This window comes from Patella vulgata, chromosome 5 (genome assembly GCF_932274485.2).
Source record: "Patella vulgata chromosome 5, xgPatVulg1.2, whole genome shotgun sequence".
Taxonomy (NCBI): domain Eukaryota; kingdom Metazoa; phylum Mollusca; class Gastropoda; family Patellidae; genus Patella; species Patella vulgata.
Window position 1 is genome coordinate 31,232,282 of NC_065883.2, and position 261,692 is coordinate 31,493,973.

Here is a 261,692-nt window from a genome sequence, read left to right on the forward strand (position 1 = left end):
TCAGATTGTTAATTATTTTTTACTGACTGGTGAAGTGTTAATGGGTAAATGCCTATATAATTTTAAGCCCTGTCAATCACATTGTCAAAAATTGTATTTAATTAGTTATTTCTCAATCATGAACTGTTAATGATAAATTTCTGGAAATTCTTGGATTTTGTTCCTTTGACTCAATATGATAAAAGGTTGATAAAATTAAAAAGCATGAAATTTCTGAAAGTTTTGAAATATATTCTCTAAGCAAACTATGCACTTCCCAGAACATTTAGACCATCAAAATTTCATAGAAAAAGGCCTTAACGGGCCAATAATTGTTCTTGTGATTTCACAGTATACATGTATGTCTTTTTCTATTTCCAGCAACATTTGAACTTTATCGTTATCCTGCTACTACCTCAGCACAATATGGCTGGTTTAACATACATAAACCATTACATGCTAAAGAACCCTGGTCGTATGTCCCTAGAAAAGTTCAAATAAACAGTGAAATGACTAGGTGAGTAAAGATTAGAGGCCACAATAAACAGTTTCACTCACTTTCCATATTTTGGCTTTTATATTACCTTTATATATCTGATCTATATTATCCTCATGGCCCTTGATAATATATTATACAAAATTAAAACTCTTAAGCTTATACACATACAGGATCGTTATCAAGCAAATAATCTATCTATATAAATAAAATCAAAGTTTTATGTATGTATGTTCGCCCATCACACTTCGTTACCATGCTCCACCTCCACATATGTGGTCATTCTGCAAACAGAGATCCATCTACTTCGTACTCTGCCCTAAATGGCCGCCATATCCAAAAATCAGTATAGGCCTACTGTTTTGTAGTGTGGTTCTACTCCATTTCACATCTGTCATACACACAAAGACTAAATAAGAGAGAGAGAGGACTGGGGTTTAATGTCCACTTGACACAAACTAGGGACTAACACATTGTTCAATTTTTTTATTTCAATAATTCGCTTGCGCGTAGGGGTCTCTAGCAGTGGGAGGAAGCCGGAGGACCTGGAGGAAAACCCACAAGGTTGGACAGGTGACCCTACTCCTTGTCAGTATAATCAGGGAATCGAAACCATGCCATTTGACTCAATGACAGACCTTATGATACAGCGCGCATGTGCTAACCATTTGGCCATCCAACCCCCCCTGACTAAACTTTTTCAATTTATTAAATGGGAGCAAAATAAGTACTTAACAAAACTCTTGAAGTATACTTAGTGTTTTCAGCTAAAATCATCAACTTAGGACTTGAACTGTCAGTTAACTAGCTTATTGTCTGTTTTCAAGCAGAGCTAACTGTAGACAGACAGCCTAAGTTTAGTATGATATGTGATATCAAATTAAACAGCATGACCCGGCTGTGAATGTTTTAGGCCATCAAATTTGGGCCCCGGGCGTATCACGCCTCGTTGCCGCTCTCTAGCCCCACATATGTGGTACCGATATCAAATAACCAGCCTTGCCCTGTGGATTTAGGCTACCGAATTTGGGTCCCAGGCAAATTTGGGCTCTGTGCGAATTGAGGCCCAGGGCAAAGCCGGGTATCCTGCTAGTTTTGAATAAAACTAGATTGTTACTGATGTTAGATGTAAGCTATGGAGCCCTGAATGGGCATGGTAAAAAAAGACTGAGTCATTTAAACAACATATTTAAGTCATTTAATAATGGCATTTCTGCCTGTGAGCTTGTATTAAATATCGATTCTTTTCTTTTCAGATTTGTAAATCAGATGTCATTAACAAACAGACAGTTCTCCTTATTTTAAATGAGCTGGTGTGTTAATGTTTGTTAACCGTATGAAATTGTTGTGAATGGTGGATGAAAGAAGTTGTTAAAGATGTTATGTTTGTTTCAAATTCAATCTGCTTGTTTTGTCCAATCAGCTGTCTTGTTTTATTAGCCTAACATTAAATTATGCAAATCAGGAATTATAAGCAGTATTATATGTTTCTGCAATCAAAACATCGATTGGTTAATCTTGGCCTTTATTATATGCAGGTCTTTTTGTTTTAATGTCTAGAAATGGTCTTAAAGGATTAAAATTATATCCTTTTCTTAACACAGTTAGTATTTTATTTTCGTTCCACAATTAAGTGGAAGATTTCGTCAGGAATAAATTCATAAACTAACTGAGAACCAGCTTTGTAGTTGGTTATGACCAAGACCATTGACTTTCGGGCTGGGTGTTTTTTTGCTTTTAGAGTGATCTATTTGCGGAACAGTCAAGTAACTCAACATTTGGCATTCCATAGTCTCATACTCTGAGATCATTCAACTGCCTAGCTTGCATGATGTCACATCAAGTGGAGACAATTTAGAAATGCAGTAAGAGAAAAGTGAATGAAATGTGTTACATACCTACACGATACTAACAGCATTATTAATGTTTTGATATTAAACTTTAGCCATTGTAATATGCCAAATTTATATGCTTTATGATTTTAAGTGATATAAGTAATTCAATCATCAGTGAAATTCAATATTGTTCAAGTATGTTAAACTTTTAGATTAGTTGATAAAGTGTTTATAAATAGAGATTTTTTAATTTCTGTAAATTTTAGATATCAGATGAGATCAAATATAGCGTCCTTATTTGTTTGCTTAGCTGGGTTTTTTTTTTCTGCTTTATCGAGAATTTGGTCATGACAGTTATTTTGTTACTAATAAGACATATCTTATATCATCATATCTTATTTAGATTATTTAGAGAATATTATCTTAATATAAAACAGAAATATTTTTTGTTATTAACCCTTATTAGCACTTGGTACATACAAATATTGGCTACCCAAGTTCCTTGAAGAAAATTACAGAAAAGTGATATTTTGATACCTGTCCACCCCTGGACAGACCTAAATAATCCAAAACTGCTGTTCCTTAATAGGTTTTAGGAGGTCTAAGTGCTGAAGGGTTAATGAGGTTAAAAAATGGAATTGTACAAGACTGAACTTGGTTGTGGGTATTAAAAGTTTACTTTAACAGAAATTAACATAATCGTTGATAAGCCTTTTAATGTACATGTAATTGTGATATTATATTCCATTTTATTATTTATAGAATTTTTATACTGTATCTTACACTAGACCCAGTGGATGCTTTATTAATTTAAAGCTGTTTGTTCATAATGCAAAATAAAATATTGAAATATATCATCAGAATGTGGTAGGTCAAAATGTTCTATTGCTGCTTTATTTTTTAAAATTTAAATCAAATGTTAAAAATGCGTTTACTAAAGGAAAATAAATTCGCATAGTACCATTTCAAAACTGAGGGAGAAGAGGAAGGAGTGACAAAACTAGGACAAAGGGAGATAATTTATTATTTTTTAAGTCATGGTACGGTTCTTAAATGGAGTTGTCTACCCTATACTGAATTATTTTGTAGTTCAAAATCGCATTGCCAGGGCATGTCTTTCCATCGTTGAAATATAATGGGATTGAATATCTCACCACAAAAAATCCACATTTTGAGACTAACATATGGTTAGTTATGTAAACGGTCAAGTGTGCATGTTTCGACGACGTGTATTTGTGGAACTGTCAGCTTCTGTTTCGATGGTAAGGGCGTGATCAAGATGGAAATTCAAACAAAAGAAAGATATGTCGAGGAGCGGAGCGAGGCGCAAAACGTTTCGGGACGTTTTTGTTTTCACCTTTGATGCTGCGATGTCCTATTGTGATGTAATAATCTATCCTTGAGCGGGGCCATTTGTCGATTCGTTGTCTTGTTCATGCATTTATTATAAGGTTTAATCCCGTTTAATTTGCACCATGGCCTTTGTGTTATACGCAATATGTGAATTATGTAAAGTCTGTTGGTTCCCATTTAGATAAAACTTCACATTTATGTTAGGGATCAAAAGATCTTGAGGGAGTTCGATGTTGGTGCGCATCAGATCGCAACTTCGTGGGTTATGGCCCGTGACTTTTAAAATGTGAGTTGTACAAAGATTGTGTACCTTCTAGAAGCCCTCACTTTTTGTACGATTTGTGTAAAATATATGTTAAGGATCAATAAAATAGGATAATTAGGTTTGACTTTATCTAAACAAAAAAAGTGACATTTCGTTGTTTGAAAGTCGACCATGATCGTTATCTTGGATTTTCGAATGGGTAATGGGCTTTTTCAAAAGAGTAGTCCTCAGGGAATTTGAGCCACTTTTGCGGTCGAAACACGTATTGTTTTCGTAAGTGTTTTTATTATTTTTTTTTTTTTCTTCTGGAATTTAGTCAGTTTGTGCAGTTAAAACTGTACACGGCGCAAACATTCTGCCTCCGTGCGTCTATTTATTAAATATAAATTAGGTCATTTTTGACGAACAGGAAGTGTTTCACGGATGCCCATATCTCGGTTATTTCTCAACGGATCTTCTTCGGGTTTTCATTTTTGGATTGTTTATACGAATCCCATATTGGCTCTGACTGACGGTTTTTAGAAATTCTAGAACGCCTGTTATATAACAACTCTTCCAGATCCTGTAGTACAGACAAATAAAACGAAATTTTGAACTATAAAAAACGAAACGAAATAGGACCTGTGCTTTAATCAGATTGTGTTTTGCCCGAACAGCGGGACTACCAGGGCCTATTTTAACATGACTATACAGGCACGGACTTACCTCGAAATGAAAAATCCGTGCTTCGAGAATCATAAACCGTGTTTTGAAAAGTTTGTGTGTGTCCTCGTGAATATGATTCCATGAGGGCATTTAGCAAGTGTGCCATTAGCAATCATTGTGATCATCAGTCACTGCGTTTGCCTTCGTTAAAATTTCGGGGTTTTTTTCGTTTATTTTTTGTATGTATAATGTCTAAAAATAAAGCTGTTGATGACGCAAGTAGTCAGCTGCACGTTCCAGTAACGGTTCGTCTGTTTTGGCACGTTTCTTTGGACTACGAATGATACCGACACTCAACTAAAAATATAAATCTGTAAATTATGTAAAATAATAATATGAACATTTGTATAGCGTGAATTCCACACTTCTCTATGCGCTTTTTACACACAATTTTAAATTAAATATAACGTTGAAATAGGTATGTTTTAAGTCTGGATTTGAAACACTCAATAGAAGGAGCACTTTTGATGAACACTGGAAGATCGTTCTATTTTGATGGAGCAAGAAAACTAAAAGCTCTTGCGCCCAAATGTTTCCATTCTCCACCTTGGGGTCACCAAATGTATTTGGTCACATGAGCGTAAACTCCGGGAAGGCTCGTGACTTTGAATTAGTTCAGTTAAATAAGATGGTGTTATTAACTCATTGATGGGTCAGCGAAAGAATCTTGAAATCAATCCTTTCCTGTATTCGCAGCCAATTTAATATTGGTGATACATGAGATGTTTGTGGGGCACGAGATACTATCCGAGCGGCAGTGTTTTGTATCTTTTTAAACTTCTTGATGGGACTCTTTTGACACACCACCAAGAAGGCTATTGCAATTATAGTCTAAACGGGATAGGATTAAGGAGCGGACAAGTACTTGTTGCTTCGGGTGTTAGATAATCTCTAATCCGACTGATATTTTTTTTAGGTGAAAGTAACATTTCCTGGTAAGATCATTGATATGACTGATCATACTTATGCCTCAATTTTTGCCCGTTTTAGATGTTGAGGATCAAAAAATCTTGACTGAATTGGGGAGCACGAATCCTATGGGTAATCAGCATTCCGCGACCTTCATTTCTAGAATTAAGCCTCCTTCGAAACCTTTGTGGAAACGATCGCGGCTACCATTTTAGCCATGTGGGTTTGTTTTTTTCGAATTCGGTGTGAAGCATTGGGGTCATGAGACGACAAACATCATCGATATTCAGCGTTCGTGACATTCCATTCTCGAGTTGCCAAACTTTTCCCAAAACACCGTGAACGCGATATGGACTACAGGTTCATATTCGATGTGAGAAATTGGGACATTAAGAGGGTGAGTCCTATCGATTTTCCCAGTTCCCTGCCCATCTCTTATAAAATCTCGGCGTATCGCGTATGGCAACCGCTTGTTTGGTTATAAAAGCGTGGTGATAATTCAGGAAGTTTTATTCCACTTCTGGTGAGCTTTTGTTTTGGTCATGACTAATTGATTACGATTTCAGATGGTTTATTCTGATGGCGATTTTAAGCTGTTCCGTTCAGATAGCTTTTAAGAAGGAGGACTTCTCGAAGACCGGTAAAGAGCCATCCTCGGTATCTCCACTAACCCCTGGTCTATTCACGAGATTTTAACAAATTCTACGAACCAATAAAAAAAACAGTTTACATACCAGTTTTAGCGCGATTGTTTACGTTCACCACAATGAAGCAGTTTGTACGCTCGGATAAGAAGGGTTGTAAGAATGTTTATGTCCAAAAAGTGATAAGCACACAAAGCGATGTCCTAAAACATTTTGACGAAGTTTGCAGCACCGATAAGGCGATCTTCAATAATATGCAAATTACGTCCCTTCACCCACTCGAGAATGGGCGATCAAAATACAACAACCAGGGTGGATAATTTGACTGTGTCCCCCGTGATTGGAACCAGGGGTTAGTGGAGTATAATGGAACGATACCACAGGGGATCAGGGGATACCGAAGATGGTAAATAGGTGGACGTGCTATAGGTGAAATGGTTGCTTCCAGTAATTTTAATGAATTAAAACCATGAGGTATAGTATTTGTCTGAGTATTACTGTATATGGTGCGCCGGTTGTTGGGGTTTTTTTTTTCAATGTTAAACTATGCAAGAAAAAAAAGTGACGTCGACTTTTTAACACGTCGTCGCCATCCAAAAGTCACTACTTTTAAAAGGAATTTCATTAATGGTGTTCTCGTGTCTCGTGACTTTAAAAAAAAGTCCGAATTGCTGCATTAGGTTATATTTACCACACCAATGTTTACTATTACACCCGAATAATGATCAGTCGTATCATGTGTACTTGAAAATGAATTATACCCTTCCCCCGACCACTACCTGCGGTGAATTTATAGTTTGATTTTGAATATGCATTATTTCCAAATGCCGGTCTACCCGATGGTCAACTCAGTAATAAAATTCAGGGAAAATTAGGAATCATTTTCATCGGTTCGTTGTTTTGTTTTCATTATTCGTTTTTATTTGGAGGTGTGGGGGTGGGGGGGTGGGGCGAGTGAAAAGAGTCGACGTCGCCTTTTCTCCATGGCTTACCATTGAAAATAGCGACGTGTGACATGCCTGATATATATCACCATTATTATGTATATTTCCGTATGAATGAGAAAAACGACCCGTGTGAAAGTGCCTTAGAAACACCCACCACTACTGATGACAATATTGGGCGAAGAAATACTAAATATTATACACAAATTCTAATTTACATACTGGATTTTAGTACATGTCTTTGATATAATTTTACGAATTTATGAAAATCTAAATCCGCCGAAGGAACGCAAAATCATGTATCTCTTGGTGGAATTAAAGTCTCTCTCTATAGTAATTGGAGAGCTCATAATCTGTCTTCATACATTCTTTTCAAGATGGCGTCGGTTCCGATCTGCATTACGTACCGGTAATTAAATAAGAAAATTAATCAACAGGTAATTTCCGGACCTCGTCAGGTAGGAATCCTGTAAACAGATTTCACGTGAACGCGTGCGATGTGCGTGATTAATATCTCGTGAAGAAGATATACGGATGAATGGTATTAGTTTTCCTGGATGAACTAAGAAGAGAAGACAATTAGACAACGATATTATTACTGTAGGTGCCATTTTGATTGAATCCTACAAGCTGCTATTCAAATCAAAATGGACGTTATGTCGTAGACGACAATGGAATAATCTTCTTGAGACATAATATTTTATCATTTTTTAAGGATTCTATCTTAAAGGGCACGTTTCTACAGATATTAAATAACCAAGAGTACAAAATGTATTACACTCTACGATATTTCTTAGTCATTATACAATCAAGGTCAACATAATCTTAATCCTATTTATGTGCTTTAGCTTTTGGATAAACCCTTTGAGATACTATTAGAATTGAAAGTGAAAATATTTATACCTTATTGCTAAATATACCCTGAACATTAATATATTTTTAAAAAAAACAACTTTGGTTGCACTCCTTGCTCATTACGTTGGGGGTAGGGGAGTCTAGTGTTTTAACGAGTGCGCTTGAAATTACGGGGTCTGTCACTGAGTCATGTGGCGTGGTTTCGATCCCCCGCTTGTACGTGGTACGTGACAAGGAGTAGGGTTGCCTGTCCAACCTCGGGTCGTTCAGTTTCCACCAACTGATAAAGACCGCTAGGCGCAAGCGAATTATTTAAATAAAATTGAACCATATGTTAGACCCAAAATGACCTAGTTTGTGTCAAGTGGACGTTAAACCTCTCTCTCTCTCTCTCTCTCTCTCTCCCCTCTCTCTCTCTTTCTCTCTCCTTACGACTGAGTTGACAAAATATTTCAAAATGACTTCGATTCGATAGTATGTACTTGATTTTAGAAGTCGAAACTACATGTTATGTAAAGAGACGCTCGATCTTTTGAGGTCTTGATCAGTTCTTTTGATTGAACTATACATTAGATTACAAGCGAATGTTACCTTACTCTATAATAAGTGCTTAAATTTTAGATAATTTCTAAGGTTATTTTTATATGTATATTGACAACAAACAATTTTATCTTCTAAATTGGAAGTGGTATTTAGGTGTTTTAGAAAGCAATGGGATTTTCAGACCGCGTCCACTGGTCCTGCCATTACGTAGTAGATTATTCATCTATGTTTTGTAAAAACAAATATAGGCCTACAAAAATTGTTATAATGGTGTCGGGTGGTCTATAAAGAGGAGGTGAACGAACCCTCGTACACTATATCCCTCATTACATTGTAATAGGAGCGATATTTGGAAGGGGATTTCAAAGCAGAAGCTACATGTAAACCAGGGAGAAAGAAATTCGGTGTCCAAGAACAAAATTGTCCGTATTAGTAAGTTTCAAGAATTCGGAACCAATCTGAAACTAAACGCAACGTGGTTCGGAATCTGAATAGGTCGCAAGTTAAAGTATATATAGTAAGTTCTAACAGAATTAATACATGAAACAACCAAAAATAAACTGTTATAAAGACATCTGGTCGGTTTTGTCTCTTTTAAATTTTTTGCTTGGCTGAAAATTAAACTTCGATGTTACGGTCAGCGTTGACTGATTATGTTTTCCCATTCAAACCAGTTTCCATGTGAGAATTTCCAGTATTCAGAAGCAGATCATCAGTTCCCCCGCATTATTTTTTAAAGAAAATTAGTCGTTCTTTTCTCATCATAGATTTCTCACACAATTCAAAAATACCAAACAATGAAGGCCCCACTATGAAATTTCGCGTGATGTTTATTTCAAAATGTCACGGTTCATTTACTTGTCTAAGTCAAAATGCACGTGCACAATTAACCGCTTATTATTCATAATTGTTTATTTCACGTGACATTCGCGGAACTGAGAAATTGGCAGGAATCATAACGACATCAATGACGTCATCGATACCCCGCTGTTGTCAAAGAAGACTAACGATGTGGAGAAACTGAAAAAGTAAAATTATGATATAAATTAAATAATGAAAAAAAATATTTGATGGTTTTGGGAATTGAACTGCGGTTTCGGTTAGATGTTTCTTTTTTGTTATCCGCATGACAAGGTAATTGGTAATCTCGCTTTCATCTCTGCTGTTTTTAATGGGCGAACAGGTTTTCTAAAAACAAGATTAATTATTTTAAATACAAAATGGTTTTAGCTTTGATTGGATGATAATGATAACGGTTGACTAATGGCGGTGATAAACATCTGTGAGGTTTGAACTTTAGATAGGAAAATTAATTTCTAATCTAAACCTGAAATGTAGTAGGTCTAGGCCTATGGCGTGGAAATATCTCCACCCTCAGCTTAAATGTTTCCCATTTTCCGGATGCAACAACCACGAGTTTTGTAACCTTGATAATTCACGGAGATAAAGCGAGATCAAACCTTCTATTGAAGACACAGGCACTTGAAGGGATTAAAAGTCAAGCAGCAGTAAGAAGCTTCTTGACTATATATGATATAATATATAGTCAAGCCGTAGTAAGAAGTTTTATTTCAATCCCTTCAAGTGCCTGTAATTGAAGATGAGTATTTATTACCCGAAGTAAGAGATATCGCCCCTCGACGCGAAGATCTAACGGTGTGATAACGGAAAAATTGGGTGTGGGGACGAAAATGAAAAACAAAACAGGGCTGTATAGGGCGCAACGAAGAAGTCAAAAACGTTCGACGGTCCAAGGCCCAGATCGCCCAGGTAGTTAAGGATTTAACATAAGATCCGAGTATGGGTTTCAACCGATTTGGATGACCTTCCGGCATATCCACATTTAGTTCTGGATGTGATTAGCATTTTTGACATTTTAAAAACATGCAACTACAGAAATAATAATTGAAACGAATTTTGACCAAACAATAAAAAACGTGGAGAAAGGGCAAATGCTTGGCACATAAACTTAGACAATGCTTTAAAGGAGGCAATTCTTTAACTCAATGTCATCCACAGTAAAGTTGTCGACATTGCAAGCCCGACTTATTGGTCAATTTAAATCAATATTGATGTTGTTATCTTGCCGTAGAAAGATGGGCTTCTGATGTCCAATATTTAAGACAAAATGGAAATTTTAAAATTGCCACGCGAATCGTGTGCCAGAATGCTTTCCAGCGTCATTTGTAATGAAGCGACTAACTGAACGCTCTCGGAAAACCTCAGCGGACTGAAGTACCCTACATCTATCCTCAGCTGTATGACGAATCCCGCCATTAGAACCACTTTCAAGTTCCCGGATTACAAATGGCGTCTCCCATGAGGACGCCTGTGGAGAGTGTTTTATCAAACAAAGCTTTCAATGTCCTAAGTTGTTTTTCTTTCAATTATGCAATAAAAATTCTACACACTCTTCGTACGACGCAATTTTGAGTAAACCGTTGGCAGTTGTATAGTTGTAGGTACATATCACTGACCGGGTGGCTAAGTGAGTAAGACGCTGGTCTGGGAGTCGCATGTTCGATCCCTGCGTTGGCCGAGAATCTTCATTGGGATTTTCCGGCGTGGTTTCCCTTTGCCAGTGGTGCATGACGGGGGGGGGGGCTGACAAAGACAAAAAACCGAGGTCCCGTGTACACATTAGCGTGTAAGTAAAAGATCCATGGGCAGATGGAATTCGATATAAAAGTGGGCCCTAGCGTCGCTGTCCGGGCAAAATTTCCCTCATAGCCTCATAGCACACTGCATGGCGTTTGCCCGTCTTCATTAGCCCAGTAGGAGCAAAGCAGTAATAGCATTTAAATAAACTGTTGCAGGTACATCAAGCGCCAGATATAAAGGGACCATCCCAATTTTAAGTTTAACAGAGTCTCAGAAATAAAAGTCCCTGTATGTATGAAATTTAAGCGCCAAAATAAAGAGGAATGGTGTATTTACCATGTCTCAAAATTTCAGCTCAAAATATTAAGTCGTTTGGAGTTGAACGTCGAAACCGCTTATCCGGACACGTAACCCTTTTAAGATTTCAGGCTAATTTTTTCGTTGGGTGACCTGATAATCCATTGCTGTCCCTTTAGAGGTCTATATAGTGCATGGCTCATGTGCTGTACTTGATAACGAAAGGTAAATTTCACCTACATGTTATTTTTACAAAATAAAACCCTGGTTTTATTCAGACACCGTATAGTACCGCTTGGCACACCGGTCTCCATTTGCAACTTATTGTTTGAAATCGTATCGCGTATATTGAGTTAGTTGCTCGGTAGGAGATTTTAAGGTCTTTTCGCACAAAATTAAGCAGTTTTATTCCCGAAAATATAATCGAGATTGGCCCGGTCAGAAACATGCAATATGTTTAAAGCAGACGTGTAACGTTTCATTTGTCACTCTAAATCATAATCTGGAAATTAACAAGTTTGGACCAAGACTGAAACAATACAAATCTATGTAGAGACTGTCCTGTTGGTTCAGGTGGAAGTGATATTATCGTTACAGAAAATTCTTTTCTGGGTGAGGCTCGGGATCTCCAATACAGACACAATTAATAGTGAAGAGGTCATTACAATCGCCCTATTTTGGTCTGCTTACAGATTGTTGATAGGATCCGCGATAAATCGCCATTGTCAAAGTTCAAAGGTGAAAATCCTCGCTGATCGGCAAGGTAGGGTGACACCATCTAGTTTCAAACAGAATAGTGGCCCTTGGATAAATTATATCACTCACAATACACTATTTCACTGTCAATACCCCTTTAAATCGTACACCCGCGTGTTATCATGTACACGGAAATTTCAATTTCATCAATTTCTTGCCCAATCGGGGTTACACCTACAGACAAAACGATAAAAGTTGGGGATAGCTATTATCTCTCTAAGGATACCCTGGTCCATGTAATACAGTAGTCGAATCTTAGATTTTCGAGTTGTTTTCCTGTTTCCATGTAGTGTAAATTTCCGATTCCTTGCTACCACGCGGTTTGGGTCATGTCTTTATACGAACGATGCGAATACTCGTTAAAGTTACAGCATCTACTGGAAAACTATAACAATATGTAAAGGTTTCATTTACACCACCATACACACAATTATGTCATATTCCGTTAAGTACTAAAACACTTCACCGTTTTATAAATGTAAACATTGTGAACGTATTTTTACCTTAGCGTCCCAACTGTCTAACGTCCTTTACCTTCTGCTGATATCAATGAGCTAGGTGTTAATTTTAATTACAAATTTTTATATTTTGAATTTAAACAACTGCGGAATAGGATTAATTCATATCTGAATACACATGAGGAGTCAATTACGTGATTTGATAATATTAAAAAATAAATTGTTCACGAACTTATTGTCGTAATCAGCACTTCCGTTGAGCGGCAATTCGACACAGAAAGGTAAATAAAGATGCAGTAAATACTTTTTGACTTATATTATCACAATTATCGATAAATCAGGTGATAAATCGTAATATTATAGACCATTGGTCATCATTTGCGCACATCTTTTAATATCAACATTATTTATATGGAGCGTTCTATAAACTGATGAAAACAGAACTGTCAAAATCTAAGCTATCATGGCTGCCGTTGTCAAATGTTAGTAAATGTTAAAAGAAGGGCTTGTATCTAAATTTTGGATAGATTATTATTCATTTATGTTAGAATAATAAGCATTTTGAGGGTTTGGTATAGAATTTGTTACTTAAATATAATATGGAGTACCATTTGCAACACATTATATGTTCCAATCAAACATTCAGCTGGACAATTCCAGATTCAGTTTATTAGTGTAAAATTTACCAAAGATTAAACACTGTGATGAGTGTGAATAAATATTGAATAAAATGTATTAAGAAATATTTTAATGCAAAATTTAGTAAATACGTATGTCCACTGTTTAATGGTAGTGTATTTTTATGCTTCCAGGCACAAAGTTTCGAAGGGTAAATTAAGAAGTCATAAAAATGTTAGCAATGTGTATTCATTAGGCGTATAAAAATAGCTGAAAACCAAAGGAGTTTGATTTTATCCAGATGATGTTTATGATGGTACTCCATACAAAAAGTCTGAAAGTAGTCCCTTGAAAAAAAAAGGAGGATATTTTTTTAAAAAAAAGTTTGATTATATGGACTTGTTGTGCTAAAGCAAACATAGTTTTCAAAATTTGAAGTCTTGATGGTTGTAGTGTATATATTCAGGCATCTCTGTGAGACTTTGTGATTTCCCATGTTGTGTTGTTTACCCTGTAGCTGCGCAGTGCTGAATGGTACAGTATATTTGATTCATATATACCAAAGTTACAAATTCCAAAGTCATTATTTTTTATTTTCATCCATTTTGATTGTTCAGTATCAACTCAATCACATTTAGATACCAAAGTACAGGTACTAAAGCTGTTATGAATGATTTTTTTTAGGACCCCCCCCCCCCCCACACACACACACACACACACACACCCGCCATTTCAGGTGTTGTGACCATATTTGTCACTTTGCTTTGCCCTTAAGTGTGGTTCTGTTTTGAGGCTTAATTATTTGTCCGACACAAGGGTTTACTTTGCTAAAATAAGTGCTAGGCCAAATGAGACATGGCTAAAAGCTAAAGAATGGTCATTGTTGAGTGTGAAAAAATAATTTTAATACTATCTTTAATATACATTTATGAAGAAATAAAGTATCAATGGCTTTCATTCTGCATTAGATTAAAGAAATAATGGTTTAATGCAATGAGTTGTCGAAGAACTGCAGCCAAATCTTGACTCATTGTTGACAAAATGGAGACGAAAAACAAACGACCGACTGCCACCGGATATTAAAATCATTCCTAAGTCAAGTTAAGAATGTGGATGATAATGTCGCAGCCATTTCCCGATCTTGTCTACAACTTCTTCAAATACACATTATCTTCTGCAGTTACACGAGAAGAGCGCACGACCATGTGACACGTGACCTAGCACGTGCTAAAGTATTATAATGTTTACCTTAACGAGTGATAGTTTCAAGAATTGTTATTCTGATAAAACTTCAATTCTCGTCTATTCGTTTCGTTTGTGTCTAATTCTTGTATCTTATGAATGCCGTTTAATCAGGCGTATGATGGCATTAATAAGGGAGATAATCAAGTTACTTGTTTATTTAATTAATCCCTTTATTCACAAGATATTTGGCTTCAGTCAGTTAGTTTCGGGTGAATAAAAGAAGATACTGTCTTCCATTTCTTTGTTTCTGGGATATTTTCTCAAATTTCACTAGAAACCAAACAGAAATAAACCTCAGCCCCTTATTGCCTGTCTATTATTGGAAATGAAAACGCATCACTTTTATAAATGATTACCCGTCTTCATAATCCAGTCGGTGCAGCAAGTAGGACGTTAAACCCCATTTCATTTCATGACTGTAAATCTCGCACAACTCCTACAGTTCTGGCAATATTTCAAGGTTGACCACTGAACACGCCAAACCCGTTGACAATTATATTATTATTTTTAAACGCTTCTGGGAGCGGAACGGTTAAATTTTGAAGCGTTTTATTCTGAGAACGGTGTCATTCATAACTATTGAAGTGAGGTGGTCTTGGGATCTTTCTGCGAACGACACAGTTAAAATGTCGTAATATAAAGGTATTCGTTATGAGAACGATTCTGCAGAAATGCAGGATGACTATTCGCTTATCTTGATGAGACCAATTCAAGATGGACATTAAGTGATGTTTTCTGTAATTTTCAATAATAAACAAATTTTTAAAAGAAACACCGAATCAAATGAAACCTGTTTTCATTCTGGTAACATGCTTGGGGACTGAAATTGACTTTTCGGTGAAGATTTGTACACATTTTCCTACATCTGGTACTGGATTGGAATCTAAACAGAATTCGAAGTCCAGGATGCCGATCCCGGTGACTAATATTTCCTAAGGTGAAACAAAGAAAGAAGTTATGAACCGCTGGGAATGAAAAAGACTACGGCAAAATGAACGATTTGATCACAAAAGTATCGTGTTATGTTACCAATTACTGAACATTTTAATGGTCGATCCTATTTATCTATAACTAAAACCCACCCATCCGTCCCGTTCCGTTCCGTCCCGTCCACTGTGGACACTTTATGGGGTACTACTATATAACCGTTGTCGCATCTCATACCATTCCTAAGCAGCCGTATATGCCAAGGTGTTGTGGATTATTTCCTCAACAACACGGGAATAACAGGGGCATGTTCAGGAATTTGACCAGGGGATGGTCCGGAGTAGGAGTATCGCTTGAGATCCTGGGGTTCATCCGAGAATTTTCTAAAATCTTAAAGCTTTTTGACAACTTTTTCTCATTACGTGCATACATGTATATAGGATGAGAATAACAGGGGCATGTTCAGGAATTTGACCAGGGGATGGTCCGGAGTAGGAGTATCGCTTGAGATCCTGGGGTTCATCCGAGAATTTTCTAAAATCTTAAAGCTTTTTGACAACTTTTTCTCATTACGTGCATACATGTATATAGGATGAGAATGGCGTGAGGGCAAAACGACGGTAACTCTCCGCACGTTAATTATTTGACATTATTTTGACGAATTTATAAGAAAACATATGTTAATCATTAACCCGCTTAAGGATTTAGCGAGACCTTAAACACCAGCACATTCCACGTTTTATGTCCATTCTGATATGAAATCAAATGTTTAACGCATAAATTTGTCGAAAGATTGGGGGTCACGGTGGCTAAGTGGGTAGGACGCTAGCTCGCTAGCCTGGAGGTCGGGTGTTCGATCCCTTTATTGGCCGAGAAAGTTTATCGAGATTTTTTCGGCGTGATTCCCCCTTGTGAAGTTGTGAGTGATGCAGGACGGAGGGGCTGACAAGGACAGCTGTCTAGTCGCTCGGATGCGACGAAAAACTGAGGTCCCGTGTACAGATTGGCGTGCACGTAAAAGATCCCTTGATAGTTGGAATTCAATATAAGAGTAGGCCTTAGTGCCGTTGTTCGGGCAAAATTTCCCTCACAGCACACTGTATGGTGTATGCCCGTCTTCATTAGCCCAGTTCGGAGCAGAACTGTAGGACGTTAAACCCCATTTCATTTCATTTTGTCGAAATATTTGATTTATTATGATTCATTAAATTTCAACATCACTTACCATCATAAAATCGCTGACTATCTTGTACAATCTGGTGATCTGTTGTAATGAAGGGTTTCAGCAGGTTAACAAAATTCTACAAGTGTTGTTCAGTTCCGGTACTATGGACCGTTTTTAGATCTTGATATGCTGTTGAAATACTTGAGAGATTTAAGTGATTTTATGGATTCTCTTGTTTAAAATCATGTCTGTCAAAATCCCTACCAAAGAAAACATGCAAGCTTGGAAACTTTCAATTGGCCGCCATTTATATTAAAACCTACCTAAAGATGCCTTGGCCGTCTTTCTTTAACGACTTTGTATACTTACAATATGTAGTTTCTAGTAAAAAAATAAGCATTTTTCAAAGCAACGTTTAGAATAAGAGTTTTAATTTTAAAATTTTATGGTCATGATGCTTGCATTAAAATTTGGTCCCATTCGTCCCACACTTTTCCCGACGTAAAATCATTTCGATTGACTGTGTGTATTTAATAGTCATTTTCGGGAGTTTTCGAATTTGCAAGTCAAAATATAAAAAAAATAGATAGCCACACAAGCGTGGAAATACGCCCACACAGCAGCTATGTCTCAACTGCAGCTTATCGGGAAAAGGGTGGATAATTCCTGAATTGCGGGTCACGGAGTGCTGAATATCAATAGTGTTCCTATGACTCCAATACTTCAAACCAAATTTGAAAAAAAAACATCCGTGCGCGTTAACAATATTCCTGGGGTGAAGGGGGGCGGGGCGGGACTCTAGAACAGAAGGTCGCGAAATGCTGAATATCGATAAAGTTCTTCCTCTCATGACCCACTACTTCACGTCAAATTTGAAAAAAACATCAGACAAAAACGTAGCTTCTATCGCGTTAACGACAAATTGCGATGACAAGTGCCGTAACTCCGAAACGGAAAATCGGAGATGGCTGAAAAAAGATATAGATCATTTTCTTATGGTGCCTATATGCTTCATACCGCGTTGATAAATAATCTTTCAAAAACCCTAACCTCTATCGCGTTAAAGGCTCAATACCACTCTTGTTGTAACTGAATAATATGTCCCAATCTTTATTCTGGTCAACAAATTGTACTATTTTAGAATATTTCAATTAATTGATGATACAAATTTCATCTTAACACACCTTATTTAAAAATTTTGAAAAATTCAACATAATGGTTTGAAACGTCTAACGTAAACCTTTTCAAATGAAACTTCGATTTAAAAATATTTTCGAACCCTCTGGACAAGTAAAATAGGATGTAATGGATAATTTACACAACAGGTAGGACACTTAAACATCTAGTACTTAGATAGAGATATTATTTATTTTCTGGAGCTTTCAAGCCAGCAAGAGTGTTATTGTCCCTTTAACACGAAAGGAGAATGACTCTGAAACAAAATCTCGTAGAACGCTGAAAATCGATAGGGTTCATCCTCTAAAAGTTTGCAATGATCACAAAAAATTTGAAAATTGTCTATCCAAAGCTCTTGCCTCTATTTAATGAGAAATTGTTGACAGACTGCTGGAGCGACGACACTTAAACTACGCGTGGGCGTATAAAAACCATTGTGTTTGTGATGGAACCCTTTGTCTACGATATCACTCTAGGTGGAAGTGGACGTAAAACTCTAGAAACGTACGAACGAAATGTTAGAACCGGTAGACCTTTGCTCGATTAAGTAGTTTATATTTCGAAGACATCAGTCCGTCCCTGTTCTGTTCCTCAACAAATTTCTAAGTCCATTAGCTTCAAATCCAGCACACGATTCCGAATCAGAGGTCTGGTCATTAAGACCACTAGGTCAACAAAGATGGTATATTTCGTGCATTGTCGAGAGATAAAATGGTGATCGGTTGTCGTGTGCTCTTCGACAAGGACTGCTGCTTTAAAAAACAATGCCCACAGATACACGAAACGGATTGAAATTTGCAATTTAGTTTGTTGAACGTTGTCAACGCTGCTCTAATGTCTAAAGTTAGCATACGATCTGTATTAAATTTATATGCATTATCTAAATTAGTAAAAAAAAACAATCCGTTAATTACTTCTAGAGTTATGGCCCTTGTTTCACTTTTTTGAACCCCTTGTGGACGCTTATACGTATAATTTAACTTAGTGAAATGAAGAAACCTATCGAATTTCAGAAATGTTTGTTCATAACGTCCAGTGTCATGGCCCTTGTTTCACTTTATTGAACCTTAAATTTAAGTAATTTCATTAAAAACTTCTAGTATGTCTCTTGCTTCACTTTGTTGAACGTTGTGAAAAGTTATCACCCGATCTGTATTAAATTCATATGCATTATTTAAACTAGTAAAATGAGAAAAGCCTTTAGAATTCAGCAATTTCTTCTAATTATATTTAGTGTTATGGTCTTTGTTTCACCTTGTGAACACTCTATCGACGAAAGTTATCAACCGATCGGTGTGAAATTGATATCAATGTCTTATAAAAGCTCCCATTACCTACAAAAGAATAAATATGTGACAACTCGTGGCGGCTGCTTGGACGATTTAGCTGCTGTGGGCATTTGTTTCATTGCCTGACATCCTATCTGTTTAGACTGTAGTAAAGTAAAGAATGGTTTGATAGAGAGATTGGAAGATTTCAATCGCAGGAGGATTTTGATTATCTGACTAAGATATTCCAGCATGTTTCAACAAAGTAAAACTATAAGCCTGGGTGTGTAAAAGGTTTCGTTGACGTGAACAGTAATTTCGCAATATGTCGATACTGAGATACTCTTGTTTTAACCCTTGGCCACATAATCCCGGCAAATTTTTTTAATTAAGAAAAGAAACCCTGTGACACAGAGAGTTACAATATTTCCGTGAAATGACAAATTTATTACTTAGTCCCCCTGTAACTAGAAAACAAATCACATAAATTAGCAAAGCTTTTGCTTTTATATTTCTTCTTCTGGCCAACAAATGAATATTAGCCATGTCGAAATCTAGAAAGAGTTTACAAGAGTTTTGATAGGACGAACTGGTGATAGTATACGCCAACATACATGGGGTTGGACACGTATACAAGTATTTAACTTAATTTCCCCCTTTGTTCTCTCTTATATCATCTAAATTTTCACCACCTTGGCCCCATCAAAAGCCTTTAATGGAAATTCTCAGAAAATTGGCACCATGGCATGACACGCCAGTATAAATAATATTACATTAAATAAAATCATCTTGACCAACAATAATTTATTCCCACAGTGAAAATCAGGAACCAGGACCAAAATCGATTCCAAAATTTTAGCCATTCTTCAGACTACGCCATTTTCAATTATATCGGAAGACAAATGATTTAAGTCGCCATTGTTCGACTGTCAAGATCACGTCAACAATCTTAATTTGTCTGCCTAGCTGCCATCTTGGGTTTTTTGTAGTTTTGTTTTGTATTTGAATGAATCGACTAATGGACTAAAGAACTCCGGGTCTGTAATTTTGTCAGACTCGAACAATATCTACTTTTTTATTTTTTTCAGAATTAAGAACCCTAATGGAATAACCTTATTAATTAATATCATTAATATCGTAAAGATGAATTGTTTTGTGGTGGGTAAAATTACAGCCCTGATCTAAGCTTTTTATCCACAAGGGAAAGGTTCTTTCGAAGTGCAGACGATTAGGAAGTTATTCTTTATCATTAAATATTTGAGCTGTGCATTGAGAGAAATTAGATCTCTCACTTTTGCACGGTTTATCGAATTGATCCGATTTGTATATTTGATTTAAATCTGTTGGTTTCTTGTTTTTGATTAAAATCTTACGAAGCAGAGGGTTAGGAGAAACGAGGGAAACTAAAAGTATACATGTTGGATCATGATTCAAGATTCAAATACTAATAACTGATATAGACAATTTGAAAGGTTTTGTTTCTAGTAGATAAATAAAATAATCAATCGGATTTTGTAACACGAATTCGCGAGTAAATAAGATTGGCATAGTTAACAAAAGACACCCGATACGTTCACACCCCATTACTTGCAATCTTGCAATCGGGGCCACAGAAAATCCTTTAGCGATACAGGGAATTACTTATTTTAGTTTCTCCTTCCATTTACATCAGTTTTTAGTTTTAAATTGATGTATCGTTTGCTTGTACTGTTGAATTTATATTTCAAACCTAGCTGGTTCAACTATTATGTGTTCTCAATGCACGAAGACACGTTTTGACATGTGATTTTAATTGAAAATTCGACAGAATATTAATATTTTTGTCAAAAATTGCGATAGACAGGACATGTTATTTGATGTATAGGGAAAATTTGGCATCAAATAGACCCCGAGGCAAAACAATGTATGTTATTTAATAATTGCTATGTATGCAATTCATTTTGATCTGTAGACATATTTTGGCTGTCGGGGAACAAACATTTATCGACTTCAAACCTCCACCGATCTTACAATACAATTGGACATGCCAATAAAGTTTTTAATAATATATAATATACGAAATTAGAAAATCCTAATAAGAAACACTAACAATACAATAAATGTAATAATTTGAGAATGTGTCCACGTAAACTCAAAAGAAGGGCCACACAAATGGGTTGGATAAAACACGGTCGGAGCCACAGGAAATCAAATTGAAATAAACAGGTACATCTTTCATCTTGGGGGTACCACATGAAACTGAGTTAAGATAAACAGTTACAATCTACAACCTAAGTATAAAATACTCAATTCTAGACAAATTATCTGCTCATAAGAAATATTGGCACTTAGATCGTAAGCTGGAATTGGACTAGAACCATAACATGAAAATAAGTTGAAACTGGCTGGTACATCTAACAAATTACAAAATTATTCATAGATAAATATTCCACTGGATAATCCTATAGTATTGACACGGTCCAACTTTCCAAAATATAATACGTTCCCGATTGCGATTATTTTCTTTAAATTTTTTGTCAATGTTATCCTTATCCTTACTGTTTACAAAGAGTTGCGTATATCACAATTATTAAATAACTACGAAGTGCCCTTTTTGCATGTAAGTCTTGTAGATACTCGATTTTCCATCTGAATCGAAAAACATGCTCGTTAAATAGATAGTACTGTTTGATAAATATTAAAATTATGTCGAATTATGTCAAAATGTATATTCACGCATTGATAACTCTGTTAATGGTTGAACCCTTAAAGCTACGTTTGGAATAAAAATTTAATAGCACAATATTAGCAAACAAGACATAAATTATCAATCCAGAATATGATGTAAACGGGAGAGAAAAAACATTAGTCCCTACAATTAAGTCATACCTCCAAAAGTTTTTCTAATCTGTGTTCCCGATTGTTATCGGATTGATGTTTGGAATTTTTCAAATGTATGAGTTGAAACGTTATAATGAATAACTGGCATAAGATGTGGATGCCCTCTGACTTCCAATTACTGGATTCTGAATCAAAACTTTTTGATATTGTAATCTATATCTGATTATTATCACACCCCGCCCCCTATAGGTCACTTATCGATATAGATAAAACAATATTTGTTATTGAACTTCTATCAAATAATATAGATATATAGATGACACGATGTATAAAATATATGACATTGACAAAGACAAGCCTTTCCGTTATCAAACACCTTTCATTGTTTAAATCAAAGTCACGGAAGTATGTGTGGGTACGTGGGATATATTTCCGTTTCAATGGCATTCTTCTTACATTAGATAATGTATATATGTGTATAATATATAAATCGATGGTTATAATCCGATGGCTTAGTTTAGGTTTATGAGGAATTTACATTAAATTCCAAATCTCAAGGTACATTTGTTATTGACACACCGCTTTGTTTTCTTCCATATCATTATATGATTAAAACACTCCATCTTTAATATCTAATATGATGAAAATGAAAAAAATATATCAAAGGTTGTAGCGGTGACTACTTTTTATATGCCCACATTTTCATGTGTACGTATTATGCCGTCGCCCCTGTCCGTCCAGAGGTCTCTCCTTCCACAATTTGTTTATGAACACTCTACAGGTCACAATTTTTATCTGATTTTGACAAAATTTGAAATATAAGTCCATCTCCCAAAGATCTCGGCTCCTTTCGATATTGGCATGTATCGGACCATAACTTCATGGATTATGGCCCCTGATTGCACGAAAAATCAAGTGTTTAGCTTGTGGACTCTCTGGAGGTCACACTTTTCATAATTCAGGAAGCTACAATCCGATAATCTGATATGCGCAAATATCGAAAGGAACAAAAATCTTTTGGTTATAAACTTGTATTTCAAGTTTCATCAAAATCAGATAAACATTGTGACTTGTAGAGTGTCCACAGGCTATAGGCGTGATTTTTGTACGGTCAGGGGCCATAATCCATGAAGTTATGATCCGATTTATGACAATATCGAAAGGAACCGAGAACTTTGGGAGATAGACCTATATTTCAAGTTTCGTCAAAATCGAATAAAAATTGTGACCTGTAGAGTGTCCACAAACAAATTATGGACGGACGGACGAACAGGGGCGACGACAATATACATCCACATGAAAATGTGGGCGTATAAAAATATGGTATATCAAGGTTGTGGGCCGTCTAGAGGCCACAATTTTTTATCAAATTTCGACCAAACTTTAAATTTATGTTTAGGCCTATATTGCAAAGATCTTGGTTCCTTTCGATAATCGCGTATATCCAAACCTAACTTCCTGGATTATGTCCCTGATTGATCGAAAAATCGCATTTTAACTTGTGAACCTGCTAGAAGTCACAATGTGTATTCAATTTTAAAAACCGTTAAAATATAACACCGTTACACATCAATGAAGGTTAAGTTCGAATTTCGTAAAAATCAGACCGAAACTGCCAGACAAAATGGCCGCTCCTTGTACGCAAATAGTGTAAAAGTATGTAATACCAAGGTTGTGGACCCTCTAGAAGTCACGATTGTTATCAGATTTTGATGAAACTTAGAATATATGTTTATGTCCCAAAGATCTCGGTTTCTGTCGCTATTTGCGTATATCAGACCGTAACTTCCTGGATTATGGCCCTTGATTGTATGAAAAGTTGTGTTTTTTAGCTTGTGTATTCTCTAGAGGTCACAATTTTTTTTATCCGATTTTAAAAACCGTTTAAATATATCACCATTCCACCATAATGAAGGTTGAATTTAAATTTCGGGAAAATCGAAACGAAACTGCCCGACAAAATGGCTGCTCTTTGTACGCAAATTGTGTAAAAGTATGTAATACGAAGGTTGTGGACCCTCTAGTGGTCACAATTTTTATCCGATTTTGATGAAACTTAAAAAATTTGTTTATGTTCCAAATATCCCAGTAAAAGTACGTAATTCAAATGTTGTGGACTCTGTGGTCACAATTTTTATCCGATTTTGATGAAACTTAAAATATATGTTTATGTCCCAAATATCTCAGTCCCTTTCGATATTTGAGCACTTCAGTCCGTGACTTTCTGGATTATGGCCCCTGATTGTACGTAAAATCTCTTTCGTTTTAGCTTGTTCTCTATCCGTCTCTTGCAAAATGTGGGCGTATCTTGCCTGGCAACCACTGGTTATATCTGGAGGTTCGACGGTGCGGGAAATGTGTCTGAAGTCATGTGCACTTAAAATCTAAGATAAATAGACGAAACTCTCTCACATATGAATAACATTACAGTCTCAAAATGACCCAAGTACAATGTCGACGGGGCATTAAACCACGTTCTACCTCTTCTTATTATTCACGGCAGATCACATTTAACAGCTATTGCACAACAAACCTATCCATTTCATTTCATATCCTCGTGCCTTTTTCTAAATTTAATAGTACTAATTATTAGAACTACTGAGCAGGTGTTGGGAAGATGTAAACGTGTATTATATCACCCAGTTCATTTCTACGATGATCGATATCAATTATACAGCCGTGAATAACAACACTTAAACCCCTAATCACTGTACAGAACACTTTATAATATAATACAATATCGATGTTCATATTTCTCCGCCTTTGATGTTGTCCATGTCCCGCGCCGGTAAATTGACCGCTGATTTGAACGACAATATAGTGAACAGTTGGTCAGATTAGAAGATAACAACGAGCTCATCTTCATGCGCACCAATTCCATATTTAATATCTTTAATGCGTTGGGCGAAATAGCTTTGATTGACGCCATCCTTAATTCTAGAAGAATTCAGTCGGCGAAAGTCTAAAGATGAAAGATTTATGATTTTGATATAACAATAAACGCTCCCTGAATGCGTTAAATATAACTGTTAATACCAAGCAGCAAGACAACAGATTGGACAGAGAAATGACCAATTCGTTCCAAAAGCGTTATTAATAAAGATCATAGGCCGTTGGTGAAATTCAACAAAGAAGGCTAATTAAAATCTCGATTCTCCATCTTTAAATAACGGTTAAACAATAACAAATTATGAACATTCGTTTAAAACAACCAGTTCTTTCAGAATGGGTTACTAACAACGGTATCATATTATACAAAACACCGTTAAGAATAGACATTGGTGTGACTGCATGCAACCCACGAAATATATTTTTGCATTTTCTAGACTTGCTTCCGTTGGTATAACTGGCCCCAGTTTCACAAAACACTCTCAAACTTAAACATACATTATGCAAGAGCTAAATGTGTCTATTGCAGGTCTTTCGTTGGGTCTGAAATGTTATATAAACTATTAATTAGACATTTATTAACAAGAAGAGACCTTAATCAACTCTGGATGCCATCTTATGTGTTGGATTTTCTCTGGATTTGAATCCGATTTGCTGCTCAACGCTGATTGATGATTTAATCCAAAAATGTATGTTCGAGACTATGTTTTTTTTTATCGTACCGACTTTAATAATAATGATCGAAGCTAGGCGTACAATTCAAAGGCTAATATCTCGGTTCAGAGTGGAGCAATTTGGCTGTAATTTTCTGCATATTCCTTTAACATTATCTAGTTTTTAACTATTATAGTAAGAAATGCCAGTTCTTTATCTAATCTTCCATAAAGTATCTTTAAGTTAAGAATTTACTCAAAATTGATCGCCTTATTTTAACTATAGCCCTTCATAAAACTTCGGTTAAGAAAGATTTATGATTTTGATATAACAATAAACGCTCCTTGAATGCGTTAAATATAACTGTTAATACCAAGCAGCAAGACAATAGATTGGACAGAGAAATGACCAATTCGTTCCAAAAGCGTTATTAATAAAGATCATAGGCCGTTGGTGAAATTCAACAAAGAAGGCTAATTAAAATCTCGATTCTCCATCTTTAAATAACGGTTAAACAATAACAAATTATGAACATTCGTTTAAAACAACCAGTTCTTTCAGAATGGGTTACTAACAACGGTATCATATTATACAAAACACCGTTAAGAATAGACATTGGTGTGACTGCATGCAACCCACGAAATATATTTTTGCATTTTCTAGACTTGCTTCCGTTGGTATAACTGGCCCCAGTTTCACAAAACACTCTCAAACTTAAACATACATTATGCAAGAGCTAAATGTGTCTATTGCAGGTCTTTCGTTGGGTCTGAAATGTTATATAAACTATTAATTAGACATTTATTAACAAGAAGAGACCTTAATCAACTCTGGATGCCATCTTATGTGTTGGATTTTCTCTGGATTTGAATCCGATTTGCTGCTCAACGCTGATTGATGATTTAATCCAAAAATGTATGTTCGAGACTATGTTTTTTTTTATCGTACCGACTTTAATAATAATGATCGAAGCTAGGCGTACAATTCAAAGGCTAATATCTCGGTTCAGAGTGGAGCAATTTGGCTGTAATTTTCTGCATATTCCTTTTACATTATCTAGTTTTTAACTATTATAGTAAGAAATGCCAGTTCTTTATCTAATCTTCCATAAAGTATCTTTAAGTTAAGAATTTACTCAAAATTGATCGCCTTATTTTAACTATAGCCCTTCATAAAACTTCGGTTGTTTTAATGTAGCAAATACACCAATAAGAAACTTTGTGCAACTTTTTGTGTTTTTGGATCAAAAATATTTCTCATAAAAGTTTAAGAATGCTTTGTGAAACCGGGGCTGGTGTATACCGTCTGAAAATCCAATTAGTCGACTGTCAATAATATTGTAACTAGTAAACCTTTTTTTTGTCCATCCATCATCTCAGTGAATATGTATTGGTGTTAAATGAGCTTACGACCGAGGAAAGGTATATCACAAGAACGGTTTCGTCGAAATCCTTCCGAGAAATGTATCACAAAGACTTTTCCAACAGACATAAAAAGGCGATACCACAGCCTTATATTGTTCCATTCCATCGAAGCCTGTATCAAAAAGTCTGTCATTGAGTCGACTGGCGTGGTTTCGAATCCCCGGTTGTACGTGACAAGGAGTAGGGTCGCCTGTCCAACCTCGTGGGTTTTCTCCGAATCCTCCGGTTTCCTCCCACTGCTAAAGACCCCTACGAGCAAGCGAATTATGTAAATAAAATTAAACCATATGTTAGTCCCGAAATGACCTAGTTTGTGTCGAGTGGACGTTAAACCCCATTTCTCTCTCTCTCTCTCTCGTAAACAACAATCAAAAGGTGGTATAGGTGTCCGGTATAAGGTTGTACTCTAAAAATGAATTGGAGGGAAAGTCGATTTTTGTTGCATGTGTGCTGTGTATGTGGGTACCTTGTTCAAAGCATTATTTTGCGCAATTGGAAATTTACAATCTGACTGGCACTGAAAATTGCAGAGCATGCAATGAGTTCCGGGCTGGAAGGGCAATTCTCTGTGTATTCTTACAGCTCTTAGAGTCCTCTGAAAATATTGTCTATGTGATTGCAATATTACATTAAAGACGGGTTTCGGCTTTCTCTTTGTCAACCTTACAAGCTGCAAATTTTGCGAAGTCATGAACTTTGCATGTAAAGGTCGGATATAACTGGATTCTTTTTGATTAAATTGCATAAAAAAGAAACACACACACACACACAAAAATGAAAATGTCATTTATTAATTTAATGAATATCAATTTTAATGAAAGTGCTTTAAATTACTTTAATTTTTTCCATTTTTACCGAACGTATTCTAATTTGATATTTGACATTCATTTAATTTATAAATTCAAGCTACAAAACACACGTGCACACGCACGACTAATTAAGGTCCAATTTAGTAAGGAGAGAATTCGTGAGCATGTGGTGCGAGGTATGTCCAGGCGGTGAAATAAAAAGGGAAACTCCAAACACTATAATACCTTGCTCGCATTTCAAAGGTTTCTATTGAAAGCGGAGAAAAGGCGGTTCGTCTGAATTGGAAATCGCTTTGTAACAGTAAATGAAGGCCGTTATGTCGCAGAAGTCTTGGACAGATGGCGGGAGAATTTCCAGAGTACCATGGGAATTGACTAGAATTATTCCATTATAAAATGGTCTGGTTAGATTTAACGATAAAATACAATAGGAATAAAGACTCGCGCGTTAATCACGTATCGCCATCGCTACCAGTGTCGCGTGCATAGGTCGAGCATGAAATGTCAGATGCGTAGAAGGTGTGACGTGGCAATGGCCATTACGTGGCGGTGTATTTGCTGCGTTCCAGTTCTAAATTGAACAGTTTTTTGAGAGTGAGGAATATTTTGATCGTGTAATGGTGGTTAATTTACTCGTTTTTGATGTCATTCACACACTGTTGAACGTTCTAGATACAATTTTTCACATCTGTTCGATGTTTAATAATTGTATTGTGTTCGTTTCGGATGGAAGAAAATCTTCTAGCCGATAGGTGCCGTCATCAAAGATGATATTTTATTGCGTATAAGTTAAATCAGATAATTTCTAATTAAAATTAAGACAGACTAATATCAACATCTAAAGACACAATCGTTAATAAAGTGTTCAGAATGGGTCGTCACACCGGCCATTATGATGTTTCAAGTGAATTTTATCGTATTTTTGTTTCATTATTTTCGCCAATTTGTGAAACCCTATCAAGTCCCTATCAATATTTTCATAGAATTATTAAACTTTTCGTCTGTTTATTTTCATTTCTCACAAAGTTGATAGACAAGTCACCCGGAAAACCCACAATACAGCCTCAAGTCATGAAGGGTCGCGTGCATAGAAGGCGGGCACGGGAGGACATGGTGTCATGTGACCAAGGGTCACTAACCCAAAGGTCAACTGTCACGTGTTGAGGTGAGGAGGTTTGAGCATGACCTGTGGTGTGGAATTTAATTGGGTTCATTTTGGGGTGGGCGGAGATTAGGGGAAACGCTGACAAAAGTTTAACTTTATAATCACAAGGTTAAAAACAAATAAAACAAATGTCCGAGTGTTCACCATTTCATATGTCAAAAAAGAAAAAAACTTCGGTTACAAAAGACGTTAATAAAAGATGAAAAATGGGTTTGTGTTTTTATTAGCTAACACGCCTGCAATCTGGGAATCTAAAAATTCAAATATGAACAACATATTTACAGATTTTCAGATACTAATCATCAGTAAAACTAAAATGGTCAACAGCCACAAGACATTTAATGAAAATATCATTATAATATTTCATTAAAATATGGAAATTGTTACACCTGGCAGCAAAAGTTCTACAGTAAACATAATATTTAATATTTACTTACCTGTAACACCTGTTCACAAGTAAATTATAAGTAAAAATTATAATTATTTACGTGCATTTTCTAACTTCAAAAATCTTTATTTACCTTTATTACAGGTACTTGAAATATATATACACCTGCATTTAAACATTTTTATCGCAAATATAAACCTTAGAATAATCCGAGATTAAATATAAATGTGATGAATTCTAATAAATTGATTGAAATAACAACAGATACCATTCAATTCAACTGTTTTGAAAAATTGCCAAAATTGCCTAAACTTTGTAATCTTTGGTGTTATTAACGAAAATTTGAATCAGTTAAAAAAAAAAACTGTATCTGAAATGGGAGGGTTGGGTGGTCGAGTGGTCAAAACAAATAAAATGGTCATAGACGGTTAACAAACCGAATTTGTAAGATTAAAATGTGTGACATAATATTGTAAATTGTACGATTACACATGTGCTTTGAGAAACGTGGTCCATATCTATGAGGTACAATTACTATGGAAATAACTATAAAGACGGAGTATTTTGGTCGCAATTGGAGGTGTGTTGTGTAAGACATACTGTCTGCTTACCCGTTATAACAGCACAGACACCCATAGCTCCAAAGTTAATAATAATAATAACAGTTCTTGTCGAAAATAAGGTAGAGGTGCTGCAAGGCAAGCTACTTAAAACCCAACCCTTTCAATAATTTAGCTATGATCTTTTAAATGTGTTATAGCTTGACAATTTTCAGCCATAAACTATATATAAAGTCTTAAACAGTTGACAATAATATATTATAATTAGTATTTCATACATAATAATTTGAGCATGGCCGTAGGAAAACTGCCGACCCTAAAAGTTAACAAAGGCTATTTTACAGCACATGTTAATTATGCGGTTTGTTTATTTCTACCATGCTATACGTAAGAGAAAATGCAAAGAACAATAATGAGATGGGGATATTAATTAATTGACTGCAAATAAAAAAAAATAAGAATCCGAATTAATGACAGAAGTTTAATAATCGTCTAATTATGAGTTTGTAATTTTTGTTTAGAATTTTGTATTTTCCTATTAAAAAAATGGAGGTAACAGTCTTATAAGGTAACTGAATCTCGCGACAGATTTTACGACACGCGTTTAGCTCGCGCTGTTAACACCTTAATCTCTTATTTTCTGAAGTCGTCATGTTCATTTTTTTTCTCCGCATCTGTCATCCTTTACAGCTCTCAGTTGAAATCCAATCAAAGTCTCACGTGGGGTTTTGGCGCGTGCACAGGTGTAAAGAATAGGTGATAAACCGTCGAGCGATAATTGAAACTGTTTTTGATGAATGTGAATGTTGGTAAACCAAAGCCAGAGTTGATGCGATTTTGGTTCAGTTATTCATATAACACATTATGTAATATTATGCGGCAATATTATTTAAAGATATATTTCTCCAACAGTCTAGATCCTATAAATAATAATACATGTGAATAATCATCGATTGTAACACCGGAATAAAATATTTTTTGGTACCAGACATTATAGCTTACCAATCTATAATAATATAATAATAATCTTTATTCGTGTATTGAAGCCTTGCGGCCATAGTACAAATTTAGCATATTGAAGTGAAATTATGTATACTCATTTTAATTTTAATCATCTTTAGTGATTCACCATTAACTAATACTAGATTTAAGAAAAACATATAGATATAATAAATTCTATAGGACCTACCATTATGTATATATGGCATACGTGTAAGACGAAAACCTTATAAACGCTAGCGTCACCATGCAACATGCGACACACTAACGCCATGCGCCTCGATAGCAATGACTGAAAGAGTGGTTGATGATCTGTTATAATATGATTATTGCCTGGCCATTGGAAATACCAGATGACCAAATTATACTCGATTGAAAATTATCTTTAACTACTGGGGTATTCTACATTGTGTGTATTTATGTTTTCACAAAGACAAAAATCATAATTATATAAAAAGAAAACAAAAACATTTCCTTAAGAAGCTTATTGGCCATAATCCACATAAATGATAATTGTACTTGAAAATGAAAATAACAAAATGTCTTTTTCACCACTAATTAATTAAATTTTAGAGATTAGGCTTAGGTCTGTACTCTAGTTTTAAGAATTTATTTTCTTGCCGAAACGAATGCATTATTCTTAATTCGCAATATCTAAACCCTATTATAAACTTCTGTCATTTTCAATTCTCAAGTTACAATTTAAATGATGTTTTTGCATTAATATTCCAATACACATCATTATCTTTTAAACAAAATAATAATTTTAAAAAACACAACCGAATTACTAAATTATTTAGGGTCGACAGAAAATTAAATCCGATTCATAAACGGGATTAACGAAAACCACAAAGGATTAATTAACGGTATTAATAAATACAAGCCAATTCTTCATCCACAAATTAATAAGTTTATGAGCTTCTTACACATCGGTAACTATTGTAAGACATTTTTCGGATACATTTTAACAAGCAGACTGCCATCGTCTCGATTCTTTAATCCTCTTACACTTGTAACACATGCATATTTCCCATACTTTGACGAAATTTGACACGAATAATCCACAATTGTGAACAAACATTACAGATTTAAGTTAATACGAATTACAACCGCATGGAGATTCCCATTTGTCTTCAAAACTTTATCATTGTTTGCAAAGACTTGAATGAGTTTCCGCCATGATATTTTTAAGTAAGTGACGCGCTGATTAGCATTACGTCATAATACTTTAACAAATGGAAGTCTGATAACTTCTGAATTGGTCGGTTACGTATACCATGAAATATTTACTTAGATGAATTAACACGTGCATCCGGATTAAGCAGGATGGATGAAATTGGATCCAGATAAGGAATCAATTAACGTTTCCTTCTTAACACTAAAACCACGGACCTTCTAAAACGTTGTCTGATAATTGATCATAGACAAAAACTTTAATTGGAAGGACTGTCTCAAAGAATTAATTTTACGCATTTCCAGCAAGAACTTTTTTTTTAAAACTTTGTGCGATAGCTTTTTTTTCAAACATTTGAAAGGGCTTTCATTCTAAATCTGCAGTCAGTAGAATGACCATTAGATCCAGGATAAGTGTGGCAGTGGCTGAACCTTGAAAGAGAAGTTGGAACGCGAAGCAGCAGGCTACTCTGTATCATTAATTTGATATTTTGAAGCATAAGTTTAATCATATTTAAAATAAACAAATTATGCTTAGTAATTATAACCCAGTAATCAATTGTGCAAAAGATTAAATGTATTTATGTGTTACATATAGTGACCACTGGACAACGGGACATGATTATTGTTTTTCAATTTCAAGATTGAATATAGTAGTAAATAAATGTACAAAGTGTTTCGTCTTCCCCGACTTTCATTTAAAGATTTTCTTAATAATAAACCATCGCCATTCACTGATGATGAGTATAATTTTTAAAAAAGAACCCTTTAATTAGATAGTTCTGTTGTCTAATTTTTAATATCCATATAGACCTTCCCAGTCCTTCTGTTGTAAATCATGTGATTCGACGTTCTCTCCTCCAGACAAATGCTTGCGCCTTAAGGCAGGCACCAGGCAGGCAACACCATAATGAGTCTAATAAACACCTACATCGCACACACCTGAGAACAAGATCATTTTCCACGTGAAAAAAATCCCCACCTTTAATTTCACATAGAAATCGTTTATTCGTCTCGCTACCTTTTCTTCATTAAAAATTAGCAGTTTTTCTTCGGGCAAGGTGTCGCGTGGCTCCTACAGTGGATCACGTGTCGCGCGCTATTCACGCGCTCTCTGTTGGGGGTCGATTAAGGACCTTAGGGCGGGGAAGGGGCCAATCGGAAAACAGAGAAGCTTTGTACGTGACAAAAGAAGAAACAAGGGCTTCTAATTTATCTGCTGTCAAAGTGACCGTGTCTACCCTTTAACCCTGGGTTTCAAATCATTACACTTATAGTAATCAGCACATTCTCGATTGTCGTACATACAGTCTGATACTACAATTATTTTTGTGTTTTATATTGAATATAAATTATATATACAGCATCAAATATCATTACCTAACCATAAACTACCCCCCCCCCCACACACACACACACACACACACTCCCACGAATGGAATTGATAATTATTTGGCTTTTAAATCCAACTTTGAGCAGGGGCGGGTCCAGGAAATTTTGCAGGAGGGGCTAAGCCAGGTTCCTGAGACAATGTATCGTTTGTTTGGATTTTGAAAGGGGTGGGGGTGGGGCGGCCTTGAAAATGTTTGAGAAATACATGGTCTCTGTCGTCATTTTGGCGTATATCTGGGGTAACAGAGATCGATTTGACAAAACATAGAAACTGGGATTTTACATTAAACCATACTAAATACATATACCTACTACGCTACGTTTTAGTTTTACTGATATGCAATAAAATCAGTTCTGCACGTTTTTGACAGGACACTTTGAAGGAGCTAAATCGCTAACATTTAGGACCTAGAAATTTACACAAATACGTCGCAACGCATTTAATAATGTGATATAAATGTATATAAACTGATTTACATTCAATCGTTTCCGTTTTTACTGTAATTTCAAATCATTTATGTTCGGTGAAATACGCCAAAAGGCTCAATCGAATGACAATCTCTAGCGTCTGGTTATTCCAGTATTTATTGCGCATGTTCTCCAGATATGAATATAGGGTCACCGTTTGACATGATTCGTGGAGTATGTCTAACCTCGTTCTTCGAGTCCCTTGTTACAAATGGCGATGAAACGCATTATGGTACACGATTCGTGTACCAATGGTAAAATGTTTATTTTGTCTTAAATTCTGGATATCAGAAGCCCATCTTTTCCCGGTAAGATCACAACATCAATGTTGATTTAAATTGACATTTGGCTACTTTAAGGTAGCAAACTACCAAGAATATCCATCACATAAACTATTCGCATTTTTTCTTTTTTTTTCCAAATACGCCGGGGCACAGATAACCTAAAATAGAGTTTTGAACAATTATGACTCCAAATATAATGGGGAAAATAAGCGGCGTGGATGTTTTTTGATGAACTGTTCTATAATGTCATCGACATCTAGCTCGAAAGTTTAGTTAACAGTCATTAGGACTAAGCTAGTCAGGCGACCATCCGTCATAGTAGAACCATCTGATGATAAAGGATAAAGCACACGACCGAGACACTTTTGCTCTTAAAAAGTGTTGTTTTACAAAATTTGTTTATGTAGCTGGGGGGGGGGGGGGGTCATAGAAGTGGATCAGAGGTGGCGGAGAGCTGAAAATCTATAGGGTTCGCCTTCTCACGCCCGCCCCCTTTTGCTTCATGGTCAAATTTGAACAACTCTAACCTCTATCGCTTTAACGAGAAATAAAATGGGCAGTATATCCGGAACAGAAGGTCGCGGAATGCTAAATATCAATAATGTCTGTCCTCTGATGACCATAATGCTTCACACCAAATTTGAAAAACGGTATGGCCGAATGATTAAAGTGTGCGCGTTGGATCAGAAGGTCTGTCATTGAGTCAAGTGGCGTTGTTTCGATTCTCCGCTTGTACGTGACAAGGAGTAGGGTCGCCTGTCCAACCTCGTAGTTTTTCTGCGCCCCCCCCCCCGTTTCCTCCCACTGCTAAAGACCCCTACGCGCAAGCGAATTATTGAAATAAAATTGAACCAATTTTTTAGTCCCGAAATGACCTATGTTTGTGTCGAGTGGACGTTAAACCCCATTTCTCTCTCTCGCTCTATAATCTATAATAGCGTTAACAAGGTTTTCGGACCCAAATACATGCTTTCCACTATATATGATTATTTGTTGACGAACGGACTGACGGACAGACATGGGTAACGGCATAATACGCCTACACTTAAATGTGGGCGCATACAATTGAAGGAAAAGAGGTTGAACATGAGAAAACCAATTATGTCATGCGATCGTTATTCAAATAATACCGTCCATGGGTCTCTGTACGGTTTACAACTCAGTATGTTTTACTGGAAGCGCAGGACTACTGATAATACCACACTGTCCATATCATAAATTTCCGGTCAATGATCAGGTCAGGTGATTTACTCGTTGGAACAGGTAGAAAATGACGTGCACGTGTACATAACGAACAAGTTTTCTAAGCAAGTGTGTTAAAGAAAGGGGCTATAAGAAAATAAATATTGACGGTTGTCCATGTATTTTTTCTTGTTAGTCGCTTTATTTATTGTTTCCGCTACAACAGTTTATTATTCCGTGGTCATTATTTATCACCGTTAGTCATAACCTCATTAAACGCATGAATTATTGCCATTAATTTAGCCGATAATCTTCAAGGGCGAATCATCTATTTTTCGACACAGACAAAGAAATTTTATATTTAAAATCTAGGTTCATCAGTAAGCTAATAAAATATGTAAAAATTGCATTTCTTCAGACTGGGGAATTGTCTTAAAGTCTGGTCAGTTACTTGTACTCTTTTATCTCTTTAACTTTTCTTTGTTAGCATAATTTACCGTCTAATTAAACGCATCAAATACTTTCATTATAAATGCTTAATAATTTAGAAAATTATCTTTATTGTGTTGAAAAATTCGTGATATATAAAGCAAAATCACAATGAAGTTGATAATGAATCACACCTGTTAACGCAATTTTAGTTCATCTTGGAAATTATCTTTCTTACGATGACAAATTTACTTGACGTATAACTTGGGGAAAGCTAAAATCGAATTTTACTACGTGTATTGCATCTAATTTCATACCGCATTAGAATACTGGCGGTCGTCGTATCACACACCAAAAGCTATAATTTTAAGCTTTTCTGGAAAATTGGGAAACTATTTCTCGTGAGTTAGAATAAAGAGATTCGACTAAAATTGACACAACAAGAATTAAAAACAAAAGCATTTTAACATGATATCCCAGTCTCACTATAAAATTTAAAAACGTAAACAAACACATAACAAAGTCAATTGTGAATAAAAGGTTTCACAAAATACATTTGAAAAAATAGCATTTCGTTCATGATTAGAGATTGGATAAAAAATAGTCGAATCTTTTATAATTATTTAAACTTTACAGTTCATTGGGCCTTTGGGAAATATTTTTTGTTGATCGGACAAAAGCATAATCAGAGATAAGGTTCAAAAGTTCTGTAAGTTTGAATCATTTGTTCTGTTCATAAAACCTAAAGAAGCAGAGGAGATTAATAACTAACAAATGAAATAAATGAAATCAAATATAAACTGATGGCTAATTTTATTCTGCTTGACAAAAATTTAATATAAACAACTCTCTAGAAAAACTAATTAAAGGAACTCCTTTTGTTTAGTGTTGTCTTGATTCGCTATTGTTATGTAAACTGTCTCCTTAGTGGACTTACTTCCGGCGAGAGTGGTTCATTTCCCGTGAATTGTAACCTGTCTTCAATCAGCGCCATTTTTCATCGTCTTCCATCACTTCGTTTCTTCCTCTTATTTTTTAATGCATTGTGAAAGTTCTTTGTTTTGAATTTGAGCATTAGCTATTTTTTGTAATATTCTAACAAGGCATTCTTCTTTCTTTTAATAAAATTCTTGGAAAATTTTTCTCTTCCATACATCAAACGACAATTACGTTTGATTGAGAGTCCACCATTGTTGACTGTATATTTTAAGCAGACGTCAGATTGAAAAGAAAAATGGCGCGTAATGAGGAAATCGTCTCAGCTGAAGACAGTTAATTAGAGATCGCAGTTTTCACCGATTTAAGCAATTTGTTCGTCTATTCTTCATCAGCTCTTCGATGACAAAACAAAAGACGAAGAACGTGACGGCACAGCTGCTTCACACGATGGACATGTAATGCACGCGCGTCGTTATTTTGCGCTGCCCGGGTTGTATTAATTATGATGAGGGAAGAATCTTAAACAAAAGATCAACATTAGTTATCTTACCGCCTAATTACAGGTAAAGAGTTTCGTTCAATTTTTCAATTACCAACCAGGTGAAAGTGTAAAATGAAACGAAACGTTTAAGACGATATCAATCTGATCACGCGAGATGACGTGAATTGAACGCGACACGCGAGGATATCGGGTCGCTAATAACATGGTAGTCTTTACAGATAGATTAGGAAATCATAACAAAAGAAAAAAACAATGGGTACCGTGCCCCCAAAAATATTGGGAATCAGAGAGTAGTATATATATTTATTCGTCAAGCCAGGCTTTCATTATTATTTTCTGACACCTTTCAAGTGCCATTAATAAGCAGGTCATTTTCAGGACTAACATATTGTAACCTTTCAACACCCAGGGAAAACCCACGAACATAGTCAGGCCCAAAGATCTGCGTTCAACCACTAGGCCATCCAACCCTGTGACACTGCTATGCATCTGGGGGGTTTTAGACGGTGCATTGGGACATTTTCTAGTATAGTACATGCAACCAATGCTATATGTTTAAAAAAAATAGACGCAGTGGTCCATACCGATGATGTCCAGTGAAAATAAAGTGCTTTGGGTACTATTTAAGAAATGGAAAGTAGCATATTTAGGTAAATAACAAATTTCTCGTGGCCCCAGTATGTCCCGCTTTGGGTATCGACAAGTTTTCGTCTTCAAAGGAATTAGCAGTGAGCTAAACAGCGCTTCTGTGCCCGTTGACGCTATCTCTGAAAACAGTTTTTCTTCCTTTGCGTCACTTCCCGATTCTTCGAAGCTGTGTTGGGAATCAACCAAATCAAAGCTCAATGTGTTAAATTTATATCTGGAATGTGTATAACCAGTTCTATGACATATGTAATATTTGTGGATACCAACTTTGTCCTTTAAATTTTCGTGGCAATACAAAGACCAGTTAATTAGACTTACTAACATACAAATTCATATGGGAAGTATAACTCAAAATGGTATACATAAATCGATTTTGAACACCTGTAGTCAAACAGCTTTTTAAAAAAAAAAACCTCACCCCCCCCCCCCATACACACACTCACCTAACCAAACTCATCCGAACCCCCAATTTGGTTAACATGCAACCAAATCTAGTAGGCGTATATGATGAGTAAATATCTGGATTACAAAAAGTAACACCAATATTTGATCTTTAATCAAACGGTCTCCCTATAAGTACACCCGGAACATACATATATGCCTATGAACAAATATATATATATATATATATATATATATATATATATATATATACACCCGGAACATACAAATATGCCTATGAACAAATATATATATATGCCTATCTCAACAACAACTACGTGTTTTATGGAAATTGCACTTGACCCCATCACTTCATACCTTCCTATTCTAGTTTATTTTTAAAAACAAAGTCATCAGAATTATCCTGTTGCATTAAACACCGGATATGTATACATTAACAAACCCGAACGGACGTTAATAACTTTATGTTTGATTATCATTATTGTGTTATTTATTTACTTGTTACTTGCTTAAGTATCAATATATTGACCACAAACCAGGAACACGGCCTCAAATACATACTTGTGAAACCTATAGAACGTCATGATATTCTTGGTTCTAATTCTGATTTTAATAAGAAAGCTGTCGACTAATAGTATTATCAATCAGATTAAACCCTTTGAACACCCTAAAAAAACTTTTTTCATTTATTCAAATAGCATAGTTAATTTTTTTTTTTCATTCCGTACTTTAAACATCCATCGATGTGCTGCAGTATTCCAGTACTTTTTGTATTCCAGAAAATATGATGTAGAAAACTCGCTTTCTGGCAAAATTATAGGTATCGTACAGTAAGTCGATGTTAGTTTCATGAAAATCGACACTGATAATGAAATCTCAGACTTATAGCCATGTGAAATAGCAAATCTGGAACGACAGGGGATTAACTGACAATTCCTTGGGGGTTATTTTACTGTTTCTTGTCCATGCTTTAAAGACCCATTATACAACGATGCTAGGTGTTCCGTTCGAAGGTCTTGCTCACACCTTGATTTGATAAAAAGAAATCGGTTGTTAAACAGGGTTATCTAATATCGCCCAAAGCTTGTCTATTAAATGAATTAATTTGTGGTGTTGATATCAATAATTGTAATGTTGATATTTTATTGTATGCAGAAGACATCATTTTTATTGAGGTAACGAACAAACGTAGCCCGTTCAGACGCTAAAGTTGAACTTGTTTAAAAACCTCGGGGATCGTTAAACCAGTTTAACTTTGTCGTCTAAACGCAAATGTTGGGTAAATAAACCAGTTTAAAAAATCCAGCTCGCGACCTGTCTCCGAGAAAGCTTTTTATTTTAAACTGGTTCAGCTTGGCCGTCGTTCGATCCACATAAGGTGATATCGTAGTTCTGGGCCGTCTGAACAGATTGGCTTAAAAACCCCGGCTCCAGCTCATTTTGAACATGCGCAGTACGCAGTAAGTTACATTCCTGGGAAAAGTCGGGGCCAGGCAGTGCCAGTGTTATCGAAAGCGTGCGAGAACCGAATAAAGAATGTGAAGCTACCCATGCGTAGTTAACTCTAACCTCCGACCTAAGACGGCAGAATAGTAAAACTGATTTGGCTTTTAGCACGTGTGAACGCAACACGATCCTGTCTTAAAATTCCCAGCGATTTTGAACTGGTTTAAAAGTAAGCATCTGAACGGTATAAACTCAGCAGTCGAGTATCTAAGCAGCAAAAGGAACGTCAGGTTGGTATGTTACTCTGAATAGACGCATTGCATAAAGCTTGCCAAATGTTTTTATTGTATATTTGTGACCATATCTCCAACTTTACCTGAGGAATAAGGCTCTTTCCCAAACGCAGAATTGAACCCAGGGAATGTTCTCAAAAACGCAACCTGACTTCTGAGACGGTTATGTGTTCTCCATGATTTTCATGTAACTCGTGCTGCACGTGCTGTTCACCAGGACCAGCCCTATAAAATGCACCCCCATACCTGGTTAAATCATTCACACTACAACGTCAGCAGCATGACACGACTCACGACAACTCATACGAACCAGGCGCTTGGAAGACTCGACGCTGGCAGGCCACCAACACCACGGATGTTCGCCCCCGAACTTGTAGACCAAGGGTTACCACAAGGCGACAAGACCGCCATGTTGTGCGACAGCACGTGCAGAATCCCTTGACACAGGCATCTGAGACAGCACGTCAGACAGTGGAAACACACGGGAAACCCATCAGTACCGATACAGTGCGCCGACGTCTCACCAGAGAGAACATCCATTGCCGTGGACCGATCCTCACCCCTCGTCATCGAAGTGAACGTCTACAGTTTGCCCAACAACACCAGAACTGGCGATACAGGCAATGGAGAACTGTTCTGTTCACAGATGAGAGTCGGTATTGCGTATCAACTGCAGATGGCAAGATCAGAATATGGCGTCGACGTGGCCAGCGTGACCAATGCGTCATGGAACGAGGCTCATGGGGTGGTCCGAGCATAATGTTTTGGGGTGGAATCGGCCTGAACCAGAGAGTGGGCCCTGTGGTGTTCCAAAATTTTGGTCCAGGGAGGGGAGGCGGCACCACAGCAGTGCGCTACATCGACCAAGCTCTCAGACCCCACGTCATACCACATTTCGCATGTAATCGAAACAACGTTTTCCAGCACGACAACGCCCGTGCCCACACCACCAGAGTTACTCGGGATTTTCTGTGGCAGAACGGTGTCAATGTTATGCACTGGACAGCCCTTAGTCCGGACTTAAACCAAATTGAACATCTTTGGGATGAAATTCAGAGGAGACTTAATAACGTCGTAACGAGACCAAACACAGCCGATGGATTGCGCCAAGCTTTTCTGAGAGTGTGGTTCCAGGTGCCAATGGCGTTTATCAATCGTCTGGTCCACTCAATGTACAGACGCTGCGCTGCTGTTATTGACACTCGCGGTGGACACACCAGATACTGATGTATAGACTGTGTACAGACTCTAAACCTTCTCGTAATGTCTTGGAATTGTGATGAATTAATCACTAGTGTGTCAACATACTGTTCACAAAAGTCGGTTTTCTAGAATGATTTGATTAAAGTGCCTCTCTGATTTTGAAATCGTACTGAGTTTTTTTTCTTGCTGTTTAGTATATTGATAATTATAATATATGTTTATATTATGTATCTGCTTTTGGGGAGCCGATTTATATAAGCCTTTGGCTTGTTTCGGTATCCTGTGAATAAAATATTGTTTAAATAAAATTAACTTCCAGTGCTACAAATGAAGTCTGCCTAACATTGTACCTGTTAGGTAATATACATGACAGCTATGGCATAGTGTATTTACTACTGGAAATTTAAATACTGATCACCGTAAAAGCTATAGGAATTTAGGATTATTTTCAAGTGTGTATTAATAAACTAACCAAGTAACTAGGCAGGGACTAGCAGCACTCCGTTTAAAATCGTTTAAAATGTCCATCTAACATAAACAAAAGATTACCTGCATTGTTAGTAACTGGTCATGGAGGTGAGGTAAATCTAACATTAGTCTTGAAATTAGTCAGATATGTAGTTTTGGAATTATTAAAATGATTTCAGGAGTTACGGAATGACAGTAAATCCCCCTGTAACAACAAATTATATATATAAGAACCTATTGTTAAACCCCATTCCTCATTGTTGGAGTGTGGGCGTCGTCACCTGTTCAACTTAAAAAAAAAGGATAGACTAGTAAACGCCCATGTAGCAAGCAGCAAATTAAGAACCTATCGTTTGTTTAAAAAGGATTTGCAACCTCGACCTTGTGTTTTAGCTAAAGGTCTTCCATGCCTATGCATTGACCTAATGATCAAAAAGCAAGCAAAGATACAGTCACCCCACCTCACTTGTTTGTCTATTATGTCCATACTGCTTAGAAACTGAGACAGTATATCCCAATTTGCCGAGTATGTCCCCTACTGTTCGGATATTGAGACGGTATATCCAAGTTTTTGAATTGAATGACATTGACAATTGGATTGGAGCCACGGTGGCTAAGTGGGTAAGAGATTGGCTCGCTAGCCCGGAGGTCTGCGTTCGCTCCCGGTGTTGGCCGAGAAAGTTCATCGAGATTTTCCGGCGTGGTTCCCCCTTATCAGGTGGTACAAAAATCCGCGGCCCCGTGTACACATTGGAGTGCACGTAAAAGATCCCTTGGCAGTTCGATATAAGATTAGGTTGTAGCGTCGCTGTCCGGGCAAAATTTCCTTCATAGCACACTGTATATATAATATTATTTTATAATGTGATATGTTTTATTTAATTTTAATCTATGTTTTAGAAATAGAGATATCTATAGTGTCGGTCTATTTTCTTTTAAATTAGGTTTTATCTGAATAATCTTACGTAATTGTTCGTCGGGTGACACTTTAATAAACACCTCTTCATATGTAGCGTCTTGCTCCGTAACACTATTTAGTAATATTAGGACATGTTGTGTACTTCCAGTCGTAAAGAACCAAATATTACCTTTTTCAATTTCCTTTGGATTGAAACTTCATATAAATTTTCAGAATCAATTCGGGCTCCCACAGGTGCAAACTTTGTTTGAAAATAGGATCTTTAAAATCTATTTATCACTTCAAGTTTTTGGAACACATCTTTTTCTGTAAGTTTCAAAACTGAACATGCACCGTATAATAATAAGGATATGTGAAAAATTATTGCTGTTGCAATTGTTGTATTGAATAAATCTTAACAAAAGTATAATTTAGCTCGCGTCAAACATAACATCAGCCGTCAACATGATACTTTAACTACACCTTATCCCATTACCTGTTCACAACCCACCGTATAGCGGTACTCCTTTATCTTTCAATGCTCTAAGTACGCCTGTTCATTTCACGACAAATTCGCGTGTCCGTTTTATTTGTTCAAGAAATGATTTATGGCCTCCGATATTTCAGAAGAGCAACAATACATCCTCGGCTATTTCATAGACTACAATTAAAGAAATAAACAGGGACCATTTGTCGCGTGTATCAGTGGTCAATAGATGAAAGGTGCCGACATGTCTCTAGCTGCACAGTGGGCACGCGAGAAGGACAAAGTGTCCTTATTTCGGACAACCCATCTATCAAGTGTCCAGATTGTTTCAATGAATTCGATTTGTGAAAATCAAACAAACTTGTTCTTTTAAACGTAAGCGGTTAACCCTTTTTCCAGATTTTGTTTGTTTTTTCCCATTGTATTTTATTAATCCCTTGCATCGAGGGGCTTTTCTTGGATATCAAATGTGGTGGTTTTGTTTCAATTCATTCAGATACCTTTGATCTGCTACACAAGAAACAAAATGGTAATCCTTGAAAGAATATATCAATATTATCTTTTTGAAAAATTTAATAAATGTGAGTGAATTTATGGCAGTTCAGTCTATTCCCATGATATTTTCGTCAGACATCTGTTATTTGTCGTATTTGGAGATATAGTTTTTAATTTTGGCTTAGAGACTTTGTTATTAAAGTTTAATATGACTATTTAATTGCATTGTATAATATTTACCCATGAGGCGTATTACTTACACTGAAAAAGAGCCATTTAGTTTTGTATGGCCTTCATAGAAGTGCCATTTCTGAGAAATTGGAATAAATAACACGAAAAATTAAGAAAGAAAAGAGTTGGTTTAAACATAGTATTTGAAACCAGAATATGTTTTTTATTTATTTATTTATTCCATTAAAAAGCCCCCAATCCTCGCGACATTAGGCGATAGACATTTGTATACCCCACACCTCCCACTCCTCTAATAGCACGTATGTCCATATTTAGATTGAAGAGAGGCTTTACTGCAAGGTTACACACCTAACCGATAATTCTTCAGTTCATATACAAATGGCTGTTTATCGTCATTATGCAAGAATTTTAAGTTTCGTGCCATTATAGTGTAAGGGATTTGATGTGAATATCTCTGTCACAGTGCATGGTAACGTTTATAATATGTAATAATAATATGTTATTGATATAATCCCGTTGCTACATTTTTCCGTTGTATTTACGTACTCTCGGTTAAAATGCTTTTTAGCAATCCCAAACTGTTTATTATTATTAAAAACCTTTGATTTGCTGTTGTATTAAATATTTTGTTATTTATTTGTATAATTTTCTTCGTGTAATTTATTGCATTATATATACATATCATTTTGCTTGCAAAAATGTCAAGATTCTCATCTCATATTGTTATAAAACTATTCCAAGTCAAACCGCGACAACCCGTCTGACATACAATGCATTCGCTTAATGTGTGTGTTTTAGCTTTATCTAGAACAATTCATACCACTTTTTGCTTGTAGTGTTCACATAGCAAACACATTTTCCTCTCCGGATGTATTTCATTCAAAAATAGTGCATAACTTCAGAAAATGAGTGTAAGAATTGTGAATTTTCCCAGAAGGGGCATTTTCTGCAGCCTATTTTTATTATCTGCAAAATAATTTATGAGTTAAATGAGTAATGGTGATTCTAATTATTTTGTTAAACTTAGGAACTAAAAATAACGCAAAAAGAAAACAATTCTCTCCTAAAATTTATTCCATGAAAACCAATACCAATACCAAAGATCTTTTATGAATTGTTCTTCTGTGGCTTAAATTAGCCAATTGTGTGTGTGTCGTCTTTATTGTTTATTGTAATATTTTGAAAGGGATTAAATCCCGGAAAACAATGAACCGATAAAAAATATAATGTTCCCTGTTCGGTCCCCTTCTTCTCTCACTTTCTTTAATTGAAGCTTGACTCATATTTTAGTCAGATGGACGAAAGCACACATGCACGTGAAAACAAAGGACGTGCATTATACAGAATCGGAGTGAGTCACAATTGTGACAAGTTTTCCCAAGTCCAAATTCCTAATTTTCCTTATCATTGAGTATCTCACGTGTGTATGCGCAACCGTTCTGATTAGCAAATTATCATATTTGGGAAGAATGTGTGAATTAGATGTCGGTTGTCGGAACTACTTCATGGCATGTCCGAGGCTCTGGGCGAAAATTAACGAGGAAATTTGATGAACCTGTAAATTACTATAATCATTTTTTTGTTCTTTAAAATTTGACACAGAATCAGAAATGTTGCAAACAATGGATTCGCGATATTTTGACATTTTCGAAATTTATGAAATAAAATGAAGCCAAGTTAAAATTCTGTCGTGCAGAGTAGTAGTCTACAAGCCATCACAGGATGTCACGCATTGTCTAGGTAATTTAAAGAGATTTTGACAATTTATACATTAAGAATGATCTAATCGTAAGCACAATGTGTATAATAATGACATTTTTTAACATTTAAGTATATGGAGAAACTTTTTTTCTTATAAATAATTTTTTTTTTTCCTAGAATTTTTATTTTCGTTTTCGTTCGCATTAGCCATGTCGTTCATCTCTCTGTAAAGTATAGGGTATGTTGATCTCCTAGCTGCATTTCTAATATTGAATACATGTTTCTAATTAGATCCGATGTCGATAATAGCCTTTTACCTCTTCTGCACATATACGTACATGTATTATTCTTTATCTTTTAGTTCAATTTGAATCTGCACGGACCCATGATATCCCGTTGACTACCGACGTCGAATTAAAATTCCCATCTTTCCTTTGTTTAACGTTTTAGAGCAAATACCAGAATTTATGTATTATCAATTCTGAAAAACTTGACACAGAGGTATGGGCTAAATGTTTTGGTTTTTTTTTCATATTTGAAAGATAAATTATTATTTTTATTTATTGGGGCTTGGCAACGCTGTAACGGGGACATGGAGGCTTGTGTGTTTTTAATAGTCGATTTATGTAGGTACATGTATAAAAAAAATGATCTGACGTCCAAGAACGAACGAACTTTGTTTCCGAAATCAGAAGCAATCAAATAGGACAATACAAATAAAGGAAATCTTTGTGATAGTAAGGCCAATTTTGAAGTCCAAAACTACAGGAGAGAAGAATGAAAGCTTTGTTTCTGGAGCACACATAGTTTCCCGTATGCATGCACGTGAAGGCAATCAAACACAACCGGTGTTACAAGTGTGTCAAACATTGATGACCATCAATCATTGCTTCGCGGAGCAAGTGTCAGGATTTCTCAACAAAATGTTACAAGTGCATTGGCTTTATAAATGTTATTAAATTTTGGATATATTCTCTATCTATTAAAATAATTACACTATTAATAACCTCGTCCCGCTGTGATTGTAATTAACTTTAGAATATTAAAATATCTACTTTTATATTGGTTGAAAAACGACGTCAGTCATTAAACGTCATAAAAATCTGGCAGTCACGTGCACTAGAAGGGGGAATATGAATTTATATAGACCAGCTAACCAAAGGGGGTCATAGACGAGAATAATGAGCGAGTGGCCCCTTCAAATGTCGGACTTATTTCTAGCCGAGTTCCTTGTTTCCATTCAGACCCCTTGATGGGCTACCTGGAATTCTGACCGCGCTTCTTTGTTAGCTTCGCCTGCGACGAGTGCCACTTTACATAAGAGATTTATTGTTAGAGATTAACGTATACCATAATTATCCGGTCGTCTTGTTTGTTATTTTTGAAAGATGTCCTGTTTGACAGTTACCTTAATTGGTCGGACATCGACATAAGTTGAATAACGAGGTGTCATTTTGTTTGCTTATCATGGAATGGCACGGGTTAGCATCATTTTCTCCAATTTACTGACTGCATGTGTTTTTATTTTATTCAAAAGAACGAATTACCTTTAAGCGACTTTTTTTCAATTTATAAGATTTATGTTCTAGCTTCTGCATTTCAGTTTTATATGATTGATTTTCTAGCTTCTGTATCACTATTTTCTGTTCAAATTTCACCTGCTTCTATTAAAATACAGTCCTCCATCTGACACAAATACTGAATGTTATACCATGATACAGATTAAATATTAGCATCAAATGATAGTAATTGTTTGTAAACGTCTCTACCATAATGTGATTAAGACAATTACTTTAATCTACTTTAGAGAATCGCTATTTCATTTTATTTATTTTTTTCCCCCAAAAATCGCGTCATCTAACCATCGTTTCATCCGCGATTCTATCATAAAACCTTATCTAAAGTAAAGGTAAGGGCCGTCCCCTAAGGCAACTTGTCTCGCTAGATAGCACAGATGGCTGACTAACCCCCATGGACCTTGCAACCTGCCGCGCATTTCCACGTGTATTGAAACCACACTGACAAATATGGCGGGTTCTAAAGGCCATGCGTGCACTACAATGGGGTATGTTCTATTGAATTATAGGCTCCAGCGCCTTTCCTGTACACTTGATGTTATCTATTTATAAAACTAGAATCCTTAACAAACTGATAAAAAAATAACCCCTAGATTTCGTGATGTAAAATTGTCACTAAAATGGATACACTAGTTAAAAAAAACCCGTTACAGTCACAAATCAGTCTTTATTTTGACTAGAAATTAGAGTGCATTTTCCAGCAAATTAGTTACGTTTTGTTGGGCAGCACTGTGAGTTGTAAGGCACGGGTCAGGGGGGGGGGGGGCATTAAATTATTAGTGCTTAACTCGAGGGTTTCCAATATTTCCCTGAATTGGAATGAGCAATGTTGTTTGGTGATTTTCCCGTAATTAAGCCTCACCAATCGAGAATTATCCAGGCCTAAATCTTAATGGTAAATAACATTATCTTGTACGGACCTTTCCCCAGCATGATGTCCGAGTATGAATTCAAAACATGTCGGATTTTATAGAAGAACGCAGATTGCCTTACCAAAGTTTCCAGGTTATCGTCGTCCGGAAAAATATGGTTAGCTTGAAAACCGCGCAGACAAAATATAAATTATTCGATCTTGTTACACTGTAGTAAACCAAACTTTAAAGTACGTTTGTATCTACATGTACATAGCAGTCTGGAGTTTAAAGTTTTATATACTTGATCAATGATCATACAGCAAACACCACCCAAAACTTTGATATGGTTGTTCCGTAACAGCTATGCTCCAGATTTTCAGGAGATGTGTTATTGTTAGTGGAGAAAATTAGAGAGATGTAACAACAGGTGTACAGTTGTCATTAAAGGACAATTTTGGTGTCAGTCATTATTACATATGTGATAGAACTGGTTAAATACATTCCAAATATAATTTTAACACAAAGATCATTGCTACGGGAGATGTGTAACAAGCACGTGAAGAAACGGGAAGTGACGCCAAACATGACAAACACGAGTTGTCCTTCTATATAACTGACTGAAGTAACGAGCGATAACAGACAAACGATCGAATTTCATTTCACTGATAATTCCGTTGAAGTTGAAAAGTTATATGGGACGGTGAGAGGGTATCTCACAATTCAAAAATAGAATTGGATTAAATAGATGTTCACCGATTAATTTAAGTGAAAATTATAGGTGGCACTGGCTTGTTTCGACCTTACCACTTTAATATCGACTTCAGAATGTCACCATTATCATCTGTATAAATACTGGAATAATTTTGTACTGATCAGTGAATCAACTTTCCGAAATGTTTCTTTTGTAGTTTGTAAACCCGAAAGAAATAAAGAATATGAACATTTCATCGAAATATTGTATCCTTGTACATGTAGATTTTTTTTTTTAAACAATATTTTATTCAGAAATTGAAAGGGATTGAGAAACAGGCATAGGCTATATGACCTCTCTCCTAAATACAAGAATTAATATGGATATGTAAAAGAAATAAGTGAGTAAACAACAAAACAATAAAATGAATACTTAATCAACATAACAACATTTTATATATATCATGTAGGTTGTTTAGTGATTTTCCTGTAATTAAGCCTCACTATTCGAGAATTATCCAGGCCTAAATCTTAATGGTAAATAACAAATTTTACATTTTGTATGGACCTTTCTCCAGCTTAATGTCCGAGTATAAATTTAAAACATGTCGGATTTATAATTGCCTTATTTTGATGTGTAAAACCGATTATATATGAATTGATTAGTCTGTGAACGTGTTACATTGTGGTTAACAAACCAAACTTTGAAGAACCAGGGCCGACGGAAGCAATTCTTGAATGAGGGGAGGGGGGGGGATACCATAGGTCTTTAGGCGAGGGCCCAAGGGCCGCTTGGGGGTCAAGATCTTCGGAGACGCTTTCTGAGCGATATCTGGCTAATAATATTAGGCCTAGTCGGCAATGAAGTGAAATTTTATTTCTTTTTTAATTCCCTTACCATGAAAACACAGTCGATGGGGGTTTAATCCTCTGATGCTGAACTTGACAAATAAATGCATAACAGAAGCGGATCTATAAGCTGTGAATAGTGGGCGGGCGGGGGGGGGGGAATCTAGAACGCCATCCACAATCCTACCCCACAATGAATGTCAACAAAATACTGGCTATAACACGAAGTTGGACAGGCGACCTTACTCCCAGTTCACTCAATAACAGACCTTATGATGCAACACGCACACGCTAACCATTCGCCCATCACCCCCCCCCCCCCACACACACACACACCCTCATCGAAAAGCAGTTTTATTCAAGTTGATCTAAAGATTTTTGTCAACCATAACGAACTGACTATATAACACTGAGCAACCTGAAGGCGGGTGGGGTGGGGCTGGGGCTGGAAGAATGATCATACAATGGAATCGAGCGCCGTAGGCGCGAACAAGTTTCAGACAGCTACGTATAATATTTATATAACTTGGGACTCTGAGGGGACTTTGTCTCACGGGGTGGCGTTTACTTGGTTTCATGGGCGGGGGCTGACAATAATGGTTGTGGACACTCTAGAGGTCACAATTTTGATCCGATTTTGATGAAACTTACGTATGTTTATAACCGAATGATCTCGGTTCCTGTCGATACTGGCGCACAAAGGCCCGCCACTTCCAGGGTTATGGCCCCTGATTGTAAAATCACTCACATTTTAGCGTGTCATGGACCCTGTAGACGTCACAGTTTTTATTTAATTTTATAAACCTGTAACGGTAAATCTCTTTGATCTTTGGGGTATATTCTATGCCCGGAATAACTTGCGTTCGGAAAGTCGGGGGCGGCTTTGGATATATACAGGGAAATTTGGGGTTATTCTTCTGAAAGTTTTTCTTTAAACCTGTACCGGTTTATTCTTCCAGAGTAGGGTTTTTTACCATAAGAAAACATGATATAAGGTTTTTCTAACGGGAATTCTGGGATATTCCCATCTTGCGTACATGTAAACATAGACGGTTTATAAGCAAGATAAAGTCCTCGACTTCGGTTATGCTGGGGAAGAAAGACTCCAGAAAAACCCCTCGACAGAAAGAGAGAGAGAGAGAGATGGGGTTTAACGTCTACTTGACACAAACTATAGGTAATTTCGGGACTAACTTATGGTTTAATTTTATTTCAATAATTCGCTTGCACGTAGGGCTCTTTAGCAGTGGGAGGAAATCGGAGGACCCGGAGAAAACCCACGAGGCTGAACAGGCGACCCTACTCCTTGTCACGTACAACCGGGGATTTCCCCTTAAAAGTGTGTAATACTCAGGTTATATCTAAATATTAAGGCCACCTGCAGATTTCGTCAGGGTCACGAGATGTAAACAGGAGTGGCGCCAACCCTAACTAAAAATCACGTGCCCTAACCCTCTTTACATCTCGTGACCTTGACGAAATCTGCAGGTGGCCTAAATATTTAGATCTGAACGTAATACCCAGGTTGTGGTCTATCCAGAGGTTCGAATTTTTTTTATCTAATTTTGGTGAAACTTAAAATATATATTTATATCTCAAAGATCTGGGTTCCTGTTGATATTAACGCGTATTACAATTGGACCGTAACTTTCTGGATTATGAGCCCCTGATTGTACGAAATATCACTTTTTTAGCTTATGGACAGTCTTGAGTTCACAATTTTTATCTTGTTTTCAAAACTGTTCAAATATATCACCGTTACACCATATTTACCGTCAAATAGCCGCTCCCCTTTACGCAATTCTTTTATCTATATATATATTTGTGACTGTCGTTTGTCTGTCTGTCTGTCTGTTCGGGGTTGGCGGCTACATTAGGTCTGCCCCGAGTCTGAAATTTGGGGTATAGGGGTATCTCGGACCGGGGAGTAACATAGGCCAGGTAGCGTTAGTCTACCACTTCCGGTTTCGGAGTTATGACCCCCGAGCGAAGCCGGTCTGTTCGGGGTTGGCGGCTACACTAGGTCTGCCCCGAGTCTGAAACTTGGGGTATAGGGGTAACTCGGACCGGGGAATAACATAGGCCAGGTGGCGTTAGTCTACCACTTCCGGAGTTATGACCCCCGAGCGAAGCCGGTCTGTTCGGGGATGGCGGCTACACAAGGTCTGCCCCGACTCTGAAATTTGGTGTATAGGGGTAGCTCGGACCGGGGAGTAACATAGGCCAGGTGGCGTTAGTCTACCACTTCCGGTTTCGGAGTTATGACCCCCGAGCGAAGTCTGTCTGTTCGGGTTTGGCGGCTACACTAGGTCTGCCCCGAGTCTGAAATTTGGGGTATAGGGGTAGCTCGGACCGGGGAGTAACATAGGCCAGGTGGCGTTAGTCTACCACTTCCGGTTTTGGAGTTATGACCCCCGAGCGAAGCCGGTCTGTTCGGGGTTGGCTGCTACACTTGGTCTGCCCCGAGTCTGAAATTTGGGTATAGGGGTAGCTCGGACCGGGGAGTAACATAGGCCAGGTGGCGTTAGTCTACCACTTCCGGTTTCGGAGTTATGACCCCCGAACGAAGCCGGGTATCCTGCTAGTATACTAATATTTGTGACTCGTTTGTCTGTCTGATTGTCTGTCTGTTCGGGGTTGGCGGCTACACTAGGTCTGCCCCGAGTCTGAAATGTGGGGTATAGGGGTAGCTCGGACCGGGGAGTAACATAGGTCAGGTGACGTTAGTCTACCACTTCCGGTTTCGGAGTTATGACCCCCGAGCGATGCCGGGTATCCTGATAGTAGTATAATAAAAGCATGTAATAGATAGGTTTTGGGCCATCTAGATGTCACAGTTGTATCCGACTTGGATGAAACTTAAAACGAGTAGGCCTATCACTAGTTCTTGCATGGGTGAGTTCAATTTTCGTTCGTATCGGCCCCTGACTGACTTTTACATAAAATGTGAAATATGGATAAAGTTTGTGGACCCTTTACAGTGAAACTTAAACTACATGTATGTGTTAAGGATGAAAAGTTCTTTGATAAGTTTGACTTTGGTACTCATCAGGCCATATAAATTCTAGAGTTATAGCCCTTGCCTTCCACGCAAAATTTGAAATATGTATGAATTGTTGTCCCATTCTAATGAAACTTAACAAATATGTGAAGGATCAAAGGATGAGCCTTATCGATTTTACCCCTTCCCCACCCATTTCTTGCAAAATGCAGGCGTATCTTGCATGACAACCGCTTGTTTTAACTGGTCATAACTGATAGCAGTGAATTATTTGACGGATAAGGGACACAAGGTAAGAGTGATAAAAACTCTATCCCGTCGTTTTTCTAATTGCCTAATCTGTTCAGTTGTCTAATCGCCACCCTCGCATCCGTGTGTCTCTTAACCCAGGGACCAGTATAGAGCATAGCAGAGTTTTCCTCTTCTGAATGTTTTGTTTTAATCGAATAGTTACTTGCGTGCAATAACCCGGAAACCGGACAAAGGAGTACTTGCCGCCAAACGTACTAATGTCTACCCGCCCCCACCCCCCTCCTCACTCCGCCGGGCCTAAGTACGTTTGTATCTACATACAGTCTTAACTATGAAGCTTTATTATACGGCAGTGTGAAGTTGGATTATTATATTTGATCATACAGCAAACACCACCCAAAACTTTGATATGGTTGTTCCTTAACGTCTATGCACAAGTTTCGGATGTTACGCATGTGCAAGAGATGTGTTATTGTTAGTGGAAAATATTAGAGAGATGTAACAACGTTTGTACAGTTGTCCTTCAGCGCTCTTATAATTCCCCTGAAGATGCGGAGTTGTAAAATCAGTTCGAACCTGAATATTGCACCAGAAATTGGGATAAATCGTAGGATGCGATATGGATCATTTAATCGCGTTCACAGGGGTTTCGGAAAAAAGGGGGTGAACGGAAGGTTACAGAACGCTGTATATCGATAGGGTTCGTCCTCTCATGACCCCTATGCTTCACCCAAATTTGATAAAAAAAAACCCGTAGCGTATATTGCGTTCACAAGGTTTTCGGTAAGTGACCATAACTCTTGAACGGAAGGTCGTGGAACGCCGAAAAAACGGTTCGTCCTCTCCTGACCCCAACGCTTCACTCCAAATTTGAATGAACTCGCGTTTACAAACCAAAATTGTTGACGGACCGGGCGACAATATAATACGCCAACAATGAAATGTGGGTGTACAAAAACAGTTAAACGTTTTATTTTGCAAATGGATTTAAGTGGCAATTTCACATTCAATAAAATCATATTAAATTGTATTAAGTTAGAATATTCATTTCCATTACGTCAAGTAGTGATTTTGCTTCCTTGGTAAATACTCGAATTTAAAAATCTATCCAAGATTTAATATTGCATGTATAGGCTACAGCCACGACTGACTTTATTTTTCACTCGAATATAGCCAATCTTCCTCTTTTCTGATTGATTCTAAGAGGTAATTATTCCTGTTTACAGTTCATCCCGGAATCACGTATTACAGGGGATTTTTTAAAACATTTCTGGCTCTGCCCTCAGCCACCGGATACACCTGGAGCCGCCTCTAGAAATATACTCGCAATTTATAGCTATATTATTGTATTAATTTATGACATGCTATTTGCGTCATTTTATTGCAAAGCCCATAACAGGCCAGACTGTTGAAGGTGGCTTATTTCATTACAGACTATTCAATTATACAGCAAACACGGCGTGTATGTTTAAATCTTGAAATGCATGGCCGAATGTATCTTTGTTTATTGTCGTTTTATTTTTCGAAAGCGAAAAGTTAATTTCATTAACCGCGAGCCACGTGACCCGGCATTTGTCTGCCCCGTGGAACGTAGTGATAAATAATGTTATTATATTTTCGTGAATATTATACATCGCGTGCGCGCGTGGTCTACATCATATCAATAATTTCAAAGCATCGACCACTCAGCCGTGACAAAAGAAATCAAATTATCGCACCAAGATGGCGTACCAATAATTCCGATGTTCATATTTAGGAACGTCAAATGATATAAAGAAAGGCTGCAAGGAACCACTCGTGCACACCCCTGCTTAGCAGACGACACAAATTGACATAAAGGTACTACTGTGCTTGTTCTCCTGGCTTGGTCTAGAGTTAGCGATGAGAGCACGCGGATCAAATTTCAGAGTTCTAAAGCGAATGTTTGGAGGTAGAAATAAACACATACACACCCATGACTAATGGTGACGATTCGGTAATTGGGGCACCGCTATTTTGTGTCGATATACTACCATTGAATGATAATGGTTAAAACTGTTGGCAGGGAACAGCAAACGGCAATGATCACCAAACTTGGCTTATACACGTTCTTTCACACGCTAGGAAATAATTCTTGTGTATACGGAAATGAAACAGGTTACAGGGCCTTAACTTTTATTTTATGAGTTAATTTTTCCAACTAAATTAGAGAAAATTGATGACACCATCAGTCTATCAACACAAAGATTCGGACACAGTCCACCACGGGACTGCCATAGCCAGTCTATAAAACTAAACTATATTATATTAGAACATAAAACGAGAGGGTGGGGAGTGAGCCACTGTGGTTTCGATCAAGGTGTTGGCTGAGAAAGTTCATCGGGATTTTCCAGCGTGATTTCTCATTTTCAGGGGAGCAGGACGGGGGGGGGGGGGGGGGAGGGGTCTGGCAATGAACAACATCTAGTCGTTCGGGTGATACAAAAAATGACGTGTCGTGTACCCGTTGGCGTGCCCTTAAAAGAACCCTTCGCAGTTCGAATTCGCCGTTGTCAGCAAATACTGAAATAGGCCTATTCATCAAATTTTTCAAAACAATCTTTTAAGATACCATTCCCAAACAATCTAGGCCTATATCTCTCAGGTGATAATTCCCATTAATAGGTGGTTTTCGGCAACTATTACTAAGAAAAAAAATAAAGCAGGTGTAATTACCAATATAGTTCTAGCAAAGTTTTCATAGTCACGATAGCCTGATATTTATAAAAAGATTACACAAAAAAATAAATAAAAAGAGCCTTAATTAGGCGAAAATTCTAGATATCAAAAATATAAATGACACATATCTTCCCTTTATTTTGGGAAAGGACTCAAATTTGATTTCTTCAAACAAAACTAAAATCAGAGTAGCTTTGAATTACAGTTCATAAAAAGGTGTTTTCTAATAAAATATGTGCGGAATGACATCACGTTCAGGAATGGAGTAAATCGGTTGATACCTGGGAATTCCCTCGGGATATGAGGTGTCATTTTTTAACTCGTCATGCTCGTGATACCCTCTTAATTATACTGATGAAGGAAGTTAACAGTGCAGTTCTCTAAATCACGTGAAATAAGAGTCTATTAATCGGGTTAAATTTCAGGAAACACATTTAAAAGTAGGAAATTTGAGGGTCGTTTCTACGGCGACACGAGCCGAAGTCGAGTTGACCGGAAACTAAGAACGGGTTGTAACGGTACATGCGCATTAATGAGTTCTAGTGGTCCAACATAAACCCGATTGAATCAAGAACATGGCTGAACAAGGCAGGTACGGCAGACGTAAACAGAAAAATCCAAGGCGAAAAAACGGTAAGATCTTCATTTTCACGGCTTATTATGTTTTGGAATGGAATGTGAATGTTGTCAGCTTATTGTTAATTGAGAAAAATAGATTTATAGTGGGTGAGGTGGGGTTTCTTATCAGGTTGTTACCTAGGAATACCTGGCGCGCTTAACATCGAGTACAGCCGTCGTTATTCCCGACACCGATTCCAGGGGCGACAGTTGTCAGACAAATCCACAAGGGGATAAATTCCATTGCTTCTTTGGTAAAAAATTGTTAGAATGTATTTCTGAACCTTTGTCTAGGTGTGATCGAATTAAAGGTGGACATATCTTATCGTGGCGGCCTTCACGCTGAGTGACGACTTGATGGAAACCATATTTCAAAATCATCTATAGTATGTGACGACAAGAATTCTGATGCTGTTATATCTTGTCAGTTCAAATTCCAAACTTTGTAAATTTTGTTAGTGCCGAACCCAGGTGCTAACATTAAAATTTACAGTGAATAAATTATTAAGATGATGTGAGCGAATTGTTTATGTAAATGTCGTTCGTCTCTCTGTATTTGATGTGGTGAAATGAGGTCGTATCGTCAAGAGCTGTGCGAGGCTGGGCGATCAATGCCTTTTGCTGCGACTGTCGAATACATTCTGTAGTTTAGTACATAATACATATTTTTATTATCATAATAAGCTGGTATAACCTTTTGGTATTTTAGTTGCCATTCATGTAAATTTATCAACAATGAATGAGTTTTATATCTTGTGATAGACCAGGCAGATTGTTGATAATATTTGTGTTTTGAAGACGACCATATGGAATGGGCGTTTGGATCGAATTACCGTTTCGCGACCTGTGTTCTGTGTCGAGAATCTAGCATCTTTCATTCGTCTCTGGGAAATATATTCATCATGTTGAAGTTGTTTACACCACACACCTATTTTCTTTTAATGGCGGATAAATATTTTATTTAGAATTTAAAAAAAAAAATCGCGTTATGTTTTGGACGAGCCATTCGCGGCTGTTATCGGAATCGTGAGGGTATTTATTGACTTTTTCTTCGACTATTTTTTAACGATTTATTTATTCCTCTCTCACATCTGGAGTTTTTGTTGTCATTTTTGTCTTGTTTCAAAATAGATGCCAGGTCAGGTAATCGACATTATAAGATTACGTAGTTACAACATTGTATAACATGTGACATCCACACATTGTAGGCAGCAACACTGTTGCAAATAACTGTAAAACGGCTAATTTATCTCTTCTAGAACGTAGCCGATCGTAGGTTAATTATATTAATTTATTAATGACCCTTCGGCACTTGCTACCTTGGCAAATAGAATATGGGACTATTTCTCGTTGGAATTGATTTCCAAGAATTAGGAATTAAGTAAATAATCGTGTTAGGGGTAAATAATGGCGTATTTATAATGATCAGACTACGTGAATGTTTTCTTTGTCGCCGTGTGAAATGTGTACCGTTTAGTTTATATTTTCATCTTATTCGTGACGCGTCAATTTCTACACGTGATATATGAAAGTGAACGGCAGCACGAGGTCACGAACGTCCTGGAATTTTTTCTCCCAAGTTGATAATATCTTGTCTTTGATTGGTTAATTCGTGTGTGAAAAAGACCCTTGTCTCGTGGAGTTATTGCAGGCAAGACAGGCAGGGGTTATAAAGACAAGCGCCGTGTCTTGTCGTGGGGCGTATGTATTGCTACTGTTACGGTAGCTTGGGAGTTCAGAAGATGCAGGTCGTCGTAGCTAACTCTGGAATTTAGATCAAATGAAGAATTCTCTTTGTTAGTAGTGGTGCAATGGTTCCTATCTTTAGATGGTCATGTCTCTCTGTGGCGGTTTCTGTTTAAGTTTATTCCTTTATTTATAAATCAAGGTACATCACACTCACAGTTATTTGTTTTATTGAAAAATTAAATAAAAAACAAATCAGATTAAGGGTACTTTAATAATTAAATTCGTAAATACCACCCCCCCCCCCCCTTTCGTGAAAAGAAAAATAACAATGATAATAAAATAAAAACACACACACTAATTAACAATTAATAACTTAAATTAAAATTTATGAATATTCTTTATTATAAATGATGTGGTTAATTCAAAACTGATATTGAAGATCAGAACAGAGGGTTTCATAATTTGTCAAATAGTAGTGACTGAAATTTTCTCACCTTAACAGAAATGACTAACCCTTTATTAGTTATATTCTTTATTTTCTTTTACAGTAAATAAAAATCCACAAACAATTTTTATTCTTTTTATCAATCTATAAAGTTATGCCACAATCCTGGCAAACATTGCATGACCCTTTCTGTATCTATAATTATGTAATCAAAGCATACACAAACATGTATTGTAGGTTTCAAATATGATAGATAAATAAGAACATTTTATATTTCTAATAATTTAAAACCTAAACCTTATATATATATATATATATACCTAAATCATACCTGGTGTTACATTTAAGCAAAAAAAAAAAAACAAAAACAAAATTATGATATATGTCAGTTGGTCTATGAAACCTTTATGTTTTAATGAATAACAATAAAGCATATATAATTATTACATATGATCTACCTGTTGTGACACACCTGACAAGAGCCAAGGTTTATTTAAGGCTAATAATTTATATATTATGATAATATGTTATTGATATAACCTATCTACCTACCAGCTATAGTGTATTTACACAATAATAAACTTATACCATATGATCTGGGTGCCACAATCTCGCAGTCTGTAACTCTACATGTATTTATCTGATTAAAATATTTCAACTATTTCAAAATTGAAATTTTACCTTTTATGCAATTAGATCTAGATTAAGACTGGTTGTTAGTTTTATAAAGATCACATCACCCTCCTCAAAAACTGGTTTAGTAAAATTTAACTTTAAATGATTCTGCTTCAATAAAATCTTTTATCTGGTCACTGATTGTCCTACAGTAATGTACAAGTTAAAGTACAAGTTATAAGTCATATTTTCAAAGCTCCAATGCGACAGAATAAAGGTTAAATTGAAGACCATACACAATCAAACTAAAAAAAATTTTTTTTTAATTTTTAAAACAATATTTTGATCCAAACATAAATCAGGTTGATCAATTCTAACATAAGTTATGGTCATTTTATGTTCACATTGGTTTATATTGATTTCACATTGTCATCTTGTATCTCAAAGACAAGTGCAGGAATAATAATCATGCTACCTTTTTCATAAAAGCCAGCCGTTCTACATAAAGGTATTTTTGTACTCAGATACTCTCAATTACATAATAACAATTACATAATAACATCCATCTTGACCTTAAAATGATACATATTTTTTACTTTTAAAACATGAACAAACTGACTTGTTGTGTCTTTAATTATATAGCTTTTTCGTTATAATAAAAGATTTCCAGCAAAATGTATATTAAAACAGGGAGGTTGAAGTCTTTAACATTCTCAATTACTTCTTGGAAAACAAAAGCTGTTAACATTGTTTTATTTGTTTACTCAACAATGTAAAGTATTTTATGATCTGTGGTAATCAAACTACTTATTTCCTCTCCTCTATTATACCTGATAATCTAATTTGTTGTTCATTTACCTGTGATTAACATTCACCAATAACTGATCAATTTATCCTAACAACTCTTACAGTCATTAAATCCCAGAGCTGATTAAATATTTACCTGTATCAAGTGATTTAATCACCTGTTATTATGAGTTTTTATCTGATTTTCTCACCTCGTCAGGATAAAACCACGCCTCATTACACATTGACAATTCCTGAACAAACATATCACTTGTTGTTGGTTACCTGGAGAATAGGCAGGTGATTGATAGGTTGTTCAAGCAGGTAATTGGTCAACAAAAGAAATGACAAGTGAATTGATTGGTTCTCACCTGGGGTGGAGGCGTCTCCCAGCAGTAATCAAGTCTGCTAGAGAGATAGATATTGGACATTTGATTACAGGTGTGGTATGAGTAGTAGGTATAGTTAAAGAACATAGATAAGAGAGAGTTATACATAGGTACATACCAAAAGAGTTTAGAGGAGGAGTGGGGGGGGATAGGGGATTCTTTTTCCCTATAGGTTTTTTTTTATCCGGAATGACATATCACCCAGTACCAAACATCAACCAGCTGGACCTCCAGTTTTATCTAGACTTTATTAAGACAAGGGGGAAGATGACCCCCCTCTTCTCATGACAGCAAATTTTAACACCATGTTTTTTTTTATGTACATAAACTTTTTCCTAATTAGGGTTTCACACTGCGTAGCTTGTGTGAAACACTATTGTTTTTGTTCAGATTATTATTCTTCTACTTCTTCTTATTAGTATTTTTCCATTTGAGCATATCTTGGAAACTACTTGTCGGATCGATTCGATTTCGATGTCTTCGTTTTTTTTTGGGAAAGTGGGTTTGACTTAAATTTTAAAGCTATTTCTAACGTTCTGCGACAATGCGAAATGTCCGAAATCACCAAAGTTGTCGTTTTTCGAAATTTTGCCGTAATGTTATCAATAATTGTCGGATTGTAATATTTGATACATTTTGACATAGCCGGAGACAAGGCACATAGCTACAGTTCTTTAGATTTTTTTATTTTCGGCGAATCTTCGGAGATATTAGGCGCCAAATTTTGAAAATTTAAATTTTTACGAAAAACTTTTTTATTAATGAATATTTTTATGTGGTATTTACCTAGAGTTAAAGAGTCATCTGATTTGACCAAAAATGGCAACATTTTTTGTCACCATATTTTTCCTTTGCCCCCATTGGCTAATTCAGTTTTTCAGTCCTGGATTAATTATTTATTGTTCAATTTGTATAAAACAAAGTTCATATGCTCCGTGGTCCGAAATGTCATTTATTTTGTTACCGGTACATTTTCCTTTCGGCAACAGAAGTGACGTAAATTTAGCAAAAACTGCAATTTTGACAGTTTGGTACCACTTTTTGAAAGCAAATATTATTTTTTTTCAAATCTGGTATGAGTGAAAGGGTGTGCCCTGTTAAGGCGCAGAAATCATAGCGCTCAGTTTTTTTAATTTTTATTTCGTTTTTGGATTATTTCGATTTAAAGGTGAAAAAAGGTGAAAAAATGAGCTAGTCACAACCCATTTAGGCTTTTCATATTTTAATATATTTTTTCGCAACTTTCATAAACTAGTAGTAATAATCCATACGAAGAGAATGTATGTGAAAATTAGTTTGTAATATGTGCAGTAGCCGAGAAATGGGCAATTTTGCATGAGTCACTCCTGCCTGTAAAAGAGTCAATTATTATTTGATTTTCAGAAAAGTGACACCATTTGATGTCTAATGTCAATTTTAACTAGGTCAAACTAATTTAACATTTTCAATGTCACCGGAAATTACATAATTTGGGCAAAAATTGTATTTATAGCCGTCAAAACCAGTAATTTATTCAAATGAGTCGTATTTGTTATATGTTTAAAATTTTGATATTTGATTCCAATCAACTAATAGAACCCATACGATCATATAGATATCACAAAATGATTTCTAACTTGTTCAGTTGCAGAGAAATAGACGATTTTCAACAGGTAACTTTTCAAGGTTTTTGGTCCACAAAAGTGTCAATTATTATTTGTTTTTCATAAGATTTTCACCTTGTGATACCTAATGCCATTTACGATTTCAATCGAGTAATTTAAGATTTTCATTATCACCGGAAGTAACGTCATTTTGGCAAAAACTGTATTTTTAGCCTTTAAAACAGATATTATATTCAAATGAGTCTGATTTGTAATGTTTTTAAAATTATGATATTTGATTCCAATCAACAAATAGATTGAACCCATACGATCATACAGATACCAAAAAATGGTTTCTAACTTGTACGGTTAGACAATTTTCTACAAGTCACTGTTCAAGGTTTTTGGTCTATGAAAGTGGCAATTATTATTCAATTTACATAAAATTTTCACCATGTGATGCCTTATGCCAATTCTGATTTCATAAAACTAATTTAACATTTTCATTATCACCGGAAGTAATGTAATTTTGTCAGGATCACTTACATGTAACAAATGGATACAATGAATTGATATTGCTGGATTTGATTGATTCTGCGTACATTTTATTTGATGTGTGCAATGCTTATATGGAAACCTGTTTAATGGTTTCATCGGTACCGGAAGTGACATATGTTCAAGGGTAACGGGGCACCGGTGAAACCCGTCAATACTGCGTCGCAGTTCTAGTGTTTTAATGTTTTTATTTTACTATTCCTTTATATGTAGATAATTTTGTTTAAATCAACCTGTCCATATATATTGGACACTAAATTTGTAATGAACAACAAAAACAACTGGTAATCTATTATACTGGTGACAGCTTGGTTGGAGAATCAGAGAAGGACAGTCGTACTCAAATAGTAGAAGGGAACTTACTTATATAACAGAGTGCTATGTGTTGGGGTGGGTGTATTTTTAAATGTTAATTTTAGTAGGTTGAATGGAAAAGATTTTATCTTGGGAAATGATGCAAAGAGTTAATGATAAGGAATGCACAAACTTCAATAAATATTGTATTTAGCTTTAAAAAATATTACAATAAAGACAAATTTTTTTTTCTGGAGGCTTACTTAAACATACATTATGCAAGAGCTTACTCTGCCTATTGCAAGTCTTTCTTTAGGCCTTAAAATTGTTATCTAAATTATTAATTAGACATTAATTAACTTATCCAGACCATAATCAACTCTTGATGCCATCACTAGCCTCTGATATATAGCGGATTGGAATAAATTTTTTAAAAAATAATTGAACGTAAAAATGGATAATCGATACTTTTTTTTTATCATACCAACTTAAGTAATGGTGATCGAGGCTAGCCAAAATTCAAAAGCTAATATCTCTCCGTTTAGAGTGGAGCAATTTGAAATTTTCAACATATTTTATTTACATTATCTTTTTTAAAACAATTATAGCAAGAAATGTCAACTCTTTATCTAATCTCCTATAATTCCCCTTTAATAAGCAGTTTAAGGAGTAACAATCTGATTTGTGTGCATTTGTATATTCATATCTTAATGCACATAAAGTTGGTGTATTACCCTACAGGTGTTACAATGAATTTGTAATTTGAGCTTAACACCTTTTATTTTAGTATGAGTCTATGGATATTCTTTGAATAGTGTGTTATTTGATTATAAATATTGATATTCAGTGGAAAGCATACTACTCTTTCTTAACAAAATGATTGGTCTATGTATACTAATATTCAGAAGCAACCATTTTACTATATTTTGTCCTGATTCTATGTGTGTTGAAAGGTAAGGGGATGGTAATCAGAAATAATTCAGATTATGGGAGTGCAAGCAGAACAAACAGTAATGAATAATTCAAAGATGGTAAAATCAGCTACATCCAAGATGGTACCATCAAAAACATGTAATGACCACCAATGGGGGCATTGTGGGCACTTCTTGCAGAATGAATGCTGTTTCTGAAATCTTAGGGAATGAGCAACCTAAGCCAGATTTTGTTATGGAAATAAATTTCAAACAGTTTATGCGAGAATGAAAAATTTGGTTTTAAAAATGCATGAAAGATGAAGAGCTTCTTACAGTGTGAATCATTTTGCAGTGGAGACTTGAATTGATATGTTTAAAACCTCTAGTTGCTAGACATTGATTGACTCACCCATACTAGATTCAATTTATTCTACATTCTTTCTTGATTATTCATTCATAATGTTTGTAATTGTATTTTGTTGTTCTATATGAATGTATCAAAATAACCCAGTTTCCCTCTCAATGGGTCCATGTTTCATGTGGATGGGTTGATAATTTTTTTGTAAAACTTTCGTGATTTGTAAACAAAATTATAACCAGGTTAACACGAGGGTGGTAATGATACAGCCTTACAGGGTCAAGTTATATTGTCATACAATGTCCTAAATTGTCAATATATAAATTTGGAAAAGAACAAATACCAGTAGTCTTCTTTGTTCCGTTCACATATCTTGTGGTAAAAAATCCCTGTTCTGAAGAAAATAATGATTTTAACATGTTGTTAACATACATTTCAACATGGTACTATTTTATTGAAAAGACTTTTGTTATAATGTAATTAAGCACATTAGAGTATTAACAGATCTAATTGCAGTTTGGACTGGCTTGTATGAAAAAGATAGCACAATTATTATTGATATTTTTGTTATAAGACACAAAAGCAATAAAGATGGCAGTGTGAAACCACTAGTAACAAACGTAAAAATAAAATGGCCGAGTTGATTGATTTGAATAATTGTTGGACAAAAACATTTTTTAATAAAAGTACTCTAATTGTATAAGGTCTTAAACTCTCTGAAATTTACCTTTATTCTGGCATTTTCAAAATGGTAACGTTTATTCACAAATTTACAAATTCACCACAAAGAATAATAAATATAGTTAAATTAAAATATAGTATTCATTAAGAGATAAAATTAAAACTTGCATCAATCATGTTTAAAATGCCGTGAAAAACTAACGAACATGAAAAGAAATTCATATGAAAAATTCATGCAGGGTTTTTCTATAAAATAAGGGCTACCAGTGATCATTGACCTTAAAGGTTATTTTAGGGCATGACTGAGTGGGTTTGTTTTATGGATGCAATTGCCGTGTAAGGTTTATGCCACGTGTGAAGAGTATATAGGGGCTGTTTTCAGTGTTTAGTGTTGTGTAGAAGGTGATTACACCGTGACAAGGTTTTTAGAGAGGTGTAAAAAGGCCTGATTCAGGATTAACAATCCTTGATATTGTCTTTTGTTCTTTTGTTAAAGTCCACAGCCCCTTTTTACGTCCTCGCGTGTCAGTCACAACTTGCACCAACAATAGAGGTCAAAGGGTATATTTTTGGTGTAATGATAGGGGTCGTTGTGCACTTAAAGAGAGGCATGACGTCTAGTAATTAGGGATTTAAGAAGATATGTCAATCAAGGATGTAATAACAGGGATATATGAGGGGCTGACTGGCACATTTTTGATGATGTGTATTCACTAATGCAAGACAAGTAATCACCCAATTTACATATTTATGAATGTATTACATACAGAATCAAAACAAATCCATTAATTCTTGAACAATAACATTATGTCCTAAATTACTATTTTTGGCTACTTTTGTCAAATATAGCGTCTTTAACTTCTGCAAGTCTACAACTCGACCATTGGTTTCATACTCTGTACCTAGGCAGCTTTCAGTGATGTAGGTTTAATTAGCTATGTACATGTAGTGATAGGTGTTGTGCAGTGGGTAGGTTATGCTTACACTTTCTGGAACATCTGATACTACCTCTCATTTACTTGTACTACATGTTTAGTTTTACTTTTGTATCAACCTTCTCCTTTTGGCCAATGTTTGTGGAATTTATTTACCATACTTGAAATGCACAGTAAACCATCATTGATATTTTGGGAAGCAGTACCCAAATCCCCTTATACTGAGGTTGTCCGGATAAAATTGACAGTTTGTCAAACTTTAACGTCCACCCGAAATTGAAAGATGTAAATATGGGTTATATAGGGGCACATAGAATTTGTTCAGCTTAACATCATGAGCCCCTAAAATCCATTCAGTCAAGTCTTTCACCGGTTATCTCAATCTGTTAGGTCATCAAGGGTCATTAACAAAATAAAGGGCTTTAGGGATCATTTGACAAATTTAGGGGTGTCACTGACTATTTATGTTTGATGAATGACAAAAAGGAGCAGGTGGGGTGATAAGGGTCAAGTAAGGCCTCCTGATACTGGTCACTAAGTATTGTCATTGCTTCAATGTTAACTTGACTACTTTTATTTTTAGAGGCCATATTTTCTGTCTTCAGAACCCTACTTAGTGCTTACTGTCAGACACCATCTCGGATGTCTGCATTTATTTTGGGGCCAGCCCCTATAGGAGTTAACTGTCCGAATTAGTTGAGAGTAAACGGTTATGAAATTGTGTAAATAGAATTAATTCAGGTGTTAATATTAAGTAGGATTAGGGAAATGTGATTTGTAAAGGGAATATTTGGTGTGTAAATCTGTTTATTTAAGAGGTTTGATGAGTGTAATAGAAGTGGTTTATCAAGTGACATAGGTTAACTGTAACATTTGGTTAGCCAGAAGAATATTTATTGAATTAAAGATGCATCTGTTCATATTAATTCTGTAAGTTTGTGAAGATTCATTTCTCACTGTTTTATTTGAAAAATACCTGAAATATTAATGGAGGTGGGAGAGTTGGGAAAATGTCTTCAACTTCAAGTCACAAAGTCTTTGTCAAAAATACAATTGGAATTAAAAGATGACAACTTTTCAAAACTTACTCAATTTTCCCTAATAAATCAGCATCCAAGATTTGTAACAAAAAACCTGATCAGTGTAATATCTGGGTTTAGATGAAAATATAATGAAATGTCTTAAAAAGGAAATGACATTATTCAACAAAAAATAACTTGATAAATGACTGAGATGGTTATCATAAATCCTGGCCAACGAATGTAACACAGAACTATAATTGAACAAGGTTAGCATTTTAACGGCAACCCGTATTATCTCACCTTGACAAGTCGTTGTCAGTGACAGTAAGAAATGAGTCGTCACCTCGATTGTCATTGGCACATGTCAATGCAGCAACAGTAACAAAAGAAAGAAAACTAACATGATCTTTTTTTCTGCAGGGGAACAAACGCTCTTCTCCCGATTTCTTTTGAATGGACCATCTTTTGTTACGGGACCTTATGCAATAAATCCCCTCGATATCATTAAATTATGTTAAAGGCTAGAGTTGTATAGGGGGAGCCAGTGAAGCGTAACGAAGATTATGTCCCCAAGTCTCAAGTTTTCAATAAAAAACAAACAGTATTTCAATTCTTCAATAGGCATGTCCGGGTGACTGTGAAGAAAGGGTTTGGACGTGTGTCATACACGCGACCATGATAAGATGTTATCGCGAAGGAGACAGGCTACAATTTGACTTGATTAAAATGAAAACTTAAGAATGATAGGAAGCACGATGATCAAACCTGGAGGACACAAGGTTTGACAGATTAGAATGTGACTTACACAGCTTTGTTTTTTTGGATATATTGTAGTTGATTTTAATGATTATATTTGCTAGTGTCATATACCACAATTAAGATAAATAAGTTTTTGTTGTCAGTGTAGGGGTAGAAATCTATCTTTTTGAGAAAATAGGAACAAGAGTTTATTAATTAATACAAGATATAGTTTAATATTGATACAGAAAGCAAGTTATGATAGTGTTCATAACAGGGTATAATTCCTTTGGTGTTCGAAAATAAGAAAATTAAATTTGTACTGATGGTGTCTCATTTAACAAAACCCCACAGGTACGGGACAGAGTGCTGTGATTTTGATTTCCGTTGTGTCTTGTGAATCAGATTCTTTATACTTTCAAAATAAAAAGTTAAGATGTTCTACCAGATTACCTATTTATGATGCCTGCTGCTTGTTATATTATAGGTTGATAGATAATTTATGATATTCATTTTCTCTCCATAATCTATAGCTCAGTAGATGTGCAAGTCCTTTGTGGATCTTAAAAAATATTTCAAATATTGGTCTCTTTAGGTTTTTTGAGTAAATTTTATGTTTGGGAGTGAATCATAAGAGAACACTGCAGACATTATTATTCATTAATTGATTTTTTTTAACGAGGTGATTTTATTAATGAAAGTCTCATCTGCTTGGATGGAGAAATTCCTGATAATAGCTTGTTATTTGATGAAGGTGTTGGAAACAATGGTGCGTAAATCCGTGGAGTGATTGGGGATGATATTGTTCCCTTAGGTTTTAACTCAGTCCATCATTAAGCACGACCTCAGGGCCCCTAGACAACAACCCTTCTGTCCTTCAATATCATATATTCACCGTTTTTAAATTTGCATGCTGGGAATGGTATCACCTGATAGTTGCTGGAGGCTAGTTGTGAGCCATGATCTTGTCATCTCAAACAATAGAAGATGGTAGCTGTTACAAAAGATAAAAGAAATATATTAATAGAACTCTTAGTTAAAGTTTTGAAATAACCGTGGTAATCAGACATATTGGATTGAAGTTTTGATTTAACTTCCATCTTCACCATAGTACTAAAGAAATTTTATGTAGGTCAAAATATTTAATGTGCACATTTTCATTTTTTCACCTCCCAAACAACATTTTCAGTCATATTGGTTGTTGGTTTAGGTGTACTTAAATATATTAAGGACTGGTAAAACTTTTTGAAGAGAAAAATCTCCCTGGATGGACTTAAGGTACATGTAGGATTGATAATAATGGAAAATGATTTAAAATATGCACAAATTGTAGGGTATGTTGACCTACATTATATACACTGTAGGTGTTAAGATACAACCCGTTACAATAGTTTAGTATACCATGGTAAATATATCATAGTAAAACAGGATATGAAACAATGGGTGTAAGGTAACATCTAGATAAGAATCATTGTCTATATAATAGTAATACTGTAATACAAATGTTCATACAAACAAATATATACATGTAGATGTCACAGCTCCTTCTCTAAAGATGTTCCACATTCCTTTTGCTGGGAAAAACTGTCCCCTCTATTGCTTTCCATGGGCATGTTTCATGAAGTAAACAAAAAATTAAGTAGAATTGTTTAGTAACAATCTGATTAAAATACAGATCTATATTTCGTTTCGTTTTTTTATACCTTCGATGGCCTACGCTACATAAAGATCTGACCGGTTGTAGTGATGGGTCACGTCAGAGGTCATACGAATGACCTTTGACCCTATGACGTCAGACATTTGATTAACCAATCGGCATTGATGTTACTAGTGGATTACCCACAGTTCTGTACAAAACTCGCCTAACGCTCGCCATAACAGACCGTTTCATTGGCTAATACTTCACACCATTTAGAACACGTCAAAGATAACAACTCTTTCAGATCCTAGTGTAGTAAAGACAAGTAAAACGAAATTTTAAACTATAAAAACGAAACTAAATAGTATCTGTGTTTTCATCAGATTGGTTTAGTAAAATATTTGATTTGTGAAATTGACCTGGGTCATTAAAAGAAATACTGAAATTCCATTGATCTACACTCTGGACCTACAAATCAATTAGAAAATCTTTCTTGTATGCCTCACTGAATATAACCATAGAACTGTGCATAAATTTTGGTGTAGGCCTACACATTGGCTGTAAAATACTCTATCAAGGTTTTTGGGCTACTCCAAGTTTCCAGGACTAATTGTGATGGAGCTTGGGGCACATTGAAGGGAATAGGGTTTTTAGTAGGCATTTGACTTGTTTCCCACTAGAATCTAAAATCAAGGCAATCTGTTTCATTATAATAAAACGGTAATTAAATGTTTCAAGTTAATTGAGAATGTTTTGTCTTGAGTAAATCTGTTATTGTAATTGAATACCACCTTTATCATCTCACCTATAAAAACATTGGTAATACAATAGAAATGAAATAATCATTAAATGATGTATTAAGTCTTAGCTTAGTTTAAATTTCATTATTATCTTTGGCACTAATTTATGTGTTAAGAAATGACAAATTCTTGTCTTATTCTGTAGATGTTGCTGTTATGAAAGTGACCTAAGGTTATAATGTTTGTGAGAATTGTTTTGAACTGGTCTTTACTTCAAATAGAAAATATATGAAATTAGATTTAAAAGTGTCCAGTTTCATGACTATCTTGTGCTGTAATTTATACATTTGCCTTCTGACATTGTTCACAGAGATAATCTTGTTAAAGATTGTTGTTCAGATATCTATTTTATGATTTTAAGAATTTTTTGTATTGTCTTGTCCTTTCATAATAGATTGTAAATAAACAATTTGGAATTAAATTGAAAATCCTTGTTTTGTTATCATTGTCATCACCCATGCAAGCCTTCTCACCAATAACCCCCACCCACACTCAAGGGCAATAAGCAAAGAGTTGTCTGGATTTTTTCAGTTCTAGATATGGTTCTATCCCACCCCCAGAAAATAACTTTGAATGTCACTGTGTTGTGGCTGTATGTCTTTTGTATTACTCTTAGGTACCAGTTTCCTTAGGAAAAGGTAGTCCTGCACTTATATGCTAATTAAATTCTATCTTCTACTTCAGTGTGAGTCTTTCTTAGCTCCAATGACAGCAAATGCAAATCATATCTACTTACAAATGTAAGTTGTTATCGATTGCAGATTGTTGTTGATATTTTATAAAATAAATAATACAGTTGTTAATATTTATAATAAAGATTTACTTTGTAAGAAGTTTTAATTATATTATTGTAAATATTGTTAATATGGATTGTCTCCTCAAATCCTTTCAAACAATTTCATCTCGAAATACGAAACTAAACAAACATCGTCAGTGAGACCAGACACACTCCCATCATGCACCTTGTTTGCTAAATCTGTCATCTGTAAACATTATGGGATTTATTCCGTTATAATTCGTGATCATGTGACCATTCTCGTTTAAAATCAAATTAATATCACGAATAGCCGATCAATATTTACATTGGATGATCAACAATCCACGAATTTTGATCCGCGAGATGCTGAATAATGAAACTCCTGAAGACTTTATAGTTTTTCTTTTATCCAATAGAACCCTTTGTTACATTGTAAACAATGCCGTCTTGAGACCAAATGTTAGGCTATAAGCACAAGAAATTAAAATTTTAACATAACTATGAAAATTGTTTTGTGAAAAACAATATTGAGCAAATCATTTTATTATCCTGTGGCTGTTGATTACAGATAAAATAACACAGTCTTTATAAAACCATATGATGGGTTTAAAATTTAATGAGAAACTTTGGAAAAGGTAATAGGCATGAAAACTGTTGTGTGAAGTGAAACATTTTCTGCTAACTAGATCAATCAAAATTTATTTTATTTTGTTAAAAATACTTAAGGTCTGACGTACTGGTTTAAAAAACATAAGAAAATGTAACTTGTAAATTTATTAATTGATCTTTGCTATTTGTTAATTGATCTTTGCTATTTGTTAATTGATCTATGTAATTTGTGATTATCAAAAAGAAAAAATATAACAAATTATAAAATTTTGATAATTCTGTGAATACATGTAATTGTATTTGGTAATTATCCCTGACAAAATGCAACAATTAGTCATTGGCAAAGGTGTCTTCATCAATTGCCATCCCATAATTCTATCAGAAGTCATGTAATCTGAGATCTAAGACACGCGTCTGGTTCGTCATGTACACCCTGGCTCCACCTAGCAGGAAATTAACATACTCATCAATGAATGAAGGTAGAATTGGTAGCTGTCACTTTATCCTTGTGACTCATAACTCTTGTTTTCATAAGTCACTGTAAACGACATTTGGCCATTTTAATCAACATCTTTAAGACGTTTGGATTGAAATCATCGAAGAAAAAGCTATAGCTAGAAAGAAATTACTCTTCAAGGGGGGATAATTGATCGTTTTCTGATAAACCATTTGAAAAGATAAATTTTAATGGAAAAATAACAAAGCTTTCGACTCAAGAGACAACATTTTGCTTTGATGAGAACTTTTGTCTAATTTCAATGCCATACTGCAATTGAAAAATTACTAAATATGGTTGGATTAATTAGTTTTTAAATGATAAATTGCTATGATTTTGCACTTCTCAATATTTGAGCAGTTTTAATTGATAGGTTTTGGGGGAAAAACAAAAATTCCACGAAAATGTCAAACTTTTTGAAACAAGCTCATGAATAATTGAAATCAACCTGTGGTGAATGATAGTTTAGTCTTAGAAATCTGAACATGTTTTCCTTGAGTTGCCCATTGTCACATAGGCCTTCCTTATGGAAGATCTGATGCCAATTTAAAATAGATGATTTTTAATTTATTATTAACACGAACCTGCTACCTGTGGCCAAAGATTCTATCAAGGGAACCCATGCTGGAATAGTAGATACTAGTAGTAATTTTATGGTAAAGGTACCGAGAAAACTGTGTACATATGAAATTTAAACACCAAAATATAGAGGAATGGTGTATTTACCTTGTCTCAAATTTTCATCTCAAAATATTGTGTCGTTTGGACGTGAACATCAAAACCTTTTATCTGGACACGCAACCCCTTTAAGATTTCGAGTCAATTTTTTCATTGGGTGAACTGGTAATCTATTGCCATTACTTCAGAGGTCTATACAGTGCATGATCCACATGCTGTACTTGATGACGAAATTTAAATTTCATCTACACGTGACACATACAATACAGCTTGCGACACCGGCCTCCATTTCCAGATGAACACTGATGGATTTAAGTTGTTGAAAACGTATCACATACATGGAGTTAATTGCTCCGCCCTAAGGTAGAGGATTTTGAGGTGTTTTAACAAAAAATTAAGCAGTTTTATTCTTCAAAATATAATTGAGATTGGCCCTTTAAGATTTTATACAAAAAAAAAAGGAATAGTTCGGTAAATACCTAATATGATATTATACCTGTATGAAAATTCAGTCACTCACTCAAGTAGATCTTTCATTCATGTCATATCCATTAGACATAATGGAATAATAAATACATTTCAATAATGATGGCAGACTATCCTGTAACCATGACAACTGGATGGCCAGTAACTACCTGTATATATTATGGTGTATTATCTATCCTCAAGGTTATTTCAAGGTTATTTATGTTTTTCTAGGAATGGGACCAGACAGAAGATAAATAAGATAAGCCATGCTAGATTGATGTTTAATATCAACATTTAATAATAATGTTCAGATTGTAGTTGTTTTAAAAGATCTTGGAGCAAAAGGTTAGGGTATTGACAGGCTCTTACTGTGTTTAAAGACAACCAGCAACACATATTCCAACATATCTTTTTTAACTAGAAATTAATATTCATTACTGTTCATCCCATATATTTTCTTCATTATTAAATAATATACATTATTACAAATAAGGGGACACTAACAAGGAACATTATTATATACTAGATTATTTTTTTAGCCAGCTTGAAATAAAGTTTATATTTAATTTGATAATTTCAAAACTGCCTTCATTTCAAAATACATCATTTCTATGCCTTTCAAAATGAACAATGTGCTATAATTCTAGAATGGAGAAAAAAAGTATCCTTTAATATTTTTGTAGACATACAAGAAGGCCTACAACTTAAAATGAAGTTTATATTTAATTTGATCAATAGAGACGTGTAATTGTAAATAAACGTATGTAATATTATTTATGTGTTGAATATTTTGTCCTAATAAATGTAATTATTATTCCCCTTTATTAAATAGCTTATTAATTTATATCAGTTACATTGTGGTGTTGTTAGCAAGGTACTTCAGACTTATCCTGACATTGTAGAAAGGTTACACGGTGAATATAGGACCACGTTAATTACTGATAATTACAGTCAGAGAGTTAGGTGTGCCGATTTATTCGTTTTTAAAGGTCGATGTGTTAACGTTTAGTTTATATTATTGTCTTATCGTTAATAATAGCCCTTATTATACGAACATGAGAATGTACCATTGGGGAGTAAAAATGACTGTATCATACAATCAACTGCTACCTGACTTTTGAATCAAGAGTAAAAATAACAAATAAAAGTTCAGTGTTTATTTAAAATCTGCTTAAAGATTTGAAAAGTGCTCAGAAAGATCCAACTATTGGTGTTTGGTTTAATATTTGATTGAATGGTTTCGAAGATAAAATAGGTCCACATTTCCACAAAACAAAAAAACTGCAAAATTTCTAATTTTATCTGCATCGTCTACGAGTTATAACACCCGGTACCACTTCTCAATGTTTCTTTGTATTTGAATTTTAAGTAGTAAATATGGCTACAAGTACACAGTAAAGTGCTTCTTTGAAATAGGGCATTAGCCACCTCTCTGAATAAAATAATATCTTATTGAAATTCAAATATGAAGTTGAGAAGCACATTTTAAAGAAATACATTATCCGGATAATTGCTGAATGCCAAATGTTTTAATTCTAAGATACTAAAATTTACAATTAATTGTGATGCTTTAAAATTGAAAAATAAAAAATTGTTAATGAATACAAATGGAATATATGTTCTTGAGAGTCCACTTTTAGGAGTAATAATTCTATGTGACTTCCAATATGATTTTTATTGCTTTGATATTAATTTAGTGAAATAGTTTTTCTCCTGTTACCACCTAGCTAAACAGGTATTAAATGTCAGATGTTGACATTTACATGGAATTAACAACATTGTTCGTATTCAACATTTACAAGCGCTGTGGGATATCTTGCTAGTCATGTTTATAGTTGGTGATTAGATATTAAAGGTATAATCAAATAATCTAATTATTCTTTCATCTACTTGAATAAAGTTCAACATGATAAAAATGGAACATATTTACTTTTTACCCTGATAGCTATTAGTTTATTGGCAATATTTGATATTTTAAAGGCTTAGAATAATTTGCACCGAGTACACCATTTTTATTTGACACTATGTAAAGGCATTATAGTAAAGTTCAACATATAAAAATATACATTATTGATATTTTAAAGTAAAGATAATATGTCATACCTTTTTGTTTATTGGTAATGATGTGATACCTTTTTGTTTATTGGCAATGATATTAACATTTGTATTTTAATAATTGTTTATTACTTAATTTATATAATTCAATTTAACTTAAATGTACCATATATTACAGGGCATAAGCAAATAAATTTACTTTTTGACTTAATATTCTTTTAAGAGCTAAAAATGACATCATTACCCATTATGCATGATATGCATTTACAAAGAAATGTATCACCTTTAGTGAAAAATCCCTAGACAAGTGGATGATATCAAAATCATTCTTTTGTGTTTTGTGACATTTAAAATGGTAATCAACCCAAGGAATAGCCTTGATGATGAACCTCTACTCTTCATTGTTATTGTCATTCTAAGATTGACTTAATTAATTCAAAAGATAACTATATCTCTTTTAGTAAAAATCATATGAAACAAAACTTTTATCATGTTTAATAATGACCACTTAATGGAATAAAAGCAATCATATCTTTCAGGTCATTATATTTAGAGAAAATCCTTTTTCTTGAGTTTATTTTATCAGAAAGGACGCCTTTTTAAAAATCCTTTTTTCTTCTCAAGATCAGTGAATATCTGATGTTGGCTGGGCATTATCGTTGTCTGTCAGTGACGAATTGAGGCTGACAATGGTTTGATGTGTTGTCTTAAAGTCCTTAAAATAAAAAATGCATTTTTAATCTTTTCCACTTAACTGTCTTTAAAGCTTCGTAACGGTGTCTTTGTTGCGACAATGCCGATTATTTCTCGCTACCGGGTTGAATCACAGATGGTTGGACGATATCGTCGCCCTTAGGGAATTACAGTCGTTTACCTGGCTCACATTTAATCGTGCCCGTGTCGAGGTTTTAAAACTTTACCAGGTGTTAAGCTATTGAAACGTGAGGCGGTGAAGCGTATGAGGTTAAGAAAGAGATCTTTTAGTCGTGTGCCGAAGATTAGTGTTAAATGTTTGAATCTTTTGTTGTGTCGAGATGGAAAATAAATAAACCTTTTTCTCTAAAAAGAACACAAAAAATTAATGAAACCACTTTTTGTTGTGGGGTAGGAGGTAATACCTGAAATAAGTATATCTAATATACATCCAGTTTATTATAAACTGTTGAACTATTTGTTTTAGGATCTGTCATCCATTTAATGCTGTATGAATATTCGAACAACAACATTCTTGATTTCCATGATATGGTTTCTCATGAAGATCACTATGAAATTCCAATGAATGATAATGCCCATCGGACATAAACAGGCTTGGGAGGATGGGGAGCTCCAATCTGTAAATGTGTATTTTGGATTGCTTTGCTGACAGTCTCTCGTCCCCCCCCCCACATCCCCGCCCTATGAATTTCTTTCCACCGGTCCTGATAGTTTATAAGCATGTAATTAGATTTTTAATAATTATGATAAATGGAATAAACTCAGTACAAAAAAATACATCATTATTTCTCATTTTCATCTTGTTAATTAAAGGAAGCAAAAGAATAGTGATATAATGATATCCTGGCAGTTGATGTCATAGTGCCAGTATAACTGCCGCTAGCAGTGATGTATGGTGTCTTGGTGTCAGTTGGCATGATAATCTATAATAATACCAGAATAAACAATCAAAATAATCACTGTTTTATTTAGATATTTGGTATTTGATTAAGAAAGTAAAACATTTCTGTCTTTATGTCCTGTGAAATATATTGTACATTATGATTTAATGCTACAAATATTTGTAATTATACGACTAATAGATAAGTACCTCATTATGATTGAATTCTACAAATATTTGTAATTACACTACTGATAGATTAATACCCCATTATGCAGTTAATTTGATTACCAGTAAATTAATGACAATGGTAAAGACCTCATTGTACTTAGTCCAGGTCTTCTTTTTGTTTTTTTTCAAAAAAAATTTATGCTCGGCAGGAGGTGTACATCTATGATGGTGACTTGTATAATTCTGGTGTGCAGTCTGTTGACCCATCTCCCCCAGATCACTGTTATAATGTAAATAATGTGAAGTGTTAGAAAACACAACACAATTTATATGGAAAACAATCACTGATTTATAGACATATAGCACAACTTTTCGACAAGTAGTCTCTAATCGTTTTCAAACACGAATTTACTGTACCTACTATTTATATTTTGTATCAATTTGTCTCTTTAAACTCTGATATTGCTCTTTAAATTGCTTCAGGCGGTAGACAAATCCTATACCGCTGACTTATATGTTATACATACAAATATTATTTCACAAAACCTTCATACACAAGAGGATTTCTTATTATTGATCGACAACCACCAGTAGACTAATCAATACAACTTATAATTCCTCCAATCAAAATATTTGTACAATTCGTAACGGAATGCGTAGTAATACAGCTTAATATCGATGTATGGTTATAATCAATGAAGGTGTCAACATCGCCCAAATAAGGTAATAAGCCAGAGAACTGGCACAATGGCGCCAGTCTTAATATTGATATGTTTAGATTTTTGGAAACATGTAATTGACAGTATAGAAGAACATAGAAGCAAGTTTTAATTAGCGCCATTTCTTTGCCAACCCACAATAAATTTGATAGATTAATCATATTATTGTGGTATGTTACAAACTATTTTAATAAACCATTTTTCCTTTATAATCTGGTCTGAGGTAGAGAAAGACATTGAGCTTAACATCCACTCACCAAAACTAGGTTATTTTGGAACCATCACAGTTAATTTTAATTAAAAGCAGGGGTTTTCATCTAGGACGGTTAGGTTATAGAAGCAGCTAAACACTTGATCACACACAATAGTTGAATCAAACTCATGACCACAGAGTGGACCAACTTCCATACATCTGCAGTACATGGCTGAATTTTTTCTTTCATCTATCATAAATTGAGAAGGTCCATTTAATGTCATGAAGGTTATTAAGAGAACTCCCCTCCTTAATCTGTCTTGGGCGGGATTCTAAAAAATCTTTTTTTTGCTTCCAACGTGACCATATAAACTGAAGAGAGCCTTCGTTTACTGGTTACTTATAAAGTGTGGGTATGGTTGTTTGTTGTATACGACTTGTTGTTTATCAGATATTCTACCATCTAACATTAGTTTATTCTGTAGTCTTGTAATAGAATGCAATAGCCTAATACCACCTGAATACCATAACATTAATTACCATATTCATAGGCTACATTGCCGACATTTATATACCATACGTTATTCAATAATAATTTTTGTGAACCATCATTATAAACATGCAATAGTCAACCATTTTTTCCAAACAGCACAATGTTTTTATTGTTTTATAATCTAAAAAAGAGTAAAGAGATATTGTTGACTGGTCTATCTAATAATATTCCCAAACCTATGTTTTTTTAACGAAATTTATAACGTGGGAATGTCAGTCCGTCCGCCCGATTTAGTTCCTGGAACATATCTCATAAACCGTTCAAGGTATCTTTTGAAACTTTGTACACATATGAACCTATTACAGTAGCTGTACCTTTTGCTATTTAGGAATTTCTGGGATTTATATTTATATTTTTTTGTGTTTCCAAGGAAACAAATTTGACTTAGTTTTTTGTTTCCGGATCATATCTTATAAACTGTTCAAATATCTTTTTGAAACTTTTCACACACATCAACCTATTACATTAGCTGTGCCTTTTGCAATTCAGGAATTTCATGGATTTATATTTTTTGTGTTTCCATGGAGACAAATTTGACTTAGTTTTTGGTATACAATTTTGTTTCCGGAGCATATCTCATAAACCATTTGCTTCATGAAACTTTGTATAGACATCAACCTATGATAGTAGTTGTGCCTTTTGCTAATTAGAAATTTCTTGGATTTGATAGTTTTTGTGTTTCCATGGAAACAAATTTCTCTGTTGAATGATTTTTGAATTATTAATTGACATTTGACTTAGTTTTTGGTATATAATTATTATTCTAGAGCATATCTCAAAAACTGTTCAAAGATACCTTTATAACATTTAAACATTTATCTACCTATTATTTTAATTTCTAATGACCGTCCTTCCGTCCTGATTTTGTTTCCGGAGCATTATTCATTATCTGTTCAAGAAATCTTTTTGAAAGTTTGTACAAACATCAACCTGATGAGGTAGGCAAAGGTTGTTGTGCAAAATTACAGGGAATAACGACCGTGCCTTGCCAAGCTACTGTAATCAGAGTATGAATCTTCGGACTAGTCCCAAGAAGTTGTTTTTCCTTATGCCTTCCAAACAAGTGCAAGGGCACAGGATGGTGATGACTAGTCCTTTTGTTGGTGTTAAACTGAAATGGAATGTATACACAAAAAGAACTTTTTGGTTATTTTGAAAATTTGATAAAAATCATTTAGTTTTTTATCAGATATGGGGACTCACGTGGCTAAGTGGGTAAGACGTTGGCTCGCTAGCCTGGAGGTTGGGTGTTCGATCCCTGCATTGGCCGAGAAAGTTCATCCAGATTTTCCGGCGTGGTTTCCCCTTGTCAGTGATGCAGGACGGAGGGCCTGACAAAGACGGTTGTCTAGTCGTTCGGATGGGACGAAAAAACAAGGTCCCGCGTACATATTGGTGTGCACGTAAAAGATCCCTTGGCAGTTGGAATTCGATATAAGAGTAGGCTGTAGCACACTTTATGGCGTATGCCCGTCTTCATTAGCCCAGTTTAGGAGCAGAACAGTAGGACCTTAAACCCCATTTCATTTCATTTTATCAGATAACATGGAGGAATGTTAAAGTCTAACAGAAGGCAGAAGTTTATATTTCTTAATTAATTTATCAACTTGACTCAGTTTAATATGATCATGACAAGGTTTCTCTAAACTAAATTAGGGACTGGAAACGTTTAAAGATGGCTAAATGAAAATTAAAGAAACAAATATCTAACCTAACATATGATTAGCTGAACTTATTACATCTTTATTATAGTAGACATAATTAAATTCTATGGGTGACTCCACACAAAAATGACAGAAGGTCATATTAAAGGTGTTTGTCAATGATGAGTAACAAACCACTTAACACTGCCATCACAGGTCTTGCATTTGTCTAGAAATTACCCTTTATTTGTATTTCACAGTACTTTTGTTTATTTGTAAAACTAATTGCTGTAATAGAATTATCTGGTGATGAGGTAACTCAGCCTCTCAACCCCACCCTCAATGTCTGTTAGGTGACAAAATGTTGACAGATTGACCCTGAGGTCAATGAATAGTCATGGTCCCCCAGATAATCTGAAAGGTGTAAAGATTATTTGTTTCCTCTTTTATTGCTTTTATTTTTGTTCGTTTATTAATAGCCAGAATTTAAATTTAGAAATTTTATTAGTACTTAATTTGTAATAGTCATTTGATTATATTTGAATAGAATATTGTTGGCCATCAAAATTTTAGAAGATCTGAGCAGGTGATAAAAGATTGGCGTCCAAAGTTAAATGAACTTAGAAATTTAAGTTATGATTGCTGTTATCCTGGTTTTCATGTCATCAACTGTCTCCTTGGTCAGTTAATTTTGTGTTTTTGTCATTGGTTAAAATTAATTGTATTGTACATATTGCATTGACGACATGTACCCAACAAGCTTTTGATTTTAGGGTTAAATGTTCACTCTGAATCGCCAGTCTTTTAGTAAACATACAATTTAAAATTACTTTTCACATCCTACACAGTAGTTGATGCTGACAAGACATTGAACATAAACTAAGAGTATAAATATCTCTTTCAGTTGTTGGAATAAAAACTAAGAAGCAAATGTTGTGTCAGAATTAGATTTTCGGATCCTAAAAAGTTTGACATAAAATAGACACAAAAACTTTCTCCATTTATTTCACGCCTTAACTTACAATAAGTCACATGTAAGGAAAGACTTGATCAAATTAAACACACATTGGGCTGCGAGTTGCAAGTGTTTCGTTTTTTTATCTTATTGTCCTAAAACCCTTTTCACGATAAAACGCGATGTTAAAAAGTTTGAACAACTGGGCATGTTCTTGCATGACTAGTCAAGAGAGACCGAAGCACATGCCTTTTACGCAAATTATCACAATATAATTCTTCTATTCTATATCCAGGGTAACAATACACAACAGTCGACCAATCAACGGAAGTTACTTTCCTCGCTTAAAAAGATTTTTGTATTTGTCAAGAGCAGTTTTCACGTCAATTAAAAGATATTAAAACTTCAGGGCCTTTTCATAACTTTATCTAAAAAGAGTTCCACTTTGGTGGGTTTGAACAATCATGAGCAATAATTCAGAGTTTTTACATCACAAATTTTAATCAGTGGATCGTGATAATTTTACGCTACAAGAATTAAGAAAAGATGCAATGTTTCACTCAATCTGTCCCGGGATTTTTATCCACAAAATTACAGAGTAAAGATTTGAAACAGTTCTCATCAAACCACAAAACTTCCGCATGATGTGAGTTTATTACCTTTATTGCATGATTGAAAATCTCCCAAATATATTAAAACCTCAGCTTGTTGTTTTGGGGTGAATTGGGGAAAAAAAAAAAAACGAAAAAGAAACTCATCAAAATGATCACTAAAAATATGACAGTTCTAATCTGAAAACGGTCCCAATAAATTAATGTAAATCAAATAATTTCAATATGAGGGATAAAGGAAAAAGTCACAATGGAGGGTTCCAAAATTAAGTAGTTATTATGTTAACACTTGATCCTGGATTATTCGGAATAATAAGACACATTTTCAATTAATAGTATTTACTTGAATGAATTAGAAATATCATTAAACCATGGTACTTTTGTTTCATGTTTCATACTAATTCCATCTAAATACTGTCAAGGCATTGTTAGATCTGAACATTATTTCTTTGTAGCTTTTTTGGTAGCGTTGAAGAAGCATAACTTGAAACATCTTCACACCAATGACCAATCCATCAGAAATATGGATCGAAGACGAGAATTACGTTTATTTCATGTCTATTGTACGAGTAATGGGTAGCGAGACCTAATATCAGTCATCATTGCAGCTTCAAAGAATAAGATTGCATATGATTGGTCGTTTTTGTGAGGGACTTTTGATCATCTTGTTTGTGTAAAGTCTACTTGAAATTCTAATTATCATGAATTGTGCTGTAACATGATTCAATGAACATGAATAACAAAAAGAAAATTTGAAGAAATTTTAGAATTTTTCAAAGTTTATTGTGATGTTTCCATACTGGGTTAATCCTGTCATACCCATTATTATAGCAATGTGTGATCAATGGTGAAGTTTTCCTTTGTTTAAAATTTAATAATTTATCGAAAGAAAGTTTATTGGCTCCCTTTTCATCTTAAAGTCTGTGCTTTTAATAATGTCACTAACATGGCTTTAACGAGATCTTTGCATTTTTTAATTATTCTCCCGAATAATATTAACGTGTTTCTTCTTTGGTTTATAGAAATTAATAAGACCTCAAAGTATAACGAGAATATTTGTTAAAAAAATAGATGGCTTTTCTCTGTCAATTAATCACAAAATATAATAAATTTGAGAAAAAATGTTGATTTGAAATAAAGAGGGATAATGAGCTTTAAGATTCTAATTAATAGAAAAATGAAGACAATATTCAATAATTATAACTCTGTGTTATAAGTAGGTATGTTTTTTTATGAATACATAATATGTACTGGGTCAATATCAGTGCAAGATTTAGATGAAGAGAAGCCCTAGGCTATTTTCTACTTATGAGTCCCCCCCCCCCCCCCCCCGACATCATGACTTGAGGAATATGAAAGTGTGTTTCAAACACATCTGAGCAAAGATGGGGTGATGACGGATGTTTAATTATGGGTTATGTTGGACGGTCCTCCATGAATTTTTCCCCTGAAAATCATTTAAATGGCAAAATGAAGAACATTTGAATCATATATGAGTGAGAATATTGTGTGTTTGCTGATATGGGTTAGATTTAGCTAATATATTTTCGACTTATTGTGTGAATTTATTTTGAATAGACAACCACTTATTATTTCCTTTCAGAATGAATTCTTTTAGCAATGATATCATGTCTTAAATTTGTACAAGCAATTTTATTAATTGACTAATGATTGAGAGATCACCTGTCAGTATTAATTAGGTGATTAATTTATACATGTAATGACAAATAATGTCTTTCAAAGAAAGGATACTCTTTTTGTAATAATATTGTTTTTATTGTAATGATTTGTTAATTTACCTGCGGACAATTTTTATTTATGGTTTGATTACATAATTGATTGATTACTTTTGACTTTTGTGAATCAATGCACCAGCAAATAGTTCTTCACAATATCACCACCGTTCTTTTTGCGATAAAAATCATGAAAATAAAAATGCCTGAGTGTAATTCTGTTATTGGGATTCGTTAATTTACCTGCAAGCAATTTACTGATTAGCAGACAATAGAAAGATTACCTGTCTATGTTAATTAAACAATTTATTATTTTCTACCTGCTCTGCCATGGCTCATTGATATAGAAGTTGACAGATTGATTGCCACAAATTACCTGTGTCACGTTTCTGTTGATTAGAATTTGATAAAATTACCTGAATTAGTTTCTGATTTTGTCATTTGTAGATTTGTAGAGAATAGACAGACGTGTCATTCCTTCAACACAAGCTGCGTCACAACTAGACAGATCAAATTCAAGTTAACTGCAATCTACCATTCACATTTAAGTTATATTCAAACATCCTGACTCATTGCATCACCATGAAATTGGCTGAGAAAATTACATGTTGGTTATTCTGAAGTTTGCTACAGTACAGATTTGTATGTGCTGCTGTGATCAAATTCTCCTTGATATTGATCATTTTATCGTGAAGTGAAAAAGTATGCTTTCTATTGTATGAAAGCCTATTAATGACTTATTCACACACCAGTGATACCTGTAGCCATTAACAGTTCAATTTATTACCAGTAATCTTTTTGTATTTTTTTAGATTAATTACTGGTTACCTGTAAATCAAGATTAAAACAATCTACGACTTAATGAGATTGATCATGATCTCAACTTCATTTGATTAGCTAATAATTCTTTAATTAACTCCGCTCAGGTGTGTTAACAAACACTAACATAGCCCTTAGGTAAAAACTACCCCTTGTCACGCAATCCGTGCAGATTTCATCGAATGATAAAATTATTGACTTAACACTTAAAGTGTTTACCAATATACTCATTGCCAGAATTACACGTACGACAAGTACTCGACAATGTTAATAAATCAACAATCTCGTTGATGTGACGATTCACGCGAAACTTAACACCTGGAGTGAAAACTTTCTACTTTTACTTTATCTTTTGTATTTTCTTCATTAAAGTGCTTGTTTCCTTTCTAAAGATGAAAATAATAGCAGAAAAAAGCAAACGTTCTAGCCTAGAATTTGAGTAGATTGATTTTTTTCTGAGAGTTTTTTCAAGTTTAGGGGACTGATATTGTCATTGTGGATTCTATTCATGTTAATAATTGTAGATTTTTCTTGCGAATCATTCAGAGATTGTCCGTTATATTGTTACATTGTGAAGCTATTCAAACAAGAGTTTATGATGATATTGTCGCTTGTGAATACGTTTGTTGACACACATGTTATGTTTCCACGCCTTTTAACAGATTTTTTTTGTGCTGAATTGTCGCAAATAATCTTGGAAATATTGTCAAAAAATAATGTATTACTGCACAAGAGGTGGATTATAAAGATTTTGAACAAGCGTTTTTATAATTTGTTGAGTTTCGTTGATGAGTTTATCAAGAACGTAACACAAAGCTTTAACTCTATTATGAATTCCTATTAAAGACTTTTTATCATGAAATAGATTAAAGTTTGAAGTGGGTATTATAGGCTCAGGTGTTTTTTGTGAAAATACACGAATGTTTTTAGTTAACTTAATGTGAGAAGCTAGGTTTGTAAAACGGTGAATTTGTTTGTCATAAACTGCGAGCCTCTTTTGATGATTTAACGGGACATTATAAATTGGTTTATTATAATATGAGGAAACGATAGTTGAAAGAAACGTAAAAGAGAAAAAAAACTGACAAACATTGAAATCTTTTCAAAGATCAAAGAATAGTGTCTCCCATTGTAATATCATTATTATTAATATCGTTATTAATTACAAATTACATGAATTATTATTTCTTCAATAATCATTGAGTCAGAGAAATAAAATTATATGCTGCTTCGTGATTCGGCATTCAGGAAGAGAATTTATATTGAATGTCAAGTATCTATAATAAAGCTACAGGTCAGTTCAGGATAACTGTGGCAAGGCATATGTACACTTAGGTACATAAAAAATTGTAAATTCAACCAAAATAGTTGTCTTTTTACATTTATTAAGCTCGCATTTGAAAAATATTGTCTATGATGTTAACCTTTCTCTTTGAAAACCATATAAGTCCACTTTTGTAGGTTAAAATCTGCATATATTTTAATTTCTCTATAAGTTTAAATTTAATTTTTCTAGGCCAAGTAAGATTGTCAAACAAAATTCACATGAAATATTTTTAAGTTTGTTTTGAACCTCTTGAGAACATGTTGATGTAATTGAAGCCATAAGATTTCACAACCTGTATTTAAAAGAATTTAAATTAACTTTCAGCACAACATTAAACCCTTAGAATTACCCTACTATAACTTGTTATTGAAACCTTAAAACAAGAGATCAAAGTGGGAACTGTGCCCTGATTTATCTACTTCCATCAGATTACCTACAAGGTCAAGTCTTTGTCTATAAGGGGTCAGTTTATCAGGTTGTATAGGGAAGCTGAACCCCTGGGGTGAGGGATAATTAAAATAACATTAAGTGTATGATAGTATGTGAGTCTGGATGATAATTTGACATGTTTTACTTGTTACAGATTTGGGGAGAGAAATTTTCATACTTGATACAAGAACAGGTGCCCTTCCTCTTCATACTGTAAACCTTCTAAATATTGTTGCAACCTTTTGATATTGAAAAACCTTATTTTTAATTTTACAGTTTTCACTTCAAGTTCAATGCATTCTATTGTGCCATAAATCAAAAATATTTTCTATGTTAAATATGTTGTTTTCCTGGTAAGAAATAAATTTTGGTTTCAGAACGATAATTTTGTAGCTAGTTGAAATTTGAAATACCCATAATAAAACTGTTTGAATCCTCTTCGAAAAAAAAAGCATTGTTTGGTTATGAATTTAAGTTTTTAAATGTGTCGGCATCATATATGCATTGAGGTTTTTATGCCATACATATGTTGGCCCTAAATTTTAATATGACGCTACTATGTAGTAATTGCTGTACTAAATAAACTCTTTTTAACAGGTGATAGTACTTCATCATGTCGTTTAACCAGTGGCTTCCCATAAAAAAAATCTTGCATTAGCTTATACATGCAGTTCAAATCAGGTGAAAACAATTCCAATCCTTTTAAATTTTAGATAAATAACTACATAACCATCTGAAACAACTTTTTCTTTGGGTATTACCTTATTTGTATTGGTGGCTCAGTGAGAAGGATGTTGACTCACTAACCTGGAGGTCCCAAGTTCGATCCCTGCGTTCGCCTACAAAGTTCATTGGGATTTTCCGGCGTGGTTCCCCCTTGTCAGTGGTGTAGGATGGAGAGCATGGCAAGGGACAACATAGTCATTTGGATGGGACAAAAAACAGACTCTGTGTACACATTAGCGTGCACATAAAAGAACCCGTGACAGTTGGAATTCGAAGCAAGAGTAGGCCATAGAACTGCTCTACGGGCAAAATTTCCCTCATAGTACACTACATGGCATATGCAGTAGGAGTAGAACGTTAAACCCCATTTCAATTATTTTGTGTGTCCACTTTATCTAATGGTCACATTAAATTGATTTGAACACTGTGTGTGCATGGTAAAGGTAACATAATATTGATGGATATGAACTGTTTCCACTGGGCTATTAACGCATATAATTTAAGTTGGCCCATTCACAGAATTCATATCGCAATAGAATTTTATTTTTAAATGTCCTTCTAGCAAGGATAAAGGATTGAAAATATGCCACCAATTAAGAAGATGCGGTATGGTATTTACTGTATTCTCTAGACTGTTAGTAACAGGTGGTAGGTACCATTAGTTGAACTGCGGTATTGCCATATCTTACTTACATATAACACATGTAGGTACATTCAACTCAAACACATGCGCACACTTGCTACTAAACATATGTAGACATTCTCCCTCACACTTAATTCTATCTTCTGTGTAAATGTATAAACATGTGCTCATTTACTATCTCTTTATACATTCTACACGACAAGTAATTTGTTCAAGATTCATCTTAAGAGGTTGTCAAATATTTAAGAAATCTGATGTGCAAACTAGATGTAAACTTATAAAATAACCCGTTTACATTACAAATTTTAAGCGTGCCAGGCACGGTTTCGGGCACGGCACTGTTAATTTTTTTTGTAGTGTAAATGGGTAAAACATAAGCATGCCGTACTGAGTACTGTGCCAATTTGACCCACTGAGTTGGGGCGGTCTGGGCACAGCACGGTTAAATTTTCGTAGTGTAAATGCTATCCAGTCTGAGAATGGTTCTCAATGCTGATTACTGCACATGCGCCAAATGATCCATGACCTGTTTTCTTGCGAAATTTGACAGGTCTTTTATCAGTTCTGTCAAAATGGCTACTCAAATTAAATCAACCGCCATAATTGTTTTCATTTGGGTAATTTGCATAGGGACTGAAATTAATTTTTCTGTGAAGAGTTCCACATTTGGCGTGGAATGTAAACGGGTCAATTTCTTGAAATTTATCGCGGCCTGGTACCGTGCCGTTAACGGCACGTTTATCGTGGCCAAGTGTATACAGGACTTATGACAGGGTAGGACATAAATAGACCAGTGCCTTAAGTGATGCTAGGGACCACTACACATTCGGATGAGACGAAAAACCGAGGTCCCGTGTACACATTGACATGCACGTAAAAGATCCCTTGACAGTTGGACAGTATGCCCATCTTCATTAGACCTGTCGGAGCAGAACAGTAGGACGTTAAACCACATTTCATTTCATTTCATTTCATTGTGATGACCAACATAATTATTGCAAATTAATTACGAAAAAAAAGGTAAATGAGGTATAATAATAATAATGCTTAGCAACATTTAGTAGAAAAAAATTTCAAATTCAATGGATGATTTGATGCAATAAATATCTTGTATTTCTTAAAATAGCATCTTTAAAGAATCTGTCAATTTATAATAGACACTTGATATTAATGGAGACTTAAGGAAGAGAATGTTTACAGCAGAAGACATTCCAGTAGTTGGTGAGAACCAGGTAACCATGGCGCCAATAAGTCTATAACTTCCTCTGTCACAGTAACTTGAGAAAACAAAATGGCCGCTTGTCTTCTGCTTGTCTCCACCTTGAACAACTTCTCAACACTCCAGGATTTATTACTATTTTCCGCTTGAAAGACAACAGGAATGGTAGACTTGGATAAATAGACATTTTAGTTGGGGATATCTTATCAACTGGGTTTCTTTGTTTGTCATAGTTTAACATTTATTTATTATTTTTTTTTATGTATAAATCTACTTTATTTTGATTCACCTTATTTTGGAAAAAGTAAGAATTTACTATTGTAGAACTAAGTCTTTCGTGAAAAAACCATTTAGTTGTAAATATTGATTATATAATATTTTTTCTTGTTTGAAAGCAAAATTAATCCTGCAAAAGGCATTCTAACTGTAAACTTTAAGTACAAAAAATGGACAAAGAAATGAAAGAACCAATGGAAAGTATTCAGATCTGGAAAAATGTGTGTGAATGTGGAGTCACCATGCAGAAAATTAATACCTTAATGACTTGAACAAGTTTTCATCTGCAAAGAAACGATTCCTGTTTTCGTGTTTTTACAGAAACTTAAAATGAGGTCAAACTGTCAATATAATGAAGAAAATGGGTTTACCTTCTTGTTTAAAGAATTTTAAATTCTTTGCCGAAATATTCTAACACAGATGTCTCTGATGTTCGTGTTGATCTTTGAACACGAAGAAGTGAAAAACATAGAATCTTATATCATGTCATTATGTCCTTTTACTTACGTTAAATAAATATTTCGGATTAAATTTCTTGTGTGGCAATTTAAAAACATAATTTCTTGAGATTGTGTGTGGAATTTCGTTACATTTTGAGATCAATTTAATGCAGAACTTGTGTTAAATTACTCTCACGAAATTTGTAAAATACGTTAAGAGATGAATAACAATAAATGGAACAGTGCATGAAAACGCTGAAACTTTTACTGGTTGGCAAAGAAAACATGTATTCAGTAGGCTTACACTTATACATAAAGTTTAGTTATAGATAACATAATTCTAAAATGGACAAACTTTAATTGAACAAGCTGCCGGCAATTAAAAATTTAATGTTATTGGTCAGAAGAGCTCTTGTAGAACCAAGTAGTTTTCTCAAATCTGAAACCCTTTAAACAAAACAACTATTATAGTTATCTTGATTACCAATACATTTGATGAATTAATTACCTGTTGTATGGTTTTCAAGGAAATGGCCTTGAAGACCAATAATAAAGGATATGTAGAATTGTTGCTTTTCCTGCTTAACAATACATGTACCTTGATCTGATTGGGTAATGGTACAACTAAAAGTATTTCAACATCCTCATTCCATAGTAAAATCAGGATGTACAATCTCATAATTTTTCCAGAAAATGTCTCATAATTAATAACTTTTAGTGTTTGCTATATATTGTGTTAAATATAAGTATTTTAAATATGTTTCTTTATCACGCCAAAACCTCTTTAGGCAAAAGTCTACTCCTCGTTTAAATAAAACTCTGAACAAAAGCCCAACAATGATTTTTATACGCCCACATCTTTACCCTTGGGGACAGTTCATTTGTCACTGGAATCTTACTGTTCATGACTGGAATCATCCATTCATGACTTAAATCATGTTTTCATGACTGGATTGTTTGTTCAGGACCACATCATTCTCAAAGAGACCAAGTTCTTCTGTTTTCTGATCTTCAAATTCCACCAGTCAAGGGATTGTACTGTGAGTGTGTCTGTATTTTGTTATGCTATCCTAAAAACTTGAAAAATCTAGAACATGAGAAATCAGAACCAGGCTTGAAAACCCCAGAAGATTCTTACTCTGCCATTGTCAATTATCTGAATTAGAATTGAAAAACTCTATAATCTTGTTTCCACCCCAGTTGACTATGGAACCTTAAACTTGAAAACATTTGAACATTTTAGATATTATAAACCCAGAAAATGGACATAACATATGTTAAAACCCTCTTCCATATCCCTGCAGCATCGCAGATCCAAATGGCTGGCCTCTTGACTTGATAGTCCTCTGATGACTTAAAATGTTTGTCCTTTTAATTTCAGAATTGTGTATTTGATATTGCTAATAGGGTATAGTGCTGTTCACCTGCACATTTTGATGAAGAAATTGTTCTACTCAGACACATTTCTTTATGATATACATCAACTCCAAGGATAGAGAATCCAACTGCAATAGTGATAAACTATGAAATACATGTATGTTAATTCCATTAAATTATAAATGTGGAATATTTTTACTCTTGTAGGCACGATTTTTAGTTAAACAAATAAGTGTTTCTTTAAAGAAAAGACATTGAAAACAAGTTGTGAAAATGTTGATGTAAAAAATAAGATAATATCTGATAAATGTTGAAATGTTTTCTCAAATTGTTTTATTAGTCACATATTTCTGTGAAATGTAGGTTAAGACTGAAATTGTACAGATTTAATTGCTGTGATAAACTGTATCTCCATAAAAGTTTATAACATTTGTCATGCATAAAGCAGGGTATGGTTTTCTGGTGTGGTGAGTGACAGGGATTACTTTGATGATGCTTGCTAGTTTTGCTACCCGTAGGTCTAGATAAAAGGAAAGAACTTTTCACAAAGGTCCTCTACTTCGCCCATGAGTGTGTTACATGTACACATGTATTAAATTCTAATGGTTGGCCATATGAGTATGTCACTAACACTAAGAAACATTTTATAACTAGACAGATTATATGTAGATTATTGGTCTCCATCTTCACTCGAATTTTCTTAGTCCCTGGGTGAGAATTAAACATTTGAAAATAATTATCCAAAGGTGTCATCCTCGTTTTCATTATTTTTTAGTCAAGAGTTTTAACAGAGTTTTAGTAATTAATGGTTTGATTGTCAAATCTGGATGGAAAGAAGAAACCATCTGTGTAATAATCATTCAAGGTGTTTTGTAACAATACATCTTAATTAGGTATTAATTACCAGATCATTAAATACAAAGATGTTTTGATCACTACCAGATGAAATGAAGATGATGCTTATAATTTGTTTTAAATCAAAGCTTATGTTTGACTGAATTTTACCTACCTGTCCTCTCGACATATTTAATCTCTCTCTGTGTTTACATGTTTGTTGTGAAATTGTGTGATGAAATAGGCATTGAGAAAAATGGTAATTTCAAAATTTTTCTACCAACTCTTAGTCCTACATGAACAACTTGTTAGTTTGATGATGGGGGGGGGGGGTGGTCTAGTGGTTTAATGTGTGCATTTAAAATCACAAGGTCTGGCATTGAGTGAAGTGGCATGGTTTCGATTCCCCACTTGGAACGTGACAAGGAGTAGGGTCTCATGTCCAACCTCAAGGGTTTTCTCCAGGTCCTACGGTTTACTCCCACGGCTAAAGACCCACTGCAATAGAATTACTGAAATAAAATTGAATCATATGTTAGTCCCGAAATTACCTAGTTTGTGTTGAGTGGACATCTCACCCTCTCTTTCTCTCTGTTTGATTTTTACAGTACAGTCTAACAACTTACTATTGTCTGTAGTATTTTAGCTGTTAGTCATTTTTTGTCTCATATCATCAGTTTGTAGTTGTTCCTGAAGGAATTTTCACTAAATTAAAGCAGCAATATCACACTAAATTTGCTCCGAAGAAGATATCTCTATTGTAAATACCTGGTCAGGACAGAACTTGATAAAATTAAAGATATGACAAACATATCCTACATAGAAAGATGGCAGATACACATCATGTTTTTCTCATTAAGCAGCTTTAAAACGTCATCTGATCAAATTTTGATAAGAAAATATTACATTTCATCTCTGTTGGTCGTCCTACTCAAATTACATATTTTGACCTGGTTAAAAACAGCTAGTTCAGGATGTTGGAGAGGTGATCTGAGTAGATTCACACTTATTCTTTTAATAAAGTTTTTGATCAGTTGAAACGAACTGCAAATATACCAGACTGGAATTTTAAGTACAAATTTCAGGTATTGTTATGACCACATATCCGTTTGTGGCTAGTGGTCTTAAAGAGATTTCAGGATATATCAATCCATTTGTAAAGAGAAGCATTTTGATATGTTTAACAAACAACCCAAAACAACTCTTAACTTAATCTATAAATGAAAAGTTATATCTTAAGTTAGAATTTGGATATTTAACATTTCGTGACATTTATCTTATCAACAAACTTCCTTTCCCTTGAAACTGCCCCCATTTCCTTTGTGATTCTCAGTAAACCTACTTAAAAGCTGATCTCATAACAGGAAAACCAGGCAATCACAAGACACTAATTATATCTACAACCAGATTATTAGATTACACCTTTTCTAATTGCTTAATTAAAGAGCATCAAGTAGGTTTGTAACACTTATTCTGATGGATTGGTTTGTTTGTTACTGATGTAACAGTAACTGATTGGTGTATTATTATAGATAAAACAATAGTTGACATTTAATTGTTTGTCTGCGATATCACCTATGCTGGAAGGGGATTTTGAGCCCCACGATTGACCGAACAAACATTTAATTGGAATCGTAAGGAAATATTCAAATGAAAAACTGATCAGTAAAATTGTATCTTGTTATTTGACAAATATATTGATTTCTTGACCTTGACTCATTTAGTAGTTAAAAAAACAATTCAGATTTAGAATATATAGAAAAAAGACCAGATACAATCCTCACAAGAACAACAAAAATATTTTTAAATTCAACATTTATCTTGTTCTTTGAAAGCCAAACAAATGATTTGCATCTCTTTTCCAAGAAGTCTGTGCTTCCATGACACTGGTTAGTAATGACAATTCCCATTGAAAGATAAGTACAAAGGAAGTGATGTCCTGTTGAAAGTTGAAGAGGAATTTAAGTGATTGGGTTATTGTAATCTGTTTAGTGGATGACAGATAATCTTAATCTATTGGTGCTAAAAGGTGATCAGGTGGTGATTAAAGGAGATAAATATTTTATTTTTCGTACCTTGTATTTGTTCAAAGTGACTCTAATGCAGTTACTTATATTTATCTATTACTCCAATATGAGAAATTAGATTGGTGTGCAATTAATAAAATGTGTGGTCTTATCTTCATGCAGAAAAACAAATTTTTAACTTAAGATTTATTTAAATCTGAAATTGTTTTTTTTTTTTACTCCCAAAAATTAAGAAGAATGTACAACATGTGATAATGTTTGTTGATTAGGATTCTTACATTCTCAAACACTGTTTCTGTAGCTAAGTTATCAAGTGTAACTTCTTTATAACCAGTGAAAGATGCAGGTTCCAGTTATTCATATTCAAGATGGTCATTTATTAACCTAATTTGACATTTATAATCAAATCTCGTCTTTCCAAAATATCAAACGAAAACAGACACAGAATATTATTAATGAAATTAACGTAAATACGAGCAAAGAACAATCCAATGTTCGTGAACTTTGATCAGCAGATTATTTCGTATTGATCAAAATTTACTGTTTATACAGCGTTTGTCTTAATTCATCATCCATATTTGGCTCAAGATGTGCGTCTGCAAGTAAAAATATTGATTAAACGTGAAGACGATCACCTCAATTTAGTCGTCCACCATTAATCATATCTAACAAGACAATGCAGACCCCAAAATGATCCAATAGGATTTCTTGTTACATGTTGATTAAAAGCCAATCACAAATCATCTTGTAATTATGACGGCCAATGATATAGATCTTTACAAGAAAACACATCTTATTGACTTAATTATTTTTGTCTCTCATCTTCACATTAGCCAATGTTTTATAAAATGGTTAAATTTGTCTAACTGTGAGCAAAAGAACAAGAGGATTTTCGGTCGGGGGAACTATGAATAAAAACCGGATCAATTAATGAAACATGAATATGATTCATTGTGCAAATATCATGACCAGTCTTGACATTTCATTTACATCACATACATTGCTCATGACAGGGGTCATGACTTAATTTGACCAGAGCTTCCAGTTTATTTCTTGGTTAGATACCAGAATCTGTCCACCACTCGTATTACCTGTGTTACAGTTCAGGTAAGGTTTGGATGGACAGGTTCTGAAATTGGTTTATCTCGATTAATTCCACAAAAGATGAAGATGTGTGCGTAATAAATAACATGAGAGAGGGTGAGAGAGATCTGCATCAGTTGTAAAATAATGAAATGTGTCAGAGAAGCATCACAAGGGTCATCCTAATTTTCTTTGTTCCCGACAACCACAACCACACACACTTTTTAAAAGCTGACAATTCATAATTTTTCTCTGCACTATCTCATAATTGAATAACCAATCAAAATTGATGTCTTATAATCTGATTGAACTCGTTAGTCTGTCAAAACAGAAACATAAAACATGATAATCAAATTATAAACAATAATTAGCTGAAAGTTAATATTCTAAAATAACAGTGCGTAACCCAACAATTACAACTAATTTGAGAAAATTAAATTTTTTCATTATTAACTTTTTTATGCGTCGCTGTAATTCTATGCTCTGCATTTACGGAACTTGTGTTTGAGTTTATTTATTTAATTATTGTTAACGTCACTCAGGTACATTTCTGTTACTTCCTGCATATGAGTTCACTATTCTTACCCACAATGCAATATCCTGTAGCTGTTAGGAGACTTGATCAATATTAATCATGTAATTTATAAATGTCCTTGACAGCACTGCATGGTTGAGTGGTTAATAGTTCCAGCAAGGATTTTTTATTAGATTTTAGAAATAATTACATTATAGAACAAATTTGTAGTTAATTTTGTTATTTTCTTGTACTATATGTAAATAAAATCATTTTGAATAATAAGAATTGCTTTCTTCTTCTCGAGAATAGAGTACAGTTCACCAATCTCTTGATAAATAGAGATTCTTGTGTTAGACTCAGAGGCGTAGCCATGAAATATATATTGGGGGGTTCCGCAACCCTAACCCCTAACCCTAACCCATTTTTTAAAACCCCTAAAAAATATAAACAAACACCATGTGGCCATGCTGTCTACCAAGACACAGCATGTAAAAGCATTATGGTTATGTTGCTGGCTGAGCTGGCGATAAATATTTGGTTTAGGCGGTTATGTTTTTGGGTACCTACATTTGATTCACTCTGATAAGTGACAGAAAAAAAAACTAACAAAATATTACTGACAGGCTAACTAGACACAATTTTATGGAACACAGGTACTTTTCACTTCACACAGGTTTCCGGGATGATTATCTCTGTGTTTTATTTTAGCAGTATAAACCATATTGGGATATGTACAGGTTTTATACAGATAGAATCTTTAACTAATCCTAATAATTGTTGTAAATATATAGGAGTTTGGGCCTACTATGTAAATTTTTGGGGGGGTCCAAGTATATTCAGACCCCCCCCCCCCCAAGAAAAACAATTGTACCCCCCACCTTTCGAAGAAAGCAGGGGACTATAAAAATGGGTTTGTCTGTCTGTCTATCTGTCTGTCCGTTGTCCGTCACACTGTTTGGGACACACTAACTCTCCTTCTAATTGAGCTAGAATGTTCAAACTTGGTGTAGGTGTTTATTAGGTCAGTGGCTTGATGAGCATTTTCTGCCTAGGGTAAGCAGAGATAAGCAATTTGATTGGTTGATGCTTTGGGACACGATAACTTAAGATCTAATTAAGTGAGAGTGATGAAACTTGGTGTATAGTTTCATTACATCAATACCTTGACTAAGTTTGATAATGAGCATATTCTGCTTAGGGTAAGCAGAGCGATAAGCTATTTGATTGGCTGAGACTTTGGAACACAATAACTCTCCTTCTAATTGAGCTAGAATGTTCAAACTTGGTGTATGTGTTTATTAGATCAATGCCTTGATGTAGTTCGGAGGTGAGCATTTTCTGTTTTAGGGTAAGCAGTGATAAGCAATTTGAATGGTTGATGCTTTGGGGCACAATTACTTTAGTTCTAATTAAGTGAGAATGATCAAATTTGGGGAATAATTTTATTACATCGATGGCTTGCATGACTAAGTTCGATAATGAGCATTTTCTGCTCAGGGTAAGCAGAGCGATAAGCAATTTGATTGGTAGAGACTTTGGAATACAATAACTCTCCTTCTAATTGAGTTACAATGTTCAAACTTGATGGAGATCGATGATGAACATTGTCTGCTTACGGTAAACAGAGATAAGCAATCTGATTGGTTGATGCTTTGGGGCACAATGACTTTGGTTATAATTAAGTGAGAGTGATGAAACGCCGAGCATAGATTCATTATATCATTACCTTGACTAAGTTCGATGATGAGAATTTCTGCTTAGGCTACGGAGTGATAAGCAATTTGATTGGTCAAGACTTTGGAACATAACAACTCTGCTTTTAATGAGGTGGAATGTTTAAACTTGATGTAGATGTTCATTCGAGTTAAAGCTAAGCAGACCTAAGCAATTTCATTGATCGATGCTTTGGGACAAGATAACCTTGATTCTATCTGATAGAGAGTGATGAAACTTAGTGTATAGTTGATAATCAGTTTGATTGCTTGATACTTTTGAAAAAAAATAAATGTGTGATTAATTAATATGTGTCATCTATTCATTTTGGGATTTCGACAGTGACATCAGGCTCACTGTTGGCCTGTTATAGTAGTGAATAAGATATACGATGAAAGTGTGTAACTAAAGAGAAATGTTTGATTAAGTTATAAAACTTTGAATCCACAAAATGACATTCAAGAAAGGATTTGGGTATCCTACAGTGAATCATACATAATAAGGATTAAACTAAAGTGTAGTATCCATATTCCCTTCTCATGTGACATGGAAAGGTTAAACTTCCGTTCTCTCCTCTTTAAAAGCAGGGCTCAAAATTCGCAGATCTGTATCCAAGTCCATTTTTTGAAAAATGGCTATAGACAGAAAAGCCTCTTTAAGACCATTTTGTTCAACACCAAAACCATTTTTAAAATTTTGAGATTATCGAGGGCTATTTTTTAAAATCTGTTGAAAACTTAAATAAACTTCAATAATGCAATGAAGCCATCAGTTGAATCAGGTCTTTGTTCAAATCATTACAAATATTTTGTGAATTGTTGTATACCGACAGACTTGGAAAAGAAGAAGGGCCCATCTATCCAGTTTGTTATAAAGAGACAAAAAGCATGAGTTTTTGGCTGCAAGTGCTCTCAAATGATATTGAGATTTTCCATAACATACTGCATTCGATTTTTTGATCACACACATTTATAAAAGCTAAAACGTCTACGTTACAACTCCATTGTCTTCCTCTACGTGTGGCGATATCCATGAAGTCAATGTGCAATCCATTTACCCCATATTTATCGGGGTATATGTTGATTCTTTTTTTCTGCGGAAGTCCTGTTTCCATGTTACAGGCCGTCATCCGTTGACATATCGATGAAGGTAAAACACAAATTCACATTTTGAAACTTTTTTTTTGTATAACGTGTGGGTAGAAACAGAACACGAACAGTCATGCTTTAAAAGACAATTATCGTAGGAGGTATTGAGCTAGCCAAGTTTTATATGAACTTTTTCAATTTCATTTAATTTGGCTTGCGATATGGGTACTATTGATGGCAATTTAAGGTATTTCTACGGCCAATGACTGTCATATTTTTATTGATTTTTTTTCCGAAATTTACGACATCAATATTTGGCCATACCCATGTTTACAACATCAATTGCCGCGATGGCTGTTGTGAATTTTGAGCCCTGAAAAACTAAACAGTGTTATGATAAAAGTGATGGTTAAATACTGATAAATCTTCAATAATTGTGATATGAAGATTATAATAGGGATCTTACTCATTTCCTGATATTACCTAAATATCAAGGATAAGGGCTGGGTCATTTCCATAAATATATATATATAATCACCACTTCACTCAAACTCATTTCCTCACTATCAAAATTCAAGACCATTTAATTTTTGATTGCCTTGAAAATTCTGCCATTTCTCAGCTTGATGTTAAAATAATAAATATAATAAGGGTTGGGACATTTCCCTAAGTCAAAATTGAAGAGAATATTTTGGACAGTTTCTGCATAATATTACTATTGTTCCCTTTCAGACTTTTTGACATGAATAATTGTCTCCTTTATCCAGTGATTTAAGACCTATAATGATAGTATAGGGGCTCAAAACATGTCATTTCCTGGATAATTGAGACTGCATGCTGCTTTCATTGTTTTACGTGAATTTAGTGACTGGAGTTAATTTCAAGTGATTGTCGATTTTATGAAGGTTTATTTGTACCTGGTGTATGTCACATGGTCTGTCTTGTGTCACATGACATGTGTCAAATCGTGTTGTTCAGGACATGAATACGATTAAGTCAACCTATGAATGGTAACCCCTATATTAATGCTAATGCTAGACCCTTGTCAGAAATTAAATTGGATATACATGTGTAAATGAAACTTGGAGATATGAATTCATTTGATGTTATTGGAAATAAGCTGCCTATTGGCTTTGTAAATTTGTAAATAAAATGAGAAACCAGGCTTCTCTTGTAGAATATTAACTTTTATTTCTGTATTTAAAGTTATTGTCTGACATTCAGAACAAAGGACATTGCTAACTAAAAATCTTGCCTATTTTATGGAATGGCATGCATCAATCTTTGCTCCAAACATTGCCAAAAGTTATTGATTAAAGTTAAAAATCTTAATTAAATTATTCACGAATGCACAAAGAAATGGCTGGGTCAATGTTACAATTTATCAATAATTTTTAACTATCATGGTTTCAACTTTGTAACAAGGCATCACCCAGGACACCATGTGGGTTTAGAAATTAGAATATTACTTTAATGATTGCAGAGGTTGACAGCAGCAACACTTGTCCCCCACAGTTTGACCAATCAGACACCTGCTTACAACATTACTCATTCCAGCATCTCATTTACATATCATGGGGGGACTCCCATAGTGTAGTTAAATATCATATAATAGCATTCAATCGAGGTAGCCATAATTAAATATTTGACATGACCATCCATATTGATAGTATGCATCACATAATAAGGCAGGCTAGGCACACCCTTTTAACAAGTACAAACATACTAATACTATGTGAACCAGGAACTGACCATGACATCATTGCACCCATCGTGGAACTGTGATGTCAAAAGAGTGTTGCCCCAAGAAGAAATCTGTGGTACCTTTATATTTAATTAAATTGGCTGCGATTTCTGCTGGTGACCAATGTTCTAAGGTTACCTTCCACCAAGCAGTTTTGACTTACCTAAAGTTCAAACTATCACTGTAGTGGCAGGTGTCCTGCATGGAGAAGAGTATGCTTGCTTTTTTTCTAGACCTCCGGATACTACTCCTAATTTTTGGGAAAAGTTCACATAGCTATTTTTATTTATTATTGATGATGGGTAACAAATTTTTTTGTTCGTACATACTCAAATATATATGTGGGGAGCTTTCAAATGATATCAACACCAGGTGTGACATGTAGAGCTCTCCAGGAGTTTTGTTCTGTCTGACAAATATCTACATGAATAATGAACAATTATACGTAAACATTAATTTGAATATTAATGACTGAGCAAGCCTTCAGGGAGTCTGTTTAATGATGAGGGGATCTGTTAAACAAGGCAAAGTTTCTATTGTTTTGCTGTAATCCATCTTGATGATAACTGAAAGACTTTACATTATTCCAAACATCTGTAGGTTTAGTTTATTTGTAAAAAAAAGAATAATTAATAATCACCCATGTAGATAATGTAAAACCTACTATATCTATTGCAAATATCTATGCATAAATATACATAATTTATACATTATCAATACAAGTTTTCATAAAACATACTCAGAAATTGAAAATTAAAAAAAAAAACGATTCTGATGACATCGTTGTATATTTTGAAATAAAATAGTGATTTTAAATTTGACCTTTTTGGGAGAAAATTTATGGCTTTTGTGAGAAATAAAATTGAATAAAGCTTATTAAATATTTTAATACATGTATAATGTCAAATTAATGAAAGGCCCTTGTTGTTTAAAAACAGCTTTAAAATTCATTTATGTAAATTTCAATTTTATCAATATTTTCATTATAAAGTTATTAATTGAAAAATTGGCTAGGTTTAGAATTTTGACCACCAACCTGATACGCAGTTAAGTAAGTTCAGATCAGTAGAATGTTTAAAAAAATGGGTAGACAGACTCATAAATCTCTTTGTAAATTTTCCTAAAAATCCTTAGAATATTTTGTGTGAATAGTATGTTCAAGTGTAATGATAACAATAAGAGGATATCTGTTGAAATGTTGTCTTATAGAATAAAACCAGTGATTGTTTCCCATAAGAAATTGTTTTCTGTTAATATTAAAATGACCAGTACGTTTTTATACGCTCACATGGAAATGTGGTCAACATTTCCTGTGAAAATTGTGACCCTAAAACATTGATATAGGTGATCTTAAAATGCTTGGCATTGGGTTTTTCACATTGATAGGCATTTACTAATTGAACATATTGAAATATCCATTGATAGTTTAAATAATAAGAATTTTCAATGATCACCTGTAATAAGTCATTGTTTTCGGCTTGGATTTGGACTTTTCTACCCTGTTTCTGTGTCTAGCTCAAAAATTAATATTTTCTCGTTATTCCTATAAATGACCAAATTCCAATCTAGGTGTAATTACAATGACCATTTATTTTGCGACCACTGCTAAAATCTCAGTTATTAATGGCCACTGCTTTGACTTATTTTAAATGGTCAGAATATCAATAGTAACCTGGATCCAATATATTATTATCAACAATACAGCATGGTCAGTTTAAATCACTTTCTTTTGTCCAGCTGTTCCTTCAATGTCCACTCACTGGTCAGTTTGGCTTTGTAATCTGACGCCTTTCTCTGACCATCTTGGCTGATACTGAACACTTGTGAGATTAAATTACCCATGGACCATGCCAGACTTCATTTGTTGTGTCCAGCTTATAAATACAATGGTTCCTTTAATTCCCTATCTGATGTATTTCTTTAAACTTTTCAACACCTTGTTTAATTAGGAGTTAAATAGGGATCTTATATTTTAGGGTGTTGACAATAAAAGGATGTAAGTATGGGATGTATTTGTCACCAAAGATGTTAAAATTAAATAGGATATTGATCATCACTGCAAGACAATGCCATTGAGTTCCTTATTGGTATATTATAACTAGAAATTCATGGAAAGACCAAAATTGTATTCTTTCAACTGTACTCTTATTAAAGCAATCCCCACCCCTTCCTCGAATAAAATATATCATTGATTGAGTTCAGTCTTGAGAAAGATTTCTTTTTTTAAAAAATGAAATTAAAAATTTAATACTTATAAAATAGTTCAGCTATATAATTTTATGAAGAACTTCTTTATTCAGAAGAATCTAAATCAAAATTTAATAGAAAGACTGAACAAGGGGCAAGAGTAAAACCTTGTTTAATATCAAATTCAACAATTTCATGGTTCCTTCATGGTAGATCGTCACGAATCACAGCCCATAGCATATCACACAGCCAAGGTCTGTTCATTTTTACCTTTACATGGAGCCTAATCATCATCACAATAGAAAAATTAAACACAATCGCTTTCATGACAATACAATCTACCAATAATGCAGCAGATAGCCATTTACTGCAGAGCTATAACACATCTAACACAGTCCCGCTTAGTCACACCAACGCCTTAGGTCATACATCACTGATTCCTGGACTTGATCAATGCCATGCTCTGATTGGTTAGGTCTGCAATGATCCTGTATCCAGTGGGTTCTCATTGGATGGAATTGTCAGGTTCTTGTCTATGATTGGTTGGTGCCTTGTGAATTAGCCGTCAATCATATTGATAGTGGGCGGAGTAAGGTGTTGTACTTTGCTACTAGACTAAGGTGGAACTGAGGTATTCCTTAGTATTACACCTTTAGTCACCTGATCAAGGTATTCTGACCATTTCTACAGAATCTCAGGAAAAACTGGAAATATTATGATACTTCATCATGTTTGAGGAACTTAAATTACTCAGATTTGGTAAGTTTGCTTGTTTTGTTATGACTTACTAAATTTAGAGTTGCTTGTATATGTACCTGTTCATGCTTACTTGAAGGAATTAAGTCATATAGACACCCAGAACCACCTGATTGTTTATGAAATGAAGGGAACAAGCGATTTAAATGTTAGAAGTTTGACAATTTATAGAAATTCTTTGCAAAACACTACTTAGTCTGTATATTGGTTTGAACTAAAGAAATTGGTGCCATCATTAAATTATATTAAAAGTTAATGATATCAAATGATTCCAAATTATGCTCCTTTTCCAAATTTTAATTTTTGGAACAGTTTGTTTGGTTGAGAGACAGTAATTACATCAAATTTTTAGAAGATAAATATCTTGTTAACTTTGTGTTGAGAGGATGTTCATTATCTGAGTAAATTATCATTCTAGACTGCCATTTTATCTGTTTAACTTAAGTTTATAAAAGTTTATTTATTTAAAATATCTAATTACATGTCTGCTCTAGGCTTGCTCAACTTTTTTTCGTTTTTGAATTTCATTCCTGATGGAATAAATAAACATGTAGCCATGATGAATCATGGTGCCTCTCCTATAACATGTATCATGATGAAGTAAAATACAGTAGCATCCACTGACAAATAAATTTTGACCCCAGAGTTGAATTAATGATTCCATTACACTGGGAGGCAATCAGTCACCCTGATTCTGTTTCTCCGATCTTCTGTAGAACCAACTAGCACCACAAAACCATGTTATTGATAATAGTTTAAACTTAAACATACATTATGCAAGAGCTAAATCTGCCTATTGCAGGTCTTTCTTTAGGCTAAAATGTTTTCTAAATTATTAATTAGACATTAATTAACTTATCCAGGCCATAATCAACTCTCGTCTCTCGATGACATCAGATTTCTCCGATATTAAATAGATTTGAACAGTTCAGCCATATTTTGATTTAAGTTAAAAATGGAGGAGCAAGACTTGGCTTTGAACAACCAGTGCAGTGGTTGAAATTATTGCACACGTCTTGTCAAACCTTCAAAGGCTAATATCTTCGCTTGCAATAGGGCAATTTGAATGAAATTTTCAAATTATTCATTTTACATTATCTATTTTCGAACTATTATAGCAAGAATGACTACCTCTTTATCTAAATCTTACACAATATGTATCTTTAACTAATGGTTTGCTTAAGACTGAAGCTCCATGGAAATTCTATAAAGCCCTAAAATTGCACAATTGATAAATATAGCTTTAAAACAAATTGATATGAAAGGTTTTGGAGCATTCAGGAAATCTGTCTTTAATTGAGAAATTAAGAGTTGTAACTAGATTTTGGATAGAGAATTGACATTTATGGTGACCTAGTCTGCAATTTTGTGGTTTCTTACCCAAGACAGTAGCAGATGTAATTTGAAGAACTTCATAGTAAACATTGCTTCTGGTGGCTGGCTCCATTTTGTCTTCACCACCCTAGCAACCAGACAAGTTTATCTGCTTTTGTGACATCTTTTCAACTTCTGGTTTCTGTCTTTTACAGATGTAGGACTGTGTAATTTTGGAAAGTGTCATAAATATAATGACTCTTGCATGTTTTTGAGTCTACAGTACTTTTCATAAATTAAATGATTCCTGCATGTTTTTGAATATAAAGTACCTTTATAAATTATTGTTGGATTTCTTGGACTCTTGATTAGGTGGACATTCAGATTTTAATTTTACTGGAGATACCTGTTTCCTGGGTCAGCAATCAATATCTGATAAATAAAATGGTTGAAAAAGAATAAATTAAAAAAAATAGTTCCATTTACCTGGTGAACTAATTTAGTTTTTTGCATTTTGAGAGGATTTAAGATAAACATTTCAGGGTTTCAATTCATCCTTTATGTAATCTCATAAAATATTTTGTTGTTTTAAATCAATCATTGCCTTCTTTCACAACCTACATGACAATCCCAACTCTCATCATGGCGCCCATTAGAAGTAAAATTGTTTTCATAAAGAAACATTTCAACAGTTGTCAGTCATCTTGACTTTTGCTACAGAAAAACATAAAAACATTTATTTTCTAATTAAACCCAGAATTTATGTGTGGGAAAATTGTAGTTTCTGTGGTTTTTAGACACCCAGATGTTTTAGTAATCAAATAATATACACCAGTTGCTGTTGGTAACAAGATCTGGAGAAAGGGGGGCAACTCTGACTCTGGTTTTGGAATAACAGGTGGCCAGGTGAAGAACTAACACCTGTCAATTATTCTCCGTTAATTTTAGAAACCAGCAATAATATGTTTAATGTTTCTTACTGATGATGGTAATTTTAAAATTGGAATTTGAATTAAAAAGTCTTGGAGGATTTTAACTTAGTGCAATCATAGGAAGAGATTAGACTATATTAGGGGAATGATTTAGGGCTTTCAGAAATGCAGTTTTCACTAACGATGGCAATTAAGATTTTTAATAAGAATTCAGAAATAAAAGCTAATGTACAATTTTTGGTTTATAGTTTGTACATGTTTCTGTACATCTATCAAATTTATGTATTGTTGAAATTTCAAAATTTTGATATATTAAGTAGGAAGATATTTGATTTGGTGTTTAATTATGTTTGAACAAAACCCGCAAAATTCATCTATTTTAAAAAGTCCATCTTATTAGTTAGTAATTGCTAATCAGCATTAAATCATGACATTTCAACTGGTAATAAGTTCCACCCTTGACTAACGTCTGTATTTAGCTGACTCCTGATATTGCTGATACATCAACCTGTTATCTGACAAAAGATTATAAACCCATGGTTTATTTAGAGTAGCAAAATAGAATAAAATAAATAGATAAGAATTATATTCCCTTGAAGCCTTACATCCAGTTCATGACAAGCCATAAAACAAACCATCTTATTGGTCATGTCTGCAAGATTAGGCATATCAGCCAATCACATCACTTGTTACAGTTTGGGGAAGTGTCTCTTAATGTCTTGTTTCTATGGTTACCTAAGATTTGATGATATCTTTCTGACAAATAGTCTTTCACACCTGTTTCTGAAAATTGGGATTTTTTGTCTTGAGAACATTTCTTCAAATCTTCCTACATATTGGGATGAAATAAATAACACATTCATTGAGTTTGTTTTTCAAATGAAAATGATTAGTTTCTGTTATCTTCTAGAACATTTTGTCTGTTTATTTTAGATTTTATTTATTTTATCATGATTTAAAACAGGTGGGCCATGGGTATTCTGTAATAGGCATTCTGCTCTTAATGTGAAACGATCTTTTTGGGGCTGATAAAAAATAAGGCATTTGTTCATGATTAGTACACCATTCATTTTTACATCTTATATTTTACGTTTCCTTTTTATCAGTATTTGGATTTTATCTTTTATTTTCTGTTTCTTCGAAAGGGAAAATTGTAGAAATTAACAAATGATTATCTTGAATTTACTTCTTTGGATCAGACGTTCTAAGAGGTGTGGACAGATTAATGTTAAAACATTTTCTTTTATCCAGAATTATTTCTTATACAAATTAGGAAGTGTCAGATTTAACTGACTTTATTTCTAAGATGAAATATATACTTAGTGGGGTTTCAAAAAGTTATTTGTTCATAAAGGATTTCCTTAATGGTGGACTATAAAAAATGTATATTTGGTAGAGATGTTAAATATATTAGTTATAAATCCTGTTTCTGTTTTGATAAAAGAATTATAAAGATTGAGAAGTAATAAAACTAATTAATTAGATCATTAAAACCTCATATTTTATTCTTGATGTCTTCTTTATAGTCGATTTGAATATGATTATTAGTATACTTTTTTTTTTTAGAAACTCTTGGTTTGATGTAGGTTCATTCGTGACCATAATAGGAACTAAATAGATATTTGATTGGAATGATTCCTATGCATTTTATCATGTTTTTTTGAGTGAGCCATGCAGGTGTTTATTCTCCTGAAAATGTTTTGATGAAGGCAGTAATACTGAATCAAGGAATCATTTGAATTGCTGCCAGTAGATGTTAGATCTTGTTTATTAAGTAGGATAAAGCTTAGGTGCGATATGTTTTAACGAGGTGTATTTAATTAAGGAAGGAACAAAAAAAAAAATATTCCTGTGATTTACGGTATCTTTTTTTGGTGACTAGGTACACACAGCACCTGCAAACACCTGAAAAGTTACCATAGTAACCAGGTTTGCCCAGGTAACACATTGTTTCTGTAATTAAACTCTTGGAATTTCGTCAAAAATGTCTGGCAATTTACTATGATTATATATTATATATGTAAGTTTTTCTATTAGCGGAAGAAAGCAAGTGGTCTTTATGTGTACATGATGATTTGATTAGGCACAGGCTTATTTACAGAAAATCTTACAGTTACATAAAATTAAAATAGGAATTTAATAGAATGAAAAAATATGTGCAAGTTTTATGTAACAGTTAATTGGAAATTAAAATGCTATTGTGTTGAAATACCCTATTAGGAGACAGTGGATTTGATGAATGTTTATAATTATCTATTTATACCAACAAATATGATGATATAATTAATTGCACATGCGAATATGACTAACAAAGAATTTCAAGTGGTCTAAATCACATGTCATATTAGGTTAGTACTTGTTTTAAATCATGAGGTGAGTTGGCGCTATCATCTTGTTACACATGTTCATTTCAGGAAACATCCCATCATACCTCTACCTGGGACTTCCTGTTTAATGACACGAGTTTATTTTTATATTCCACCCATTAGCCGTTAATTTTAGGTCGTTATGACTTGCGACTTGTTATTGAAGCACCTAACCCACTCGCTAGCCTCACTCTGATTATTTATATATAGATAAAGACAAAGAAGTGATTCATAGGCTACACATTAAATCATGATATATCTAAAGTTACCTACATACAACTTTATGATGACATTTCAACGTATAAATTATACAGCAGAAACTCAATTTCTGAATTTATTCTGATTGAAACTCAAATCATAAATTTGACTTTATTTAAAATTCTGTAAAGAAAAAATTGTTGAGAAAATTTCAGTTTTTTTATAAATAATATCATTTACCTCTTTCATGTATGACAATAAAAAAAAAAACACATCTAAAGCAAAAGAAACAAAGTAGATAATTTAATCAAAGTAGGCCTACTTTTACAAACTGAAATTAATTTTGACTTTCAAGGTGTATTCTGGTAATTATTTTAGGGTTCAAATAGGGTTTTGTCTCAACAAATGTTGCATTTTGCATTTTTTGTATTATTTTGAAATCGGTGGTTTGAGGGGGGCCGTATGTCAGTCTTTAAACTCCACTTTGCAAATCTTTGATGATCTTTCACTGTTTTCTTTTGTCAGTTAACGGGTTTAAAAATCTGCACGGCTGTCGTTGAGGAGCGTTGTGTTGAAATAGTTACAATATGTACTTAAAAAGATACAGTGTATCGCTGTCAATCAAGCGCCCACTTTACAATGTCAAAAACTCACAAGTCTTTTGTTGGAGTAAAAACCAACATTGGTGAATTGATAACCAAGTTTAGTCCCCATTATTACCTGCCGTTTTTTTGTCAATGAGACTATTATTTGAGAAATTTGTCAAGGACAATGAAATCACGATAATGAGGGGTTTACACACGAGCGAGTGCCTCCAAGCATGCTCATAAAGACACTTAGATCTAAGGTGAAAATATGTCTTACAATTAACAAGAGTTATCATTTTATTAATTAACAAAATGTAAATTAAAGATGATTTTTAAACTTCTTTGTTAATCAAAGATTTTTCTTTTACCTCTTTGACAAAAACCTTTTAGAATGACAGGTTTTGGAGTGAAGAGGTTTTTGTAATTGGAGTGTATGTAGTTATTATCATCAGATGGCCTCGGAAGTAATGAGAGTCATTAGAGATGAATTTGATAAAAGTTCACAAAGGTAGCAATTGATGTGACAAATATTCTATATATTCTCTATATAATTATCATACTAGAGTGAGATTTTGATATTTTAACGAGATTCAATGGCTGTTATTAAGCTAAGGAGTTCATAGTATTTTTGAATATTCATTTCTTTACTGGCAAATTAATTCCTTTCTGAATATCAAGTATTTCGTTAATTGGTAAATTGGTGGCTATTTTTTAAGATTTAAATTATTCTGTGTATTTTAAACCAGGTGCGAAGTTGTGGAATTTCAGTTAGTTATAGTTAACCAAATAGATAATATGTCATGTCAACCAAATAGATAATTTGTCAAAGATGGGAGGAAAGTTTTTTAATTCTTTACCTTCATAATCTGTTCTATATACCATGGTAATAAATTTTGGTTACCATGGTACACATATTGTACACAGAGATTCTTGTTAATTCAAAATTATTATGATTATTTATATTTTTCAGTAGAAAATGAGACGTCTGTAAATGAATCAACGACAGTCGATAAAATCGCTGCAGCAATCTCCCGCAAACAAACAAATGGACTTACTGACAGCATTAAAGATAAACACGAGAACATCCATGACAGTAAAGTTGAAACCGAAACAAATAAGGCTGAGTTAATGCAACAAAAAGGTAATATATATGATCTTTTTTATACACTTTATTGATACAGATTGCTATAGACGACAGTAAATTTGGGAATTCACAATCGGTATTAATAAAAGATTTAAAATTCGTATTGATGAAACTCAACAATGTTCATGCATTGATTGTTATTACTCTTTTCTTCAGAAAATCTATCGCCTAAAGTAAAAACATGTCTGGGTGATTCTGATGAAACAATAAAAGAATTCCTGGCCAGAAGTGATACAGCAATAATTTATCCCGAACCTGTCAGTGACCAGGAAGATAACACAAAGGATACAGGTAAAAACTGAATATAGCTTTTTTAAATCTAAAGCTTTAAGAAGATTATTTCTGAACCTAGTTAGGAAAGTATAGTGTGCAAAATATTCCTTATGGGAGAATTGTTCAATAAAATATTTGTGTGAATAGCATGTTTGAATTAGTTACGTTGAAGGACATTTATTTTTTGTTTCAGAATTTATGTCAGTAGTAGATGAAGAATACCAATTAAAATGCATCTACTGTTCCGAATGCTTCACAAAACCATCTGTACTCCGTGATCATCACCGAGCACAACATTCAGATCAACAAATCAAATTCCAGTGTCCAAAATGTAACGAAGCATTTGATTTAAAATCTGTTCTCGATAAACATCTTTCTCTCCATTCCCCAACTTCCCAGATCTGTAAAACCTGCAACAAAACCTTTGCGAACGTCTACCGTCTGCAACGCCATATGATCAGCCATGATGAAAGCAATGATCTGCGGAAATTCAAGTGTCCAGAATGTTCCAAAGCTTTCAAATTTAAACATCATCTTAAAGAACATATCCGAATTCACAGCGGAGAGAAACCTTTCGAATGTCCGAATTGCAGCAAACGCTTTAGTCATTCCGGATCTTATAGCAGTCACATGACATCCAAGAAATGCTGGGCAGTTAATATGAAGGGCCGTCGTGTCGATCGTAATGGAAATAACGAGAGTAGTCTGTATTACAGATCCCCGACAACTTTAAACTCCACTATTCCCATTACGCAAGCACCAAGTTATTCTCCGATGATTAAATATGATCCACGATCAGCCCTTCCAGCTTATTATTCCCCACCAATAACCACAAGAATTCCAACTGCACATATCCCAACCACCACAACTATCATGACTTATGGCCTGTATTCCCATAATCCCTATTCTACCTCTGTGCTCGCAAAAGCACTCAGTGCTCCAACCCTTGATGGTCTCAAAACGCCTCATGGAAAAATCTCATCAGGATCAAGCATGTCACAAATTTCTCCGGACGTCAATTCCAATACTCAATTGCTGAATTCATGTGGCGAGAAAAAGACTAGATCTGCTGAATTGGAAGTTAAGTCCAAGGATGATGCTGATGACGCCTCTCGTGGAGCTGAAGCCAATTCACCTCATGAGTCATCCAAATGTGCCAAAATGGCTGAGAGTGAAATGGTTGGAGAGGATGGGAAACCATTGAGTATAACAGATCTGACTTGTCGATTCTGTCACAACTGTTTTAAAAGTCCAGTTGAGTTACATCAACATGAACGATATCTATGCAAGTCAAATAAGGATATAACTTTACGTATCTCAAGCTCAGAAACTTCCAGAAATTCTCCCAACAGCATCACATCAGAAGCTAGTCTCAGAGGAACTCCAAATGGAAGCCTGAATGAAACTTGCAGTGAAGAAGATGATGCTGATGATGAAGAATCACATGGTCCAGATGGAAAAAAATATAGAATGAGATCTTTGATCAGTGATGAACAATTAGCCGTTTTGAAAACCCATTATCAGTTGAATCCACGACCAGGGAAAGTGGAACTAATGAAAATAGCAACAGAAATTGGTTTCTCCAAAAGAGTTGCCCAAGTCTGGTTCCAGAATATGAGAGCACGTGATCGAAGAAGGGGTAAAGATGTTCCCTATTTTCCAAACATGGCTCGTTTTAAACACAATGATGACATCCCCACGACCACGACAACATCGTCATCATCATCCCTTGGATACATACCTGTTGTTCCACAACCTTTTGCAAACTTTGCTCCAAGCATCACCAGTACGCCTGTCTCAAAACTTAATAGTCATTTCATGAGCAAACCAATCACCAGTTCAATTAAAGGGAATAGTCAAGATGAACCACTTGACCTCAGCGTGAAGAAACAACCTCCTGCAGCCCACAGTGGAAGTTCATCACCAGCTCTGTCCAATAAATCGTACGATGATCAAGTTCTTAATCTCAGCTGTAAGCCATCCATTATCAAGGACGAACGGCCAATCAAATCAGAATGTAGTATACAGGGTTCTGCCATATTTAAGTACATGCAACAGGAAGGATTATTTCGCACATCAGCACCAGGAGAGGGTTCTAAACCTTGGTTATCGCATTCCAGTCCTACCATGCTCAATTCAAACAAACCATCTCAATCACCTGCATCCTGCACCAGCAGCCCTCCTCGACCAATCAAAACAGAGGTATCAGATAACTCAGAGAGCCAGGTAGAAGAAGCTGGGCGATTAGTTATTGATGAAACCAGTCCAGAAAAGGCAGATGTTAAAACAGAAGTAACCAGTCAAATGCAGTTTGATCCACTCGAAGTTAATCAGAATCTGGATACTTTAGCAACTGTTTCCTTGGCAGCCTTGGAAAGTGAATATGATGATGACCTTGAAAGCAACAAAAATAAACGGCAACGTAAAAAGTCATGGAGACAGGTTAGTATTTCTTTAAACCATGGCCTTATTATTAGTATAAGCCCTACTAATTATCTCCCCCCCCCCCAAAAAAAACAAAAAAAAACAAAAAAAAACAAATCCAAGTAGCTGTGGTAAAAAGACAAAAAAAGTGTAATTGGATCCATATCCAAAGATGAGAAAAAAGCCCTATTATAAAGAACCTTTCAGCCCCTTTATTTAATATGCCTATAATTATGTACTTTATATTTATAGGTTGAGGCAGAAGAAATTGCTGTAGAAATGGATGATTCTTTGAGTCAGGAAGATGATGAACCTGCGAGAAAGAAACGCAAGTCATGGAAAAATCATCGTGTAGATCTTGAGGTTGGAATGTATGCATGTGACCAGTGTGATAAATTATTCAGCAAACAGAGTTCTCTCGCTCGACATAAGTATGAACATTCAGGTGAGGTTATATATTGTTATCTTGACCCCTGTTTTCTCTTCAAGCTCATCCATCAGTGACACAAAAAAAAATGTCTTGATCATTAGAACTATCCCACCACTTATAACTCCTTTTTAAGCAGATATTTAAAATTATTGGATGATTTCTTGATTTATAAACAATCATTTTATTTTCAGGTGCACGTCCCTTTACATGTGATGTCTGTCCAAAATCCTTCAAACACAAACATCACCTAACAGAACATAAACGTCTTCACAGTGGTGAAAAACCTTTTAAATGTAAAAAATGTAACAAAAGGTTTAGCCATTCAGGTTCGTACAGTCAACACATGAATCATCGTTACAAGTACTGTAAACCAACAGACGGAGATCTAGATTAAAAAGAACAAACTCAGCATCTCATCATCATGTGGAGGTAATATATATATTCACCAATAAGATTCGTCCTAAGGAAAGAAATACACGTAACTGCATCCATGTCCTCTGTTCCTATCAAATGTGATCAAAGGGGAAATAACTTTTAATAGAGGGAGATAACTTGTCTCATTTCTCATACCAACCCAATTCCAGCACAGATTAATAAGAAGATTTATTAATGTTGTTAATAAGTCTTAGACTAAAATCTAAAGATTTTTTTTATATGCAATCAAAACATTTCATTGTTAAAACCATTGATATTATTATTATTATTAATTAAGAATTTTCATTTAAAGTGCTCATTATTAAAAATGTTACTATACTATGTTATTTTTTTGTAAATATTTGCATGACAAAGCTTTTTAACAAGGAACTTGGGACCACGATATTTGTTCCGAAATATTTTATAATGGTTAATCCAGGATGTTAATTTATGTATTGTAAATGTTTGTTCGTTTCCGCAGATATTTTTGGCGGATATTAGGTAATTGATAGCATTACATAATTAGTACATAGACCTTTTATGTATAATATTTACACCTTTATGTATGTCTCATTTCTTCCAAAGGTAACAGTATTAGATTTAATTAGCATAATATATTTAAACAAGTTTGCATTTTACTTAAATATACACAGTGTCAAATATGTCCTGAATCTTCCATAGAAAACAGTATTAGATTTGATTATGCATATATATATATATATGCATAATTTTGCATAAATTTGATGATTATGATATTGTTACATTGTTTTTGCTTTTAAAATGGCTTCCATAACAAAACATATTTTTTTGAGATTTTTATTTGTTAATACCTGTTTTTTAATGATCCATTTAAATATTCCTTTGTTTCAAAAATCTGTTGTTCTCCATTTATTTTATTGTCTCATATTCTGCAGAGTTGGTCAAAAGTTGGAAAATCTTTTTGATATTTAATCTTTTATTATTTAACCAGTAGTTATTTCTGCACATACATGTAAGTCATGTTTATGAATGCAAAGTGCTTCCAGAATTCAAAGTGCATCCTGTGTGCTGAATCAAAATGGTTAAAATCAAAATCTTGTATTATTCTCAACCCACGATTGCAAAACTTAACATTTCTATATCGATTTTATTTATTTATTATACATTTACTTCATAATAATATTATATTGATGAAAGCATTAATGCCAAATTTCTTCACAAGAAAGCATAAATCTAGTCATTTAATGAATAGTCTTCCACTTTTTCATATAAAATTGCATAATTGCCAAATCATTTATTATCTTTAAATTGAAAATATAATCAAAACAATTCACACTCACCGATAAATGTGCATAATTGCACAATATAATAAAGTGCTTATTTTCTAGTCATATTCTTTTTATTATCTTAAATCAAAATCGCATAATTGCCAAATATTCTAGTATTAGTGCCAATCTGGTCGTGTGTGTTAGTATGGTTTGAGCGAATGTCCTTTTTGTGCCAAATATTTAGTCATCTTTACCGGACAGTATTAATGGAATGACCTCCCCTTGTCGGGTGCAGGAAACTCCAATCGTCTTCCAAAGATTAAAGCAATTTATAATTGCTAAATTGTATAAATGGATTTGTTTGATTGTGAATTTGAATGGATTGAGTTTTGAATATATTGTGTATGAAGTCTGATGTGAGTTTTGAATATATTGTGTATGAAGTGTGATGTGAGTGTTTTTAAATAATCAGTATTATTTTCTTGAGCCTAAAATCAAAAATATGTATCATAATAATTTTATGTTGTGTTATATGTATTTTAATTTTTGTATATAATAAAGTTCCACACAAATTAGAAAATATTGCAAAAATTACCAAAAAAAAAATAATTTATATGATATTATGTATTTGCCATGTGTTGCCATGGTTTCAACATCCACGTCTTCCACTGCGTATTGTAATTAGCAAGTAAACTGGTAGATTTTAGTTAGACTTTTAGTGTTCGTTGACTTGTATATAAAATCTAATTAGGCTGCACAAAAAATATATGTAAAAAAAAAAAAAAAAATTCTGAAAAAAAAATAACTTTTTGAAAGATCATCCGACCCTAAATTTTTCATACTTTTCTAAATAATTAAAAAAATGATTTGATTTGATCTACTGATTTTTCTTTAAATTTTAATTTCTCTCAATAATAATTGTAAATTTCAGATTGTAAGAATTGTAATTTCTTAAATTTCACATTGAAACTTGCACTTAAAATCAAAATCACTATACTTTATTAAACAGTATTAATTTCCCTATGTGCCAATTTCTTATTGTTGAATGTTTGTTTTTATAATTGTTCTTTTAGAAAATGTTTCAAAATAAACAGTATTATTCCCAATGATGCCAAACAATGTACAAAGTTTTCATGTTAAAATGTTTTTAAATGTGTCTTGACAATTAATTGTTGCCATTCTACTTACCGGTAATAAAAATAGATCACACTAAATGTAATAAAGATTCTGGTGTATTGAATTTTTATGCAATTTGGTATTCATTTATTAATTCAGTACTGGTATTAAATTTTAAAATGCATTTCAGTATTAGCAGATGTATATTCAATATCAAATTCAATATGGCCATAATTTTTTTATTTTAAAATACATACTTTATTCGGAGTATTGCAATTCAGTACTAACGGTGAATCATTTTAGTATTCAGTATTAAAAATCTATTCTTTTCCAATTCATCATTAAAATATTAAATGAATTCATAATACAATTCAGTATTATTACTATTAAAAACTTATACAGTATTAAAAACCTATTCAGTATTACTCTTTATTATTCTATTCAGTATTATTATTTATTATTATTTAAGTATTCCGTTAGTAAATTTTTATATAACAGTATTAAACTTTTATCTTCCCATAATTAATAGAAATATATTTACTTTCCGCAACTGCCAAATAATATGGAAATAATATACTCTTCGATTAATATTTAGTCTTCCTTAGATAATTAATTTTCCAGGATGCCAAATTGATATTATTAAACTGTAAATACTATTTTTGATGTTGTAGCTTGTGTGTATGTGTGCGTGGGTGTATGGATGAAGGATGGTTGCACCAATCAAAATGTTTGTTATAACAAAAACTGTTTGCTGCCAGCTAGTACAGGGTGAAATATAGGTCTAAAAAAATTATTTATCCACAAACTGCCTAGTTTTGCTCAACATAAATAGAAGAATGCTACTCTAAGTTCTAAGCAATATTTAAAAACAATCAAATTGCTATTTCTGGCATCAACAAATTTGACAAATTGTTTTTTAGTAATTACAATATTTAAATAGTTTTCAGACAACACATTTTTTTTAAATAGCCCTTAAGAAATGTCATAATTTTTGTATTTATAGTATTTCTGTATAAAAAAATCTCCTTTTGTGCCAAGAACAACATAGCTTAAATATTGAAAACTTTATTTCCAACATTGACCAACTCTGTTTTGTTTCATTATTTTAACTGACTGTGTAGGCTTACTTTTATTGAAATTATCAATATACAAGTTACAAGTGCTTTGTGTTCAATCATAATCTGTTACTCATGTTGTAAATTTTTATCTCATACATCAGTACCTTAAATACTCAATATTCGTGACCGTGAATGTGGCATAATGTGTATATAGATATATTAAATACTCAATAGTATATATATATATAAATAAATAAATAAATGTGTATTAATAGTAATATTGTATGTTTTATTCATTGTCTTTATTGTATGATGTCTTTTAACAGTTAATTGTATTTTTGTGCAGAACCAATTAAAGATAGACTGATTTTTTTTGAAAATTTTTCCAAAGCAATAAATTTGACATGTTGTGAGTCAGGATTTTTCAGATTTGATGTTCATGTGTAAATATTATTGGATGAGGGTAAAATCGTTTTAAATATTAAATTTTTAAAAGAATGAAATCAGTCCATTTTATTGGTGTAAAAGTTCAGTTTTAATATTTTTTTATTTCTGGTAAGACCTTATTGAATTATGTTATCACTAAATTAAAGACACCCCTTTGAAGATAGACCCTCCCAAATTATTTGACTAACCATTGAAGTAAGAAGGTAATTTGGATGGGATTATTGGTCATAACCCCTTTGAAGATAGACCCTCCCAAATTATTTGACTAACCATTGAAGTAAGAAGGTAATTTAGATGGGATTATTTATCATAACGGGATGTTGAATCTTCAAATACTTATTTTAAAAAGGCATTTTACCGGATTAAATAATATTAGATTCTGTATTTAAATTATGTTGCAGAAATCGTGTAAATACTCAGCTTTTTTCTTGTTGTTAAATATAATCTCGATTTTATCACTTGTTAAACAATGGTGGTGGAATATTGATATCGGGATTCTACATGCGAAGAAAAGCCGTAGCATTAAGATCCAACTTTAGCTGTAGGTGTTTGTACATCCAAACATTTGTTAAAAGGATCAAAGAAGTGCTAAATCTGATATCATTATTTACAGCTACAGTATTGTCACTCGTTACTCGAGAAATTAGACGAATCATTTGATTGGTCGTCGATGAGTTTTCTAGTCATTTGAAAATTCCTAGATTTATATTTATTTTTTCATGGCACAGAATTAGAACATGGGTCTTTGGAGAATATATATTTTGTAAATTGAATTATTTCAATGAAATAAAACATTTTGAATTTATTGATTGATAGAATTGAAATAATAATAATTATATTTTAGGGAGCTTTAAATATCAAAACCAGATCAAGAATTTCAAAATTTCTCCAGAATCCTTATCTTCTAATTTTTGTTGTCATGAAAACTAAATAATCTAGAATATGTATATTTTGAATGTTATTTTCTTTTTGTCATAAATGTCATCTCATTTTTTTCCAGAAATGTTAACGCTTAATCAATTCCATTCATTTTAAAAGTTACTCACTTGTTAAACTTTCTACAAATTCCTCTTGTTAAGATTTGGGGACATTCCAAAAATCCTTTGAAAAAATCTGTTGATTTATTGTAAATTTTGTAACAGAAATTATTGTTTCGTTATTTGGATGTTTTGATCCCCTTCTGTGTGTTCAACATTTAATTTTAAAATTTAAGACTTATTTTCAAAGTTTTGATTTAAAATGTTTTAATCCAATCTTTTTCCTAGTTTTTGTTTCTCCCTGTTAATTTAATGACATTTTATTCTTTGTGTAATTAATTTTTCAATGAAATAAGACATTGGTTTGAGAATGAAAAAAGGTTTCAAAATTAATCTAAATTGATTTCCTTTTTCAACATGTTAATGAAATCCAAAAAGCGACAGAAACAGTTACCAATAGTTAATAAATATTATAAAAGTTCATGGGAGAGTTAGCATCTGTCTATTATAGGTATTAAAATTATGCATATTTTATTGTGGTCAAAAAAATAAAAATTTAATATATTTGAAGAAGTAAAATTTATTCACAATTTAATATTTTTTTGGGACCAATTTACAAAATAGTATTAAATTATTAGAATTTTGAGAGTAGAATACTGTTAAATTAATTAACTTAAATTACCTTGAACTAAAGGTGTGACTTTTAAACAGCATTTAAATTAAATATACTCTTTAGGAAATAATATTTTAAGAAACTACCCAATGATATATTATGAATTATATAATGTAGTAATAGCTTATTCAGATTTATCATAAAATGTGGTCAGCTAGTCCCAAATTTGTATTATATTATAATTTTATACAGTATATTATTATTAATTGTGTACAATTCCTGTATCTTCATTATGTAAGACTAGTCCTTTTATAAATGTTTATTCATGTTCTCTATATATATAGACAGTAGATGGCCTTAATTTGGACATAATGACCATATGTGTCAATATACATGTGGTCATGTGATGTTATCCATGAATGGTTAGCCTCAGGCTTTTACCTTTATTAGGATGTAATGAATATTCATAACCTCTGTTAAATAAACCATATTATTTCAAATTTGTCTTTATCTTATTCTTTTATGGTACTACTTTTTATTCGCCCATACTGAAATTTATCGACATATTGTTGTCAACATGGCCCCCACTGCTGTCAAAAGCTCTCAATAGAAGCATCCTTTCAGGGTCTAGGTAACAAAATGAAATGAGGTTTAGCATCCTACTTTACTGGACCTGCTGGCCCAAATAAAAATAGGGGCCTGTTATGGTCCTTTTGTTATCAGCCTGTTCATTGACAGGCCCTCCCTCCAGCACCACCGACAAACTTTTGCAGGTTTGAGTATGGGTACATGAGCACAGGAACATCTTTATGGTGTCCCAATTTTTTATTTTCTTTTTTCCTTATCATTTAGCAACATCATGTGGATGTATTATGCCGTTGCCCCTGTCTGTCCGGATGTCCATTCATAATTTCCTTGTGGACACTCTACAGGTCACAATTTTTATCTGATTTAGACGAAACTTGAAATATAGGTCTATCTCCCAAAGATCTTGGTTCCTTTTGATATTGGCTTGTATCGGACCATAACTTCATGAATTATGGCCCCTGATATATACGAAAAATCACGTTTTTAGCTTGTGGACACTCTAGAGGACACAATTATTATCTGATTTTGATGAAACTTGAAATGTATGTTTATAAGCCAAAGATCTTGGTTGCTTTCGATATCCGTGCATATCGGATGATAACTTCCTGAATTATGGCCCCTGATTTAACGAAAAATCATGTTTTTAGCCTGTGGACCTGCTAGAAGTCACAATTTGTATTCAATTTTAAAAATTAAAAACCATTTAAATATATCATTGTTACACATCAATGAAGGTTGAGTTTGAATTTCATAAAAATCTGACCGAAACTGCCAGACAAAATGGCCACTCCTTATAAGCAAATAGTGTAAAAAAGTATGTTATACTAATGTTGTGGACACTCTAGAAGTCTCATTTTTATGCAATTTTAAAAAATGTTTAAATTTATCACCGTTACACCCTAATGACAGTTGAGTTCCAATTTCCCGAAAATCGGACTAAAACTGCCTGACAAAATGGTGGCTCCTTGTACGCAAATAGTGTAAAAGTATGTCATACCAAGGTTGTGGACCCTCTAGAAGTCACAGTTGTTATCAGATTTTGATGAAACTTAAAAGATTCCCCGGTTGACAAGGAGTAGAGTCGGCTGTCCATCCTCTTGGGTCCTCTGGTTTCCCCCCACTGCTAAAAACCCCTACTTAACTAAATTATTGAAATAAAATTGAACCATATGTTAGTCCCAAAATGCCCTAGTTTTTGTCAAGTGGACGTTAAACCCCATTTCTCTCTCTCTCTGAAACTTAATATGTATGTTTATGTCCCAAAGAGTTTGTTTCCTTTGCTATTTGCGCATATCAGACTGTAACTTCCTGGATTATGGCCCCAGATTGTACAAAAAATTGTGTTGTTTTAGCTTGTGGATTCCACCATAATGAAAGTTGAATTCGAATTTCGGGAAAATCGAAACTAAACTGCCTGACAAAATGGCCGCTCTTTATTTGCAAATTATGTAAAAGTATGTAATACAAAGGTTGTGGACCCTCTAGAGGTCACAATTTTTATCCGATTTTAATGAAACTGAAACTTAAAATATATGTTTATGTCCTAAAGATCTCAGTCACTTTCGATATTAATTGCGCACTTCATGCCATAACTTTCTGGATTATAGCCCCGACGGTACGAAAAATCACTTTTGTTATACGCCCACATTGAAATGTGGAAGTATATTGCCGTCGCCCCCGTCCGTCGGCATGTCTGTCCGTCTGTCGGTCCGTCCAAAAGTTATCATCCAATTGTTTTAAAATTGATATATGTTGTTTACATTAGTGAGATGAAGAAGCCTATTTAATTTCTGTTTATTACATCTAGAGTTATGGCCCTTGTTTCACTTTGTTGAACCTTGTGAACGCTCCAATGCCAAAAGTTAACATACGATCTTTGTGAAATTTATATGCAATATTTAAGTTAGTGAAACGAAGAAGCCTATTGAATTTCAGCAATTTCCGTTTATTACGTCTAGAGTTATGGCCCGTGTTTCACTTTATTGAACCTTGTGAACGCTCTAACGCAAAATGTTATCACCTGATCTTTGTGAAAATTATATGCATGATTTAAATTAGTGAAACGAAAAAGCCTATTGAATGTCAGCAATTTACAATAATTACTTCTAGAGTTATTGCCCTTGTTTCACTTTGTTAAACCTTGTTAATACTCGATTGATGATAGTTATCATCCGATATGTATGAAATTTATATGCATCATTTAAATTTGTGAAACAGGTCTATTGAATTTCAGCAATGGCGATTGTGAACATTTGAATGACAAAAGTGATCATGTGACCTGTATGAAATTTATATGCATTATTTAAATTTGTAAAACGAAAAAGCCTATCAAATTTCAACAATTTGTGTAGATTACTTCCAGAGTTGAGACCCTTGTTTCAGTTTGTAGAACCTTGTAACCCCTCAAACGACAAAATTTATAATCTGATCTGGATGGAACTGCCTTGTAAAGGCCCCCAATTACCTACAAAGGAATAAATATGCGACAACCCTTGACGACCGCTCGGACGATTTAGCTGCTGTGGGCGTATGTTTTGTTGCCTGGCAACCTATCTTTTTTAGCTTGTTCTCTATCAATCTCTTGCAAAATGTGGGCGTATCTTGCCTGGCAACCGCTGGATAAACCAGTGCAAGAGTCATGTACAGGTATTTTATGGTTTCGGGTGCCATATTTAGTGAACAAAAAAAACAAAACAAACATACCCTACAAGACAATGCAGAGGCAATTATTAATGGCTGATTCACAAACAACAAAATAACAATAAACTAGACTAGATTTGTGAGTTTTTATACTAGATTATCACAAAATTATATATTAATTAGAAATATACAGTAAAGTAATGTGTTTTATTGACCATGACTTTATCAAATTGAAAAATTAAAAAAAAAAACTAAATAAATGCCAACTCCGGGAGCGAACCCTTTTCTCCCGGTTAGCGAGCGAATTGCATGCTAATTGAGCCACCTAGATCAACTAAATCCTTGCAGACGGACATTTATGCAGAGTACTCTACGGTATATTTTAACGCGACGCTCTAGCCCGCTTTTATTTCGAATTCCGTCAATGATTCTTTCACGCCAATGCCATTGTGTACGCGGAACCTCTGGACGCCCTATAATGCAGTTTACTAAACCAGAACTTTTTTCCCCGGACAGTGGCACTACTGTCTACTTGTTTGTATTTCGAATTCAAACTGTCAGGGTGTACACGAGACCGCAATTTCTGTCCCATCTGAACGACTGAACATTGTACCTCCAATCTGCACAAGGGACAAGAGGAAACCACCGGTAGCGAACCTCCTGGTTAGCGAGATAGCGCCCTACTCATTGAGCCACCACGGCTCTTTTGAAAAAATTAAAGTAAGATTAGATTTTCAAAAAGGCTCACAGGTTCTTAACAACACCTGCAAATCTTCAAACTATGATCAATACAATAGTTTCACTTTATAATAGCGCCACATGAGAGCTTTAGTTTTAATGGTATTCAATGACAATGTCATGTAGACAAAAGACGTGCTATATAAACTCGATGGCAAACAATTACATACTCAAATGACTTATTTTCACTGTAAAGGCCAGAAACACATATTTTGGTAAACATTTAAACTAAACATGACCAATATAAAAGGTGCAATGCCATGATCTATCAGTTTAATCTTTTTTAAAAGTTGCACAGAACCTTTGTTTATAAACTGATTTTGATAAAACTTTCAGAATATGCACCAAATGACTCAACTAGGTTTGTCATTGACATTTTACCTGATTTCAAAGTCTTACACTTTTCTAAAAAACCCAAAAAACTTCAATTTTATGCCGTCACTTTAAAAAAATCTTGTTCAAATATCAACATTCTAAACGCGCTGATCGATTCACGATTCGAGTTTAATTCGACTTTTGCGTACAACGATCAACTTTCTTGCATACATCGACCAAGATGTCATCAAAAATACTGCTTAAGAAGCCCCCCCTACCCTTTCGTGCTTACTTACATCAAACAACCTCAGAAGAAGAACCCGACCCTTCCTTTCTCCCTAAAGAACATCCGATTTACCCGCCCATTCCCCGCTTAGAGATGAGTTAATTCGAATTCCGTGTACAACATTAATATTTTCGTTAAAAGCTTCACTATTGTTTGCCTAGAACATAACACTAACTTACGAACGCAAAATCCCCTTCTATCTCGGATCGGGCGGGTGGCAATGGTGAAATGGCTAAATCTAACGATTTAAGTCAACTTCGGCCTATAAATATCATCCTTCCTGCCTTTGTAACCTTATCTCAAATGACATAAACAAAATTCTTCATCGCTTAAGAACGCCCCCTTTACCCCATCAGAGATGAGTTAATTCAACTTCCGCTTACAACATTATTTTTTTTTTCGTTAAACGTTTCACTATTAGTCCACTGGTTAGTACATGTTTTGTATAGCACGGCTCTCGGAGAATGGAGCTGCTTTAGTTGATGACCCTAAAAGCAACTGATGTTCATTCTGTTTCACCTAAATACAATCTGTAGGAATTGTCATACTTCATGATATTCCAAGTTCTTACAGACATAGTGATATTTTCAGTAAGGACTTCATTGAATTGCTTTCGTACGGTGTTGTTGACCTACTCGCTAATATGCCAAGAGAAGAAGCCTTGATTTCAGAGTTCTTGAAACCGAACAACTTTCTACACCACTGGTTACATCACTACAAGTTGATAACATTATTCCTTTGATCAAGTAATGCCTGGAATCCATATATTTCACATGGGGAAAAACTATGGACAGATCCATGGTTTACCAATGAGAAGTCTTTTATCCCCGATGATTATTTCTGAAAATTACATGATTTCACCAGAAGAAATCACTTTAACCGCTCCTTTACAACATATTTTCTGGTTCAGAAAGCTGGATAACACCTTCGTCATGTTAAAAAAGAAGATGATACCTTCGTCCCCCCTGAATCACTTGAACAACCAACATTCAAGAATCAAGTTCACAATGGAGAATGAAACCACAGCACCCTCATATTTCTTAATGTAACAGTAAGAACTTGATAAACCAAAAATTGATACACCCCCAATACGAGTCTTTATACCATTCTGCGGCAACATCTACAACCAGATTAGAAGGTTATTTAAAAAAAAGAAGAAGACATAGAAACCACATTAATCAAAGGCGCTACAACTAAGAAATTAGTAAATGCTGATGATATAGGCTATGTCCGATCCCTTTCCATAAATTTGAAATAAAAAAAGCTGACAGAGCCCGCCCTCCCGAAAGGCTGTCTCTACCAATTTTACCTGCAGTTGTAGAGAATATTACATTAGTGAATTCAAACGAACCTAGACCTTCGAATTAAGGAGCATGTATCCAAAGCCCCCATCAACCAATCTGCTGGTGCCGAACATCTGGTCGATAACCCACAGTATCGAGTCAATTGGACCAAAATAAAAATAAAAGTTAGCTGTAAACCGCCATAACACTAGAAATGGAAGAATATGCTATCTATATCAGGGCCCTGTTTCTCGAAATCTTAACTAAAGATAAAATCCAAATTTTAGTAGATACTTCAATTTTGATTGGCTAAGCACTAAAATCAATGTTATATTATCCAATCAAATTACTAAAATGTGGATTTTATCTTAGTTAAAATTTCGTGAAACAGGCAGTGCTGGATTAACCATAAGGCAAATAAGGCACGTGCCTTAGGGCCAGCCAAAAATCCGGGCCACAAAAAAAAACTTTTTGGATAATTATCAGGTGGTGACAAAAATGCTTGCCTTTATTTTTATGTAAATAAATTGCATCCTTTTTCATCTACGGGTTTGTCCTTAAAAGCTTTCCATACTCTGGCAAAGGGTTGACATGATGTTTCGTCCCTTTAACACACGTGAGGTTTGTTTAGATTTGTTGTGGGAAAGAATCTCGTATACTGTCACTTTTCTGCATTGAAAGTGATTAACTTCATAAAATTGACTTTAAAAAACTAACTGATGAATTTGCAGTCACAAAAGCACGCAAAGTCGTAATGTGGCTAGGCAGTGAATGGGAATATGTAGGCTACTTATAGTAAATACAGTACTGTCAATGTTTTGAATTTGTTTGTAATAAATTTTCTGTTGCTAAATGTAACTTAATTTCTTTTGTCAATGAGCACGTACATATATCTGTATTTTCAGGCCACCTATCAAAATGTGCCTTGGGGCCAGCAGAGCCTTAATCCGGCTCTGGAAACAGGCCCCAGAATAGTCAGGAGGCACAAAACCAGGCCCAACGTTTCTATAGTAAAATTTGAGTAGAATACGATGCCGAGTGGTAATTCCGCCGTTGGGGCGTTGTCGAGATATTCGCGGTCAAAGGTCAAATGAGGCTATTTGCACCGAAAGTGAATGGGCAGCCATTCTTGTATCATGACCACATGCTGAAAATGATCAAAAGTAATCACCATTTCAATAAAAATGTAAACTTGATAAATTAAACTTTAATTTGTTCCTGAGGTCAAAAGGTCAAATTTTCCGTTTTTGCACTAGGAAGATTTAAAGCAATAAATGTCAGTGTAAAATATAAAAACTAAAGCGAAGCCTGTTGTAATTAATAAATAGGAACATTTAAAATTTATCTTTAGGTGGTCTTAGCAACGAACTTTTACTTTGGAACGTCGAAAAAGATCTTGCATAGCAGAACCAAAACACTTCGAAACCTGTTTCAAAATTACGTTAGCGCGTGCGCACTGTATCATAAGGTCTGTCATTGAGTCAATTAACTGGCGTGGTTTCGATATCCCGGTTGTACGCAACATGCATAGGGTCGCCTATCCAAACTCATGGGTTTTCTCTGGGTCCTCCGGTTTCCTCCCACTGCTAAAGACCCCTATGCGCAAACAAATTATTGAAACAAAATTGAACCATATGTTAGTCCCGAAATGACCAAGTTTGTGTCGAGTGGACGTTAAACCCCATACTCTCTCTCTCCCTCTCTCTCTTTTTGCTTGTGTTACATATTTAAGATCTATGGAAATCTTGTTGAAAATCGTTCGACTACCCCTTTAAGAATCAGGGTTCAGGGTCCACTCATCTAGCATGGTAGAAATAAATTTTGTACGCGATTTTCTAAACAACCAAAACCTGGCAGGTCAGGTCAGGAGGCAAAATTGATGGTATAAGGGGGATAACTCTGATATATTTTACCTTATATTTTTGTTTTGGAAGTACTTAAGTAGACATCGGTAAATATGACTGGATATTCCAAACATTAGAATTCTAAACAACATGGCGGATACAGCTAAAGAAAAATTCGATGCTGCTGTAAAAGTCATCCGAGGCTTACCAAAAAATGGTAAAAATTCGCACATCTAATTACAATAAGTCACATGGAGAAAATGTGCATAGTTTTTACAATCTTTTTATTCGGTACCGAATGGTGTGATGAATACACATACGTAGCCGTTTTGTTTTTGTAACGTTTTATTGAACGACCTTTGCTCAGCCTTTGGCTTTGGACAATGTCCAAGATTGTTTATGGGTCAAGATAATTAGATTAACTTAGATCTAATCACTGATATTTGTGATTAGTCGAAATCTAAACTCCATATTGTAATGAATCCCAGGCATTTGGAATTTAGTCACCCCAGTGATATTTTGGTTTTGTATCCTCCACTAAATCCCATCCCAGACCCAGCCCTTCATGAGAGAATTCAGCAACTTTTATGTTTTTACAATTCATGTCACCGAATCTCACGGTGTAGTCAAGAATAAAATACTTTTGCTTTTACAAAGTTCTCAAAACATTTGTTCAGTTGCCTAACGTAACAGCTGAGTTACTGAATTAGATTTCTTGATCTAGCTTTCTGTAATGTTTTGCATGAAATAGGTTTGATAATCCAGGACTGTTGTCAATCAGCCAGAGAATCTGTCACGTAAAAACGGCTGTATGTGCTGTCCACTTGTCATTTACTTTTGGTTATGAATTAACTGCAACATTTATGTTTATTTAGTTACGGGGGGTGGAGGGGGCTGGTTGGCTGAATCGTTAGCGTGTGCACGTTATATCATGATAGATAAGGTTTGTCATTGAGTCAGCTGGCGTGGTTTCGATTCCCTGGTTGTACTTGACAAGGAGTAGGGTCGCCTGTCCAACCTCGTGGGTTTTCTCCATTTTCTTCCAGGTCCTCTGGTTAAACAACATATATATATATTGAGTTATATATGACCAAATGTCTCCTTATAAACCAAATGTTCTATTTCCATCGACAACAGAAATGAGCTGATGTTGATATTGTAGAAAATTCCAATGTTTTTATTCTCTAAAATTTATTTGGAAATGTATTGATGTTCTGCTTGTTATATACCGTTATACATGTACTTCTCCCTGGCTTCTGGTTTACAAATATTTCCATTATTTGGTTTTTGATTTTGATTATCTGCAAAAAAAATGTTTATGTAGTATACCTGAATTTGTCCGCCATAAAAAAAGATAACCAGTCCTTCTCTTTTTTTTTTACACTACAAGGTTATCTGAATTTCAGGTACATTCCAACCATCTCATGAATTGATGTTAAAATTTTATGGTTTTTACAAACAGTCGACCGAGGGACCATGTAAACAGAGTAAGCCATCATTCTGGGATGTTGTTAATAAAGCAAAATGGTAGGTATTTTCTTTTTAATTCTTAAAATTTGCAATGGTAATTCAAACATAATTCATAATGCATACAAACATAATTCATAATAAATTCTTCAATATCAAAATTATATTCAAGTGTTCCATGTGCTTAATTATGGTAGTCATATTGATTATGTATATTTTAGGGATGCATGGAATAAACTGGGTGAGATGCCAAGAGAAGAAGCTATGTTGAAATATGTTGATGAATTAAAAACAGTTAGTTTGCTCTTTATATTTCTCAGCAGATTTCATGTAATTTAGGCTTTTTCATAACAGAATTTAGAACTTGCAAAATTAGACATTTTCTTTGAATAAAATGTCAATGTAGGGTTATTACTATTTGGTATTAAACATTTTCTAAGCAACAATTAAAATATGGATTACAGCTGTTACTGGAATTTCCAAATATTTGAGAACTAATACCAATAGTTTTTTGCATCTTTATATGCACACAATCTAATGTGATCGTATATAATTGTCACCCCAGTACGACGATCCATCCTTCTGTCAGACTGTTGTTCACAAATTTTGGCTTATGGATGCTTTAGACACTAAAGTTATCACCTGATTGCCTTTAAATAAATCTGTATTGGAGTTCATAAGATGAAGAACCCTGTTGATTTTCACTGATTTCACAACGCTAAAGTTATCATCTGACTGACTTGAAATTTATACAGTGTTTTAATTCAAGAGACATCTAGGAGCCTATTGATTTTCACTGATTTCCTATAATTCCTATCTCAGTTATAGCTCTTGATTAATTTGAAAAATTTTTGGACTGCTCAGACAACCAAGCTGTTGTGGTTATATGTTTCCTATTTCTTCCTTGCCTGTCAACCTACATCTATCTTTAAATTATATTGTAGATAATAGAAACAATGCCCCAAACAAAACAAGTAGAAGAATTTATGGATACAATCGGAAGCTTTTACGAAATGATTGAAGAGAATGTTCCAGGGGAAAAGAAATCAAAACCACTTAAATTACAGAATGGTGGTAATGGTGATCATGATGATAGTGATGATGAAGAAATAGAAATTGAGAGTAACATTTCTTTTAATAATGGTTTGTACGAAGTCATTTATATATTGAAAAATCATTTTGGTGGATGTAGATGATATTTTAAAGGAGCTAAACCTCTTACTCAATATTTTTCATAATATTCAAAATTAAAAACATGTTCATTAGAATTCAATATTGGTTCATTTCAATCAATAGTGAGGTTAAATTGCTGTGAAAGTATGTTATGCTGATATCCAATATTTAACACACAGTAAACAATTTATTATCAGTTTCTGATGAAGAAAGAAAAACATAGTAATGGCTGATTCACAAATGAAAAAATAATGATTAAAAATAAACGTGTAGAATGGACTAAGCAAGCGTAAACGACTGTCGACCAATTTGGACAATAAATGGTTTAAAAATTGAATTTAAATGGTTTAAAAATTGAATATAAATCACTTTATATAATATCATTAGCTCTATTTTTGGAACATTAAAATAGACAAAAATCGGTTTCAAAGCACATAAACTTTTGAAACCGATTTTTGTCTATTTTAATGTTCCAAAAAATAGAGCTATATGCACTTTAAATGAGTCTTGTAATAATAAAGGCAGAAAACAATACCAGTCCACAACACACATGACAACATAAATCAGTCTGAAAATACACTAAAGTCGATCCAAAACTAAGATCATTACAGGAAAGTAAACAGTTGTAAACCAGACACTCATTATCTAATTTAGACAGACCATTTTAAACTATGTGACAGTTTAATTTGTAAGACAATTCATTTGATCAAAATATGTCAGATATTAATTGCGCATGATGGGTGTTATAATATTAGTATAATAATATAAAACCGTTGAGACTAGCAGGAAACTAGTGTATGATGGTCTGTCTTTAGTTGTACAAGCACCATACGTCAGTATAACATAGGCTACAATTAAATTGCTTTGGTTTTGATATCGATTTTTAATCATGAGACTTGTAAAAAAGTTACTTTTTATATTTGTAGGTATTGATAATAGTTTTAACCATTCAGCTGCAGTTGAAGATATTTTACGTAATGCAGAACTCATGAACGCAAAGCAGCCACACATCACAGTTAGAGAAAATAACATGGTCCATCAACAGTTTTATGTTGAAAAACCTAAAAGTAGGTAGTTAAATTATAATCTAGGGGGAATAAATAAATAAGGGCAAACTTGATGTTATTGCCATCCTGGAATTGTGCAGTCATCTAACATTGAAATCAGTCAATCAATTTGCAATTGGAGGGTCTAGAGCACAAGTGATCTAACTACCAACCATTTTAGTTGGTTGTTAGATCACTTGTGCTCTAGACCCTCCAATTGTCCTAGAAACTAGCATGCTGAGTTTAATATCAATTGTACTTGAATTGGCGGAGTCATAGGCTTTTTTCGAAGAGTGTTGCCTCAAGAACCAAAACAACAATATAAGTAGCCCCTGGGACCCAATTCCTTCTGCAAAAATTCAACCATGGATTGGTCTCTTTAACATTGACATCATCATGTTTATACCTTCCCATTCTATAACCATGAAATGGGTCCATAGCAGTAGGTTATTGGAGGATTTGATTCTGTTGAAACATTCTTATATTGAAAGGGTGGATAAACATTAAAGATTGCCAATACTATTTAAGTTCAAGTTTAGTTTACCCATTAAAGATAGACAATTAGTCTCTCTTGTTGTGAGGTACTTAACAGTGATATAATATTTGATTTCTTCTCCATAAATTTTGATTAGAAGATGAGAATAGAGAGAAAGAAGAAATAAAAATAAATGGAGGAATGAAAGATGATGTAGAGAGTGGAAGTGATACGGATGAGTTTTGTGATACATCAGATGAACCTATTCAAGTAATATCTCCCTGTTTAATTAATTGAGTAATATTTTGTATTGATATGTGGTTGTATATTGTTGTCGCCCCCGTCTGTCGGGCAATTGTTTGTGGACACAGTGTTTAAGGTCATGAGAAGAAGGATAATTACTGCCAGAGTTATGGCCCTGGATCACTTCAAAAAATCTTGTGGACGCTCTAGAGGCTAAAGCTAATATCCGAATGACTTTAAATTTATACGCAATGTTTGAGGTCATTAGACGAAGAATCCTATTGATTTTCACTGATTTCCGATAATTACAGCCATAATCACTTTGAAAAATCTTGTGACACTCTAGAGGCTAAAGTTATCATCCGATTGATACACACAGAGTTTAAAGTCTTAAGACGAACAAGTATATTGATTTTCAATGAATTTTGATAACTGAACAGCTAAATCCATGATATTAAATGTTTCGTATACTAAACATTAGCATTGGGCAGAACTTTATAAAAAACAAACAAATTCTAATGATTTTCTGATAATTATTTAATGAGTTGTTACTCTTAATCAGATTTTAGTGTACTATAAATGTTTCATTACCGAAAAAAGTAAAAGTATGCGACAACTGTTGTTGACTGCCTGGACGATTCAGCTGCTGTGGGCGTATGTTTCGTTGCCTGGCAACCTATCTTTTTTTTTTTTTTGAAGAATCTTAAAGAAAAAAAAGAATTATGAAAATCTGTCAAAAAGTTGCTATCTTATATAGCAAAAACATTTCAGCTAGTAAAATTTCCTGTTTTTTTTTTAAAAAAAAACCAAATTGCACATAACCCATGTGGTGAAACTTTCAGAATAAGCACCAAATGGCTTAGTCAATTGTTTACCATAAACATTTTACCCGATTTCAATGTTTGACATTTTTATAAACATGCGCTTGCCATGCAAGATTCTCCCACATTGTGCAAGAGATGGACAGAGAATAAGCTAAAAAAAAAGAATCAATTTTTTGTACAATCAGGGGCCATAATCCAGAAACTTACGGTCCGATATGTGTGAATATCTATATGGACCTAGATCTTCAGGATATAAACATATTTTAAGTTACATCAAAATCAAATAAAACTATTGCTAAGTGTAAGTGCTGAATGTAGACCATCTTGGTTTTCAAGTGACTTATGGACTTTTTCACTGTAGATGCTGTACTGTTAATATAATTACAAGGGTACCTAATATCACCTCCTTGAATATACTTAGGTACTTGTCTTTAATTTCGCACTTGCTTTTTATTAAATAAATAAATGCAGTAAATTACACAATTTCTACATATTTTCCAGGATCCATTAGAAAATGGCCATGTGATACCAATGTTAAATACATCCACACCAATAACTAAAACAGAAAATCGTGTTCAGTTCACAGATAAAGACTCCATTCAAACAGAAGCTCAAATTCACCAAACAACACCTTCATATCGATTCACGAATAGTCAGAATCTTCGTATGGGTTTATTATCAAATTCAGTGCCTTATTCTTCCAAATTCAATCGTGATACCCTCCTTTCAGATAGCTTGTTAGTTAATGCAGCTTCAAATGACTCGTTAAACTTGTCGATAGACAGTCAGTTAGGTGTTAGTCTCCATCATCCAGACAATAGTGTTTTACAACAAACTTTTGACAAATTAGAAAGTGATTCAGTTATGACACGTGGTGGGGGTAACTTACCTACAGGACAAGGGTCATTTCCAGTTTCAACAGATTTGACAGACAGATCAGTGAGTGCTAGAGGTATGCACTATTATGTTATTTTGTTTAAATTCTGTACGGTATTGAATTAAATTTGTTGAATAATGCTGAAGTTCTACAATAAAAATTCTTTTAACTACTTAGAGGTACCACAGGGACCTGGGCCCTGTTTCTCGAAAACTTAACTAAAAATAAAATCCAAATTTAAGTAGATACTTCAATTTTGATTGGCTAAGCACTAAAATCTGTCACATAATTCTGTCACAGCAGGGGATGTAGTAATTAAACACATAGAATTTCCATTAGCGGTGGTGATTGGTCACGATCCTATGGTACTTGTATTTGTTTTTTGACTGAAATTTGTAATATAATAATATACTTTAACATAGAAATGAAAGCAATTGTAAAAATGGACAAATTTTCAAAATAATACAGTTACAGGTTTAATGTCCGGTTAAAAAGAAACATAAACCCATTCAATATTACAATCTTTTCACAATGTTTACAAATTGTACAAAACTATCAGTTCACTGTAATCAGTGACACTCAATAGAAATTTCCACTTTTAAATTTTTTACTTGTAACTCTATCCTTGTGTTTGAAACTAAAATAGTGATGTTTTTGTGGAAATAAGGACTTATTCTCTAACTTTGTAATTAATACACCTCAATTCTTTCAAACGCTTATGGGTCATTCCATGTCAAGTGGGTCTATTTTCAGAAAGTTGGGAAATCGACCCCCTCAAATAAATCTGGAAAAAATATATGTTATTGTACATGTAATAACTAGAAACTGCAAAATTTGTTGTCTGTAGCTTAAATTGACTGGGATACAGGTATTTGAATTTTATGAGTTACCAATAAATTTTCGAAACAAAACATGTATCAATAATTTACTCCAGTTTCAGTTATCTTGTGAATGGTAGGGTTTGCATGCTACTTGGCCATGACAACCGATAAATAATTGGTGTAATTGTATATTGTCTGGATGTCAGAAAAATCGAAGGGGGTACGGTTTAACAAATTGGTTGATAATTGACCTGGATTTTGAAAAAAGTGGACAAAAGAATCGGATGGCATGGGACAAGAATTAAAGAATGGTTTTAACATGTATTAAGAGACATTAGTACAAACTATAATTCCACCAAGTTTCAGTTTTTAAGGTGCTCATCTCCCAGGTTCAATCGACTCAAAAATACGATAAATCGACTCAAAAAATCAAGATAGCATGGGACAAGAATGGTTTTATAATATGTTCGAGACATTCGTACAAACGATAATTCCACCAACTTTAAGATTTTTAGGTGCTCATCTACCGGGTTCCAACGGCTCGAAATACGAAGCAATTTTCGAACATTTGTGTCTGAAACCATTCGAGGCCAATTTTCTGGGAACCTAGTGAAGACTGGTGCATCTTCATGTTTCTTACGTAGTACTACCTGCAATCCCTATATCTATTACTTTGTAGCTTAGCCCAGGTTAGGAGCAGAACAGTAGGACGTTAAACCCCATTTCATTTCATTTCCTTGAGCACCATGAAATCCAGAAAATATACAATTACACAAATTTTTTTCGGTTTCCATGGCCATGAAGCATGCAAAACCCTACCACTCACCTGTAATCTGATTGCAGATTTGTAATCTATACAAAAAGTTCTTTCAGACTACCAAATTTGAGTCCTATATCTTCACTAGAAAGGTAAAACAAGATATGTAAAACTTGAGTAAATTATTGATACATATTTTGTTTTGAAAACTTTTCTGTACTCATAAAACTCAAATGCCTGTAATTTGGCAGAGTTTCTAGTTTTTACATGTACTGTAACATATATGTTTTCCACATTTTTTCGAGGGGGTTGATTTCCCACCCCTGGCCCACTTGACATGGAATGACCCTTATAACGTTTCTCACTATAACACAGGCCATTTAGTTGTACTTGTTTTTTTACTACATTTCACCGATATAGTTACTTGTATAGGTAATTTTCCTTCAGTGTGCTTACATTTATACTTCTTGTGGCATATAGCAGATCATGACTCGTACTAGTATTTTACAACGTTTTGGAATGTATTTCTCCTTATTGTTAGTTTTCATTTTTGAGTGAAGTCTGTGTCACTACAGGCTGAGGACTGAACAGCGCAGTGGACGCTTATGGCTAGCCGTCGGATCCATTCACTAAATCTGGTATTACGTTTGTTTGTGATTTCTGCATATTGTGTCTTGTCCATAGATTTGTCTTGTGTAATTGTGTGTGGTGCAGTCCCCACTAAATAGGTTATAAGTAAAAACCCATTACATCACCGTCCATGTACCAAACATTTGTTGGCAAGTTACATGATTGACAAAATATTTAATTGGCTTTCTTCCTCAAGTAACTAATATTGGGCCCACTTTATTTCTTAAACAGGTAATGCAGGTAATATATCTGGAAGTAGAAGAGGATTATTTCCCCCTGGATCTGGTGGTGCTGGAGAGGATGAAGACGATGTATCAAGAATCCATCATTATGGTGACCTGAATCAACAAATAGTGTTAACTTTAGTTCGTTTACAGCAGGATATGAATAGTGTTTTATCACGTCTGACAAATTTGGAAGCAATGACAGAGAGGCAAAGTCTGGTGGGTAAATTTTTATCATTGGGATTTCAGAAGTAGCCAGAATTAAAGATAGGTTGCCAGGCAACTAAACATACGCCCACAGCAGCTAAATCGTCCGAGCGGTCGACAAGAGTTGTCATATATTTGCTCTTTTGTAGGTAATGAGGGGGCATTTAATAGACAATTTCATACAGATGACATTATAATTTTTGTTGTTTGAGGGTTCACAAGGATCTAAAAACTAAAACAAGGCCTGTAACTCTGGAAGTAATCTACAGAAATTGTTGAAATTCGACAGACTTTTTTGTTTTACTAATTCAAATAATACATATCAATTTCATACAGATCGGATGATAACTTTTGTCGTTCGAACGTTCACAAGGTTCAACAAAGTAAAACAAGGGCCATAACTCTAGAAGTATTTGAAAGAAATTGCTGACATTCAATAGGCTTCTTCATTTCACTAATTTAAATGATGCATATGAATTTCATACAGATTGGGTGATAACTTTTGTCGTTCAAGCGTTCACAAGATGCAACAATGTGAAACAAGGGCCATAACTCTGAAACTCAATAGGCTTGTTCGTTTTACTAATTTAAACGATACCTATAAATTTCATACAGATCGGATAATAACTTTTGTCGTTAAAGCATTCACAAGGTACAACAAAGTGAAAAAAGGGCCATTACTCATGGTGTAATAAATGGAAATTGTTGAAATTCAATAGGCATCTTCGTTGCACTAATTAAAATGATGCAGATCAATTAGAGCGTTCAAAAGATTCCACGAAGTGAAACAAGGGCCATAACCCTAGATGTAATTAACGGAAATTGCTGAAATTCAATAAGCTTTCTTTGTTTTACTAATGTAAATGATGCATATAAATTTCATACAGATCGGATAATAACTTTTGTCGTTAGAGCATAAACAAGGTACAACAAAGTGAAACAAGGGCCATAACTCACGGCATAATTAAAGGAAATTGCTGAAATTCAATAGGATTCTTCGTTTCACTAATTTAAATGGTGCATATCAATTTCAAACAGATCGGATGATAACTGTTGTCATTAGAGCGTTCACTAGATTCAACAAAGTGAAACAAGGGCCATAACTCTAGATGTAATTAACGGAAATTGCTGAAATTCAATAGGCTTCTTTGTTTTACTAATTTAAATGATGCATATAAATTTCATACAGATTGGTTGATAACTTTTGTCGTTAGAGCGTTCACAAGGTGCAACAAAGTGAAACAAGGGCCATAACTCCAGACGAAATTAACGGAAGTTATTGAAATTAAATATGCTTCTTCATCTCACTAATGCAAACAACATATATCAATTTCAAAACAATCAGATGATAAATGTAGTCTGTAGAGTGTTCACAAGAAATTGTGGACGATGGACGGACCAACAGACGGATGGACGGGGGCGACGGCAATATACGACCACATTTCCATGTGGGCGTATAATAAAAGCAGGTTGTTGATAGCAGAAACTAGAAGATTTGGTTCTCTGTCATGCTACCTTTTATGGGCACTTGCAGCTATTTCTAATGTTAGATTTCCCAGGCTGACTACTTACTATAAAGTAAGAAAGGAATGCAAAATAAATTCCTTTTTTAGCTAAGTCCCTCTTTAAATACAAAACTATGAAGAAAATTGTTAGCTATATGGGAACTTTCCAGATAAATGAGAAGTGGTATCAGGGGTTTCCAAAAGAATATAATATATTCAGTTTGAATTCGAAAAGCTGAAACTACTTGGTAGAGGATGACCTTGGGACTATGAGCCTGCTGTAAATGCATGCATTGTAAAAAAAAAAAAAATAGGGGCCGGTTGAATGTATTGCTTCAGCACTACTCTCAGAATTGTTTTTTTTTCTACAGGAAAAAGAGAGACAGGAGTTGCACAAGAAGTCAACATGGTGGCCGTTTGGTAACATTTCTAAAAGAACAGCAGCATTTATATTTATCTGGCCATTTTTAGCTCATTTTATTATAGCATTAGTCTGTAACAGAAGAAGGTTAGTTGATTGAAAGTATATGCATCATTAAAAAGTTATTATCAAAAGTCCATTGGTTTTTTTGTCTAATGAATATTAACAAGGTGTATAACTTTAAGTCTATAGCATAGCTTGATCCTGACGGAAATACAGATTATATAATGTGGGCATGTAAAAAAAAGTACATGTATCAGTGTCACCTTCATGCAAACAAAAATATATTAAACATACACAATGCAAGAGCTAAATCTGCCTATTGTTGGTCTTTCTTTAGGCCTGAAATGTTATATAAACTGTTAATTAGACATTTATTAACAAAACAAGACCATAATCATCTCTCGATGGCATAGGATACTCTAGATTTTAACTAAATTAAAACGGTACTCGATTTAAAAATTTAATTTAAAAATGGGAACGCACGGCTAAGTCCCGATTATAACAGTGCCCTGGTTACCACTGTGCACACATCTTGTCAAAACTACAAACAATGATAACTTAGCTGAGAATGAAGTAATTTGAATGAAATTTTCAATATTTTGTTTTTTCGTCTATTTTTGAATTATTATAGCAAGAATGACCTACTCTATTAAACTCTTAACTAATGTATCTTTAAGTAAGCTTGAAACAAATATATTCCTATTTTTCAGGAGAAGATAATCAAAGAATTGAAGATAATTTTCAAATCCAAGATTGAATGAATGATTACAGGAAAAGAGAATAAAATATATATTTTGAAGTGCTAAATATCTTTCTACATGTATTATATATATTTCACACTATCAGCCAAACCATATCACTTTGTAGTGATCTGTGACTAAAAATAGTTACATAAATATAGCTAGTGAATCATTTCTATCAAGATCATTGTTATCTATATATAAATTTCAAAGCTAAAAAAAAAAAAAACATGACTAATACAAATATGTAAGATGTGAATATATTTTTTAAAAATTGCTCAATTAATAAAGATATGGATTGTGTGAAAAAATGCTGTGAATGTGACAATGGATTTTGAGAGAAAGATGTTATGAATAAAAAATGGAAGCAAGTTTGTGATATTTCAATGATAAATGTTAATATATTTTAAATACAGATAAATGACTGTGTAAGTAATATTTTAAATGTGTATTCTGTCTGTATATGATGTTTATATGAAGCTGTGTGTCTGTATAATAATTTAAATATTAAGGGCCATAAAACAAAGCCAAGACTGACTTGTGTTCTTCATACTTTAGATCAAGCAAATTCGTTTACCTTCTTTAATTGAGGGTTTGATGTTTTGAGCCCAAAATTAATTCCTTTTATTGGGATATCTTCTTTGATTAAGGGTTGGTTCTATTTTTAGTTTCAGTCATCTGTCTAGAAGTTTTTGCCAAAGATATCAAGAACAAATTGGTCGATCTTTAAACTCAAAGAATGTTTTAACTAAAGTGCACCATGGTAATGCAACAATTCTTCAATAGGAACTCAAACATGTCTTAGAAGTGCTATTTTAATGTGCAATGTTATTAAGGATTGAAAATTGATTGTACAGTTAAAATATTTACTAGTGATTGCCAATGTTTATTAGATTATAGTCTTCTGATTCTCCAAACTGATATTAATTTGAGAAACTTGTATTATTAACAAGTTTATAGTTACCGCCAGAATCTGATTACTTATTTGATAGTAAATCTACATCTTGTGTTTCAGAGAAATTAAAAGATACTGTAAATATTGAATCGCTGTAAATGTTGACTACATTGGAAAACTAATTTTTTATTTTGATTGTTTTTAATCTATGTGATTTTCAGTACAGAGAGATTAAAATAAAGGTTTTTAAAAATGCTACATATTCATTCTCATAACTAAAAACATTCAATTAATGACCCAATGGTTCATAAATTACTCCTCTTTAAATTAGTGTGCTACATGTAACTTGTATATTATTACATACATTATGCAAGAGCTAAACCTGCCAAGTGCAGGTCTTTTTTTAGACCTGAAATGTTATCTGAATTATTAATTAGACATGAACTTATCCAGACCATAGTCAACTCTCGATGGCATCGTTAGTCTGCGATATTTACTGGATTAGAACCCGGTCTGTTGCTTCTGATTAAATCAAAATCATACCGACTTTAGTAATGATGATTGAGGCTAGACCCAAAATTCAATCGCTAAATACTTGGTTCAGGGTGAATCAATTTGACTGAAATTTTCAGCAAATTCCCTTTACATTATCTAGTTTTTATAGTGAGAACTACCAGCTATTTATCTAATCTTCCATAATGTACCTTTAATATTATGCAGTACATTCTTAGTTCATCACATTTTGCTCTACGGTACAACTATGAATTCAATATGAATGTGTAGAATGAAATGGGGTTTAACATCCTATTTTTCTCCACCAACCTTGCAGTGCACTACAATGGAAATTTTTCCTCAGGCGGTGGAATTTTCACCTACTCTTCACCGAATTACAATAAATGGATTCTTTTATGGCACTCCAACATGTATGCATGTGTAAAACATGACTACATACAGTTTCATTTTCAACTTCTCTTCAAATCCATAAAGATAGGTTGCCAGGAACGAAACATAAGCCAACATGTATGCATGTGTAAAACATGACTACATACAGTTTCATTTTCAACTTCTCTTCAAATCCATAAAGATAGGTTGCCAGGAACGAAACATAAGCCAACAGCAGCTAAATTATCCGAGCAGTCAGCAAAGGTTGTCACATATTAAAATTTATGCTTTTGTAGGTAATAGGAGTATTTACAAGACAGATCAATTTCATACAGATCGAATGTTCACAACGATCAAAAAAGTGGAACAAGGGTCATAACTGTGGAAGTGCTTAATTCAATAATGAAATAATCTCAAGCAAGCAAGAGCGTTCACACGGGGTTCAACAAAGTGAAACAAGGGCCATAACTCTAGAAGTAATTAACAGAAATTACTGAAATTCAATAGACTTTACTATCTAAATAATGCATACAGATCAGATAATAACTTTAGTTGTTGGAGCATTCACATGGTTCAACAAAGGTGAAAACTCTAGAAGTAATTAACGTAACACATGGGCCATAACTCCAGAAGTTATAAATGGAAATTGATGAAATTTGAAAGTCTTCTCCATTTTACTAATTGAAATAATGCATGTAACGGAAATTGTTGAAATTAAATAGGCTTCTTCGTCTCACTAATGTATAAGAATATGTATTAATTTCAAACTGATCAGATAATAAATGTAGTCTGTAGAGTGTTCAGAGGAAATTGTGGACCACGAACCAACGGCAATATACGACCACATTTCCACATAAGTGTGTAATAATAGGGAAAAGTCCAATTATTAGCATATCAAATTTTGTATCAACAATTTATTTACAAAATATAAATGTAATAATAATATTGTATATAATAAATATTTCAAACAATTGACAACAATCTTGTCTGATAATTTGCCTTTTTATGGATATGCACAGCAAATGAAATAATCTTTGTGTAGTGAAACAGTATCACATTTTTGGGCTTATTTTCAAATGAGAATTCATTTGATTATGCTATTTTGATGTAAATTTGAAACACATTCCAAACATACTTACAAAATTATACATTTAAGGCCAATTACAATACATAACAGTACTTCTGTTAATATAACAAAGAGTAAAGTATTTTACAAAAATATTTGAAAAGAAATATTAATATTGGGTTTACTATAGAATATTGTTATCAAGAAATTCTCTCATAAAGATATACAAAAAACGTAAATGATTGTCAACATTTGAAGCCATAAAGAGTAAATTTGTTTGATTGAACCATAGTTTAGTTTAATTAAATTATCTTTCGATCAAATGAAATCTAATTCACTTGTTCAGGTAATTCCACACATTATAACATTTTTGTTGGTCAATCCAACTTATAATTTATACGGGAATACAAGGCGCACTGAGAGGTAAAATATGCACCCTTCATCGAATGCAATGTGTGAGATACTGTCTGTTGTAGTAGTATTGTATAACCATGAATGTTTATAATGTTCAGAATGTACTCACTAACTGAACATGTGTAGATTCCTTTGTGGTCCGTTTAATTCGTTTGCTTAAGACAGAAAAGTTGTAATTTCATATTGCTTTGTACCCTTGTACCAGGAGATCTAAAGATTTCATTGATCTGAGGATATATCCAAATAACATGGGAATTTGTTGCATGAAACAAGAAACATTAAGTATTCAGTGGGTATTTTATGTGCTGATTACAAGCTGTAGATAAGGATGTCTTTCTGTCTATTTATATTTTATTTATTGTGAACATATGTATCTCTTTCAGTCAATAACTTTATTTTTCCCTGTCATTTTAAGAATATATTTTCAGTTTAAAGTTTGGAATATATGGCCTAATTAACCTTGAGGGAACATTTTATATTGGAAGTGTTTTTACAAGTATTAATTATCAGACAAGATACAATTAATTATTCTAGGCTAACTAGGGTTATTTAGATCTATTTAACACCATATTAACTATATTTATTAAGGCTCGTTGTTCATCTGATTGATCAAGTTGATTTATTTGTCGTATAGCCTCTCTTCCATGTTGAATTGCTAACAATTTTGTCTGTTCTACTCCTTCACTCTGAAAAATATACAATAACAAAATAAATTGAACTTATTTTATTCTACAACATTTGGCTTCAAATATGTAATCTATGACCCAAACAAAATTTGCTCCATGGAAAGTTCACCATCCACAGGTTTTACCTATATATAGGGTTAACAGATTTAAAATATAATTTTAGAATAAAGATCTTGGCCCAGGGAGTGTCATGTTGATAGAAATCAGTTGTTGTTACTGACTGAAGTAGAGAACTACACAGACAATTTTCAGCTCTTGACAATTCCTCTGAAGATCAACTGTGCATAACAGATTTGTTATGAAAAAATTGGACCTGATTTTCTGTCAACTAATAGTAATACTCAGATCATCAACACAAAACCGCCTCTTGAAAAGCATTACTGAATATTCCATAATCTGTAAAAGGTCAGATTGGGAAGCATTTTGTGATCCTATGATATAATAGTTACCTTGGCAACCAAATGTCTAGCAGTTTCAACATCTCCACTTTTAGAAAATCTCCTCATGATAAGAGAATTTAACTGGGGATACTGAAATAAAAACCAAATAAATGGAACGTTTCAGAAGTTTAACTGTCATAAGATTTTTTGACAGAAATATGAAGTGTTGCCATCCCGTGGACTATTGTTTTCAAAAATAATGTGGAACAATAGTTCAACATAGTGCATTATTATTATTGTCTTTGTCTCTGTTAGTGCTGGAGAAATTTTCTTGTCCAAACAACTATGTAATTTGAGTCCAATCCTAACACACATTACCACTTGTCAAAGGATCTGGTTTAGCAGAGGTTGTAAACCACTTAATTGGACCCTACCCTACCCCCTATGCAGCCGAACAACTATATTTAAACAAATCTGAAAAAGCACTACCCAACCAAAATACTTTCTTGTAAGTGGTACAGATGAATTAGTCTATGAAAATGTTTAAAATTGTCCCTGAATGAATGACCACTACCAAAGAACTATTATCTATTGAATTTGATTGGAATCAATTGAATGATTTTGGACAAATTTATCCCTAAAATGTACACCACCCAACCCAACATACCAACCAAAATTTGGATGCAATCCATGAAGTAGTTATGGAGAAGTAGTCGAAAATGTCTGAATTTGGCTGCCTTAACATATCACTGCCCAATCCCTGTTGGGCAGAATTTAACAAATTATCTAACAAACAAATTTGGTTGGAATCTATTTAACAGTTCAGAAGAAGAAGTTGAAAATGTTAAAGATTACATGGACAACTAAAATGGGTATGACAGATGTCCTTTGACCTAATAAAGAAAAATAACTCCATCTCACCTGTTGTGCAGCAAATAAAACAGGTGCTGTAGCTAAACCAAGTTTTAAATCGGCTGCTGTTGGTTTACCTAATGTTTTATCACAGGACGTAAAATCTAATAAATCATCTATTAACTGTCAATACAAACAAATATAATACTACAATAAATACACTAAAAATAACAAGGACAAGATTATTATATGGACACAGAATCTTGCATGGCATTATCTCAGCCAACTTGGAATTGTAACATATCATAAATCTAGGCGCATCAATAGATGGACAATTGTCCAAGGAACAAACACGGCAAGTTTCATACGGCTACTATTGGTTTTACAAATACAAAATATTGACAGGAAAATATATCTGCTGATACAGATAACGATAGTGGTGGATATAAAACTATTAAACATTAAAATACGCCCAATGTCATGATGATCGATGTAGATACATGTTAGTTGGGAAATGCCTGGTTCTATTTTACCTTGGGAATCAAACATAATGTTTTTTGAAGGAATAATTAGGTCAGGCTTCCTACATCTTCGTAAATACAAACCATCTATTGTGAACTTTATTATTTGCCATATGATTAACGAAGTCGAGATTATCAGTTATTGAATGTTGAATACAATATAATTCCCTAAATTAATCGGCACCTGTATGTCTATAATAGACGTCAGAATGGATCATGCGGCAATGATATGACATCAAAGTAGGATGCTCCATGCAGCGAAAATTTTCCCTACTGAAATGTGCACGCTTCAGTGGCTTGTCTAAGTGATTTCTGGCTAGTCACGCGGTGCGATAACACTCAGAGCATGAGTCTATAAATAGCCATCCCACGTGAAATTCTCTACACATATCAACTATTACAGCTGTAAAAAATCTATTGTTGACGATTCTGAATAGCAGTAATATTTAGCTTTAGAAATTACGTTAGTTTTATTTTTTTAAATTGCTTATCATTAATTATACCGTTAGGAGCGGCATCTTTTGGTTTAGTACAAATAATATCTCTGAAACACCGGGTTAGGCAAGAACATGATACTAGCAGTAGTTTCATTTTACTTTTACAAGGTTTTTAAAACAATTGTTAAGTTGCCTAACGTGCGTGTTTCTAAATTCAATTTCTTTTTCCAACTTTCAGTTATGTTTCGTAAAAAAGTAATTTTGATTATCCCGGCCTGTCAATCAGACGAAGAATGGTCGGTAGACTGGTTAAATGAGACTGATTTCAAAACAAGGGCACATAACCTAATTTTTACTCAAAAGTGCCTGGATGTTATGGCTGACAGTCGTAACTATTTTACAGTCTAGCTTATTAAGTACATAACCATTTATTTAGTGACTATAAATGTGCGAAACTGATTTAAGGCTTGGTATATATATAAATATATAAATATTGTGGTGTAATTGTCGAGATATTTGGAGATATTTATTTATGGTCCAATGGTGGGTTACCCTAATCAAACCATACTTTTCAGTCTATCAACAGTGGAAATCACGTGACATTCTAACACCATTTCTATAATTGAAGTTCAAAATAAAACATCTATTAGGACCTGAACTTATGTGTTTGTAATATAGTCTTTAAAAAAAAAACAACCAAAAAACGCATAGCCCATTTTTCATCATTTTTTTTATTTGAACGGGACCGATGTTTCCATACATCTAACGTTTTTTAATGTTATTATATAAGGCTAAAAGAAAATCATAGTCATACTTTTTGCCGAAATTTGTTTTCGTTGGATTGCACTAAGACACAGGTGTTTACCAACTTAGCAAGCTTTTCGCATGAAATCCAAATCTAAGGCCTTTAAAATCCTGGGGTTCTCGGTTTAAAAATCAGTTGTACATGTAAACACTCAACAAGCCAAGTGATGCCACATCTGAACAAAGACCAACTCAACTACGCTATCAGTCGGTTACAAGCAGGTGAATCCAAGACAGATGTAGCCAGACTGAACGCAGGACTCTGCTTTATGATATTCAAACCAGAACCAAAGATAGGTTGCCAGACAACGAAACATACGCCCACAGCAGCTAAATCGTCCGGGCAGTCAACAAGTATTGTCGCATATTTTTACTTTTTTTGGTAATGAAACATTTATAATACACTAAAATCTGATTAAGAGTAACAACTCATTAAAGCGGAAATTGCAAATTTTCTAAGAAAGTCAAAACGTAATTATTTCTATGTCTTTTGCTCAATAGGTTGTCAACTCACAATTATACGATCATAGGTATCATTCTCACACTTAAGATTCATTTACACAGGAAATAATAACCCAATTACCTCCCTTGTTTTCTATTCTCCACCATGGAGTAGCGATATTCAAACGTTTGTAAATGAAGAGGAAAATGATATTTTTGCCAATTTCTCAGCTGGCAATAATGAATTATAGGATTAATAGGATTCTTCTTTAACAAGGTAGGACTGTTTATGGATACCATCTATTTTCAGACTTTATTTTAATAAATTTTAAAAATATAACTTAAAAATTTGCAATTTCCGCTTTAAGTAATTATCAATATCAATCTGAAGTCAATCGGATGATAACTTTAGCCTCTAGAACGTCACAATGTGTACAGGGGACCTCGGTTTTTCGTCACATCCGAATGACTAGACAGCTGTCCTTGTCAGGCCCTCCGTCCTGCATCACTGACAAGGGGGAACCACGCCGGAAAATCTGGATGAACTTTCTCGGCCCTCTAACAAGGTAATTTTAGTGACGAAAGTTAGACTGAATAACATGGAACTTGATTAAGTGATTTGTGGGAAGACACATACCTCCAGCTATTCTACAGTTCAAACTACTTTTGATTTGACACTCAAAGGTTCAACAAGTTCAATCGTACCTGAAAAGCTATACCTATATTACGTCCATATTGATATGCTATATCTGTTACATCTTCTTCACAATTAGCTAATACGGCTACCTGAAAAAATCATAAAAATTCAGCTGATCATTAAGTTTTCTTGAAGTCAGCTGAGCCAGTCACAAACTAGAAAATATGGAATATATTATATTAAAAGTGCTATCAAAATTTGTCTTTCTAAATAATGCCCTCACTATGGTGTACGTCGTGACATGATCTTTCTTATGCTATTACTAAAATTAAAATGTGTACTGCCATATCATTTTCAAGCAGATCATTCTCATCTTTTCAGCATCGTGTTCACATTTTTGTTCCATTTCCTTTAACTGAAAATCTACTAACTGTTGTAAACTCCCTTCAACACGCACTAAAATGATCATGAAGTAAACTAATAATAGTCATCTCCTTGCCATTAGCTTGCTTGTGACACGCACTGAATTAAACATGCATTATGCAAGAGCTACATCTGGCTATTGCAGGTATTTCTTTAGGTCTTAAATGTTATATAAATTATTAATTAGACCTTAATTAACTTATCAAGACCATAATCAACTTTCGATGCCATCATTAGAATGTGATATTTACTGGATTTGTGATGGGTGATTTAAAGTAAAAATGGATAATGCAGACTTTTTTTATGATCATACCAACGGTAATAATGACGATCGAGACTAGCCTAAAACTGAATCGCTAATATCTCAGTTCAGATTGAATCAATTTGACTGAAATTTTCAGCACATTCTGTTTTCACTATCTATATTTTACCTTTTATAGTCATTTCCTTATCCTTTTCTAATGGGAAATCATGGGATTCCTTATTTTTTCGAAACTCCTCAGACAAGTCTATACATCATTGTGCTTATTTTTTTAAATATGTACTTACAGCTTTACAACTATTGGCTAATAAACTGGCAGTTTTTTTAAAGGTTTTCCTGAGATAATGTGAGAATCTTTCATTTTCATCTTCTTTAGATCCCAATTGCATAAATTCACCTAAAAAAGAAAAAAAAAATGATAATAACATAAATTGTAACATCTTATAAACTAGTGTTTTGTTTGCATTTTTATTTGTGGTTATGTCACAAGAAGTCGTTGTCAGCTGATGAAAATAACTTCTATTCCCTTTAATAGCATATATTACTCTAAATATTTATAATTACCACAAAAAAATAAAGAAAAATATGTGCACCTCAATATTTTCCATACCAACCGAAAAATCTTTCAGGCTTATAAAACATACCATGGAACATCAAAATTAATTCTATTAAATTAAAAGTACAAAATGTGATACAATAATAAAATCAAGTCATTTACCTCGGACTAAATCCTCTATAACCTGAGATAAAATGGTCACTATTTGTTCATTACGTATTCGTGCCAAGGCCATTGAGGCTACTGATAAAATAAAATCGCCAGCTAAAATGGACTGAATTAAAAAAAAAAAGTATTTATTTAAAGCAGTGCAGTATTGGTCCCTAAATTAACAGAACTATTGTTTAGAGAATATCAGCTTAGCCAAACTACATGGACAGCTATCTATTTTGGTTATTTGAATCAACAAATAACTTTTTAGTAAATTTTTTTTACTATGAATTACCTATCGGGCTAATGAAGACAGGCATATGGCATGCAATGTGTTATGAGGGAAATTCTCACTGGACAGGAACATTTCCAACCACTCTTCATCAAATTCCAATGTCAAGGTCCTTATACGTGCACATTTCTTTTTTACTGACGTGAGGAAACCAGACTGGAAGTTCTAGAGGAACTTTCTCATACAACCTAAGATATCTTGGTTAGTGAGTCAGCTCCATACTCACTGAGCCACTGTGGCTCAATCTTTCAATAGATCTTTTAATACACCTTCCTATGTGGACTCTTTCTTTGCTAGTTCTACGGACATCTATGAATTAAATGCTGTTTAAAAATCTTTTGAACAAATTTGTTGTTTATGCCCAAAATTCTCCAATACATTAAAGGCCTAAAACAATTTTACCAATCAATTAAAAGATTACTTTTCTTTGCCCCCACACCAAGTTGACACTGGTTTTGCCTCTTCGTGTATCTGCTGCATCAATGACATCATCATGAACTAAGCTAGCTGTGTGGATCATTTCAGCTATCACTGATATTCTCTTTTGAGATTTTATAATTCTACAAAAAAAACAAAATGTCATACATCATAGATAAGCTTATTGGCATTGATAAGAACAAATATGCTTTAAAATCAGATGACTTTCAAGAACATTGAAAAAAAAAACCCCAAAAAAAACCAGCGGCTGCCAGGCAGGATTACGCCCACATTTTCGAGAGATGGATAGAAAACAAGCTAAAACGAAAGTGATTTTTCCTACAATCAAGGGCCATAATTCAGGAAATTACAATTCAATATGCGCAAATATCGAAAGGAACCAAGATCTTGAGTTATAAACTTACATTTCAAGTTTCAACAAAATCGGATAAAAATTGTGACCTCTATAGGGTCCACAACCTTGATATACCATATTTTTACGCAATTTAAGAATGAGGGGCGGCCATTTTGTCTGCCAGTTTTGGTCCGATTTTCACGAAATTCGAACTCAGTCGTCCTTAGGGTGTAACGGTGATATAATAATACGTTTTTTTAAATCGGATAAAAATTATGACCTCTATAGGGTCCACAAGCTAAAAACGCGATTTTTCGTACAATCATTGGTCATAATTCAGTAACTTACGGTCCGATATGCGCGAATATCGAAAGGAACCGAGATCTTTGGGTTATAAACTTACATTTCAAGTTTCAACAAAATCGGATAAAAATTGTGACCTCTATAGGGTCCACAACCTTGATATACCATATTTTTACGCTATTTGAGAACGAACGGCGGCAATTTTGTCTGTCAATTTTGGGCCGATTTTCACGAAATTCGAACTCAACCTTCCTTAGGGTGTAACGGTGATATAATAATATGTTTTTTTAAATCGGATAAAAATTATGACCTCTATAGGGTCCACAAGCTAAAAACGTGATTTTTCATACAATCAGGGGCCATAATTCAGGAAGTTACGGTCCGATATGCGCAAATATTGAAAGTAACCAAGATTTTTGGGTTATAAACTTACATTTCAAGTTTCAAAAAAATCGGATAAAAATTGTGACATCTATAGGGTCCACAACCTTGATATACCATATTTTTACGCTATTTGAGAACGAACGGCGGCCATTTTGTCTGTCAATTTTGGGCCGATTTTCACAAAATTCGAACTCAACCCTCCTTAGGGTGTAACAGTGATATGATAATACGTTTTTTTAAATCGGATAAAAATTATGACCTCTATAGGGTCCACAAGCTAAAAACGTGATTTTTCGTACAATCAGGGGCCATAATTCAGAAAGTTACAGTCCGATATGCGTGAATATCGAAAGGAACCAAGATCTTTGGGTTATAAACTTACATTTCAATTTTCAACAAAATCGGATAAAAATTGTGACCTCTATAGGGTCCACAACCTTGATATACCATATTTTTACGCTATTTGAGAACGAACGGCGGCCATTTTGCTGTCAATTTTGGGCCGATTTCCACGAAATTCGAACTCAACCTTCCTTAGGGTGTAACGGTGATATAATAATACGTTTTTTTAAATCGGATAAAAATTATGACCTCTAAGGGTCCACAAGCTAAAAACGCGATTTTTCGTACAATCAGGGGCCATAATCTAGGAAGTTACGGTCCGATATGCGCGAATATCGAAAGGAACTGAGATCTTTGGGTTATAAACTTACATTTCAAGTTTAAAAAAAATCTGATAAAAATTGTGACCTCTATAGGGTCCACAAGCTAAAAACGTGATTTTTCGTACAATCAGGGGCCATAATCCATGAAGTTTCGATCCGATACATGCCAATATCGAAAGCAGCCGTGATCTTTTGGGGATAAACCTATATTTCAAGTTTCGTCAAAATCAGATAAGAATTGTGACCTGTAGAGAGTCCACAAACAATTGTGGACGGACGGACAGGGGCGATGGCATAATACGTCCACATGAAAATGTGGGCGTATAAAAATTGTGACCTCTACAGTGTTCACAAGCCAAAAACGTGATATTTCGTACAATCAGGGGCCATAATCCATGAAGTTACGGTCCCATAGATGCCACATGAAAATGTGGGCATATAAAAATCAGTTGAAATCAATATTTGAAAGAGGTAATCAATTTCTAAAAGTTGTATTCCTATTGAGAGTCTTTTATAATTTCCAGAAGCGTACTATCTCAAAGCTATGATAATGTTTCAATTATATTATTTATATAAATGGCTAAAAATTAGTATCTTTTCTGATTGTGAACAAACTGATGCAGACTTGGTTAGTAAATAAGACATATTATAAACTTACTGTGGATTATATAAATTGATGTGCTTATTACAAGCATGGGACATGAGTAAAACAACCATGGGACGAAATGCTTTGCCCTGTCCATCAAAATAATACTCTACAACCTCACATAATTCTTTAGATGCTGTACTAAATTCCTAAAATTTTCAAAACATAATCACAATACTTTAGAAACATTAAACATCATAAAAAAACAAAGTATCTAATTAGTTTGCACACCTCCGGGTTATTGACATGTATTGACATTTTTAGATGGCTTTTCTCGATTTGTCAAGTCATCAGGGGTTGATATTGTGCATGGATGCTATTTCGCTCATATAATATGCTGGACATGTCCAATGCGAGTTAGGAAACATCTGACAGGGAATATGCCCATCAAGATATCATATTCTAAATTCTAAGAAATATTTACTGTACTGAGGGTATAACTATTACTAATCTCAATTGTCGTTGATAATAGGTGGGATAGATTAAGTAATTAAGTGATCAACCCTTTTATAATGTCCCGACACAGTCTTCAACTAGCAAATTTTTAAACAGTATCCCTGATATTGAGGCGATACTGGATAGTCAAAATTTCAACTATCTGACCAAATTCACTATCTGCAGCTCCCCAAATGACCTGAGCCACACATGATTTGACATTCCATTTTATTACCTGTCTTATTTCGTCTGTAAGGGATGATAAATCTTTCTCTACCAGGGAATGAGGACTACGATGGGATTTATCAGTGCTTTTTTTTTCATGTTCTGGTGTTTGTGAGTAGCTGTGTGATGTAAGTGTGATATGGTTGCCACATGATTGGTTAAACTGTAATAAACAAAACATTAATTAAAATTTTACATCAAAGAAAAGACTTCTGTTTCTGATTTAAATCAGGGAGCTATTGCACTTTCGTACACCTACCTGTATTGCTTTACAGACCTTTTACTTTTCAGTGTTCCGTAATATTTCCTCCGACATAGGCTTATTTATCTTTTTGTGTTAAATACCAAGACTTTAAGATTGCTTCCTACATACTGAGCTTTCTCACCAATATTCATTGGTTGTCACTTTTCTCTGTCCAGCCATTATTCCAGTCACAGACCGATCGTCTGTTCATTCCCAGGGCTGTCAGTAATTTTTCACACTGTTAATCAAAAAGTCCAATTTTGCCAAATTTGATTAGCAAATTTAAAAATTGATTAGCAGTTTTTCAGTTTCAGCATACAATTAAATACTGTAACAAGATATTACTTTAATTTGTAACAAATGATTAGATTTCATTCTTAAATTTTTTTAGCACTGCTACAGGTAGCTGTGACAGTTTGTGAATGTGATGTAGACTTTTGGTTAGGTCTTTATCTGAAGCCAGTTCTTGGCAGTGGCTTCCAAAGCCCCACTCATTTTAATTGACATTTCTTTGTCAGAAAACAATTTCATGCATTTATTTTTTTTACATTTTATTTACAATATGTGGGGAATACACTGGATTTATTTTTTTTTCAAATTGAATAATGATATACATGTAATTACTCAAAATTGACATGTCTCGCAACATGAGTGGTACTACTTGATTAAGATTTCCTATTTCCCCGGTTTAATAGTCCCTATTCATAGAGTTATGTCCCTGTATTATATAGCATAATGAATTGTGTCTGGCTAGTTCGAGAAGAAAGTGTCAGACGAAGAATTCGGTTTTGTTTATAAAATTTTATTTGACATTTTATACACATTGAAAGTGTTGAGAAAGCCTTCTAGTCTTCAAAATGTGGATAAATCTTCGTGTCAATATCCAAAATGACAGGCATATTAATGATTCGCAGTAACTGCGAATCAAAAAGTGTTGGATTATAATTTTTGATTAGCAACCCTCAAAATATGTATCGCAAATTGCGCTGCGATACTGGTTGTTGGCAGCCCTGTTCATTCCATGGTAAAAGTGTGACCAGTTGACTAGTAAATCTGATAGTCGTTATTCCAATATTTCCTTAGTATGACCGAGACAGATAACAATGACCCTGGAATCTGTCATCCCATTATTCTCATTTTCCATTAGTAGCACGATAATCCTGTAGGCCTACTACTACTAGTCTAGTAAGGTCCAAAAGGAACACAGACAAACGGGCTGGCCAATTTACAGATCATCATAGGTCATATTAAGCTATCACTAAAAAAGAAGGTTGGATGTCATCAAATCAAATAGTCGCTTAACGACGAAAATAATGTAAGTATTGGAAACAAGTATGTATTGGGGAGTATTTATGTAAATCAAAACGTCTAGATAGATTGAAGAAAAAACATATTTCTAAGTGAATTGGCAGAGGTTAGATTGCCTGACATGACAAATTGTTGAAATAAAATGACCCGAAGTGAGAGCAAGTCTGGTAGCATTTAGGCTTCAAAAGGCATTGCATTCATGTTCTTAATTTTTCATTATTATAAAATATTGTCTAGCCTACTCCAGTAGCCTACTCAGTTGGGTATGGTGTGAGGAGTGTGGGAGCCTTACGGGCCTATGGATAGCCTATGCGTAGTCCAGCTCTGAACGTAGGTCTCATTACACTCACCTCTATGATCAGGGAAGCTAGCATTGAATCAATGTTGAACGTAAACGACCGCCCCAGTCAATTTTACTGGGCAACTTTTTACTGCGAAACGGTCGCGTGTCAGTCCCTGAGAACGCCTGAACAATATAAATGAACATCTTAGTGAGAAAATAAGACCTTGCTTACCTCACTAGAGTCAGTATGAGTGACACAATACCCTGTTAAAAAATACGTCTCCGTCTTCTAACCGACTTGGCAGACATCATTGAAAGGGTAACGCACAAATTTAAGAACTCAGCCATATAACGACCATGAAACGAAATTTAAGTAAGCCTGGTGTGAAAAAATTGGGATTTTTGAAAGAATTTGATTGTAAATTATTTTAATTTAGCTAGGCAAAGCAATGAATCACTGAAGATTCTCAACTTTTCAAAGATTTCATTTTTTTTTCTCTCAGGCTTACTTAAATTACGTTTCATCTTATATGGCCGAGTTCTTAAATTTATGCGTTACCCTTTCAATGATGTCTGCCAAGTCGGTTAGAAGACGGAGACGTATTTTTTAACAGCGTGTTGTGTCGCTCATACTGACTCTAGCGAGGTAAGCAAGGTCTTATTTTCTCACTAAAATGTTCATTTATATTGTTCAGGCGTTCACAGGGACTGACACGCGACTGTTTCGCAGTAAAAAGTTGCCCAGTAAAATTGACTGGGGCGGTCGTTTACGTTCAACATTGATTCAATGATAGCTTCCCTGGACGTAGAGGTGAGTGTAATGAGACCTACGTTCAGAGCTGGACTAGCCTATGCGTAGCCTATAGCCATTTGTTGACAGAAGTGTAATTTGAGGCCTCTTAACATCATGCTATCTAAACCCTGCTAAAGTAATCATGTTATACACAATTTGTGGTCTATTCAACAAGCTATCAAAATGTTGCTTTAGTAATCATTGTTATTACAAACAGCGTGGTTCGCTTATGAAACCCGTCGTTGTTTAAATCATGTCTCAAGGTCGACTTCCATAAACTTACTTACAATCAATGAAGATGATTGTTTAAATGAATATATCTTTTTTGAAAAGATCTCTCCATCTTTGAAAACACTGTGAACATATCTGTTTTCTATGCCAACCGCCTGGTAAATCCAAAATCGAAGCAAGCCGTTGTTCAGTCTGCTTCGGAGAGCGGCCATGACTCTGAGCCGGCCAAATGCAAAGCTAACCAAGGTCAACGCTCGGCAAATATAGTTTCGTATTTGCACTTAACACCCCCTATTTTACAAATAAAATTAACGAGATTACTAAATTATAACTGAAATAAGTACAAATATCATTTTTAGTATTTCCCCGAAAAAATTCTAGGCTTGTTATAAAAATCTAGCTGAAAAGACTATAGTCCTTTGGAGAGGACATAAAAATGCAGTGCCAAATGTGTAGGCTACTGCATTGGCATGCACGTAAAGGATTCGTTGAATTTGAAGAAGAGTTGGTGGCAACTCTGCTGTTTAGTCAAAAAAGATACGTCATAGGCGTAGCCTATAAGTTGGCCAGCAGGAGGGGGGAGGGCTGCTGTCAGGCAAAACAATTTTTTTCAGCGATCATCAAATTTTTCGAGCAGTAGACAAATGGAGACGGTTTGCATGGATATAAAAGGGAAAATATGAAAATATATGAAAATTAATCCATTCCGCAAAATGAAGTGCCCGAAATCAGGACTTTTAATGATCATTGAGTGGGGTTCGGAGTTTCAGAAAATCACACAATTCTGATTTTGATCCAGACTGTCTTATAGTTCTAATCCGCTAGGGCGCTAGGGGCCTACTTGCTGTTATTTTTTTACATTTTACTACGGTTATTTTCTGATTTTAATCTCGCGTTTGTGACTGAGGCTATTGCCACTGCAGCTAGTTCATTGCTTTGACTGACTGGTGTGGAATTTGATTATGAACTGTGTGCAATTCGCATTTTGCTCTCTGTTCTCTTGTCGAGTGGATTTTCGAAATTTCCTATATAATTTCATACCGACAAATGACTGATCTTTACTACACATACGAGGGCTTTCTAATAAGTTCTAAGCCTGAAAAGGATAGATCAACTAGATTGAAACAAACTTTTCCGCCAACATACACAGTCACTGAATGAATCGTAGACATAATAACTGCAGCTGTAGTGTTATTATTGTCTTCGTACCAGACCATATGGTGAACCGTTCAGGTCTAAATATTAAGGCCACCTGCAGATTGTCAATGTCACAATCGAGATGGAAACAGAGCAAGCGCTTAACCTTAACCCACAATCTCATCAAACTACCATGTGTCCTAACCTTATTTACCCTACATCTCATGACGTTGACAAAATCTGCAGGTGGCTTTAATATTTAGACCGGACCCTTGTGTACCTACCCATTGATATCACTAGAAATAGACAAAACTGACCACAGGGCAGTCATCAAGTACCTTCAACTGAAAGGACTAACCCAAACACAGATACATATACCGACATGCTCTCCACTTTAAGAGATGATGTCCCTTCATTTCCACTGTAAATAAGCGAACCACAGAATTTAAACCTGGAAGAGAGCATTGTTCTGGAAGGCCATCAACAGCGGTTGACAGGCAAGATATGCCCACATTTTGCAAGAGATAGATAGAGAACAAGCTAAAAACAAAAGTGATTTTTTGTACAATCTGGGTCCATAATCCAGAAAGTTATGGTCTGAAATGCACAAATATTGAAAGGGACTGAGATCCTTGGGATATAAAGATATATTTTAAGTTTCATCAAAATCAAATAATAATGATTCACAACCTTTGTGTTACATACTTTGCTTACAAAGAGCGGCCATTTTGTCAGGCAGTTTCGTTTCGATTTTCCTTAAATTCAAATTCAACCTTCATTATGGTGGAATGCTGATATATTTAAACGGTTTTTAAAATCGGATAAAAATTGTGACCTCTAGAGAATCCACAAGCTAAAAAACATGATTTTTCGTACAATCATGGGCCATAATCCAGGAAGTTACTGGCTGATATGCACGAATATCGACATAAATCAAGAACTTTGGGTTATAAACATAACCTTGGTATTACATACTTTTACACTATTTGTGTACAAGGAGCAGCCATTTTGTCCGGCAGTTTCGGTCCGATTTTCACTAAATTCAAACTCAACGAACATTTTGGTGTAACAGTGATATTCGAACTGTTCTTTAAATCGGATAAAAATTGTGAAATTCGAAATCAACCGACATTATGGTGTAACAGTGATATATTCGAACGGTTCTTTAAATCGGTTAACCAGCGGCTGCCAGGCAGTATACGCCCACATTTTGCAAGAGATGGATAGAGAACAAGCTAAAAACAAACAGGATTTTTTGTACAATCAGGGGCAATAATCCAGAAAGTTATGGTCTGAAATGCTCAAATATCAAAAGGGACTGAGATCTTTCTTTGGGATATAAAGATATGTTTTAAGTTTCATCAAAATCGGATAAAAATTGTGACCTCTAGAGGGTCCAGAACCTTTGTAACATACTTTTACACAATTTGCATACAAAGTACGGCCATTTTGTCCGGCAGTTTCATTTCAATTTTCCCCAAACTTGAATTTAACCTTCATTATGGTGGAATGGTAATATATTTAAACAGTTTTTAAAATCGGAAAAAAAATTTTGTCCTCTAGAGAATCCGCATGTTAAATTACGGTGTAACGGTGATATATTTGAACGTTTTTTCAAATCGAATAATAATTGTGACCTCTAGAGGGACCACAAGCTAAAAACGCGATTTTTTGTACAGGACCAAAATTCCAGAAGATACAATCCAATACGCGCGAATATCGAAAGGAACCAAGATCTTTGGGTTATAAACATGTATTTCAACTTTCATTAAAATCGGATCAAATTCTGACCTCTAGAGGGTCCACAACCTTGATTTACCAGATGTTTACACTATATGCGTACGAGGGGGCGGCCATTTTGTCCAGCAGTTTTGGCCCGATTTTCACAAAATTCGACGTCAAGTTTTAAGTTTCATCAAAATCGGATAATAATTGTGACCTCTAAACGGGCCACAAGCTAAAAAAGGTGATTTTTCGTCCAACCAGAGGCCATAATTCAAGAAGTTACAATTTGATATGCGCAAATATTGAAAGGAACCAAGATCTTTGGGTTATAAACTTGCATTTCAGGTTTCATCAAAATCAGATCAAAATTGTGGCCTCTAGAAGGTCCACAACTTTGATATACCAGATGTTTACACTATTTGGGTACGTAGGGCGGCCATTTTGTCTGGCAATTTTGGTCCGATTTTCATGAAACTCAACCTTAGACAAAATTACGGTGCAACGGTGATATATTCGAACGTTTTTTTAAATCAGATAGTAATTATGACCTCAAGAGGGAACACAAGCTAAAAACGCGATTTTTTCGTACAATCAGGGGCCATAATTCAGGAAGTTACGATTCGATGTGCACGAAAATAAAAGGAACCAAGATATTTGGGTTATAAACATGCATTTCAAATTTCATCAAAATCAGATTAAAATTGTAACCTCCAGAGGATCCACAACCCTGATACACAATATTTTGACACTATTTGCGAATGAGGGGCGGACATTTTGTCCGTTAGTTTCGGTCCGGTTTTTGCGAAATTCGAACTCAACCATTCTTAGGGTGTAACGGTGATATATTCAAACAGTTTTGTAAAACGGATAAAAATTGTGACCTCTATGGGGTCCACAAGCTAAAAACGTGATTTTTCGTACAATCAGGGGCCATAATTCAGGAAGTTATGGTCCGATATGCGCGAATATCGAAAGGAACTGAGATCTGTGGGTTATAAACATGCATTTCAAGTTTTATCAAAATCAGATGAAAATTGTGACCTCCAGAGGGTCCATAACCCTGATACGCAATATTTTGACACTATTTGCAAACGAGGGGCGGCCATTTTGTCCGTCAGTTTTGGTCCGATTTTTACGAAATTCGAACCCAACCATTCTTCGGGTTTAACGTTGATATATTGAAACGGTTTTTTGAATCAGATAAAAATTGTGACCTCTATGGGGTCCACAAGCTAAAAACGCGATTTTTCGTACAATCAGGGGCCATAATCCATGAAGTTATAGTCCGATGCATGCCAATATCGAAAGGAACCACGATCTTAGGGTGATAAACCTATATTTCAAGTTTCATTGAAATCGAATAAAAATTGTGAGCTGTAGTGTTTACAAACAATTGTGGACGGACGTCCCGGATGGACAGGGGTGACAACAATATACGTCCACATGAAAATGTGGGCGTATAAAAATTGTGACTGCAGTTGGACCATGAGCTAAAAACGCGATTTTTCGTCAAGAACCATTTAAGACCTTTGGGTTATAAACATGCATTTCAAGTTTCATCAAAATTGATCAAAATACAGTGTGTTATGAAGGGAATTTTGCCTGGGTAGCAGTTGAATTCCAACTGTCAAGGGTTCCTTTTACATGCAGACTAACATGTACACGGAACCTCATTTTTTGTCCCATCCAAACAACTAAGCAATATATTAAAATTGCGTAATATTTTATCAAAGTAATGTGATATTTTAGTCTAAAAAATGGTCAGAAATGACTAAATGATTATTATTCTCAATCATGAATATGCGGAGACATTCTTCGCAAAGAATAAGGAGATTTTGAAACTTAAAGAATGGAATATTTGCAGAAATAAAAAACAAATTGTGATATTTTGACTTTCAGAAATCATACCACAACAAATTGTTTAGGCTATAAGCATCGAAAAGTATGGATAATTGGATATTCCAGTATAATGTTACAAGCCAAGTGCTCAGGGGCTTTATTCAGACAACCATGTCATTGGTTGAGAGTTAAAATCCTAGTACAAATTTTTGCTTTTAATTTTTGAAAAGCCTGCATCTTTAAAATATATTTTTAGATTAAACATACATTATGCAAGATCTAAATCTGCCTATTGCAAGTCTTTCTTTAGGCCTGGAATGTTATTTAAACTATAAATTAGACAGTTATTAACATGAAAAGACCATAATCAACTCTCTATGCCATCTTATGTGTATGATTTTCATTGAATTTAAATCCGATCTGCTGTTCAACGCCCATTGATGTGTAACCGCAAAAATGGATAATCAAGACTTTGTTAATTATCGTGACAGCAGTAACAATGACAATCGAGGCTACAGTGCTTTCAAAATAAGGTTATCTTGGCTTAGAGTGAAATTTTCAGCATATTTTCTTTACATTATCTAGTTTTTAACCATTATAGTGAGAACTGCCAGCTCATTATCTAATCTTCCATAATGTATCTAAGTTTTTGTGAATAAGACCCCTGTAAATACCCCTTACTTAAACTGCAGTTTGACCACCCTAAATGGGTTATCTCATGCTGTCCCATTATCTAATCTTCCATAATAAAGTATTTGTGAATAAGACCCCTGTAAATACCCCTTACTTAAACTGGGTTATATCATGCCGTCCCATGTTTACCAAAAATGAGACAGACTGATGCACGGTGATATATACTACGATTGGATGCATTTAGTATCATCTGGCATGTTAGTCTGCATGTAAAAGGAACCCTTGACAGTTGGAATTCAACTGCTACCCAGGCAAAATTCCCTTCATAACACACTATATGGCATATGTAAGTCTTTATTAGCCCGGTTGGTGCAGAAAAGTAGGACGTTAAACCCTATTTCATTCATTCATATATCGCAATAGTATATCTCAATATACCGAGTTGAAGCTTTGCAATATATTGTTAAACAGTTTACGGTTGCAATACTCAGTCCTATTGTGCCCAAATTTTCTCTAACACAATGGCTTACCAGATCTCTAACAATATAATTAATGTGAGTATTCACGGAACTTAAGGTCAAGTTGAATTTTAAAACATAAAATACAATTCTCTTTGTTAATTTATTTTAACTTAGTTTTTATAACATTTAATAATTCAGGAAATGTACTGCTCATAAAATGTCCTTTGTCTGTAAACTTATGAAGTTCTGGATTTAAATTGTCTGCTATTTCCTGCTGTTCAGACCAGGCAATGAATGGATCATCAGTTGAACCAAACTGAATTATTAAATCTGTATTTTTTTTCATTTCTTCCCAAAGCCATGGTCGATTGTAATAACCACTAGCTCGTTCGTTCTCATCCCCTAAATCTGTTACGCAGCCAGACACAAGGGTTATTCCCTTCAGTTTATACTTTTCAGCATATCGCATCGCTGCTTCAGCACCTGAGCTATGTCCAACTACTATAGTATTTTCATCACAGTTTAATTCTTTGTGCATATATGGAATCCATTCGCTTTCACTTGCAGTGTACGGATCAGGCATTGCCTCTAATCTGCATGGTATTTTCATTTCTGTTAATTTTTTGTGCAACCAACCATACCAGTTAGCTATAAATGGATTGGTGCAACCGTTACCTGGCACTATTATGATTTTGATTGAAGATGACATATTGAATTGTGTACTGCCAACCTAAAATATATAACAAACAATGAATATAATAATTAAACTGGTTGAGAAAAAGATAGAAATAATCAAATATGGGATTTGAAAATTCCTATAGGCCCTATTATTTACTAAATGCAAATAAACAATCAGACAATTAAATTGATATATAAAGAGTTATCTTTTGGTATTAATGATAACAAACTGCAAATGAAAGACTTAGCTGTGAACGTAATGCGTTCTGAAAGAATACTATATTTGACCACGCCCCTTTACTATCCTACACACGACTTCAGAAGTTCAGTGCGGAGTGTCAGGTTAACTATTTATTAGACCCAAAAGATTAACAGATGAAACAGTTTATGACCGCTGTATTAATTTGATTATAGAACCAGGTGTCAAAAGACACTAATCTGGTTGTAATCGATAAACCCGTGCGAGCTACTTAGCGACATTTAATTACTTGTGGATAATAATGTCGATTACTTATCCACTGTTTCTGGATTTCTCGTTCCCCGTTATAACGTGAATGAAAACGCATGCGCTTGGTTGGGGATTCTGGGATACCTTCATGGTCTAACTTCTCCGCCATGATGGAAACTAAAAATTGCTACAAAATTGCTGGATTCGTGGACTAATTGTGAACATTAAGCTGGTTTTTGTGTATTTTTTTGATATTTGTCGAAATGTATAAACATTGAGCTTTAATCGAAGCACGGTAGAGTCCTGCTTAAAGGGCTGCTACCTTCACAATTTGTGAAAATCTATTTAGACTATCTCATTAGCATATCCGATCGGGGAACAGAGAAAATGAGCAAGGTGTCTTTTCGGGCTCGGGCGCTGGACGCCACGAAGCCCATGCCTGTGTATAGGGCCGATGAAATACCTGACCTGCCAGATTTTGCAACCATCAACAGATCTGTGCCGCAAATGCCCACTGGAATGGAAAAAGAAGAAGAAACGGTATGTCGTTCGAGCTTTTGTGCGGCAACCTAATTTTTACTATCCGCCATCTTGAAAATTAGTGCCCAAATCTGAATGACTTTGGGAACGTTATTGAGCTTGAAATTTGTGTAAACTGTCCATGTGAGGATGCAAATGGCTGAACTACTATTTAGTCGATATAATCAAATGGTTTTTAATTTAAGTTTAGGTGTTTTTATCAAATATTCGGCTTGAATGCGGGCCTTGGAGAGTGCGTAGAAGGTCAAGGCCATTTGAGGCAGTGACCTAATTTTACCACAACAAGAAGGCTCGAGCTAGCAAGTCCATTTCTGTTCCGTTCGACTAGCTCAATTATATAATATGACTAATTAGTTATGTCAGAATAAATTAATAATTACAACATAGTCTATTATGATTTATATCAGTTGTCAAATTTTTAACAAGATTGTCATTAATTATAGTTCCAGAACCAGACAGGTAGGGGAATCCCCTATCTTATCCACAGCTACTGAATAATTTACAATACCTGCACTGCAAGTTTGCACTTGTATTTTTAAAACTAGATAAGTTACACAATTAATTCAGTAGCTATACATTAAAATGCAGTTTATAGCAATAGTAAGTGCGGAAGGGCCATACATGTGTACGACACATAAACAATTTACATAAACCAAACCCGCGGACAAGACATACAATATACACAGAAATTTGAAACAATAAACAACAAATAAATGAAAGCAATTGACTGGATTCATGGCCAGCGGTAATTGTCCCGGGCTTCACACAAAATGACAAAAGATTAACAATCAAGTTATTCCACAAACTACTAGACACACTGTTAAAACAAGTTAGATAAGCTATAGTTTTTACTTGGATACAGTGCAATTCAAATTTTGCTCTCCATTTTCTAATTCCCCCCCATGAGAATTTAAAATTACTGGGTGTTTGTAGTTTGCATGTCCACTTTGTAGCACAGAAATGTGCCTACTGTTGTACTATTACAGTTACTGGGCAACATCAACCAGCACCAATATTTTTTCCCCGGCAAAAATATCTTGAAGCAGATCCCACCCACTGCCATTGTCTTGTAAAAATAAAGATTATTTAGTATAGAAAAAAGCATCTTTATTTGTTCGTTAAACCTCATAAACTCACATCAATTTCTTGCTTGCCATGCAGAGTTACCTAACCGATATGTAGACTCTTTTAACCTGTTATATGTATCATTGTGATTTAACTAGCATGACTGGTTAAACTAGTCTAGTTTATTTACTGGCACTGCACCGTTGTAGTTAAGCTTTATATTTTTAATGGAATATAATTAATAAATGTCAATTTGCTGATTCAAATGGTCATGTCTGTCATATTCATCATAATGTTTTCATTTGGAAGAGTTTGGCTAGTAAACAAGTTATCTCCCTGGCTGTCTGTCTGCACTATTTTTTGTGGCGATCGAAAGCATGTCCAGAAATCAGTCTGGATCTTCATGATAATTAATATTTCATCATGGTAATTTTTATTCATAGTATGGATTCTCTCAACGAAAAAAAACAGGCAAATCAATTTCCATTTATTTTAAATTACCGGAGATTTCATAAAAAGTTGATTTTAAGATACATTCCCAGGTACAAACTGGGTGATTTGATGATATATTTGGACTAAAAACATATTCACACTAATTAATTTAGGCCTATTATAATTTTGCTTCAAATCCTTCTCAAAACACTGCAATTGTCAGGGAATACCCTGGCTATAAAAAATCGCTCAAAATAGGTCATGTTTGTGTCACGTGACGTGCCTTTCTCAGTACTTAGCAACGGAGGCGAAGTCGGAGGAGAATTCATTGCATACACAAGACGATGTTGTCTTTAATCGCTGATCATTGTCTCCCAAGGGGAGCTGATTCGCCCCCCTCGAACTCCCCCTGCTATTCAGAAGGGGGTTGCTGCCCTCCTTGTTCTTCCCCCTGCCCAAGATTACCGGCTGGCATGAATATTTTTCTGGGCACATCCCTGGTACGGCGGGTGGCATTATTATTGGTATACATGAATAGTGACCGGTCACTATTCAGTTACACTGCTCAACCAGTTCTAAAAATTCAAACCAAGGATTCTTAGGTACCCGTGTTTCTTTCACAAGATCACATGCGGGTGCTGTTTGTCAAGCCTGGAATCCATACACTTCTATGCAGTGAGCCAAAAAAGAATCACACAGCACACAACATACATCCCAACTACACTTACTTTATAATACAGTTATCATTTCTAATCTTGTAAATTTTGTAAAGACCAGGTCTTTAATTCCTACTGAATGTTTTGTGTACTTTATATTAGCACTCTGTGACTAATGACTCCAAAACGTGCATTGTTTTTCCCTGATCATCAGGTACAGTAGACTGTTAATACAGTAGTGATAGACACTTTCATGCATTAGGCAGCAGTTAATTAATTATTTGTTTCTCATGACCTATGTTTGTGAAATACACATGCTATATGAGGTAATTATTAATTATTGAGATGGAATTTAAAAATTTTGAGTTTAATGCTGTTTTTATTTCAGCCGGTTACTTGGTCATTGAAAACCCAACGGTAACTGGCGTTCGCAATTTATTCTCATTTAATAAAAAATTTATAGATTGAAATATATGTTGCACAATAGTCGGGCATCGGAAGACTTGATCATATTACATGTAATATGTCTAAATTATTGGTGATATGCTTCTAAGTTAACCTTCGTTAATTCATTCATTCTTGGTATTTCATTTCTTTATCTTCCCCTACTTTGACAGGTTACGAAATGACCGGTTCCAATCAGGTTGATGATTTGTTCTGACATAAATATTTAAAAGCATACCTTAGGATTTTTGAATACAACATAAGTTAGATTATTTAACATGTCAGTCCAAAGAATTTATTACAAACATGTTCGTTTCTCTAACTGTTAAGGAAGATAGTACCAATAACCTGTATGTTAATTGCATCCACTTTGGACCCCATCGGCAAATGGCATCGTGATAATATAAATACTTTTATAATTTTGTCTATCTTCATTAAAGTATTCACATTTATTAGTATCTTTGCATCCTGTTGAGACTGTGTTTATAGAGTGTTGTGGTTAATAAAATACCGTGAAATAGTGTCAATTAGTCTGTAGGCTTACCTCATGATCAAGACTATCTCATGGCAGCAGTTTTGGAACCGTTGGTCACAGAGTGTTAGTCACGTAAATAAAATAGTTTAGCACTAATTTAAAGACATTTATATCTTTCTGTGAATTTTATTACAATTGACAAGTGCCTTATGAAGTATGTATGTCATCTTTGGTGAAAGAAAATGCTGCAGAATGACAGATATGATACAGCTTTTTTGTCCCCCGCCTTTCGAAGAAAGCAGGGGACTATTAAAATGGGTCTGTCTGTCTGTCCGTCCGTCCGTCACACTTTTTGGGACACAATAACTCTCCTTCTAATTGACCTAGATTGTTCAAACTTGGTGTAGGTGTTTATTAGGTCAGTGCCTTGATGGAGTTCGAAGATGATCATTTTCTGCTTATGGTAAGTAGAGATAAGCAATTTGATTGGTTGATGCTTTGGGACATGATAGCTTTAGTTCTAATTAAGTGAGAGTGATGAAACTTGGTGTATAGTTTCATTACATTAATACCTTGACTGAGTTCGATAATGAACATTTTCTGCTTAGGGTAAGCAGAGCGATAAGCAATTTGATTGACTGAGACTTTGGAACACAAAAACTCACCTTCTAATTGAGCTAGAATATTCAAACTTTGTGTAGGTGTTTATTTGGTCGATGATGAGAATTATCTGCTTAGGCTAAGGAACAATAATAAGCATTTTGATTGGTCAAGACTTTGGAACATAACAACTCTGCTTCTAATTGAGGTAGAATGTTTAAACTTGATGTGGATGTTCGTCTTGACTGAGTTCAATGATTAACATTTCGAGCTAAAGCTAAGCAGAGATAAGCAATTTCCTTGGTCGATGCTTTGGGACAAGATAACTTTGATTCTATCTGATAGAGAGTGATGAAACTTAGTGTATAGTTGATAATCAGTTTGATTGCTCCATACTTTTGAAAAAAATAGATGTGCGATTAATTTAAAAGTGTCATCTATTTATTCGGGGATTTCGGCGGGGGACATCAGCCTCACTGTTGGCTTGTTAACTTCCGGTTTCACGTATGGACTTCGTATATTTTTTCACATTCTAGTCTACTAGACATAACTTATCACCTACAGTGTCATGTTTATCGATAAATAGTTGATTTTAATGCGTCAATTCATTGTTAATATTTGAAGGCAAACAGATATAGTTTTACAAAATTTATAGGATGAAGTTGTGACCTCCCTAAATTTGACCAAATAATTATGGAAGTGTGTAATTATTACAGATGAAAACGGACATGCGGGCGGGTCATGAGAAACACAATTAATTAACCGCGGCCTTATGGTAATTTATTAAGAACAACATTGCATAAACAAAGTCTTCATTGAAAACCAATAAATCCTCTTACACATTAAGGATTTGATGTGATTAACGACTAAGGTCGACAGACAAGGCATATCTAAAATATTTATAATTTAAACACTTTGTTGTATTATTTATTGACATTAAATACTGACATCTGTATGGTGACTTATGAAGAGTGAGATATATTTTAAAAGATATTACTACAGGTTTTATAGCTCATTCAGACTTACTCTTAAGTTTATATATTATCTATAAGCTTAAATGTATTAGCCAGATACAATAACCAAATGGTTCAAAAATATTATTCACAATATTATTCTAAAAAATCTGTACCGTACAGTCATGTACTATGCCTTTTGTAAATGTAATTAATCATATCTGAACTTGAATCTATAAGTTTACTTGACACCAAATCCATTTTCCTTGCCGCAAATCTCTAATTCTTGCTGAATCTTCCAAAGAGTTTCAGAAATTCAGGGGATATGACTGTAATTCACTGTAATATAATATATACTTGGAACTGTATAAAACAACACTTGGCAATGCCATTAGAGAATAAATACTAGAGTAGATTAAAAAAAAAAAAACCCATAGACCTCCTTGTGTGTACACATGAGGTCAGTACGATCTTTTTTTTATTAGTCTTTCAATTCTCAAACAATTGGAAAGAAAAAACACATGCCCGAAAATGAGTTTTTATTGCCCCAGGCAACTGTTAATGTTGAGCCCTACTTGGCATATAGATTGACTAGAATCTTTTATCCTTTCTATATTACAGGAACATCATTTACAGAGAGCATTATCGGCACAGCAGGTTTATGGGTCATCAGAAAAATTGGTCATTCCTATTCCAGAGATACAGGATATTGGTGAAAGATATGAAATCTTCTATAAAGATGATTATAAATTATCTAAACAATATATCCATATTCAAGGTTTGTGGATTTTTTTGATTTTTTTTTTTAAAAAAGCCTTTTGTGTTTTCACGGAAACAAATTTGACTTACGATACATCGTTCGTTAAATAACCTGCATTTCAAAATTTTCAAGATATTATGAAACTGCACATTCCAATCTGTTCTACGGTTTTTCCTTTTGCTAATTTGAAAAACAGTTTGATTGAACTATTTTTGTGTTTCCATGAAAACAAATTCTTGTTGCGGGCCTGTATATTGATAACCTAATCTAATCCACCGATATGATAAACTTTTCGATCATGTTCATCTTTTCTATCCACAGCGTTTGGAATGGACCAGGAGATACCGGACTATGATATGGATAGCGAGGACGAGACATGGGTTAAAGAACAGGTGAAGAAGATGGAAATAACACCATTGAAGTTTGAAGAAATGATGGATAGACTAGAGAAAGGCAGTGGACAACAGGTTATACTACTTGGCATTACATTTCTTGTAAAATTGGGATTGCACTTTAATATAATCAGATTCAATGAAAAAACACCACTGATTTTTATTGAAGTGATCGCCAGTGAGACATAATGCTGCTAAACTATGATTTTTAGCATGATCTTAAGCTGGACATTTACTGACAAGAAAATCAACAACAATCTACGTGGCCATAACAACTTTACTGTGAAACATAGGCACAAGTGGTAACAAAGGTAACTGCCTTGGGTCGAGTCAGAATTAGACCAACGTCTGGCAGAGTGTAGTCGGCAACAAACAGTGTCAGAACTGTTGAACCAGTGTGCAACCCTCACAGTAGCAGCAGTATGGGAGTGTGTAATTCTGCAGTCATTGCCTGATGTTCCGGTCCTTTGGAGGTGTTGTAATGCCTTGGCCCATTTCTAGCGGACCAATTCTGCTAGAAACGATAGGCCAGTCCCAAGATAGTAATGTAATGGCATAAAACTTTTGGGTGACGCTCTATTACATTTCAATTTAACAGGGTACAGTACATACATGATTTATTATAAAATTTGCCAATATTGTATCTGTACAGGTTGTAACGATACAAGAAGCTAAACTTTTGCTAAAGGAAGACGATGACTTAATTATTGCTGTTTATGATTACTGGCTCAACAAACGATTACGTACAGTAAGTCAGGATTGAGGATTTTTTTTTCCTTTCTTAATTGAAGTTGTCAAATTTTACAGAGGGCAGATTTCAATTTTCCATCATAATTATTTAATAATTTTGCGAAGAATTTGTATCTTATAGTATGTACAAAAGAGACAGCACCACACATAACTCTTAACTACATGAACATGTAGAAACCCACAACATAAAAGAATTATCAAATCAAGTAAATGGATCTGACTGATTATTACTATTTCATTGTATTGACATCAAAGATTTATTTAAAGATATTTTAAAATTCATATTTTGTAGCAACAACCATTAATACCTCAAGTTAAAACAGAAAAACGTGATGGATCAACGACAAATAATCCTTACGTTGCTTTCCGCCGTAGAACGGAGAAAATGCAGACTAGAAAGGTAAGTTTCTTTTATTGATAAATTTAGAGGGTATTGGTATGTAGTACTTTTTTCATCACATATTCGCCGTAAAAAACAATAATTATTGAAAATCATTTGTTTTTAATCTGGTTTAAAAGTTTCCAAAAATATTTTATTTGAATAAGAAAAGAATTCATGAAATGTTTCTTTGATTTCATCTTTATTCAGTCCATAGTAGTAGGTGGGTTCTCTCTTTTTACCAAATTCCTTCAACATTTGACTTGTCATTGATTTTTTCAGAAAATATGGCCTTCCCAGCCTTATCTCAAATTATAAGAGACATGTTAAGTAGTAATTAAGGACGGTTAGATTTTAATCATACAGTTCATAGTGACAGTAATTTGGATAAATATTCCAAAGAAAGCTTCAGATTAAAGGACAATATTGGTGTCAGCCATTATCAGATATGTGATAGAACCAGTTAAACACATTCCAATTGATTTTTGTACGCCCACATTTTCATGTGGACGTGTATTGTCGTCGCCCCTGTCAGTCCGTCCGCAATTTGTTTGTGGACACTCTACAGGTCACAATTTTTATTTGATTTTGACGAAACTTAAAATATATGTCTATCTCCCAAAGATCTCGGTTCCTTTCGATATTGGCATATATCGGACCATAACTTCATGGGTTATGGCCCCTGATTGTATGAAAAATCACATTTTTAGCTTGTGGACACTCTAGAGGTCACAATTTTCATCTGATTTTGCTGAAACTTGGAATGCATGTTTATAACCCAAAGATCTTGGTTCCTTTCGATATTTGCAGATATCGGATTGTAACTTTCTGAATTATGGCCCCTGATTGTACGAAAAATCCATTTTTAGCTTGTAGCTTGTGGTCCCTCTAGAGGTCACAATTATTATCCGATTTAACCCATTTTTTGACAATAGCGAACGAGTTAGCACCCATCGTTTGACGGCAGCGAATCAACTCACGGACCCATCACACCTGGCAACGGCATTAGCGAGCAAAAGTGTCAGATCAATCAACAGATTTCTATTGTTTCCATCTTCAACAGAATTATCAGTGAATTGAAATTCGACAGTGTAAGCTTATCTGTTATTGCTCGTTCCTTCAGTCAGTTATATATAAGGATAACTTGTGATTTCCATTGCTTGCGTCACTTTCCGTTTTTTTCAAATCTTCACTACACATCTACCATAGCAATGATCTGTGTGTTCAAATTATATTTGGAATGTGTTTAACCAGTTCTTTCACATATGTGATAATGACTGACACCAATATTGTCCTTTAAAGTAAATATCTTTTTATATACTCTATTTTGAATTAAACTGATATCTGGGAGGCCATTATTTTCTGGATCAACCCAAGATCATTTCTACATTTTGCAGTCAAAATCTATGTATGTTAACATCATGTTAGGCTTAAATTAAAATACAGATATTAGGGATGTCACTAGACTTGTCACTTCATTGGAAAAAGAAATTGGGAAATTCTCAAATATAAGGGCAAATATGAAAGAGAAATCACCCATTCAGTGAAAAAATACAAAATAAACCCCCAATCCCCATAACACACGTTTGCCCTAAGATTCAGGCTAGTGATATCTCTGTGTATGATATTTTGTCTACAGTTTGAAGAGAAAATTATATAAAAGTCCCATTATTTTCAGAATCGCAAGAATGATGAGACATCTTATGAAAAGATGCTGAAATTAAGACGGGATTTAACACGAGCTGTGTAAGTGTCTATTGTATGCTAGCAGGCTTAAATCTCGCTCTTAGTATCTTTTCTTTTACAGTCCATAGTTCAGTAATGTTTGTTGTTATCCATTAAACCACAACATGCACAAAGTACAGAAATATTACATACTTTAACAGTTCCATTTAAAAAAAATGTAGATGAATTTATGTAGTTTTCACTTTAAAAAAATTCATGTATGCAAACAAGAAATTAATGGTGACTGAGATAAGCATTTTGTTGTTTTATACTATTTATAGCATATAAATATATAAAGTACGGAGTAATTACCTGGTATACTTACCTGGTATAAATTTGTTTCATTACTTAGGCCACACAAACAAATGAGTAGGTTCTCGGGCAATTTAATGTTGGAAAAAATGGAGAGGGCGGGTGTTACTTTTTTTTTTAAAATGGAATTCTCAGAATAAAATTTACTGAAATTTTCTTTTTTTTTTCTGTATGGAATGCTATTAAATAGTGAGAATTTCAACAAAATATATCCTTTCAAAGAAGTCAAGCAAAGCTTTAGTAGCACTTATTGCTAAGTGTCATAATCATAATGGTATTTTAAAAAGCATTATAATCAGATATTGAATTGCCATTGAAAAATTGCTTCAGGTACCAACAGCATTATAAAAATTCCTTTCATAATTTATTGACATGCAATCTGATTAAAACACAGATCCTATGTCGCTTTGTTTTTTATAGTTCAAAATTTCATTAAACTTGTATTTACACTAGAATCTGGAAGAGTTGTTACAAATGACGTATTCTTGATAATGTGAGGGATTAGCCAATGAAACGGTCTGTTACGGCAAGCTTTTGGCTTTAGGTGCACGGAACTGTGGGTAATCGACTAGAAACATCAATGCTGATTAGTTAATCAAATATCTGAAATCTTAGGGTCAAAAGCCGCTCGTATGACCTTGGACGCAACCTCCCAAAACAACTGGTCAGATCTTCACGTAGTGTAGGCCATCGAAAGTATAAAAAAACGAAATGAAATATAGATCTGTATTTTAATAAGAAGATTGATTGACATGCCAAGTACTTTCACTTTTCTCTTTAGATTGATAGATGAAAATGATAAAAACTATTGCAATGTTTCACCGTTTGTCTGTTTCATACCCACTCCCCCACCCACCCCCTTATCACCACTGATACTATAATTTTTATAGACATCCCCCATTTACTGTACATGTTTGCAAGTTTTATGCGATTTTAAATAATATTTATTGATATTTTGGAAGTATTCTGTCAGTTTTACAATATACTGATACATTATTGAGTAAATTTTCCTGCCGATACCCAGAAATTACAAATATTCCTAGCAAAATTTACATTGTTTATTTGAGCTGGATAATCAAGTCAAAGTACTCAAAGCGGGAAATAACTCCTATATATAAACAAGTTGGAAAATGGCTACGAATGCTCAAGGAAATTGCATATATTAATGTCTATTTAACGAGGGATTTTATTGAATGCAAAGTTTGTCATTTTTCTTACTAACACTTAAATCACATCTGTACATTCTACCAAGATAATTTCATGCGGTATCATATTTTTTAGTTGCATAATTTTCACCAGCATGGCACACGCTTGTTTTTTTTCTAAAAAGTGGAAATAAAAATCATCCATGTGCTGTATTTTTCATGAGCAGGCGGTGACAGAGAACCTGTTCATTTTATTTGTGTGGCCTTTTGCCGCCTTATTTTCAGACATGATTTTTTCCCACTTTAAAGTGGATTTCCGCTTTTTGTCCTGTCCAGTCCTGATTTTTTTCGATCGGTTCAGATTTTTGACAACACTCTTGTTACGATATTGTTCCGCTTTAATTCAAGCTCCTATTTTCAAAAGCGTAATATAAAAAAAATCATTAATTTTTTCCTGACGAATTTGTAACTCGTTAACTCCAAAATATCTATCCATAAAAATCTGCTAACTGGTTGTCGGCGATGTAAACATTAACAATATTGTAGATCACTGTGTACGTAACATAGAGTTTCTCTGTGGTACCATATCTATGATGGTACATAATCGTCTCCAGTTCTTTCGCGCAATGGTTAAGGTTGACAGCAAATTATTAGACAAAGGACTTTAAAATGGGAATGGTTAAAACAAGGTGGAAGGCGAGCTTGTGAGTCGTTCTATTCGTAAAGTTAATTCCAGAAGAGACGTGAATTAATTAATATTAATTACAGAGGGAGGGGGATGGAGAAGAGACGTGAATTAATTAATATTAATTACAGAGGGAGGGGGATGGAGAAATTAGAGTAACACAACTCAGTCTAGAAAATTACACAGGGACAAATAGTAGAGATAAATAATATTATGATGAATTAAATTTAAGTTAGGCCAAAATTAGTAGACGAAAAAAAAGCACTTTAAAATTCATTTTCAGATTCCCCCCCCCCCCCCCCTCCCTTATTATTTCACAGCAGTAATATTCCTCCAAAATTATATGAAACTACTGCTCTACCCCTAAACTTGAAATTGCGCCACTACTTATATCTTCCATCTTGCCTCTTGCCTGGTTTCATGGGTTTTCTCCCGGTCCTCCGGTTTCCTCCCACTGGTAAAGACCCCTACGCGCACGCGAATTATTAAAATAAAATTAAACTACTTGTTAGTCCCGAAATGACCTAGTTTGTGTAGAGTGGATGTTACACCCCATTTCTCTCTCCGTTTATACAGCAGAAAATGAAAGCAAAACGTTCGTGATAAAAACAGTTTGTGATGTTGAAACATAGTTTATTCAGTATGAAAAGAAGCTTGGCCTTATAGATTATTAACTTGTATGCTCACTTGTGTTTAAAAGTAGTCTAAACTATACCGTAAACACTCTCCAATAACACACACTTTCATCGCTGGGCAATTGGGGTGCGTGTAATTGAGGAATAGAAGTTTGGAATTTTTTCCATCACTTTCGATGCACAAAAGATTAAAATCCTTGTTGATATCAGAAATGCCTGTCGCTGTCAGTATAACATCAATACAGCTCATATAGTGATCCAAAACGTCAAAATGATGCCCAAATTTATGAAAATAAATCAAGAACACGAGTGAAAAAAATTAATTGACATTTTCAACAAGGACAACGTTGCAATCAAATGACATTTTTTTGAGACAACATTTATTATCATAGCAAAGTTTCTTGTTAATCAATTTTAAAATCATTGAATGACGATCATATTTCAATCCGTTGACATCTGCATCATCCGATGGTCAAGCGAGTTGATTATAGGCTTATGTGAATAAATGTCTAAATAATAATTTATGTAACATTTGAATCCAAAATAAAAACCAGCAATAGGCAGATTTAGCTCATACATAATGTATCTTTAATTTAACAAATTTAGCAACTTGCATTTTGTCTCAAACATCAAAGAACTGTAAGATTTATTTTCACATACTACAATAACTTCAGGATTAGTGGTTAATCAGCTTTAATAATTCCACGTCTACATTGATCGTGTTGCGTAAATATTTTGAGTTGACTTATTTTTTGGTATCTGGATAACATCACAGGATACATTAAAGATATCTGTATGATTATGAAATTAAGTTTAAAAACATACATCTAGAACTGAATTTATAACTTTTTATTACATAGTGCAATTCATAAAAAATAAAACAGTTGTGGTAGTTTGTTATTGAACTCAGTTTATATCCACTTTTACTAGGTAGCATAATTTTGATGTCTTATACTATTTGACCGGTTGATGCAGAAAAGTAGGACGTTGAACAAGTATTTGGGTTTTGATTACCAATAACACAAGAGATTGTCTATCCCTGTTACCTTCCAAAACCTGTCCAAGGGTGTGGGAGGTTAATAACTGAGTCTTCTTGTTTGCATTGATTTCTGTTTGAAGCTTGATACCTACTGTTTAAGCCATCATGTGGTGTGTTATAATGTATTTGACTCTTGTCATTAAATAAAAATCTTTCTCTCTTGTAGAACTTTATTAGAAGTGATCAAACGACGAGAAAAATCTAAGAAAGAACTTCTACAATTAACCATTGAAATCCTTGATAAACGGTAAGTAAACTTATAAAACATAATTTTTTTTTTGAAAATACTTATATATGTATTTATCTACATGTCAGCAGCCAGTCAGAACTTCCAACCGAATGTAATCTCTTCAAAACTTGAAAGGGGTTGAGGAACAGGAATAGCATTACGACTTATCTCATACAAAAAAGAATAAATATAGATATTTTATAAAAGAAATATGTGAATAAACAACAAAATAATCGCAGTTGAACAGTATACAGAATCTGACTTGTTGTAGTGTCTTTATAATTCAGTAGCTGGATTGTACGTATATAGCATGACGTTTCGACAAATGCCACTCAAGAATTAAATTCAGTAACGATCAAAAACTCTTTGTTCTCAACTCATATGATTCATTAAATGTTACCGTACTTTGTCAATCAAATAATGGTGATCTAATAATTATGACAGATATCACGGCGAAGATTTTAGTGGAGCGTTATTAGCAGAGGCCGAGGCTGAAAGAAGTAAACATCCATCATTTGTTCCACCATTTATGTTCAACAGACAGGGTGAATGGGTTACAGGATTAAATGGCGTAAGTTTTCATCTTACTATCTTTATAGATATTCATGACATTGGAAACATACGAAATTTCAATTTTTTTTCTCAAAAAAAAAAAAATATACATGTAGTTCAAGAATTATTTTCTTTAGTAAGCTTCATAGATGCATTGTCTTGCCATACAATTGAAAGATATTCCAGTACTAAATGAATAAGAAATAAGTTGTTTTTCTGTAATTGTATATTTTAGGAGGAAATGGCACCAGTTATCCGTAAGAAGCGGCAGTACAGAAAACGTAAACAAGCTTCCCAACAACAAACAGCAACTGCCACCACGAACCAATCCACAACGTCGGTTCATTACAATGAGATGGATAATCTACATCAAGATCTTGATAGTTCAGATGAAGAAGGTTTCTCACCGGTATGTTTCATGTCTTTCTATTAATCATGGCCAATTGATACAAGAAAATTGATATTTTATATTGCCCCCACATCTGTCCGTTTTTCATAATACCTTTACTATTACTATCACAATTTTTGGAAAGCTTCAGGGTCTCAGCAAGTCGCTGGTTTGCTGATTTTATTCTGGTGTCAACCGAGAATGTTCCTAAGGATTTTCCTGTGTGGTTTCTATGTGTCAGTGTTGCATCACGGAGGGTCTTGCAAGGAACGATATCTAGTCGTTTGGATGGGAAGAAAAAAAGGTCCTATTTATACGTTGGTGTGTACGTGAAACAACCGTTAGATTTGGAATTCGAAATAAGAGAAGGGGTAGTGCTGCTGTCCAGGCAAATATTTCCCCCCATAGCACACTGCATTGCATATGCCCATCTTCATTATTCACCATTTCATCTCAATTTTATTTACATTTCATTTGCTTTTTGGTAGAAATATAATGTAGGTGAATTTACTGAATTACATTGTTCTAGTCATTATGCAAACATGTAAGTATTCTTTTATTTACCTGTTATATTTTAATAATACATTGTTTTAATATTTTACAGAGTATGTCTCAGTCTGATCACGAAGATGAAAATGATCCGGACGGTCCATATGCTTTTAAACGTAGAAAACACTGTAGTTATTATGCAGTAAGTTTTAATCCTACTATTTATGAAACAAATGATTTTTAGTTTCGTGAAATTGTGTAGAACAAGAAATCATTTGACTTTAATTGTGGAGAACAAGAAGTCATTTGACTTTAACTTTAATTGTGTTTCATTAAAGATAAACGAAAGTAATATTGAAATACAAGAATGCAGCTACCATCCCTCTACGTCAACACCTCGCGACATAAGTTTTGATATTAATATCCACAGTATAATCAGCAACAATAGCACATTCGACGACTAAAAAAATATATATAACACGTGATTGTCTGCGATATCACTTCGGTGGTAGCGGACGTAAAATACAACTAACTCATCATCATTCCCCAGTTCTCTTTCTAGAGTAAAGATCAGTTAATCAGTCTAGTATTTTGTCCTTATATTGTAAATGCTTTGTTATTGATTGTTCAAGTCACTCAAGTTATTAAAATATCAGTTGTTGATTTGCACTAGTAAAACATGTATCTATTTTTCAGCCTTTATTAAGTCGTCCTGGTAACTGGCGATGGACAGGAAAAGAAGAGGGGGGTATGGGAGATAAAAAATATCGTTACTCGTTATTTTCACTACCTCAACCTAGAAACTGTGTTGGTTTTGCTCGACGGAGAGTTGGAAGAGGTGGTCGGTAAGTTAATTATTTATTAAAATGAATATAAGTTGATATTGACTGCTATACAAGCTGGACAAATAAAACGGTAATCCATGATGAATGAAACACTGTTGAACATAATCCACTTGTGCTGATTTAAATGATGTATCTCTGGCACAGTAATGTTATGTAAGATTGTAAATATGTGTGTCCGTACTATTTTGTTTTGAATAAGTCAGTCAATTGACTGAAACAAGTGCTTGAATCAATTTCAATTAATATTCTGTATTAACAAGATCTTGTAAAAATGCATTTCTTTCTTTTTTATCCCCACTTCCAATATAATTTATATATGTATATTTCAGTGTTATAATAGATCGTGGATTTACACCATGGGATGACACGTTAGATCGAATGAATCTAATTGATAACACGGGTCACACCTCTATTAAAACTTCAGAATATATCACATATATTCGAGATAAAAAAATGTAAGTAGTATTACTAGTATTCTGCTGTTCACTTATGTTTTGTAAATATAATACAGTAAAAATGATAAGTGATTGATAAATGATGTGAAATCAAACATTGACTAATCAGTGACAAATTGAAAGCCTTGTCTCTTTATATATTCTGAATAGAATGTAGTACATTTGTGTCTTCGAACAATGAACTAAAATCTTCACAGAAAGAGGCGAGGGCTTTAAGTTAATATTTAGTAACCTTCGTGAACAATTTCATAATAAGGTTGTATAATAATGTTTTCTCTTTTCAGACCACATTTTCGTCCTCGGACGCCTCCTCCTGAAAAAAATATAGTACTACCATGTGAACCGAGTTCGAGTAACGAAACATTTGAATTCAATTTAGAAAGTTTTCAGTCACATCAAGAACAATTATTACAGATGAAACGCGAACAGGAGGAAAAATTAAATCAAATGGACAGCTCAATTAATCTAGAACATTCCTTTAGTTCACAACCTACGTCAAGATTTACTTTAGATCGGGCGAGTGCTGAGTTGGCCGTAACGGCCGTGGTGAAACAGGCTGAAATCACAAGTGCAAATAATGGTGCTAATTCATCATCTAAATCTTATAATACATCATCTGTAGTTAATGGACCAATTATTGATAGTAAGTAGACCAGGGCCCTGTTTCACAAAAACTTAAATCTCTTTAAAATCATCTTAAACTAAAATTTCATACTCACTTAAGAATAAGATAGATGAGTTTCACAAAACGATTTTAAGCATTTTAGATAAAATCAACTAAAATAATATTTTGAGTTAAAATTTTATCTTAACTTAAAGATAGGTTCCCAGAAAAGTATTTATCATCGGGTGGTTATTTTCATTAAAAAAAAGTATGGCAATTTTGGTATATATGGAAAGTAGAGATATCTAATCTTACTAGAAAAATACTGGATTACCTGAAAAACAACCATGGAGCGTATACAGGACAAAAATGTCAAGGTTCGCCTAATCGACAGCCTGACGATTAGGAATATATGCATGCGTGACGTGAAAGGTTGCACGCTGAGATTGAGCGCTTGATGTACATGTTGATAAACTTTATGAAGAGTTACACGTACAAAACCTTCTGAGATAAAAATCACGGAAAAGGACGCAGGCAGTGGATAATCCGAGAATTTAATTAGGATTCGATATTTGTAATAAATAGTCAGTGATTAAAGACAACATCGTCTTGTGTATGCATTGAATTCTCCTCCGACTTCGCACACGTAAGTCATGTGACACAAAAAGGACCTCCTTTGATCGATATTTTATAGCAGGGGTATTCCTTGACAATTACAATGTTTTGAGAGGATTTGAAGAAAATTTATGATAAATTAATTAGTTTGAATATGTTTTTAGGCCAAATATATCATCAAATAATTTCAACTAAAATTTGTTTTAACTTAGGACAGCTGTCACCCTCTCCTAACTTACAATCACGACATTAACAAACATTGATTAGGGCTACTTGTTAGATCTAATGTGACAAATAGATATATTTGGAATAATGATAACATTGACAATGGCCTGAGTCACATAATTTGTTATCATTCACAAAACAATTCTCATTCAATTTATTTTTATAACATGGGAAATACAGCTACGTTCCACCGATTATTTATTGTAAGGCAATTTAAGCATTTTAGATGACGACGCCCCTGATTAGAACCCCAAGAAAAAAAACAAAACCCCAGTAAACAAAACCCTTTGTTACTGTTTTATATATTACCATATGATTCAAGTATAAAATATACTATTTTCAAATAATTAACAGACAAAAAAATCCTAACAACAAACAAAAATCACTAAAAGAAAATCACTTCATATCTTTGTGTAGGCTACCATGGGTTAAAATGGACAGTATCATGGTATTAGAAGACATAAAGGCCTATAATACTAGACATGGGGTTATGATGATTTGTAGAAAGATAAATCAATAAACTCAGATGTGTTTATTGAAAAATGTTATAGGCATATTTGAAATTAAATTTTAATATCATAAATTTATTATTATTATTAGACTTACATTAATAACACAACAGCTATTTTATCTTGTGGGGAAAAAATCATTTTAATTAAGATAGACAGGCACTTTGGCATTTTCAAAGTATCATTGAAAGGGTCTATGGGGATGACATTTCCAATCTAGGCATCTGAACATTGGCTATTTTGTGTATTAGTTTCAAAGGTGTTAAATACTTTTAAAATTCGATAATAATTTACAGCCCAGATTAATAGTTTGAGTCACGTATATCATGTGTTTAAGACAATTCTCAATATAATCCAAAATTCCATAAAACTACAAAATCCAAGCGATTTAGTTTATCGATTCGCATTATTTCCATTGAAACCCGTAAGTAAATCAAATGCGAACATTGCCACAGCATATGAAACTCTCCCCATTAATATTGTAACCATTAGTTCAACCTGTCAACAGTTTCAGTTTCGAAGCACATTTGCCTAAGTGCCCGCACCGTAAATGTGCACTGCACAAGCACAAGCATTTTAACTAAAATCTATTAAAATGGCATTTTATGTTACAATCGATATTCGTGAAACGCATAAAATTGAAAATTTCATTTTGATTTTAGTTAAAATCTATTTTAGTAATTTAAGGTTTTGTGAAATGGGACCCAATTTATTATTCTTTATGTCAAGAAATATTGTTCCAGTGAGTAGCTTATTAATGGCCTTGTTTGGATCATAATCCTCAGTAAACAGTTCTTGTGATAAAAATACAGTTCTGTGGTTTCTCAGTTTGCAGGTTTTCAAAAGGTACTCTAGTTGCAGAACAATAAAAACAAAGGGGGGGGGGGGATACGTCTTATGAACACAAATCATCATTGCTAAACATGTCTTTCATGGTTTCAGGATCATTTAAACTGACACCTAAATAAGTCACTGAGTGTGTTGAAAGATAGAATATGAGAAACCAACCTGAAAGAGTTATTGAATTTACCAGTTGACTATAGATGCACTATAGACTAAAACATTTTGACTTCTTTTTTTTTTTTCAGGTAAACCTAGTGGGCTTTCAACTTCACCAGCCGCTAATGTTCTACAACTTAATTTCCCTTTAAATACATCTGTGACACCATCATCATCTATCGCATCATCATTATCAACATCACAAACTCTTACATCAATATCATTAACCTCACTTACTGCTGTTAATGTTAAAGATTCATTAAATTCAAATCGTGTGTTACCAGTAGCAATATCGTCGCATCCAGTTTCATCAACAGGGTCCCTCCATCCATCCCCAATGCCAGCAACAACGGCACCAAAAACAACATCAACACTGCCAGGGTCGGTAATGTCGATGTCAGTTGGAGACAACAAAGGGAACAACATCATTAGTAACAGTAACACGATCCTAAAAAAGTTTACACCATCTCCATCAGTTTCCATTGAACTTGTACAGTAAGTAGACCTACCTTATTTCTTGACTGCAGTGGGCGTTGCCTGACCACCTTTTATACTTGTATGCTTAATTAAATATTAAGTCCAAACATAAAAATAGTACACATCTTTGACATTTTGGTATGTAAACACTCTGATGTGGGCTGGCATTGTTCATTGAAGTATATTGAAAAACCCTATCAATATACAACATTTTTCATATTTATAATGTGCCACAATGGCTAAGTGCACAAGGCGCTGACTTAGTGACCTGCAGATCCCGAGTGTTGGCCGAGGTATTTCCAGGGGATTTTCCAGCACGGTTTCCCCAGCACGGTTCCCCCCTTTTCAGTGGTGCATAATGGAGTGTCAGACCAGGAATGTTTATTTGTTTGAATGGTGCGAAAAACTGAGGTCCCGTGTAAAGATTAACATGCACATAAAAAATAGGCTATTGCGCCACGGTCTTGGCTAAACTTCCCTCATAGCCCAATGCATAGCGTATGCCAGTCTTGTGAAGTCCCATTTCACTTCAAAGTTTTTGTAGTACATAGATAATTATTTTTGAATTTCAGTCAAAATCATGATGATTCAAAGACTGTTTTAAGTTTAACTGAAGATAAAGTGGTTGCCATGGATGTAACGTGATGTTTACTTATTGTGATCATAGTGTACAAAGATAGTGGTATCCATGCCAACCCCAGTCTGTTGCTAGGATAGGGTCATGTGATCAGATCTAGAAGCTAGTTACCATGGTTATTATGTAACCACATGAGTTGCTATGACTGTAGCCTTTTACATTAGTTTGTGGTTACTCTTGTGATAACCGTAGTGTTTTTATGGAGATGACCTGGACACTGAAAAAGAAGGCCAGAGAAAGATGAAACTGTCAAGAGAGGAGACATGTTGTGAAATGTTATTAATGTCATTTTCATCTCTGATGAAAGTTGAAGTCGAATAAAACATTGACATTATCACCATCAATATGTCATTGTCAAAACAATCTCTTTATCCTTGAACTTAACAATAACCCAAAAGCTTCTGATACTTACTTGCTAACTGACTTAGTGGTCCATGGTTGTTAGAAAAACTTTTCCTATTTTACAATTCCCTTCCGCACCTAAAAAATCCTGAGCAATTCAGAATATAGATGAAGCCATAAAACCTTAAAAAACAACCTTTTCAAATTTATTAGAAAATTTTCTTGTGCTCATTGCGGCAATCTTTAGGTCAGTGTTTTTATACGCCTACTACATTGAAATAGGGTCGTATAATTTGTTGTCACCCCTCTACGTTAATCCGTCATCAACAATTACTTATGGACACTGTTGAGTCTAAAGTTACCATCAGATTGACTTTAGATTTGTACACATTGTTTATGTTCATGAGATGAAGATGTCCATTGATGTTCAACGGTTTCCAATTATTATTGTAGAGAGTTGAGGACCTTGATCAATTTGAAAAATGTTGTGGACGCTCTAGAGGCTAAAGTTATCATCTGATTGACTTGGAGTATACACTCAGTGTTAATGTTCATGAGACGAAGAAGCCTGATGACTTTCAATTACTAGAAGTTATCTGATTACTAGTATATGTTTGTGTAATGTTAGAACTAGTAAGAACTAGAAGTGAATCAAGTTTTACTTATTTCTGATAATTGCTTCATGAGTTTGTACTCTTGTTGATCAGTTTTTAGTGTCTTGTAAATGCTCACATTAACTCCAAAAGAATTAGTATTGGACAATCCTTGTGGACTGTTTGGATGACTTAACTGCTGTGGGCTTATGTTTCATTGCCAGGCAACCTATTTTTACCCCCTCCCTCTCTCCCTCCCTCCTGCTGTGCCCTATCAGTAATTTACTGAAATGCGTGACGTGGTCATGAAGCATTGAATATAGGATGTGTTGCCCCAAGTAGCCAGTTAAATATCAACAATTTACCAGTGGAAGTCCTGTTTTGCTTACAAGTGATGTTGACAGCCTTGTATTTTATATAGGCTTATTATTTCAGTTTGACCTTAATTAGAAAGTATTTTTGTGAAGTACTAAGTTATGCATTAAATTATTGATGCCCAAATAGAGTATTTTGAATAAAAGTTCTAAACATCAGAAAATAAATTCACTGACTTGAAGAGACATTATGCAAGAGTTGCTGACCTTTTTTGTTGTAATAATAGTTCAAAAATAGATAATGAAAAATGAATATTGAAAATTTGGGTCAATTACTATTCCAATAGAAGCTATGATTTGCTTCTTGTATTGGGTTTCAGATAGTGAATGCAATTAAATTTGTATTACTTTTATTTTTTTTATAATCCAAATTTTTAATTGGTCGGCCATATTAGCATTCAACGCAGACATGGCAGCCATTGTCTAATCCACTCAATATTTAAGCTATCCGGTGGCCTAAGGGGTTGATTATTGAAAAATTTAACTCTTGCCTTCCTCTTTAAAATAATAATTATTCATCATAATATTCTAATTAATGTTTTCAATAAATAAGGTTGCATTGAACACAATAACATTACTTATCTTCACTGACTGTGTTTTCCTCTATAAAATTATTTCTTTGTACTTTATAAGCAAGAAGTCCATTTCCACCCTAGTTCTGCTGTCCAGTGGGACCCTAAAGTACATTTATAAAATAATTACAGGGTTTTGTGAAAAATTAGATATAAAAATTACAGGGTTACATGTTGTAAACATTTATTATCATTAAATGGCAGTAAAATGCAAATGAATTCCTAGTTATAGAAATGTCTGATTATGATTTCTGTTAAATTTATTTCTTTAATAAAAAATGTCTGTATTCTCTATCAGCTGCAAATTAAGACTTACAGTCTTTTGATTATGATTATGACATGTTGAAAGGTGCTATATGAAATAATTGAACAAATCTCTTTACTTAAGAATTGTAGTTTATGTGTAAATGTTAATTATTAGTTTATCAAGAAACTTTATTCTTGAAAACTGTGATAGTTTTCAATAAGAGCAACTCTTTCTAGCTAATGATTATTCACAAAAACACATCCAGCTTTAATTGTGATTAATAATGCACAAGTGTTAGATATGCCAATATTTTTAATATGTGTAAAAAAAGTCGTGTTATTTAAGTAATGGCACAAATGTAAAGTTTTTGCCTTAATATTTCTGTGTGATTTGTAAGTTTTCTTTTTTATTGAAAAATATCTTGAGCGCACAATATAAATTTCTTGGGTAGCTTTTGAATAATATAATTTTGGTTAGTATTTGTATAACTATTGTTAATTGATACTTTTAAGCCTTGTAGTTAAAGTTGCTGTGTTTTTTGTACTTTTTCTCAATTCTATATATAACATATATATAAACTAGTTATTTATATATAAATCCCCCAAAACTGATACAACATCAACAACTTTTTTTTTTTAACAAAATGCTTATCTGACTTCTTCATATAGGTTACAAGTGAATCCCTATTATATGACAACTTCATCGGCAAGCCATCTAATTTCATTCATAATGTAGTTTGTTTTAAGAAAAAATAGGAGTAATTGTAATGACTTGATATATATTTTTGGAGGAATATGTCCCAACTATTGAATTAGACTTATTGAAAGAATATAGGCCTACATTAGTTTTGTGGTCATGTCCATATGGATCATTAATATGTGAAAGACATTTTGTCGTTGTTTCGCAAAATCTTTTACAGCAAAAAAAAAAAGAAAGAAAATATTAGTTTGAAAACCGGCACTAGCAAAGATATCTTCATGCTTGTGTGGCATCAGCTACATATAGGCCAGTGAAGCTTTGTAAAGATATGGATAAAAGAAATTCTTTATAGTTTAATGATATTGTTCAAACAGTTAGTAACACTTATTCAATATTTTTATATCTTGGAATTACAATATCTATAGGTGTACTAAATTGTATTTATTAATGTAGATTTGTTCAGATTCAGATATATATATACATGTATATGTGCATGCTTTATAAAATAGTTAAAAATATATTCCCAAACAGGGAAGAATTATGTTGTAAGATCATGAGCATTAATAATCATTTTGTAGTTATTGTTGAAGCAAATAGTATTTTTATTTTCCTTTCAAATAAGTATAAAATAGTAAAACTTTTAAACAGATTTTAAAAATAGCTGTCACAAAGTTGATTGATAAATTAATGTAGATTTATTTATCATATTGTCTATGTAAGTGTCAAAACATTGCTTTCCATTTTCTCATGTGATATTTTCAAACTTAAATTTTCTGAATTATGATATATGGCATGTATTGTATGTAGGCAAGACAGGATGTAATAGTTTATTCGATTGGCTGGTAGATGGCTGGATATTGGGAGACAACTCATTAATTCTAGGTAATAATTGTACAGCAGTAAGTCATGTGATGCATCATGTGAACTAGGTTGTTAAACGTAAACAATAACTGTGATAGTGTGGTGTATTCAACCGCCTTTTTTTCACAAAAAAATAAATTTGTACAGAAATTTAAAATTGTTATTATATATTGAGAGCGAGACATTAAGTAATATATTGTAACAATATATTACGCAATGTCTTAAGCTCGAGACCATTAAACAACTTAAAATACAGACACTTGCACGTGCTTTGCAATGAAATATGCTTTGCAATGAAATACGTCACTCGAGTTCAATATTTTACCAAGTTACGCTTGGCACATTGCCCGAACGATTATTTGAAATAATGGTACTCCAACATCAAAGGATGACGTCACATCTGTATTTTAAGTTGAAATAATATGGAGACAGACTGCAAAACCAATGATCGAACAAGATGACCCTGCGATACAAGGCTGGAATTAACATTTACAATGTGAATGGGTATCTGAAGCATATCCAAAGGATATATGCGAGCTGTTGATAAGCCATCAAGAAGATATCTATCCCACTCATATTATAAACTTTGATTTTGAATCTTCTGATGAAGACTAAGAATAAACTAATATCTAAACTTGTCTCTAATTTACTGTGTATTTTATGAACATTTCCAGATCTCTTGAAAAGTACCATTATAATTTAATATTATTATTTGGAATGACGAAATTGGTACTGAACGAAAAAGCAATCTGATTAAAAATACAGATGTATATTTCATTTCGTGTTTTTATACTTTCGATGGCCTACACTACATAACGATCTGACTACTTGTACTGGGAGAAAACAACATGGGTTATACGAGCGGCTTTTGACCCTATGACGTCAGACATTGATTAATCAAATCAGCGTTGACCTTTCTAGGGGTCTACCCACAGTTCCGTGCAGAGCACACCAAGAACCCGCCGTAACAGACAGTTTCATTGGCTAATTCCTCACATCAACTAGAACCGCTGTTATATTACAACTCTTCCAGATCCTAGGGTTGTGAAGACAAGTTAAACAAAATTTTGAACTAAACAAGCCAACAGTAAGGCTGATGTCCCCCGCCGAAATCCCCAAATAAATAGATGACACATATTAATTAATCACACATCTATTTTTTTCAAAAGTATCGAGCAATCAAACTGATTATCAACTATACACTAAGTTTCATCACTCTCTATCAGATAGAATCAAAGTTATCTTGTCCCAAAGCATCGACCAAGGAACTTGCTTATCTCTGCTTAGCTTTAGCTCGATATGTTAATCATTGAACTCAGTTAAGACGAACATCTACATCAAGTTTAAACATTCTATCTCAATTAGAAACAGAGTTGTTATGTTCCCAAGTCTTGACCAATCAAAATGCTTATTGCTCCTTAGCCTAAGCAGAAACTCTCATCATCGAACTTAGTCAAGGTATTGATGTAATGAAACTATAACACCAAGTTTCATCACTCTCACTTAATTAGAACTAAGGTTATTGTGTCCCAAAGCATCAACCAATCAAATTGGTTATCTCTACTTACCATAAGCAGAAAATGCTTATCTTCACACTCTATCATGGCATCGGCCTCATAAACACCTACACAAAGTTTGAACATTCTAGCCCAATTAGAAGGAGAGTTATTGTGTCCCAAAAAGTGTGACGGACAGACAGACAGACGGACGGACAAACCCATTTTAATAGTCCCCTGCTTTCTTCGAAAGGCGGGGGACAACTAAAGTTATAGTGTCCCAAAGCATCAACCAATCAAATTGTTTATCTACTTAATTAGAACTAAAGTTATAGTGTCCCAAAGCATCAACCAATCAAATTGTTTATCTCTGCTTACCCTAAGCGGAACGGACAGACAAACAGACAGACGGACGAACCCATTTTAATAGTTCCCTGCTTTCTTCGAAAGGCGGGGGACAATAAGCATGAACATTTACTCAATTCGAAGATCAACCAATCAAATTGTTTATCTCTGCTTACCATAAGCGGAACGGACAAACAGACAGACGGGCGAACCCATTTTAATAGTTCCCTGCTTTCTTCGAAAGGCGGGGGACAATCAAAGTAGGAGAGTTATTGTTTTCCAAAGTCTCGACCAATCAAATTGCGTATCGCTCTGCTTACCCTGAGCAGAAAATGCTCATTATCAAACTTAGTCAAGGTATTACTGTAATGAAACTATACACCAAGTTTCATCAATCTCACTTAATTAGAACTAAAGTTATCGTGTCCCAAAGCATCAACCAATCAAATTGCTTATCTCTGCTAACCCTAAGCGGAAAATGCTCATCTTCGAACTCCATCAAGGCATTGACCTAATCAACACATACACCAAGTTTGAACATTCTAGCTCAATTAGGAAGAGAGTTATCGTGCCCCAAAGTATCAACCAATCAAATTGCTTATCTCTGCTTACCCTAAGCGGAAAATGCTCATCTTCGAACTCCATCAAGGCATTGACCTAATAAACACATACACCAAGTTTGAACATTCTAGCTCAATTAAAAGTTATCGTGTCCCAAAGCATCAACCAATCAAATTGCTTATCTCTGCTTACCCTAAGCGGAAAATGCTCATCTTCGAACTCCATCAAGGCATTGACCTAATCAACACATACACCAAGTTTGAACATTCTAGCCCAATTAGGAAGAGAGTTATCGTGTCCCAAAGCATCAACCAATCAAATTGCTTATCTCTGCTTACCCTAAGCGGAAAATGCTCATCTTCGAACTCCATCAAGGCATTGACCTAATAAACACATACACCAAGTTTGAACATTCTAGCTCAATTAGGAAGATAGTTATTGTGTCCCAAAAAGTGTGACGGACAGACAGACGGACAGACGGACGAACCCATTTTAATAGTCCCCTGCTTTCTTCGAAAGGCGGGGGACAAAAAAACGAAACTAAATAGCATCTGTGTGTTTTAATCAGATTGAACGAAAAAGCTAATGAGAAAACACTTTTCAGGTCAATTTTGAAACGAATGGTTTCTGTCCCCAAAATTACATTTTGTCCCCTCCCCGCCCCATATAATTGGAATCTTACACACATATTTAGAGATGCAGCGGAATTAAAAAGTAATGTTAATACCAAGCTCTAAGAAAATCATCATTTAAATCAAAGTGAACTCATTTCCTGCCAAATCCCCCCACCCCCCATATACACACACCTGCTACCACCACCTCTCCACATTTTCCAGATTATTGAAATGTGGAAACCAGTCATATTTTACACTTCATTAATTGTGCTGTATATTATGCATTATTCAGATTGGGGAAAAGCAGAAGACTAACAATTTTAATACTTTTACTTTTCGAGTACAGATAATGCCCTTTAGTAGCATTGTCCAAATTAAAAATATTTCACTTTCCAGAAAGCTCAGTCAACAAAAGCGATCATCTGATTGATATTATGCATTATGATATTGAAGAATTTCAACAATTTTTGATATCTTGTATTAAAGATAGGTTCCCAGAAAAGTATTTATCGAGTGGTTATTTCCAATAAAAGTATGGCAATTTTGGTATATATGGAAGGTAGAGATATCCAATCTTACTAGAAAAATACTGGATTCCATGAAAAACACCCATGGAGTGTATACAGGACAAAAATGTCAGGGTTCCCCCAATCGACAGCCTGCGATTAGGAATATCTGCATGTGTGACGTCAAAGGTTGCACGCGGAGATTGAGCGCTTGATGTACATGTTGATGAACTTTACGAAGAGTTAGACGTACAACACTTTAAGAGTTAAAAACTCATTAAGTAATTATCAGAAAACCATTAGAATTTGTTTGGTGTTTATGAAGTTCTGCCCCATGCTAACGTTTAGTATACGAAACTTTTAACATCATGGATTTAGCTGTTCAAGTCATAAAGATTCATTGAAAATCAATATGCTTGTTCGTCTCAAGGCTTTAAACTCTGTGTATCAATCTGAAGTCAATCGGATAACTTTAGCCTCAGGGTCACAAGATTTTTCAAAGTGATCAAGAGCCATAACTTTGGCAGTAATTATCCGAAAGCGTTGAAAATCAATGATTCTTCACCTCATGGCCTCAAACACTGTATTAACTTTAGCCTCTCGAACATCCACAAGATTTTTTGAAGTGATCAAGGGCAATAACTCTGGCAGTAATTATCGAAAATCACTGAAAATCAATAGACTTCTTCGCCTCATGACCTTAAACACTGTGTATAAATTTAAAGTCAATCGGATATTAACTTTAGCCTATAGAGCGTCCACAATATTGTGGACGTCGGACCGACAACAATATACGACCACATTTCAATGTTGGCGTATAAAAAAAGATAGGTTGCCAGGCAACAAGAGTTGTCGCATATTTTTTCTATTGTCGGTAATGAAACATTTATATTACACTAAAATCTGATTAAGAGTAACATGCTAATGTTTAGTATACGAAACATTTAATATCATGAATTTAGCTGTTCAAGTAATCAAAATTCACTGAAAATCAATATACTTTTTCGTCTCAAGACCTTAAACTCTGTTTATCAATTTAAAGTCATTCGGATGATAACTTTAGTCTCTAGAGCATCCACAAGATTTTTCAAGGGCCATAACTCTGGTAGTAAATCAATAGGCTTCTTCGTCTCATGACCCTGAGTATAAATTTAAAGTCAATCAGATATTAATTTAAACGTCTAGAGCGTCCACCAGCTATTGTGGAACCCGAATGGACTGACCGACGACAATATATTTTTATGTGGGCATATAAAAATTGTTGCTTTGTGGAATTATGGACAGGATGATAACAATGTGCAACCACTTTAGAATGTGGATGTATCTAAATATGAAACAACCATTGTTTTTTTCAACAGCATTTAATTAATATTCTTCACATGATTTTTATGGTTTCAACAAATTATACAAAACATATTTCTATTTACAGTTCCATTGTATTTACACAATATAATTCTATTTCTATCAGATCAACAAATCTCCAACAGCTACATACCTTTGACATATTTGTATACCAGCACAGGTGGTTTTCCTTCAAATACATTTTAATCATTTCAAGAAATATTTATCAGAGTTGATGATAAACATGAGTTTTAAAAGCACTTGAATTCTTGTAGTAGCACTGGCTTTCAAATTATAGTAAACTCTTAAAAAAACCCAACAACTTCACCACCAGTATACAAGACAGTGATGATAGGTCAATAAATGAGTTAAATGTATCTGAATGATTTCAAACATCTTGAGATGTACAGCTTAATGATAGAATTTGCATAGTTTATATGGTACTTTTTGTTACAAAAACATCTGTTCACTGTTGATCTGCAGCGTAATTTGGATGTACAACAAGAATTGGGTCATCTTCTCGTACTAATGTATCCTCATCGTTTTTTGTCTTGGTTTTTAAACCTGTCTGTTTCAACTCAATCAAAACATGATCCTACAAAAAAAAATATTTTGAAAATTTTTATTCAATTTGCCGCAAATGTCAAGACTAAGATTTGTTTTGTTTTTCTTTTTATCCTAGTCTATGCTTATGTTATTGACGCATGTTACAGCTTATAATTTTCTTTGGACTGGAAGCTTTTGTCTGCGATATCACCTCGGTGGAAGCGGACGTAAAATACAACTAACACTAACTAACATGCAAGCTGAAGGTGGATCTACTCTTAGCAGTAATTGTAGAGCTAAATGCGATTTCCACTCTGAACATACCACAGAGGTTGTGAAAATTATTTTAGAATACCGTAACCAATCGAAACTTATCTGAGATACTGACATAACACCCACCCCTCCAATGAATAATAACAGATGTGTGAGGTAAGAAATTATTGCAAATCAGTTAACCAAACAGAATCAATTTAACTGATAATGACTTACATGTTGAATAAGCCGGTCTATTACTTTTTCTACAATAGTTTTTCTCTCTACTAATTCTGACTCCGACTCAATTTCACCTTCAATCTCTCGTAAGTACCAACCAATCAGATCACTCTTCCGCAAACCTAAGGCATCGTCATCTAAATTAGAAAGGAAGCAAATAAGAAAGAGAAACAAGTGACAATAAATAAACAAATATCTGATCAATGTTGTCCTTCATAGTGTTATTATGTGGGACAATTCCCACAAATAGTAATTATGGGTGATTGTTTTGAATGCTGACCAATCAAAATAAACGATACATCCTCTGATGTTTTTACTTTGTACTTCTATTAAATCTAAATTGAATAAGCTTTTTGGAAATGTATATTTCATTCCCGTCCAATATCAGGCATGATTTTGTCTCTTCCCAAAAATAACTAAAAAAAATCATCACGCAGAAGATTTTTGTACAATTTAACTTGCAATGGTGCATTCTGGGGCCACCTTTTGGTCAAATTTGGCGTCGCAGTATACTCAAGTGGTACATCAAATGCCTATTAAGTCAAAGAAAAAAAGCAACAAAACAAGAAAAACTTTCCACCCCTGACTTCGTAGTTACTTTCCTAAAACATACATTGCCGTAGCCTTTTTCCGGTTGACGTAATCTCTTAATGAAAAGGCCCACCTCTTTCCTGCCAACCTCCCTCTTTAACTCCATTTCCATGGATTCTCTACGTTGTCAATGCTCTTAATTTCATGTTTTGCCGCCATTTTATTTCGCAGCCGAGAAATGAGACATTTCGTATACAGTATTTATTCGTAGACAGATTTGTATTACAGGTTTCATTTCTAAATTCAATTTTAATATCTGCAGGATGGCTTGGAGGGCAAGATTATCAGATTTGATATTTGCATAATAATAAAATCGTACAGAAAATGTCAATATCCCGTTTCTAACAAGCGTGACAGGATTATTATCACTAGGAATCGACCCACACAGACCTGGCTAGATAAGAAACCACTCTACAGGTCAATTTCCCCACAGATTACAATTTCTTAGAATTTCATTGGACAACAATTATTGTGGTCTCGATTGTGTAGGTCTGATTGTTTAATTCTACGGTAATAACGGACAAGAGACTTGATAATGAAGCAAACTGTGTTTACTTTTAACTCGGTCCATGCTTTAAACAACGGGTTCATAGTGAAGGCCTGAGTTTTTAATGAACTGAAACTATTCTCCCTCTCAAGACTTGGCGACATTTATTACCCCCCCCCCCACACACACACATTTTTTGTTGCAAATTTAGACGAATCACGTGAACAACCCGTGAACGACTGCAATAGCAGAAATCCGTTCAAAAACGGGAAAAAAATCATGCCTGCAATATGCAGAATCAGAGAAAATAATGTGAACATGGTCTGGCCAGTTTCCAAAGATTATTTTTTAATTTATGTTTATACCTCTTAGTGGGTTAGATCTATTTAAAAAGGCCAACTTCAAGTTTGGTCAAAGGTCACAAGATGTAAACAGGGCTAGAGCTAATTGAGCTGACCTTAAATAGATTTAGCTTCTCTTATTGGACATAGTGAATGTCAAGGAGATACAACTGATCAGAAACACCAATTTAACATAGTAAGTGCTGCAATGGTTAACGGAATGATAATGCCCTTAACCACAGCCGAGAATAGTGGGATAAATATAAATACAGCCCATTTGGTTCAGAAAAATAGAACAATAAACCCAATTTCATTTGAATGCCTTGTATCCTTACAGGTCAGTTTTTCATTAGAAATAAGAATGCTATTTTGTTCTGTTTAACCAGCAATAAAAGTTTTTTTATCACATGAAAATATAGATATCGTACCTTCTACAGCCTCTTCTTTACGTCTCATATACACAACAAGTAGATTGGCCATGTGTTTATATTCCTCATACGTTAATTTCAATGATTTCTTACTAGCTGCCGTCTGGTCATCTTGTTCTGTTGTTTCCTGTGATGGTTGTGTCTGGCTAGCTGGAGTTTCTGAATCTACCAAGATTAGTATAAAATGTTAATTTCATACATTCGAAAACATTTAGCAAGACAAATCCTTTTTATAGCAAATAAACCAAAATATATGCATTATCTAGATTTTCTAGGTCAACTTTTTCTTGGGCCACACAATATATAATATTCTGGTTCTCATATAGAGCAGTGTCCATTCAAACCATTTCCAGTTGAAACCAGGAATGTGCCACTGGCTCTATTATAAAGTACACAACCCACATAAAAGTTACTGACTTGTAACTGTTAAAATTCAATAGACTTCTTTGTTTTATAGGTTAAATAATGCACATAAATTTCATACAGATCATATAGTAACTTTTGTTTTTTAAGCATTCACAAGATTCTATAAAGTGAAACAAGGTCCATAAATTTTGGAAGACAGACGCAACAACACTAACAATGTTTTTTGGAGGAATCGTTTGAGAACCAGAATAACTTTTTGGCCCCTATTTTCAACTGTCAAGGAAGATCATTTTTTTTTTTTTTTTTTCATCAATACAAAGAAATAGTTTGAAATATACAATACATAACAAAATGTACCTTCTACTTCCATTTGTTCTGTGTCATCCTCCTCCTCAAGATGGATGTCTGGTTGTTCTACTCTAATAATAGACTTATTCAACAAGCGAAAAGCTTCTTTTACATGTTTTGGTTGTACCTATAGGAAATAAAATATCAAAATTTTTACATTTTTGAAACCATTATAAAGCCCAACAAAATACTAACAATTAATAATCCTTCCCTTCCTAAATTCTCGTTGTTAATTTGACAATACCATTTTGAGTATTGTATTTTATTTTACAAATGCCGCTAAACTGGCTTGACGTTGTATCGCATATACCCGATTTGTCGGTTTTGCGGCTTGAGGTGACATTTGACCTGGGCCATAATAATAACAATTCAGTCAATTAAAATGCTCCAGATCTGTTGGTAACAGATCATGACGAAGATATTAATGGTTCTGATTACGGCAATGAGAGCAATTTGAAAGTGAATACCATTCAGATTCAGACGCAAAATAAAGAAAATGACATCGATGATAACATTCATAAACAAGTTGTCAATGTATATGGCCGGCGATAGAAATAATGGAATGGCACGTGGTCGGGGTATAAGCAGACTTCACAATATGCATATTCTACCACCCTGGAGATTGAATACGACTGGTTTTGTATCATAGCATTTCAGGCCAGATCTTCCAACAGGACCAAAGAATAATTAATGAAGATAGTACCCCCATTAGATTTTTTTTTTCGATCTTTTGGTATGATACAGTGTGGGAAATATTAGTTAATGAAACAAACCGCCAGGCTGCTCATGTGAAAATTACCAAAACAAATAATTATGTGGCAAAGAATTGGACAGAGATAAGATTAAATGAAATTAAGGCCTTTTTTGGATGTCGAATTACAATTAAATCACTTGTACATAAGGATAGATATGAACAGTACTGCAAAACTAAGGATAATTTTTTAACAGCCACTCCAGGTTTTCCGAAAATTATGACACAAGACAGGTTCTTGGCAATATGGTCTATGCTGCATTGTGTAAATGAAGAGAACCCAACTGTAGACAAAACAGATAAGATCTATAAGTCCGGGCCGATTTTTAAATGACAAGTTTATTGACCGACAGTAAGCATGGCTATATTATAAATGCAGAAGTGTATACTGGTAAGTGGGCAGATGCACTGACTGTCGATAATTTAGGAATCACAGGAATTCAGTTGTTAGAATGACTAAAGATTTCCAAAATCAAAACTACATTTTGTTCATGGATAGGTTTTACACCTGTCGGGTTGGCTGAATATTTAGTTTACTCTACAAAGGTATTGGTATGCGCGGAACTGCGATGACAAATAGAAAGGAATTTCCTCAATTCCCGAAGAGAACAAATAAAGAAATGCACAAAGGTGACAGCGAAATTCTTTATAATAGTAATGTGTCTGCTCTGGTGTGGATGGACATAAGGCCTATTTATTTTGTGTCATCTGTGTATGTGGATGCCCTATTTACTTCTGTACCCAGGTATGATGCAAAAGAACATCCCGGTTTCGTGTCCAGTGGTGGTGAAAGCATACAACCAGTTTATGGGAGGCACCGATAAGAATGACCAAATGACGCGTCTCAAAAAGTGTCAACACATTATAAATGGCCACAACGACTAATCATGGGAGTTTTTCATGTAGGATGCTTACAGTGCTTATGTAATGCAGAACACCCAACGACTAACAATAGATGTGTTGTACAGAGAAATACAGAAGGGCTAAATTGAGTTGTCCCAATGCGCTAGACAAAGACTTGCCTACAAAATCCAGAACTGTATACTGGTGTAATCATTGTATTGGAGATGAAATTGAATAAAAATTAAATATTGTAATTAAATATCTTTGTTTCATCATTTCACACAATTTTAAACACATAATATCAAATTAACACCTAGCATTTAGTTCCAAGGGTTAAGTAAAGAAAATTGAAACCCACCTCATCTTGACAGTGCATTCTAGCCATAGATTCTGAGAGTCGGATCATACTCTCCAGTTGTCGCACTGTAATTCTCCATGCTGATTTAGCGGCACCTTGTCCATCTCGCTGACGTAATCTCTTGTATTCATCAACCATATAATCTTTAGACTCTTTCTTTATCTGTCGCAGGTAAAAAAAAAACAAACAAAAACAAAGAAAGATTAAAATTATGAACCCTCTGAAGATGCCAGAATTTGATTCATAGGAAGATTCTCAACCACCAAATTCTTTAAGATTAAATTTGATTTAAGTTAACTCTGTTGTGAAATCCATTCATGATATTTACTTGTATTCTAAGTAAAAGCTGTTTGACTATTCTCCAGAAAAACAGAATGACCACCATAAACTGTATTGACTCACCTTAGGTTTAAACTGTCTGGCAAATAATATATATCGTGTGATATCTTCTACACTATAAACACGCTCATATGATTGTTCATTATGACTGTGTAATTCTACAATTCTTCTAGCAATAGCATAATCTGTTACCTGCCAATATAATTTATTGAAATGATTCCCTTATTGGTCATTGTATTTTTGGATCAGGACCTGGTCCCCAAGCGCTATCCATCTTTTTCATGTGACGATGATCTTGCCACAATTTCAAGATTTCGGTGATAACATGCTTGGGTCCGGGCCCATATGGAACTATTATAATTGTTTTTTTGGGGGGTGTTTTTTTCCGTTTCTACAATTTCTTGTCATTTTTGGCCATCTTAAAGGTCAGCCATTATCACATTATGTGAGAGAATTGGTTAAACACGCTCCAAATATAATTTTAACATAGAGATCATTGCAACGATAGATGCGTAACAAAGATTTGAAGAAACAAGTGATGGAAAAAAATGGAAAACAAGAGTTATCCTTCTCTTTAACTGACTGAAGTAATTATTGCTAATCGCTGAAAATCAATAGTATTCTTCGTCTCATGACCTTAAACACTCTGTATAAATCTAAAGACAATCGGATATTAACTTCAGCCTCTAGAGCATCAGCAATGTGGGCGCATAAAAACAAGGGAATGTACGGGCCTTTTCTATTCATCTTGTTTTCTCTTATCTAGTGACATTAAATTCTTTTATTTGAATTGTCAGACATTGTCTCACATAACTTTTGGTCTTCGAAGGAATCATCAGTGAGCAGAAATTCAACTGTGTATCTGTTACCGATCATTACTTCAGTCAGATATATAGAAGGGTAACTCATGTTTTCCATATTTTGCGTCACTTCCGTGTCTTGAACTCTTCGTTACACATCTATCGTAGCAATGTCCTCTGTGTTAAAATTATATTTGGAATGTGTTTAACCAGTTTTATCACATGTGATATTGACTGACACCAATACTGTCCTTTAATTTATATCTATCTGATTGCTCACTCATGTTTTCTTTCATTATTAGTCCATAAGTTTTCAAAATTCTACAACAATAAGGGTTGTTTTCATTTTAACTATCATTATGTTACAAAAGCAAATCAACCATTTCAGTTTGTAACAAACTAAGCTGAAGTAAACATTTAGTTTATGTACTTTCTATAAAAGTTAATTTGATGATATAAAGATCGATCTTACCTCATTACATTCATCAACCAGAATAAAGAAAAGATCAAATCGTGACATGATAGGTGCTGTTAATGATATATTCTGTTTTAATGATTTCGTTCGGTCATACCGTCCACCAATGGGATTAGCTGCAGCTAGAATTGATGTTCTTGCATTGAGAGTAGCCTGAAAGCAAAATTATTAATTTCAAAGCAAGAGCTACATGCAAATAAATATGCAAATCTCTGGCTCATGGGAAATATCTTCCTACAGGAAAAGCTTAAAGTTTATCAAATTACATATTTTATTGCCAGAATTCCTATATTTGAAGAAAGAACAAATGAAATGGGGTTTAACATCCCACTTTCATGATCCAACTGGGTTAAGAAAGACAGACAATGAGGGAAATTTGAACAGGACAGCAATTGAATTGCAACCGCCAAGGGTTCTTTAACGTGAATGCCAAGGTGGACATGGGTTATTGTGTTTTTTGGTATCACCCGAACGACTAGATGCTGTTCTTTACCAGGCCCTCCTCCCTGTACCACTGACAAGTGGAAACCACGTCAGAAAATCCCTAGGAACTTTCTTGGACAATCGAGGCTCCCTTATATTTGAAACGTTAATCTAATCCTATACAACATACCCTAACACCAGCTTTAGTAATAGATATTGTCTGCTGTTCCATGGCTTCATGAATAGCCACCTGATCTTTTGGATCCATTTTATCAAATTCGTCGATACAACACACGCCATTGTCAGCCAACATCAACGCTCCAGCTTCTATAACAAATTCATGTGATTCTTCATCTCGTACCACGGCTGCGGTCAGACCAGCTGCTGTACTGGCTTTACCACTTGTATATACAGCTCTCGGTGAAAACTCTTCTACCTACCAAACAATATATATCAAATTACAACAAGAGAAATCAACATCCGAGGTATAAGGCAAAAACAATAATACTTGTGTTTACTGTTACTTGGCACCTCAAAATATTAATTAAAGCTCAGTTGCTGTCCAAGGGTCTGGAAAATAATATTGATTTGGACTAAATTTCATTGTTGGAATTTGTCTACAGAAAACCATGCCAAGAATGATTTATAGGATCTGGGAAATGGAAAGAAAAGGTTTGGAGTCAGCAATTTTAGCTCTAAAAATAATAAGATCTGTTGGGTAACCGTAAACATATTTTTTTATTTTCGCCTTATGAGTGTTGACATCATGCAACTGTTATTAAACTGAAAGGAATTCGTCTCGAGATGGATCAAAATTGTTGAATCGAGAGTCAGAGTAAATGTAACATATTTACCTGTTTAAGAAATTGACTTTTAGCTGTACTGGGATCCCCGACAACACATACATTAATATCTCCTCGTAATTTGGTTCCCTCGCCTGTAGTTTTAGGTACTCCACCAAATAACATCAATAATATACCTCTCTTGACCTCTTCATTACCTGTTCAAATACATGGACAATTTCATAGACATTACATCAAACTAAAGTCTCAACCAATCACATTGTTTATCTCTGCTTAGCCACAGTGGAAAATATTGTCAAGGCATTCACGTTCTACCTCAATTAAGATAGGTTGCCAGGCAACGAAACATACGCCCACAGCAGATAAATCCTTCGAGCCGTCAACAAGGGTTGATACATATTTATTTATTCTTTTGTAGGTAATTGGGAGCATTTACAAGACAATTTCATAGAGCAGATTTTAATTTTTGTTGTTTGAGGGTTCACAAGGTTCTACAAACTGAAACAAGGGCCTTAACTCTGGAAGTAATTTACAGAAATTTTTGAAATTTGACAGGCTTTTTCGTTTTACTAATTACAAAATTGCACATAAATTTCATACAGATTGGGTGATAACTTTTGTCATTTAACATTCACAAGGTTCACAAAGTAAAACAAGGGCCATAACTTCAGAAATAATTGAGAAATTCAATAGACCTCCATTTCACAATTTTAAATGATGCATATGAATTTCATATATATCGGATGATAAATTTCATCAATCGGGCATTAACAAGGTTGAACAAAATGAAACAAGGACCATAACTCTAGAAGTAATTATTGTAAATTGCTGAAATTCAATAGGCTTTGTGGTTTCACTAATCTAAACGATGCATATAAATTTCATACAGATCAGATGATAACTTTTGGCATTAAAGCGTTCACAGGGTTCAACAAAGTGAAACAAGGGCCATAACTCTAGACATAATAAACGGAAATTGCTGAAATTCAATAGGATTTTTCTTTTTACCAATATAAATGACGCATATAAATTTCATCTAGATCGGCAGATAACTTTTGATGTTAGAGCGCTCAGAAGGTTCAACAAAGTGAAACAAGGGCCATAACTCTAGAATACTAAACGGAAATTATTGAAATTAAATAGGCTTCTTCATCTCACTTATGTAAACAACATCAATTTTAAAACAACTGGATGATAACTTTTGGCGTTAGGAGCGCTCACAAGAAGTTGTGGATGATGGACGATGGCAATATACATCCACATTTCCATGTTCACAAGTCTCGACCAATCAAATTGAAGTCCCTACTTAGTTGAAAGGCGAGGAACAAAAATATTGATACTTTAATAGTACATACACTTTGCAACTTATTACTTTATGGACCATTTTATTTACGTACATTAAAATCCAACGATTCGACTTATTCTTCAGATTGACTCCCTGTAAAATACCTTACATACCAATATTAAATAATTAATATACTTTTGTGTAAATGTTCTATGCTCTGCTGGGCTCGAAATTCGTTTTTTCGATCGAAGGCCAAAGTTTAACCTTGATCCAAGGCCAAAAATTGAAAATCCAAGGCCAATTTTTATGTCATGAATTATGATATTATCAGCTTATTTAGAAGGTTTTAATATGTCGATCATATGTAAATCTGTTTATTGTAGATCTTGTTTCTCAGTCAAAATGTTGTTACAGGCCTGCCTATCACATCACGTTCAATATTTTTATTACTTTCACAAAAATAATGCATCCTTACAGTTATTGAGTTAAGGGAGAAAATTCTTATCGTACCGTTTTTAGTACAATTTTTTTATTCTAAAAAATGGGCATGTAGCCATATTGAGAGTTGAAAGTATTGCTATATCATCGGTAGAGCTGGGTAAAATATCGATAGTATCGATAAGATATGCCAAAAAGCACTATCGAGTACCGGTATCGTTCTCTTCGTCTATTTTTCGTACAGACGTGGGACTAGGACTAGGAGTCGACTCGATGTTTTCTGTGACTTAACCCTTCGTATATAATACAATGTCAATAGCCTACATCGGTCACTTTATATTTACTTCAAAGTCTCAATCTCATTTTAGCTTTTTAAAAAAAATGTTAAAATAAATTCACGCACATTTAAACAATACTTTAGTTTGAAACAATAATTGCCATATCATGGAATTCGCTAAATTGGAGATACACATACATAGGCCTATCAATGGTATTTCGTCATTCAGAACCAAGGCTACATTATTTAAAAATAAAGAACAATTTATACGTAATATGAGACAGTTTATTATTAATTAGACGAACAAAAAACATCTATCAGAGTATCGATCACAACATCGTATGGTTTGACTTTAAAACACGTTATCCAGTCTTCATTACGACCGTGAAAATAAGATTGTTTCGATACTGATTATTGATAGTAAAAATAACTCTCGATACCCAGCACTAATCGGCCATCATACATGGCCTGGGATAGTTAAAAATCGGCCACGAATCTGCAGCCAAATTCTAAAATTCGAAGGCCATGGCCGCCGAGGCCGCCGGCAGTGTCGAGCCCTGATGCTCTGCCTTCATTACACATCTTGTGGGTCTAGTTTTAAAATATCATCAACTGCCATCAAAGGTCCAAAATAAGTTTTAGAAAAAATAATTAAAATCTTACCATGTATTGTGGGGAATAAACTTGTACATAAATTATGATATAAATTCTTATCATGACTCATTTCATAAACCTTCTGCCATTCTTCATCTGTCATTTGTTTTTTAATTGTTTCTGCAGTCATCTCTTCTTCACGAAAGTCACGACCACCAAACTAAAAATTTAAAAAATCATTTAAATACAAAATATACAGAGAGGAAAAAAAAAATCATAAGTAGTAGGCATTAAGAGCTATTTCAATTGAATGGGCTATTCTTTTATTTGACCATGTTTAGATATAACATAAAAATTTAAGACTAAATATTTAGGGGGAAAAATAAAGAGATTTAAAATAAAGTTTTCATAATTTTGGTTAAGAATAATGACAACTTACTCTAGGGTTACTAGAAGATACTGTACAGGCTAGAAAAGCAAGTCTATATGTTAAGTCTCTGACACCCAGTGCTCTTAAGCCTCTAACACCTTCCATCTCGTTACCCTGGTTACCGCGAACTCTTGCACCAGTCTCAACTCTACCTTGTCCTAAAACAAGCCAAAGTCAGGAATCAATTCGTGAGAGAAAAATCGGGTTTAAAGTTCACCCAGGACTAACAATGGCGGATTCTATTAATAATTTGCTTGGGGTATTTAAGCAGTGGGAGGAAACCGGGGACTAGAGAGACCCATGAGGTTGGACACACCACTCGACTCAATGACAGCCCTTATGATCGAAAGTGCACACATTTAACCATTTAGCAATCGAACCGTCCTCAATACAAATAGCCCCAAGAAAGCCCACTACATTACCAGCAGGGTATATGACAAGAAAAGATAGGTTGCTAGGAAACGAAACATACGCCCACAGCAGCTAAATCGTCTGAGCAGGCACAAGGGTTGTTGCATATTTATTCCTTTGTAGGTAATTGGGGGCCTTTACAAGACAGTTCCATACAAGGTTCTACAAACTGAAACAAGGGTCTCAACTCTGGAAGTAATCTACAGAAATTGTTGAAATTTGACAGGCTTTTTCGTTTTACTAATTTAAATAATGCATATAAATTTCATACAGATCAGATGATCAATTTTGTCATTGAAACGTTCACAAGGTTCACAACCGCCATAACTCTAGAAATTATTTAAAACAACTGGATGATACTTTTAGCGATGGACAGACGGACGGATGGGGGCGACAGCCTTATACGTCCACATTTTCATGTGGGCGTATAAAAACTAGTGATTGCCAGGCAAGATACGCCCACATTTTGCAAGCGATGGATAGAGAACAAGCTAGAAACAGAAGTGATTTTTCATACAATCAGGGGCCATAATCCAGAAAGTTATGGTCTGATGTGTGCAAATATCGAAAGGGACCGAGATCTTTGGGACATAAATACATATTTTCAGTTTCATCAAAATCCACAAACTTGGCATCACCTACTTACACTCAAAGAGCGACGATTTTGTCGGCCAGTTTTGTTCCGATTTTCTTCAAATTTGAATTCAACCTTCATTATTGTGGAATGGTGATATATTTTTAAAAAAAATTAAAATCTGATAAAAAATTGTGACCTCCAGAGAATCCACAAGCTAAAAAACATGATTCTTCGTACTATTAGGGGCCATAATCCAGGAAGTTATTGTCTGATATGCGCAAATAGCGAAAAGAACCAAGATCTTTGGGACATAACATATTTTAAGTTTCATCAAAATCCAATAACAATTGTGACTTCTAGAGGGTCCACAACCTTGGTATGACATAGTTTTACACTATTTGCGTACAAGGAGAGGCCATTTTGTCTGGCAGTTTGTCAGATTTTAAGAAATTCAAACAGTGATATTTTTAAACGGTTTTTAAAATTGAATACAAATTGTGACTTCTAGAATTTGTTTGGTTTTTATAAAGTTAGTATAAGAAACTTTTAACATCCTGGATTGAGCTGTTCAAGTCATAAAGATTCATTGAAAATCAATATAAGATTCATTGAAAATCAATATACTTGTTCATCTCAAGACCTTAAACTCTGTGTATCAATCTGAAGTCAATCGGATGATAACCTTAGCCTCTAGAGTGTCACAAGATTTTTCAAAGTGATCAATGGCCATAACTTTGGCAGTAATTATCCGAAATCGTTGAAAATCAATATGATTCTTCATCTCATGGCTTCAAACACTGTGTATAAATTTAAAGTCAATCTGATATTAACTTTAGCCTTTAGAGCGTCCACAAGATTTTTCAAAGTGATCAAGGGCCATAACTCTGGCAGTAATTATCGGAAATCGCTGAAAATCAATAGGGTTCTTCGTCTCATGACCTTAAACACTGTGTATAGTATAAATTTAAAGTCAATTGGATATTAACTTTAGCCTCTAGAGCATCCACAAGCAATTGTGGATCCAGGGTAGCCAGGGGCGACGACAATATACGACCACATTTCAATGTGGGCGTATAAAAAAGGCAAGAATCTAAATTCTTACAACATTGGTATTTGACTCACAGAAACTTAGAAGAAGACTTTAGTTACATTTAAAACTGAAATACCTAATACTGGACTGACGGAATACCAGTGAAGGGGCGACATAAATCAGACATACCTGGTGTAGCAATAGTACTGACATCTGGTACAACAATAAGCGTTCCAGTGAAGTCACATTTATCTCCAGCTTGGGCTGTTTCTACTGCTTCTGCTCTTAATACTATCTCTACACTGGAATATTTATAATGAACATAATTTGAGTGATGCCATTAGCCATTATATGCTCACACATTCGATCACCATTTCCTCCAATTGCGACAAGAGTGAACCACCCCAGAAAATCTGGAGGAACTTTCTCGGCCAATGCTGGGATCAAACACCCGACCTCCGGGTTAGCAAACCAGCGTCTTATCCACTTGGCCAAAATGATTCCTGTCACGGGTTCAAACGAGAAACTAAACCTAAGCTTAGTTTAGTACTTTAATAGACAACTACTGAGAATTATTTTGAGTGTTCTTTGAATGGATGGATCCAGGTCTTTTTAATGCACTGACTTTGAACATTCCAGCTCAATTACAAGCATAGTTATTGTGTTCCAAAATGTGTGAAAGACAGACAAACTCATTTTAATAGTTCCCTGTTTTTTTGAAAGGTGGGGGACAATGTTTCTATTTGAAATTAGCATATTTATTTGGCAGTGGTTATAAATTTACAGAATACTAACCTTCTAGGTATACTACCACGTGGTAATTCAGCTTGTGTTTCTTGTATTCTAACTTTCTGAAAATCTACAAATCTTGATTTGTTGACATCTAACATAAATCTCTGCCGATTATTACACACAGGATTTCTACATATTGTAGGCTGAAAAAACAATATTCATTTTTAATATTCATCAGAATGGTATTGAGGTGGGTAGGCGTTGGCGAGTTAAGTTTGGATACAAAGAGAGAGAGAGTGAGAGAGAGAGATATTTCCAATTGTAAAAAAAGGTGTGAAATAGATTAATAACTTTCAACAGACTAGAAGATTCCAAGGCTAAAACCACTGACCTGTGTAAATTTAAACTGTTGTTCGACATCCTTAATGACAGTACGACAGTCCAAACACATGAATGTTCCACTAACCAACTCGGGATGTACAGGATGGGTTCGTACAACTTGACCAGTTATACGTAATAATGTTCCTATTTTAGCTGTTGTCATTTCACGAACTCTGAAATAAATGTAATTGTATTGATGAAAACTACAGTTTCATCAACTTTTAAATCAAGAAAGCCATATTGACAAATAGAAATGAAATGGGGTTTAACGTCCTACTATTGTGCGTCACTGAGCAGTTTTACTGAATGTACCAGCGTTATACAAGATGGATTATTATTATTATTATTACTATTCTGCTCTGAACTGGGCTTATGAAGACGGGCATACGCCATACAGTGTGCTATGAGGGAAATTTTGCCCAGACAGCCGCACTACGGCCTACTCCTATGACATATCGAATTCCAACTGTCAAGGGATCTTTCACGGGCACGCCAATGTGTACACAGGACCTGAAAGCTGCTCACGAATTTTAAATATGAATCTCTTGTGGAGTACAGGATTAATTGCAGAAAGGAAGTGTTCCAGTAATTGTATTCCATGCACTGTTTATTTCTCATTATACTTACTTCAATCTGGTTGGTACTTCTGTAAAGCTGACATAAAATTCCTTTAATGGAGGAATCTGTCCCCAATCTTTAGCATAATTTCTAACAGCTCGACATATAAACGGATAAACTCTAAAAAATAGAAATTCAAACAATACATTACAGTGGACTGTGACTTCCGACATCTGAATACTACGGCATTCTGTGAAATCCATCATCATTTTCATGTCCCGACATATTTCCTTATTTCTTCAACCCAAAAAGTTTTGAGTAATTCGGATTATGAATTACGACATCGATCAGCGGTCCTGTCACACGATTTGCGTACAATTAACATTGAATTATCAAGCCTTCAATCAGTGGGTGTTAACCGACAAGCAATCGCCAATCAATTATCTGTGAGCATAAAACATGTCGGTCTTTGTTGATTACCTTGATAAATTTATTATCTCTTGGTATATGATGTGAGTTTCCAATGTCAAATACAGTGACATTATATATAAATTGCCGAGATGAAGAATCATAATGCAAAGCATGCCCGGAAGGATTTGTAATTGGATGTCAAGCAGCAAATTATAGCAGATTTTGAGAAAGTTCCATGACCTACACAGAAGGAATTAGCAAAAGTACGAATTCAAAGAGTGGTTTAAGGGCGTGGACAAACACAACCTGTCAATCAATTAGTAGGGTAATTGTAAGGCTTGAATGACAAGTGCTATTTAGTCAACTTTAGACGATTATATATATTCAAACTAAATTGTTATGTTATTGTGTCTTGTTATGCAATTGTTTGATATAATGTAATAAAATTTTGAATGTACAGAAAGCGTTATCATATAATAAGTTCTGTGTATTTGAGTGTGCATTATAATAAAACTTCTGGTATTCCAAGGTACAATAATACTTCTGGTATAATTGAGGCAACTGAGTATTCCGACATGCTGTCTAATCCAGCATAATGTATCGAACCTGTACAAGTTATATACACAGAATACAGAACACCCAAAAATTCACTTATTTGGCCAATTCAAATAACTAACAATTTTGTTTTGCTTTATAAAATACTAAAGGGTTGTTAAAATTTTTTCCAAAACAGCTAGGAAAACTAGAGAAATTGTTAAAGACACCTGTAATATTCCTCTAATATAGTTGTGGCCAACTGTTGGTTATATTTCTCTACATCTTCAAAATCAACTGTCAGCGTATTTCGCTCTGGTCGAATCAACTCTTGAACTTCCGATAAATATTTTGATTCTCCATCTGAAGCAAATCTGAAAAATATATAATACTAATACAAGTTTTGAACAATTACTCATTAAAAAACACAGTATTTATTATGTACATCGTACACAGCTAAGAACCAGTTAATCAGTTACGCTTTTTTAAAATGTCTACTGAAATTAGGACATTGTAATTGTATGAGGTGAGGTCTAATCTGCTAGTAGTATAAATAAATGAAGAAACTGATTCGAAAGTGATATATGAATTTCTCCTTAATAAAAGACCATCTGGTCCCCCTTTTGTTATCTCAATACGATAAATATTGATGCAAATGTTCATAATAAAATGATAATTTGCATGGCTTGAATAGAAAAATAGTTGAATGCTTTGGACTTAAAAAGACCTTTTCGTCCCCCTTTTGCTGTCTCCATTATGATAAATGTTTAAAACAATTTATATTTGCATGACTAGAGCTAAAAGAGTAAAAAAATAGTTAAATGCTTTGGCATGCTACCATTTTGTAGAACGTTATTTCGGTTCCGCGTCATTTAGGACTCAACACAGATGATCTTTCGGACTCGGATGAATATTTAAATAATCGAATCAACACACGGACGCAATTATCGCTGATTGACAACTCACGTTTTTCCTCGTCTACTAAGGAACTGCAAGGTTTCTTTGTGCATACTACAATAACATAGGGATTATTGGTTAATCAGCTTTAAATTATCCCACTTTGATTGTTGCCATGTCTAATATTTTCCAGAAAAGAGTTTTCTTTGTACGCACTAATTTATCCATTGGTACTGCTATCTATGGCAAGCTTGTCGAGGAATGCATGTCAACGTGTAGCTTACGGATTATTGTTAAAAACAGTGCATGTCGATTAAATTTTTACTTTGGTTTTTTGTGTAGGTTATTTTGAAATAAATTCTACAGCATATTCTTTTTTAATAAAATAAATTATTTTTACGGGAAACGATAAAGAACCACAAGTGCAACTATGTTTTATCGCATGGTAGAGTCTTTCAATAACCATGTGTTTCATGTTAATATTTTCTTTTGTGTTTTGGATTGGCCTATTTCTAATAAATTCATCAGCTACTTTTTATATACATATTACAGATAAACATTCAACATTGAAAATTGTGCAGTTCCTTGATAGATCTATACAGTGTGTGATCCACGATTCCACGTGCTGTACTTGATTGCGAGGGGGAAATTTTACCTGTATGTTATTTTATGATAAAATCACTTTTGGTTTATTATAGATTGATTTGACAGTAATTGTGTGTTCAACCTTAACTTTCAACTCATTCCCGAGTCCGAAATGTCACCTGTTCCGAGTCCGAAACGTCGAGGCCATATTTTTTTTGATTTCGAAATGTCAAAAGTCCGAATTGACGCTGGACCAAAGTGACATGTAATCTAGCATTTGTGCATACCCAAATGTAGCTACAATTAAATGTATCGTTTCACTGTGTTTAATACTACAATTGATACAGTCACTCTATGACTCCTTACGCAAGTTCAAATAGGTTCAAACGCACAATTGTCAACACATATTACATATCATTACAGTTTGTATTGAAATAAGTAATTATATCACAAATATTGAAGACTGGACCACTAAAATAATTACCGAACAGTTTTTCTTTGTGGTAATGCGTTCTACATTTTCAAATCGATGTTTGACGTGTGATGAAGTGTGTATGCCGTATAGCAGTTGGGTTTCATCAACAAATTATATAATTATGCAGTATTTAATGGTTTATTTAATGTTAAGCTATGTGCAGTACAGTTTTGGGTCAGTTTATGTGTAAATTAAGGGAGCTATTGGCCAGTAACCTTTTTGTAGTCATTTGAATAAAAAACTTGTGCAAAGGAACTCCGTAGGAAGAGCCACTACTGTGGCTGGAGTAAGGCGGAAGACATCAGGAGTGTAACCATTTCTAACCCAAATGTGTCCTTACTCCACATTGTGATAGCTGAATTTCTGTAGATCTATCTGGTGTTAGGCCTGCTATTTCCCCTTCACATACCCTACCCAATCTTTTTTCATTTCACCAAAGCCATTTACACTCACTAGGAAGTAGAGACACCCCGATCATCAATTCAATTGATAATGATAATAATATAATGAATAGGCTAATTCTAAAAAAAATATATATATTTAATTGAACGTTCTGCAGTTGCAGTTTTGGAACTTCCCATCATAAAGTCTTTCTCTGATAGATCAACAAATAAGTTCCAAACGCAAAATTAATACAAGATGCATACATATAATATGAGGAGAGTAAATAAAATATATTATTAGATATTAGCCTAGTGGGTGATAATAAATGACAGGTCAGGAGTCTATTCATCGTGGAAATCATCGGTAGCACGTCATTTCGGTCCCGCGTCATTTCGGACTCAGCACAAACGTCGTTTCGGACTCAGTATGGCGACTTTTCGGACTTACTCGGTGTCATTTCGGACTCAGTCAAACGACATTTAGGACTCGGACCGGCGACATTTCGGACTCGGACTCGGACTCAAATAAAACTTAAAATTATGTGTGTATATATTAGTAATAGCTGTTTTTCTTTCGTTGTAGGTGAGGCTCAAGACAGACCATTCACATTAATAAAGATTTAAACATTGTTAGTCTTGTTTTATTTATCCCATACAGGCCATTACTTGACAACACGCCTTTGAACTTGAACTTGAAGTAAAACCTATGCTACTTGCCTTTTTTGTATTTGTTTATTTACTTGATCGGATATTATTGTATTTTGATGAGTAAATTTTGATTGTTGACGATGAATTAGTTTAGATTGTTGACGATAATCGATCCGCGATTGTTGTTTTAATCTAGCGATTAGTGAATCCAGCGATTAGTGAAACCATCCCATTGTTGTATTTAAGATTAATAGCGATAATTGATCGGCGTTTCTAATAGCCGCTAAGAAATGATTGAGAAATAAAAACACTGATCGGCGTTTCTAATAGCCGCTAAGAAATGATTGAGAAATAATGAAGCCGTTAAGAAATGATTGAGCCCAAGCTCAAATGTATTATATATATGTGCCATATTTCAATTCAAATCATTCTCAATTTTTACACGAATCTATCATGGCTAGTGGAAATTGCGTAAAGTGTACCAATCCTGTCCGTCCTCGACAAGAAGGCCTCCAGTGCGATTCTTGTCTTTTATGGCAACATCGAACCTGCGATTCCGGTACGTAATGAAATTTTCTTTATTGTTATTTATTAAAACGTTTTAAATTTGTCGTTTCTTGTAAGTTATTGTTATTTATTAAAACGTTTTAAATTTGTCGTTTCTTGTAAGTTATTGTTATTTATTAAAACGTTTTAAATTTGTCGTTTCTTGTAAGTTATTGTTATTTATTGAAACGTTATAAATTTGTCGTTTCAGCTTGTAAGTTATTGTTATTTATTGAAACGTTATAAATTTGTCGTTATTGTTATTTATTGACACGTACCCGCAATCCGGGAATATTATTATTTTATTTATCACTATTTCAGGCATCACTCGGGATGAGTACAGGAGTTTAAACCGACATAGAACTGCTTTTGAATGGAAATGCTGTAGATGAAGACTTTATTGACAGCAACGCTCCCGGCTTCTACCAGAAGCGGGTTAAAGTAGGGGAAAGGCGACATCACATCTTTGCCACTGAAGATCAACTGCGACTTTTGGCAAAGGCTAAAACGTGGTACATGGACGCCACCTTCCGAGTTATCAACAAACCATATTCTCAATTATTTTCTATCCACGCTTTCGTAAAAGCCGGGGAAACCACGAAGCAGGTACCACTTGTCTTTTGTGTAATGTCCGGGAAGAGTCAGGACGATTACTACAAGGTAAGATGTGATCTATAAACTCGGAATAAAAAAATGATATAAATATAATCGGAAAAAATGGAGAAATGAATAACCGGAGAAATGAATATAATCGGAGAAATGATTACAATCGGATAAATGAATAAATATAATCAGATAAATGAACGTTTGGTTTATTTATTTTACAGGTTCTCCGGGCAGTGGACAAGATGCTACCAAGCCAGATTGCCTTGGAGGGATTTGTGGTGGATTTTGAGGCGGGGTTATGGCAGGCCCTTAGACGCCGTTTTGTAGATATAAGAATTCAAGGATGCGTGTTTCATTGGACCCAGGCCGTTTTCCGGAAAATTCAAGAAAAGGGATTCCAGGTATGTTGTGCGTTCTTCTTATAATAAATCTTCTTATAGTAAAATAAAAAAATTCTTATTATAATATCTTCTTTTAAAGTACAAGTGCACAAATAGATTTTCAGTATTAATATATTTCTAATATTTTATTATTTCAGACAGCGTACAACGAAAAGGGGGACGTGTTTAATTATTTGAGGCGATTGATGGCTCTCCCTTTCCTGCCCGAAGAACACGTGGCGGGCATGTTTGCCCATTTGAAAGACAGGTGCCCAGAACAGTTAGAGCCGATATGTACATACATAGAAGATCAATGGATTTCATCTCGTCTGTTTCCAATAGAAGATTGGTGCGTGTTTATGTTGCCAGTGAGAACCAATAACGACGTGGAGGGCTGGCACAACAGACTAAATTCCCGTGTCAACGCCAGAGGTCCTGTGCCATTTTATCTATTGATTTGCGCACTTTTTTCAGAAGCTACAAAGATACCACTGGACCTCACAATGATGTCGGAAGGTTCATTGAGACGACACCAAAGACGTCGGTATCGACATGTAGAAGGCCAACTTTTTAATATATGGGATTCATACAATGAAAAACAGATGAGCACTAGTAGACTATTAAAAAAAATAAGTCATTTGTATGGTCCACCCGCTCAGTGAAAAACAATTACATAATTAAAAAAATGAAAAAAAAAAAAAAAAAAATGAATAGCCGACTAAAGCTATTTTTTCATCAAATAAATACACGTGTTGTTATAAATGTTGCGTTAATGTATGAATGTGTATGTATTTATACAATAAATGAATGTTTTATATGACCGTTGTTATCGCTATATGGTATGTTTAAAAATAAAATAATATGCCCGTTGTTATAAATCGATGTTATCATTTTATGCTATGTTGATAAATAAAATAGTTTATAAAGTAAATTGGCGTCAGTGTGTTGTATAATTCTATCTTACCTACCCGAGTCCGAAACGTCACCTACCCGAGTCCGAAACGTCACCTACCCGAGTCCGAAATGTCACCTACCCGAGTCCGAAATGTCGGGGACATATTTTTTGGAGTCCGAAATGACGTAAGTCCGAAATGACGCGGGACCGAAATGACATGTAATCAAATCATCGACATCGACAAACTTTTCTACACTTACTCTTCCAGAAAATCCTGAAATAATTTCTGACATCTTTCACCGACTTGATCTTTGATTTGATTAGTTTGTTGAGCTTGATCAACGACATCCATGATGGCTTCGCTCGATTATCAATCAACAACAAAGCCTTTCCCGCCGTATTAATCACGTGTTTTCTCCCGCCAAATTTTAGCTGACCCTGAGGTCATTGCATAGGAAATAAGTCACGTGGTATTATGTAGTCTCGATTTTAGTTTTTTTGACTAACCAGTCCATTTTTTCGCTCTTCTACGGGCTTGTGCACAACTGTCAACTTCCAATAAAAGCGAAAATTCCAAGGTTACAGGACAAATAATACACGAATTTACGATTTGATATTGAATAGATTGACTAGTTAATATTAGGGATGTGACCACAACAGATATAAACCATAACGGAGACAATTTTTATTTTTCTTTGATAAAAATACCAATTACTGACTCTTATTCATTTGATAAACATAATAATTTTAAACAAGGTTGCAACTAATCAATTACATGCTGTTTTTTAAAGAAAGGAAGTGGGTACTATTAATCAACTGATGGATTAAAATCCCTAATTAAGCCCACCAAACCCTTCTAATAATCTATTACTGACTATGTAATACGATAAATTTCAATGGCATTTAGTAATTGAACTGGAATACACACAGGTCACAATTCTATGTAATACAATTACTGCTTATTACTACTGAGCGACGTTTCGACCAGGCTAGTCGTTATCAAACACGCAGTAATTGTATTACGTGTGACCGGTATGTAATACGTGCTGAACCTTGAATCACAATTTTGACTTACATTTTTGACATCCATTTTCGATGATCAGTGTTTATCAAGTTACAAAAATTCTTTCCTCATCAGAAAATATTTTCAAAAATATAAATAAATCGTTTAAAAAATGATAATCATAACAAACGGTTGCCATGCAAGATACGCCCACATTTTGCAAGAGAGGGACAGAGAACGAGCTAAAAAAATTATGTGATTTTTGTGTACAATCAGGGGCTATAATCCAGGAAGATATCTTTGGGTTATGAACATACATTTCAAGTTTCATCAAAATCGGATAAAAATTGTGACCTCTAGAGGGTCCACAACCTTCGTATTACATACTTTTACACAATTTGTGTACAAAGAGCGGCCATTTGAATTTGTTTGGCAGTTTCATTTCAATTTTCCCGAAATTCGAATTCAACCTTCATTATGGTGGAATGGTGATACATTTAAACGGTTTTTAAAATCGGAAAAAAACATTGTGACCTATAGAGAATCCGCAAGCTGAAAATGCGATTTTTCGAACAATCAGGGGCGATAATTCAGGAAGTTACGTTCGGATATGCGCGATTATCAAAAGGAACCAAGACCTTTATGATATAAATATAAATTTAAAGTTTCATCAAGATCTTAGTGTGTAACGGTGATATATTCACACCTTTTTTTTAAATCGGATAAAAATTGTGACCTCTAAATTTTGTACAATCAAGGGCCATAATCAGGAAGTTACGATCCGATATGCGCAAATATCGACAGGTACCAAGATCTGTGGGTTATAAACATGTATTTTATTTCAAGTTTTATCAAAATCGGATCAAAAGTGTGACCTCTAGAGAGTCCACAACTTTGATATGGGCCTACCAGATGTTAACACTATGAGGGGAGGCCATTTTGTCTGGCAGTTTTCACAAAATTCGAACTCAACCAACATTACGGTTTAACGGTGATATATACGAACCGTGTTTTTAAATCAAATCAAAAAATAATTATGACCTCTAGAGGGACCACAAGCTGAAAACGCGATTTTTCGTACAATCAGGGGACATAGGCCTAATTCAGGAAGTTAGGATCCGATATGCGCGAATATCGACGGCAACCAAGATCCTTTGGTTATAAACATGTATTTAAAGTTTCATCAAAATCGGATCAAAATTGTGACCTCTACATTGATATACCAGATGTTTACACTATTTGCGTCCGGGGGGGGGGGGGGATTTTGTCTGGCAGTTTTGATCCGATTTTCATGTAATTCGAACTCAAACAACAATATAAACGGTAACATATTCAAACGGGTTTTTTTTTAAATCAGATATTGATTGTGACCTCTAGAGGGACAACTGGCTAAAAACGCGATTTTTCGTACAATCAGAGGTCATAATTCAGGAATATACATGCCAATATCGAAAGCAACCGAGATCTTTTGGAGATAAACCTACATTTCTAGTTTCGTCAAAATCGGATAAGAATTGTGACCTGTAGAGTGTCCACAAACAATTGTGGACGGACAGACGGACGGTCGGACGGACAAACAGACGGACGGACCCATTTTAATAGTCCCCTGCTTTCTTCGAAAGGCGGGGGACAAAAATTTCAAAAGAAAAATAAAGCTAGGAGGAAGAATGATAATGGAACACATGCTGATTTTGACATTATCATCTTGATGTGTCCTTCCTGAAAAAGTTTAATTTACTAATGTTTTTTACGACCAAATTTTCATGTGGACGTATATTGTCGTCGCCCCTATCCGTCCGGATGTCCGTATGTCTGGACGTCCGGACGTCCGTTCGTCCGTCCACAATTGTTTGTGGACTCTCTACAGGTCACAATTCTTATCCGATTTTGACGAAACTTGAAATATAGGTTTATCCCCAGAAGATCTCGGCCACTTTCGATATTGGCATGTATCGGATCGAAACTTCATGGATTATGGCCCCTGATTGTACGAAAAATCACGTTTTTTGCTGGTGGACCCTATAGAGGTCACAATTTTGAATCGATTTTGATGAAACTTGACATGCATGTTTATAACCCAAAGATCTTGGTTCCTTTCGAGATTTGCGCCCATCGGAACGTAACTTCCTGAATTATGGCCCCTGATTGTCCGAAAATCGCCTTTTTTTTTTAGCTTGTGGTCCCTCTGGAGGTCACAATTATTATCCGATTTAAAACAGAACGTTTGATTATATCACCGTTACACCGTAAGGAAGGTTGAGTTCGAATTAAAATCGGACCAAAATTGCCGGACAAAATGGCCGCCGTTTGTACGCGAATAGTGTAAAAAATATGGTATATCAAGGTTGTGGACCCTGTAGAGGTCACAATTTTAATTCGATTTTGATGAAACTTGACATGCATGTTTATAACCTAAAGATCTTAGTTCCTTTCGATATTTGCGCATATCGTATCGTAACTTCCTGAATTCTGGCGCCTGATTGTCCGAAAAATCGCCCTTTTTAGCTTGTGGTCCCTCTTGAGGTCACAATTATTATCCGATTTAAAAGAACGTTTGACTATATCACCGTTACACCGTAAGGAAGGTTGAGTTCGAATTTCGTGAAAATCGGACGAAAATTGTCGGACAAAATGGCCGCCGCTTGTACGCGAATAGTGTAAAAAAAAATATGGTATATCAAGGTTGTGGACCCTGTAGAGGTTACAATTTTAATTCGATTTTGATGAAATGCATGTTTATAACCTAAAGATCTTGGTTTCTTTCGATGTTGTCGCATATCGGATCGTAACTTCCTGAATAAATAATGGCCCCTGATTATACGAAAAATCACCTTTTGTTAGCTTGTAGTTCCTCTGAAGGTCACAGTTATTATCTGATTTTAAAATCGTTTGAATATATCACCATTAACACCATAATAAAGGTTGAGTTCGAATTTCGTGAAAATCTGAACAAAACTCGGACGAAATGGCCGCCGCTTGTACGCGAATAGTGTAAAAAAATATGGTATATCAAGGTTGTGGACCCTGTGGAGGTCACAATTTTAATCCGATTTTGATGAAACTTGAAATGCATGTTTATAACCTAAAGATCTTGGTTCCTTTCGATATTGTCGCATATCGGATCGTAACTTCATGAATTATGGCCCTTGATTGTAGGAAAAATCACTTTCTTTTTAGCTTGTTCTCTATCCATCTCTCGAAAATGTTGGCGTATCCTGCCTGGCAGCCACTGGTTGAAGGTGGCTATCGGACTTTGGGGTAAGGGTACACTGGATTTATTGAGATGCTTTTAAATGAAATGCCGGGATTGAAAGTACGTGGGAAGGCACCGAGACTGTTATTATAGATTATCAAGTGGAAAACATGCAATAAATGTACGATAAAAGTGATGGTAAATGTCTCGCCTTTTCACGTTATCTCCCTTAATCACTAAATTTTTAACTTAATATTCTTGTTTGCGATATCGCTTTTGTGGAAGCAGAGGTTAAGGAACTAAGGCACTACTGCTATATATAGTAACTTAAACTTACATTATGCAAGAGCTAACTTTGCCAATTGCAGGTCTTTCGTTAGGCCTGAAATGTTATCTAAATTATTAATTAGACATTAATTAACTTATGCAGATCACACTAATAATAATAATATTTATTTAATCAGTATGGAGATCTTACGATCTATAGATACAAATAATATTAGAACATATATACATAGTGATAAATTTTCAAGTAATTATATAGAATTTAGTATATAATATATTGATGGATAGTTTTTAATATGATAAATTGTTTAATAAGTTGGTTTTGAGGTATAAATATAATGCAATATAATAATATTGAACAATGATAAATTATTATTCTATTTACAATATACAGCTTGCTTATTATTTTAATATCTGATTCATCAAACACAGCGTAAAGTTTCACAATGTACAATTAAATTGTCTAATATGCATAGCTTTATTTAGATAACAGGATAACAAAACAAGTGTATTTATATCGTAACTGTTACATAGTTGATTAGAATTTTGCTTTATTAGGGGCGTGACTGATATACTGATGAGGTATATAAATTGATCGTAAATGATTATAATGGTTACACTCAATAATAAGATGAAACAATTATACCACAGTTACATAATGTACAAGTAGGACTATTGCTTTGGTTACGTCTAAACAGATTATAGGCTAATGATATTTCTTTTTACGTTTTGATTTATGTTAACTGTCAAGTATGATTCTTGGCTTAGATTGGTTTTATATATACATGTACAATAATCGTTTAGACTTTCACTTTTTTGAATTCTGGTTGGCAATTCATGTATGTTAACATCAATTAATCTTTGTTTCAAAATTTCGAGAAAGATCTTATGATCACCAACTTCATCCACGAACCAAACATATGCGAAACCGATTGAGCTCAATAGTAGCCTAATCCTAGTTGCCCAGGCTACCCTACAAGCAGTGTCGAGCTTCCTTAACATCATATATACCTGTGTTTGGGATATCTTTGATTTGACATTACAGTAAGTTTAAGTCAGTATTTTACGCAAGCTAACATATAGTAGGCCGATATGTCATACCTGCCACATTCTCCCTTTGCTGCTATGGAAGAACTGCTCTTATGTATTTGAAGAACGAATTTACAAAACTGAGACTGCACATTTTCAATATCCTTTCTATATTCATATCCCCAGTGCCGGACTGGGCCCACTTGTCCACCTGTCCGTGACAGGTGGGCCTAAGCTCATTTTAAAAAAGTGGGCCTAAGCCTATAAAGAAAAAAGCAAAAAAAAGAGAAAGAAAAAAGAAAAAAAAAGAAGAGAGAAAGAAATGAGAGGGGGGGGGGGAAAGAAAGAACCTGGACGAAAAAAGTACACCTAGATAGTTATAGTAGGAAACACATTCTATCGTATTTATTGTAGTAAAATCTTTCGTTTTTGCGTACAACACCTCCATTTCTGAATACTACAACCTTTGTTTTTGAAGTGTTGACAAAAAAGATTAAAATCAGTACAAAAAGTATGTAAAATATTAATTTTCTTCTGAAGATCACCCACAGTATCAGATGGTATACCTAAATCATCAGCATAATAACATAAGAGTATCTTTGGCATCTTGATTAGTGAATACACCTCTAACGTCACCGCATTTAATGTAATCGATAAATCGATTGATGTACAAGCAAAATGAGAGGGGACTTAAGATGCAGCCTTGGCGAACGCCAGAAAGACATTCAAAATAACAAGTTAAATTTGATCCTATTTTGACGCATGATTTTACAGACGAATACATATTTTTCAGGGTTAAATACATTTTACCACTGACTCCCAATTCTAACGATAAGGACATTAATTTAAGTCGGTTCAAGGAATCGAAGGCCCTAGAAAAATCGACGTATAAAACGTGAAAAAAATGGATAATCAAGACTATGTTTTTTTATCGTACCGACTTTAGTAATGATGATCGATGCTAGGTCTAAAATTCAATCGCTAAATACTCGGTTCGGGGTGGATGAATTTGACTGAAATTTTCAGCAAATTCCCTTTACATTATCTAGTTTTTAACTATTATAGTGACAACTATCAGCTCTATGTCCAATCTCCCATAACAAATATCTCTAATATTTTCCATAACAATCGAAATAGAAAATACGAATTAGAATTCAATGTTTGGGCCTATCAATCAATATTGTTGTTGTTATCTTGCCGTGAAAATATGTGATCCTAAGCATTACTAGTCAGTACGATAGCCTACACGAGCCGTGAATTTTATGGTTTCGGGAGCCATTTGTAATAAACAAAGAAAAATATATCTACAAGACAACGTGGAAGTAAATAGTAATGGCTGATTCACTAACGACAAAATAATAATAATAAATGTATTGAATGAACTGAACAGGGGTAAACGACTGTCATTCAATTTCGACTGTTCACGTATTTCAACAAACATAATTGATTAGAAATTACAAGAATTCTTTTAAAAACTGAATATACATTCATATTACATTAATACGTGCTTTTAGACACATTTTCGTCTATATTAAAGCGGAAATTGCAAATTTTCTAAGAAAGTCAAAACGTGATTATTTCTATGTCTTTTGCTCAATAGGTTGTCAACTCACAATTATACGATCATAGGTGTCATTCTCACACTTAAAACTCATTTACACAAGAAATAATAACACAATTACCTCCCAATTACCTCCCTTGTTTTCTATTCTTCACCATGGAGTAGCTTTTATTCAAACGTTTGAAAATGAAGAGGAAAATGATATTTTTGCCAATTTCTCAGCTGGCAATAGTGAATTATAGGATTAATAGGATTATTCTTTAACAAGGTAGGACTGTTTATGGATACCATCTATTTTCAGGCTTTATTTTAATAAATTTTAAAAATATAACTTAAAAATTTGCAATTTCCCCTTTAAGGTTCCGAAGTATGAGTCATATCTCATACTATCAAAAATCAATCCATTTCTGTGAAATTACTTCCCCAACCTGCCGGAAAATAGACAATCACACCGATTAAAACATAGATATGACGTCACCCTCTGATGTTTTTAACCAGTACATACGAGAATGTACACTTTTTTTTAAAAAAAAAAAAATCGTCTATTATTCATTGATTGAAAATAATGCACAATTTAACCAATAATAGACACTTCTCTGAAAAATGAACATGTATTTTGGGATAATTTATTCTCTGAACAAATTAAATAACAGTACAGGAAATTACTTTAAAACTTCATGGTTACCGAAATGTCACACGACCGAATGTTGATTTTGCGTGTTTGCCCAGTTGTAGAATTTATTGTTTCCATATGTCCGCGAATTTTGGTTTCGTTCCTACATGAAAAATTCCACTTATATCTGCCTGTTGTATGTCACTGATCGGCACTTGATTGACCTCGCCTATGTGCGCCCGGACGTCCGTTTGGACACTCTACAGGTCATAACTTGAAATAATAGGTTTATATCCCAGTGAGAAGTTCCTTTTGATATTGGTTTGTATGGGACCGTAACTTCAAGCATTATGGCCTCTGATTGTACACTCTAGAGTTCACAATTTTTACCCCATTTTGATGAAACTGAACATGTATGTTTATAACCGGTAACTTCCTGGATTATTGGTTTAGCTCGTCGATCTTATACAGGTCACAATTTTTATCCGATTTTAAAAACCGTTCAAATACATTACCGTTACAACATATATAATGACGGATGAGTTCGAATTTCGTGAATTGGTTTGTGTTATTGTCACTTATATCAGAGTATATATTAGATTTCAAATCAAAATTGGACAGCTAGTACCCTTCATATTAACCACAGTACTAAGAATATTACCGATATCTAAATTATATTCGTGAGCATCCTTTCCATCACAATTTTGACGGCTATTATCCCCCATATCAAGAACATCACAATTATTACGGCTATTATCTTCCATATCGAGTACATCACTAAATGTAATCAGTATCCAAAATGAAATGAAAAAATGAAATGGGGTTTAACGTTCTACTGTTCTGCTCCTAAACTGGGCTAATGAAGACGGGCATACGCCATACAGTGTGCTATGAGGGAAATTTGGCCCCGGGCAGCGGCGCTACGGCCTACTCTTATATCGAATTCCAACTGCCAAGGGATACTTTACGGGCAATATGTACACGAGACCTCAGTTTTTCGTACCATCCGAACGACTAGACAGCTGTCCTTGTCAGGCCCTCCGTCCTGCATCACTGACACGGGGAAACCACGCAGTGGCGGCGCCAGCCGTCGGTGATTGGAGGGGCAAAGCTGGGGCAAAGTCCAAGGTTAAGGGGACAAAGGCACAAGCTTCAACTAGGGGTAGGGGGCCTTCCCCAGAAAATTTTGAAAAACAGGTTGCCGGAAATGCAGCCTGGATGAGGTAAAGTGTCAAACGAACGAACGAATCACGACGAAGCCCACTCAAGAGCGTAAAAGTAGGGAGTCCTCCCCCAGAAAATTTTGAAAAATAGACTGCCGGAAATGCTGTCTTACAGTATTCTGTCAGGCACCGATCGTCGACATAAATAGATCTGGCCAGATACCGTTCGTCGCCTGATCACTAGTTTATCCGACTAGAGAACAAAATGTCAAACGAACGGACTTGCGAATCTCAACGAATTCCCCTTGTAAGCGCCAAAATAGCGAGTCCATTGGGGACCTCGCCAAGAAAATTTTGAAAAATTGACTGTCGGAAATGCTCTACAACATGCAAGTTTATGACTGAGTGGGGATGTGGGATTTATTCACCGTAGAAGGTATTGATTACCGAAACGTATCGCAAATACTTAATGGGGGGGGGGGGCAAATGCCCCCCCTTGACATTTAGTAATTGAACATATTAACACAAGGTACAATTTTATGGATACACAATTAATGAGTTTAATACTAAGCCACGTTTCGACGAGGAAACTTTCGTCTTTATCAAGCAATTGATACAGGTATGTAGTAGTAGTAGTATCCTGGTGTTTTACGTCTGCTTCCACATAAGTGATATCGCAGACAAGAAATAGGAGAGCCGAAGCTGCTTCCTGTTTTTAGAATATGATTTTGCAATCTTTCCATTTTCGGCCTTAGGCCATAGATTGGGTTTTGTGGGAAGTTCTTCCCTTTATTTAGTAAAAAACATATCGTTTGGTAGATATTTTCGTCTGCTTCTGGATTGGTAGATGTCTTCGTTGTGGGATTAGTGTTTAGGTGCCAGGCCCGTCTTATCGCGACCTCCCCTTACTTCACAATCCCACTCTGTGGGTTTGGTATCTGTTTCTTTTGCGGAATAGTGTTTAGGTCCCGAGTCCGTCTGACCGTAACTACCCTTACTCCACTATCCTGCTAGCTTGGTAGATGTCATCTTTGTGGGATTTGTGTTTAGGTGCCAGGCCCGTCTTATCGTTACCTCCCCTTACTCCCCTATCCCACTCTGTAGGATTGATGTCTATTTTTTGCCGGAATAGTGTTTAGATGCCGGGTCCGTCTGATCGTGACTCTCCCTTACTCCACTATCCTGCCAGTTTGGTATAAATCCCCTATGTAGTTGAGTGTTTAGATGCCGAGCCCGTCTAACCGTGGCCCCCTCTTACTTCACTATTCTACTTAGTCCAACTGTGTCCATTAAGGCGTGGATTTGTTCGAAGATTTGCAGTTTCAGTTCTGGTCTCGGGAAGAGTAAGTTGAATGGTATGTTGTTAGTCTCCATCATTCTCACTAGTTCCCGTCTCTCCTCCTTGTATACCTCGCAGTCTACCAGGACGTGGTTGGTGGTGCATTCTTCTCCGCACTCACAGACGATGACTTGGTATTTGTAGTCTTGCAGCCGTTCTTTCACCCTTAGTTTCGATATAAGTCTGCATATATCTCTTCTAGGGTGATTGATCGCTGTCTTCGTGTAGATTTTGTCATCCAGTCGGAATCTGTATGTGTCAAGTTCAACGAGTTTTAATTCCCAGAATGAATTGACCTGTCTTTTAACCATACAGGTATGTGAATAGTAGGCAAATATATACAGAATATGCAACAAAGATAAGAATCAAATACAATTAAATCTTAACAAATTGGATTAGGGGGCCATTTATAACAAAACCTACACAACAGAAACACTTACAGGGATTAAAAGGAGGGAAATCCTATTATTTATAAAGATAAATGTATTAACACTATTAATGAGAAACCAATTAACCTAGGTTATAGATAAACAATAATATAAAGAGAAGTGTGTATGTATGGGAGAATGAGTGAACAAGAGTGGTCGCTGATGTAGGTGTAAAGAAAAAATAATGATAAATAAAAAATAAAAAAGCTATGAAATATATTAATTCAATAAACAGTAAATGATGAAAGATAAACTAATTATTAACTGTAAAATTGGACGGGGGAAGCCGTAAATATATTAATTCAATAAACTGAAAATCGAACATTGTGAAATATATCTTCAGACTGTAAAACTGGTTAAGTACTGAAAACCAAGATATGTAAATGTTTTTAAATTAGATTGTGGAAAAACTGGATAAGCACTGAAAAAGAACAAAAGTATGGGATCAATAAGCTGGAAATCATGAGGATAAAACCTATTATTAGAGTACAAACATGGACGAAAGCAACTGTATATACATTAATAATATGATAAATGTGAAACATATTGTATGACTGTAAAAAAATTGGATAAGAACTGGAAACCAAGATATGTAAAATATATAACTTGACTGTGAAACTGGATAAGCATTGAAATGTGTTAATTCTGAAAGCTGAAATGTGTTAATTCTGAAAGCTGAAATGTGTTAATTCTGAAAGCTGAAATGGGTTAATTCTGAAAGCTGAAATCCTGAGAGATGAAACCTGTTATTAGACTCTAAACATGGACGAGGGAAACCGTAAATATATTAATTCAATAAACTGAAAATCAATACATGTGAAATATATTATCAGACTGTAAAATTGGATAAGTACTGAAAGTCAAGATATGTAAAATGTATAATTAGACTGTGAAACCCGGTCAGGCACTGAAATATAAATAAAGTATTAGAATCAATTTATAAGTTGGTCATAAGCCCTTGGTATAAATAGTCCGACATCCCGGTTTAACTTGGGCTGGATGCGTTTTATATTGATGGGCTCAAGAGGTTTCCTGGTTTTCTTCTGGCGATGATTTACTGCAAGGGTACTTGTTTGGTCCCACAGGATTGTATGATGTCTGTTGTTAATAATATGCTCTGTTACGGCTGAGAGATTGGTGGAAGCTAGTGACTTGTGCTCTTTTATTCTTACATCAAGTGGGCGCTTCGTTTCCCCTACATATTTTTCGTTGCAGGAGCACGTTATCTCGTAAATACATCCTTTTTGCTGTGGTGGGTTGGTTTGTGTTGTTCTACCATTGGCTTGCAGTAAATTCTGTAGGGTTCTGCCGCTTGAGAAGGTCACGTCTATGCCCACTTCTTGCTTCATCAACCTTCTGATCTGGTAAGATGTTTTGCCGTGAAACGGGATGGTATTCTCATGCTGGAGTGGTCAGTATTTGGCGTTTCTGGCTTGTGTTGGTTCTCTATGGTAGTGGTGATGACATCGTTGACCTGCTGGGTTGGGTAACTGTTATTGTTTATGAAGACGTTCCTTAAGTGCTCTAATTCCGCGGGTAAACTTTCTTCATCACATATCTTGGTGGCGCGTCTGGTTAGAGTGGTGATGATAGATTTCTTAATTTGATGCGAATGGTTTGATTTAATGTTTGTTTTCGGCTGTGTTATAAACATGCAGTCTCTACTTGAAGACATCTTGTTAAATGAGGGGGAATACGGTGGCTAAGTGGGTAAGACCCTGGCTCGCTAGCCTGTAGGTCGGGTGTTCGATCCCTGCATTGGCCGAGAAAGTTCATCCAGATATTCCGGCGTGGTTTCCCCTTGTCAGTGATGCCGGGCGGAGGGCCTGACAAGGACAGCTGTCTAGTCGTTCGGCTGGGACGAAAAACCGAGGACCCGTATATACATTGGCGTGCACGTAAAAGACCCCTTTAAGAGTAGGCCATATCGCCGCCCTGGCAAAATTTCCCATATGGCTCACTGTATGGCGTATGCCCGTCTTCATTAGCCCAGTTTAGGAGCAAAACAGTAGGACGTTAAACTCCATTTCATATTGTTAAATGAATATTTTGGAATGCCTGTATATGCTTGCGCTATATGACTGGATTGTTTTGTCACATGCATTCATGTGCAGGTGCATCTTGTTTTAAGGATCTATCCATTATTTTTGTTGCTTGTTCTTTGAGAAAACGATCCATTATTTGTATCACTATGGTGCTGTTTTAAGTTTGATAATAGCCTCAGACTGTCCATTATGTAAATAGAAAAAAAAACTTCGGGGCTAATGCCCCTCAGTTGTTCTTTCTATTTACATAATGGACAATGCCCCTCAGTTGTTCTTTCTATTTACATAATGGACAGTCTTCGGTCATTATCCATCATGTAACAAAAAAGGTAGTAAAAAATTATATAGTTGCAGGTGGATTGCCACAGCCAACGTTGGGTTGAGCATGTTATCGAAGCAAAATGGCTAGTTGCGGTCCTTTAAATGTTCCATATAAACAAGTTTTCTGCGGAATTTCCCCGCAGTTGTTGCACTTGATTAGATTTCATTTTCTACATGCTGTTTTGGGCAGTTCTTGTCAAATCAAAGATGTGCAGATATATTTTTGTACCGCCCTGCCTCTATCTGTACGTTAATCGATAAATGATCTTGATGATGAGATAAAATATGATATTGGGTGTTATCATGTCAAAATCCATTTATATCGGGGCACACATCAAACTCAGTTGAGTTACTCAGTTGAGGTCTAGTCGTCCAGTGCACACATGATTGTCCCTATTAAAGACTTTTGGCAAGCGTAAATCCTGGTCCTTATCGCGTATCCGTATGGCTTTTGCGTGTGACGCATCAATGTGTGTGTATTTCTCATACGTGATACGGCACACGCATACGGCAGCACGTATCGAACAGCTTTCATATGGTTAATATTAGATTGATTTTAGTGCTTAGCCAATCAAAATTGAAGTATCTACTAAAATTTGGATTTTATCTTTAGATAAAATTTCGTGAAGCAGGGCCCCGGTTTCCAAAAGATCAGCCATAAGTATATATTTCTATGACGTAATCGTTAATATTTAATGCCGATTTTATCATGGAACTTGTGTTCTAGTTCCTTTATAAAATAACACTTACTGTTCGAAGAAGAAAAAACACCGCAAACACCACTGTCCTTGTTAAAGGAGCTTAATCGCTAATATTTGGGACCTAGAAATTGATCCAAATGGGTCGAAACGCATATAATAATGTAATCTGATTGAATATAAACTGATTTACATTCAATTGTTTCCGTTTTGACTCTAATTTCAAATCGGTCATGTCCAGCGAAATACGACATGTGTCTCAACCCTATAGCAATTTCTAGCGTCTGGTTATTCCAGTCTATTGAGCAGTCTCCCCAGTTAAATACGCCTAGCCTCGTTCTTTCTGGTCACTTGTTGCAAATGACGCTAAAACGCACTATGGTACACGATTCGTGTAGATCTACCAATGGTAAAAGGTTTATTTTGTCTTAAATATTGGATATCAGAAGCCTGTATTTTCCTGGTAAGATCACAACATCAATTTGATTTGAATTGACAAATAATTCATATTTTCAACGTTTAAGACTTTAGATGATATTGAGTTAGAGACTTAGCTCCTTAAACTTCTCCTCCATCAACGAGCAATGATAATAATACGGTCCATGGTCATAGTATAGTCACCATAATAATACGGTCCATGGTCATAGCACAGAGTAAAAATTCTGTGGTCATCGTCACCAAACTCTGTATAGGGCTTTGATAGTCACAATCATAGAAATAAATATTTATATATTTCTATGGTCACAATATAGTGACGACATAATCACTGTGACGTCATAATATGTCATAGTGACATCCAAAATGGTGGCCGGTAAACATGAAATTAAAGAAAAAAGGATTTCTTGTATATTTTTTGCTAATTTTGCTCCAAATACTTCGTAGTTTATCTTTACCTCTTGATAATATTTTGAGTGGGGGGATAAACGATGCATACCAAGTACAGAACGGAACAAGCGATAACTCACACTATGATCACCACAAATTTAAACGAAGTAAGACTTTTTTTTTGTTTACTAATAGGCTAGGCCTAATTTATTTTTTTGTTTTTGTTGTTGACATCTCTTTTGTCTTTGAGATGTTGCCTTTCTTAGTAATTAAAATAATAGTAAGTGCAGGGCGACTGCACCACACATAACTTACACAAAAACAAATCTAGGGACAAGACACAATACGCAGAAATCACAAGCAGACGAACATGTGAAAGTAAGTGAATGGATCCGGGGGCGGGGCAATAACTAATAAGTAGATAGACTGACATTTCGGGCAGGTTTTTACCAGTCTGTTGTCCGCTTCAAACTTAAAGTGGCTAAGTATCAAACTCAGTATCATCAAAAATCTTCGACATTGAAAACACAAATTATTTGTCATAATGTCAATTCAAATCAACACTGGTCTTGTGATCTTACAAGGAAAAGATGCGCTTCTCTGATATCCAATATTCAAGACAAAATAAACATTTAACCATACACGAGTCGTGTACCATAATGCGTTTCAGCGCCATCTGGAACAAGAGACTCAAAGAACGCGGAGCCTATACATATCCCACAAGTCATGTCATATGGTGACGCTATATTCTTATCTGGAGAGCATGCGCAATAAATATCAACGGTGTCGACTGGAATAACCAGGCGCTAAAGATTGCCATTCAATTAAGACTTCTGGCGTATTTCGCAGAACATAACTGATTAGAAATTGCAGTAAAAACAGAAACGGTTGAATGTAACCCAGTTTATATACATTCACATTACATTATTATATGCGTTGCGACCCATTTGTGTCAATTTCTGTCAAGGTCCCAAAAATTAGCGATTTAGCTCCTTTAAGATATAAATAAAATAAAACCAAAATTCGAAGTCGATGTCGATGACGATAGTGCTAAATATTTGGCATACCGGTATTTATAGCCTATACTAGTAGTTATCTTGCAGAATCATTTTAATACAAAACAGTATCACATACTTTCAAAAAAATTTCATTTATTGCTTCTCAAAGTCATGGTAACAGACTGGCATTCTTGCAACCTAACGTTGATAGTCCACATACTCAGTGTTGAACGATTTACAATATAACTTTGTATTTTTGGATTGATTTAATTGATGGATATCCTTTATATACAAATGTATTTTTTTTCAACTGTGGCAATTATTTTCCATATTATTACCGGACGATTTACAATATAACTTTGTATTTTGGATTGATTTAATTGATGGATAGCCTTTATACAAATGTAAATCTTTAACACCTATGGCAATTATTTTCCATATTATTACCGGAACAGTATTAGAAGTGAAATTGGTAACAGACTGACATGGTCAGTAACAGACTAATGCCTTCTGATTAAAGATGACGAAGTGACGCCCTCGGTCACAACAGCAGTAAGAAAATTGTAAATTGAAAAAAAAAAAATACAATAAAGGAGAGCAATAGTATTTAAAAGTTGACTTGGTTCAATTTGAAACTGATTAGGCTACCTGTCGTAACAAACTTTATTAGTACTTTTAGTCTGAGAGGTAGAGGGGTTGGGATGGCCTAGCGTCGAATTCGAACTCTAGCTAGCTGGTCACCTCTGGCTCCCTAGGGTGAGCGTATGTGGCGTGGAGATGGGGGTGCCTTCTCGACCTTATGGATTTACTCCTGTTATCTCCCACAGAAAAGATCCCTACCCGTGCGCTAAGCATAATAAAAAAATAAGACAACTTGTCTACAATATCACCCTTGGCGGAAGCTGACGTAAAACACTAATAGAAGAAGACTAGTCCGAGACTTTTGATTTTCATTGAATTAAGATAACTTCCATATTATGCCCCTTTGTTATGTCCGGGGTTATATCGGTAACTCGGAAACATTTTGGCGCCACAAAGACCTGTTATTTGTCAAAAGAACCATGGTGCCTATTATATACGGTCCATGAAAGAACCAAATAAGTAATCTACCAGTCAATGACATAAAGCACCCAGTGTCCATATGTGGACATTAAAGATAATGTCTACATCGATTGATCAATGAAATTAATAGTACCTGGTTTTCCCGCGGGGTCATTTTTTGAAAATGTGCGCTTTGAATTTGGCGATCCGAGATTATTGGGGAGATCGTGAAGCCGAGCGATCGGATTGAGGGAGAGATATTAGTTAGAGGTTAGAGTTCTAAGACATTATAGCTAACAGCTTAAATGGTTTTCCTGAGTTTGGGATTTAAAAGAACAAAACGTGAATTACACAGATAGTGAAATTCATAGTGAAGCAATAGATGTGTCGCTGTGAACATGGGGTACTTATACACACTATAGTCATGGCTATCTTACAGGCATCTAAAACATGATGTTTTCTTTATAGGTGTTGGCCGTGATATATGTTATAAAACAGATGATAAGCTGTGGCCTGTTGCTCCCAAGAAAGATGTAAACGAATGTGTTGCCCTCTGTTGGCGACATCGACGCCATGTTGCACTGATCAAGGTATGAACATAGCATACGACTACTGTCCAAAATATAGCACCGTATTTGTGATAGGCTATAGAGATATGCCCTTTTGTTTGATAAATCAACGTATTTATGTCTAACTAGTTTGTTTGAATATTGAAGTGACTTTTGGTGCAGTTTGAATTTAACGAATCTCTTACTTTGTTAAACCCAATGGTGCCGCGTCATATCGATGACATCATAAAAATACATCTATATTTAAAAAGTTTAAATGAATAGAAAACAATTTTAACTTTACATGGCCATAGCTTTATGCAGTTAGAATTGATCGATATGAATAATATTTGGACTAAAATGTTTTAAAAGTTGGATCTTGGTTGTGTTTGATGGGGGATGAATTGGGTTTAATATTACAATATATCTCAAAAGTTTAAATGGATAGAACACACTATTAACTTTACATGGTAATAACTTCATGTAGTTAGAATTTATCGATATGACTAATATTTGGACCAAAATGTCTTAAAATGGTTGTGTTTTATGGAATGAATTGAGTTTAATACTACAATATTTTATATTTTAAAATATATTTATTGCAGCAAGGCAATATGTGTAAATGTATAATGGCTTATAAATTTGCACGACGCGTAGATATGAGCCAATGTAGTTTACCATGTAAGGGTAATAAAAGACAGAACTGTGGTGGTGATTTCAGTTTCGCTGCTTATCCAACAGGTAAGCTTATGTATTTCATTTCGTTGCCCTGATTTTTTTAGTGGGTGCTCAAGTCGGGTGGTGGGGGGTGGGAGGGGGTGGGGGGAATTCATCAGTCAGTGGTGATTTCTGGGGCATATCTGGACATCAATAGAATAACAAAAATGAGGGCACAACTTTATACGTAAAACATATTGTTTAAGGAGGCACCACATTTAAAAGATGTATTAACATGATATTACTTAAATTGTAAATGTCTGGGAAATTAATGCTGTTCTTGTATCATTTGTTTGTCTGAGTTGTTTATTAACCACCCCAAGAATAATATCATTAGTTGAGCTAAGTATAATATTCTCCTCTATTTGGTGGCATTGTTCCGTATAATAATATTCTTGTTATTCGTCATACAGTACATGGTGTCAGATGAGGAATGGAGGTAGTAAAAATTACTTTATAATCCTGCTAATAATCAGGTTCACTTTTAAAACCCGCCCCTACGTTGGACCCGAAAATGGTACTCATGCATAAAAGTATTTCGGTATTTTCAGAGATTAACTAATACTTTGAATATTTCTTACAAAGTGTGTTGAATTAACTTTCTAACAATTTCAATTATGTCTGGCAGATGTACCTTTTGGAGAAGGAAAAGTAGGGATCTAAAGGCTTTCTTAGGAGAAGGAGACATTCAAATTTTACTTAGTTACACATTCATATCCTTTTATTGATGCGCACACATGTCTGATATTTGCAGTTATAATAGATTTACTCTGTATTATTTTGTAGGTTATGTTCCTGAACCTGATTATAGACATCGTCCTATATATACATCTGCTAAAATGGCACTATGTAAGTACAATGTAATTCCGGTTTGATTCGTTGAATCTTATTCCGCGCTCCTTTTTGTATTTGTGGTTGCCTTATGTGGGTATTTATCAACTTTTTTAAAACACAAACAAGCTGCCCGTAGATATTTGTATATTTTTGTGATATGACTCACGTCTCCGGCCTCGCCCCTAAAGAGTCTGTGTCTGTGTATTATTTTCCTTTCAAAAAACTTCCAAAAGATAGCACATTCGAACAGAGCTGTATATAGGGTTTTAAAAGTGGGGGTGCAGCAGAGTGGTGGGGCGCCATAGCCTCCACGTATGTGATATAAGAAAGTTTAGATCAGGGCAAACGAACCCATTGGGGTGTGAGCGCCCTTAAAACCGATTGACTGCACCCCGCTAGATACTGCCCTGGGTAACCGCCTCAATCATTTACGATTGCCAACTAGAAAATTACTTTAAAGTCTACTATCCACCCTACGAACCAGGCCTGTGATCCAATGATTAAAGAGCAATTCCCTGAACTAAATCGCGAAACATATACTATTTTGTGCCAATTCTATTTGAAATTGTTGTTCTTTTAAATGATAACCGGAAAGGATAACTATTAATATTAATGTTTTTGATCTAAAATAATTTGTATACCTATATTAAATATTTAAGTATTTTTGTTACTGACAGTAAGGATTGGCTGTTATTATCCACCAAAGGGCAAGGACACTTCATCAATGGCGTTTAAGTCTCTTCGTATGACAACACCCATGTGCGTTGCCGTATGTTTAGAAAAGAAACATAATCATGCTGGATTATTTGTAAGCATTTCTTTTTTATACACCATTTACTTGCTAAAGGTACAACACGCCAGAATAAAAGCATATTAAAAGAGTTCCAGTTTTCGTACAAACCAGGCCATATTTGATCTTTTATGTAAACACAGAGTAAAAAAAGTATGGCAATACCCCTTTTTTAATATCTTTGATCAGATATGTAATCAGTCTTCCTGAACTGTCTCGAGCAAATAACGACATTTAATGTGATTCTGTCGAGTTCAAAAATAAAGGCGGAAAATGAGTGAAATCAAGTCCAAACAACCATGGCTGGTACAGGTCAATAGGAAATCCTTCAGTTCAAGTTGTCCATAAAGACGCCAAAGCAGCGAAAGAAGTCAATATCTGGTGTAGCTTTCGCCAGTCTAGGTCACTTGTTCACTCCTGTCACCATTGGAGAGGTTGGATGGCCGAATGGTTAGCACGTGCGCGCTGTATCATAAGGTCTGTCAATGAGTCAGCTTACGGGGTTTCGATTCCTCGGTTGTACGTGACAAGGCGTAGGGTCGCCTGTCCAACCTCGGGGGTTTTCTCCGGGTACCCCTATTTCCTCCCACTGCTAAAGATCCCTACGCGCAAGCGAATTATTGGAATGAAATTGAACTATGTGTAATAGTCCCGAAATGACCTAGTTTGTGTCGAATGGACGTTGAACTCTCTCTCTCTCTCTCTCTCTCTCTCTCTCTCTCTCGAAATAGTCAATAGTGCTGCATTTTCTCTTGCAGACATACTGTGAGGTCTACAAGAAAGTTGGTGGTCTTTTACGTCATTAATCTGTCTAACAGTCGATAGATGATGACTCCAACTGTGTTACCATTTGTCTCATTGGCATCCTAGCGTTCTGCATGCCAATAATTTAGCATCTGTTTGGTAGTTGTCGAGGTACCATTATAAAATAAAGACAGTAAACACGGCGATTTTAAAATGTTCGCCAATTGTGGACAGAATCAATCTGATTAAAATACAGATCTATATTTCGTGTCGTTTTTATACGCCCACATTTTCATGTGGACGTATTATGCCGTCGCCCCTGTCCGTCCGGACGTCCGTCCGTCCACAATTGTTTGTGGACTCTCTACAGGTCACAATTCTTATCCGATTTCGACGAAACTTGAAATATAGGTTTATCCCCAAAAGATCTCGATATTGGCATGTATCGGATCGAAACTTCATGGATTATGGCCCCTGTTTGTACGAAAAATCACGTTTTTAGCTTGTGGACCCTATAGAGGTCACAATTTTTATCCGATTTTGTTGAAACTTGAAATGTAAGTTTATAAAACCCAAAGATCTCAGTTCCTTTCGATATTTGCGCATATCGGACAGTAACTTCCTGAATTATGGCCCCTGATTCAATGATTGTACGAAAAATCACGTTTTTAGCTTGTGGACCCTATAGAAGTCATAATTTTTATCCGATTTAAAAAACCGTTCTATTATATCACTGTTACACCCTAAGGGTGACTGAGTTCGAATTTCGTGAAAATCGGCCCAAAATTGACAGACAAAATGGCCGCCATTTGTTCCCAAATAGCGTAAGAATATGGTATATCAAGGTTGTGGACCCTATTGGGGTCACAATTTTTATCCGATTTTGTTGAAACTTGAAATGTAAGTTTATAACCCAAAGATCTCGGTTCCTTTCGATATTCGTGCATTTCGGACCGTAACTTCCTGAATTATGACCCCTGATTGTACGAAAAATCACGTTTTTAGCCTCTGGACCCTATAGAAGTCATAATTTTTACCCGATTTATAAAAACGTATTATTATATCACCGTTACACCCTAGGGACGACTGAATTCGAATTTCGTAAAAATCGGCCCAAAATTGACAGACAAAATGGCCGCCGTTCGTTCTCAAATAGCGTAAGAAAATGGTATATCAAGGTTGTGGACCCTATAGAGATCACAATTTTTATCCGATTTTGTTGAAACTTAAAATATAAGTCTATAACCCAAAGATCTCGGTTCCTTTCGATATTCGCGCGTATCGGACCGTAATTTCCTGAATTATGGCCCCTGATTGTACGAAAAATCGCGTTTTTAGCTTGTGGACCCTATAGAGGTCATAATTTTTATCCGCTTTAAAAAAACGTATTATTATATCACCGTTACACCCCTAAGGACGACTGAGTTTGAATTTCATGAAAATCGGCCCAAAATTGACAAAATGGCCGCCGTTTATTCTCAAATAGCGTAAAAATATGGTATATCAAGGTTGTGGACCCTATAGAGGCCACAATTTTGATCCGATTTTGTTGAAACTTGAAATATAAGTTTATAACCCAAAGATCTCGGTTCCTTTTAATATTTGCCCATATCGGACCGTAACTTCCTGAATTATGGCCCCTGATTGTACGAAAAATCATGTTTTTAGCTTGTGGACCCATTAGAGGTCATAATTTTTATCCGATTTAAAAAACCGTATTATTATATTACCGTTCCACCCTAAGGACAGTTGAGTTTGGATTTTGTGAAAATCGCCCCAAAATTGACAGACAAAATGGCCGCCGTTCGTTCTCATATAGCGTAAAAATATGGTATATCAAGGTTGTGGACCCTATAGAGGTCACAATTTTTATCCGATTTTGTTGAAACTTGAAATGTAAGTTTATAACACAAAGATCTAAGTTCCTTTCGATATATGCGCATATCGAATTGTAATTTCCTGAATTATGGCCCTTGATTGTAGGAAAAATCACTTTCTTGTTAGCTTGTTCTCTATCCATCTCTCGAAAATGTGGGCGTATCCTGCCTGGCAGCCGCTGGTTTTTTACTTTCGATGGCCTACACTACATGAAGATCTGACAAGTTATAGCGATAGGTCACGTCAGGGGTCAAATACCGACTTATGACCCTATAACGTCAGAAATTTCATTAACCAATCAGCTTTGATGTTACTAGTGGATTACCCACAGTTCCGTGAAAAACACGCCTAAAGCTCGCCGTAACAGACCGTTTCATTGGCTTATCCCTGACACCATTCAGAACACGAGTTAAATAACAACTCTTCCAGATCCAAGTGCAGTAAAGTCAAGTAAAACGAAATTTGGAACTATAAAAACGAAACGAAATAGGATCTGTGTTTTAATCAGATTGGGACAGAATATGTCATAATTTTCATTTCCCTTTCGCATAAATTAATTTCCATAATAAATTTTGGGTGTTGCGATATTTTTTTCTTTGTATGTAGAAAAATTAAATGGTCGAATGCAGCGGATGCGTCCAACAATAAGTAGAACATATTTACTCAACAATTCGCTTGTGAGCGCAATGGAGTCGACCAACCTCAATCTGCGTATTGAATACATCTTCTAAAGGGCCCATACAACTCACAGCATTACGCAATCATGGCAACGCGATTGTATATTGTATTATTATATTTGCAGGGTGGTTTTGGGTGTTATTGTTTCTTCTCTATAAAGACCTTGAGGAAAGCACCCGATAGTCGCTGTAACATGATTTGTCAAGGAGAACAACTTATGAATTGTGGGGGAAACTCTAAAGAACTCAACGTTTTTAGAACAGGTAAGTTCGGCAACCGGGTCATGCAATTGGGTCCATTGTTTATCTTATTCTGACAAGCCCTTTTCTGGGATTAATTGGTGATATCATTAGTGATTTTTAAACCGCGTTTTTTCTGTATGGGTGTATTAGCCGCCACCATGTATCTCCGTCTGTATGTCCGTCAACAATTTGGTTGTGAACTCGATAGGGACTAGCCACTACAGTTTTTTTACAATTTGGTGTAAACCATTGTAAACATGGGAGGACGAACCTTCTGAAATAGTGTTAATTAGCACTCTCTCACCAACCATCAACACATCGTACAGTATCGGTAGGATTCCTCAAGGGAGCTAAAGCCCTGTCGTTGGGTTTTTCTAATGTGTTATTTCTATTGTTGACGGTGTAATCTCTATAGATGAAAAGGAAGTTGCTTTAAATTCTGGTTTACTGTAGTCTACAATAGAAGATAAAATCACTAACCAAACAAATCAATACATAAAATTCAACTTCTTATGCTCTGGTCTCACATGAACAAAATACACAAATAATGGGAAAAAATGTACAAATAATTGGGGGAAGAGGTGGAGGGCTGGGGAACACAACGGTGGGAAATGAAGGAACAAGCCTCACAGAGGTTTAGATAGCAAAACGGTAAAAATAAATAAATAAGAATTCGCATTCATGTGAGTATGTGGCGGCTTCACTAATTGGGAAGTCCGGGGTTCAATTCTGGTGTTGGCTGGGTGGGACGAAAAACCGAGGTACACCCATGTATTACTTGCCGTGAAAGTAAAATAACCCGTGACAGTAAGAATTCAAGTGGGCGGTAACGTCGCTGTTCTGGCTAAATTTCACTCAGAGTACACTGCATATGTTCGTTTTCATTAGTCATGACAGAGAAAGCCACTCTTAATTCAAATTCCAAGGGATGTTTTGCGTGCACGCCAATGTGTACACGGGACCTCGATTTTTCGTCCCATCTGAATGACTATACGTTGTCCTTTGTCAGACCCTCCGTCCTACACCAAACAAGAGGGGACAAAGTTGGAAAATCCCGATGAACTTTTTTCTCGGCCAACACTGGGATCGAAAACAGGATCTCCAAGTTACTGAGCCAACGTTCTACTCTCTGAGCCACCTTAGCTCCTTAAATCAACTAGATCAATGGTGGGAACATGACCCCCTCCAAAAAAATCATAAAATATATATGTTATAGTATATGGCGTTAACCTGACAAATCCGAAATTGTACCTCTCCAGGTCGAAAACTCGCTACGATATGGCCATTTCAATTGGGGTGCTTGTAATACCATGGGCCTTTCTCTCAGACGTGGAGAGCGGACCACGCCAAACCGGTCGCCACATCCTACGTATGACCCATGCATCTTTTCTTACTACATATCTTAGTAGCCTTGTGATCGTCTAGTATTTCCACTTGTCGTCTTTGCTTCCACTTCACGTTGTGTATTTACTTCTTACTGTTTTCGCAGTTAGTTAAGACGTTTGTCTTATCAGGAATAACAATGCAACAGTTCGTTTTTACGTTTTATATATCATAGCTGGATACTTATAAGCATACTTTACAATAGGTTGCAAAAATAAAGTCATTCTCTCAAACCCTATCCAGTGAGACTCGCTGGGGCGAGTCTGCTGATAGAAACTGCTACATATTTTCCTTTCTGGAATCAAGCGGCTGTCTGACCAATGCTCACAAATATGATAGTTTTGTAGCTTTGGGTTTTGGACCTTCAATTATCTAATTAGTCAAATATGATGTAAATAATTATAGAGATTGGTTAATTAAGCAAAATGATGCAATCGTAATTTTCCGATCACGTGTTAAACATGATATTCTCATTCCCACGGAACCAGCTAATGTTTACCAAATTATAACTCTTTTTATATACCAATCTGTCACTCATTCTTGAGTGCATTAGATACGACTTAGCCAAGATATTTATTAATATAGTGTTACTAACTAAAAGAGCAAAAATTCTACAAAAGTCTTACATTCGTCTCTTTCTTAAGACTTTTTGCTCTGTATTAGGTAAAAGATCCCTTGAACCATACAACGACCATACCAAATTCTGTAGAATTATATAAGTTTTCATACATGTAGCACAAATCAGGAAAATCGATATTATATCAACTCCCCCTCATGTAAGATTTGTGAGAAATAAACAGGTAGGAGACTCTTAAAAACTTCCATGTACTAAACCATATAATTATTCATGCAACATGCACATATATACGATTACTATGATTAACATACAAGATTACATATGATCACAATCTGCGCCAATCTGTTCCAAAAATATAAGTATCAATGAAAACATATATAAACAACCAGCGGCTGCCAGGCAGAATACGCCCACATTTTCGAGAGATGGATAGAGAACAAGCTAAAAAGAAAGCGATTTTTCCTACAATCGAGGGCCATAAATCAGGAAATTACAATTTGATATGCGCAAATATCGAAAGGAACCGAAATCTTTGGGTTATAAACTTACATTTCAAGTTTCAACAACTTATATTTCAAGTTTCAACAAAATCAGATAAAAATTGTGACCTCTATAGGGTCTACAACCTTGATATACCATGTTTTTACGCTATTTGAGAACGAGGGGCGGCCATTTTGTCTGTCAGTTTTGGGCCGATTTTCACGAAATTCGAACTTAGTCGTCCTTAGGGTGTAACGGTGATATAATAATACGTTTTTTTTAAATCGGATAAAAATTATGACCTCTATAGGGTCCACAAGCTAAAAACGCGATCTTTCGTACAACCAGGGGCCATAATTCAGGAAGTTACGGTCCGATATGCGCGAATATCGAAAGGAACCAAGATCTTTGGGTTATAAACTTATATTTCAAGTTTCAACAAAATCAGATAAAAATTGTGACCTCTATAGGGTCTACAACCTTGATATACCATGTTTTTACGCTATTTGAGAACGAAGGGCGGCCATTTTGTCTGTCAATTTTGGGCTGAATTTCACGAAATTCGAACTCAGCCGTCCTTAGGGTGTAACGGTGATATAATAATACGTTTTTTTTTTTAAATCGGATAAAAATTATGACCTCTATAGGGTCCACAAGCTAAAAACGCGATTTTCCGTACAATCAGGGGCCATAATTCAGGAAGTTACGGTCCGATATGCGCGAATATCGAAAGGAACCAAGCTCTTTGGGTTATAAACTTATATTTCAAGTTTCAACAAAATCGGATAAAAATTGTGATCTCTATAGGGTCCACAACCTTGATATACCATTTTCTTACGCTATTTGAGAACGAACGGCGGCCATTTTGTTATAAACTTATATTTCAAGTTTCAACAAAATCAGATAAAAATTGTGACCTCTATAGGGTCTACAACCTTGATATACCATGTTTTTACGCTATTTGAGAACGAAGGGCGGCCATTTTGTCTGTCAATTTTTGGCTGAATTTCACGAAATTCGAACTCAGTCGGCCTTGGGGTGTAACGGTTATATAAATAATACGTTTTTTTTAAATCGGATAAAAATTATGACCTCTATAGGGTCCACAAGCTAAAAACGCGATTTTTCGTACAATCAGGGGCCATAATTCAGGAAGTTACGTCCGATATGCGCGAATATCGAAAGGAACCGAGATCTTTGGGTTATAAACTTACATTTCAAGTTTCAACAAAATCGGATAAAAATTGTGACCTCTATAGTTTCCACAAGCCAAAAACGTGATTTTTCGTACAAACAGGGGCCATAATCCATGAAGTTTCGATCCGATTCATGCCAATATCGAAAGCAGCCGAGATCTTTTGGAGATACACCTATATTTCAAGTTTCGTTAAAATCTGATAAGAATTGTGACCTGTAGAGTGTCCACATGAAAATGTGGGCGTATAAAAATCAAAGTCCTGTGAAAATTGACTTTGACCTAAACACAGAAAACTTAAATTGTCATTTTTTATTAAATCGTCAAGTGTCCTAATTTAAAAATACTATAACACATCACTTCTAATTAATAAAGTTCATTTGTCGCTTTAAATTGGTAAATTGGTAAACCATTTCTTTAACTTGGATTTCTATTGGTCTGTTTCAGCTACCACAGTCTCAGAATGAAAAACTTGTATTTTCTTATCAGTAACGAGTTTCTAAGTTAATCACCAGATCCCGTTCTCTGAAGAATTTCCTTAATTTTTTTGTGATGATTGGTGTTGGAGAAAATACAATTTTATCCGTCAATCAAACATGTCACTGCCATCAAACCAAGAACTAACTATTCCTAATTTTATTATTAACTCTTACTTTTAATTAAAATTAAAATTCATTTAATTATTAATAAACTTTGATGTCTCTCTTTAATTATAAATCTCCAGACTAACCATAACTCAGTAATGGACAATTTTATAATTTCGTTTCTGTTTTATAATTCCGCCACAACAATTACACAATTATTTAATATTTCACCATCAGTAATGTGACCTTTTGACCTAACCATTTACAGTTTTTTATTTCGGTTTTTTATGAACATTATCCATCATTACATAAACATTTTACTTAGTTTTACATTAGCAAGGATGCCACGCAAATATGACCACTATTTGAATGACATCCCTTTTTATTCTACAGTAGAACGTATAACTATGTTCCAAGTAAATGTGCCGGCACCCATTCATCCCAGACAATATTCCATATTATATAAACACAACAATCAGAATATACCTAGCTTTTAATTACAAATATTGTTTCATTCAACTCATCTCTGAAGTCACATGACTTTCACACACGTCAAATTTAACACAGTGTGAATAACTATGTTTTTAATAACCAGACATCATATCAAATTACACATTCTTAATCACCTCGCGTGAACAATTTACAGCAAAATTTAATTAATGACACAAAATAGCATTTTAGCAAATATATATTTAACGTGTATATTACGTTTCTAAAGCGAAATTTTTTTATACGACAAACTTTACCGTATATCCTACCCACTTTTCTGGGGGGTTGGATGGCCGAATGGTTAGCACGTGCGCGCTGTATCATAAAGCCTGTCATTGAGTCAACTGGGGTGGTTTCCAATTCCTGGTTGTACTTGACAAGGAGTAGGGTCGCCTGTCCAACCTCGTGGGTTTTCTCCGGGTCCCCCGGTTTCCTCCCACTGCTAAAGACCCCTACGCGCAAGCGAATTATTGAAATAAAATTAAACCATATGTTAGTCCCGAAATGACCTAGTTTTTGTCGAGTGGACGTTAAATTCTCTCTCTCTCCAACCCACTTTTCTAAAAAGAAAAGTGTCTTATTCTCACCTTAACCTCCTATTAAACTTGTATTAATGACTTTGTGATAATCTCACAATTTCGACGAGCCGCTAATTTTAATTTTTCCAGGAAAAACTATATCTCCATTCCTAGATTTAACCACATGGGACCTTAACATAACCTAATCTTTTATTCAAAAGTTAAATTACCATAATTTTGATACTTGGACTAATGGTCTCAAAATTACATTAGCTCTACTTAGCTAACCACATATATGGACGACACAAAAACACAAATAATAGCAATCCAACCTTTTATTCAAAATCTAAATTACCTAAATTAGTCTTTACTCGACTTAAGCCATAATTTTGAAACATGGACTAGAGTCTCAAAATTATATTAGCTCTACCTAGCTAGACACATGTATCGAAACATCGAAATAACGGATTCAGTAGAAAAAGCCAGCCAAACATGGAAACTAGGAGTTAATCACGCACAAACTTAATCCTTAGCTCTTCCGTCTTCCTACTTTGATCCAGAGACAACATTAATTCCTTATTGTATACCCTATTCCGGCTCGTTATCATTATTCCTTAGGCTTATACTTAAAAAAAAAATGTTTTTAAATGTTTTTCCAGGAAAAACTATATCTACATTCCTAGATTTAACCACATGGGACCTTAACATAACCTAACCTTTTATTCAAAAGTTAAATTACCATAATTTTGAAACTTGGACTAATGGTCTCAAAATTACATTAGCTCTACTTAGCTAACCACATATATGGACGACACAAAAACACAAATAATAGCAATCCAACCTTTTATTCAAAATCTAAATTACCTAAATTAGTCTTTACTCGAACTAAGCCATAATTTTGAAACTTGGACTAGAGTCTCAAAAATGTATTAGCTCTACCTAGCTAGACACTTGTATCGAAACATCGAAATAACGGATTCAGTAGAAAACATGGAAACTAGGAGTTAATCACGCACAAACTTCATCCTTAGCTCTTCCGTCTTCCTACTTTGATCCAGAGACAACGTTAATTCCTTATTGTATTCCCTATTCCGGCTCGTTATCATTATTCTTTAGGGTTATACTTAAAAAAAAAATGTTTTTAAACTACTATACTTACTACAACAGGTCATGTTATTGTTAACCTGATGATATAATACCTAACCAGTGATATTATGTTTATAAACCTGTCCATCAAAACTTATGAATGACTATGTTTTATTCTCTATACAGTTGCATTTATTTAATTTTAATCTTATATTGATATTTTGTGGTCTGTTAAACAACATAACACGTTTAATTTTTCAGAAAAAAATGTATTTACCCATTTTTGCGAATATTTCCACCAAAACAAAATGTTTTCTTCCCCCAGATTTCTTTTCCACCATATTTTTCCAACAGATTTCTTTCTGCCAATTTCTTTTTTACCAGATTTCTTTCTTACACCATAAGTTTTCCTGTTGCTGGTTTGTACTGCTTTTCGTTCAGACAATCCTCTCCCTTAAAGGCCGATTCCTGATCTGGCGCCAAATCAAATATGTAGATTCCCTTGAAGATCGATCCTGAGTAACGGCAACCAAATCAGTAGCCTCGTGATCGTCTAGTATTTTTACTTGTCGTCTTTGCTTCTACTTCACGTTGTGTATTTACATATCTTATTGGGGTTTTTTTCAGTTAGTTAAGACGTTTGTCTTAGGAATAACAATGCAACAGTTCGTTTTTACATTTTATTTATCATAGCTGGATACATATAAGCATACTTTGCAATAGATTGCAATAATGAAGTCATTCTCTCAAACCCTATCCAGCCAGACTCACTGGGGCGAGTCTGCTGATAGAAACTGCTACATCTTTTCCCTTCTGGAATCAAGCGACTGTCTGACCAATGCTCACAAATATGATAGTTTTGTAGCTTTAGGTTTTGGACCTTCAATTATCTAATTGGTCAAATATGATGCAAATAATTATAGAGATTGGTTAATTAAGCCAAATGATGCAATCGTAATTTTCCGATCACGTGTTAAACATGATATTCTCATTCCCACGGAACCAGCTAATGTTTACCAAATTATAACTCTTTTTTATATACCAATCTGTCACTCATTCTTGAGCGCATTAGATACGACTTAGCCAAGATATTAATTAATATAATGCTACTAACTAAAAGAGCAAAAATTCTGCAAAAGTCTAACACACTTAAACGGGTGATAAATTCAGTAATTTTTTTCAGGTTTTCGGATGCTTTAAACTCACATTTCTAATAGGAGTAGAACTCTCTAACTTTGTAATCTAAAACAACGTATGATGTAGATTACGAATAATTGAGCATCACACTCATTGTCCAATGCATACTTTTTGCGTCACCAGGTAGCAAAATGTGGAACAAGTGAACTATTTACTTTTATTTTCAGGATTTCCACAGTCTCTGGCAAAGTCACTATTGTATACACAAAATTGGCATAATTAATAATGTCAGTTTGTCTTTTATCAATTTACAATAGATGGGATATATACTTTTCGTAATATTCAGAAATGAAATGAAATGAAATGGGGTTTAACGTCCTACTGGTCTGTTGTTCGGCTAATGAAGACGGGCATACGCCATACAGTGTGCTATGACTATGAGGGAAATTTTGCCCGGGCAGCGGCACTATCGCCTACTCTTATATCGAATTACAACTACCAGGGGATCTTTAACGTGCATTCCAATATATACACGGGACCTCGGTTTTTCGTCTCATCCGAAGGACTAGACAGCTGTCCTTGTCAGGCCCTCCGTTCTGCACCACTGACAAGGGGAAACCACGTCGGAAAATCTGGATGAACTTTCTCGACCAATGCAGGGATCGAACACCCGACCTCCAGGCTAGCAAGCCAGCGTATTCTGTCTCGAAATTCAATGATCACTGAAAACGTACAAAATATACCCATTTTCACCTCCAAGTTTTGCCATTTACCCTACTATAACATAAAATAAAGTCCATCTTGTGTATTTGATGGCTTATATATTTAATTGGCGGTGATCAAATGGGCACAAAACCAGACCCAACTTTTCTAGAGTAAAATTTTGCATAGAATACGATGCCAAGTGGTAATCAGTCCGCATTTGGGGCGTTGTTGAGATATTCGGGGTCTAAGGTCAAATGAGGTTATTTGCACTGAAAGTGACCCCGCAGCCATTCTTGTACCATGAAAACTTGCTCAAATGATCAACCTTTAAATAAAAATGTAAACTTGCTAAATTCACCTTTGTTCTTTGTGACCCCAGAGGTCAAGAGATCACATTTTCCGTTTTTGCACTAGGAAGATTTAGAGATACATTCCCGGGTACAAACTGGGTGTTTTGATGATATATTTGGACTAAAAACATATTCAAACTAATTGCTTCAAATCCTTCTCAAAATTCTTCATAAAGTTTATCAACATGTACATGAAGCGCTCAATCTCCGCGTGCAACCTTCGCTGTCACGCGTGCAGACATTCCTAATCGTCGGACTGTCGATTAGAGAAACCCATACATTTTTGTCCTGTATGCGCTCCATGAGTGTTTTTCATGGAATCTAGTATTTTTCTAGTAAGATTGGAATATGGATATTTCTACTTTCCATATATACCAAAATTGCCATACTTTTATTGGAAATAACCACCCGATAAATACTTTTCTGGGAACGTAGCTTTAAACCTCCCAAACTTTTTCCTGTTAACATTTACCAATATGACATTTATATCCCGTGAGCTATTATGTAAAATGCATCCGTCGGTTTTATCTGTGTCCAGGTTCCGGCTAAATTCATGAAAACTCATAAAAAATTTGGAAACTTTTAATCACGTCGTCAAATACGTGTTTTCCGGTCACAGATTAACGTCGGTTTTCCCAGATTTGGAATTGACAGTTTTTACGTATTTTTGAAACAGGTTTCGAAGTGTTTTGGTTCTGTTATGCTAGATCTTTTTCGACGTTCCAAACTAAATGTACGGTGCTAAGACCACCTAAAGATAAGTTCTAACTGTTCCTACTATTAATTAGAACAAGTTTCGCTTTAGTTTTTATATTTTACGCTATCATTTTATTGCTTTAAATCTTCCTAGTGCAAAAACGGAAAATTTGACATTTTGACCTCCGGGGTCACAAAGAACAAAGGTAAATTTAGCAATTTTACATATTTATAGAAAGAATGATTACTTTCGATCATTTTCAGCATATTCTTATGACACAAAAGAGAATGGCTGCGCATTCACTTTCTGTGTAAATGATCTCATTTGACCGTTGACCCCGAATATCTCGAAAACGCCCTAAGGGCGGACTGATTACCACTCGGTGTCGTATTCTACTCAAATTTTACTCTAGAAAAGTTGGGTCTGGTTTTGTGCCCATTTCATGGACACCTCCGCCCCCCCCCCCCGCACCGAGCGTCCGGTCTATAAGGGTGGTTTTCGACGTCATAAGCATAATTAACCAATCGATAGAATTTATTACGTCATTTTTGACCGATTAGATAATTGAAGGTCCAAACCCAAAGCTACAAGACTATCATATCTCTGAGCATTCGTCAGACAGCCGCGGAATTCCGGAGGGATACGATTGCCCCAGCGAGTCTGGGTGGTTTGGGATTGAGAGAATGACTTTATTGTAATCTATTATGCATTGTACCATATGTATCCAGATATAATATAAAACTATCGAATCCGTACTTTTGTTCCTATCATCGTATTTGTTAATTTTACGATATTTTGGGAAAGACAACGTGGAATGTCAGACTGGCATTTAAAGATACGTTCTAACAAGTTAAAGAATTACTGATACAAATAGAGACAATACTTGGCGATCAAGGGCTGTTCTAAAATATACTAAACAGTAAAAAAAAAAAGTCAGTACGATTTCAAAATCAGACAGACACTTTAATCAAATCATTCTAGAAAACGACTTACTAAATGGATCAAAGCAATTTTTTGTGAACAGTGTGTTGACACATTAGTGATTAATTCATCACAATTCCAAGATATTACGAGAAGGTTTAGAGTCTGTACACAGTCTATTCATCAGTATCTGGTGTGTCCACAGCGAGTGTCAATAACAGCAGCGCAGAGTCTGTACATGGAGTGGACCAGACGATTGGTGAACGACACCTGGAACCGCACTCTCAGAAAAGCCTTGCGCAATCCATCGGTTGTGTTTGGTCTCGGTACGACGTTATTAAGTCTCTTCTGAATTTCATCCCAAAGATGTTCAATCGGGTTTAAGTCTGGACCAAGGGCTGACCAGTGCATAACGTTGACACCGTTCTGCTGTAGAAAGTCCCGAGTAACTCTGGCCGTGTGGACACGGGCGTTGTCATGCTGGAAATGTACGAAATGTGGTTTGACGTGCGGGTCTGAGAGCTTGATCGATATAGCGCACTGCTGTGATGCCGCCCGAGTAACCCCAAACCATTATGCTTGGACCTTCCCATGAGTTTCGTTCCATGACACATTGGTCAGAATAACGCTGGCCACGTCGACGCCATATTCTGGTCCTGCCATCTGCAGTTGATACGCAATACCGACTCTCATCTGTGAACAGAACATTTCTCCATTGCCAGTGTCGCCAGTTCCGGTGTTGTTGGGCAAACTATGTAGATGGTCACGCCAATGCCGAGGGGTGAGAATCGGTCAACGGTAAGATCTACGGCAGTGGATGTTCTCTCTGGTGAGACGTCGGCGCACTGTATCGGTACTGATGGGTCTTCCGTGTGCTCCCACTGTCTAACGTGCTGTCTCAGATGCCTGTGTGAATGGATTCTGCATGTGCTGTCGCACAACATGGCGGTCTTGTCGCCTTGTGGTAACCTTTTATAGAGCTGGTCCCAGTGAACAGCACGTTCAGCATGAGTTACATGAAAATCATGGAGAACACATTGCCATCTCACAAGTGAGGTTGCGTTTTTGAGAACATTTCCTGGGTTCAGTTCTGTGTTTGGGAAGGAGCCTTATTGGTCACAAATATACAATAAAAACATTTGGCAAGTTTTATGCAATTTGTCTATTCAGAGTAACATACCAAACTGACTTTTCTTTTGCTGCTTAGTTGGACGTGGGGAGTTTTTATTTAATTGTACTTGTCAGCGACTCATAGCACGGCATTGTGGTATATACAATATTCCAATTTGTGAAGCGGAATAACTATTTGATTGCTTATTCGTAATCTACGCAAACAGTTACTCTAAATAGACACGTTTGGTGGGGTATGGGTCATTTAGACCTAATTTTAACATCTACGTGAAAAATTACTGAATTTATGATCCGTTTCAGTACCCTGATTTCAAATGGCCATATTTCAGCGAGTTTTCGACCTAGAGAGGTATAATTTTGGATTTGTTAGCTTAAGGCCATATTATAACATTTATTTTTTCTAATTTTTTGGGAGGGGGTCATGTTCCCAACTTTCCGAAATTGGGTCCACTTGACATGGAATGACCCTAATGACCTACGTGTCTGCAACAATTATGCAGAAAGTTGTATTCAGTCACTAGTAGCTGCAAACCACTTCTTTCTTTTTGCACCCTGTCGGACCTCGGCTACCGACATCGCGTTTGTGGGGAAAGTTACATTTAATTCTAGAACAAGGTGACATCTGTTGAAAACGCGAACTTATTTTCTGATTATTGATAGAAATTTTCTTATAATTAAAGAATTCTTTCCCAATATGATTGTCAAAGGTATTGTATACAACAACAAACATGGGTAAACTATTTGATCTAAACGAATTGAAGTAAGTCATATCGATAAAGTTTTATCCATTTCCGGTAAAGTCTAGAACACGGCCATAACTTGTCTAATTATTTATGTTGTGCCTTTGTGTTCTGTTTTAGGAAAAGAATTTGGTAAATCTCAAGGAGCGACGAGATATATTCCCCCGAAATGGACACAGCCGAAACAAGTTGGTAATAAGCTTTTGTGCAAAGCAAAGCATACTATAATCTATAATCTAGCCAACTTCTGCTTCCATCATCGTGCTTTTTTTGGCCCTACCAATTCGTTGAATATTAAAGACAAAAACTTCCTCGTTTCCTTCGAAGTGTATTATTTATACGTAGCCATTAAATTTACACAGGTAAAAATTGATATGACCTTTTTAAAGTTAAAGAAAAACATAAACAGAAATATAAACAAAACAAGACAATATTTTTCTTTCTTTCAGGTAAACATGGTTACGATTTTTTCAAAGCAGCACCGGTAAAAGTACTAAAAACCAAACCCAAAGTTTACAATAGCCCGGTTAAGAATAAAGCCCCGCCTAAAGAGAGTAAGAGTAAGACAGTAACTAAAATGTCCCGGCATCTAGAAAAGCCAAAAAAGAAAAAGCCGAAAACGCTAAAAAATAAAATAAAAGCAAAATCAAAAGGCAAGGAAACTGAAGCTCAGAAAACACCAGGAAAAAGTAGTGAAGTAGAAATAAAGAAAGATAATGAAACAGATGCCGATGTCGAAGGAGGTAGGTAATTTTTAATCAACTTTTAATCCTTTTTCTACTGGCAATTTTTGTCCTCCTACCTTTCACAGAGAACAGGTAATTATTGAAGTATATCTGTTTGCCCGAATATTCTAACTCTTAAATTAGTAGTGTGTGTGTTGATATGCCTTCTTCAATGCATGCAACTTGTATTTATAAATTGCTTGAACAATTATATATCGAAAATATTTCATTATTTTGAGAGAAAACAATATTGTTCCAAAATCTTTTTTGTACCAGCATTATTTTATTTATTTATTCAACTTCTGTGGTGTCTTCGCCCGCATCATAATGTCGTGTTATGCATAAGGAGAGATTTTACATGACAATTATCAGCCACCATATACTATCAAACTGGCGCTGAGAGTTAGAATTATGTCGTCTTTAACCCCAAATATTCGTTTGGCCGCTAAAATCACTGAAAGGGGCGACATCGGGGCGAGTTAATAAGCTCTTTTAAATATTAACTTTTTTTCTTCTACAAATTTTATTCTAAAACAATTATTTTAATAAATAATAAAAAAAAAAATCTTATTTACTGTAAATTTAGCTTACATAAAACAGTAGCCGGAGGTTCAAGTCAGCAAAACGCACCATTTCTGCCTGGATTACTTTGTGTTACTACTCATTACAATATTTACAAGGTTAAGACTTTCGAGTTATGTCGTGAATTCCGCCATAATAATTAATAATATGGAACACAATATTTTAATTAAACCCACGTTTCGTTGGAGGTTCTCTAAATGTTATGTCGTGAATTCCGCCATAATAATTAATAATATGGAACACATATTTTAATTAAACCCACGTTTCGTTGGAGGTTCTCTAAATGTTACCAAGTAATTTTTTATGAAGTTAATTACATTTTGGATATGATAATATGTAGAATATGCATATATATCTCACGTATTACAATTCTTTGGGCGTTATTGACAAACACACGCTCTTGTTATTTATTTTAGAAGAAGAGGTGAAGGTACCGTTAGACAATACGAAGATAGGAGCTATAGGTGGCGTCGGTTTTGTCGTAATAATAATCATCTGTTGTGTTCATCAAAGGTAAATTACAATATTAAAAAAAAATATTCAAATATCACACGGTATGCTTATCATGGTTATACCCCTGCAACAAACAGAGGATAGTAACTGTTTAAAAATTGTTGTGTTTCATGTGTGATTTTGGGTGCTCGCCTAACAACTAGGTCGAATCCTGGCTTGGGTCTAGAATTGTCTGGGTTCTCCTATTCCAATGTCAGACCAATTCTCATAGTTTTAGCAATTAATTTGGTGTTCGAAAATAAAATGAGATAGTGTTAATGGACTTTTTTTTGTTGTTAAATTGTTTAAATGTTGAAACATGTTATTTTTAGCAACAAATCGAAAGCAGAGGCAGCAGAGGCGAAGAGAAGGGCGGTAAGTAGATGTATATAAGTTAGATATTCATAGAGAATTCCCACTTCTCTCTTCTTTTGATTATTTTGTGTCTAGAAAAAATAGAAGGACTTTGATTTTCTGTTAGAATCAATAGAGGTGTTATGTGGAATATCAATAGGAAGGATCTGAAATTTCACACAAAAAAACTAACATTTCCCTAATATTAAATCGTGTAATACAAAACAATTGAGGAAGTGAAACCCTTTAATGTATGACCATTTAATTGCGGGGAATAATTTTAAAAAGTTAATGGCCCTGATATGTCAAGAAATAAAATACAAGTAACCCTTCTTAGCTCTCATAGCAAACTGTATGGAATAATATGTCTGTCTTCGTTAGCCTATATTTTATTTCATTTTCTCTTGAAAACGTGCATTGAACAAGAATTGAATTACATGACTGCGTATATACATATATACGTTATGAATGAATTGAATAATATGAATTTTTTGATTGTACTCAGGAAGAAGAAGAGCGAAGAAATAGAAGGAAAAAGAAAAAGAAGAAGAAGAAAAAGAAGAAGAAGGAAGAAGATGAGGATGGAGATGGAGGGGAGGGGGAAGAAGAGGATGATGAATAAGAAAATGAATCTTTGTGCTTTAATTTCTATAGTTGGAAATGGATATAGCCTACATAACCTTATATCTGTAATATATTCGTCTGGGTGTGAATCTGCTTACTCTTTCTAGGAGACCTGATGATACCACAGACTTTTTCTAAAAATGGAGCTAGGTTAAAATTTTTGGGAAATAATAGTTTTGTTAATGAGCGAAGGCAATCGAGCGTGTCTTTTTTTAAGTCTGGTTGGGATCTCGGAAATTCAAAATATGAAAACCTGTGCTCGACGGCGACCACTAATCGGAACTAGCCAGTTACTTGTAAAAATAATCTGAGCAATTTGAAATATTTATACCTATCTTGGGCACCGAATTGGGAAACATTGTTGTTAAAATGTCAAGTAATAGACGTACTTCTATTTCAGAACAAATACCAGTTTCAATACCACATATTGCTTTACAAGTGTGTACTGGTTTAGTTTTGAACAAGTATTGGAACAATAAACATCTAAACTATTTGACAGAGAATGCACATATATTTATACCTCGAGGGGATAATACTGTTTCAAAAAATTTCTTTTTAGCTCACCTAATCTTACAACCCTGAGGTCTTCATCTATCACAATGGTGCATATTTTTCTAGCTAAAGAAAAAGGTATATTATTTTTGGTATGGTGGCGTGGGTGACACGATTTATATGAAAGATAGTTTTTGGTATCTGTTTCTTTAGAATACATATCCGTTATAAGGAGTTCTCCCCTTCGTTTCACTAGAACGTTCAAGAATGCGATTTGCAGATCGTTCGTTTCAATTGTGAATTTGATATTTAGATCTAAATCATTCATTATTTTTTGCAAATCTGCAATGTTGCCAATTCGTTCATTCCAAATACAGAATATATCGTCTAGGAATCGTTTCAACTGATTTTCTAAATATAATCTGTAATCTACGCCATGTTCAATTTCTACAATTGAGTATAGTTTTTCCTCAAGGAATCCCATTGTTAAATTACTTAATTGTGATGCCGCCTTGGTACCCATCGCTATACCAAGAATCTGTTTGTAATTTGTTTCGCCAAATGTAAAAGTGTTGTTAGCCAGGATGATTCGTATAGCTTTGAGGATGAAGTTGTTTGAAATTCTCTCATGACTGCATTCAGGATGTTTATCCAACCAATATTCTATTGCCTGAAAGCATAGTACATGGGAAATGTTGCCATACATGTTACAAACATCAATGGTGAAGAAAATGCCGCCATCGTTCAGATTTTGGGGCAATCTATTAACAAAATCTATGTCATCCCGAATAACAGATTTTACATTTGGCACGTACGGCTTAAGTAAGATATCAATAAGATTTGATAGTCTATTAGTAGGGCAGCATGGACCGGCAATTATTGGTCAGAATGGGAGATCGCCTGGATGGAAAACACTGATGAATTCGGCATTTTGGTGTTTAATAGACTCCTTGATCATCTTGGATTTATGAATTTTTGGAAGACCATAAAACTGACTTGTTTTATACTCGAATTTTCGGAGATAATCCTGTTCATTGTCCGTCAGTGCGTTTTTGTGATCTTGGATTGAAGCGTTTATTAACCCCATTGTCCTTTTATCATGGTTCGAATCTATGGTTGTATATACCCGTTTGTCGTCAAGTATTTTAAGGACGATTCTCTCATAATATTCCGCATCCATGATAACAATGGCACCCTTTATCGCTTTCTTTAATAACGATAGTATTTTTAGATTTTAAGGAATTTATAGCACACTGTTCCCCCTTCGACACATTTGATTTTGCATTGCGGTTTATAGGGAGTGGCAACTTGGTTAAATAGTCGATGACATTGTCCAGCGCCACGTCCTTGCCTCGTCTGGGGTTGAAGTGACTTTTGTTCCTTACGATATCCTCTGGCGCAGTGTCTTCCCTATCACCGAAAAATTCCTTTAGTCGTAGCTTCCTACAGAAGGCATTGATATCACACTCTAATTCCTGTATATTAGCTTTAGGCGTAGGTGTGAATTTTAGTCCTTTCTGTAGGAGATTTAGCTCGTAATGATTTAGAACTACGGATGATATATTTATGATTTTTGGGTGTACTGGTTCTGAGAATTGGATGTGTGGACGTTCCTTGATTGACGCTGAACTTTCTTCCTGTATTGGGGAGGTGGTTGCTGGGACTGGGATGGTTGTCGGTGTGGTTGGGATTGGCCTCTCTGGGCTTGAGAGGTGTGATCGTCCCTCCGGTGCGTGTTATGCCGCTGGTTGTTATTGGGAAACGCTTGTCACTTTTCTCCCAGTTTGGCTGTGCACATTCTGGCTTTTATCCCCATTGCTTCTTTGTGCCCCTGGGTGCTTTTTCTCCCAACATTCTGGTTTTTATTGTCGATGTTTTTTTTGTGTCCCTGGTTTCGTCCTTGGCTTTTGCTTTTTTATTCCGGACCGTTTGCCAAGTGTCGCGGGAAGGGGTTGTGTCGGACGAACTGGGTTCCTCGGTATCTTGACAATTGTTTCTCTCTGTATGAATGCGCTCCACATCTGCAGCACGTGTTGGCAAGTTGGTAAGGAATTCTTTGTTCTTTTTTCATATCGCGTGTGACTTATTTTCCTCAGTAGCAATTTCTGAGGTCCACATTTTTACATTATCTTCCTTAATCACTAAACATTTAACTTACTATTCTTGTTTGCGATATCACTTTTGTGGAAGCAGACGTTAAAGAACTAAGGCCCTACTGTTATACTAACTCAATATTTTCCATAACAATCGAAACCAGCGGCTGCCAGACAGGATACGCCCACATTTAACAAGAGATGGATAGAGAACAAACTAAAAACAAAAACGATTTTTTGTACAATCAGGGGCCATAATCCAGAAAGTTGTGGTCTGAAATGCGCAAATATTCCAATTTAACCTTTATTATGGTGGAATGGTGATACATCTAAACGGTTTTTAAAATTGGTAAAAAAAATGTGACCTCTAGAGAATCCACAAGCTAAAAATGCAATTTTTCGACCAATCAGGGGGCGTAATCCAAGAAGTTAAGTTCGGATATGTGTGATTATTAAAAGGAACTAAGATCTTTACGATAAAAACATTTAAAATAGTGGCGTTTTACAAACCTATTTTAGGGACAATTTTAACTAAAATCAGGTTTAGCTTAGGGTAGCCGTCACCCTCTCCTAACTTAAAATCACGACATTAACAAACATTGATTAGGGCTACGTTGTTAGATCTATTGGAACTATAATATGTACATGCAGAAGTATGTGGCTCTTGCCACGTTTCAGTCGTTATGCCAGAGTTGTAAAAGATGTTAAACACAGACCGTGGATATTTTAATAACTCCTAATGTATCTATAATAGATGTTGCAGTTTTCCTGTATTTAACCTTTGTAGTTTGCTATAATATTTGTAATATAACCTTAGTAACAACACAAACGGTGTTCCAGGGTCAGTTAATTGATGATTTAAATAATATATCCCACAACGTGAAGTCAAAGAAAGGCCTAGACGATAATTTCCGCTTAAGCTTGCATAGTCAATATAACACATAGGATATATTAATAATGCAAATGATAGATACCAAATTAATTTTGCTCTAAATCAGGTAAAATTAACTGCAGATTAGATTGTTTGGTCACTTACAAACTGGGTTTCGTCGATCTATCAGGCAGAAGCCAATCTGATTTTTTCAGAGACTCGCATTCCTCGTCTGTCTCCCTGAATTGTGGTGAGCCGCAAGGATCCGTATTGAGCCCAATTCTCTTTTTTATTCGTACACAACGTACGATAAATATGAAAAATAAATACATATTATAAATATATACAAGTTCTCAATACAGAGTTTCGTTAAGTTCATATATTCAGATGGTGAACAATCTATTAAATCTATGTATTCTCGTTAACATTCCCTATTCTCTTTATCATTTTCATTCCAGGAACTTTTATCGTGGCATTCTATTTTATTTACAATATTTAAAGTAGCTAAGTCTCTAACTCAATATCATCCAAAGTCTTACACGTTGAAAATACGAATTATTTGTCAATTCAAATCAACATTGATTTTGTGATCTTACCAGGAAAAGGCAGGCTTCTGATATCCAATATTTAAGACAAAATAAACGTTTTACCATTGGTACACGAATCGTGTACCATAGTGCGTTTTAGCCTCATGGAAGACGTCGCCACTGCTCAGCAAGAGCATGTTGAAGGTCCTGCAACGTCAGTGGTGGATTCACTTGCTGACGAACACGTCGACCCAGTTCGTCCCAGATGTGTTCAATAGGATTAAGGTCGGGGCTAAGCGACGGCCAATCCAGGACTTGGATACCGGCATTTCTTAAAAAATTCTGGGTAGCAATTGCTGTATGGGGTCGAGCATTGTCTTTTTGAAACGTTAGTCCAGGCCCATGTCTCTGCATAAACGGAAAAAGAACAGGTTGCAAAATCTGATCCCTGTACTGGACAGCATTTATGTTCCCTTGGACAGCAACAAGAGGAGAACGTCCATGTGCACAAAAAGAACCCCAAACCATGACGCTGCCGCCACCAAATCGATCAACTGAGCGTAACGTTCACCTCGTCTGCGGTACACTCGGACCCTGCCATCGGCAAATCTCAAAGTGAATCGAGATTCGTCACTAAAGACAACCGAATTCCACTGTCTTTGAGTAAATCTTATGTGTCTTGTGGCCCACACAAGTCGGTTACGGCGATGAAGAGGTGTCAATATTGGTCCATTATAGGGCCTCCGAGCTCGAAGACCACCAGCTTGCATGTGATTTTCAACAGTTTGTGCAGTTACCCTTCCACCAAACATCTCTCTACTTGCGGAGGATGCAGTGACAAATCTGTTTCTAAGCTGACGTAATCGTATTGCTTGATCTTCCTGGAGTGACGTCACACGTGGCGCTCCCGCCCTTGGGCGGTCGGCAATAGTTCCAGTTTGAAGCACTCTCATTCTAAGATTAATTATTGTCTGGCGTGAACAATTAAAGGCTCTTGCAACAGTGACCACAGACTGACCAGCATACAGCCTACCTATAGCACGTAGACGTTCCACATTTGAAAGGCGTGGCATTTTCTAACAAATAACAATTTTAATTTGTTTTTCCAGTTCAAGTTACGTGTGCGTGTTCAGTTTAAGTAAAAACTTGCATCGATTGACCTCACGAGTTTGTGTTTGCACGTGTTTTTCAGGTTTTTCATCTTTATATGCTCAAAAGTCACGTGATCCACGTGACTTTACAATTTTATGAAATTAAAGGCTTCTTACTACTTACTATCGTTAGAAACACTTTAAAATTTATTTGACTTACCAGAAAAAAATTTTGTTGAAATTCATCAGTGTCAAGTTTTTAATTTGGCTGAGTATATATCTTGCCTTATTTTCTTATCCTTTACAAAAACACTAATTATCACAAAAACACTAATTATCACTTCTAAAGATTCTGCACTTTCGTTATCCAAACAATGAAATAGCTTGTTAAAAAGACCAAAATAGTCCAGTTCCCAAACCCCATTTTAAGACTTAAAGTGGAAATATAGTCCACCTAATGTTTTTTTGGTGGATTATATATCTTTAATAGTTGTAGATTAAGAATCCGGATGATGCCACCCTAACACCCTCGGGGAAATTTAAATATTCAAGGTGGCCGCCATGAGGCATTTTCTGGTTATTTAGTGGGGAAAATATGTGACAGATTCTTTCGGACCCCCGTTTGAAGATGGGTTTTATAAGAATTCGACCCACTGAATCCAATAAGCATGGGTATTCCTCCTAAAAAATGACGGCTAATTCTGCTAGGGGTCCAAATTCAAAATGGTGGCTTATTTTGGCAGGAAACATATAAAGTTCCCAAAAAAGGTGTGTAATATATTGAAATGTAGGTTTTAGGTCTATTATATATCTTCAATATGTGGAGTTCCAGAATCTGGATGATGCCAGCCTGGCTTCCTTGAGGAAATTAAAAAATTCAAGATGGCCGTCATGAGGCATTTTCTGGTTATTTACTTTAGTGGGGTAAAATTCGGGACAGATTCTCTCGGACCTCAGTTTGAAGGTGATTTCTATCAGAATTTGACCCGCTGAATCCAATGAAATTTGGTATTCTTCCTAAAAAAAAACTGTCTAATTCCACTAGGGGGCCAAATTCAAAATGGAGGCTCATTTTTGGGGGAAACTCATAAAGTCCCCCCAAAAAGCTTTGCAATGTATTAAACTATAGGTTTTCGGTGTCATTTACTTTAGATATATACATAAAAACATGTTCTGACAAAAAAGTATTCCAGGTTGAGCTTATATTCAAAATGGTGGTCATATTTGGCAAGACATAACGAAATTAGTTATGTATTAAATTATAGGTTTTCTGGTTCGCCGAATTCATATCTGAATGACCGAAAGAAACGCCAATATGGTTCCAAATTCAACAAAATAACTAAATTTAGTAGACCATGGACGATAATAGAACCGTTAATGTAAAAACATGTGTATCACAGGACTAAGAGCACAAATTACAGAGCCATGCGAACAGAAGCTACGGAGAGCGAATTGTCAAGCATAAATTATGATCCACTATGGCACCCGTCCGTGTCACTTTCTCTACTAGAAAACAGAGTGGAATACGGGATGGAAAATGTTCAGCGTAATACAAACCTCAGCTTAACGGGCGCGTATGAATGGCCAAATAACTTGCTAGACAAATGTCATCCCCGTTGCGTGACACGGATGGAATGGGAAGAATCAGGCTGCTCTACCGATTGCGAGTATTCCAGTGATTCAAGAGAGGGTGAGTTAGACAATTACCCGAGGTTGCACAAGACAAATATGTGAGCCCCAGTTACTTATTAGAAACATTTGCTTTCAACGCACGATGATCCGATAGTTGATTGTGTTTAACCGTGTCTACTTTGTGTCCTTATAAGAATATAAGGGGAATAATATCATCGGATTGGAACACCTTTTACAAGCTCATTAGATTCAGCGGGTCAAATTCTTACAGAAACCACCTTCATACCGAGGTCCGAGAGAATTTTTCCCGAATTATACCCCACTAAATTAAAGTAAATAACCAGAAAATGCCTCAGGACGGACATCTTGAATTTTTTTAATTTCCTCAAGGATGCCAGGGTGGCATCATCCGCATTCTGAAACTACACATATTGAAGATATATAATACACCGAAAACCTATATTTCAATATATTACACACCATTTTAGCAAACTTTATAGGTTTCCTGCCAAAATAAGCCACCATTTTGCATTTGGCCCCCTAGCGGAATTAGCCATCAATTTTAGGAGGAATACCCAAGCTCATTGGATCCAGAGGGTCGAATTCTTATAGAAATCATCTTTAAACCGAAGTCTGAGAGAATCTGTCACATATTTTACCCCACTAAATAACCAAAAATGCCTCAAGGCGGCCATCTTGAATATTTAAATTTCCCCAAGGGTGCTAGGGTGGCATCATCCGGATTCTAAGTCTACACATACTGAAGATATATAATCCATCAAAAAATATTAGGTGGACTATATTTCCAGGTTTGGCGACCTGCTGCCGGACTAAAAGTGTTTAATGGATTTTGTTGTTAAATTAGAAAGTTTCGATACGGGCGAGCCAATTGATTTGTATACGTCATGAAAGTTTATTTTATCTAATATTTAATTCCAGGTACAACTGAAATTGCTTTCTCAAGAAACAACACCTAAGTCAAAAATTTCCCCCAAACAAAAGGAAAAAAAAAACAATCAGAAAAATATATAGGTTGGAAACACAGCGCCGAGAAAATATCCGGGTTTAAATATTATAGCCATGTACCGTTAGGAAAGTGGGGGGGGGGGGTGTATTAGATATAGAAAAGGATACCAACATAGCACAGCTTTTTAAAACAGGCAAAGGATATATTTTGTCCTGAGGGGAAGGCTACACTGAAAAAACATCAATGCAGAAGAGTGCACTTTCTTTCTGGCCAATTTTAATGGAAATTGGCGATGATTTTACTTTCGGCAAATATGCAGATGAAATAAAAACAAGTCCCTGCATCATATATATACATAGCTGAGTAAAAGCGTCAATAGTCAGCTTGTCGGAACCATCCAGCTCTAGTTTGTCTCCACCATCAAGCTCCAGTATGTCTCAAGCATCCAGCCTCAGCTTGCCTAAGACATCCATCTTAAGCTTGTCTCAAATGCAACCATCCAGCTCTAGCAATAGTATGTCTCAACCATTTCCTTCCAACATGATGCAACTTTAGCCCTGCATATTGTATTAGACATTATAATAAACATAAAATGGGGATGAGGGGTCAGTGGCTTGTCAGGCCCTGCTAGCGTATGTCCACCGACAACCATGTCATCGGTGATAATACTAATATCAATTTAAACCTACACAATTATCATGCTGACAACTGACAAGCCGTGTGAACAAGTTTCTGCAAAAACGGGACATAACCCTAAAAATACAAATGAGGTTCCTGTTTTGTCATAATTACATAGGAATGAAACTTCAGGTATCAGCAAAAGGCCTTTTTCATTTGCCTTCCTGGCAACATTTTCTTCTGAAAGAAATTCTTGAAAGTCTCTGAAACATCTGATAAAAACTGTAGCCTCCTCTATTGCTCGCTGGCCAAAAAGCAACAGGGATTCTTGTCGTGTAATAAGTTTAAGAAAATTCTGATAAAAACTGTAGACCAAATTTCGCTGACAAGAAGTGTGGACGGAAGGAAAGGGTGAGTACAATATACAACCCAGTTAATTTTTGGACATAAAATGATTGCAAATATTAGAGTAGACTTTATCAGATTAATACAATAATAAATTCACATTTCAAATCATTCCAACCTCAAGCCTATTATGGACATTACCTTGAAAAATTCAGACCGTATTTGGACAAGTCTTTTTCTCATCGATCTGTTGCCTAAGCACTGTCAACTTCCTTAAAGTTCATTCTGTAAAAGATAATTTAATATTTTTCATAAATTGAAGGATTCTATTAGACTGAAAAAATTTATATTAGAATACTTTTTAAAGTCTGGGTCATCAAGAAGTTTCATTGGTCACTCGCAGTACAATTTGGTTGAGGGGTGAAGCACCTAAGTTGTTGTATGTGACCACATAATAAAAGGTTTGATCTAAATGTATTTTCAACAATAGCAACACCCACACATGGATAGGGGCGATAGCATAATACGCCCACATATGAATGGGAACCTATCAAAATGAAAGTATCAGTCTATTGAGACTGGTTAGTACATGCTAACATATTTTTTTAACTTACTGAAATTGCTTCTCTTAAATCATGTTCCTGTGTACCTATTACATGTTTCTTTAAGCCTATGACTTTTACCACCCTTCTTATTTGTCTCGTACTGTTAAAAAAATATATATATATTTATGTACAGGAGGCATTTATACAGAATTTTTATTAGCAGCACAATGTTGCCAATGCGCAAATTTTAAGTTAGTAACATAAATGACATTCAATCTGCAAACCTATGGTACTGGTACTCCGTAGTAGTAGCACCTGCCAATTTGAACTTTGTGCCTAATGTTATCAATGATATCAATAAAAACAGAGAAAATATACCCAAATTAATGCTAGATAAAAGAACGAACAACAGAGCGATTGTGTTCAAAAACCTAAAGTTGTCTTTAATCTAATAGTATTTCTTTGACAGGTGCCTTATTCTAGAAACATGACTGTTTTTCCCCATAATTCCCCACTATGACTTGCAATTTGTTCGGACTAAATATATATTTGTTTTGTCGATCAATACTAACAACACTGCAAAGTGGTTTCCTACCAGGTGATTCTACCATCTTCCAATTAATAGATCTAAATCATTTTTTTTTGTCAAGCCATTGATCATAACAAATATACCAGGATCGTCTTTTGTGACATAAGTAAGGCTTTTGACAGAGTCTGGCATGCTGGACTCTGTCACAAGCTGGATGCTGCTGGGGTTCGAGGAGGGTTATAATCGACAGCAATGCGTCGTAATACATGGAACCTCCTCGAACTCCAGGGGAATCCCGCTGGTGTCCCACAGGGCAGTGTATTGGGACCATTGTTATTTTTATTATATATTAACGACATTGTGGCTGATATACAATCAAACATTAAACTATTTGCAGATGACACCTCTCTGTACTTAAAAATAGATGATCCAGAGGCATGCGCAGTTACCCTAAATAAAGACCTACAAAAAATCAATGCATGGTCGGAAACGTTGCTAGTGACATTTAACCCCCTAAAGACAGAAACCCTAACCCTCACGACTAAACACAATATTGTGAAACCACCCCTATTAATGAAATCAATTAGAATAAAGGAAGTAATTGAACAGCCACATTGATAGTATAATTACTAATTTAGATTAGTAAACTGCCTACGCTCCTTGAAATATCGCTAAACACCTTATATTCTTCATTGTTTCTGCCGCACTTTGACTATGCCGATGTTATCTGGGACGGGTGCACTGACTACTTATCTAATAATCTCGAATCCCTTCAGCTTGATGCACTACGCACTATTTGTGGGACGGTTAAAGGTACTAGCCACGCTTCCCTCTACGCGGAAACTGGGTTTATTCCACTCAAAGAACGACGAAATCGACAAAAATTAAAATTACTATACAAAATTATAAACAACCTGACCCCTCCCTATCTTAAGAATCTCATAAACCCAAACCAAACCCTAACAATTTTATCAGATATATAGGCTGCTTATTACCGGTCATGGCTTTGTGTTCTTCGTCGCTTTTCAGCAATAATGTGTAAGACGATAAAGAAGCCATGTTAGGCTAATCATATTCTTCAACACCAAATTCTAAAGTCACGCAATGCGCATGTTTGTTTTAGTCAACTTCCGAGACGACAAAATTGACACGATGCTACGACAGAATAAAGTGTCGCGTGATTGCGTCAATTCTTTCGTGTTGTCGCGTTATGAAAAGGGCGAGATTTAATATGGCCACTATCAGCCACCATAATAAAAGGATCATTAAGCTTGTAATATTCTCTTACCTTCTGGTCCATATTAATTTTTCGCCAAAAGGTTGCAATAAGGGTATTATAAAAGTGCCCTTATTTGTTTATTATCTTGAAAGATAAGAGAAATCCTATATTGTCGTTTCTTAGTAATTTATTAAATGAAGATAATGGTGGTGGTGTTGTTTATTACAGATTTAACGTCCATACAGTAAATATGCTATTATGGACAGATTGGTTTAATTTATACTTTTAAGTAGGGGTTGAAAATTGGTAAAATCACAAAATAAAAAAGTCCTTGTATATCAAAAAGTCACTTATAAAATCTCTGTCGTGAGTAGAGAGGATGGGTCATCTTCTCCCATTTTCATAATAAAAACAAGTTTTTGGCGTCAATAGTGCGGATAGAACGATGACGCCGAACATTGGCAATGTGTGTGAAATAGCTTCGTTCTCAAATAGCATAAAAATATGGTATATCAAGGTTGTGGACCTAATAGAGGTCACAATTTTAATCTTATTTTGATGAAAGTTGAAATGTAAGTTTATAACCCTAAGATCTCAGTTCCTCTAGATATTCGCGCATATCGGAATGTAACTTCCTGAATTATGGCCCCTGATTGTACGAAAAATCGCGATTTTAGCTTGTGGACCCTATAGAGGTCATAATTTCTATCCGATTTAAAAAAAAACGTATTATTATATCACCGTTACAGCCTAAGGGCGAGTGAGTTCGAATTTCGTGAAAATCGGCCCAAAACTGACAGACAAAATGGCCGCCCTTCGTTCTCAAATAGCGTAAAAATATGGTATATCAAGGTTGTGGACCCTATAGAGGTCACAATTTTTATCCGATTTTGTTGAAACTTGAAATGTAAGTTTATAACTCAAAGATCTCTGTTCCTTTCGATATTCGCACATATCGGACCGTTACTTCCTGAATTATGGCACCTGATTGTACGAAAAATCGAGTTTTTACCTTGTGGACCCTATAGAGGTCATAATTTTTATCGGATTTAACAAAAACGTATTATTATATCACCGTTACACCCTAAGGATGGCTGCGTTCGAATTTCGTGAAAATCGGCCCAAAACTGACAGACAAAATGGCTGCCCCTTGTTCTCAAATAGCGTAAAAATATGGTATATCAAGGTTGTGGACCCTGAATTATGGCCCCCAGCTTGTTCTTTATTCATCTTTCGAAAATGTGGGCGTATCCTGCCTGGCAGCCGCTGGTCCAGCTTGTAGGAACTATTCCTTCTGATCATGATTTACTGAATAATTCTAAAAGTAAATTACCTAATGAACCTGTGAGTTTTCTTAACATGCTATATTTTGTTTGATCTTCGCCAGTCGCCGAGTTAATTTTGCCACTTAAACCTGTAGGATAAAGGGTAATTTAATTGCTTTATGGTCATCTGCTAAGTAACGCGATGGTTTATTCCAATGAAATTCAGAATTCATATTTAAGAATATTTCACTGTGATGCCATCAGCTAAAGTTTTCACTAATAGCTCTGCCTTTTCGCTATTTGTCATGGCTGACTGGGATTCATAATTAAGCGTAGGAATATTTCTAGAAAAAAAATTGCTTTCCAGACATTTGAAAGTTTTATCATCAGTACTATCACAGAAAGCCTTCCAATGATTTTCTTTTGCCTCTGAAATGACCTGTCTGACGTTTGCATCGCACTGCTTATACAAAGATTAATTCTCTGCGGACCATACGCGAAATGTACTAAGCAGCAAAAGAAACGTCAGGTTGGTATGTTACTCTGAATAGACGCATTGCATAAAACGTGCCAAATGTTTTTGTTGTATATTTGTGACCACATCTCCAACTTTACCTGAGCAATAAGGCTCCTTCCCAAACAAAGAATTGAACCAAGGAAATGTTCTCAAAAAACGCAGCCTGACTTCTGAAATGGTAATGTGTTTTCCACATGCCTGGGTCCTGTGTTCCAAAATCTTGGTCCAGGGAGAGGAGGCGGCATCACAGCAGTGCGCTACATCGAACAAGCTCTAAGATCCCACGTCGTACCACATTTCGCACGTCATCGAAACAGCGTTTTCCAGCATAACAACGCCCGTGCCCACACCGCCAGAGTTACACGGGACTATCTACATCAGAACGGTGTCAACGTTATGCACTGACCAGTCCTTAGTCCGGACTGAAACCCGATTGAACATCCTTGGGATGAAATTCAGATGAGACTTAACAACGTCGTACCGAGACCAAACACAGCCGATGGATTGCGCCAGGCTTTTATGATAGTGTGGTGCCAATGGCGTTCATAAATCGCCTGGCCTCTCACTCCATGTACAGACGCTGCGCTGTTGTTATTGACACTGGCGATGGACACACCAGATACTGATGTATAGATTGTGTACAGACTCCAAACCTTTTCGTAATGTCTTGGAATTGTGATGAATTAATCACTAATGTGTCAATATAATGTTCACAAAAAATTGATTTGATCCATTTAGTAAGTCGTTTTCTAGAATGAATTTATTAAAGTGCCTCTCTGGATTTGAAATCCTACTGACATTTTTTTTTTTTTTTTTTTGGCTGTTTAGTAGTTTTTCGCGTGATCTTTCCATGCATTTACGGCTGTTTGACATTTTGGGGACCACCAATGTTTTAGGTCGCCTTTGGTTTTCCCACCTGTTGTTTTGTGGAATGAAGCATCTGCTACACCGAAGATCGCAAGCGAAAAATTTTCAGTAATATTTACATCATCGCTTGGGTCGATTTCTTCACAGTGGTGTTGAAAAGAGGCCAATTTTCTTTTTCCAGGTTCCATCTTTCTTTGCACGTGACTGGTTCTTTATTTACGTTTGAGTTTATTTCATTTAAGACTATTAGATGATCACTACCCAGCGTATTATTTATGACTTACCACTTACAGTTGAAAGCTATACTGGGAGATGTAAGAGTAAGATCAAAGTGGGATGCACCCAGTTTGTTGCCAGAACCGATATATGTTGGGTTACCGTTATTTAATAGAAATAAATTGCAATTTTGAATAAAATTATACAGTTTATTTCCGGCATTATTATTAAAAGGGGAGCCCCAAGTGGAGTGGTGACTGTTAAAATCTCCACATATTTCGTTTGTCGTTTTTAGCTAATTCTAATCCGATTACCTCAACTTTACTAGAGTTTATTCTAATAAACTTATGAGAGAGTTATTCACTCACGAACATTGCAACACCCCTAGAATCCCCCTTTGTCGGGTTAGGGCGATCTTTCCGCAAAAGTGTGCACTCAGTCAGTTTTGGACCTAATTTTGTTTCCTGTATGCACCATATTGTGTCAATTTTGGATTTACAATGTGGTGACGCTGGAGGGGAGGTAGTCATTCATGGCACGAGCGCGGTGGGCACGGGCATTATCATCTTAAAAGATGAAACGTCGACCTGCACGTTGAGCAAAGGGCAGAACTATCGGTGCCAGGATGTGGTCATGGTAGTACACACCAGTGACCCTTCCTTGAACAATATGCAAGTCCGTTCTACCAGTCATGGTGATTCCTCCCCACACCATAACAGACCCACGCCCGAATTGGCCGTTTGTCCTCGATTTCGCAGTACCTGTGTACGAATGTATCGATCCTGGGCTTGTGTAGTGGCTCTA

General features: G+C 34.8%; 6 protein-coding genes and 1 long non-coding RNA gene across 14 annotated transcripts; 4 read left to right on the top strand and 3 right to left on the bottom strand.

The window, feature by feature from the left end:
• Positions 1-55,635: 55,635 nt before the first annotated feature.
• LOC126822279 (zinc finger protein 1) lies at positions 55,636-117,810 on the top strand. Of its 3 annotated transcripts, none has more exons than XM_050551065.2 (6): positions 55,636-55,902; positions 108,138-108,308; positions 108,468-108,602; positions 108,778-111,026; positions 111,261-111,453; positions 111,630-117,810. In XM_050551065.2, exons 1-6 carry the CDS (start codon positions 55,845-55,847, stop codon positions 111,830-111,832), a joined length of 3,009 nt encoding a protein of 1,002 aa, XP_050407022.1. In that variant the 5' UTR covers positions 55,636-55,844; the 3' UTR covers positions 111,833-117,810. The 3 variants fall into 3 exon arrangements, with proteins under 3 accessions (XP_050407022.1, XP_050407023.1, XP_050407024.1); XM_050551066.2 differs by having other exon boundaries at positions 108,141-108,308; XM_050551067.2 differs by lacking the exon at positions 55,636-55,902 and adding an exon at positions 101,641-101,773.
• A 7,316-nt stretch (positions 117,811-125,126) lies between these two features.
• Positions 125,127-137,570, top strand: LOC126821520 (acyl-CoA-binding domain-containing protein 5). 3 transcript variants are annotated; one of them, XR_008788338.1, is made up of 11 exons: positions 125,127-125,221; positions 126,411-126,531; positions 126,693-126,765; positions 127,416-127,614; positions 128,571-128,711; positions 129,323-129,435; positions 130,734-131,184; positions 133,549-133,760; positions 135,625-135,761; positions 136,388-136,845; positions 137,086-137,570. XR_008788338.1 is itself a non-coding variant. In XM_050549967.2 (10 exons), exons 1-10 carry the CDS (start codon positions 125,155-125,157, stop codon positions 136,395-136,397), a joined length of 1,524 nt encoding a protein of 507 aa, XP_050405924.2. In that variant the 5' UTR covers positions 125,127-125,154; the 3' UTR covers positions 136,398-137,570. The 3 variants fall into 3 exon arrangements, 2 of the variants coding, with proteins under 2 accessions (XP_050405924.2, XP_055957439.1); XM_050549967.2 differs by having other exon boundaries at positions 136,388-137,570; XM_056101464.1 differs by having other exon boundaries at positions 129,326-129,435; positions 136,388-137,570.
• Positions 137,571-138,729: 1,159 nt separating this feature from the next.
• LOC126822300 (all trans-polyprenyl-diphosphate synthase PDSS1) lies at positions 138,730-152,656 on the bottom strand. Of its 2 annotated transcripts, XM_050551099.2 has the most exons (10): positions 152,461-152,656; positions 149,556-149,708; positions 148,898-149,034; positions 146,537-146,675; positions 145,836-145,947; positions 145,405-145,514; positions 144,501-144,581; positions 141,662-141,775; positions 140,810-140,890; positions 138,730-140,360 (listed from the first exon to the last, which is right to left on the bottom strand). In XM_050551099.2, exons 1-10 carry the CDS (start codon positions 152,614-152,616, stop codon positions 140,220-140,222), a joined length of 1,224 nt encoding a protein of 407 aa, XP_050407056.1. In that variant the 5' UTR covers positions 152,617-152,656; the 3' UTR covers positions 138,730-140,219. The 2 variants fall into 2 exon arrangements, with proteins under 2 accessions (XP_050407056.1, XP_055957440.1); XM_056101465.1 differs by lacking the exons at positions 148,898-149,034; positions 149,556-149,708; positions 152,461-152,656 and having other exon boundaries at positions 146,518-146,657.
• A 5,684-nt stretch (positions 152,657-158,340) lies between these two features.
• LOC126822308 (serine hydrolase RBBP9) lies at positions 158,341-159,985 on the bottom strand. 3 transcript variants are annotated; one of them, XM_050551112.2, is made up of 2 exons: positions 159,794-159,985; positions 158,341-158,929 (listed from the first exon to the last, which is right to left on the bottom strand). In XM_050551112.2, exon 2 carries the CDS (start codon positions 158,906-158,908, stop codon positions 158,360-158,362), a length of 549 nt encoding a protein of 182 aa, XP_050407069.2. In that variant the 5' UTR covers positions 158,909-158,929; positions 159,794-159,985; the 3' UTR covers positions 158,341-158,359. The 3 variants fall into 3 exon arrangements, with proteins under 3 accessions (XP_050407069.2, XP_050407070.2, XP_050407068.2); XM_050551113.2 differs by lacking the exon at positions 159,794-159,985 and adding an exon at positions 159,389-159,462; XM_050551111.2 differs by lacking the exon at positions 159,794-159,985 and adding an exon at positions 159,366-159,427.
• LOC126822287 (enhancer of polycomb homolog 1) lies at positions 159,238-183,181 on the top strand. Its single transcript, XM_050551078.2, has 15 exons — positions 159,238-159,865; positions 165,112-165,268; positions 165,572-165,717; positions 166,295-166,390; positions 166,685-166,792; positions 168,450-168,517; positions 172,479-172,559; positions 172,986-173,112; positions 173,329-173,502; positions 174,086-174,172; positions 174,667-174,815; positions 175,145-175,270; positions 175,555-175,913; positions 178,312-178,717; positions 179,272-183,181. The coding sequence occupies exons 1-15, from the start codon at positions 159,713-159,715 to the stop codon at positions 179,342-179,344; spliced, it is 2,310 nt and encodes a 769-aa protein (XP_050407035.1). The 5' UTR covers positions 159,238-159,712; the 3' UTR covers positions 179,345-183,181.
• A 4,713-nt stretch (positions 183,182-187,894) lies between these two features.
• LOC126822286 (zygotic DNA replication licensing factor mcm6-B) lies at positions 187,895-209,768 on the bottom strand. Its single transcript, XM_050551077.2, has 17 exons — positions 209,612-209,768; positions 204,167-204,310; positions 203,061-203,171; positions 202,444-202,606; positions 202,116-202,255; positions 201,510-201,622; positions 199,312-199,460; positions 198,942-199,092; positions 196,330-196,475; positions 195,666-195,911; positions 195,050-195,205; positions 193,841-193,969; positions 193,439-193,600; positions 191,496-191,613; positions 190,773-190,937; positions 188,923-189,062; positions 187,895-188,482 (listed from the first exon to the last, which is right to left on the bottom strand). Exons 1-17 carry the CDS (start codon positions 209,701-209,703, stop codon positions 188,354-188,356), a joined length of 2,454 nt encoding a protein of 817 aa, XP_050407034.1. The 5' UTR covers positions 209,704-209,768; the 3' UTR covers positions 187,895-188,353.
• Positions 207,864-209,581, top strand: LOC126818933 (uncharacterized). Its single transcript, XR_008788339.1, has 3 exons — positions 207,864-208,130; positions 208,298-208,477; positions 208,615-209,581. It is a non-coding gene; the product is annotated as an uncharacterized LOC126818933 (long non-coding RNA).
• Positions 209,769-261,692: the final 51,924 nt, after the last annotated feature.

Coding starts and splice junctions, on each gene's coding strand:
- LOC126821520 (XM_050549967.2), top strand. CDS start 125,155: ATGGCGGATACAGCTAAAGAAAAATTCGATGCTGCTGTAAAAGTCATC. Junction 126,766..127,415: donor ATGTTGATGAATTAAAAACA/GTTAGTTTGCTC, acceptor ATTATATTGTAG/ATAATAGAAACAATGCCCCA. Junction 131,185..133,548: donor CAGATCAGTGAGTGCTAGAG/GTATGCACTATT, acceptor TTTCTTAAACAG/GTAATGCAGGTAATATATCT.
- LOC126822308 (XM_050551112.2), bottom strand. CDS start 158,908: ATGTCATCTTCAATCAAAATCATAATAGTGCCAGGTAACGGTTGCACC.
- LOC126822300 (XM_050551099.2), bottom strand. CDS start 152,616: ATGGCCGCTCTCCGAAGCAGACTGAACAACGGCTTGCTTCGATTTTGG. Junction 149,709..152,460: donor AACAATCATCTTCATTGATT/GTAAGTAAGTTT, acceptor TGTTTATTACAG/TTTAACCAATCATGTGGCAA. Junction 149,035..149,555: donor TTACAGACGAAATAAGACAG/GTAATAAAATGG, acceptor TGAAAATTTTAG/GAATTTAGTACAGCATCTAA.
- LOC126822279 (XM_050551065.2), top strand. CDS start 55,845: ATGGCTGAACAAGGCAGGTACGGCAGACGTAAACAGAAAAATCCAAGG. Junction 111,027..111,260: donor GTAAAAAGTCATGGAGACAG/GTTAGTATTTCT, acceptor TTATATTTATAG/GTTGAGGCAGAAGAAATTGC. Junction 111,454..111,629: donor ACATAAGTATGAACATTCAG/GTGAGGTTATAT, acceptor TTTTATTTTCAG/GTGCACGTCCCTTTACATGT.
- LOC126822287 (XM_050551078.2), top strand. CDS start 159,713: ATGAGCAAGGTGTCTTTTCGGGCTCGGGCGCTGGACGCCACGAAGCCC. Junction 159,866..165,111: donor TGGAAAAAGAAGAAGAAACG/GTATGTCGTTCG, acceptor TCTATATTACAG/GAACATCATTTACAGAGAGC. Junction 172,560..172,985: donor ATTGAAATCCTTGATAAACG/GTAAGTAAACTT, acceptor TAATTATGACAG/ATATCACGGCGAAGATTTTA.
- LOC126822286 (XM_050551077.2), bottom strand. CDS start 209,703: ATGGATGTCGTTGATCAAGCTCAACAAACTAATCAAATCAAAGATCAA. Junction 203,172..204,166: donor ATATTAGAGGAATATTACAG/GTGTCTTTAACA, acceptor TCTATTTTTTAG/AGTTTATCCGTTTATATGTC. Junction 193,601..193,840: donor CCAGACAGTTTAAACCTAAG/GTGAGTCAATAC, acceptor TACCTGCGACAG/ATAAAGAAAGAGTCTAAAGA.